The sequence below is a fragment of the Xyrauchen texanus genome, chromosome 42, assembly GCF_025860055.1.
Source record: "Xyrauchen texanus isolate HMW12.3.18 chromosome 42, RBS_HiC_50CHRs, whole genome shotgun sequence".
NCBI classification, from domain to species: domain Eukaryota; kingdom Metazoa; phylum Chordata; class Actinopteri; order Cypriniformes; family Catostomidae; genus Xyrauchen; species Xyrauchen texanus.
In genome coordinates this window covers 15331659-15620016 of record NC_068317.1, presented here as the reverse complement: position 1 = coordinate 15620016, position 288358 = coordinate 15331659, and the positions used below count along the sequence as shown (strand labels likewise).

General features: G+C 40.0%; 6 protein-coding genes across 6 annotated transcripts; 2 read left to right on the top strand and 4 right to left on the bottom strand.

The window, feature by feature from the left end:
* Nucleotides 1-41350: 41350 nt before the first annotated feature.
* On the bottom strand, nt 41351-43556 carry LOC127635339 (musculin). The gene is made up of 2 exons (XM_052115294.1): nt 42880-43556; nt 41351-42258 (listed from the first exon to the last, which is right to left on the bottom strand). Exons 1-2 carry the CDS (start codon nt 43288-43290, stop codon nt 42175-42177), a joined length of 495 nt encoding a protein of 164 aa, XP_051971254.1. The 5' UTR covers nt 43291-43556; the 3' UTR covers nt 41351-42174.
* Nucleotides 43557-71634: 28078 nt separating this feature from the next.
* trpa1b (transient receptor potential cation channel, subfamily A, member 1b) lies at nt 71635-109456 on the bottom strand. Its single transcript, XM_052114895.1, has 28 exons — nt 109338-109456; nt 108683-108801; nt 108246-108408; nt 104393-104568; nt 100392-100499; nt 100167-100275; nt 95861-96006; nt 93607-93743; nt 93045-93093; nt 92754-92853; nt 92491-92591; nt 92150-92319; nt 90916-91080; nt 90080-90194; nt 89337-89503; nt 88295-88385; nt 87848-87907; nt 87632-87730; nt 87063-87133; nt 81639-81792; nt 80126-80215; nt 79630-79799; nt 77531-77660; nt 77243-77425; nt 77085-77153; nt 76532-76627; nt 76269-76387; nt 71635-74738 (listed from the first exon to the last, which is right to left on the bottom strand). Exons 2-28 carry the CDS (start codon nt 108776-108778, stop codon nt 74546-74548), a joined length of 3327 nt encoding a protein of 1108 aa, XP_051970855.1. The 5' UTR covers nt 108779-108801; nt 109338-109456; the 3' UTR covers nt 71635-74545.
* Nucleotides 109457-142381: 32925 nt separating this feature from the next.
* Nucleotides 142382-249892, top strand: kcnb2b (potassium voltage-gated channel subfamily B member 2b). The gene is made up of 3 exons (XM_052115118.1): nt 142382-142513; nt 143945-144646; nt 247961-249892. The coding sequence occupies exons 2-3, from the start codon at nt 144065-144067 to the stop codon at nt 249890-249892; spliced, it is 2514 nt and encodes an 837-aa protein (XP_051971078.1). The 5' UTR covers nt 142382-142513; nt 143945-144064.
* A 3263-nt stretch (nt 249893-253155) lies between these two features.
* On the top strand, nt 253156-264518 carry terf1 (telomeric repeat binding factor (NIMA-interacting) 1). Its single transcript, XM_052114498.1, has 11 exons — nt 253156-253210; nt 254737-254961; nt 255078-255182; nt 258382-258509; nt 258619-258705; nt 261185-261334; nt 262874-262983; nt 263446-263484; nt 263979-264076; nt 264192-264262; nt 264360-264518. The coding sequence occupies exons 1-11, from the start codon at nt 253156-253158 to the stop codon at nt 264516-264518; spliced, it is 1227 nt and encodes a 408-aa protein (XP_051970458.1).
* A 625-nt stretch (nt 264519-265143) lies between these two features.
* Nucleotides 265144-270068, bottom strand: LOC127635131 (somatomedin-B and thrombospondin type-1 domain-containing protein-like). The gene is made up of 6 exons (XM_052114929.1): nt 269999-270068; nt 269419-269882; nt 268361-268555; nt 267938-268013; nt 267434-267610; nt 265144-265292 (listed from the first exon to the last, which is right to left on the bottom strand). The coding sequence occupies exons 2-6, from the start codon at nt 269642-269644 to the stop codon at nt 265175-265177; spliced, it is 792 nt and encodes a 263-aa protein (XP_051970889.1). The 5' UTR covers nt 269645-269882; nt 269999-270068; the 3' UTR covers nt 265144-265174.
* Nucleotides 270069-281798: 11730 nt separating this feature from the next.
* Nucleotides 281799-285668, bottom strand: si:ch211-171b20.3 (uncharacterized). The gene is made up of 5 exons (XM_052114455.1): nt 285583-285668; nt 284977-285112; nt 284799-284894; nt 284657-284691; nt 281799-282001 (listed from the first exon to the last, which is right to left on the bottom strand). Exons 1-5 carry the CDS (start codon nt 285605-285607, stop codon nt 281862-281864), a joined length of 432 nt encoding a protein of 143 aa, XP_051970415.1. The 5' UTR covers nt 285608-285668; the 3' UTR covers nt 281799-281861.
* Nucleotides 285669-288358: the final 2690 nt, after the last annotated feature.

The following is a 288358-nucleotide window of genomic DNA, read 5'->3' as shown; positions in this document are numbered from 1 at the left end:
TGAAATTTTTTCAGAGGCGTGAGGCTGTTCATCTGAAAGGATGTGGCTAGTCGCTGAACATGGCGCGCGTGCTGTGTAGATAAGCGAGCCGTCATAGCCACGGAGTCTAGTTCTATTCCAAGGAAGGAAATTGCCTGACTGGGCTGTAGTGAGCTCTTGGTCCAATTGACTGCAAGACCCAAACTGTTCAGATGGCTGAGGAGTACTGTTCTGTGAGACAGAAGCTCCGTATGTGACTGTGCCATAATCAGCCAGTCGTCCAAATAGATCAGAATTCGCAAGCCCTGACTCCGCAGGGGTGCGAGCGCCGCATCCATGCACTTCGTGAAAGTACGGGGTGCTAAAGACAGGCCGAACGGAAGGACGGTGTATTGATAAACCTGGCCGTCGAAGGCGAATCTCAAGAATGGCCTGTGACGGGGATTTATCTGAATCTGAAAGTAGGCATCTTTCAGATCGAGAGAGATAAACCAGTCCCCCTGGCGCGTATGCGCGTGGAGTTTCCTGATTGTAAGCATTTTGAATGGTCTTTTTGCAAGCACCTTGTTCAAACCCCTGAGATCTAATATTGGTCTGAGGCCGCCGTCTTTCTTGGGAACAAGAAAATAATGGCTGTAAAACCCTGACTCGCTCAGCGAAGGCGGCACTTTCTCTATGGCCCTTTTGCACAGAAGGTTTGCTATTTCTGAACGAAGCATGCAGGCTGCTTCCGTGTTCACAATAGTTTCGAGCCGCGCTCTGAAGTGGGGAGGGCGGCGATCGAACTGTAGCAAATAGCCCTGTTTTATTGTGCTTAACACCTATTTGGATATCCCTGGGATAGCTTCCCACGCTTTGAAGCGTAACGCTAGAGGGTGAATGGCCAAATCGCCCTGATTGCCGCACACAGCGCGCTGAACAGAATGTGTGAGCGCGCTTACTGTGCTTATGCATGACTGCTCGCAGACAGCAGGGACAGGCTGTTCTGTGAGTGACTTCCCGATTGAGGTGAATGGGGAAAGAGTCACATCTGTTAAGTGATGCGCGAGCATAGTCACGGGCACGGGACTTACATACAGAGAAGTGTTTGCTGGCCGTGTGACAGAGCGGGCAGAGAATGGGCACGCGCACGTATTCGTGAGCGCGTTTATTGACTCTAACACTCGAGCGGTTTGTGTCCGCTTTATGTGAGTGGGCTCTGATCGGGACACGGGAAGTGTAATGCTTGTGTGTAGAGGTGAACACTGGATTGTGGGAACATTTTCTACACATAAGGCTGGTCGTGTGACAGAGCGGCCAGAGAAGGGGCGCGCGCACAGATTCGTGGGTGCGTTTATTGACTCTAACACTCGAGCGGGCTGCGCTTTATGTGAGTGGGCTCTGATAGGAACACGGGAAGTGTAATGCTTGTGTGTAGGGGTGAACACTGGATAGTGTTCACCCCTACAGATACAGATACACATAAGGCATGTTTGCTCTTTACAAGATTTCTTTGGGTCGCCGTGAGAATGGCGTTTGAGTGCAGGCAAGCGGGCAGTATCACTGGCTTGTTGGCTGCTGAATCCACCACTGTAGTAGCCTGAGAGAGGGGGACTGACAGGGGGCGAAGCTTTGACGGTGGTCCGGCCGTGGCGGGACTGAGCCGTCGTTTTTTTCAACAAGGCTAGGAGGACTTCGGTTGCTCAGGTTTCAGCGCAACCTTAGACCGAGGCCCGCGGGGGGGCGGCGGTCTGCGGCGGCTGTCTGAGCACGATCGAGGGCGGCTGCCCTGTCGATGCTGAGAAGTCTGACTTTGTTGAGCTGGGCGCTGTGAAGAGGCTTGTGCAGGAGGCTGGTCACGTGGGCGGCCTGCAGAGGAGCTAGCGCGACGCGGCAGGAAGAGGTTCATGGCTTGGGTGGCTTTCTGGACTTCTGAAAAGCTGTCAACAATGCCACTCACTGCGGAGCCGAAGAGACCGGTCGGAGAGAGCGGTGCGTTGAGGAACGTGGAGCGCTCTGCTTCTCCCATGTCGGCTAGCATTAGCCACAGGTGTCTCTCGGTCACAGTCAGCGAGGCCATGCACTTCCCTAGAGCTTGGGTTGCAGCTTTGGTGGCGCGAAGGGCGAGGTCCGTCGCGCTTCTTAGATCCTGGCCGAGAAAGGCGCTTTCCATGACTTTGCAAGCTCAGTGTGGAGTTCCGGCAGGAAGGGAGCCGCGGGTGTTGCGCGGCGACGGCTCTGAAGAAAGCAGCCGTCGAGTCTGTTGGGAGCCTGCTCAGGGGGCGGTGACCACTCGAGCCCGAGGCGGTTGACGGCCTGTGTGAGGAGGCGTGTTAGTTCCCCTTCGATTCCGGCGCGGGTCCTGCTGGATTCCTGGGCCGAGGAGGAGGCGTGGGAGCCTGACCACTCCTCGCTGTCCGAAGCCATGATGGAACAGCCCTTATCCTCCGCCTCGTCCTCCGAGATGGCAGCAGTGCGGCCGCTGGGCGGCAACTGCGCGTCCCGGGGGGGCGGGGAGGGTGAGAGCGATGCTCGAGGGAGAGGCTCCGGCGAGGCAGTCGCTTCTATCACCGGTTCTGCATCCTTTGGGAGCGGCACTTTTTCCTGCGCGGCTGAATGGAAGGCGGCGCGGCGGCTTCAGTTCTGAGCGCTTCGAGTCGAGCCTGCAGGGTCGACATCGGAAGCTCCTCGCAGAGGTCGCATCCGCCTTCAGCGAGGGTGAGCTCTGCATGCCCCAGTCCCAGGCAGAGAGCGCAGATGATGTGGCGGTCTCCGGCGCTGAGAGGGGCGCGGCATGAAGCGCAAGTGGTGCGAGGCATCTTAAAAAAGACGCTCGTTACTCTTTTGTGAAGTTCGTTAAGAACTAGCTTGCTCTAAAAAAGGATACGTCGCCGGATGGCGTAGCTCGCAGGATGGCTGAAGGTGGCGGAGACGGCCGGCTTCTTCGAGCGCTGTCCAAGCTTGCTAGATGCCCCTCGAACGGCGACGTGGCTTCCAGTTCAGAGATGCGAAGAGCTTCGCTGAAGAGATGAAAATCAGGGTTCCAACCTACGAACTACGCTTATATGCATTCTAGCCATGCCCATTTTGGCGGCCTTTGATGCAGTAAGCGCGCAGACGCCTCTCATTGGACGCGAGTTCGCCCAAGTTCGTCTATAGGCTGCAGCAGTTGACGCAGAGCAAGCAATGAGCTCGCTAGCTAGCCCGCTCAAGGTCTGCAGTTGCTGCACTGCGTTGACAAATGATACAAAATTAAGGATAATTTTTTTGGCTTCAATATCTCAGAAAAGATTAATCTTTCCCGTAGCGTAAGCTAGCTTACGCAATACGAGAGAACCTCTCGTAAGAGAACTCTTTTCTTGCCACTAAAAACAAACATTTTGGAGGGAGAAGTGGAATCAGTACATAAAATGCTTTATATCAAAGATGAATGAGAAACAAGGTGTGCTGTTTGCCATAGCGGCTGTTTATCTGTGGCGAAAATGCAAATGCCGGTCTGTCTGGGTCCATAAAATCCCTGCGATCTCAGATACACATTTGCACGCAGTATTTTTCTTAAAAATGTCCTTGTACGTGGGAAGAGACATATCATGGAGCACTGGAAAATTTCTAACAGCAAGAATTAGCCTTTCATCCATCTTTCCGTTACTGCAGGAGCTGAGAGAGAGAGAGAGAGAGAGAAGGATCACGTGAGCTCTCCAGTCTTCTCTCCTATTGGCTGTCGCTTCCGTTAGTCTCACTTCATTTGAATAAAGTTGAACTTGTCTCAACTTTGTCGCGTCGCTGGACACGCCCACATCTAGTCGCCAACGGTAGCGACAGCTCGTGTCGCCGGAAGTCGCTGTGCTCTCATTGAAAATGAATGGTATGGAGACGCTGTCGCGCGCAATGTCGCTGGCAGTGTGTATGCACCTTTATGCATATGAATAGCGACTTTCGGGAGCAACAGCCAATACGAGAGAAGATGGTAGAGCTCACGCGATCCTAATATTTTAATAATAATATTAATTGTAAAAAAAAACGGTGCTGTTTAGACTCTCCATACACACCATTGGCGACCTGACCGCCTGCCACTGGCGACATGCAGCAACAAAGTAGCTGGCAGTTTGAATGCAGCTTTAGTGTGCTGCCACATTGTCTCCTGACTACAAGGCGGCTGCCTTCTATGGCAGCATTCTTATTGAATTAATGTCTCAAAAGAGAGCGATTTGGAATGCTCTACAGCTGCAAATCCTTGCATTATTAAAATAATCTACTCGAATGGGGAAAGACTCCAAAATGGTTGGTCAAAATTACGATCAAAGAATATTTCAAATCTATAATTTGACAACACTGTGAATTGTGCTTCTTTTCTTCAGATTACACTAAAAAACAAAAGTTTCCAGGCTTGTCTAGCTAATGAGCATGCGTGTTCTCAAGTTGATTGACAGGCAATGTCTGTATCTAAAAGGTGATTTGCTCTTTTCCTGTAATGCGAGACCTTTCTATATCAGTTGACCGCTGGGCATTCCAATTTCTCCCATTCATTGGCTGTTTTTCGGTGTCCGTTCTTGTTGCGTTCTTACATTCATTTGGACTTGTTTGATGTCATCACCCACCTCCAAAAAAAGAAAATAGTTATGTGGCTGTTGAAAGCACATTTTGCAGCAGTCTCAAAACTCGCAAAGATGCGTTTCAAGTCCTCATGTCTTCTGAGTTCGCTCTTTCTCATGATAGTAAGGCAAGACTGATTTTCAAAAGAACCAGAACATGTTCTTAGCATTGAAAACACCTATTTAAATTATAGTGCGGCATGTCCCGTCTCTGCTAAATAGTCTCTGTTTCAATAAAGATGACATGAGAGGAAATACACAATACTTAAATAAGCCTAAAGATGCATAGCACACACACATTTTTGGTAAAATATTCAGATTTCTGTGATATTAAACTATTTTAATACTTTTCAGTATTGAATGGATTAAATGTGTAGTTATAATAAAAATGTCTCTTGCATCTTGGACATACGTTTCTGTTGAGCTCTTCACATGCATTCTTGGATTGCTTACCCGGGGAAGGAAACATGCAATGCTACCTTAGAATTTGGCCAAAACAAGATATCTTAAAAGGCAACATAATTAAGATACCTACCTTTTAAACAGGCTTCGCATCGGGAGTGCACCTATCTTAAATTACTACCTCTGAAGAGAGCTCACTAGAATTAGGAACAGACCAATAAAAAAACCATTCTGAGGGCACCTTTAAAATAAGCCATACAATGACACATTATCCATATTAATGACCAACATTATTGTTGATTATTTTCCTTTTTCCACATTATGTAAAAAAAAATGTGTTTATTTATTTATGTATTTATTATTTTAATAAAGGTCATTTTTACACTACTGAAGGTATGTCATTCTATGAAAAAAGGAGGGTCACAAAACAAAAAGTTAATATGAATATAGCCTATTAGATAACAAAATCATACAAACTGAATCTTAGAAGTGTGGTCAAAAATGTCCAGGGGCAGGTTTATGATTTCTGTGGCCCCAAGCAACCAACCAGTATATATTGATATTATAGTTTTTCATTATAATATGATACATTATTATTATTATTATTTTGAGGATTTGTTGTATACAATAGTAATATAGTTCTGTCTTATTAACTTTCACCTGGTTCTTATATTCTAATGCTGCAGTGTATTGTTCAGTGGCAGACTGGCCATTGGGAGAACTGGGACTTTTCGTATTTGCGTGTGTACCCAGAACAACAGGTCACCCCCTCAAGCAGTTTTTGCAGCGCTTTCCTACTCGGGCCACATAATTGCGTGGTTTGCATGGTGGTTAAAACCGCTACTGAAAATGTCTCCAACCTACACCTGTTTTTCTTCATTGTGTTTACCTGTTACTTTACTCCATTATCACTCTATTTTTTTAGGGCAGAAGCTACATTGCCCTGAGCAACCCACAAGAACATCTCATCAACACTGTGAGTCCTTTCATGTTCATACCTTCAACTCCTAAGATGGCAGTGGTTAGGAGTGGCTCATCAGTGCAGTGTGTGAGTGATTACTCTCTCAAGGGCCAAGACAATAGTCTTGATCAGGTTACACTCTTGGACACCTCCCCAGCACACACACTTACACTTGCATTTGTCTGTATGTGTATGAGGAGTCACGCACATATGCATTCTGACACATGCCTCTAGGACATCATTTATAACAGTGCCACAGATTACACCTGCTCACTTTCAGCATTCACGTTTACTTTAATCATTTTAGACAAAATGTTCTAAAATTAGGTTAGAAAGTGTTGGCTGGGATTTTGTTAGGAGCCCAAAACAGTAAAAGTGGGAGAAAACAATCTGGGGATAAAATATATCTGGTCCTCAAAAACATCAGACTTTAATAAATTTTATTTTTAGAATAATCCCCCTCAGTTTTTGTTTTTTGATGAAAATGCCTTTTAAATGTCATATTCATTTATATTAATTTTACTCTGAATGATTTTAGTTGATGAAAATTATATTTTAGCTGACAATGACATTGTTCAAATTGACAAAACATGTCAAACCGTAACAGACCAAGTATTATATTTTTTAATTAACTTATACATGCATCAATCATATAAAAGATGTATCAACATAAACAAAATAAATGCAAAAACTGTCTTTCTTGTGAACCTGAGTTCTTAAAATAATAGCTATAATGAGTATAAAGTATTAGCTACTTTTTAGAAGTAGCTGGGTTATTCATTTTCCGTCATCATTGCAAGAGACTAGGGTATTGCATTGTGTGGGACGTAATGTCTGGTTGGGTGTTGTTGCATTGTGAATACACCATAAATGTAATTTACACATTCTGACTAGCATTTAACAAGTTCACTAGTGTATTCGCTGCATTTTTTGGTAAATTGTAATATTACGTTAATGTTGTGGATATATCTGCATTTGATTGAACTAACTATGCTGCTAATTAATTAGTTTTATTTTTTTATCTCTTAATGTTTTCGGCAACAGTTTGTTTAATTTGAGATAATTTTATTATCACTGTAATCGTTTGGTTACGTATGTAACCTCCGTTCCCCGAGGGAGGGAACGACACGTTGTGTCGGAGAAGCGACACTAGGGGTCTCTCTTGAGTGCCGATATTTACCTCTGACCTATTGAAAAGGGCCAATGAGAGTTGGCAGTCAGTATTTGCATACCCCACCCCCGCATACGGGTATTTAAGTGGGGCAAATACGGAAGTTTAGTCAGGATTTTTCTGAGGAGCCAGAAATGGTCCGGCCACAACAGTGGCTCGGTTCAGCAACATGGCGGAAGAAAGACACAACGTGTCGTGCCTTCCCTCGGGGAACGGAGGTTACATACGTAACCAAACGTTCCCCTTCTGTCGCTCTCTCCACGTTGTGTCGGAGAAGCGACACTAGGGGACCCATTCCAATCTTGCCATGTGCTGAACCGTGTATGTGAACCGCCGATACAGAGGCGGGCAGGGATTCAATCCAGTGCCAGGCATCGTCTGTACCTGGCTGCACGTACCCTTCCCCAATGCCCCATACGAACATCGGGATCCTTCTAGTTACCCTGAGAGGGAACAAGGCGATGTTTGCCAACATGGGAACGGGCCAGCCTGGCTGGGCCTCTTTTCTCTCTATGTTTCTCGCATAGAGCAATTACGGCCGGGGCCCTTACACGCATATAGGGAAGGGGGTCTTACCCAGACCCTGCGGAGACCACACCTGCCCTTTTTCTTGGGGAGGAAAAGTGGTAGACACGTCACACAGCTGTCTTAGGGCTCGTGTGGAAAGTATGGTGCGGTGGTAGATCCAGCCTTGAAAGGGGGGAGTTGCTACAGCACGGCGACCGAGGCAGCTGTAACTGCCTAAGGGAGACACGGGGGTCCGCTCGTAAGGGGACAGAACCGTGGAAATACACACAGGGGGAGTCCGAGCAGGAGGCCTTACCTGCAGAGCACCTATACCAGTACAGGGTAGCCATCAGGGTACCCGCAGTGGCTTGGGTCGGCGAGTTCCTCCGCTGAACCGCGGACCCGGAGGGCTGGGGAGGAATCGACCAGGGTCCCGACTCGGAGTGGGGTGCCCTGGGAAAAAAGTCGCACTACTTAACCTTGACGTCAGGAAAAGGGCGCTGGGCACAAGCGATCCTCCCGGCCGGTCGGTCTACGTGTTACCGAGTTCTACGGGCTCGGACCTGACAAAACACGAGACGCAACCGACTCAACGCGGAGGTTGTAAAACCTCACGAAGGTGTTGGGTGTTGCCCAACCCGCGGCTCTACAGATGTCTGCTAGGGAGGTGCCCTTGGCTAGTGCCCACGAGGACGCAACACCCCTTGTTGAGTGAGATCAGACCCGCAAGGTTAGGGGCACGGCCTGGGTGTGATAAGCCAGTGTGATGGTGTCGACAACCCAGTGGGCGAGCCTCTGTTTGGAGACGGCATTCCCAAAGCAGACAAAGAGCTGCTCAGAGCGTCTGGTGCTCTGTGTGCAGTCCAGGTAAATGTGCAGGGCACGCACTGGACATAGCAACGAAAGGGCTGGGTCTGCCTCCTCCCGGGGCAGCGCTTGCAGGTTCACTACCTGATCTCGGAATGGTGTGGTAGGAACCTTGGGCACATAGCCCAGTCGCGGTCTTAGGATCACAGACGTATCTGCCGGACCGAACTCCAGGCAAGCGTCGCTGACAGAGAACGCTTGCAGGTCCCCGACCCTCTTGATAGAGGCGAGCGCGATCAGATGTGTCCAACTGATTCAAGCGGCTCAAAGTGTGATCGCGGCCCAAACACACGAGACAGCGCCTGTGGCCGTCTGAAGCGGAGAGGCTTCTACCGCATCCAGGAACGACACAGGGGCGGAAAGGCATCTTGAAAAAGACGCGTCCTTAAAAGGACGTTCAACGCCGCTGTGTTTGCTCTTTTAGAGAAATTTGCTCTTTTACAGGAAATTACTCTTTTAATACACAGTGTTTGTGTGTGTGTGTCTGCGCTGTCGAAGCGCTCAGGGGCAACAATGCACGCCGTGCAAAGTATAGAGAAAGCCGCTGTTGTGCGCCGTCAGATCCAACAGCAAGCAGATCGTCAGAGATACAGGAATGTTCAGGGTGTGTATTCTCGCAGCAGACTGCAAACAGACCATCGGCTCCGAAGAAATTTTCTGACTAAACTTCCGTATTTGCCCCGCTTAAATACCCGTATGCGGGGGCGGGGTATGCAAATACTGACTGCCAACTCTCATTGGCCCTTTTCAATAGGTCAGAGGTGAATATCGGCACTCAAGAGAGACCCCTAGTGTCGCTTCTCCGACACAACGTGGAGAGAGCGACAGAAGGGGAACTATCATTTAGCCTCGTCTTCATTCAAATTATTGTTATTTTTTTTCAACTGCATGTCTGAATTTATATAATTTGATTATGATCATAATGTCTTTTTAGCCTTGTCTTCATTATCTTTGACAAAAATAAGCTTTTTGTCAACCACAATTTTCGTTGGTAATTTTGTTGCAAGATTAACACTGGGTATTCTGTAACCAATGGTAGCCGCTAGCCACATATTTATTGGAGAGATCTCAACATAAGTTGAACAACTGAGCCATCAACCGCTTATTCAAGGGCTCACACACAAAAGATTAAAGAGCAAATAAGTGGTTTTGATGAGGACTGTGGGGGGTGTAGACATGGCAATGTCAAGGTTATAACACTGACTCCCAGTGGGGGGCAGGACAGAGGAGTCTAATGTCCATCATTAGAACTACACTGGATTGTACACACTCTGGCAACCTAACAAAGTCTTCCGAAGACAGATGACAAGCACACAAAGAAAACACATGTGGCTATAGACCACCTGGACATGAAGAGAGAGAGCAATAGCTAGCTCCCCTTTGAACTTTCGGCTAAGAGGGTATACCCCCAGCCCCCCAGGTCTTCTGATCAGAATCCTTTGTTCGAGCTGTGTAGTCGCATTGGGACACACCCTGAGTGTCACCTGGTCTGAAGCCCTTATACAATCATGCCGATTTATTGGGTGATGGCACTTAAGCGAGGCTCCTAGGGAGCTACGTCACAGGCTCCAGATTTTCTGTTCTTCATTGCACAATCTCGTTTGGCCCATGTTGTTCCAATGACTCGCGTTGAAACAAGGATCATTATTATTCTCCCTTTTGAGTGGTAACACAGGATGGAATTTAGTAAGTGCTTACCTCCGTGCATGCGGATCATCGTTGGTTAAGGTTCACACACCGTGTATTGCCTGTTTGGGTTTTCACCACACAGAGTTCTGTTGGAGAGTTCGGATTGCCCACAGTGTGATTTAATGAATGTCAGGATGCTTCGTCAGAGGCTCGCCTCCTTTGGAAATTCTGTTAAGCTGCTTGACGGTGCAGAACATGTATCTGCCAGCGCCACACAGCCGTTTGACTCGTGGGAGGCCTGCGCAGACACAGAGGAGGTGGGAGTTGAGCAGCAGGTTGACCTACAGTTCTCTCTATCACTCTCCCGGGATTCGGCTAGACATCCTCCTGGGGAGTTTACAGTTGAGCATTTGCATCCTAGACCTGAGGCCTGCACTGTGGTTTCCTTCAGTTCTGAGGATGAGGACACCATTTCTATGGCAGCATCGGATTCCGATGATCGTGCCAGTGGCTAGGCTGAAGCCTAGCCTCCTAGCGGTTGAATTTCCAGACTTTTGGCATCTTATGTGGAATTGCTGGAAGTTATTACACGTGCAGTGGAAAATTTGCACCTGGACTGACCGGATAAAGCACAGTTGGAGGATTGTAAATTGATCTTAGACGACTGTTTTTAGCTGGCCAGCATGCAGTTATGGCCATTGTGGCGAATCAGTTTTCCCAAATAAACATTTCCCCCAATGTTTGAAAATGTTTCCCCATACAAGATACCAGGGAAAAGGTTTATTCTGTCAGCGTCCCTGCTGAAAAGTCATCTTATCTTTTATGCTTTAGTACAATAAAGGCAAAAACATTATCAAATTCCCTTCAATCAGCCTCAGTAGTAGAGGAGCAAAGACTTCCCTCCGCTGTGCTACTGGATTGGGGGCAGTTGCCAAAAGTAAGCCATGCATGCCATTTAGTGGTTATAGGTCGCGCTTCAGTCAAAAGCCATGCATCAATCCCTCTGTCTGTCCGTCTGTCAGCTTGGCTGACAGCTGAAGGGAATTTCAAACTGGATACTTCGAACGATAAAGCATAGTTATGTAATTCAATTCAGGCAACTCCTCCGGAGTCATTCCAACAGAGGTTTCTGTTTGAGAAGCACTGTTTTTGATTTGGGAATTTCATACTCTCTTAGAAAAAGAGGCAATAGAGGAGATTCCCCCTTCTCAGAGATAGTGTGGTTTTTACAGCTGTTATTTTCTGGTCTCGAAAAAAGATGGTGGCTTGCGTCCCATTCTGGATTTGAGATGTTTGAATTCCAAACTATTGAAATGTCAATTCAGAATGCAGACGCAGAAGCAAATAATGCCACAATTGCAGCCAGACTTGTTTGTGACAGATTTGAAGGATGCTTATTTCAATATTCAGATTGCACTGAAGCACAGGTGCTTTCTCAGATTCGCTTTCGTAGGCAAAGCGTATCAATTTTGCATCCTTCCACTCAGTCTTCCACTGGCACCATGCACTTTCACAAAATGTATGGATGCGGCTTTGATGCTCTTGATGCTTCAGGGCATCCGCGTTTTGAATTATCTTGACAATGGTTGGTGCCATCCCACTCGGAGACTTGGGCTGCCCATCATCAAGATGTCATTCTCAGCAATCTGAGCAATTTATGGCTGTGTTTAAACCTAGACAAGAGTGTCCTGTTACTAAGGCAACAGACTCTGTTTCTAGGGGCGGAGCTAGATTTGCGGGCGGTGCAGGCGCGTCTGTCTCCAGCTTGTGTTGACATTCTGCCGGTTTCAAGTGATGTTTGTGGGGCGTTCTCCCTGAAAGAAGATTTCACAGGCTTTTGGGGCTCATGATCACAGATTCCGCTCTCATTACCCTCGGCATGTTGCATGCAAGACCTTTTCAGTGCTGGATGAACTCCACAAAGGGACTTCAACCACTGATGCAGTCTCTTCAAAGTGATGAGTGGGTGCTACCAAACTCTGTTACCATGGAAACAGACCCGCCTTCTGTTGTCAGGTTTTCCATTGGGATAGGAGTGTCACCGCTAAGTTATAATGAGAGATGCCTCCTCCATGTGTTGAGGTGCTGTATACGAGGGTCATCCAGCCTATGGGGTCTGGACAGGCCAGTGGCAATATTGGCATATAAACTGTCTGGAGATGTTCACGGTGCTGTTTGTGTTAAGATTTTTCCTCCTTATCCGGTCGGACAAATAGGACAGTGGTGTCCTTTATCAATCGCCAGGGAGGAGTGCATTCTCATGCCATGCTGAGGCTAGCATGGTGCATTTTTTAGTGGGCATGGGACAATGTGCAGTCTATACAAGCCATGCATGTTCCAGGTTGGTTGAATTTGGGGGCGGATATCCTGTCCAGACAGGGCTTGTTGCCTTGTTGGCATTACATCCTCAGACTATGGAACAAACCTGGAGAAGATTCGGCAGAACGGAAATGGAGAATCACACTGTCCCCTTTGGTTTTCTGCTGGGCATAGATGCGTTGGCACATCAGTGGCCAACAATGCATCTTTACACATTTCCACCAATCAGTCTGCTGCATGCAGTTCTGCAGAGTTCGGGAGGATTGGGTTTGGCTTCTGTTAGTGGTGCCGTTTTGTCCACCTCAAGTATAGTTTTCGACTCTGGTCTCTCTTCTGGAAAAAGTGCCTTGGGAGATTCCAGTCAGAACAGACGTGTTGTCTCAGGCTTGGGGCAACATTTGGCACCCCTGGCCAGACTTGTGGAATTTATGGGTATGGCCCTTCAACGGGGTGCTCTTTTAAATGATGGTTTATCCCCCACTGTGGTTGATACCATTCTGAATGCTAGAGCTCTATCAAATAGGAAGCTTTATACGTTCAAGTGGCATATTTTTCTTCTTGGTGTACAGCTCGAGGTGAAGATCCAGTTCACTGCCCTGTCGGTACGTTGCTGGATTTTTTTGCAAGAGAGTTTTGGGACCAGGGTTGCCCTGGCAACACTTAAAGTCTATGTTGCCGCTATAGCAGATGAGCATGCGCTTATCAATGTAGTCTCTGTTGGTAGACATTCTCTTGTCTCTCATTTTATGCACAGGGTATGCAGGTTTAGACCTTTTCATCCCATCCACGTTCCTTTATGGTATTTATCTGTTGTTTTGGAGGCCCTCTCAGGTACTCCATTTGAGTCCTTGGCAACAGTCGCTGATCAGTTTCTGACTCTTATAATGGCCCTGCTGGTGGCATTTGAGAAGTTTAAAGGGGTTAATGATTTCCATGCCCTGTCGGTTTATCCCTTATGTATGGATTTTGCACTAGGTTGTTCAAGGGTGGGGTTAAGACCTCATTTGGGCAATTTTCCCAAGGTTATTTCTACATAATTTTGCAAACTATTCTATTTTAGGCTTTCTATCCTCCCCTGTTTGAGTCAGAGGAGCACGAAAGATTGCATATGCTTTGCCCAGTTCAGGCGCTGTAAGTTTATGTTGATCATACTAGCCAGTGGGGAAGTCAGAGCAGTCTCATTGGCTAGTTGTTGCAATTTGAAGAACTTACGAAGCGCACGGTTTAGCTTCGCCATGGCATCCTCATGGGCTTTGGCTAGAGGTGCATCCTTGTAGGACATTTGTATGGCGGCACGATGGTCCTCCACATACATTTGCTACATTTTATAATCTGGGTGAGGGTTTGTCTCCTGCTTCCCAGTCTCTCTCTGTTGGAACAGGAATATACTCATATTACCCTCTGTTTTATTCAGATGCTTTACCTCGCTTGTGCACCGGAATATGCTTGCCACACTGGCGTAGACAGTTGTCAGCTACTGTTCACATGGTGTAAATTTATATAGTTTCCAATGCGAATACGCAGCTCGAGTTCCTACAAAAGGGAACATCTCGGTTAAATGAAGCCTAACCCTGGTTCCCTGAGTGGGAACGAGAAGCTGCATAAACTGGTCATACTCTCTAGCAGCTGCATAGGCTCGTGCCTTCATGCAGAAAATTAGAGAAGTCTCCATGGCACAAAGCGAGCGCCTTTATGGAGCCCTTGATGTAGCTCCCTAGGGTGTTGCTTAAGCACCATCAGCCAATAAATTGTCATGATTCAGACCATGTGACACTCAGGGTGTGTCCCAATGCGACTAGTCAAAGAGAAGTAAAGTAAGCTAGATGTTTGTTACAAAGTCTTTTATTTTAACTTGCCCAACTTGTCGATTGCCTAAAGGTTTTGCAATTACAGGTTATATTTCATAATAATGTTTCACTGTTGACCCCTTCTTCACCATTCCTATTGATCAATACTGTTTGATAGTTATGGAGTTGTTACACTCACTAATCCAATTACATGCTTTGCTCTCTGAAAGGTTTCAGTCTGATCAAGATTAATTTCTAAGGGCTACTTCTCTATCTACCTTTGAACTTTGAGTGATATATTAATTCAATGACCTCCAACAATTTCACTCAGAAATTCCGCTTAACCCATTGTGACAACAGTGATGATTGGGTATTTTTGAGGCAATAGATCTTTTAAGAAGGAAAAGCAATGAAAAGGGAAACTACTCTGCCTTATGAGCCTTCAAAATTATGAGCTGAACTTAACCCATCCTGCATAGTCTTTAAGACCCTTGGAGCAGATTAGTCACTCTAATTGTTGTAACAGGCCTAGCAGTTTCCTACAGTAAGGCTTAACTGCAACTTCTTAATTTATTTTTGTGTTGTCTGCATTAGTCTATTGTCTGAGTTTGAGCTGTCTACAACTGCTTTTTTTGGAGTCTGTGCTCAGATCATTCAAATTGTCATTACAACAGAATTGAAACAGCTGAAAATCATGTTGGGATTGTGCTCAATTAAGGACCTGAAGGTGTCCAAGATCTGCATGGGTCAGTTATTTTGTTTCAACTGTACAATAACTGTGAAGTTTATCAAAGTGAGGGAACTCTGGAAATAATATCCACTCTTCAACTATTCAATATCCAGTCTGAAATAAGACTGGATTAACATTGTGACATTACTGGCAAAAATTAGGGGTGCACCGATCTATCAACCTCCGATCTAAATTGGCCGATTTTCGTCTTAAATCCACGATTGGCTGATCATGCCTAGATTTAAGGCCAATCTTTTTTGCAGCATGCAGGAAATCACACATACATGGGTACTCTATTGAATGAGCGCTTGCTCAGCCCCTGAAGCATACCCTCCAGAGAACAAACTGCAAGTTGGTGGCATTTCTAAGCATTCACGAATTTATACTTTCAGACATGCTGTAATTAGGTGAATATGCCAGTTTGTTTTAAAACGTGTAAGAATAGCATGTTTATGAATACTAAGCTGCCCATTTTCTAGAGTCATTACGGTAGTTATTCTGTCTCCCTGCACAGTGAGCACAGAGAGAATAAAGAGACTGCAAACAGACATAAAAATGAATTAAACAACAAATAAACATGTGATTACAAATCTGAGTATGTGTGACTTATCTGAGTTATTACAATCAGAGGGTGTGTGGAGTGATAGAGCCTGTTTGAGTGATCATGAGCGCTGTTAGCTTCTCCCCCTTCAACATGACCATTCACTGTGTCAATCAAACAAGCTCGCTCTCCAGGTGCAAACGGATGCTCCATTTGAGCCCTTGGCAACAGTCGCTGATAAGTTTCTGACTCTTAAAACAGCCCTGCTGGTTGCATTGCCCTCGTATAAAAGGATTAGTGATTTCTATGCCCTGTCAGTTAATCACTTATGTATGGATTTTGGATCAGGGTGTTCAAGGGTTGTGTTAAGAAGTAGTTTTGGCTATTTGCCCAAGGTGATTTCTACATCATTTCGCTCGCAGATTATAAATGTTTCAGCTTTTTTCCTCCCACATTTGAGTCGGAGGAGCATGAAAGATTGCATATGCTTTGCCCTGTTCAGGCACTGTGATTTTATGTTGAACATACTAGCCAGTAGCATAAGTCAGAGCAGTTATTTGTGTTCTTTGGTGGCCGCAACAGGGGTGTTTCAGTGTCCAAGCATAGACTGTCTCATTGGCTAGTTGATGCAATTTCAAGTACTTAAGAAGCACTCAGTTTACCTTCGCCTTAGGGTATTCAAGCTCATTCTACAAGGAGCATGGCATCCTCATGGGCTTTGGCTAGAGGTGCATCTTTGGAGGACATTTGTATGGTGGCAGGATTGTCCTCTCCACATAAAATTGTTAGATTTTATAATATTGGGAAGGTTTTGACTCCTGCTTCCCAGGTTCTCTCTGTTGGAACAGGAATAACGAATAATTCCCTCTGTTTTATTCAGATGCTTTAGCTTGCTTATGCGCTCCTATATGCTAGCCACATGGGCATAGACAGTTGGCAGCTACTGTTCGTATGGGGTGAATGTATATCGCTCCCAATGCAACTACGCAGCTCGAGTTCCTACAAAAGGGAACGTCTCGGTTATGTGAAACGTAACCCTGGTTCCCTGAGTGGGAACGAGACACTGCATTAACTGTCCATACTCTCTCTCAGCTGCATAGGCTCATGCCTTCATGTAAGTGAGCGCCTTTATGGAGCGCGTGATGTAGCTCCCTAAGGACGTCAATTAAGCGCCATCAGCCAATACATTGGCATGATTGTATAAGGACTTCAGACTATGTGACACTCAGGGTGTGTCCCAATGTGACTACGCAGCATCTCGTTCCCACTCAGGGAACCAGGGTTATGCTTCATGTAACCGAGAAATTTGTGCTTTTTTTTTTTTTTTTTAAGAAAAGGAATGACGAGTCGAAATAATTTTTTGTGTGTATCAGCATTATGCTACAAAAAAAATGCTTTATGATCAAATGTCAAAGAGAAGTAAAGTAAGCGGGATGTTTGTTACAAAGTGTTTTATTTTAACTTGCCCAACTTGTCGATTGCCTACAGGTTTTGCAATTACAGGTTATATTTCATAATAATGTTTCACTGTTGACCCCTTCTTCACCATTCCTTTGATCAATACTGTTCAATAGTTAATGGAGTTGTTACACTCACTAATCCAATTGCATGCTTTGCTCTCAGAAAGGTCTCGGTCTGATCAAGATTAATTTCTAAAGGCTAATTCTTTATCTACTTTGAACTTAGAGTGATATATTAATTCAATGACCTCCAACGATTTCACTCAGAAATTCCGCTTAACCTGTTGTGACAACAGTAATGATCAGGTATTTTTGAGCCAATAGATCTTTTAAGAAGGAAAAGCAATGAAAAGGGAAACTGATCTGCCTTTAGAGTCTTCCAATATATGAGCTGAACTTAACCCATCCTGCATAGTCTTTAAGACCCTTGCAGCAGATTAGTCACTCTAATTGTTGTAACAGGCCTAGCAGTTTCCTACAGTAAGGCTTAACTGCACCTACTTCATTTTTTTTGTATTGTCTGCATTAGTCTATTGTCTGAGTTTGAGCTGTCTACAACTGCATTTCTTGGAGACTGTGCTCAGATCATTCAAATTGTCAATACAACAGAATTGAAACAGCTGAAAATCATGTTGGGATTGTGCTCAGTTAAGGACCTGAAGGTGTCCAAGATCTGCATGGGTCAATTCTTTTGTTTCAACTCTACAATAACTGGGAAGTTTATCAAAGTGAGAGAACTCTGGAAATACTCTCCACTCTTCAAGAGACTGCAAACAGACATAAAATGAATTAAACTACAAATAAACATGCAATTACAAATCTGAGTATACGTGATGTAATGGGAGTCATTACATTCAGAAGGTGTATGAAGCGATAGAGACCATTTGAGTGATCATGAGCGCTATTCGCTTCTCCCCTTCAACTCTGTGTCAATCAAACAAGCTCGCTGTCCAGGAGCTCTCAATAGTTCATCAGTCACTCATATCAGCGCTATTCCCAATTTTATTGAGGATCCCAATTTAAAACAGACTGATGTTGGTCGCAGTATCACTAATAACAGATATAATTGTTAAACCTTAAATAACGCATTTGCTTAATAATTAGTGATTTGTATTGCAACAAAATGCCAAAGGCAGTAAACAAATCATAAATACTCATTATTCCTCACAGGAACATTTTTGGAGCTTGTAATAGACAGCTGTAATGGTTTCCCCAAAGGATGACACGTGGAACAGCTTCTTGCTACAAGGTAAGACTCTTTTTAATAAACACACTTTCTAATACACAATTGTACAGCACACTTTCTTATTAGTAGCTGGTCTGGGTGTAGGCACTCTCTCTCTCGAGGCTCTGTGGCTGCTGCTTTTTATGCCGCTCTCCCCATGCTTACTGCAATTAGACACAGGTGTTAAAAATAATTTAGCTCAGGTGTAAGCGCCCTTACCGCTTTTCTCTCCCGGACGGGTGCTTGACCACGCCCCCGCTGCCACATACCCCCACCGCCCGACTCAGGCCGGGGCGTCATCCGGCCTGCCTACCACTCCCCCATTTGGAGGAGAGGAAGTCAGCGGCAGCCATCTGCACCCCCAGTCTGTGGACCACCTTGAACTTAAAAGGCTGGAGGGCCAGATACCAACGGGTGATCCGGGCGTTAGGATCCTTCATGCGGTGAAGCCACTGGAGTGGGGCGGGATCCGAGCAGAGGGTGAAGGCCCGCCTCAGCAGGTGGTATCGGAGTGTGAGGACCACCCACTTGATGGCCAGACACTCCTTCTCTACGGTGCTCTACCGAGCGCTCCTCCCCCTCCACCACCTATGAGAGTACGGCCCCCAGCCCTCTATCTGAAGCATCCGTCTGCAATACAAAAGGGAGAGAGAAGTCAGGTGCATGCAGAAGCAGCCCCCCACAAAGTGCAGCTTTAATCTGTATAAACGCCTGTTGGCACTGCTCCGACCATTGGACCGGATCTGGAGCCCCCTTTTTAGTGAGGTCAGTCAGTGGGCTGGTGACATCCGAATAATTAGGCACAAACCTTCTATAATAGCCAGCCAGCCCCAGGAATTGCCTCACCCCCTTTTTGGTCTTGGGTCTAGGGCAAGTCGCAATCGCCGCGGTCTTATCAATTTGGGGACGCACCTGGCCATGACCCAAGTGGAACCCCAGATACTGTACCTCCACACGCCCAATCGCACACTTCTTAGGGTTTGCCGTGAGCCCCGCCCGCCGCAGCGATCTCAGGACGGCCCTCAGATGTTGCATGTGCCGCTGCCAATCATTGCTATAAATGATGATATCGTCTAGATAGGCAGCGGCGTAAGCGGAGTGTGGTCTGAGGATCCTATCCATGAGGCGTTGAAACATGGCTGGTGCCCCAAACAAACCGAAAGGATGCGTCACAAATTGGTGTAATCCAAATGGCGTGGTGAAGGCCGTTTTCTCACGGGATATTGGTGTCAAGGGGATCTGCCAATAACCCTACGTTAGATCCAAGGTCGAATAAAACCGAGCAGTACCTAACCGATTGAGCAGTTCATCAACACGGGGCATTGGGTACACGTCAAATTTAGACACCGCGTTGACTTTTCTATAATTCACACAGAATCGCACAGACCCGTCGCTCTTGGGAACAAGAACGACCGTGCTGGACCAATCGCTGTGGGATTCTTTTATTACTCCCATCTCAAGCATCGCATCCAATTCTTCCCGAACTATTTTCTTTTTATGTTCGGGCAAGCGATGGGGTGGCAACGTACCACCACTCCCGGCTCGGCCTCGAAGTGGTGTTGTATGATGTTCGTATGGCCCGGTAGAGGAGGAATCTGCAAATTCCTTTTGTAATTCGGAAACCTCTGCGAGTTGGCGCGGTGAGAGGTGGTCTCCACAAGTAACCGGGGTGTTATGATTGCGGGATTTGTTTACCTCCAGTCCGAGCTCCGCCCTCTCCGGAACTACCGTGGCCAATGTTACAGAGGCCGCCTCTTCCCTCCACAATTTCAGGAGGTTGAGGTGATATATTTGACGTGCGCCCCCTCTATCGGTACGTTTAACCTCATAATCGAGATCCCCTACTCGTCGTGTGACCTCAAAGGTTCCTTGCCACTTGGCGAGCAATTTAGAGCTCGATGTTGGGAGTAATACAAGCACCTTATCTCCCGGTGCAAATTCCCGTAGCTGAGCACCCCTGTCATACAGCCGGCGTTGGCGTTCTTGAGCCTTGAGCAAATTCTCCTGTGTTAATTGCCCCAGTGTGTGGAGTTTTGCTCGAAGATCAAGAACGTACTGAATTTCGTTTTTGCTATTCGAAGGTCCCTCCTCCCAAGCTTCACGGATGACGTCAAGCGTGGGCGTCGCCCATACAGCAGCTCAAACGGGGAGAACCCTGTGGAGGCTTGCGGAACCTCTCGTACTGCAAACAACAGGGGGTTCAACCACTTATCCCAATTCCTAGCGTCTTCGTGCACGAATTTGCAAATCATATTTTTGAGTGTTTTATTAAATCGTTCCACTAGTCCATCTGTCTGTGGATGGTACACGCTGGTGCGAATCGACTTAATGCCCAACAGTTCGTAAAGTTCGCGAAGTGTTCGTGACATAAAAGTCGTGCCTTGGTCGGTGAGGATTTCTTTCGGAATCCCCACCCGGGAGATTATCTTGAAGAGTGCCCCTGCAACACTACGTGCGGAAATGTTGCTCAGAGGCACTGCTTCCGGATATCGCGTTGCGTAATCCACCAGGACTAACACAAAGCCATGTCCGCGTGCTGTCCGTTCTAATGGCCTGACGAGGTCCATCCCAATTCTCTCGAAGGGGACCTCGATCAATGGAAGGGGGCTCAATGGCGCTTTTGGGGTGGCCGGTGGGTTTACGAGCTGACATTCGCGGCACGCCGCTCACCACCTGCTGACGTTGCCTCCAATGCCCGGCCAATAGAAACGGGCTATTAGACAGAGAAGTGTCTTCCTTTCCCCTAGGTGACTGGCCATAGGATTATAGTTAGCCGCTTGAAAAATCATTTCCCGGCGGTTCCGTGGAATCAACAATTGTGTCACCTCCTCCTTTGTTTGAGCATCCTGCGTCACTCTATATAACCGATCTTTGATAACCGCAAAATATGGGTATGTAATGGCGATGCCCGGCCGGAGTTGTTGACCATCGATTACTCTCACTTGGTCAAAAGCATGCTTAAGGGTTTCATCCTGCGACTGCTCCAAGGGGAAGTCCCCCTCCGGGAATGTTTTCGCCCCCGGAATTTTATTGCCAAAGTCACCATGGGATACCTGTGAACATCCCCGTGCACACACCTCACCCTCACCAATTTAGCTGAACCCAAAGCCCCGGGTTGAACCAAGCGTTGGTGGATGGTGTTCTGATTACAGCCCGTATCCAACAAAGCTTGGTAAGTACCCCCCTTGATCCTTATCGGAATCCGGTATGCTCCAGCCCGATCAGGGGCAGCCTGCGGAGCATCGGGGACCCGCATCACCGCCCCCACCTCCATCAGCGGACACTGATCCCGGAAGTGGTCCGGGTCCCCGCACCTCCAACAGGCCGGCCCAGGCATCACACCCGTACCCGTGTTGGCGGGCACCCCCGCCTGAGGGGGAGAGCGACTGAAGGAAGGGGTAGGTGAGTTCTCCCATGGCCGGGAAGCTGGTCTCTGAGGTACTCCTCGCCTGCGCGGGGCAGGAACAGGCCCTGGGGAGAGAACAGAGCAAGAGTGCATGGGGAGGGGGAGGGAACAGGGGAAAACACAAGGGGAGAGAGAGAGAGAGAGAGGGAGGGCTCATCCATCCTCGGTATTGCCGCCATGTGGTCCTCCGCAAGTTGGACAGCTGCCTCCAGCGATGCCGGGCGGTGGCACTGGACCCACTCCGCCGTTCTCCTGGGTAAGCGTTGAACAAACTGCTCCAGTACCACCTGGTCGACAAGTCCCTCGACGTCGCGGTCCCCCACAAGCAGCCACCTCCGACAGGCGTCCTGGAGCCGGTGGGCAAACGCGAACGGGCGGTCAGACTTTTCCAGTTTCATACCCCGGAAGAGCTGGCGATTTTCTTCCGGGCTCCGACCAACCCATTGCAAGATGGCTTTCCTCAAGTCTGTATAGGCCAGGAGGTTTGTTGCCGACAGTTGTTGAGCACGCGAGTTGAGCTTCCCCGGACAAGAGAGGGACTAGGCGGGCTGCCCACTGGTCATGCGGCCAACCCCAAATTTCCGCTGTGCGCTCAGAAATATCGAGGAATGCCTCTGGATCGTTGGCCGGTCCCATCTTTTGTAACGCGGGCGGGGGCAGTGTGGTGCGAGTGTCCGGGGTCGCGGCTGCGGCTGAAGCGGCTCCTGGCTGAGGAGGCTCCAGATGGGGTGCCGGTCCTCTGCTTGAGCCCGCATGATCTCGAAGAATTGATGATCCTGGTCCTGCCGGAGCTCAAGCAGGGATTGTTGGTGGCTCTGATGTAGTGTAGCGAGGGACTGGAGGACTTCGCCAGCTGGGAGGACTCTACGGGCGACCCTTCTCCATACTTGGATGAATTCTCCAATTTTTTCCCTTTTTTTTACCAGTGTAACGGTTTCCCCAATGGATGACACGTGGAACAGCTTCTTGCTTCAAGGTAAGACTCTTTTTAATAAACACACTTTCTAATACACAATTGTACAGCACACTTTCTTATTAGTAGCTGGTCTGGGTGTAGGCACTCTCTCTCTCTCGAGGCTCTGTGGCTGCTGATTTTTATGCCACTCTCCCCATGCTTACTGCAATTAGACACATGTGTTAGACATAATTTATCTCAGGTGTAAGCGCCCTTACCGCTTTTCTCTCCCGGACGGGTGCTTGACCACGCCCCCGCTGCCACAACAGCGTTCTTACTTTTTTTTATATATCTCTGCTGTTTTTGATGCCCTCACGGTTTTTACTAGTTGCCAGTTTGTCACAATGACCTTTAGTATTGACAACAGAATTATTCATAACTTTTTTCAGTACAAATAATTGTTAGCAATTCACCATGAATTTTTACTGTATTGGGCATAAACATAACTGCAGAATATAACTTGCAAAAGTGTGGCTAAGAGCACTTTAAAAAAATATATAAAATTGGTATTGGCATCGGCTAATCTTAGTGTTAAAAAATCGGTGATTGGTATCTGCCTTAAATTTCCTGATCTGTGTACCACTAGCATAAATCCTTACATCCAGTGATGGTTGTCTGCGAGTGACTACTGTGGCCATCATTAAGTGAAACAGACAGTCTTAATTACTCTTCCAGACTCAAGGAAACGGGACTTAAATATTTGCATAATTTCATGGAAGGCAAAGGAAATTGCTAAAACATGTGAGCCAGAGTCTATGTGCAACCCAATACCTGTTCTGCCTGGCTCATGGGTGCCACCCAGTGTTGGATGTGCCAAGAAGAAGGCGTGTGTGTGTCCAATCAGAGGGAAAGGTCATGGGGCGCTCTTATCTCACCTCTCTCTCACAATCTTGAGCGAGACAGCCTGTCAATGCTCTGCACCAAAGTCAGCATATTAAATGCTCAAAGGGTGTTGTATTTCATAATTTATTACTTTTTGTTGGTTAGCCCCTACATAACAGACATATTGGTGTGATTGTTTTAGGTTTCACTCCTCACTGGTTAAAGGAATAGTTCACCCAAAAGTAAAAAATTATTTCAGTCCAAAACCATCTGGCTTTCTTCTTCTTCAGAAAAAAATAATACATTTTAAAGCATGTTGCAAATGCTGATTATGTTTATAAGCAGTGTTTCGTGGCTTACTTTAGAGCTTAAATTATATTCCAAGACTTCTGAAGGCATACAATCATTTTGTACAATGAACAAACCGAAATGTGAGTCATTATTCACTCTCAAATCAAATCAACTCATTGATCAGTGTATACAGGGCCCAAATATGGCGATGTGTCAATAACATCAAACCTCATTGGTTGATGGGTCATGATGTCATGACATTTGGTGATGAGACCAATGAGGTTTAGTGTTTGTCTCATTACATAATTTTCATAGTTTTTTGGACAAGAAGCATGCAGTATGTCTCCAACTTATAAGTACTCAAGCTACGTTTTTTGTAGTGCACAAGACAAATAGCACTCGCTTAATAACAACGTGGGTGAAACGGAGCAACAAGACTAAGATTTGCAATCAATCATATTAATTTCATAAGCAGTGATTACACATCATACCATAGTGAAACGGAGAGAGTTATGCCATGGCTGTGAGCCCACAAGGTTTTCGGCGCAGCCCGTGAACAGTCTTTCTTTTCCCACACAGTCACAGATGCAGACAGCCGTGGGCGTAAGGCACAGCTGAGTGGAGTAATTAAGCCCACATCGACATGTGGAAAAGGTATAGAGACTGTAGAGTCCATGGAGGTGAGCATCTGAACACTTCATATCTATCTCAGAACTCAGATGTTGGTAAGGGTTTGTCACCTTGTAAAGGCAAGTCATGATGAATCATTGGGGATGTCTTTTTTTTTGCCATCAGATGAATAAAAGTCATTGATGGAGCAGTAATCTCGAAAGCAGTGTGCTGATATTTGGCTCTGGGAATCTGATGAATTGTAAGGTATGGTTAACAGTAGGTTAAGTTTAAAAGGGTTGATTTGTTTTTAAGCCCCCCTATTGCAAACAAAAATGTTTAGTTTAAAAAAAAAAAAGTTTGGGATAGGGTTTGTGGTATTCTATGTTCATCTGAATAATTTTTTTTTTCTCTCTATCTATCTCTATCTCTCTCTATATATATATATGAGATTAGAATAGATATAATAGGAATAGATACTTAATGGATAGGAAGACATCCATTTACCTAAAATGTTCATTATGGTATATCACAGTGTTTCTGTTATGTTCAGTCGACAGTGAGCGTGTTACATGCATGTTCTTACACAATGATTATGCTTAATCCGACAACACGTGTGGTCGTGTGAATGCATTAAACGGCTTTTTTTAACAGTGTAAGTTTATAAATGGCGTAAGAATATACAGTTTTACACAGAAAGACTTTGGGCAATTACCCCAATTTCACGTGGCCTGTAAACACCTTGACCGCCATTCTTACCGGCTTATCCAATTAAACACTGGCTGAGACTCGGGAACGACCTCTGTGGTCGTAAACACTGGCTAAGATGTGGAGACGACCTCTGTGGTCGTGAGTATGGGCAGAGACTCGGGAACGACCTCTGTGGTCGTTAGCATATGCTGAGACTCGGAGACGACCTCTCTTCTCGTGAGCATGGGCAGAGACTCGGGAACGACCTCTGTGGTCGTGAGCATGGCCAGAGCCTCGGAAACGACCTCTGTGGTCTTGAACGCCGGCAGAGACTCGGGAACAACCTCTGTGGTTGTGAACATGGGCAGAGACTTGGAAACATTACAGTGGTCGTGCACACGGAAAGTGACTTGGGAACAACCTCCTTGGTCGTGAAAATGGGCAGAGACTTGGAAACAACCTTTTGTGGTCGTGTAAAACGGCTGAGACTCCGAGATGAGCTCTGTGGTCATGAGCATGGGCAGAGACTCGTGAACAGCCTCTGTGGTTGTGAACATGGGCAGAGACTTGGAAACATTACAGTGGTCGTGCACACGGAAAGTGACTTGAGAACAACCTCCTTGGTCGTGAAAATGGGCAGAGACTTGGAAACAACCTTTTGTGGTCGTGTAAATTGGCTGAGACTCCGAGATGAGCTCTGTGGTCATGAGCATGGGCAGAGACTCGTGAACAGCCTCCATGGTCGTAAACATGGGCAGAGACTTGGAAATGTTACAGTGGTCGTGTACACGGAAAGAGACTTGGGAACATCCTCCGTGGTCGTGAACATGGGCAGAGACTTGGAAACGACCTCCATGACAATGTACACAGGAAGAGACTTGGGAACAGAAGCCTTTCTTCTCCTCCTCCATCTCCTCCTCCTCCTCTGGAAGGCCGAAGTTGGCAACGCTGGCTCTGGGACAGACGAGGCTGGAAACGCAGGCTCTGGGAAGGACGAGGCTGGCAACGCAGGTTCTGGGACTGATGAGGCTTTCAGCTTGTTTGCCGTGGTAGGCGTGGGTGTTGGCTCATTGGCCGTTGCAGGAGTGGGCACTGGCTCATTGGCCGTGGCAGGCGTGGTCACTGACAATTTGTGAGGTAGGGTCTTCATGGCCCTAAAAACTGACATCAATGTCAGATCATTCAACTTGGAGACAGGGGACACAGGAGGCTTGGAGCTAGAAGTAGCGGAAGGCTTGGTGAGTTGTTCTGTAACATATGAAGGAGGTCATGAGAGCAGGATCTAGGTGCAGCTTAATTTGACAGACAGACAGACAGACAGACAGACAGACAGACAGACAGACAGACAGACAGACAGACAGACAGACAGACAGACAGACAGACAGACAGACAGACAGACAGACAGACAGGAGCAAAACACAACAACTCACAAAGACTGGATAGAAATTAGGGCATTATATACACAGGGGTAAATGAGGAAATGAAACACAGGTGAGAACAATAGGAACAGCTGGCAGTGATGAGGGCAGGGGATTATGGGAAGTGTAGTCCAGGGAAAATAGATGACAGGCAAAACACAAGGCAAAACAACAGTGAATCATGACACCTTCAGCCTCAGAAGGACTGGTCTAGAAAGGAGAGCCTAACTAGATTGAGAAGCACTAGTTACATAAAGGAAAAAAGAAGGGAAAGACACACTAGCATGTGATCTAATGATTTAATTCAAGAACTTACAATATGATCTGACAAAAATGCGTATTTGCACACATTGTTTCCGACAAACAAATTGTGACTAGACTTTTAAAATTTGCAACCGTTTTAGTTGCAGTCTGGAGCCCTGCATTTCTATTCTGAAATAAAAAGAAATCAAATTTGAATCATTATTTTGTATTTGTTTCACTTGTATTGTATTGTTAATTTATCAGTTTTATTCACTCAAAATAAATGGTATAACTACAAGCCTATGAGAGCCTATGATGTGCCTAAAAGAGTGGTGTGCTGTCTATCTACTGTATTCTACCTGATGTTTTTTGACCTGGACAGAACATTTTCTCTTAAAACCTGAATATTTATATTAGTTTGTGGGTGGGGATTTCCTTAAATGGTCAAAGCTTCCCGACCAAAGAAAAGCTAAAGGATCCCTTGTTAATATGATACACAAAAGCAAGCCTTCCACGTGGTCACAAAAATCCATCAATGAAGGAGCTGTTGAAGAAAAATGTGTTCTTGTGGTCAAAAACAATCCCTCTCTCTCTGTCATGCATGGCCTTGCTATACTTCTCTGGATTAGCTGTCTGTTGGCGTATGTTCTGAGGTAGCCTTGGACCTTGTAGTTTGTCTCTTTCTGCACCAGTTGCTGGGCAAACAGTCAGCCCTCATCTCTGCTCACTCACCCCCATGCTTAGCTTTGATCTCATGGCCTCTGAGCACCCCTTGGGACCCTGAGGTCTCAAGCCATGGAGGGGATCAGGGGCCTCTCTCCATCCTGCCCTTGCCACAGCATTTACACTCATTACATAATGCAAACAACACCACAGCTACTGTTAAAACACATATTCGGCATCACCTAGAAACAAACTTATACATCATTTGAACGCACATTGATGAAAACGCACATATGCACACCTTCAGTCTTACAGACCAGATGTGCATGTAATTGATTTGTCCTAGCCAGGTGCCTTCATGATGAAGATGGATGACTTGGGTTGACTCACAGATGCTGACAAATATCTCGGGTGATCGCTTCTCACAGGTCCATAGTGAGTAACAGCTCAATGTAATATACATATGACAATATATTTGAGTGGCCCTCTGTCTTAGGTAGAGATATGATATAGCCCTGTAGGGAGAATTTAATGTTGTGGTTAGGTGTTGTCTGCAAATTCCTTTGGTCAGGTTACTACCCTTACCACAAAGACAATAGAAAAGAAAAGAATAAATTCCTTCCTTTAGGATTATTACAGACTAATCAGGCTAATTCAATTGTGTGCCAGTAGGGGGTACCTAAAATTGTTCCAAACCCTTATGAATTTCTTCCATGGAATGCAAAAGGGGATGTTAGTCAGAATGTTAGCCTCAACCATTAGTGTCAGACTTAAGTGTAGATTTAGGTAGGGATGGTAAGGACATGTCCCCATCATCTTTCAAAAAATTTGAAATGTCCCAACCAACATTTGGGCAATTTTACTGCTTAGAAAATACATTAACTTTACCTTTTATATGTTTTATTTTCATTTGAATGACTATTAAAAATTCTTAATAACATTATTTATTGTCAGACATCATGTGAAGCTGCACTCAGATGACATGCAATATCTCCCTACCAACTTTAAAACCAAACTTATGCCCTTGGTGTCAGTAATGAATTTTTCCATTATGGGCCAATATTTTTCACCTGAAATTGTTTTTTGGGGGAATTTTGGGGGCCTTGTCAACGTTGTGCATCTCCACCATGTTCAGCCAGAGGTGGCATTCCTGGACCACAAGGGTGGCCATCTGAGTGCCCGTGCTTTGACCTTCGTGGCTTTGAGAGTGAGGTTGGTGGCAGAGCGCAGTTCCTGCAGAACATCGGGGTCGGGACTGCCCAGGTGCAGTTCTTTAAGTGTCTTGGCTTGGTTGACCTGCAGGAGAACCATGGCATGCTAGGCAGAGGCGGCCTGTCCGGTGGCGCTGTAGGCTTCTGAGGTCAGCGACGACATAATTTTACAGGCCTTGGAGGGGATTATCGTGCGATCCCGCCAGGTGGCATCGTTCTCGGGGCACAGGTGGATCGCAACCGCTCTGTCCACCTGGGGGACCACCGTGTACCTGTGTGCTGCCCCACCGTCAAGGGTAGTGTGAGCGGATGAGTGAGGAGGCCGGTTCCAGGCAGTAAAAGGTGCCCTCCACGAACTCGTCATGCTCCTCCGGGTAGAAAGGTACCGTGGGGATTTACCTGGCAAAACCGAGCCCGCTGCCATCCCCAAATCGCCTCCATCGCTAGCCGGGTCATCCTCAATCCTGTGGGAAGAAGGAGCGGGAGGCGGCTGAAGTGGCATTCACTTTGAATAATGAAAGCCGCGACCGCTTTTCTGAACTTTTCTCAAGTTCAGAGGTACGCGAGGCTCTCAAGATAGACCCCTTGTGTCACTACATTCGACACAACGTTGAGTGAGTGACAGAAGGGGAAATCTCATTTCTGATATAACCAGAAAGAATGTGATAAAAACAAAATACAAATTTAAAATCTAGCGGCACTTGGTTATGTTCGACCTCCAGCGCGAAGGTTACTTTTGTTTCTGTGTTCATGCTCCCGATTATTTCGTTAATCTTGTTGTAAATCTTGAGTTAACTACATGCTTGTGTCTTTATTTCTACATCAACTTGTGTATATTGGAAATTAATAATGGTACAGCGAAAAAGAACATGAGTGGGGAGGTGATTGCCACGATCAAATGTTTGATCATCAGTGGTGAAATTCTAAAAGACGTGTCAAAACACGATGATAATCCATTCACATGTGGAGAGAAAAAGGTCTAAAGGTCAGAAATATATATCCCCTATTAAATATTTTGAATAATCATATCATCATTCTAATTTTGTGCATTGCAATCTTAAACTGTAGGATATTATGTCCCACACTAAATTGAATTAAAATGTTAATGACCTACACCAACTGAACTAATCAGTATGTTAATATTGCATAGTTTGACTTCAATTCCATCTAAAATTATTTTAGTGCCATAGGCTAATTTATGCGTTATTCATTTGCAGATGAAGAAGCTCAGCAAACGTGAACAGAGAGAAATACGTTTAAAATCTTATACAATTTATAAAAGTGAACTCTGCATTAGACATATAGTTTTGATAGTCTTAAATGTAGAACATTCTAAGAATGTAATTTTGTCATTCACAGAATATATAGGGCAATGTTAATTAAAAGAAGTGCAATAATATAAAATAATAGGCAATAATTAGGCAATAGGACATAGGCCATTTTTTTTGGGGTGGGGGGGGGGGGGGTAATTTATATTTTTAATAAAAAAAAATCCTCTAGTAATTAATTTAACTGATCAAACCCAGAGAATGCTGCCGATATCTTTAAAAAAATAAGCTATCAAAATAATTTCATTTAGTCTTGGACTAATGATAATTTTCAAATGATGCACATTGTAGCTTTTCTTTTAGTAATGTGTATTTATTTTTCATTTAATACATCTACTTCATGGAAGGTTGTGATATTTAAATGCATACTGAAATATCTTTACAGTGGAGAGGAAGTTAGGTGCTAATTTTGTTAGGGAGTGAACACAGAGTGGAGTTTCTGTAATCCAGGTGCGAGCGGGAAATAGATAATCCAGAGTGGAGCTGGAGCATAGTGATTAGAGAATGCTTTGAGCATGGAGGGGATATTGTTGCCGCTTCACTCCATTCTAGCTAGGAAAAAAGTTACTTTTTACTTTTTTAATACTCACTGTAAGCACAATTTAATGTGAATACTTTTTACTTTCACTCAAGTAAGTTTTTGGCATGATACTTGAACTTTTAATTGAATAAAAGTTTTAGTCAGTATCCATACTTTCACTCAAGTATAAATTCTGAGTACACCTGACTCCAACTGTGACCCTTTGATGCCCCATATACACTCTACAATATCAGGAAGATAAGACCTGCTCCAGCATACCTAAAAACATTTATGCAGAGCTACGTTCTCACCAGAAGCCTGCGGTCGGCTAAGGAACGTCGCCTTGTCATACCAAAACAAAGAGGCACCAAAACACTTTCCCGGACTTTCAGTTTCATAATACCACGGTGGTGGAATGACCTTCCCAACTCAATCCGTGAAGCTAACTCACTCTCTATATTAAAAAAACGGCTAAAAACACTTAACCGGTCACAAATTTAAAAAAAAAAAAAAATCTGTTTTGCACTTAAATCTGTTTTGTATACTATTCTGATGATAGTGAAACTTTGTAGTATGGAACCTTTCGTACCACTGTCTCCTTAAGATGATTCGCTTATGTTTTCCTCTTTTGTAAGTCCCTTTGGATAAAAGCATCTGCCAAATTAATTATTGTAAATGCATATACCTCCAGCAGCACACGAGGTCGCACCACCACCCCTTGACCCTCCACATATACACACACACCCAGACATGCAATGTATTGCATGCAATTAACAAGGTACAGTATATAGACTGTGTAGCCTGTGATAAGTTATTCATGGATGTGTGTGAATAAAATATGATGGCCTGCAAACTGGTGCATGTCACACAAATGTTAATGAGCTGAAGTAAGGGAGACATAGTCGATAACTCATTATGCATAATGTAGGACAATGACCGTCTACGTCAGTTGTTGCTATGAGTTTCTAAATGAAGAGTCTAAATTTTGGGATTTTTGTGTTGTCTCTTTTACTTACTTTTAACAAGTTTTAATGATGTTTAAAAAATGGTTAGAATCTAAGAATACACCATAATATTGTCTTTCTTCTGTCAAAATTTGGGCCTTAAACTATGCCATTTGTTTGAACATTCAAAGAAATTCAACAATGATAATACATTTGTCAAACTCAATTTCTGTGGATTACAATACTTGATATCCATGAAATTTCTCTGATGGAGAAATGGTGGTGTCACTGAAAGTTCACCATGAAGAGCGTCGAATTAGCGATGTAGTTGTTTAGACATCTCCGTCAAATTGTATGACAGAGTCTTTTTTCTTTTGAAGTCATAGCTCATTACTCACTTGTCAAAATAAGACTAATGATCAGGAGAAAATTACTGAGAAATTTGTTTTTGTTCAGTGAATAAGTTGGCTGGAATTTTCTGTAAGGGCATTTTTTATTTAATTAGCCACAGAAGTGGTCAGTGCCATTAAATAAAACCTTATTCTTGTGCTATGTGACCCATATTTAACCTGAAAACTAATCATTTAGGAGCCATCCTGAATGTTTTATTTTAATTTATGTGTAAAATAATGGCAAATATATTAAGCCATTGCAGGTCAGACCACCTTAAAATTAGGATATTTCTTTAGGACAGAAATACATGATTATAATATTATCCATGAAATTATAATATTCATAATTAGAACATCAATCAATCAAGATAATGTTGCTATAATATAATATTTATGTACGCTAGGTTCCAAAAAAACGGGACTTGGTGAAGTGGACTCAAGTTGACCCAAAACTTAAAGAGTTTAAACATTTGTAATTCGTTTAAAATAACTATAACATTGTGAATACTCCTGTGCAATATTTGTTTACAAAGCCTCAAAGAAGTAGTTCATTTTATTGTAGAATTGCAAGTTCTGTGTGAATAAATGACTTGATGTGTATTAATCTTAAATTGTAAGTGACATGAACAAAACAATAATAATAATAATTGAATCATTAATCACAGGTAAATGTTAGCCAAAATTTAATTTTTGTAACAGCCCTAGGTAGAATGTATAAAAGGTAAAGGATGTTTTTATGTGAAAGTAATATCAAATTAATTTCCTACTAAAAACCAATGACTACCAAGGTGCCGGGAAACTTATTTGTTTGATGTGAACACAGCCAAGGGCTATGGCTAAAAGCGAGGAAGTTTATTCCACATTCACAGGTGGGTCACACCTTTGTTACCATCTCTGAAGTTCACAACAGACTTTGAGACCAAGGCCAGAGTTCCATTTGCCCATTGCAGCCTGGAGAACAATACAGTGACTATGACTTACTAATCCATGTGGACTGCTGACAGCTCAAGCCTAAAGCCACACTAGGCTTCATCTTTGCTCTGATTAGTGTCTGTGAACCAAAGCAATGGGAACAGGGAGTATTTATAGTAGCCAGATTCTAGTTAAAAGGGGTGAACTAAAAGCCATTGTGAGAGAAAAAAAAATTATACCCATTGTCAACCATTGACCACCATTGTAGCATCACTTGATGGATGAGAAAGTATGTGTCTGGAGGGGAAATGGCTCGCTGACTGCATGAAAGCTTTTCAGGCAGCCTATAGATATTTGTAATGAAACTGTCCCATAAAGAATGGGAAGAAAAAGAGAAAGAAGGAAAGATGTTCCATTGCAGTTCCTCTTTCAGAAGGCAGGTGTCTGTCTAAGTTGAATACCTTATCTATCTGGACAGAACTGCACCTTATAAAAGTCTAAACAACATTTCAGTCCATTTTGTGACTGTAAAAATAAAAAGATTTTTACAAAGAAAAGAAAGACACCATTTGATGTTCCTCAGATTGCCAAACTGGAGGAACCCTCAAGAGAATTTGCTGGTGTGCTGGTGTTCCAACAAGGCTTTTTGACTAGCCAAAACAGCTAGACTTCCTTGGCTTAGCAGAATTACCAAAAAAAGAATATTGGTCGACCAGCTGCACCAGTTACGTTTTGCTGGTAAACAACGTGGCCGTGCAGGTCCAGCAGCTAGACCAGCACTAACCAGTTTTGACTAGCATGGGAATTACATATTGGTTAAGATTGTCTTTTCTGAAGGGTGAAGGAAAGAATGACAGTCTTTAGAGTTTAAAGGAACTTTTGATTTCCATTTTGTAAGCTCGTCTAGACTGATCTCACTGTGTATTCTGCAACAGTCGGTCAAAAGTTCCTTAGCTCAAATCATTCTGTGATTACTGAAATTGAAATCACTGCCCCTCCAGTGGCCAAAGCTAGAAGTGTTGTTCAGTTTCCGGGTGAAATGACCACAGATTGGCATCAAAAGGAAGTTTTATTTTTGGAAAGTCTAAATTATGTAATACAGTGAACAGGTTGCAAATTTTCTTAACTCCACCCCCTAAACATTAACTTAAACCTGACCATCAGTGGAGTAGAAATGTAATTTTGGAGAAAAAATGCCACCTCTATATTACACTCACCTTTGTTTATTTGTTTGTATTTTTTATGTTCCCATTGGACCAGAATTTGGAGTTTGCTTTTGCAACATCAGTAGCACAAGAAGGAAATATACTCAAAACTGGTGCGAAAATGCTTGATTGGCGATGGTGCTTCTTAGATATTAGACTGAATGGGGCTATTTGAGGGTACATGAACTTTCCGAAACAACATGTTGATTTCCAGTATGATCGTGTTGGCTCCTCTGTGAACTGCCCACTTCCAAAGGGTTTCACCAGTGTGGCAATCTGAGGAACCTCAAATGGTGCATCTTATTTTTTTTATTTTTTTTATTTTTTCTCACTTTTACAGTGGGTACTTTTTGTACAGAGCACTGGTGATTATATTCTGTACCATATCCTTGTTGTGAAAGCTGACACCTGGAACATTTTCACAGGTGACATTATTCTTAAACACACCTTAGCCTTGGAGACCAACAAAATGTGCACCGTTGTGAACAACAATGCCATTCAGGATCTTACCTAAACCCTTTTGTTTGGTCCACAAAGGTTGAGATTCCCTCCCTTTTCTTGTAACCAGTGAGGAGAGAAGGGTGCATACCTCGCAAGAAAATATCAGTGCCCTGAATCGCATTTCTAATCAGGACATTGGTCCTGATTAAACGTGTGACACTGAAAGTTTTTGCCAACGCCACTCTTTAGACTTACAAAATAATCAAAAGGAAAAAATGAAATAGAGGAAAAATAATCAATAGGAAGAGAGGGAACTGGTGAAATGTATTCTTGTCAGTGCTCAAGCTCATCACCACCCCTCCTCCTCTCCTCCCTTCCCTGGTTTGACCTTCCTCTGTGAGCACATCCAGCCACAAAGAGGCTCCATTCACTCGGGAGATAGAGCGCCTTGCTCTTGTGCGGAAACTCTATCACCTGCCTAAAAGAAAACTGTGTCATCTCCCCCAACCGTCCCAGCAGGAAGTCTCCAGCCAAGCAGATCACACACCCTGTAATATTCACAGTGACCTTCAGAGCACCACCAAACTTTCTCACAGTCTCTCATGCTCTGTACCACTAATACTGACTACATTGAATCGCGTCGTGGATTACACTGAACACAAGGCAGTGACTTGGCACTATGAAACGAAAGCCATCTCCAAAGGAAGTGGACGGATAAAGAGTGTAGCAAGGTTCTTGCAATTCCAGTGTAAACATAAAACATTTTCATATCCACTTGTAGTAAATGTGAGAGTTTAGAAGGCCTATTTTGATCCAGCTATCGTTGTTAAATTTGTTGGTATTTATTTTATAAACTAGGCTGTTTTATTTAAGTTTTTTTTTATTGTACCTAGATAAAGCTAACAAGATATGAGATTACAATAAATGACCTACTTGTTTTGAATTAAACCAAAACAAAACAGATGTTAAACTGATAATCAAAGTAATCTCGTTTTTAAAATGTCTTCCTCTTTTCTGTTGAGTGAATGGATATTAGATAACAAATAAGCTCAGAATGTTCTCCGAATCTTGGCCCACCGTGGGTATGCAGTTAGTGCTTTTGGTTAAACTACAAAGAAACCCTCCGTGAAGTGCTGTTGGCTTTGGACCTACAGTTCCTTCCTGTTCATGGAAATTTTTGTCTCTGAAATGTATTTTGGTCCACAAGAATTTGGACTTCCTTATGGGTTAATGCCCTAAAACACAGCTCCTTATTAATGAAAATGTGTTCCATCTGAATAAAGGATGGTTAAACACAGAGTATTTCAAAACTTTACTTAAGTCTTTTGGATGTTTTTTGCTCAACGCAAGCACACAGAGAGAAAACGGCAGATTGCTCAGTTAAGTATTTACTAAAATAACTTCTTATTATTCAGCTTAAATAAAAAATAAAAAGCTTTACTGAATGTGAGGGTCAAAATGAAATTGCTGCTTTGTTGATTCAGAAATGAGGGCCTGTATAATGGACTTTGCATTGTGTTGTATTATGGACCAATACTGATCTCTGTTGGCCATTTACAGAATTTTAAAAATGTTGGAATTACATTTCACTAAAATGATTGTTTGAATTATTCCAGGTATAGAACTAAAAAAAGTTAGTAATTTTTCTCCATATGTGTAGTATTTTTTTTCTTCTTTTTTTTATTTTGAGTGCTATATCCACCTGTATAATTCATAATATCAAATGGGAAATATAATACCATATTTCACCTTTTCCATTCAAAATGTGAAGGAATGTTGAACTTGGCTGTGTCTCTATCTGCAGATTTGATTAGTTTGGCCAATCAAACAAATTGCAGGCCTGTTATGCATTATACTGTATACACGCTGTATTATATCCATTTGGTTAGAACAAGCAGCCCATCACCACTAGATGGAACTATTTAGGTTTTTATGTTATGACTAAGTCATGACGTGAATCTTATACTTAAAACAATACATTTATTCAATGTATACATTTTACATCTTATGATGCATGAAATGTACAGTATATTGTTCGTACCCTTCTATAATGTATGCAATGAATAATCCACTATGCTCTATTTATTTGTTCTCATAGATTGCAGTGGCATTCTGAAATAATGGTATATAACTGTACTAGGTAAAAGAGGATGATAAATCACAGTAGTTTATGAAGTCATGAATTCTAGCAGTGAGATAATGCTTTCCTCATTGTAAGCTCAGTGAACCCCAGAGCGCTCATCCTTGCAGTGGTCGAGAATGTGAGAGCCATTTCTTAGCTGTCCTTGCCTGACAAAGTGCTTCATCTCCTGCGAGAGGATCTCAAGGGACCAGTTCAATGTTCTGGGAAACTAACTGCTCGACAGCTGCAATCCTCCACAAACGTGATGAAAAGTCGTCTTCCTCTTCAAACTGCACAACATTTTAATTAACACTGTGCACATGGTCTCTTCCAACTTGGGCACAAGCTCACAGAGTCTTTACAATCCAACCATTTTTGTAGCTCTGAAAGAATTCAGCAGGTTTCCACTGTCATTAAAATCTTGGAAAGTTCAGGGAATTTTAAAATCATAATTTCCATTTCTGGAAAAGTCGTGGAAATGAACAAATTCTTAAAAGTTTTGAAAAAGTAATGGAAATGGTGACTATACAGTTTTCTGCTTGTAAATTTTTTAGCTGTCCTTAGCTTTTCTTGCCTGACAGATTGCTTCATCTTCTGCGAGTGGATCTCAAGGGACCAGTTCGATGTTCAATTTCATATAATAATAATAATAAAAAAAAAAGGCATCACTCATTTGCACCATCTCTTTGAAAATAACACATATCTCAGCTTCCCAGATCTCTGCTAAAAGTTTGATATAGGAAAATAGCACTATTTTCAATACATAAGAGTTAAAAAGTGCAATAAAAGCAAAAAATCAAGATAACACATAATCCTCTCCACTCCACTTTTAGAAACTTTAAACAAGTTTACAAATGCACACAAACTCTTTTCAAAATTATATAAAACTGTGACATCTCATGATTCATCATTATTTATCACTCCCCATTGATAAATGGGAAAAAGATCTTAGTATCACAACTAATCCACAGTCTTGGTCTAAAATGTGCAATTCCATCTTCGAAATCACTAAAATTACAAATTTACAATTAATTAAATACAAGATTATTCACAGAGTACATATAACAGAACACAAATTGCACACAATGGGATTTAACACATCAGACAAATGTACACAGTGCTCACTCCAGGTAATAGATACTTACATCTATATACATTGTGGTTCTGTCCCCCAATATATCTCATTTGGAAACAACCATCACAAAAATGTCACATATATTTAAAATTAATATACCACTATGCCCAAGTATTTGTATCTTCAGTGATCTTTCCAAGCTAAAATTACCAGCTGAATCTACCACTGCTTTACTGATAGATTTGGACATCGCAAAAAAACTATTGTGGAGCAGAGGGGGGCGGGGCCGGGTCAGAATATTGCGCGCCCGGTCCCCAATCGGCCTGATGAGGCGCGCGAGGGATAAAGGCGGCCGGTGACGATTGTTCGAGAGAGAGAGAATTACGGGCATGTCCGCATGTGTGTTTGTTTATGTTGTGTTTTAAGTTTCTTAATAAATTATTATTTATGTTGACAAGCCGGTTCTCGCCTCCTCCTTGCCCATCCTTTAACTGTTTTACATTGGTGCCGAAAGCCGGGAGGGAGGAGGGATGCCCGTCGCAGAGTCCTCGACACTGCCATCCACCCTGGGGAGCGCCGCTGCCATCTGCCGGGTGACGGAGTAGCGCGACCGCCCGGATGCGGGGAACGGCCGTCGTCCGCGGGGCAAGTGGGGACGGGATACCCCGACTGCCTGGAGCGAGGGAGCCGCTGCTGGGGGCGGAGGAGTGCCCTGCCGTCCCCAGAGACGCGGAGGGGTCGAGGGAGACCACCATCCGCGAGGGGAGGAGGGAAGAAACTCTCCGACCGCCCGGAGCGTTAGGCCCGCTGCCAGGGGCGGAGGAGTGTCCCCATTTGCTGCCAGGAAAGCGGAGGCGCGTTCTGCCCGCTGGGGGTCGAAGGTTTCACTCCGGTTCGCCCGGGGTTGGAGCGGCTGTCGTCCGCCTGAGTGTGGAGGAGTGTTCGAGGACCACGCGACGGTACATCAGAGAACCGGTGAGTGAGCTTTTTCTCTCTCTCTCCTCTCTCCCTTTCGCACAGTGTTGGCCTTTTCCCTCGCCTATTTTGTTGTTGTTTGTCCCCTTCTGTCTCCTCCCAGGGCGAGGAAGGCGGGGATGACCACGCGAGATACACCCCGCCCCAGGGATGGGGGGGTGTAAGTCATGCCGGTGGCACCCCGGCCTGAGATAACGCCGGGAGGTATGTGGAGCGGAGGGGGTTGGGGCCGGAATAGGGGATAAAGGCGGCCGGTGACGATTGTTCGAGAGAGAGAGAATTACAGGCATGTCCGCATGTGTGTTTGTTTATGTTGTGTTTTAAGTTTCTTATTAAATTATTATTTATGTTGACAAGCCGGTTCTCGCCTCCTCCTTGCCCATCCTTTAACTGTTTTACACATATGTTATATTACATGAACACTTACGACATAATATACACAATATACAACATAATACTTACACCATACCACATAATACTTATACTACAGATAGGCTCCAACTTATAGACACTATGAAACTTACAATTCACCATTACATTTAACCTCCAAGAATTATAGCTGAATTATCAGTGACCCACATATATACTGTATATACTGTATATATAGACATTTCAAGTTCACTTCTACCCCTTGACCCACCCAATTATAACCTCACAATTACTGGGCGGTATTTTTTATTCTTTATTCTTTATTGATGACCTCAGACTGCTGTGTGAGTTGTTGGAATGGGTCAGGTTTATTCCGGCTGTGGTCGCATGAGCGGTGGGCAATGGCCTGTCTCTAGTTGGGATGTTGGGCCTCTGTGGGTGAATTACTCCCAAGCGGTTGTGGTGGTGGAACCCTGCTTTAAATCTCTCTTCCATTTTCAATGAATGGCCTAAATCTGCCAGAAGTAAATGGCCTCCACACTGATATATATATATATATCAATTTTTTTATCGAATTAATTACATGGTGTCCCGATTAATTAATTGCGATTAATCGCATATACACTATTTGCTGAGAAAGCCCCTCATATAACAATAATGCAATACATAATGATGAAATAATTATACATAGTTATCTTTAAATATATATATATATATATATATATATATATATATATATATATATATATATATATATATATATATATATATATATAAATATATATATATATTTAAAAATAAAAATTATTCAGATAATTAAAATGCATTACATTCTTGTAGCAGAGAGTTAATCATTGATATACTACTTCAGTAGTATTTTGGAGAATTTTGTCTGATCTGGCTGCTTCGAGTTGGGCCTTCTCATTCATTATGACTTTAGAACTGGCAGGTGTAGGTGTTCACTTTCACCAGGAGTTCACTTTTGATGAGGTCCGCAGATGCTCATTTCCTTGCCTCTGTCATCGTCCTTTAATTTTGTAATTAAAGGACGATGAAATAAAATTATGCCGAAATAATAATAAAGATAAAAAATTATACATACAAAATTGAAATGCGGGACACTGCTTATGACTTGCGGGACTCGGGGCAAAGCTTCCAATTTCAGGACTGTCCCGTAAAATCCAGTACAGGTGTTCACCCTACAATACGACCTGCGTCAGACATGCTTGTGTCGAGTCTCGGGTGTGTTGAGTCATAAAAATAAAATGTTTAGGTCACTGTGTCAAGTTAAATATAGTTTAATACTCAATCTTTAAACACATATTTAGATCCCTTAGTTCGCATTTGAACCCTTAGTAACGCATATCTGTGTTGTTTTCTTCACTGTGTAAACTGTGTTGCTCACACAGCTGAAATTTCACTTACTGCCCTCTGGAGTGTACAGGTGGTACTACAAGCATGTGATTAAATGCGTTATTTTTTGTATAATTAATCGCGTGTTATTAACACGTTAACTCGACAGCCCTAATATATATATATATTATAGAACAGTGGACGTGCCCTATTATGTTCCCATCCTGTGAACACAAGCCTTGCAACACCTGAGCTGTATAAATGGAACTCTCCATCAAGTTGTGATGGTGTTGACCACACTGGTTGCAGTGACCCTAGAAATAAGTTGTGCTCTCAGAGTACATTTCGCCCAGGTAGCACTGGTGATGACCACTCCATCCAAAGGGACCTGAGAGGCAGAGCTTATTCCTGCAAGGCAGGACTTATGGCCTTTGATCTGGGAGTGGGTTGCTGCGGGGACACAGGGTGTGGAGTGGAGGGTCCTGGTTTTGTAGCTGGGGAGAGGTTTGTGGACCCTTGCTTGGATGGCTGCAGCAGGGGGAGCTTGTGATCTGGATCGCCACCACGCATGGTAGCCTGGAACTAATAGTAAATACAGAATTGTCCAAAATTTCCATCATATTCCACATCACATAATTATACATACCCCTTGTCTACTGCAAAGCCAATATATACATATTTTTTTCTTTTTTCCCCTTGTTATTACATCTCTACACATATTAATTTCAGTAGACATATATCAAAATACATATACAAAAGTTAATTTGCTAAAGTTTTAACATATATCTACCTTTTATTTGTTCAAGAGGTTTCTTAAAGAAATATATACATCTATATATTGATCTTTATTCACTGTTACTCTCTTACTGAACCTATATCTATTTATTTGCTGCACATATACTGCTGTTCTTTATTTGTACTTATAATTTTGTATTTTCAATCTCTTGTGTTTACCTCTCTTTTTGTTCTCTGTTATTTACTTATTTGTGTATTCTCTTTTTTCCCCTCAATACATTTGTAATTTTCTCCACTGTAATATATTTCTTGTTTGTCTCTCTGTATGTATAAATGCAATAATAAATAATATAATATAAAAATACAGTTTTATTAATTACATTTTGTTAACAATTATATGACGCAATTTGATGAAAATTTGTTAAGAAATTGAAAAGCATACATTTAAAAAATATTTTTTTGAGTGTATCCTTATTTCCGAAATCCCGAATGACTGGGAAATATAATGAAAAAATCATGCAAATTTATTGGACAAAATTTGCGATGTCGCTGCCTGTAGGTTGCAAAGTCATAAGAAAGTAAAGAAATTGTATAAAAAAATATCTGAACATTTCAATAGATTCTCTGATTGGAAAACATGCTGTTAAACTCATAAAAATATTTTTGAAGCAGATTTTGAGTGCATTTAAGACATTGACCTTTGACAGTATGTTTGAAATTGCACCACATTTTTTATGAAGTACACGTTATATCACAGATTCAGTGCTAAATGTGAAGTACTTGATCATGATATAATCACACATGATGTGTATTCTCTGCTATAAATGAATTACAGACATAATGACAGGGTGATCTTATAGGAAAACATCTTATCAAAAATATGATTTTCATATGTCTGGCAGGTGGTTAGAAATTTTACAATTGCCTTTAAACAATAACTTTTGATTTTATGTATTTCCATGGTGATCCAATCCATTCTTGATAATAATACAGACAGCATTTGGCATCCATCAAACATATACTGTGTAGTAATATGTGCATTTGTTTGCTAGGAAAAAATATCATCGCTTTATTAGCAAAACAATCAAACATAAGTGAAACTCCTTTTTACTTTCTAGTAATAGAATGCCTTTAAAGAAACATCTTTGACTTAATTTGAAAATCAAATGCAGGTGATAAAGATTATAAAGGCAGATGATTCCCTTGTTGATTGCTTGTATGTGGCAAACGCAGTCTTCACAGTGTTATGGCCCTTGATGTAAGTTCAAAGGAAGTGCATGAATACAGACAGTAAAGAGAGCAAGAGCGTGGGATAAAAGAGAGAAAGACAGAGAGGTGCCAGATGTTTATGCTGTAGCTCCACATAGTCTGACCGCTGCTGAAATATCTTTGGTGTCCTCTGATCGTGCTGAGACCACAAAAGGCCAGGTCTGTTAAGAAAGAATACATTTTTTTTTTCCACATATTGCAGGTCAAATGGCATGAAATGCATTGCAACCTGTTCAGTGTAGTATACAGAGATATACATGTACAATGCAGAATAATAATATATAGTGGGTTATTCATATGTATGTAGCATATATGTAGACTGATAAAATTGACTTGAATGTGTTCTTTGTAAGTGCAGACTCAGAGATAAGATTCATACAGAAATCTGATATATAAACATATATACATTTATAGCTCATATACAGTATTTGATCATACCTATATGTACATATTTAAATTCAAATATTATTTAGGAAAATACATGTTACTTATTTTTTCATATACACAGTACATGTACAGTACATGTACAAATTTGTCCGTAACTTTTTTTACCATCAAAAACCATTTATGAACAAACATGTGTGTTGTAGCTACATATCTGGCCAGTTATCAAACTTTAAAAAGTGGTAACCTGCAACCTGGTACAACCTCAGTACAGATGTCTGTATGGATGTTATACTGAACAATAAAAACACCAAAAAATTATAATAATAAATTATTGACTAGATGTGGATGAGTATAAAATCCTGTGATGTAGTCGGACAACACTCACTCACTCATACCAAGTTTACAGGATGCACAAAGCTGTTCTCGTATCTGTCATCTTCTAAGAGTTGTCTGAGGTGAGATATATAGCTGGATGCCAGACGCAGCGTGTCCAGCTTTGACAGTTTGGTGTCTGCTGGGACCCACGGCAGGCTAGTCTTCAGCCGTGAGAAAGCTTTACTCAGGACTCTCATCCGTGACCTCTCTCTGGCATTAGCTGCATTTCTCTGAGACTGTCGGCCATCTTTTGCCATTTTTTTTCGCTGCTTGTTGTTGTTATTGGCACCAACTCGAGGTCGTTTTGTCTTTCCTTTCAAACTGTCATCGACATCAAATTCGTTGTCTGAGTTTTCTAGAGAATGAGCATCCATGCCAGTGATCAACAGCTCCTGGATGTCTTCAGGATCACTTACCGAACCGGTGGACATTATGACTGCACCTGCTCATCAGAGTAAAAACTTGCTTTTGAACAAATTTATGTCCTGTTTTGTAGAGGTATAAGATATTCAACGTCCTTGCTGAAGGCTCAATGCAACAGGTGCAGCCTTAATTAAAAATTTCAAAGAAGCCCAGACAGGACATCAATATGAGGCCATTATTGAAGTACCCAGAGCACAAGTACATTCAGCATCTCCTGAATGTAAAATGCTGTTAAAGATGTCCGACTTTATCTTGCACCCCTCCTCACTGAGCATGTTAGAGCTTGCCCTGTGGCGTATCAAGCACCAAGCATTTAAGTTTTGAGGCTTGGCAGGGTCACTCTGGATAAGGGATTTCTCCTCCCCTTTTCCCCATCAAACTTTTCCCAAAGTGATCTCAGCACCACTGATAAAACATATACAGTGTGGACGTGTAATCTGCCATGAACTTGGACCGTGAGTTGTTTAACATAAAATGTATTCACTTTAATAATAGGTTTATAATAGACTAGCCTAAATAGATTATTTTCAAGTACATCATTTTTGTGTGAACTAGTGAACTGACCCCCCACCACATAAAGTTGCTCAAATTATCCACATAAATAAATAATTTTGAAAATCTGTAATCCAGTGTTACCACCATTAAACAACCTAGGTAAATAGATAAATTACAAAATAAATAAAAAAATGTATATGGTGAAAAATCTTAGTTATTTTGTTCTTAGTTCAGTGCAAAGAGTTTCCTCAATGTGCAGTGAAGCAAATAGAAATCTGTGAAAGGCTTATCAAAAGTTCTTAATCCACTGGCTATTTCACAGAGATATTGGGTTTCCACTCAGTTAGAATGCTCTCACACACGGCCGGTGTACATTGGCCACAGCTGTCAGCACTTTACATTACATCTGCAGGATTGGCAGAATGGGGGGCAATGACTGAGACCCTATGGGTGAAGGGAAATTCACATGTTGACATTCTTAACATGACCACATTGTGATCTCATTTATCTCCTTTACTGTATACAAACTTATAAGGATGTAAGATGTGTGGCAGAGGATGGAAATGTGCACGCCTGGCAAATTAAAATGATTTAGCATTCAATTATTTTAGGCAGATGTCAGTTTAGCTGTGTTATGGGAAACGTTGTACGACTGCCTTTGCTAGTGTAACTGTTCTGAAGGGTCCATTGATACTTAGAATGGGGCATTAAATGCTTCAACCAAGAAGTCAATAGTTATTTTGTAATATGGCCATTAGGTTGTTCCCCAAATTTTCATCATTGTATATGTACATATACAGTATTTATACACCAATCAGCCACAACATTAAAATCACCTGTCTAATAATGTGTAGGTCCCCCTCGGTCTACTAAAACAGCGCCAGCCTGCATCTCAGAATAGCATTCTGAGATGCTATACTTCTTACCACAAATGAACAGAGCGGTTATCTGAGTTACCATAGTCTTTGTCAGTTTGAACCAATCTGGCCATTCTCTGTTGACCTCTCTCATCAACAAAGCATTTCCATCTGCAGAACTGCAACTCACTGGATGTTTTGGGGTTTTGGCAATACTAGAGACTGTTGTGTGTGAAAATCCCAGGAGATCAGCAGTTACAGAAATACCCAAACCAGCCCTTCTGGCACCAACAACCATCCATACAATTATCTAATCAGCCAATCGTGTGGCAGCAGTGCAGTTCATAAAATCATGCAGCTATGGGTCAGGAGCTTCAGTTAATGTTCACATCAATCATCAGAATGAGGAAAAATGTGATCTCAGTGATTTGTATCATGGCATGATTGTTGGTGCCAGATTGGCTGGTTTGAGTATTTCTGTAACTGCTGATCTCCTTGGATTTTCACACACAACAGTCTCTTAAATTTACTCAGAATGGGGCCCAAAACCAAAAACATTTGAGAGGGAGGAGTCAACATAGGACAGCACTGGGGGAAGCATAGTCAAAGCACAGGCCCCGCCACTAGCAGGACAGTATGGTACGTAACTGTTACATAACCCAATGCTGGCTAATGCATTGAGACACACAAGGGTGATGGAGGGTGTAGACAAGGAGCAAGGTCCCCAGATAATCCCCACTTTTCAGTCAAAAATGGCCTAGTCTATTGGGTAAACAAAATGGAGGAAGACACCATGAACAGCTGTTAGTGCCACAGCCCTATAGCTCAACAGTGTTGCATCTAGCTCATAGTCACCCACTCGCAGCCCATTTAGGTGTAGACAATACTTAAGAAAGAATCTTACAGCAATTTTTTTGGCCAAGCCTTCATAAAGAGGTTATTATTGAAAATTATTGCCACATATGTCTGGAATGCCAGCTGGTGGCACAAAAGCCCACATTGTGGAACCCCCTTATTCCCCTGCCAATTATTGAGACCCTGTTCTAAAGAGTTGGAATGGATATTGTGGGGCCCCTTCTCAAGATTGCTTGGGGACACAATACATTTTAGTTATGCTGGACAATGCTATGCGCTACCAAGAGGCAGGTTCCCTTTGAACAGCCACATCCAAACAGGTGGCCAAAGAGTTCTTCCTCCTCAATCGTGGGGTAGGGATACCAGAAGAGATCCTTACAGATCATGGGTCCCTATTCATGTCAAGAGTTGTCAGGTAGCTGAGTATCCTCTTGAAAATCAAACAGTTAAGAACCTCAGTCTACCATCCTCAAACAGATGGACTTGTGGAGTGCTTTAACAAAACCCATAAACACATGCTTCACAAGGACATAGAAAAGGATAGACAGAACTGGAACCAGCTCCTGCCCTACCTACTGTTCTCAGTGAGAGAGGTACCCCAGGCCTCTACTGGGTTTTCCCCTTTTGAATTACTGTTCCCACACAAGCTAAGAGGTAGACATTGCCAGTATAAATGTAGACAGGATCAGTTAAAGTGCCCGCATTCTCACACTAATATACAGTATGTAAGGAAACTGTTATGCTTGAGTAACGAGGCAGACGAGGAGATGCGGATCCAAACGCAGTTTGAACTTTATTTCGTGAACCAAACAGGAAAACACAAAGGAACAACCCACGATGGGGAAATGAAACATAAAATAGCGAATTAAACACGAGGTAAGCAACAGGGGACTCGAGGAGGAAACACACACCAGGTAGACATCAAACGACGATCGACGGAGACTGAACAAAGACACAGGGTATAAATACATAAACAAGGGGGAAAGGGGCCAATGAACGAACAGAACTCAAACAAGATAATAAGGTGATTAACAGAAGCAAACGGCAAACTAATGAGGGCAGGTGCAAACAATGACAGGGAACACGAACGCTAACAGAGGACTATGGAGTTACATAAGGGACTAAAGTGAAAACTAAGAAGTGCAAAAGTGACAAGATGGAAAACAAGAGGGCAACAGTGAAACAAGACAGGGTAACCATTACATAGCCCCCCCTCAAGGATCGGATACCAGACGATCCTTGACAACAAACAACAAAAGACAAAAATCCACAAGGACAACATGAGGGCACCAGGGGCAAACAGACAGTACAAGTGGAGTACTGTCCCGGGGGCGGGGCTGCAGGAGGCTCGAGAGGCGGAGCTGCAGGAGGCTTGAGAGGCTCTGGGGCAGAGCCGTCGAAGGCTTGAGTGGATCGGGAGGCGGAGCCGTAGGAGGCTCTGGGGGCGGAGCCGTAGGAGACTCAAGAGGCTCTGGGGACGGAGCCCTGGAAGGCTCGAGAGGCGGAGCCCTGGGTGGCTCGAGAGGCCTGGAAGGCGGAGCCCTGGAAGGCTCGAGAGGTTCGAGAGGCGGAGCCCTGGGAGGCTCGAGAGGTTCGAGAGGCGGAGCCCTGGGAGGCTCGAGAGGCTTGAGAGACGGAGCCCTGGAAGACTCGAGAGACTTGAGAGGCGGAGCCCTGGGAGGCTCGAGAGGCTTGAGGGGCGGAGCCCTGGCAGGATCGAGAGGCGGAGCCCTGGCAGGCTCGAGAGGCTTGAGAGGCGGAGCTCTGGGAAGCTCAGAGGGCGGAGCTCTGGAAAGCTTGGGAGGCTTGAGAGACGGAGCCCTGGAAGACTCGAGAGACTTGAGAGGCGGAGCCCTGGAAGGCTCGAGGGGCTTGAGGGGCGGAGCCCTGGTAAGATCGGAGGGCGGAGCTCTGGAAAGCTTGGGAGGCTTGAGAGGCGGAGCCCTGGAAGACTCGAGAGACTTGAGAGGCGGAGCCCTGGAAGGCTCGAGGGGCTTGAGGGGCGGAGCCCTGGTAGGCTCAAGAGGCTTGGGAGGCGGAGCCCTAGAAGGCTCGAGAGGCTTGAGAGGTGGAGCTCTGGAAAGCTCGGGAAATTCAGACGGCGGAGCTCTGGAAGGCTCGGGGAACTCGGATGGCGGAGCTCTGGAAAGCTCGGGAAACTCGGAAGGCGGAGCTCTGGAAAGCTCGGGAAACTCGGATGGCGGAGCTCTGGAAAGCTCGGGAAACTCGGATGGCGGAGCTCTGGAAAGCTCGGGAAACTCGGATGGCGGAGCTCTGGAAAGCTTGGGAAACTGGGATGGCGGAGCTCTGGAAAGCTCGGGAAACTCGGATGGCGGAGCTCTGGAAAGCTCGGGAAACTCGGATGGCGGAGCTCTGGAAAGCTCGGGAGGAGGAGCCCTGGAAGACTCGAGAGACTTGAGAGACTTGGGAGGCGGAGCCCTGGTAGGCTCGAGAGGAGGAGCCCTGGAAGGCTCGGGAGGTGCTGGCTCTAGGATGGGCACGACCACTGGCGCTGGCTCTTGGACGGTCACGGTTACTGGCACTGGCTCTTTGACGGTCATGGCTACTGGCACTGGCTCTTGGACGGTCATGGCTTCAGGCTCTGGCTCTTGGACGATCGAGGCTTCTGGTACTGGCTCTTGGACGGTCACAGCTACTGGCACTGGCTCTTGGACGGTCATGGCTTTAGGCACTGGCTCTTGGACGGTCGAGGCCGCAGGCGCTGGCTCAGGGACGGTCGAGGCTACAGGCGCTGGCTCAGGGACGGTCGAGGCTACAGGCGCTGGCTCAGGGACGGTCGAGGCTACAGGCACTGGCTCAGGGACGGTCGAGGCTACAGGCGCTGGCTCAGGGACGGTCGAGGATACAGGCACTGGCTCATTGACGTTTGAGGCTAACGGCACTGGCTCACTGACGTCTGAGGCTACAGGCTCTGGCTGGGTTACCGTGGTATGTGCCGGCTTAGGTTCGCCGGGCGCTGAGGGCAGATCAAGGGGGGTTTAGGGCATGGGGCTGCGGCAGGCGGAGGCTGGAGCACAGAGACCACTCCCTTTCTCCTCTTCCTCCGGGCTGATGCGACTGGCGAGGCTGGGATGCTGTTCCTGGTCAGCGTGGGTTCAGGCTCGCTGGCCGTGATTGACGATGACTCAGGCTTGCTGATGGTAGAGGCCGTAGGCGCTGGTTCGCTCACTGTGACATACGTGGCTGCTGCTCGCTCACTGTGACATACGTGGCCGCTGGCTCGCTCACTGTGACATGCGTGGCTGCTGGCTCGCTCACTGTGACATGCGTGGCTTCTGGCTCGCTCACTGTGACATGCGTGGCCGCTGGCTCGCTCACTGTGGCAGGCGTGGGCCCTGGCTTGCAGACCGGGGCAGGCGTGGGTTCTGGCTCGCAGACCGGGGCAGGCATGGGCTCTGGCTTGCAGACCGGGGTAGGTGTGACAGGGGGGGCCCCGGACAGCTGAAGGGTCTCCACAGTGGGTGGAGGGGTAGGGTCCTCCTCCACGACGCCCACGGTGAGCTGTGAGCCGCAAACTAGTAGGGTCGCCTCCAGGAAGTCGCAGAGCCTCCAGCCGTGCATTGCCTGTGGCAACCGCTCCCTCAGCGCCGCGTTCAGATTGCCCCTAAAGAAGGCCACCAAGGCTGAGTCCGGGAAGTCTGAGACACTCGCCAGGTTCAGGAAATCGTGGATGTGGTCTTCAATGGGGCGGTCCTCTTGCTTTAAGCAGAGCAGATGATAGTTCGCACGTTGGACTGCTGGATCCATGGCTGGGTCGATCGTTCTGTTATGCTTGAGTAACGAGGCAGACGAGGAGATGCGGATCCAAACGCAGTTTGAACTTTATTTCGTGAACCAAACAGGAAAACACAAAGGAACAACCCACGATGGGGAAATGAAACATAAAATAGCGAATTAAACATGAGGTAAGCAACAGGGGACTCGAGGAGGAAACACACACCAGGTAGACATCAAACGACGATCGACGGAGACTGAACAAAGACACAGGGTATAAATACATAAACAAGGGGGAAAGGGGCCAATGAACGAACAGAACTCAAACAAGATAATAAGGTGATTAACAGAAGCAAACGGCAAACTAATGAGGGCAGGTGCAAACAATGACAGGGAACACGAACGCTAACAGAGGACTATGGAGTTACATAAGGGACTAAAGTGAAAACTAAGAAGTGCAAAAGTGACAAGATGGAAAACAAGAGGGCAACAGTGAAACAAGACAGGGTAACCGTTACAGAAACAGTATGTGTGAGCTAGGAACTAAATTAAACTATCCTTATTCTACATTATTATGTAAGGAAATTTATAATGGAATTCGTCTCGTTCGACAACAATTATTAGTTAAATAAATGACAAATAACTAGATTATTTGTCTGAATAAAATTCTCCACCATTAAAATCGTAATCGGCTATAATCATTAATTTGTCAGTTATAAAAGTTACCACAGTTCAAGGCAATTATCAGAATTATCTAGCAAGGCTATGTATTGTGTAAATTGTGGGTTTAAATGCATTCTAGAATTCCAGGGAGGGAGTTTTCTGTCTTTTATGGCCTGTAACCTCTGCACTTAGAACTTCTCTGCACAGAGGCCCTCGGTTTTATACTAAGCATGCCTGGGAGAGTGATCTACTTCAGCGATTCAAGTGCCATGCATTCATTTAATGACACTGAGGAATGCTGTGTTTGTTCATTGGATGGCTTCGTTCGTGGATAATCCTACAACCCCCCCCCCCCAAGTTTGAAGTGGAAGCAAACATTTGCAATTGCTGAAAAAAAAAGCTGAAGAAGACAAACACAAACAACAACAAGACAACATCTCCATCAAAGCTAAAGCTAAAGCACAGGTTCAGAATAATTACTTATTCAGTAAGGGTTCTAGCATTGAGGATTCTTGGAATGTTTTGGTTCTATTGGACTCTTCTACGTTTGTTTGTGTTTTAGAGTCATCCCTACCAATCTTTACTGGTTCAGAAACCTGTAAAGGGTCATTTGGTTTTGATTGGGGTGAATTGTTGTAAATACGAATGATCATTTTTTAAATTGAACAGATTAGAGTCAGTTCCATTAGGTGAATTCGTCCTGCGATTCAGTACCCATTTAAAACCAGAAGGATTGATTTTTGTTTGACACTCTTCGCTCGGGAATTGCCAAAGGCTAAGTCATAAACATGAAGGATTGCAGTCTTTTGGAAATTGATCCGCATGGTTCAATTGTGTTCAATTTAGTTGGGACGGTTTCTATGTCCACAATATCATGGCATATCGCGGATAAATGTCTTATTCGCACAAGGCTTTCTGAAAGCTCTATGAATTCTTGGTGGCTCATGAACGAAAAGCATAAGGATTCAATCCTGATATAAAGCCCTTGAATTTCTTGCTAGCTAATTGGAGTAGCTTCAGCATTTTGCCTATTGAGTGTTTCTTATCATAATGTGTGGGTAAGTAACATAACCAGTGTTGAGTGTTTAGTGTGACCTTGTATGGACTTAGCGTAGGGTAGCTATTGTTTGAGTACCTTAAAGTACTGTTGGGTGCTTTATCTATGAGGAAAAAAGTTTGATATTTCCCTATAGTGTTTGGGTGCGTTAAAGGTGTTGTAAGAACAGTTCTAACTGTGTTGGACAGTTTTAGCTCTATGTGAGACTGTTGTAACTGTGTCAGACTGTTCCAACCTGTGTCAGACTGTTTCAAGCTCCCCCCTTTTCTGTTCTTTGACCTCTTTTCTGTCGACTTGGTTTCAGTGGACCCATTTGAAGATTGCTGCTTTGTGTCTTGGCAAATCTGGGTCCTCTAGGTGACTGTTGGTGCTGATGAAGCCACAGTTCATAGAAGTCTTTCACACAGTTCTTGATGTCTGTATATAACTTGTCATGAGCTGCTGTATAACTGAGTTTCTGTCATGTTTAATTAGAATGTGGTTGTGGCTAATGGGAGTTTTGGTTCATAAGCCGGTGCCGTGTCAGTCACTGCTGTGCCTGGCACCTGTATTCCTGTCATTGGTTGTGACAGGAGTATGAAATGTCTTTATGTTTGGCCTTGGATGGATTTTGCTTGAAGTATGCTGTGAGTAGCTTCAGCAGTTCTGGTGAATTTTTTGCTGGTGGCTCATCTGGTTCATGAGCAGGCTTAGTTCTTGAACAGCATGTAATTTACTTCGCTCTATGCTGAAGAACCTGGCTTTGCTGCAAAGTCACATATCTTCTGATGCCAGCCCTTGGTTTTGAGAGGTACAGCTTGAGACTGATGATGCCTTGTGGGCCTTTCTTGAGGCCATTCTTTGTTTAACATAAACATTGTGTGCCAAGTCACACAGTAAATGAGTTGTCATAGTGCGAGGACAAGCTTTGACTCTTAGATGATATTCTCACCATGGTATGTAGGTTTCGGAGGAAGATGGTTTTTAAGTCGAGTTCTTCTTTCATCTCAGGTTCGTTCTGAGACTGGAAGTAATCTTGCCATAGTCTACAGTAGTAGGCTTGAATTATTTCTTTCCATCCCTGTTTGGTGTTCAGGGCGGTAAACAGTTCTTGCTCAGACTCTGGCTCTGAAAATTCTTCAATCAGGGCCTTTCTCAGACGTTGGTAGTCAGACTTTGTGTGGTTTGACTGTCTGTCAAGAAAACTTTGTATCTCATTTCTGGATGTTATCCATAGTAGGTATAAATTGTCTCTGTTAGTCATTTGAGGCTTCATATTCAGGTGGAAGTCTATGTCACACATGTAAGCATGAATCTTGTAACCCTCAGCAGGATTTGGTGTGAACTTGTCATTGTTCCTTACCAGCTTGTTGAGGTCTTTAAAATCCAATCCACATGCTTCTTAAGGATTTGTTGGGATGTTTACCCTTTCATTGCTGTTGTAGAGGGGATTTTGAAAGAGGGCCACTGAGGTTTTGTGCTATGGGCCCTCGTGTCTCTCATCTTGTGGAAGCTTTTCATTGTAGGATGCTGCTTTATTTACCAGGGGTGTTGCTGTGGGGTGCCTGTCCATCTTAAACTGTCGCCTTAACTAGTAAGAGTGTTTCAGTTCATCTCTGACCATGTCAAGCTCATCTTTGGTGAGGTCAAGTTGCTGGGTCAGGGTTTCAATTTCAGTTTTGGACCTTTCCAGATGGCCTTGCAAGGCCTTGTTTCGAGAGGTCATCTTTTTCAAATCAAACATGGCCTTTCCCAGTTGCGCTTTGTTGTGCTGAGTTTCTGTTCCAGGACCTCTTGGGCGGTTTGTAGTGCGCACTGATGCATCAGAGGTGGGTCTTGGGGCAGTAATGTCCGACACTTAAGAAGGTGAGGAACACCTAGTTCTCTAAATAAGCAGAATGTTAGCAAAGCTTAAGAATAATTACTCCACACTGGTAAAGGAATGCCTGGGAGTCAAATGGGCTTTGGAGGCACTTCGTCATTACCTCCTAGGGTGGAAATTTGGCTGGTGATGGACCATGCCCCTTTGCAGTGGATGGCCAAAAATAAAGAGACCAAGGGGAGGGTAACTCACTGGTTCTTAAGCCTCCAAGCATTTAACTTTTCTGTCATTCACAGGCCTACCCCTTGTCATGGCAATGCAGACGCACACTTACGAAGAGATGCCCTCTACACATTCACCCTGCAAACACGGGACTTGGAGCAGAGAAGGGGCTGTGTGGCAGCATGGGGACTACAAACCAAGATGGCAGACCTTACCAGGGTCCCTCACAATGTAGCACAGCTGTTTCCACTGAAGGAAGTGTCCATATTTAACAGCCAAGCTCTCTGAGGGATAGGAGTCGGCCATTTTGAACAAATTCTGATTTGACTGTTTTGTGTTGAAGCTTGAGTTAAGCATTCAGGCAAACCCAGTTTGTTTGAATCCGCCTGGACCTGCTTTTTGTTGAGAAACTCACATGTTTGTTGATGCCCGGCCTCTCTTAATGCCACAATGCCACAAAATCTATTTTCTTTTCTCTCTACGTCATTATAACTCTTCTAAAGTCAAGTCAAGTCATTTTTATTTGTATAGTGCCTTTCACAACACACATAGTTTCAAAGCAGCTTTACAGAAAATCGGGAATTAACAAAATATAAAACTGTAATGTCTATAATGTCTATGAGTCATCATTGTGTAGTTTGATAAAATACGATTGTGAATTGTGTTTAAAAATAAGTAATTAAATAGTAATTGTATTTATAACCCCAGTGAGCATGCCGAAGGCGACTGTGGCAAGGAACACAAAACTCCATAAGATGTTGGTTAATGGGAGAAAAATAACCTTGGGAGAAACCAGACTCATTGTGGGGACCAGTTCCCCTCTGGCTAACATCATGAATATAATACCAATATTCCTTATGTCTTATAGTACTTATGCAAGTCATGGTTTAAAATGATTAAACTAAGCAAGTGTTAAGGGACAGTGTTTAAACAAAGATTTTGTATGATCTATAAGATTAATTCCATCCTGTATTAACTGCAGTAGTTCACATAGATGCAATTGTCCTTGTTAATTGGCTGATGAAGGCTTTTGTTGGCAATTGATATTCTATGTATTCCATTTCAAGAGTGGAGTCCATCAATAGACCGAGGCGATGCAGGCATCGCAGTTCAACCTGGCCAGTAATTTCTGTGAGGTTCGGTGGGGTCCATCCTAAGTCCAAGGTTCAGAAAATGGCATATGAAATATCCCATGTCTTATAGTTGAAATTGGCATCATTTCATCCTCTGAAATCCATCGTAATAGACTGATGTTATGTTTGGTTGGCACGGCTGCATTTAGTCATCATCACACAGTGACACTTAGCAGTGGAGTCCAACACGAAGCAGGAATGGAACTGGATCAAGACGGTTCTGGTGACCTCAGGATAGGAGCCCCGAGGTTGATACAGGGAAACAATTCAAATAATATTAGCATAGATGCCATTCAATTTATTCGAGTTATAGATCTTGATCAATGTTTCTGGTTTCTGGTTCTGGCAGAACTAACTAAAGCAGCCTAATTGTGGGTTGAAGGATAAATTAAACAGGTAGCCAATGTAACAATGATAAAATGGGACTAATATGATCATATTTCTTGTTTCTCGTTAGCACTCTGGTTGCTGTATTTTGAACCAATTGAAGTTTATTTATTGATATTGCTGGACATCCTCCCAGTTATGCATTACATTTATCTAGTCTTGAGGTCATGAACGCATGAATTCGTTTTTCGGCATCAGCAACAGAGAGCATGTGCTGAAATTTAGCAATATTTCTTAGGTGGGAGTGTAGCGAATCAGCTCTATGAAATAATAATAAACAATCATAACTTGTTATAATCAATCATGAATATTTGGATCAGTTAATCGGGTTAACTTGATGTAGCTACATTAACATTACAACCAAATGCTCGGTTCATCCCGTGAACACTCAATATTGGTTATTAATTAATTAATTAATTAATAGAAAGGTACATTTCCGGGGCATGGGAAATGTCTTTCTTACTACGTATTAAGAGAAAGTAGTCAAAATCTATGATTAGTGACTTTAGATATGAGCTTGAGACACAGACAACTTTACATGTGACATGAACAAGACTTTATTAACTAGACTAAACATTTAAACTACTCTAACATACATATACATACATGCATACAGTTTACCAAGGGAAAGAGGGTTGAAGCAGAATACAGGAAGGCAAGAAGTTATAGCATTGTTTGAAATTCAGCAGATCAACAGCCTGAGCAAACCATCATATTAGTTCTGACATGCCCTTTTTAGAAAGGGGTGAGGATACTTAATGTATCAAATAATAAGACTAATTTTGATACTTGCATGTCCCATTTCAATTAAACTGTCCTGATGCAATTGTTGAGGCTCCAGCTGATCTTTGATGATGTTGTCTTGATGAGAGAGAGAACCAGTAGGGGTCAGCTTGATCTTTGGTGAATGGAAAGACAAGGCCGTAGCCTGGCGCATGCTTGGGAGTCCTTGGGGCCTTCTAGTTCAGCATCATTCAGCAAGAGAGTGAGATAGCACAAGGTTCAGAGGGCAAGAGAGGCAGGAAGCAAGAGGAGCATAAGAGAGCGAAGAGACGAGAGGACTAAGAGAGGGCTAAGAGAGGCAGGAAGCAAGAGGAGCATAAGAGAGCGAAGAGACGTAAGCTAAGAGCATTTATAACCTTAGAAAACATGTCCCACCTCTCATTGGCTCGACCAATGAGAAGGGTTTGGGTTCCAGGCAGGAATTTGGTTTATTGCTCTTTGTTCTCACATTTCTCATTGCATGAGCAAGAAAGAAACTAGGAAATATACTTGTAATACTAATATGTTGTTGTTATCGACATATCATGTACACAGTCATTTCGATCTTCAAAATACCAAGTTATAGAGACCAAATATGCCACACATATGATTTCGGTTAACCATAGTATGCAAAGTCTGAAACATTAACCCATTAGAGTTTGAAAGAAAACACAGATCAAACAACATTTAGGAAAATTATGAGATGGAACATTAGATACATGTCAATGAATTTATCACATGGATATATAGACTATATATATAGGATTAACAGGGTTCATTTCTCTTTCTCAGTAAGAGAATGAAGTGAGGGTCAGCACTTCTCTGAACATTCCTTTGGAGGTCGTAAAAGTCTGCCTTACTCTGGGCATGAGAGAGTTCCTTTGTCAAGGCTCATTTGCATGTTTATGACAGTAAGAGATTTTGGGCTGAATGACTCAAAAGATAGTAAAACATCACGTAATGTCATTCTACAGAGATCTTATATTCGAATTCAGCTCGGACAAATCGTAAGGTTTAATTTGATACCAAGAAACGTGTGTTTAGTACACTTAAAAAGGGAATATACACTCTGAGGCTATTAAATATGAGGCCTCAGAGTTTAAAACACACAACGAAACAGTTCTAACGAGTTTGATATACCTCAGAAATACACAACATACAGGGATTACACGTATTTCATTAGCAATATGCAGTTCTGTGTTTAACTGAAAAACACACACACACACATTGTTATGTTCAAAGTTTCCCCCTTCCTGTCCACACGATAAGCACGTGGTGAGCATGCGGATGTCACATGCGGTTCTCTGTCAATAGTTCATTGTCTCTTTGTCAATACATTTATTGTGCTTGTGGAGACTGGTTGGCGCTATTTCAGTAATTAGGGGAGTTTTTAACAGTAAGTTCTTGTTTGTTCGTGAATCCGTTAAAGCCAGTGATCCTCCGCCATACCTTACAGGAGAATGCTGTTTTACATTGGTAATTTGATTTTCAAAGGACAGATTGGTATAAAATATAACACCTAAGTTCTTCACTGTTGAATTCTTCACTGGCTTATTTTTAGAGGTTTTTGGTCCAATAATTAGTACCTCTGTTTTTTTTGGAATTGAGTAGAAGGAAATTTCTGACCATCCAATCTTTTATTTACATCCAATTTATTGATACACTTTGGTAATTTGGAGAATTGTGAAATCTCATCAGGTTTTGAAGAAATATAAAGTTGGGTATCATCGGCATAACAGTGGAAACATTTTTCAAGATTCCTGATAATATCTCCTAGGGGACGCATACACAAGGAGAACAGGAGAGGCCCTAAAACTGATCCCTGTGGCTCTCCATACTTTACTTTTGTTTGGTTTGACATTTCCTCATTTACATAGACAATGTGGTAGCAGCCTACTAAATAGGACCTAAACCATGCTAATGCATGTCCAGAAATTCCAACATAATTCTCTAGCCTAAGAGATTGTTGTGATCTATCATGTTGAATGCAGCACTAAGGTCTAAAAGCACTAGAAGTAAAATGCAGCCGTGATCAGGTGATAAGAGCAAGTAATTTGTAACTCTGATTGTATAAATTGTTCATATATACAATTTCTCTCTAGAAATGAAAATATTTGGGAGGATACTACCTTTTCTAGTATTTTCGACTTGAAATGGTCTATAATTAGCCAGTTCTCCAGAATTAAGTTGTGGCTTCTTAAAAAGCAGTTTGATAACTGCCATTTTAATGTTTCTTGGGACATGTCCTAAGGATAACGAGAAGTTAATAATATTAAGTAGAGGTTCTTAAATTACAGGAAATACCTCTTTTAAGAGCTTAGTTGGTAGTGGATCTAACAAACATGTTGTGGCTTTTGATGTTTCGATAAGTTTTGTTAGCTCTTCATGACCTATGACAGTGAAGGATTGAAGTTGCACATGAGGAAAATTATGAGACACTGTTTGCTGAGGTGCTATGACAGATTATTGCATAATTCCAATATTATTTCAGATTATTTCGATTTTATGAGTAAATTTTTTTTATTAGTCATTACTCTTGTGCTGTGATGTAATATCTGGTTCTGATGAGGCTTTTTTCCTAACCAATTTAGCCACAGTACTGAATAAAAACCTAGCATTGCTGTGGTTATTTTCTATGAGTTTTCAAAAATATGCTGACCTGGCAGATTTTAGTGCCTGTCTGTAGCTACAGACACTATCCTTCCATGCACCGCAAAATAATTCAAATTTTTTATTCTTGCACATGTGCTCCATTTTCCGAGCTGTTCTCTTGAGAGTATGAGTTTGATCATTGTACCATGGTGCAGGGCTTATTTCTTTAATTTTCTTTAATCGAAGGGGGGGGGGGGGTGACACTATCAAGAGTGTTTGAGATGACTATGTATATTTATTGTTATTTCATCAAGTTCTTCAGGGTTTTGGGGTTTACTGAGTGTATGAGATAGATCTGGAAGTTTATTAGTGAAGCTATCTTTAGTGGTCAAAAGAATAGTTCTACTTGAACGATAACGTGGTGTAGATTGATTAACATTAGCGGATTGCAGCATACACGAGACGAGGTAACGATCCAAGATGTCATCACACTGCTGCAGAATTTCTATATTATCAACATCAACTCGATATGACAGAATTATATCTGGATGATTATGGCGATGAGTTGGTCCTGTTACATTTTGTCTGACTCCAAGAGAGTTGAGAATATCGCTAAATGCTAATCCTAATGTGTCATTTTCAATATCTATGTGAATGTTGAAGTCACCAACAATTAAAGCTCTATCTACAGTAACTACAAGATCTGATAAAAAATGTGCAAATTCACCAAGAAAATCAGAATAAGGCCCAGGTGATCTATAAACTGTAGCAAGAGTAAAAGACGACATCGTTTTTTTTCTTTTTACCTGACGGTGTCACATTAAGCATTATTAGTTCAAAAGACTAAAATGTATATCCTGGCCTCTGAGTAACACCAACAACTTCACTGTAAATTGTAGCAACACCTCGACTCTTCACACGAGGCTCATGTTTATAACAATAACCTGGGGGAGTAGATTTCTAAAGTTTCTAAAGGAGAGAGCGTAATGCTCAACTAGCATGTTATGAGAGTATGTCACCATTTGCGGATACCATACGTATGAATAAATTGGGAGAGCCATAAACTGACACCTACCTGTCTCAAAATTGCCAGTGTCTTCTCTTATAAAACAGTAATTTTATTGTAATAAACTCCACACATTGTCCATTCCAAAAGTATTGTTTAGTGTTCAATATGTTGAAGATTAGCATACAGGCGGTCAAATCATTAAGTGATTAGCTGTTTCCTCACAAAAGCAGTTTATTCAACACTTCTCCTCAATAGATATCCATTCAAAAAGAACAGCCTCTTGTGTTCTTGCCAGTGTACCGCCCATAGAATGTCTGTGGGACCGCCGCATTATGCCATTTTATGCTAGCTTGTAGGCTCCCTGTACTAGAAGGGTGCTTGTGTTATGTGCTGTCATAGCAACATGGAACATTCTGCTTCTGTTTGTCCTATGAAGTCTATCATGTTTAAACTAAGCAAAAAGCCATTATATGCCAAAATCAAAGGACCATGCATCTACGTGTATTTCCTCAGTTAATTCGGGATGACATTAAGAAGTTTAACACTAAAACTTACAGTTCATACAAAATAATTTAGTTTAACCACTGACCCACAACACTTACTTAGTTTAAAAATTTTAACCACTATTAGTTCTATACATAAATATCTAATATTGGCATTATATGTATTTATTTTCCGAAGTAGCATAACTTCATGTACAGCTGCTTTGTAACAACATCTGTTGTGAAAAGCGCTATACAAATAAATTTGACTTGACTTGACAAATTGGAATTTGAGGATGCTTGGTATACTACTGCATACAAAGGATGCATCCTGCCTTGCCACAGCCCTCGAAATGAGACACAGCTTCAGTCATGAAACTCTACATGGCGCAAGCTGACAGGGCCTGTAGGTTTACGGTGTCATTGGCAGCTAAGGCCTATGGCACTGCCTGACGTGCCGCCTCTGCCCTGCATGCCATGGCACTCCTGCAGGTGCACTAAGCCAAGGCACTTAAAGAACTGCACGAAGGTAGTCCTGACCCGGGACTAATGCAGGAGCTGCGCTCGGCAACCAATCTCATCCTCCGGGCCACGAAGGTCGCGGTGCAGTCTCTCTCCACATTGGTGGTCCAGGAACACTACCTTTGGCTCAACCTGGTTGAGTCGAGAGAGGCCAGCAAGGTTGGTTGCTTGACGGCCCCATCTCCCAGGTTTGCCTGTTCAGTGACACCGTCAAAGACTTCGCCCTGCAGTTTTAGATGGTGAGGAAGCAGACTGAGGCTATTCAACACATCCTGCCCCGGCGTGGCTCAAGATCCCGCACCCCGTCTGGTCGTCGCCAAGGGCATCCCCCTGCATAAGTAATACCGGCTCTGCCACAGCCTGCCCCAGTGGAAGCAGACGCCTCCCGTTTCACGGACAGCCGCCAAGAACCCGAGGAAGGCTTTGAAATGCCCCTGAGACAGGCTGCCCATGAAGTCCGAAATCTGCACTTCGGGAGCTGGTAAGAAGACCACTCCTTCCCCTGGTGGAGAGCTGGGCGGAGAATCCTTATTTCCCTTTTCTTTTGATTTCGCCACATGCCCAATGGGCTGCGGTACCCGGTACACGAAGACAAAATTCTTACTCTTCCATCCCAGGCTGTTCCGGGAGCATTCCCAAGGAGCCAGGGACAAGGTCCTCCCCTTTTGTTTTCCCTGTCACCTTGCACCTTCACGAAGGTCACAAAGGTAGAACTTGCCCCATTAAGGAAAGTGGCAATTCACAATTGGCTGATTCTAGCCCACTCACGGGACCTGTTGTGTGCCCACAGGGACCTGGTGCACACGCACCTCAGCCATTTGGGTCTTTGGGTCAACATGGAAAAGAGCAAGCTCCCTCCAGTTCAGAACATCTCTTTTCTCTGTATAGAGTTGGTCTCGGTCTCAATGGAGGTGTGCCTCACGAACAAGCGCCCACAGTCAGTGCTGAACTGTCTGCGTACATTCAGGCAGAACACATAGGTCCCACTGAAATCTTTCCAGAGGCTCCTGGGGCATATGGCATCTTCAGCGGCTGTCAAGCCGCTCGGGTTGATGCATATGAGACCGTTTCAGCACTGGCTTCAGACCCGAGTCACAAAATGGGCATGGCGCCACGGCACACACCGCGTGCACGTCACGCAGGTCTGCTACCATCTGTTCAGCCCTTGGTCTGACCTAGCGTTCTAGGCCCTATGGGCAGGAGTTCCCCTAGGCCAGGTCTCCAGGCATGTTGTGGTTACAATGGACGCCTCCAAGCGTGGCTGTGGCGCTGTATGCAACGGGCACGCAGCCGCAGGTCTTTGGACTGGCCCATGACTGCATTGGCACATCAACTGCCATGAGTTGCTGGCGGTATTGCTTGCCCTGTGGAAGCTATTGCTGTTGATACGGTGCAAGCATGTTTTGGTCCGGACAGACAACACAGCGACAATTGCGTACATCAACTGCCAAGGCGGCCTATGCTGTCATCGAATGACTCACCCGCTGTCTCCTCCTCTAGAGTCAGCAGCGACTGAAGTCTTTGCAAGCCACTCATATCCCGGACTCCTTCTCTGGAGTCAACAGCGACTCAAGCCGTTGCAAGCCGCTCATATCCCGGGAAACCTCAACAGCACAGCGGACACGCTATTGCAGCAGGTTACGCTCAGGGGAGAGTGGAGACTCCACCCTCAGGTGGTACATCTGATTTGGAGTCGATTTGGTCAAGTGCAGGTAGACCTGTTTGCTTCCTGGAAATCCTCCTGCTGCCTGATTTGGTATTCTCTTACCGAGGCTCCCCTCGGCACAGATGCACTGGCACCCAGCTGGCCCCTGGGGATGCGCAAATACGCGTTTCCCCCAGTGAGCCTATTTGTACAGAGTTTGTGCAAGGTAAGGGAGGATGAAGAGCAGGTCATCCTAGTGGTTCCTTATTGGCCCCAGGAAGAGGCAGACCCAGCCTTGGCATTGCTGTGTCCGGTACATGCTTTGCGCATCTACTTGGATTGCACACAGAGCTTTAGAAGCTCCAAACAGCTCTTTGTCTGCTTTGGTGGGCAGCGGAAAGGAAGCGCTGTCTCCAAACAGAGGATCAACTACTGATCAGCCATCACTATGGCATACCATGTCCATTCAACCAGGGGTGTAGCGGCCTCCCGGACTCTGACCACTTGTGCCTCTTTAGCAGACATCTGCAGAGCAGCGGGCTGGGCAACATCTAATACCTTTGCGAGGTTCTACATCCTCCTGGTTGAGCCGGTTTCATTCAGTGTATTGTCAGGTTCAAACAGGTAAGTCTCGGGACAGCTGGCTGGGTGTACCGCTTGCAAATACAGGTGAAACTCGAAAAATTAGAATATCGTGCAAAAGTTCATTAATTTCAGTAATTCAACTTAAAAGGTGAAACTAATATATTATATAGACTCATTACAAGCAAAGTAAGATATTTCAAGCCTTTATTTGATATAAATTTTATGATTATGGCTTACAGCTTATGAAAACCCCAAATTCAAAATCTCAGAAAATTTGAATATTACATGAAATCAATAAAGAAAAAGGATTTTAAATACAGAAATGTCGGCCCTCTGAAAAGTGTAATCATGAATATGTACTCAGTACTTGGTTTGGGCCCCTTTTGCATTAATTACTGCCTCAATGCGGCGTGGCATGGATGCTATCAGCCTGTGGTACTGCTGAGGTGTTATGGAAGACCAAGATGCTTCAATAGCGGCCTTCAGCTCTTCTGCATTGTTTGGTCTCATGTCTCTCATCTTTCTCTTGGCAATGCCCCATAGATTCTCTATGGGGTTCAGGTCAGGTGAGTTTGCTGGCCAATCAAGCACAGTAATACCATGGTCATTGAACCAGGTTTTGGTACTTTTGGAAGTGTGGGCAGGTGCCAAGTCCTGCTGGAAAATGAAGTCAGCATCTCCATAAAGCTTGTCTGCTGAAGGAAGCATGAAGTGCTCTAAAATGTCCCGGTAGACGGCTGCGTTGACTCTGGACTTAATAAAGCACAGTGGACCAACACCAGCCGATGACATGGCTCCCCAAACCAACACAGACTGTGGAAACTTCACACTGGACTTCAAGCATCTTGGATTGTGTGCCTCTCCATTCTTCCTCCAGACTCTGGGACCTTGGTTTCCAAATGAGATGCAAAATTTGCTCTCATCAGAAAAGAGGACTTTGGACCACTGAGCAACAGACCAGTTCTTTTTTTCTTTATCCCAGGTAAGACGTTTGACATTTGAAGCCCATTTCCAGGACCCGTCTGTGTGTGGTGGCTCTTGATGCAGTAACTCCAGCCTCAGTCCACTCCTTGTGAAGCTCCCCCACACACGGTGAATGGCCTTTTCCTGACAATCCTCTCCAGGCTACGGTCATCCCTGCTGCTTGTGCACCTTTTTCTTCCACACTTTTCCCTTCCACTTAACTTTCTATTAATGTGCTTTGATACAGCACTTTGAGAACATCCAACTTCTTTTGCAATTACCTTTTGAGGCTTTCCCTCCTTGTGGAGGGTGTCAATGATGGTTTTCTGCACAACTGTCAGGTCAGCAGTCTTCCCCATGATTGTGAATTCAACTGAACCAGACTGAGAGACCATTTAAAGGCTCAGGAACCCTTTGCAGGTGTTTTGGATTAATTAGCTGATTAGAGTGTGACACTTTGAGCCTACAATACTGAACCTTTTCACAATATTCTAATTTTCTGAGATTCTGAATTTGGGGTTTTCATAAGCTGTAAGCCATAATCATAAAAATTATATCAAATAAAGGCTTGAAATATCTTACTTTGCTTGTAATGAGTCTATATAATATATTAGTTTCACCTTTTAAGTTGAATTACTGAAATTAATGAACTTTTGCACGATATTCTAATTTTTCGAGTTTCACCTGTAGTGCCTTCCCCCTCCCTTGAGGTTAAGACGTGTGCTCCTTCTCCCAGTCGTGTTCACATAAGTGTGGACCCTGGATATCCTACCTCCTTAGCCCTGTGGCTGGTGGGTTTTCGGAGAAACTTGTGGCCGGCCCAGTACGTGTGTCAATTAGGCCCTGTACTGGGGTAGGTGCAACACATGCGCTGGTTATCCCGTTGATAACCCATGTGATGTATTTTCCGCAAAAGTGTTTCCCCATTGGTAAACCGCATCTTCCTTGGGCAGAGGCCTCTCTGTCCCTGGTCACCGTGTTTGTAGTAACTCCTCCCCCTTTGGGTAGGATCTAACACGGGACACATCCACATGATGTGCTTCCGACCGGACTAGGTAAAACCATGTGATGAATTCCCACTGTAAACCCCCGGACGTGGACCTTATATGGCCCCCAGCTGACCGATTTCATTCCTTTTGGGGAGAAAAAAGAGAAGAGGCCACAGCTGGGTCAGCAAATCCTTATTTTTTGAGCAGTCGACTTGTCCCTGAGGTGCAGGGGTCTGTTTTACACCTAAGAGTGCCTTGGGGGTAGTTACTTGACGGCCTGGTACGCTGGCTACGAGTCACACAGAGCTCTGCCCGTCTCGCACCTCCAGTCCACGTAACACAGTCAGCAGTTGTGGCGTTTTCCATAGGGACCCATAGTGACCCTAAATCAACACAACGTCGAGTGAGTGACAGAAGGGGAATGTCATGGTTATTAATGTAACCTTCATTCCCTGATGGAGGGAATGACACATTGTTTCCCTCCTGCCACAACCCTGAACTACCCGCTGAAATGCCGGGACCTTGTCTCGGCTCCTCAGTGCAAAACCCGAGTGAGTGTTTGCATTCCAGCTCCTTATATACCCGTATGTCCGGGGGAGTGACATGCTTTTCTCAATGATCAGAGATGTCTGGGGCTCCCAGGAGCGACCCCTAGTGTCACTACACTGAAACAATGTCTTGTTCCCTCCATCAGGGAACAGAAGTTATGTTAGTAACCATGACGTTTTGCCTTGACTAAGTTTACATTTTATGTTACACAAATGCATAACACTAAGCTGAACTTTACATACTGTATTTTTGTTTATCTCTACATAAGATGTGTGTACTACACAGGCATCTATTGTGTTACCATACTGTACATTATGAATGCTAAAGCCAGATTTACCACATTTGAAATTTTCTCACAGCGTCTCACATTATACTCAATAAACTTGATATCTATGAGTTTTCATTCCCACTTAATGAGTGTGAAATTAAGATTTGATATTACAATGGTAACCCTCAGCCAACAATTATCCAAAAGCACAGCTGACTTGCATGGTCCATTTTTGCAGAAGTTATCAGCCAAATGTAGACAGTTATGGACTAGACTACATTAAAGGGGTCATATAATGGTACATGCACTTTTTTAAGTTGATTGTACTGAAATGTGTGTTGGCTGTGCCTGTACACAACCATCCTATTATGATAAAAATCCATCCAGTGTTTTTGTTTTAATCTCCTTATATATTTTCCCCTGCCTCAAATCGAGCCGTTCGACCATGTGACGTCACACGGTCGGACGCCCCTTCCAGGATTGTTGATTGACAGCAGTGTTTCAACACAGACCCGCCCTCGCTCGTGAGCGAGCTGTCAATCATAGTCCGTCATCATTGTTGATACACTGGAGCAGAATGGCGCCTAAGCGATTGTGATTTTCTGTTCTTCGGTGTAATAACGAACACAGCAGTCATTTTGATGTTCCTAAATCTGAACCGCTGAAGACGCAGTGGCTGAGTTTTGTTTACGATGGGAATATTCCCCACGAGCAACGTCAATGCGTTCATGTTTGCGCAAATCATTTTTCACCAGACTGCTTTATAAACGAAGGTCAGTATAAAGCTGGTTTTGCTAAGAAGCTGCTGCTGAAAAAAGATTCGGTACCAATTATTTATATTCCCTCTGCACCTCCAGAAGAAGTAAGTGTAACGTTTTATTAACCTTTATATTAATCTTTGCAAATCGCTAACCCTAACGGAGGGGCGGGGTGACCAAAGCTCATTATCATTTAAAGTCATATGCACTGAAACAGCATGCTGAAAACAGAGCTGTTTCTGAGCAGGTAAAATTAGTGTTTTCTTAAAATACTAATGAGAATTTTTAATAAAAGTATATTACAAAGTTTTCGTTTAGACCCTAAAGATTCATATTAACTTGTACAAAAATGGCATTATATGACCCCTTTAAACAGTTTATGCTCCTTGTTCTGTAGAGATTCAAACAATAATTCTTAGAGTAAGGTAATTTTTATTCAGTTCATGGAATATTATGAAACATTAATATGATTTGTAAAATATGTAATGATTACACTAAACCATAAATATATAGCTAGGATATTAACAATGTATTTGTAAAGGAAACAAACCAAAGAAAATATTGTAAAATAAAAAAAGTCTGCAATATCGGTGTCATATATAAAGAACAACATGACTGGCTGCCTTTGTGGCACATCTCTCTGTGAATTCGGTGACAGCAGGTCAGAATTTCTTCAGCTGAAATCGGCTGCCTTTGTGACACACCTCTCTGTGAATTCGGTGAAAGCAGGTACAAATTTCTTCAGCTGAAATCGGTCTGTGCTCACCAAAATGCAAAATACTACTAAAGCAGGAAGTGTTGTTAAATGTATAGATGTGTGAGCTCCAGTTTCTGGGTGAACTATCCACAGAGTTGCGCCAAAAGCGAGTTGATTTTAGATGTATCTGATATTGTCATGTATTACCCTGTCGTGTTTCACCTTGCTCCTTAGTTTTCACTTTTGTCCTTTATTTAACTCCATAGTCTCCTTGTTAGCGTTCGTGTTCACTGTCATTGTTCTCACCTGTGTCTTGTTGGTAATCATCCTGCCTTGTGTGTATTTAACCCTGCCCGTTCCTCCATTACCTTGTCGTTTGTTAAATGTTGATGTTCGCTTCCATGCCCGAGTTCCTAGTTCCAGTGTTCCAGCGTTTTTGTGTTTTGCTTTAATTTTTTACCCATCGTGGTTGTTCTGTTCAATAAACTCGCATTTGGATCCTCAACCTTTGTCTGCCTCTGTCCGCATTCGTAACAGAACAAACCAAACATGGATCCAGCGGTTCTAAAAGCGAACTGTCAGCTGCTTAGCCTAATGCAGGGAAACCGTCCGGTGGAAGACCACATCCGCGATTTTCTCGTGATTGCGGGTGCCACCGACTTCCCTGATTCCTCCCTGGTCGTATTCTTCCAGGCTAACCTGAACAGTGCGCTCAAGGAGCGGTTTCCACCGGCAACGCGCGGCTGGACGCTCCGCGCGTTCGTGGAGGAGACCCTACTGGCCTGCGGTTCCTCTTTCACCGTGGACATCGACGAGGAGAACCCCGTAGCTCCTCCCATAGTGGTAACCCTCCATTCGCCCATGGTTCATCCCTTCGCATCTGCCAGCGAGCCAACCTTCGTGCCTGCCATGATCAAAGAGCCAATGCTGCCAGCTTCGTCCGCCCGGAGGAGGAGAAGAAAGGCTTCCGCTCCCCAGTTCACGCCTTCTACGGTCTGCGAGCCAGAGCCCACGCATGTCACTATGAGCGAGCCAGAGCCCACACATGCCAAGGTGAGCGAGCCTGAGCCCTCGACCGTCCCCGAGCCAGCGCCTGTAGCCTCCGATGTCAGTGAGTCAGCGCCAGTAGCCTCCGATGTCAGTGAGCCAGCGCCTGTAGCCTCCGATGTCAGTGAGCCAGCGCCTGTAGCCTCCGATGTCAGTGAGCCAGCGCCTGTAGCCTCCGATGTCAGTGAGCCAGCGCCTGTAGCCTCCGATGTCAGTGAGCCAGCGCCTGTAGCCTCCGATGTCAGTGAGCCAGCGCCTGTAGCCTCCGATGTCAGTGAGCCAGCGCCTGTAGCCTCCGATGTCAGTGAACCTACGCCTGTAGCCTCGACCATCCCTGAGCCAGCGTCAGCAGCCATGACCATCCAAGAGCCAACGCCTCCCGAGCTTCCCAAGCTTTCCAGAGCTCCGCCTCCCGAGCTTTCTACGGCTCCTCTCCCAGAGACTCCTGAGCCTCCTGCGGCTCCACCCCCAGAGCCTCCTGCAGCCACGCCCCCTGAGCCTCCTGCGGCCACGCACCCTGAGCCTCCTACGGCTCCGTCTCCTGAGCCTCCCTTGGCTCCGCCTCTTGAGCCTCCCAGGGCTCCGCCTCTCAAGCCTCTCGAGCCTCCCAGGGCTCCGCCTCTCAAGCCTCTCGAAGCCTTCCAGAGCTTCGCTTCTGGAGCATCCTACGGCGCCACCTCCCTCGGCTCCACCTCCAGAACCTTCCAGACCTCCGCCTCTAGAGCCTTCTACGGCGCCACCTCCATCGGCTCCGCCTCTAGAGGCTCCTACGCCGCCACCTCCCTCGGCTCAGCCGCCAGAGCCTCCTACGGCTCCGCCTCCCATGGCTCCGCCTCCCAAGCCTTCCAGGTCTCCGCCTCTAGAGCCTCCTATGGCGCAACCTCCATCGGCTCCGCCTCCCGAGCCTTCAAGGTCTCTGCCTCCAGAGCCTCCCAGGCCTCCTGAACCTGTCCCTGTCCTTTGGCCGCCTCCCAGACCCCCTGAACCTGTCCCTGTCCTGTGGCCAGCTCCCAGGCCACCTGACCCAGTCCCCGTCTTGTACTCCCCTTGGACTGTCTGTCTGCCCCTTGTGCCCCCGTGGACTGCTCGCCTGCCCTCTGTGCCCCCTTGGACTGTCTGTCTGCCCCTTGTGCCCCCGTGGACTGCTCGCCTGCCCTCTGTGCCCCCTTGGACTGTCTGTCTGCCCGTTGTGCCCCCTTGGACTGCCTGTCTGCCCTCTGTGCCCCCCTTGGTCTACCTATCTGCCCCTTGTCCCCCCCTGGATTGTCTGGTGTCCCCTTGTGCTCTCCGTGGTCTGCCAGTCCCCCCCTCATTCCTTGGACGATTGTTCTGTTCAATAAACTCGCATTTGGATCCTCAACCTTTGTCTGCCTCCGTCCGCATTCGTAACAGATATAATACAGTAAACAGTGATGCATATTTTATTAACCATATGCCCAAGCCAAACAATTGGAGGGTAATTATTGAGAAACAATTGTCTCGAATTGTACTGTACATTGATTATGCGAACACAATTACTTCCTGGTTTCCATTAGACCAGAATCTATGTACAGTATCTGAGGCTGCTTGTTCAACATGCTATAAGTAGTGCAACAGGAAAAGATGAGCACATTTAAAATCATGCGAAATTGTCTGATGGGAGAGTCTTCAGGGTACCAGAATCTTCTGTAAAAATATGTTGATTGTTATGTTTCTGTGCATGGCCAAACACACTCTTTAAAACTGATTACATAAAATTCTTATAGAGCAATCTTTAAACTTGATGAAATATTTGTGTATGAACTGTGTGCAGTTGTTTTGCTGAACTGAATTTACCTTAGTATAAAATGATTTCTTACATTTCTTTTTCAAGGACAGGAATGCTTCTGAATCCAAGAACACATTCGCATGCTTTCATAATCTATCAGCCAATCATAAGTTCTAAATTGTTGCACATGAAAACATCAATTCATTTTCAAACATGTCACTTTGAGCCTGCATGGATTTTATACATGTGTATATATATAATATATAAAATGGTATCTGTTTACCACCTCTTTGAGGGAAACTCTTGAGGATGCCTCAAGCTCCATAGCTAGTCTTTATAATCTTAAAAAAATAATAATAAAATATTGGTATATGAAGCAGCTACAGAGACACCTCATGACATTTTTAACTCTAATCTCTATTATAAACTACAGTATATACAGTATTTAATTCCCAAGTTCTACATAAGGACAAATTGCATGGGAACAATGGTGTCACTAAACGTACCCTACATTGTTTTAGGGCAGAGTTAACTTGAGAAATGTGCAGTTGGGGTCGTAGTGTGGGCAGTGCTTCTATTCTTTTTTCTCACATTCTGTTTTGTGTGAATGAGTAAGGGAGACAGGTGCAGGGCCATGACATCAGTGTGCTCTCCTCCTGCCTTCGTTCCCATGGTCACCGCAATCTCACAGCTGCAGTGTAAAACAAATGCTGTGTAACAGCATCAAAACGGCCATTAGGAAAATCAGTACGTCCCATTTTAGCAAAGCATTCCCTGCCTTAAACCAAGCACATTTAATTGAATGGTATGAGTGGCTGAAGAGTGAACTATTTATTTTCCAGTCCCTGACTTTGACAACAGTGATGGGGTAAATCTCACCAAGAACATGTTCAAAAACATATTTTTTGTTCCGTGAACATTTCCTGCTTGTCAAAATAGAGACCATTTAACAGAGATGGGCCACTTCTATAAAAATTAATGGAAGACACGCCCAATGGTAGCCAATTTTCAACGTAAAAAATACATTCTCATTACCGCTGACTTTAAACACTGAGCGCGTCTCTCCTCGGGAGACCAGTCTCTACCTGCTGGTGTCTTCACAGGTCCAGGAACTGAGCGGTGAGGGTCCGGCACATGTTTGATGCAGCGCTGGACCCATGCCGGCATGAGTAAGATGCAACGCCGGGGATGGAGCATGCGTCGCAGCCAGGACGCTTGAGTGCAGCCCACCTGCCTCTGACCAATATAATTTTAATGCTTATTTGAAATATGTTCTTATATCATAATTTTGACCAACCGATTTGGAGATTTTGGTCTATCCCCATTCAAGTAGATAGGAGCTGCACTATCATGTCGCTTGTTTAAATAGAAAAATGAGTGCCCAAACAGCCCAAGAGCGTCCCAAAAATGGCCGCCATGTGGACTGACTTACCTTGAAAAAGAGACTTTGTTGATAGTACACGGAAATCCATTTGGACCATTCTAAATGTTTTTGTTTACACTCTTGAAAGGGTCTATAGCAAAGTCTTTGTAGCAAGTCGGTCCACTGTCAGCCATCTTTGGAATGCTCTCAGGAGGCAGAGAATCCAAAGAAAGACCAAAATCTCAAAAATTGTTGGCCAAGATGCTGATAAAATAACATTTCAAATCAGCAATAAAATACAACAATACTGGTATCACAAATTGTGATTCTTTGCCTCATATTACACACAAAAATGAAATTTGTCCTGCTTGTATAGCTAATACGTGTTCTAGAATTGAATCATTGGTGATGTCTGTATCTAAAAGTTGATTGGCTCTTTTAACTGTAAGGCGGGACTTTTCTACATCTGTTGAACGTTGGGTGCTCGGTCCTTGGTTGAGCTTTCCAATTTCCCATTCATTTAAATAGAGGTGGCCTATCTCTGCTGAATAATCTCTGTCTAACATTGCATAAACATTATACCTTATATCAAGTTATAACAAGATTTTAGAGGAATAAAATCAGGAATTAACCATAATTTACACAGATAGGGGAGACCGGGGATGGTTGTAACAATTTTGACCTTTCTGTCTATATCTTGTAGTACTTTGAAGTCAGTGTGTTCAAAATGTGATCCAAACTAGTTACAAGTGTCTGCTATTAAATGACATAGCTATTATCTTTGCAACACAAACAGAAAATGCATGGTTTAGTTTCAAGCACGAGGAGTGAAATGTTACAATTCACCCCATAGTCTGGGTTAGTTGTAACATACCCTGGGGTGAGATGTAACATTATGATATCCACCGGGGTGATATGTAACATAATGAAATAAGGATTTTGACAAAAAAATTATTTTGAAAGGTTTTTATTCAACACATTGTGTGTGTGTGTGTGTGTGTGTGTGTGTGTGTGTGTGGTTATTCTGCCATAGTACTTTGTAATAAATTGAACTTAAACACTTGAACATTCTATTTGTGTAAGCACGTACTGTCAGTCTATAGTATTGGCCATAATAACATTAAAATTAAGTGTGAGTGTGTGTGTGTGTGTGGGGGGGGTCCATCCTGATTTATTTCCACTTCCAATACTTCCTATTGGCCCATCTCGTACAAAGTGGTCTGCATAACGAAGGCGTGGGAACACAAACATTGGAGGAATTGGCAAATGCCATACAACTTTGCCACAGATCTTATAGACTTTCCCTTTGCCTCATCTGATAATCTCCTCAAAATTGTGAGAGACACCCCTCTGTCTGTCTTTCTCTTCCAAGACCTAGGCATACTGACATTAAAATAAAACATATATAAATTGAACAAATTTTTCTTGGGGTAGGTTGTAACGTTTCATTGTTGTTACAACTAACCCAGAGTCTTGTTGTTACAACTAACCCAGAGTCATGTAGCCATGAACTAGCTCACCTTACAGCTAACAGGCAAAACATTAGCACTAACAACTTGCATGGAAAATATGTACACAGACACACAATAAACATAATACAAGTTTGATGAGTTTAACTACAAAGCAGAAATTCCCATAACAAAAACAAAAAAAGTAAAAAAAGTAACTTTCTTACCTCAAAATTGTTTTTTCCACTCTAACTTGTGCTGTGTCTGCCAGAGGGCTCTACTTTATCACATGTGGAATAAGAACTAAACTGAGCATGTGCGAAGTGAATCAGGTTATTTGTAACTAGTTCCTGATTGGACAGATTGGAATTGTTACAACTGACCCGTGTTACAACCATCCCCGGTCTCCCCTAAGTTTAGTAAGTGATTTTATAAATCATGTTGTGTATAATGCTGATGTCTTGTGGCTATACTTTTGAAACATATACAATTGAGCATATTTTTTAAATTTATGGATTGGCTCCATGCTTCTTTTTAAATAAGCAAAGGACGAGCTGACATTCTTTTTTGTGTAATCAATGTTAAGCCACAAATGCTGTCGAATGAGCTTGGCAACAACTATATTCATGTCAGTTAAGCACAGTGACATAATGAAAAAAAAGGTCTAATTCTCGTGAATAAAATATGAAAAAAAAATTAAATAAATATTAATAATACATTGTTGAATTGAGAAGTGTTATACATCCTGGTGGTAGAGTAGTACTGTCTTTCATTTATTCTGATTTAAATCAAACAAATCATTGTATTATATTCATTTGTACCATAAAACATTCAAATAAACTAATGTGTTACAGTAACGGAAATCATGAATTACTGGAATTCCAAAAATCTCAAAGGTTCATGGCACATTACTGTAATGAAAATTTGAGAGGGAAATGTGCCTAAATTAAAATAATGTCACTGCACTACAAATCTTAATGGTTTTAAAATTAGGGACAAATGCTTCAGAAGTGCAAATTGTCATGATGTTCTTGCACTTTTACTGAGAGAAACTGAGAGATCAAATGAGGTAATTATTTCCTCACACTACAGACCCTTCAGAGATCAACAAATCTGTTTATCAGATCTGTGATATCGAAGATGTGAACACTTTGTGACTGAGATCTTTTTATATCAAGTTGAGAGCTGGCTGGAGTGTGTGAAAAATCTTGTGCTGCTTACCCTTGGGAGGAGGAAGTGATGTATTTGAGGTCTATAAACTCATAATGCTGTGAAGCATTGACCAGATGATAGATGAGAATTGTTGTTCTTGTTCTCTCTTAATCATAATGGTAACTGATTTTGAGAGCAGCTTATAAGGCTTTAATGACAGAGTATATTTTGGCTCCATGCTCAGCATGCATTTCCATGCAGGACCAGGCTGGTTTATGATGGTTAGTGCTCGTTTGATGTCTGTGTGCTGTCTGTCTATCTCTATTTACTGTATCAATCAGTCATTTGAGTAAGCATTTGCATGACTGTTTTTGTTTTTTATTATTTTACTGACAGCATGTGTCAAGCAATTGTACTGTAGATTTTAGTACTGTATGCCTAAAACATTAACCTGTATTGCACATGAGCGACCAAATCAAAAGCAAATCCATTCCATCTGGACATTTTGATCCTTGTCATCAGATTTATTACATCTCATGACGTGCATGCAAAATCACCAAGTTAATTTTATAGTGTTTTGGCTGTGCAGGTCTTAATATATGGCCGATATGAGTGACTTTTGCTTAATTCTGTGAAATCACCATTGACAATCTGATCAACATGATGGTTTTATGTAATGCTGCTCTTTTGGCAATTTCATCAGGATGTTGGTGGAGATATTAAAAAGTAAGTTGAAACAGATCCAAAAAATGAGGGTTACACAGATGTTCTACCCTTGGCAGAACCACATTCAATTTAGGATTTGGTATGACAAAGCGTCTCAGGGTTACTATATCCAGCCAGATGAAATTTGCATGCTAATTCTCCTACATGTGGAGCACAGCTGTGGACAGATCAGGGTGACAAATCTGGATATGTGGTGCTTCACAGGTTGATAGTAGTCTTTGCATTAAGGGGCTTGAAGTGCACTATACTGTAGAAATCATATCCACCTTGTCCAATGTGTTTCTCAAACCACATCTTATTTAGAAGAGCTGTTACAGGGTCCTGCATATTAGATCATTGCATTGGATCATGTGAATGGTTAACACTTGAGTGACTTTCTAAACATCCCTGTAACTCAGAAATCATTCCAACAATTCTATTTCTCTGTTCAGTACAAATCTTTAAATAGATTGGCTCACAATATATCAGTATAGGGTAGCTCACTTTCTAAATACATGGCAAAAGGTCAGTTAGAATCAAATAAGTGTACACAGTGTTACATAACAAATACACCACATTTTGACCCACACAAGATCATCTTGTACTTAACCACACAGTTAACCACCGGATATGCTTGCTTTAAGAAAAAAGCTCTCACTAAACACTAGTGCTCTAAACCACAACATAAATGTCCCTCAAAAAAGTAAAATCAGAAGTCATAACTGCAGATAACTTTGGGTTCATCCATTACAACATGGTGTCATTGCTTGTTATGTTATTTCCTTGATGTAAGAGCTTGCATGAGGGGGACCCACTTTGACTTTTGGCCTGAGGAGGGAATATGTCTTAGGGCTCTAGGATTCTGTGGGCCATCACATTCATCAGCCTCAGACGTGATTTCCATCTTCTGGATGATCAACTTCAGCAAGTTATGTTGCTTATCAATCACACTGGACATTTCTTTCAACCTACAGAGACGAACAGATTAAACATAGTTCATACCATCTCAATAAGTCTATGAAACATATTGAAGCACATTCAATATAAGAAATACTAAAGGCAACACTTAATTTTTTTTAAATTATTAAAAGAGACATTTAAAGAGGATGTAGTAAACATAGGGGAGGGGATTACAGATGTCACTAGCTGGATTAAAACTTGGGTCACCCTTAAACACTAATATACATGTTCTACCGTGCAGGTCTCTTCTCTGACATGCCCGCATAATTAAAGGGATAATTCACCTAAAATAAACAGTCTCTCATCATCTGAAAGTCACTTGTGGTGCCTGTTTAGTTTCACTTTTTCATCTGAAAGTTAAAGATAAAGTGGAGATTTAAAGTAAAAAAGGACATACGTTTTGATCTGTTTCTCATCCACACCTATTATATCACTTCTGAAGATATGGATTTAAACATTGGAGTCTTATGGATTACTTTTATGTTTCCTTTATGTGATTTTTGGAGCTACAAAAGTCTGATCACCATTCACTTGCATTGTATGGACCTACAGAGCTGAGATATTTTTCTAAAAATCTTGATTTGTGTTCTGCTGATGAAAGAAAGACATACACATCTGGGATGGCATGAGGGTGAGTAAATAATGAGAGAATTTTCAGTTTTTGAAATGCTCGATCCCTTCAAAACCACCACTATATCTTCAAAATTGTATTTGAAAGTTTTGTTTGTTGTTATACAAACAAAAGCAGAACAAAGTTAAAGTATTACTTTGAAAATTAAATAAAATCAAATGTCTGAAATAAGGGAGTGTAGACAAGGTGTGTGGATATCTAGAATATATTATGTTGTATTATAGCTAATGCACACTAGAGGCTGCTCTCCCACAAGTCTGCATATTGCAAATCATCTTTAATTCTCATTCATCTGCATCCACCAGATCCACCATTAGATAAAACATAGAGTCCTTTATTGTAGTACACCACTTAAAATGTTCTGGCTTTTTCAAAGAACATGCATGCAATATTGTGTTCAGTTTGAAATCATCCTTAAATGTGCTGGGTACATAGTTTCACAGGCAGCTTAACACATGTTTGGGCTGGTAAACCTCCCCTTTTTTAATTGTGATGTGATGTGGAGAATGAAAATAAAGTCACGAGAGGCCGTCCATTACAGGGATTTTTATAACAGCAGCAACTATGGATGTTCAATAAAGAGTTACATTTATTATTAATAAACAAACAATTCAAAACAAAAGTTTTAACAATTCTTCGTCAAAGTATAGTTTATTATACTGTAAGCTATTTGCAGTTACCAATGAAAGTAAAAAATGTTGTGTGTGCAATCATAGGTGTGTGTTTTTAGTAATTTTACAATGACTTTTGGCGTGTCGCTCATCCTATCAGAATTTACAGTTGGGATGCTTTTTATAAATATATTTTGACAAAACTCTAAATTTTAGTTCACATGGTTTTGACCATGCTCACTTTTGAAATCAGACATATAATTTAAATAGTGGTGTGGGTATTTTTGAAGGATCACCTGTTTTTCTGTTTGTGCAGTTCCTTCTCCAGAGGTCCACCCTGACTTGAGCAGTGGTTCAAACGGGTGCGAACTGTGTTTTGGATCTCACAATCAATAAAGACCTGCATCAGTGCCTTCTGTATAACAAATCCTTGTCATCATTTAAAAAGAATACTTTTCATTTAAATTTTTCCTGTATTAAGAAGCATAATTTAAATAACAGTTCATGTGCAACAAGATTATTTGTGGGAATAACACTTTTTTTTTTTATTCAGACAAACCTTGCATTTATTGGGATAGACCGTGATAGTTGGTTTGTCCACTCGTTTTAGGAACCAGTATGGCATCTTTTCCTCAAGGGTAGTGTGAAGATCTATCTGTATTGAAGAGCTTTTCTATTAATGTGCTGTCCTATGCAGAATCAAACACTTCCTTTTTAAGGTCAGTAGTTCTAATTGTATAAGTTATACTTATTATAAATTACCTGTATTTTCACATGATCTTTTAAAGACCCCATGAAATGCCTTGAAGAGCACTGTTTGTCCCCCCAACCCCATGTTTGGGATGGGTAAATTCAAGGGGCTCCATTATTTTATATACAACTTTATTTTTCATGAATTTTCCCTGAAGGGAAGGAATGTACATTTAAAATGTGTATACTGTAAAAGTTCCTTTTTAATCTCACAATACAGCATACAGGTGTCCTCTAAGCTAAAAGCCACAAAACGTTCATTTCGATTTCATGGGGTCTTTAAATCTTAAAGACATGATTTAGTAATGTTTTGCATGAAATATATGTCAATTAGAGGTATGTAGTTAAAGCAACTGGCTCACCTGCATGGCTATCCTCTTCATCTCAGCATTCTTCTGTACCTCTGCAATGTCTCCTACCGCTAAACCAATCTGCAATGTGATTGAGACAAATAAGCTTAATACTTCCTATCAAATGGCATCTATCATTAACAATAATAGCTGGTTTCCAATGTGCTTACCATTAGGTTCATTAGAAGAATGGGCATGAGGAGAACAAAAAGCACAAACACAAAATAGGTGATCCCAGGAAATGCCATCTGGCCATTCTCATAAGCATCCAGAAATGTGCTCTGGTAGTTCAGCTCTCCCACTGTCATCACAAAAGTCTGGGCCAGGGAAAGACTGATTGAGCTGAACTCACTCTGTTGATAGGAAACAACCGGTAAACATCATCACATCACAGATATTTGCCAAGACTTGACATGTCTGTCATGCTGAGTTGATATGATCTCTCTTTTTTGACGTACTCGGTGAAGCATCAAAGCATAGAAGGACAAGCCGAATGCCAGCAAGAGGAAGACAAAGAGAACCATGGTGCACACCAGGGTCCTAATGATTCCGCCAAACATTACCACGTAAATTCCAATTCGCTCAAACCTGGAATGTAAAGAGGGCATATAAAATATGTTTAAAATGTTGATAGAATTGTAATTATTATATTGATGTTTTCTTCATTGTGAAAGAATGAAGAACCTGTTACCATAGTAGCTAGTACCAAATCCACATGATAGAATTGAATTAAGGCAATTCATAAATAGATATTTGACACAACATGACCATGAAACTTTTTAATTAATGTCAAAATTTTAAGTTAAAATATATATGAATGTATAAGGGATGGTCACACTGAATTCAGTGACATAAGGTCAAAAGTTTGCCTACTGAAATTGGTCTGTGCTAACTGAAATTTGAACCACTGCCCCAGTGGCTTAAACTGGAAGTGTTGTTAACCAGTTTTCAAATAAAAAATGCCCACAGGGGGGTGCCAAAAGCGAGATGTATTTTTAGTTGTAAAAAATGTTTTGCAATAAACAGGATTGTATATTCTATTAACTCTATCCCCTAACCCAAATACCAGTGGCGATTTCTCAGGGCCAGCAAAGACTTCTCTGCTGGCCTAACATGCCAAATAAATACATATTTTTCATCCTTTCATTCTCAATCACCTTTTTGCCTATATATTTTTAATCGCTTGCCTATATATTTTTAATCACTTTCCACTCTTAATTAATCTACAAACAAACAGAGAAAAACAAAAAGTTTATCCAGTCAGAATTTATTCTTTGATGCTTTCAAGCAAAGTGTGACAACTGTTTCACGAATCACATGCCCATAGCAGCGCGAGTCTGAGCTCCACCCCCTCAGGTCTTCAGAATTTCTTCAGAATCCCTCAACAGTGCAAATGAATGAGCAACTAAAGTCAGATTGTCAGATTCATCAGCCAAACAGATGGATTTATTTGTTCTTGGCGGGTGTGATCTTTAGGATATGTCCCGGTTGAGGCCTTCTAGCTGTCCTTGAGTGACGCAATCATGCTTTAAGTGATGTCATTTGAAAGTATAACCATGTACCCTGACGAAATGTAATTTATTGCACGCAACATTTAGATCACAAATATTATTAGATAGATTCTTCCAGGTATTATAGACCTCCTTGGTCGATTCACATGAAAAGTTATGATTTTGAATGGCATTCATTTCACAAAACAGTCATGCTGCAGTTAAAATTAGGCTTTCTTGAGCATTAAGTGTTGTTAAAAGTTCTGGCTTTCGTTCATGGACATGTTTTTAAAATGTCAGTTGGTATTATTAGTTAGCTGCAAAATAATGTATAATGCCCAAAGGCATATAGTGTCTTATTCATTGTGAAACTGTGTTTTCTTAATGGCATGAATCACACTGAAGGCCTAGACTTTTAATGCATGGCCCGCCACTGCCAAACGGCAACCCTATACCTAATAGTGTAGTAAAAATTTTATTTAACAGCAAAAATGCAACCTTCGAATAGTGCTCACCTTTGTTTATGTGAATGCAATTACTTCCTGATTTCCATAGGACCAGAACCGTGTCTCGGAGGTTGCTCATGCAACACGCTATAAATAGCACCATAGGGAAAGGTTAACACAATTGGCTTGGTGTAAAAATGTCTGATGGCGATACCACTTGTCAGTAATTCAGCAGAATATTGTCAATTTCAGGGTATATGAACATTCAGGAGCAGAATGTCGATTCCCATTGATCATGTTGCAATATATGCAGTGACTGGACATTATTCTTTTGAGTTTATTTAATTAAATTTTTTTATTAGTTTTTGTAACTGCATGCATAATATACATATTTAGCAAAATGTTGTTTAAATTAGTTTTAGTTTAGCATGACATACTGCAGGACATGTCAACGTTCCAAAGGTATTTCATGTTGACCTCCCAAATACATTTTTGTCCTCTGGTCAGGAGAGACATAAATTAGTATTTGGTAAATGAGACATACATTTGTGATGGAATTCATTTGGGTTACATTAAAGTGGGTTTAACATAATTTTGATCCATAAAGGCTGATAAATATACCTCTGGAAGTAAAGCAGGAAGCTGATCCATGATGTCAGAATGGCCACAGCTCCAGCCTCCCACTGCCATGTATTGTCTACACTGAAGCACATGGGCATTACAAAGACCAAAGCGCAAATGGCTGAAGTCCAGTCAGCAGGGTTAGAGTAGTCAGTGAAGTATATTATTCGCTTTGATGTAAAAGACAAAAGGAATTAAATAAAGTCACCTTAAGGTTGCTAACATAGTGCTATCTGAATACTCTACCAAGCGGCAAAGACCATGGAGCAAAGCATGTAAATAAGTGGTGCTTTGATAGGTAATTTACTTGCCTAGGAGCACTGCATATTAATCATCAGTCAATAATAAGGGAATCCCCAAGGCTCAATTCAGTACATCTCTAATCAACTGCATGTATATTAAATGTACATTATGACATTTATGATTTGTAATTGCTGTACATGTAATGGTATGTAGTGGAAGTATCTTCCATGGGGATGACGTGCATGACCATTACCTGCTGAGCAAACTGTACCAGCTCTTTGCAAATGGCATACACATTCATGACAAGCACCATGATTATACAGACTGAGATTAAGTATTTTTGCTGGAGGTTGGGAAAGAGAGAGAAAGAGAGAGAGTTATTATGATATTATCAACAAATTAATCACAGACAGCAGTAATCTAGTAAGTGTATCACTTTGCATACATAAGCCAATTAGTATAATATCCCAAATTTAAAATGGTTTGCTATGATCTGCATGTTTCTCATTATTCAGATTTTTACAATATAAATGTCAACACCAGCATAGCACAAAGATCATTTTCTTAATCAGAATTTTTGAAAAAATATTTAAACATTTAATACGAGATACATTTACTTGAGAAGCAAAATGTCATACAATAAGAGTTTTTGTTGTCTTAATCCATTATAAAAAAATTAAATAAAAATGTGTGTATATATATATATATATATATATATATATATATATATATATAATATATATATATCCATATATAGATATACTATATATAATATATGCTCACTTATATATATATATAAGTGAGCATAATTTTGTGAGATTTATATTTATATTTAAAATAATGGGGCAAGAAAAAATATATATGTTTGTGTGTGTGTGTGTGTGTGTGTGTGTGTGTGTGTGTGTGTGTGTGTGTGTGTGTGTGTGTGTTTTGCTTTATGTACATGTTTATTCATGTAAACAAGACAGAAATGCTGATTAAGGAAATTATTTGTTGCAGCGAGTATTGCATGCAATTGCTCTAAAGATATATAGTAATATGCATACATGATTAGTCATACTTAAGTTTATGGACATAATATCCTTGAAGTTGATGAATAACAAGAAAGCTAATGAATGCCATTCAGTTAAAATGACACATACTAAATTAAGTAATATGACACGTACAAGATTATAACCAAGATAATGCAAATGTAAGAGTGATTATAAATGTGATTGTGAATGATAGCACAAATAATTAGATAGTCAATGTATAATAGATAATGTCAACATGTAAACAAGGACCATGGGTTATTCTGACCCACCACATAGTGACAAATAAGACCTGAGATGGATAATGGCAAAGACATGATATCATCTGTGTGCTTCAGGTTACACCAATTCGTCCCATGTGTTTGACACAGTTAAAGTGTAGTACCACATTTAGAAGCCAGCTGTTGATTAAACTGTCAGATATGCATACCAAGACAAAGTATTTCGTGTTAAAAAGGGTCATGCATTTTCATTTTTCCTTTCCTTTTAGCATTTATGACACGGTGTGACACGGAAATTAATTAAGATTAGTCTGATTGCCATTTAAATTCAACTACACTATTGTCTTTCTCCATTTCCTACTCTACTTGCCACTGATAAGCATCTCCAGCTGTCATTTGTTCCACAAAACACAGGAATCAGTCCCTACATTGTGTTCACTGAAAGTCTTTAGCGCTCTTTCAACACATCTCTTCCCTACAAGACTCCAGAGAGTTTTGAATAGAGACTGTCTACCTCTCTGAAAGATACAGGCACCATGATGACAGATGTGCCATTGGTGGAAATGTCCTGGCTCGGTCTCAGGTTGAGGATGAGGTACGTGAGGGGCAGCAAGCCAAGCAGGTAGACAGCCAGGTTGAGCAAATGAACCTTGCTTCCATACGCCTTCCTGTCAGAGTAAAATGGAACAGAATCAGGGTATTCAGTGGTGTGTTTTCAGGTGTTTCTTCATTATGGGCTCTTTTGGCCCAGTGGAGTGTAAGAAAATAAACTTTATTACCAACCCACTTTGCACACTCATACTAATATATTTTATTTGTTGGCTAACAATGTCTAACAATTTTGTGATGATGCCACAACTGAAGGAGAGTCATAATTTGTGGTCAGAAATCATTTTTATACAATAAATATTGGTAACACTTTACAATAGACAATGACGTTTTGCGTCCATATTTAGCAGCGTAAATCTAGCAAAAATTATATAAATTTTTTTAATATTGAGTTTAAATTTATAACATTATGATTTGTGTTATATTACCCTGGAATTAGTTTTAAAAAACGAATAACTACAGCTGTGAGGAAGTTTCGATTACAGCTGCCGAGAGAGTGACAGTAAATTTGACAACTCCGATCTGACTGTCTGAATTTAGCTCTCTCTATTTTTTCCATCTGGAAAATCATTAAAACGTAAGAGTGGATTTTTTTTCTTTGGCCTCTGGAGCAAATGGGTAAGTGAAAATAATATTTACTGTTGTCTCCCATTCACCGCTGTAGAAGTTTACCCTGCAAATGTTTACTTCCAAAACCAGGAGTGTGAAAAAGCTCTATAAGGTTCTCTTCGTCAACAGTAGTTAATGCAACAGGTATGAACACACGTTGGAATTTTTAAATTTTTTTTCAGCATTGTAATCTTGGGTAATGTACAAAATGTTCATTCATAATTACTTATGTTAAACTTTTTATGTTAAAAATGTGTAATATTAAAATGTTCTCATTATTTACTCATGTATGACTTTCTTTCTACTGCAGAACACAAACAAATATATTTAGTAGAGTATCTTAGCTACTGGGCCATAAAATGCAAGTGAAAGGTGTCCAAAACTCTGAAGCGCCAAACACCACATAAAGGCAGTATAAAATTAATCCATACAACTCCAGTGGATTAATCCATATCTTCTGAAATTATATGATAAGTGTGGGTGAGACACAGCTCATTATTTAAGTATTTTTCTAGTTGATTTCTTTTACTATCAACCTCCACTTTCACATTCGGCTTCTTGTTTTTGGCGATTTGCAATCTTCATGCATATTGCTATTGCTAAGGGCAGGGAGGAGAAATTATATTAAAAAAGAACTATTGATCTGTTTCTCACCCACACCTGTCATATCCCTTCAGAACACATGGATTTAACCACTGGAGTCATATAGATTACTTTTATGCTGTATTAATTAGCTTTTTGGAGCTTCAAAATTTTAACCACCATTCACTTGCATTATCAGGACCTACAGAGCTGAACATTTTTAAATATGAATTTGTGTTGAACAGAAGAAAGTCATACACATCGGGATGGAGAGAATTTTTAATTTTGGGAAAACTATCTTAAGTAATCTTCATTGTTAAACTATTGTTAAAATTAGTTTATGTTAACTATTGTGTTAACTAAGGTTAATGTGGCAGGGTGGAGGGAGGGGCCGGGTCGTGATTTTACTCACCCAGCCCCTTATCAGGCTAATCAAGCCTCCGAGAGGGATAAAGGCTGACTGCGGACGGTGGTGCAACATAGAGAGAGCATTTACGGGCAGCTGTCCGTCCTATGTGTGTTTGTGTCTTTTAGCTTATTTCTACATTAAACTATTATTTATATTGTCAAGATGGTTCTCACCTCCTCCTTTCCACTGAACTGCTTTACAGTTAACAAATATAACTTAATTTTAAACTGGTGAAATGGTTTGATTATTTCAGTATTTGTTTAGATTAGAACTAATGAAACAGTTTAACTTTTTCTTCTTTACAAAGGGTGGCATTCCTGCCATTACATTATTGAGTTTAATTTTAGTTCATGTGTAATTTATTGAGAGATTATTAAATGGGACTTTTACGAGAGCAGAAGTTCACACAACTGTGCACTATCACAGACTGGCACTCAAGTCATCAATGCTGCAGCATCAAGTTCTTCAAAGTGAAACACTTTCTTCAGCTCAACACAGTGAAAAAAGTATAGCTTCATCATGCAATGCCATCATTTAACACCAAGACAAGCTGATATTTCAAGATTAAAATCGCAGCTTGGGTGCTTAAGGCAGCATGCTGAAGTAAGTTTTGGCTCTAATGTAACATGGGCTTTTCTGTGTAATGTGATTTAACTGGGCTCTTATGACATCAGTTTTTAAGTGTACTTCTCTGCAGCAATATATCAGTGTGCTTTGTTCCGCATGTCATGAGCAGTATTTACGCATTTACCACGTGCCCTCGCGGGGGTACTGGAAACTAACACAGTTACTTTGGGTGGATTAACTGTATAAATCCATGTAAACATTCAAGTTAAGTGTAAATGCCTTTTCCTCTGCCATTCGTGTGATTGACAACTGGAGTGTGATCAGACAGCATTTCTGCGTTTGCACAGCAAGGGGCACGAGGCACCTGGGTGAGAGATGTGCGGACGTGAGGCGATAGTATGCTGAAGAGAGTGGCTGTGTCTGAAATCGTTCACTCATTCACTAATTCCTATATCGTGAATGGCAGTGAGTGCATTATATCTCAGCAGTGATTGAATGAAATGAGTGAGTGAATTCGGATGCTGACATATACACCAAGTGTCAGAGGCTCGGAGCTCTGGGGCTGTCACAGAAACAACATCACATATGAACTTTTAAAAATACTTGGGCCTTACTTGTTATTCTTATTAAATAATAAATAAATACAATAAATCTTCACTCTGTTTGTAATTATTAATATATACTGTGTGTTAATATAAAGATTAAACACATTTTATCAAATAAAGAGTACGTTTTAAAATGTATCTGTATGTTTTGCCTCTATGCCTCTATTAGTTTTATTAAGTTATTTTAATCAAGAAATTATTTGTCAAAATTAATTTAATACTGTCACGAATGGGCAGCGAAGGCAGACGAGGAGATGCGGATCCAAGTGCAGTTCAACTTTATTGAGGAACAAACAGGGCAGGTACACGGAAAACACGGGTACAAAGGAAAAACCCTCGATGGGGAAATAAACACAAGGCAGAGGAAAACGGGCAGGGAACACACACCGGGCTAACAACATTCAACGATAGACAGTGACTAACCAAACAGACAGGGTATAAATACGTGGACATGGGAAGACAGGAACCAATGAACAAACAGAACTCAAACAAGATAACTAGGTGATAAACTAAAACAAAAGACAACTAACGAGGGCAGGTGAAAACAATGAACAACGAACACGAACGCTAACAGGGAGACTGTGGAGCTAAACAAAGGATAAAAGTGAAAACTACGGAAAACAAAAGGGACAAAAATGGAAAACAAAGGGACAACGGTAAAACAAGACAAGGTAACCCTAACAAATACAATAAGCATGAAATAAAACATTGCAGGAGTGAAGGAAGCAGTAAACTTCCAGCTCGTACATCTTCCCCATGGTGGATTGTGGGCAATTAACCGTTGTTGAGTGTACATCAAATGTACACTCAAAATGAGAGTGCATTGTGGGTAAGAATGAGTGAACAAAAGTAGGGAACAAACTCAGAATTCAGACACTCCTACAAAATGGCGAACACTTGAAATAGTGCATTATATAGTGGATAAGGGCGTTTTCAGACACAGTGAGTGTTCTGTGACCGGGGTTGGTGCCCTACACAGGCTGCATACTCTGCATTTAGAGAGCGGCGGTACTGCTGTACAGAACTAATTATCTAAATTCTTTCGACACTGAAAACTGTAACTACACTGAAATAAGAATCCACGCAGGACATTAAATGCTAAGGTATGCATTAATAAACCATGATCTTGCTTTGGTTTATATTTCAGCATTATTTATATATATATATATATATATATATATATATATATAATGTCCTTGTGGGACATTTTCACGTTTTCACCGTAATAATTACTAGAGGTGTTTCCAAACCTCTCTTATTGACAAATTCTTCAGGATCTGACAAGAGCCCTTAAAGGGATATGTATATTCTCATTATTTACTCACCCTCATGCCACCCCAGATGTGTATGACTTTCTTTCATCTACTGAACTCAAATTAAGATTTTTAGAAGAATTTCTCAGCTGTCTTAGTCCATACAATCCAAGTGAATGGGTGGCAACATTTTAAAGATAAACAAAATCACATAAATCAGCATAAAAGTAACTTATAAGACTCCAGTGGTTAAATCAGTATCTTCAGAAGCAATGTGAACAGTGTGGATGAAAAACCGAGAACAGATCACCTTCACATTCTTCTTCTTGTGTTTTTGGTGATTCACATTCTTTTCTGAATATCGCCCCCTGCTGGGCAGGGAGAAGAATGTCTAGCATTCTTGGATTATTCTAGTCTATGGATTATTTTTATAGAGCTAAAATATTCTTCTAAAAATCTTAATTTGTGTTCTGCAGAAGAAAGGAAGTCATACATATCTGGGATAGCATGAGGGTGAGTAATTGATGAGAGAATTTTCATTTTTGGGTGAACTATCCTTTTAAAGTGATAGCTCAGCTAACATTTATATTGAGAGATAAGAAATATTCACTGAAAGTAAATAGTTTTACGCAGGCAAACATTCTGTCTAATATCTCCTTATTGTGCATGGAAGAGAGAAAGTCATATGGGTTTGGAACAACATGATGGTGAATGATGACAGAATTTCCATTAATAATAATAATAATAATTCTGTAATACATGTTAAATGTGTATTATATCATGGAATATAGGGGAGTTAATGTACATTATGTCATTTGTGAAAATTAACGTGTTACTCACTAATTGAGTACTCTTTTAACTGGATACTTTCTTACTCAAGTAATTATTTATGTTAAATCTTTTACTTCTACTGAGTAATAATTTTTTTTTAAGCAATTTTACTTGACTAAAATTTGTGGCTACTCTACACACTTCTGTTAGCACGCCTCATTTAAAGTTTTCTATAACATAGTTAATTATTTAATTATGACTAGGACTGTAGTGAAAGTAGGCTCTATATAAAAGAGTTCAGTTCAGGAGTGGTGGTGGTGTAGTGGTCTAAACACATAACTGGTAATTTGGTAATCAGATGGACGCTGGTTCAAGCCCCACAGTCACCACCATTGTGTCCTTGAGTAAGGCACTTAACTCCAGGTTGCTCTGGGGGGATTGTCCTTGTAATAAGTGCACTGTAAGTCGCTTTGGATAAAAGCGTCTGCCAAATGCATAAATGTAAATGTAAATGTAGTGCCTCATTATCATACCACTTCATCTCCAGGTATTTTTGGCTCACAGGGTGAGTGAGAAGATCTAGTCGGTTGTAATGCACCATGCCCTAGTGAGACACAAAGATCATGATGATTCAGTCAAACAACATTTTAGGAAGTAAAATGTATCAGATCTTTGTAGAAGTCTTTACAAATATATATATAAAAAAAATACAATATATCTGCAGTTTATTTTACAAAATGTTACATATTTGTAAAATAAGCAGCTGCTAATATACAGTGTACTGCAAGTAAATATGAGCTACATGGATTTTTGTAGGTATAACTTATTTTCTGCAGTTCTTGGGAAAATTTTCAAATTCCACACACACACGCGCGCGCACACGCACACACATACAAAAAACTTCCAGACTATGTTCTGAAATTTTTAAACTATGACTTAAGTGTCTCCCCCACTATTTGCTCATAAAAAATAATATCTCTTTTGTATTATTTATTAAAACATTGTTTTTCATGTAAGTCTACATTCGCACCAGCCTCAGTGGTTTCAGAAAATGTAGATACCTTACAGGATCATATACTAGTATCATTTAAAAGAAACTTACATTCAAAGCTGCCAGTGGTTGGAAGTTCATGTTTTTGTCTGTTTTAGCATACTTCTTCAACTGTATGGGAGCCTGAAGCCACCGGAAATCATACTTGATCTGCCAAAACCATTGAAATGTACCTTTAGTTGAGAGTACATTCAATGAACTTCATCAGCTTATGCAACTTTTTTGAATGTCCTCAGGTCATTATTAAAGCATTTGTGCATAGCTTACATGGTACTCTGGACTGTTGGCATCAAGGTCTGACTCTTGTATACACTGGTCCAGAAGATGCTGTTCAGAAGTGAGTGAGGTTTAAAGGATTAGTTTACCCAAAATGAGAATTCTGTCTTATTTACTAACCCTCATGTGTTCCAAACCCATATGACTTTCTTTCTTCTGTAGAGCACTAAAGGAGACGTTAGGCCAAATGTTAACCTCTTATGTCCATACAAAGAAAGTGAATGGTGACTGACGCTACCTTTCTGCCTAACATCTTCTTTTGTGTTCAAGTAAGAAAGTCATATGGGTTTGGAAAATCATGAGGGTGAGAATTTTTAACAGATAGCAGAATTTAAGAAATAACAGAATTTTTATTTTTGGGTGAACTATCACTTTTTTACAGACTCTTATCAATAGTGACTGTTATATTTTCACAAGGAAGGAAGTTAATAGATAGACCTTGAAAGACTCCGGGAGGAACTCTATGATGTCCATCACAACACAGCGGGAAGTTGAACTAGCTTTAAATGAACTCATTGCCTCAGCACACCTGCAGTGAATTATTAGTTTTGTCAACCACAGGAAAACTCAGAGGAGAGAAACAATATGGGTTTTCAAAAAAAGGTAGGCCTTTAAAGGGATACTTTACCTAAAATTGAAAATTCTTTCATCATTTACTCGCCCTCATAATGTTCCAAAGCCATATGACTATCTTTCTTCTGTGACACTCAAACAGAGATGTTAGGCAGAATGACCGCCTCAGTCACCATTCACTTTCATTGCACTTGTTTTCCCAATACAATAAACGTGAATAGTGACTGAGGCTGTCATTCTGCAAAACATCCCCTTTGTGTTCCAAGAAACTCATATGGGTTTGGAACTACATGAGGGTGAGAAAATGATTACAGACTTTTATTTTTTGGGTTGAACTATTCCTTCAACTGTGTCTTGAAACAGAACACCAGTGACACTAAACAGAAATAACTGTTTTCAAACAGAATTTCCCCAACACACAAAGTTAATAATTTGCCCATTACACTGTAATATGCAGAGTCAACAATAAGCAAGTCATTTGTAGGCTGCTGTACTCATTTTCCCTAAAAGTAAACACTGTGGCCCTGTGGCACGTATAGCGCCCTGTTTGTTTGAGCATCACGGGTCATGACCAGTCAGGACTTTTGGTTTGTCGACCAATGGAAGATGTGGGGATTGTTCTGGAAATCTGTTTGAAAAAAATATTTTGTGGCGCTAGAGGTATTCTGATTTTTATTTCCAAGCACTGGAATTAAAAAAATCTAAATTATTTTAATATGTTCTTTAATTAGTTCTTTAAAAAATTACTGATAAAAAATATTCTCTGGTATTTAATGGCTACATTTATATTTTTTGTTGTGCCCCCCTTTCCGGCAAGAGTTTGGGGTAAGCGTATACCAGCAATTCAAGACACTGTAAGCTATGTAAACACAAAAGGTAGTTATCTTGAATTTAGATGCCTCCTTACCTCTCGCTTTCGATGGTGGCATTCACTACATCTTTTTTCTCATTGTGCACAGCTTCATGAAGGAAAGAGTTGTCAGCGTTGTTAAGAGTTATATCAGCTCCTCTTTCAAATAACAGGAGAACAGCACTTACATGGCCCACCTTTGCAGCTATGTGAAGAGCTGTGTTCTGTTAAAGCATACGTTAAGTGAAAGTTAAATGGCAGCTCAGTTCAAATTAATAAAAAATTGCATCCATCATCTTTTTTCACTTGCCTCCATGTTTGAATTACACTAAAGTTTCAAAACAATGTGAGATTTTATTCTTTAGGTGTATAGACAATCAGCTTTATAACATTTTACTCATTAAAGGTGGTGTGATATTTTTTTCCAATGTTAAAATACTATAATTAAGCCATTTTTTGATTGATTTCCCAAAACCCTGTAAACACCATGGCTCTATTAACATTGGCTCAACAAATGGTGTGAGTTTGGGGCAGCACTATCCATTTTCTGAACAATGGCAGATGGCCATTATTTTTATGGAGTTATTATTTTTACAATTTCATTTGGTGACGTTAATGGCACAGAAATTACACACTTCACCTTTAACATACCTTTAGTTATTAACAATTGTGAAACTGAAGTTTTGTATGGTCTTTTGGATATTATTTTAGTTTTTTTTTTATCATGGATAACTGATTATATTCCCTATAGTTGTCGTGTTCCTTTGTCTATTGTGGTTTAGTATTTTGACACTGTTTACCCCATCCTCATTTGTTCCATCCAGCAGTTTAACATTTGCTGCCAGCAGGATTTTCATCGTCTGTGTGTATCCCTCAGCTGCAGCGTGATGTAAACAGGACCAGCCTTTGTAATCACTAGAGATTAAAACAGACCTCATGATGAAATGTCCAGCTGAACTCACAGAGGCAATATCATCCTGAATGTTTTTTTTTTTTTTGCAACATTCATCAATGAAGTACTTTTAGTAGCTTTTTTTTTTACTACTTTTTACAAGTAGATTGTAGTGTACCTAGTTAGACTGATCTCACTGTGAATTCAGCAGCACTTGGTCGAAAGTTCTTTAGCTGAAATCGGTCTGTGCTTACTGAAATTTGAACCAGTGCCCCCAGTGGCCAAAGCTGGAAGTGTTGTTAAACAATTCAGCACATGTGAGCTCCAGTTTTTAGGTGAAATGTCACAGAGTGGCGCCAAAAGTGAGTGGTAAAGCAAGTTGTATTTTTAGTTTTGAAAATACACATTTCATTAACTCTACACCCTAACCCAAAACCTAAACCTAACCATCAGTGGAGTCAAAATTCAATCTTAGAGGGAAAATGCAGCCTCCGAATCACTCTCATCATTATGTGAATGTGATTACTGAACGCTTAGGCTGCTAGCTCAACACACTATCAGTAGCGCCATAAGTAAAGGTAAAAAATTGAAGCCAAAGGATCTACTGGGAGATAGTGCTTGTCTGTAGGGTGGGTGAATGGGGTGATTTCAGGGTACCAGAACATTCACATGTTGAACTAACTTCTTTTCCAAAAGGGTAACTTGTAAATGCAGTTTGCTGTTTTGCTCTAACAGATGTCGGACCTTTGAAAGAGGGCTCCCCTCCTGAGCAGCAGATCCACAACTTGAGTGTGTCCTCCTCTTGATGCAAGATGGAGGGGCGTCAGACCTTTTTCATCCCCCTCGTTCAACATCTTGGAGTCTGTTAGTGTGTCCAGCAGCCTATGGCACGTGTTTATACGCCCATATCTGACAGATACATTGGGAAAAACACCCTTTAATAATGACTGGTTCAGTAGAAACTGAGTTTAAAGAGTTAGATGAGGCCAGTGGTTCTCAACTTGTTGGTTTTGCTTCAGAGATTAGGTTTAATTGAAAGAAAACTGGCGACCCAATAAAGTACAAAAATTATTATCATACAAAAGTAAACAAAATGTCCTTAAAATCAAAAACTGACATTTATATTGCATATTAATATTTCCATGAACTGCACAGGCACAACAATAGGCCTATGCAAAATTGTTAACATAACATAGGCTGAATAGGAAAATAAAGTATGGTTTACATATTTAGCACACAGACCGAACACTGGGCCAAATATTGTATTAGGCTGCTAAATATAAGGAATGTGCAACCAATAAATTTATATAAACATATCAATATTTGATTTCAGTGCAACTAAAAATTAATAATTCACAGCACAATCACACTGTGGCTTGCACAATTCATCATTGCACTGGTTGCAAGTGAACCTGTATTTAATGAGTTTTAATTTTATTTACTTTGCATAGTTTTGTTCATTGTTTTCGAGGATGAAGGCATGTCGCGTAACCTGTCCATGTTGGCCTCTGACGAATTTGGGAAGCTTAAACCAAGTGGCAACATGACTTGTGTGAAAATACAGTAGAGATTGATTTTATGCACAGCGTAAATAAATAAAAACATTTCTCTGAGCATTCAAAAGCTGTTAATCCTTTTTCTACCCTAACTATGCACAGTTATATGGTTAGTTGTATTGTATTATTTGTATTTAATATTGCTTTTTATCTGCTGTCCATGACCCAGTCAGAACAGACCAACAACCAATTTCTGGGTCGCAACCCACCAGTTGAGAACCACTGGGTTAGGGAATGTGTATTCTATATTCATTTTTTTAAGCGCCTGCAAAACTTTCATAAATGATCATAAGTTTTGATGTGCTATTGTAGGTCAAAATTATTACTCACATAATGAGTCATACTGTATAAGAAAATAAGCACACAGGCTGTTAAAAGATGTCATGTTGATATATCTCTGACTAAGAAGCAAAAACTCTCACTCTGCAGCAAAGTGAAGGGCTGATTTCTTCTCTCTCGACTTCTGACCCAAACAGATATTGAGACCCAGCATGTTTTTGACCGAGTCATGGATGCCAAGTTTGCAGGCATAGTGCAGAGGAGTGCAGCCCTCTACATCCTCATCAGACAACATCTGCTTCACGGCAGTACTCTGGAGGAGGCAATGGGCTCTTATAACTAATACATACTAGTACATACACATACATTCAAACTGTTATATTATATTAGGGTCACTTGCACAGTACTGGCATCTAATTGCTTAGACCTGTTGTTGTGCTCTGAATCCAACAAACTGCATTTGACGTTTTGACATATTTCACACCTGAAAGATTGTGTCAGGCAGATTTTTCAGCCCTTTTGTTTGGAGAGTCGCAAAGTGGAGGAAGTTGCGCCCCGCTTTGTCTTTGATTTTGAAATCGGCACCTTTTTCAATGCAAAAAATTGGTAAATAAACATAATTAATGTGCATGAAAATGATATTGAAGCAGAAATGTCAAACAGAATTGCAAAAGCGCTGAAGACAATGCCGAATATAAGCACTGGAGTACAATTAGACTCTCTAGCAGAGATATTATCTTAGCATACCTTTTGACAGTAAAAATGCCACTGTTCTCCATGAACCGCAGCTTGAGCCTAGCAGCAGGGGGGACAGTCCCTTACAGTCAATGCAGTCAACTTCTGCTCCCTTTGCCAAGAAAAAATTAAACCAAATGACAGTGAATTAGTGGCTGTATTAATATACATGTAATAACAGGATGAGATATTGGGCTGTATAATCAAGCATTTAATTAACTGGCTGATTCTATTGGTGGATATACAGTATCGTTTATATATTTCAGCTATTCACAAAAGACAAACCTATTGAAACATATTTACCTTTGAAACAAGATATTCAGCCAGCTTGACATGATCAAACAATGTGGCCCTATTAAAAGAGAAAGTAAAGCAAAAGCCATTTTTAGTTATTGACACATAGAAATCAATAAAATATTGGTAAAATAGGCTCATATTGCAAATTCAGGTTGAACGCTCTCCAAATCGAAAAAGCAAATCGCTTTATAAATATTTCGCCATATACCGCAGTGCTTTCTTGCACCCTAAATAAGTTATGAATGAGAGCTGCATGATGTTAGAATTTGTATTTTTGGGAGAACTAACAATTTAAGCAAAGGTGTTTTAAAAGCATTATTTAACATTTGGTTATTACATTGCAGAAATGCATGCTCTTGATGTACAATTGAATGTTGAATATCAGTAACACCCCAAATACTGTATGAGTTATGGGGTATAAAATGCCTTTCTCTGCATCTACGTTCCATGTTTGCTACGTAAAAAAAAAAGAAAATCTATTTTTTTAATTAGTTCTGAGATTAATCAGAAAGCTAGGTCATGTCAGAATGTCTGCTGGTCAGCAATATGACATCACACTTTCACTGACCTATGTAAGGGGGTCTGATAGGCTCCATCCCTAATGTTGATGATGTCCTCAACACTGTTATAAGAGGAAAGCATGATTTTGACAGCCTCAATGGCACCCTGAGCGCAGGCAAAGTGGAGGGCTGTGGATTTGTCACACTGCAGAACAATAAGGCCACACAGAGAGAGAGAGAAAGAGAGAGAGAGAGAGAGAGAGAGAGAGAGAGAGAGAGAGAGAGAGAGAGAGAGAGAGACACTGAGATGGAAGTCAGCTATTAGCCTGACATAAATAGGAGAGGCAGGGTCAGGTAATTTAAGAGAGGGACAATCTCTCGGCAGCTTTGTACCAGTAACACGACCCATTAATAAGAGAGCACCCTGAATTACTGTGGCAATGGACGGAACAGCCAAGCTCAGTTATAGATGCAAGCGACTGCAATTTCTATCAATTTAACTATCTAAAGCTATTACTGAATGCATCAACCCTGCTGCTGTGGACTGATGAGGACAATTGGAGGAGTGCAAGTGTGTTTGTATCTGTAAGGGGGAAGAGTTACAATGGGATCGAGAGTCAGGAAATCAAACTGTCTGTTTTATTCTCTGCAAGCCATGTTTTCCTACGGCTGTATTTCATGAAAGATTATTAGTTATTAGTTATGAGGCAAAGGGAATGTTTTAGGCAAGGCTCAGCCATATGATATATACTGTATGCACTGTATGCAATTTGTGCCATCTCCTTCAGTGTGACATGCTGCACTAAGACATTGTTTCTTATTTATTACTGATGTAATTATTATGCATTCAGGGACATTTTTGTTTTTTGTTGTTTTTTTACCTCATATTAATTCAAAGATTACATGGAAAAAAAAATTAAAAGTTTATTTATCACTGCTAAAATGGTGACCAATTACAGCACCTAAAATATACACTTTCCCTATTGGTTTAATTTGACTTGTAACATTGATGTTGGGAAAAAAAGTTCATGGACATGTTATTTGTCAACTACCAAAGTAACAAATCATTCTGCATTTCCTAGTTACGCATACTGTATATTCCCTTGATATTGTTGTCTTAATTTTCTCTTTTATTAAATCTATTTATGAGAATAGTAGAATTTGTGACTTGTGTTGTTGGTTCAAATGCTGGATAACATTTATGGTTTAGCCCAAAAGTAGACTAGTCTAGACTAGTTAAGACTAGTCAAGAAGACTAGACTAGAGATTAATGTCACACCTGGGTTGTAACAAACTTTGGGTCATGAAGTCAAGTTGATGGTCAATCTTTTTCATTATAACCACTTTTTAATACTTACATCAAAAATATGATGCATAATTATTATTTGTTTTTAAAGTTTTATAGTGGTGGCAATATTAATTAATATCAGAGTGTCGAGCCTTTTGAATCCGCTTCCCAAAAATATTTGTTCCCACACCACAGCTTACATTTTTGAGCCAGTAGTTGCTGACAACTGAGCATCTTATATGTGTTATGGGAATGATTGAATTGTTGATTCATTTGATTCGTTAAAATCACTGAAAAGAGTAAGAATGATTTGTTCATTTAAAGAATCATTTAAAAGCACAGATTCATTCACAGATGGGGAAAAATAGTATGAAGAACAGTGTAAAATACAGATTCACGTACATGTTGCATTCCAGTCAAAGTTGGAGGTGGGAAAGGCAGAGATTAAATTTCTCACTCACATGTATTATGTCAAATATAATGGCTTCCAGATGCTAGCTACCATGCTATGTTGTAAAATTAAAATTAAATAGCTGAAAAAGGAGTTCCAACTTCGAGAAGTGTTCCAGCCATTATTTGTTTTTAAGCAGGAGGTGGGAAAAGTCAGAGTTATTGTCTTGAAAGCACCAATAGATCATGCTAAATAACATACCACATCCACAGTATGTTGTATGTTCCAAGGTGTTTGCAAATGACAGTAAAAAAAACTGTAAAACGTATAAGACAAGTATTGTACAAGCAAACAAGAAGACAATAAGCAAGTATTGCTCGTGTTTTTTCACAGTAGAGGATGATTTACAACTAGCTGCATTGGTATTGAACCACTGATTTCCATGATGTGCTCAAAGAAACAGGCTCAATCATCACACTGAATACAGTAAACTTATGCCTATATATTTTATGAATCGTATGCGTACAGTGTGCATAACTGCACGTCATGAAGGTTGAAAACCCCTATTATAAATCACATGTTGTTATTTAGTAATTCATAATATTAATCCCTTATTATTTATAGCTCTTGAAACAGCAGTTACCTGTTGCTGATCCACTTTTGCTCCTTTAATGATGCAAAGTTTGATCACCTCTGTATTCCCCCCACGTACAGCCAGATGGAGGGGACTGCTTCTGGTCTTATCCAAATAATTAATTTGCATTACGGAGGAAATACCCATCTTCTCTCCTTTATGGTGATGAGAAAGAGAAAGAGAAAGCAAAAGAGTGAGACAAATAGTTCAGCTTCTGTCCCTCTTTCTTAAATAGTTTATAAAGATGAATAGAGGAGAAGTCATGACCAAATACTGTAATTCCTTCACATCAATCTCTTCAGTTACATTGTAAGACTGACTGGTTTGTTTGGGTACCATGCCACACACTTGCAAATAAATCCCATAATGGTAGATGTTGTCAGTCATGTGCAACATGTTTATCCATCTGTCTGATTTGACTATTTGACTCATTTGCATTTAAAGGTAAATCCACTAAAGCATCTGTAAATGTAGGACTGTAATATGCATAACAATTGTGGCGTTTATCTATTAGCCAAAAAGAGCAGTTTGAACAATCCACACATATTTAAGTCTGTAACACATAATTCTAGAAGAGAGACCACCCATGCATCTTTAGAGACTTCCTAAACAGCATTGTGAATGAGTAGAGAGGACTCGTCATAGTGAATAGGTGAAATATAAGGCCATCGTCAAGATAAAACCTTGTGTAAAACACACAAAGTTTTATTAAAATTAAAAAAATTATTTGTAATAATCATTTTATTAAAGCATGAATAAGAAATTGTTCAATTATATTTGCCATATTGTAGCCTTGTAGCAAATGTTTTCCATCAGAAATGTTTTCGTAAAAATATTGTCATGAAGTTACATTATAGCTGTATCATATCCAGTTCCCCTTCTGTCACTCACTTGACAATTTGCAATAATCATGTCTAATAATACCTGATGGAGGGAATGAGACATTGTGTCGAATGAAGGGACACAAGGGGTCTTCCTTGGGAGCCTCGCGTACCTCTGAACTTCAGAAAAGGCCAATGTGAAATTGGCAGACAGAATTTTCATGTCCTGCCCCCAGACATACGGGTATAAAAGGAGGTGGGCGTGCTTTTCAGGACGTGTCTTTTTAAAGATGTCTTTCTGTCTCTGTGTAGTTCCTGGATGCGGTCGATTTCTCTCCACTTCTGACGGTCATAAAAGCTGCCTCACGTGCCTGGGCTGCGATCGCACACAGGCAGTGTTTTATGAATGGTTCATGTTCTCAGTGCAAGAACATAGCCATGGCAATGTTGCGGTCGCGGCTTTCTTTCCTCATGAGAGAAAGCCACTTCAGCCACCCCCTGCATCATGCCTTCTTCCCACAGGATTGAGGACGACTCGGCTGGCTAAGAAGGCAATTTGGGGATGACGATGGGCTCGGTTTCGCCGGGTAAATCCCCACGATCCACCCGCCCCCTGGTACGGTCGCTTTCTTCTGTCTGAGCTTGGGATGCGTGCAGCTCGCCTCGCGGCCAGCCGGCATTCTCCCTTGAGCCCCCGGAATTGGATGACGCTATCGGCGCTGCATCAGAGAACATCACAGCGGCGTCTGATGCTGATGACTTGTCTCCTCCGGTGGAGGGCTGGGAGGAGAATACTTGTTTAATTTGCCGCATCGCCTTTGGGCTGCGGTACCCACATTCTCAATAAAAGAGTGATTTCCTCACTCACTGGGTACGTCAAAAGTGATCGTCCCGTTAGTGCCCCTCACGTGGAGTTGGGACGCGTGGCTTTCGCTACCCAAACCGTCACTCTGGCTGGCCAGGACCATCCGACTTGACTACGCGATTAATTTCACCCGGCTCCCGCCTCATTTCGGCGGTATTTGCATCCGCCTCTGTATGTGAGAAAAAAGCCAGCGTTTAAGGACAGAGATCACGACTCTGCTTCTCAAGGACGCGAAAGAGCCTGTCCCTCCTTCCGAGATGAAGAAGGGTTTCTACAGCCCTTACTTCATCGTACCCAAAAAAGGTTGCGACCAATCTTGGACCTGCGAGTTCTCAACAGGGCCTTGCACGGTCCGGCACATACTCACGTTATCCTGAGGCCGCGACCGGGCTATGTGCCCAAGGTTCCTACGACCCCCTTCAGGGATCAGGTCATGAACCTGCAAGCAAACTGCCCTGTGAGGAGGCAGACCCACCTTTGTCTGCTTCGGCGGATGGCAGAAAGGGAACAGCATCTTGCAAACTGAGGCTGTCCGATGGGTCGTCGATGGCATTTCCTTGGCCTTCCAGACTCAGACCGTGCCCGCCCCTTTCTTGTCACTTGACAAGAAGTGTGGCATCCTCGTGGGCAGTGGCCAACGGCACCTCCCTAGCAGACATCAGTCACGTGCTTGTAGAGCTCCCCCCTCATTAGGCAGGACCTACTACTGCGCCGCTCCCACGTATGACTTCACAACCCTTGTGGTGTATTTGCCACATGTTACCTCCCCCTAGCCTGGGCAGGATGTGGCCTCCGCAGGGTCTTTTCCCCCTGAAAGAATAGGACCAGGAAAGACCACCTTCCCCCGATGCATTTCATAGCACTAAGCCCCAGCCACTTCACACCCTATGCAAGAGACCTAGAGAGAGAAAAGGCTGTGGCTGCCGGGCTTGCTCCCATGCTAGTCATGTAGCACCTGTTCCCCCCTCAGGGGTGCTGGGAACCTAAGGCCTGTATATGACATTTCTTTTGGGGGTGTTGGGGAGGGTTACGTGCAGCCGATAAAGTTGCCTCTAGCACGCAGCAGCCTGCTTGCACCTGTCTCAGCAGTTCACGTAACATGGACTAGTGCGTGACGTTTTTGAATGGGACCTCTTGTGTCACTTCATTCAACACAACGTTGAGTGAGTTACAGAAGGGGAACATCATGGTTACTATCGTAACCTTCGTTCCCTGAGGGAGGGAATGAGACATTATGTCCCTCCTGCCACAGCACTAGACCTACCACTGTAAACGGCCATGCCTTATTCTTGGCTCATCAGTGCAAAAACCTGACTGACAGATGCACGCCTGCCTCCCTTTATACCCGTATGTCCGGGGGCGGGACATGCAAATTCTGTCTGCCAATTTCACATTGACCTTTTCTTTAGTTCAGAGGTAAGCGAGGCTCCCAAGGAAGACCCCTTGTGTCACTTCATTCGACACAACGTCTCGTTCCATCGCTCAGGGAATGGAGGTTATGACAGTAACCATGACGTTATTATTGCAAATTTAATGTCATCATGTAGCAAGAATCTTTATTTTTACTGCAGTTTTATGTAGAGAAAACATTGAATGAAAAATCTACAATGAAAACAAAAAGAAGTGATTTGTAAATTCTATTCATCCATGCTATATTAAAAGCACTACAACAACACATTATTTGATGTTTGACCTTTAAGTTTTTTTTATTTTTATTTTATTTTAATATTTACTCATTTCCAATCAGACTGGGACAGTCAAGTGTTTACCACAGTGTAATATCAAAATTTATTCTAATAACACTTATTAAGCATTTGGGCACTGAAGACACAAGACTGTTAAGTTTAGCCAGCTGAATTTTCCCCCATTCCTCCAATACACAGGTCCTCAGCTGCGAAATTGTACAGGGCCTTCGTTAAATTTGAGACAGGTTAGGACAGCAGGCAGGCCATTCTAGCACCCATACTCTCTATTTATGCAGCCATACACTTTTACCACATTCTGCCTGGATTACAAGTGCATGGCTGCATAAGCAGAGAGTGCAGGTGCTTGATTGATCTGTCCTGACCTGTCTCCAGTTAAGAATGTGTGGCCCATTATGAAGTGCAATATACAGCAACTTAAGCCCCCTATAATTGCACAGATGAGGACCTGCATAATGGATGAATGGGGAAAATTCTGCTTGCTAAACTTAACAAACTAATATATTTAGTTCTCAAATACTTAATGAGTGTTATTAGAAGCATCTTTGATGTTACACAGTGGTACACACTAGACTGTCCCAACTTTTTTGGAATTGGGGTTGTGTTATTTGATATATATATATATATATATATATATATATATATATATATATATATATATATATATATATATATATATATATATATATATATCAACATTCAGATCAGACAATTACCCTATATTATGATCAAAGTCTGGTTTTCCTGTGCACTTATCTCCTAAAGATGATCATCATGAATGCAGCACAAGACCTGAACTAGCTGTGTCAGATAGGGGAGATTATCTAAAATGTTCAATCATTGAGCATGGTGAAAAGGGAGTCCACCCATAAAACTTTTGTCCCTGGGCCCAGTACATTTTGAACATAAATATTAAACTTGATTACCAATTTTCAAAACCAGCTCCATAGACTCCTTGGCACCTGCAAAAGCAACCGTATGGATAGCGTAGTGGCCAAGTTTGTTCTGACGACACATTTCAGCACCGTGTTTGAACTGTAAGGAAAGGAAAGAGCCACGTTGATTCCACAATATGGGAGAATGAGAATTCTGTTTTTCACTTTGCATGCCGACACTTGATTGGTATTGACATGTAACTACTCTGTACTCACAAGAACATGGAGAGCTTGGCAGTTATTGTTGGTGCAGGCCAGCATTGCGGGAGTGTTTCCCAGATCCCCCTCCAGATTGGCATCTGTCTTGCCACAAGACAGAAGGAGCTGTGCCAGAAACAAACAAATGGCCATCAATTTCTTTTCAGGATGAGGTCAGTGTCCGCAAGGCTTTGTAATCAATTTAATTTCTCCAGTATTCTTCCCTAACAAGGAGCAGATTCTAGATAGAGAACCTCTTACAGTTCAAGCAGAGCTGTATATACTGTATGCTATTATAAAGGCCTATTTGATACAGGCATGCTGTAATTAAGTGAAGTAGTAGGACATTTTGCAGGATCAATATCCTTTGTGCATCCTGAAACAGTTTTATTGTCAAACAATAATAGGTATGCATTTAAAAAAACAAAAAAACACTGTATCCTTAAAGGAATATTCCGGGTTCAATACAAGTTAAGAGCAAATGACAGCATTTGTGGCATAATATTTATTTCCAAAAAATGTATTTCAACTCATCCCTACTTTTCGATCAAAAAATCTGGGCTACAGTGAGGCACTTTCACTGGAAGTGATGGGAGACAATTTTTGACTGTTCACTTTTTCAAAAATATCCACAATATTCTCAACAAGTCCACTGTATTTCGCAAGGTGGGCAGAATTTCCTCTTGGCTAGTGGAAGTGCAATTGGTTGGCGGTCAATGCTTGCCTTTGTGTCATGCAGTTAGATTCTTGCTTTTTAAATGTTGTAAAATTACCTGGACAATGTGTGCAGTTAATGGTTATCCTAATAATCAAGCAAAACTAAAGTTTTGTCTAAAACAGCGATGTTATGATCAGAAACCACTTGCAAAGCAAAGTGCTCCAGTCTCAGATGCTGCTTCCATTGGTTGCCTACAGAAGGACGGACTATTTATTTGTTTGTGTGCTCTTATCACTTTACTGGCAAGAAGTCAACATCAGTGATAACTTATATTTTCCACCATTATGGTCCGATAGATGCCCAGAAACAGAGCACAGTGAATTACATATAAATGATGTGTGTGTACATGTGCTGAAAGTTCATTAGACATTTTGAGAGTTTGTTAATTTCTATTTAGCAACCTTTTTTGTGAATGCTTTTAAATGGCAGTATTACTGATTATAAAAAGGAACAGTGTTTACATGAACTGTCTGTGAGTAGAGACGATCAAGGATGTAACCACATATTCAGGATTGGGAGGGACCAAATGCAATTATTTAATAATTAACCATGGATAACCTAATATCAGTAGACCACTATTATGAATATTGGGAGGGACATGTCCCTCTCAGTGTTTAATGAGATAATGTGTTTCAACTGTTTTCATGCTGTGATGCTAAATGGATAAATTCTACAGTGGAAGATCATAATTATTAGTTGAGACATGTACATTAGTGATGTTTTATGACATTTGAAATTAACTGTATTCTGATTTTCCTTTTTCCTGCATTTTTCCTGTCTGCAATTAATTTTTTTTTAGTGTCTTTGCAGAATGTGCTTGTCTTCCCTTAAGGGGAAAAGGTGATTTGGAAAACAGTGTGGACATTAATTTAGTAACAATTAAATGTATTTGTACAGCAAGTGCTTTTAATAATATTGGTAATATTGCCTTGCTATAATTCTGTGATCATTTATTCTCAAGTTTCCATCATTTTTAATGCTGCGTAAGTACATTACATAACAACTGTTTACGCTTTATCGGAAGTTCTGCCCACATCACCCACAAAGCCTCATGGGACACAGGAATATTGTGCATAGCAACAAGACATAAACAATAAGCATGTAAACATGATTTTAGTGTGATAAAATCACTTACAAACCTTTTCTGTGTAAAGTTATAGGCAATTTTACAACTTCGTTGCCATGACCATGTAATATCAACAATAGGGCTGCACGATTTGGACAAAAAGTCATATTGCGATTATTTTGAAAAATATTGCGATTGCGATTTGAACTGTGATTATGATGGTGATTTTTTCCACATGTTCAACTGCAAAAAGGCTACTGGGGTTTTCACACTTGAACCCTCTTAAAAATAACTAAACTGAGACCTTTTTTCAGTTCAGCCACAAACAAATAAATATATAAACAGTGAAACAAAGTCTTCTTCATATTCAAATGTTACCGTCCACCATGTACCTGTTTTTGTCCATTTTGTGATAGGGTCTCAGCCCACTAATCATCATCATTAGTTTTTGAAACACAGTCAACTTGAATATTAGGGATGCTCCAATCAGGATTTTAACATCTGATACCGATCTCCAATTTTCTTTTCATCTCATCAATCGATGCTGATCATTGGACTTTTATCAGCAGCTCTGTCAAAACTGGTTATATGTAAGCTTTCTGCTCAATGTCACTGTTAACTACATTTCCCTGTTGGTAAAACCATTGTTGTTGCCTAGTTTTTCTGTCAAAAATAATGTTGGTTGATTGAATAATGCAATAAACACAAAATATAATTTATATATATAAATGTTACTCTTTATTCTAGGCATTAAAAACTAGTTGGCTTATACAAAGTATTCTTTACTGTATATAAGATAGTCCTAAAGAATGAGGCTTAATGATGTTGAACTGAAGTTGAAATGATGACCCATTGGTGTAATTACATTTAAAGTGAAAATTTTGGTTAGTTTGTCACCATTTAATTTAATTATTTTTATTCATTATTTTATTATATTTAATTTAGTAATGCATTATAGTATAGTAACTAAATATTTAATATAGATTTATTATATGTAAGCTCCTTCATTTTTTTATTTTGTTGGATGCTGGTAATATTAGTTACGCTTTCACTTGTTTCCGCGGGGAGTGTAATAAGTCCAACATGCTCTCTCGTGAAGTAAACAAATGACAGGAGACTGAAGGAAGAGAAGTTTCTGGACTCTGCAGGTGTTCCTGTTAATACTGTTTGCTCAGCAAGCATTTAATAAAGATCTTGTATTCCGCATTATTATTATGATACCTGTGCCTTGCGGAGATTGAGATGCTGCTACTGCAGATAATGATAAAAAAACGCTTCATGCAGGATGCTCCAGTTTAGTGTAAATAAAGCGTTTAGAGCACATAAGCAAACAGAACCGAACTCAGGGCACTTCTGTTACTCTAAGCATGAGCGGGACTTGTGGAGTGCAGAACCGCTCTGAAAACACCAACAATGCTCTAACTTAATATAAACTGCTTTGCAAATAAACTTTGAAGAGAGCAGAATATTTATTTCTTTAATTAAATCGCAGCACTTCCAGTTTAATAATCACACAAGGTCATATCGCGGTTTCGATTTTATTTCGATTAATTGTGCAGCCCTAATCAACAAATCCTAAAATGACTGTTAAAATTGCGATTTAAACAACTTTACAGCTTAAATAATACATGAGTTTTAAAAGGAGAATAAAGGAGTGCTTTTATAAAATTATAAGCTTCACATTTATGTCTTTAAACCCTCCAAAAAGTGGCTCCATTCACTTCCTTTGTAAGTGCCTCACTGTAACCTCGATTTTTGCTTCTTTCTTTTTTTTAAAGAAAAGGAATGAAGACTCTAAATAATTTTTTTAGGTGATCAACATTACATTCCTCAAATGCTGTTGAAAGAACTTAACTTGTAGTGAATCAGGAAAATTGTTTTAACCTAACCATAAACTAATTTAACTTAATTTTGTCCATGGACTTTATTCAAAACATCTCAATTTGTGTTTTGAAAAGTTTGGAATGACATGAGGATGCGTGAAAGATGAACATTTTTATTTATGTGTGAACTATTAAATTAAGCTTTGATACATTGAATACACTGCAATGTTGTATTTGCCAAATAAGAATGGCCATGTAAATGAAAAATAATTTTACTTACACACTAGTCATGTTATGAATCTTAGAAGAGACTGCAAATAGTTCATTGCTTCAACATTACACTCTATTATAGCTTGTTGAAAGTGAGCAAAGCTTTGTATGCATGCCATGACTGTAACTGTAGTGGACTGACCTCTACTAAATGGTTGTGTCCTTTTGTAATAGCCAGGTGCAAAGGGGCCATCAGGGCGCTGTTGAGGATGTTGGGGTTAGCACCCAGCTCCAGCAGTAATGCACAGCTCTGGCCTTGATTCTGCTCCACGGCCCAGTGTAGAGCAGTTCTGCCCTGCTCATCCTGTACATTCAGCTCTACAAAACAAGTGTTTATATGTGTCCTGGTGAGTAAAATTCTTTCTGATGTTACTGGCTGGAAATGTAAACAAACATATCTTGTTTTTATGAAATTACCACTTATTTGTGTTACAATTGTGTGACAATTACTTTATTGATCTTACAACACTATTGGACGAATCATACTCTGAACAATTATGTGAACACAAGCGCTTCGAGCTATGCAAGCTCAATTTTGTGCATTGTGCATTCCAAAATGTGTCAAACTGTATATACTATACCGCAACCCAAGCACGTGTTGCAGCTTTAACATTGCTGCAAGGGGCGCTATAGCATACATTAATTTGAACTGTCACGTCTACAGTGCGGTTGTTTTTTCAAGCCAACAACTGTCATGGCAGAGCGAGTAAAGTAAATATATTTATAGCAACTAGTGCGCGACTTATTTATCGGTCAGCCAATATTATCGGCTGATATTAGCCTTTCACAGATATATTGAATTGCCGTTTATTTTTCTGATATGCGCAGATATTAAAACTTTTTCAGAACATATAATGCTTGGGGTGATTTAGAATTGGTGTCATAACGTAGTTTGTCTAGCAGAGTGCTCTCCGACTCCATTGTTTACAGAGCTGTGCTGACGTGGTTCTGCTGACTGTGTGGAATTAAGCGGTGCAGAGTTAAGTGGTGTCTTTACGGTAAATTATAACTAGTGTTTGAATACATACTGGAAAGATAATAAACAATGACCCCATCATTTTACCTTTTCAATATAACTAATATAACATTAACCCTGTCCCTGACACCCATGTCACTCATGTTTATCACATCTTTTTGCTGTTAGCCAGCTATAGTTTGTCAGTGCAGTCAGTAAACTAGCAGATTGAAAGGTAAACATCAGAGCATCTTTTTGCAGCTCAGCAGACAACGCTTTAGTGGTAGATTGGGTCTGTTGAGTGTTGATTTCATGCTACGTTGTTACCTAGTTGGTGAGATGCAATGCTGGAAAGTAAATAAACAATGACCATCTTTTACTCTCTGTGACAACAAGCTTATAGCTTTCATACTTTCATACTTGGTCAGCTGAGTGGAAGCTAACATGTAAACATGTATTCACCAAACTGTTTTGTTCAGGATTCGCAGTTTGGTACCCCTTCAACCAAACAATTTTAGTCATTGCATTTACAAAATGTAATATTTAAATATCTGTTTTTCCACCATTGAAAGTTTCCCCTGAACTTGTATATCAGAATATGGTGTAACACCGCTTCTGCTGTTTATCTCTTGACTCAGCAGGTGTAAATGCTTCTTGTTTTACAACCTGCCATTTATTGACTGGAAGTATTAAAATAGTCAGCATTTGACTGATACTAAACAGTACTACTGATGTTTATTTAGCTAGTAATTTATTTTATTTTTATTTATTCTTGATCTAAATGGTCAGCCATTGACTGATACAGAACATACAGTACTGATGGTTATTTAGCTATTTGTAGTATTTTTATTTATTCTTTATTTTCTCAGTGTTCATTTCTAGAATTTGTTGACAATGTATAATAATAATGTAAAATATTCTTTGATAAAAATATTTAAGAAATCAGCCTTCTGAGTACCTTTGCATAGTGATATCCACATAGAAACGGTCTGTGTAACAAGGTTCAATGGAAAGGAGGAGGAGGGAACCGGACAAAGCTTCAAAGTTATGTTTTTAATAAACTTAAACACAAAGACACACAAAGATAAACTCATATAGGGCAGCTGCCTGTAGCTCTCTCTCTTCAGAACTGCCACATCTCGTTGCACCTATCCTTCTCCTCGGCTGATTAGCCCAATTGGGGGCCGGGCGTGTGTAGTCTCCCTGTCCATTTCAGCTCAAAATTTCACTATATCGGCCACTATATCGGTAATTGGGGAATTTCCCCCCTCTAAAATTATATATCGGTCGGGCTCTGATAGCAACTTACCTGAATAACACATCCAGTTTAATGGCATAGACGTTTGAAGGTAACTCTATCGCCCCCTTGAGTATTGAAGTTTGTTACCACCACAAGAATACATGTTAAGCATATTCAACCAAGCACGCTTATTTATGTAAAGTATGTTTCTGAATTATTTCAGTGCATCTTTTGTCTGCTTAAAGTGGATTGCGGGCTCTTTGTAAATAAAGACCCAAGGATACTTCGTTTTTCCTCATACGGTTTTGTCTCATGAATGGTCAAGTGCTCAGCCTTTCAAAGTATACTCTTTTGACTGCACGCCCATAAGGACACATTTTACATGCCTAGAAAAACTAAACTGTAAGAAATTGCTGTAAATTTATGATAAATGTTCAGAGCAAAAGTACTGTAATTAAAGGTGCACTGTAGTTAAAAATGTTTAACTATTAAAGACATTAATTTTTATTTTGCAATATATGTTGGAAATCATGATCACTCATATTAAAATGAAGACTCCAGTCATATCAGTAACCTTATAAAAGCTGTTTGATTCTACATAGAGAGGGTCTACACATGGGGGCTGCCATGTTAGAATCACATGACCAGCTACTCTAATACTACTCGCTTAACCTCGGTAACCGGCCTGTTTTTGACACTTTCACTCATTGATTAAAGTGAATTTATTATAATTATGATCTCATTGACTGTGAATGGTACATTTCTACAATGGCATATGATACTGAAAACTATTGATTTTAAATGATGCTGCATCCACACCACTAGGTGTCAGTGTAAGTCCAAGATGACACAAAGACAAAAGTTACTGAGTTTTACAGTATTAAGCAATGCATTGTGGGACATTTGACTTAAACACTTACTGTACCACTCAAAGTAAACCTTTAGTAAATTTTAAGAATGAAAAATTCAATGTTTCTCTTCTTTTTATTTTTATTTTCTTTTCTTGTTGTTGTGATTAAACCAATGTCTGTGTTTTGTCAATGATTTATTGGAGGACTGTGTACACAATAAGCCATCTTTTGACGTAAGTATGTGATGCCCTAGGAGATTATGTGATTGTTTTATGATCATTAGAACATAATAAGACATTGGCCTGATTTGATCTGAATAGCAAATGGGGTGAGGTGAAGAAACATTCTAAGGACAAGATCTCCACAACAGATCTCATAGGTTTGCAATGAAACTTTATAAAAGCTAGAGCTGGAGACTAGAGCTGGATTGCAACCCTTGATTCATAGACTAATATTTCCTTAGACTTCTTATTATGACCATTCACAAACTGTTAGTTTTCATTTTGTGGTGTCAGATTGATTAAAATCTCACAGACTTAGTGTGCATGATGGTGCTATTCATCTTTATTTTAAAGGTAAAGAGTGTCATTTATTCAGATCTTAAAATACTTTATCCTATCCCAGCTTAATTCGCAGAAACATCTATAAATAAACAATTTTCCAGTTAGTTATCATGAAAAATGTAAACACTGTTGTTCTGTCGCTATCAAAATATTGCTCTGTTTGTTTGAGTATCCCGATCAGACTGATGAACAGCAGCAACATTGATTCAACTAATGCGTGAGTTTGAGGTGGGACTATGTATTTGTCTGACCAATTGGAGATGGAGTGGAATGTTTGGGAAGCCCATTTGAAAACAATAATTGTTTTACTAATAGCATTTGGGGATGCTGGTGGCACAGACATTAAACACTTCATCTTTAAAATTGTTTTAAAGAGTGAGGCTTACCCTCAGGGCCTATAATAGACACAATGAGTCGAATTGTGTCCAGGTTTCCACCGGCTGAAGCATAATGCAAAGGGCTTGCTCCATTCTCATCCCTGGAGCTTAGGTCTTCTGGACTTTTTCTGTTTATAAGGTCGATGGCTGAAGCATTCCCTTTGAAAGCCAACTGGCAGAGGAACAGATTATGAAATCATGATGCCAAGGAAAGTAAGAAAAGTACAGTGTAATACAATTCAGACTAAATGAAGCCTGGTATTTTCTCTGGCCCTTGGCAAAAGCTATTATAGAGAGGAACACGCATACGCACACACTGATGGCACCATATTCTGTAAATGTTTGTGCTTCCTTAACCTCACCCCTCCTCTTCTAGCTCTCCCCACATCCTCTAAAACACAAACATGTGACACAACGGAGAATAAATTAAACAAAACTACACGCACCTCAAACACATCTGCAGAATCCAGACCTGACTCTTCCTCATTTAGCACACATTTGTAGAGGCTGCTTTGCCTTACAAACTCTTTTCCAAACTGCATTTGGTGAGCTTGGTGAGGATATACTGTAGAGACATATAAAGGAAATGTTCACCCATTTGACTTTCCTTCTTCTGTGGAACACAATAGGTGAATTTTTGAAGAATACCTTGACACTCTTTTCCATATAAAATCTTTTCAGTAGTTAACATATGACTTCAGAAGGCTTGCAATACAACACACTGTACGCACAATATGGACCACTTTTATGATAATTGCAATCTAATCTCATAGAATGAACGTTAATATAACAAAATAGTTGGAAACTTTTACTTTTACATGGCATGTTCTATGTTCTGTCGCAGTTTCCTGGTGAAATTAACACTAGAGGCGCAACAACAAGTGTGCATTTTATTTACTGTCACACAATTCTAACTACAATGGCTGATTATGACTTTATAAACCATACTTCTCACTCTACTACTCACACACTACTGTTATGATATCAAAACACTTTTACTATAATGCATCATTTGAAAAATATACATTTTAATGCTTGGTATACAGACTCACCTACATTTACACACTTATTCCATTGTGATTATCTTCCGCGGTAGCTCACCTCTTAAAGTGGACGACTATGGATTCCATAGACATCCACAGACCATGTTTCAAGCCCAGTCATGCTCGCAAGCTGAGATGTGAGATGAAAGTGTCACAGAAGTGACTCAAAATGGCATGGTTGCTTCAGAAAATGTGCTTTTCATGTAGCATTTGCTTTAAAAAAAAATGATTGGTTAGGTTTAGGTTAAAGTTTTAGGTTAGGGAGGTACGTTCAATTTACTCATTAAAACTTCTATTCACCTCGTCTGAAACCTTATCTGATTACAACACCATTTCACTCGCTTTTGGCACCCCCCACTGGACATTTTACTGTGAAACTGATTTTATGTGATTTTATGGTATTTTTTGTTTATGGTGTTATTATGCTGTAGGAGCTTGACAGCCTAGGTCCACATTCACTTTCATTATATGGGAAACAGTGCATAGGATATTCTTCAAAAAGTTACCCTTTTGTGTTCAAAAGTAGAAACATTTTATAAGGGTTTGAACGAGATGATGGTGAATTAATGTAAACAGAGTTATTCTCTGATATATGATATATGCTTGGTCATGTTCATTGTGTTTTCCTTTGACGGCTGTTTTGTGTGGTGTGGCTCAAGGTTGAACTACAGTAAGAGCAGGCAACTGCACAATAACCTCATCATGAGGTGACGAAAATAGGGATAGTTTGCAATGTGAGTTCTCAGAGTATGACATGAGTAAAACATTGCAACCATAAATTAATTATGACAGATGTTTAAATTTTGACATTTGCTGTGATAAAGTTAAATTGTACCATTCAGCTGACTCTTAAGCACTGATTGTATGATGCTTTAAACGAGTCTCTCACAGATATCTCACATAAAAAATAGGAATCTATACAAAATGTAACCCAGAGGTACATTGCCTGAGGTGTTCAGGCCATTTGGCACACATAATATGTGTTAAACTCAGAAATGAAGCCTAAACTTCAGTAAATCTGTCTATTTCCAATGACAACTGACTTCTTTAATGACGGCTGAATCACTTTTTAAAAATGTGAGCCGATATTTATAATGACTCCGCACACAGATTACGCACACATAACTGAGGTTGAATATCCACATTGTCCAGCTTTATACTCGTATGAATAGTTTCAATTAATTGTTCAGATATATATATACTGCAGGTGAGAACTGGGAATAATTAATATACACAAAAGATGTTGTTAATCACAATTCACTTGCAAAATAAGTTTGTTCAAATAAGTTGTTTAAAATTCACCTCATTTAATCACAATGCTGAGTCAATACAGTATGGGGCTTATAGATATAGAAACAGGAACCATATACAAATATTCAAATACATCAAACAATACCCTGTCTATCTGAACTATCAGTGAAAGCTTTATTCCAATTAAAGAGCTAGATCGCTCAAAAATGTAAATCCGTATACTCACCCTCAAGTTGTTCCAAACCAATTTGAATTTCTTCCATGTAACACAAAATTAGATGTTGGCAGAAAAAAAGCTTCAGTAACCATTCACTTTTATTCTATGGAGAATGGAGAAACAATGCAATGACAGTGAATGATGAGTGACTAACACACTGCCTAACATCTTTGTGTGTGTGTGTGTGTGTGTGTGTGTGTGTGTGTGTGTGTGTGTGCGTGCGTGCGTGCGTGCGTGTGTGTGTTCAATGGATGAAAGAAATTCATATAGGTTTGGAACAATATGAGGGTTAATAAGTGATGGCACAGTTTCCATTTTTGGGTGAACTATCCCTTTAATCTTTAAATACTCTAGATATGTTCGCACATATATTCTAACAGATTGAGATATTAACTTTGAACAACACTTGACTCAACTCAAATGCCCATGTGCTAAAGAGCTCTTAAATTTAGACCAAGGCAGTGCAGTGAGCATCTTTTAAATAAGACTATTTCTGGAAAAAATATTTTTTGAGATTTGCTTTGCTTTTAATGGGGGAAAAAATAATCTCATTGGAAAATGCATTGTATCAGATAAGTGCTGCTAATTGATGGATTTCTGTCTGTGTGATTTGCTGCAGACACAGAGAACACAGGAAGTCTTTTTTATTTTTAAGACGAAGCGCTAACACTGGTTGCCAAGTAGCGAGCAAATAGTGCTAATAGAGATACACACAGACTGCTGTAAACGCAGCTGTCAGCTCTTGGATTACGGCCCACAGCACAGGTGTTCAGGGATGCAAATTTTTTCTATTGTTGTGTTTGTCATCCTCAAATAATTTTTTAGTCCTCTAACGATTTGGAACATAGAGTAGAGCAGAAAATACACATTGTAATTCTGCCGAATTTACCCACTGATGTGATCTTTAATTAGTCTATAATCAGTCTTTGATAAGATTTCATCAAGCATGCAAGCCATGTCATTCTACTAACACTGTCTCACAAGTCACCTTAGCAATCGATTAACTATCATAAACGTAATAGTGAAACTAAAACTGAATACAAAATTTCAATAGTGACATTGTGCTTATAAAAATGATTGTTTAACTAAAATCATATCACTTGAGAAATATATTTAGCAAAAGATCCATACTAAATCATCAATTGGTACAGTACTTAATTTTTAAGAATAATTCATAATTTTAAGAGAAAGCTTGTTAATCATAAACACAAGTCAGTCATAAAGACAGTCATGCCTTTTACAATGATCTTAAACTATTGCTTACAATGTTGGTGTGTATTTAATGTCATAAAGAGAAGGAACCATTTCTTACCTAGCTGATGTGTCTGCACTGCATTTGTGCGTTGTGGTCTCTCTCTCTCTCTCTCTCTCTCTCTCTCCCTCTCTCTCTCTCTCTCTCTCTCTCTCTCTCTCTCTCTCTCTACATGAAGCGAGTTATATACTGTGTTGGTTGAAGGGGATCCAGTTACAGTGACTCTAACTCAGAGGTAATTTCCTCTGATGCAGTCATTAAAAGCCATGCTAATTTGAGTCTTTAGTACTTGAAATGCTTATGGCTAAAGTTAATGCAAGTATTTTTTCTGGACAATGGACAGTGGTTTCAAATGTTATATTACTTCCCAGAAATGGGGTGGGGGGTCCATGATCTTGGTATTTGAAAGCCTGAAAGGATTTGACACAGAACATAGTTAAAAAAAAGGGTGATTAACTGCAAGAAGTACAGTAAATAAATGTATTTCCTTTGTTATATTGCTCTTAATTTTTACATACAGTAAATGCGATACAAATATATCACAAACCCTTCACTTTTTTTTATTATATAGTTAAAAAAAAAAGAATAAACCTTTGACACTATCAGATGCTTCCTAAAATAATTTTGTCATTGTCAAATTCACTTAAAAAGAGCTATCATCAATATTAATCATAAGTCTTCAAACTGTCCACTGTTTGTCCCTAGCAACATCAGTTAAGGATGATCTGATAAAGCTCACACTCAAATCAGTTGTCAAGGTAAATCCCCTTGATATTTTAGCACAAATCTGTGCTTTACTACAAGATCAAATCAAGCTAGACTTTGCTTGACTCCCCAGGCAGTTGATCATGTAGATTATGCAATATTCATTTGGGAAAGGGAATGCTGGAATTAAAAGTAGGCATACTGTTTATTAAGAAGGATTATTTGATAAAATACATCATTAACTAGGGATTATGTTGTTTCATTGGAGATATAAAGAACCACTCTACTCTCAATGAAGATGTAACATACTTGTTTACTTGATTTGATATCAACAATTAAATTACATATATTTCAAAAATCATGAATGCTTTGCTTAATACACCAAAAAAAAACAATGATTGTCAACACTGTCCTGAGAAAAAATGTATTGCTCAGAGGTTTTTTATTTCCTTTATAGGCCAGGATACTCCTCGTATTTAAATTTCATTTAAGTATCAGCTTTGTCTCTAACAAAAATATATGCAAATTCATATTAATTGAATAAATCTGTATTAAAATTGAATCTAATTGAGAGCTTACGAATCTGAATGAAATCAAATTGTTGACATCCATCCATCCATCCATCCATCTTCAACCGCTTATCCGAAGTCGGGTCGCGGGGGCAGCTGCTCCAGCAGGGGGCCCCAAACTTCCCTATCCCGAGCCACATTAACCAGCTCTGACTGGGCGACCCCGAGGCGTTCCCAGGCCAGTGTGGAGATGTAATCTCTCTACCTAGTCCTGGGTCTTCCCCGAGGCCTCCTCCCAGCTGGACGTGCCTGAAACACCTCCCTAGGGAGGCGGCCAGGGGGCATCCTTACCAGATGCCCAAACCACCTCAACTGACTCCTTTCAATGCAAAGGAGCAGCGGCTCTACTCCGAGCTCCTCACGGATGACTGAGCTCCTCACACTATCTCTAAGGGAGAAGCCCGCCACCCGGGCTGTATGCACAGACAACAGTCAGAGTTTTCCCCCCCACAACCCGTAGGCGTAGGGAGGCGACCCTCTCGTCCACCGGGGTAAACTCCAACGTAGTGGCGCTCAGCCAGGGACTCGTGAGTATCCCCACACCCGCCCGTCGCCTCACAAGAAACTCCAGAGAAGAATAGAGTCCATCCCCTATCCAGGAGTACGGATCCAGAGCCAAAACTGTGCGTTGACGTAAGCCCCACCAGATCCAACTGGTAACGCTCCACCTCCCTCACTAGTTCCGGCTCCTTCCCCCCCAGTGAGGTGACATTCCACGTCCCCAGAGCAAGCCTTTGCTGCCCGGGTCTGGTCCGTCGAGGCCCACGGCCTTCACTGCCGCCCATATGGCAGCGCACCCGACTCCTGCGGTTCCTCCAATGGGTGGTGGGCCCAAGGGATGTAGAGGGGGGTTCCACGTTGCTTCTTCGGGCTGTGCCCGGCCGGGCTCCGTGACAAGCCCGGCCACCAGGCGCTCGCCGACGAGCCCTCCATCTGGGCCTGGCTCCAGACAGGGGCCCCGGGCTTCCTCCGGGCAGGGTAACTCCTCCTCTTGCCGTTTTATCCATGAGTCATTCTGAACCATTCTTAGTCTGGCCCCTCACCTGAGACCACTTTGCCTTGGGAGACCCTACCAGGAGCACATGGCTCCAGACAACACAACCCTCAGGATCATAAGGGCACACAAACCTCTCCACCACGATAAGGTGCTGGTTCCCGGAGAGGCAAATTGTTGACATATAGTATGTAAATTAATACAAATTAAAGGTGCACTCAGTCATTTTTTCCTTATAAATAAGTTTTACTCCTAAAGAACTGCACAATAATATTGTGGTGTACAGTATGTATAAAATCATGAGCACTCACGTGAGATGAATATTCCAGTCATATCTGTAACTTTATAAAAGCTGTTTTTTCTAGAGGGTCCCTCAATGAGGCTGCAATATTAGGATCACATGACCAGCCGAATACTACCGTTCATTCTTTATCTCAGTAACCCCTTGGTATTGGACACATTAACTCATGGATTAACTTATTCATTGCTGACTGTGAATAGTGAATTTCTACAATATCAATAACTGAAAAATATTGCATTTGAATGATGCTGCATCCACACCACTAGATGTCAGTTTAAGCCTATGACAACATGCATAAAAAATTACTGAGTGCACCATTAATGCAAATAGCATAGTATATATAATTTAGTCTTGCAAGAGTTTAATAAGAAATGTGCAACATGATCACATGGTAGGTCGGCATGTTGTTTCCGATACTTTTGGTACCCTAGGATCAGCCTCATTATGCCAACTCACTGACTAGCGTCGTCTCCTATCAGAAATGTTTGTATCGGCTTCAGCATGTTTATTTTCCCTTGTGGTTTGACCAGAAGCATGTTGAATCAGCAGAGTAGGAGATCCAGGTTCAGATACCAGGTTGAAACCAGGCAGAAATCATGTTCGCATAATCAGTGATGAGCATGATTCGGAGGTTGCATTTTTCCTTCTAACATTACATTTTTACTCCACTGATGGTTAGGTTTGGGTTTGGGTTGGGGGTACATCCAGTATAGGGGAAAACAACTCGCTTTTTGCACCCCTTCAGTGGACATTTCACACGGAAAATGGAGCTCATACGTGCCTATACACCCAACAACACTTACTGCTTTGGACACTGGGGCTGTGTTTTGAATTTCGGTAAGAACAGACCAATTTAACTAAAGAAAAGTTGCTGTTACTGATTTCACTTTGAGATCAGTCTGTAATGTTAGAGTTAATATCGAAATCTCTGGCTTTTGATTGCAGATGATGGTATCTTGTTCAATCTAAACACAGTTTAAAATACTGTTGAGATCTCTTGGGAAACTCCAGAGGAGCCACATGTGAGATTTCGGGAGTCTTTTTCTTAAGAGAAACATCTGAAAATAACAAGACTCAAGCAAAGGTCTCCATTTGATTTTTATTTAACCTCATTGCTGTCTAGGAGAAACAACTGAGATATGAAAGAGATCTCATTAGGGATTTTTTTCAATGTGTGAGCTGGTAACTAAATAAATAACACAATATATCTTGCTCCCAGCAGTTTGCAAAATGTATCTAAAACTTTTATTACATCGATAGTCCATTAAATACGATCAAGCAGAGAGAAATATTTATGAGGTTTGGGCAATTGCGTTTTAGGCAGCTGTTTCTACTTTATGATTATATAAAAATACAAAAGAGGAATCTAAACAAAAAAGTATACCCATTGTGCTTGTGTTTTTTTCCATATCAGATAATGGCAAACAGATTGTGCCATATCCATCCATTCCACTTTATATCCATTAAAATGTTTGTTCCTCCTATATAATTTCAAATGAGCTATGTTGATAGTTATAATAAACAGCAAATAATAGAGTTAAGACACAACCATTGAGATATGTTAAGGTGTAGAAACTTCGATATTTCAGAGGCTGTAACCTTAGTTGATGTGTATTCATTATCTGTTTTTCAGTTTTGTGGAAACACCTGTCCTAGCATGTGCAAAATCATCAATGACTGTTTGCTTCGGTTATATTTCAATAATTTCCTCAGACAATTTAATTACTCTATACTAGTATTCTAACCATGTGACATCACAAAGTAAACAAAATTATAATGGACACTATAAAAAGGTGTGATTTTCCTTTCATAAAGCTCCAAATAACATGTACTATTCAGTAGTCTGGCCTAGATTCTAATCGTCTTTAACATACAAAAGTTAACAACACGGCCCAACAATATTTAAAATTATTGAAATGAAATAGGCTGAATATGAAAATTGCACTACTGAATTTTGATGTTTCATGATCTCGGCATCCATAACTCACTGCACAAAACAAATTGTGGTTGGCACAACATAATCTCAATTAATCCCGGATTTAATGTAGTCTACAGGTTTATTGTACTACCCTGTGTAGTTTTGTTAATGGTTTTCATGGATGAGGGAATGCAATGTAACCTGTCAATGTTGGCATCTGGCTAATTTGGCTAGCTCAAACCAAGTGAAGTGACAGATGCATTTATAAGAAAATATTGTTTGATTTGATGTGTTGAGTTCATTTAACTCTCAACCCTATATTTGGTTTGTGGCATTTTATATTTGCATTTAACATTGCTTTTTTCCATGCTGCCTGTGACTTTATCAAAACAGAAACGATAATTCTTGCAACCATCTCAGAATTGGTTTTAATTTTTCCAAAGCTCCAAGACATGTTCCCAATTATCTATGCTAAATAAAGTTTTGTTAAGTGCTTCTATATTGTAATGGACCAAGAAGACAGCATCTAATGTAGCCTTCTTTCCAAATGACTAGGAAACATGATCTTTCCCCTTATGCAGAGATTGTCGTGGACAAACTCCCTTACATGCCCAGAACCTCTTAGCAACTTCTGTTTAAATGGCTCAGCATCTGAGCATTACCAGCTTTATTGTGAAACTCAAGAGAGCAGGGAGTACTCTATGGAAAGCTTTATGCTAGTGCCTTGGTCTCAACATGACACAGAGGCCCAAAATATCTAAAGAGAGGCTGGATGATTTTGTTATTAATATCGTCTAGGTTACGTATGTAACCTCCGTTCCCTGATGGAGGGAACGAGACGTTGTGTCAGAGAAGCGACACTAGGGGTCTCTCTTGAGCGCCGATATTCACCTCTGGACTATGAAAAAAGGCCAATGAGAGTTGGCAACCAGTATTTGCATGTCCCGCCCCCGGACATACGGGTATTTAAGCGGCGCAAATACGGGAGTTCATTCAGGATTTTTCTGAGGAGCCAGAAATGGTGGCTCGGCTCAGCGACGTGGCAGGGGAGACACAACGTCTCGTTCCCTCCATCAGGGAACGGAGGTTACATACGTAACCTAGACGTTCCCCTTCTGTCGCTCTCTCCACGTTGTGTCAGAGAAGCGACACTAGGGGTCCACTTATAAAAGTGCCATGCGCTGAGCCGTGTACGTGAACTGCTGATACAGGAGCGAGCAGGTATTCTTATGTGCAGGACGACCAACTGTATCAGGCTGCACGTACCCTTCCCCAATGCCCCATTTAAGCCATCAGGATTCCTTATCGTTACCCTGGAGGGGAACAAAGTGCTGGCCGCCAACCTGGGAACGGGCCAAGCCTGGCCGGGCCTCTTTTCTCTCTATGTTTCTCGCATAGAGCAACTAAGGCCGGGGCCCTTACACGCATTGAGGGAAGGGGGTCTTAGCCCTTATTCAGGGCGGAGAAGACCCTGCGGAGGCCATGCCTACCTGAGAGGGGAGGCAAGTTTAAGTGGCAAAACCATCAGAGGCCTGCTTAGGGCCTATGTGGAAAAGTCGGTGCGGTGGTGGATCCAGCCTCATAGAGGGGGGAACATACAGCACGGCAGCCGAGGCAGCCATGACTGCCTAAGGGAAACACGGGAGTCAGCTCGCCAGAGGGGACAGAACCATGGTGTTACACACAGGGGGAGTCCGAAGGAGGCCTTACCTGTGGAGCACCTATACCAGTACAGGGTAGCTTGCGGTACCCGCAGTGGCTTGGGTCAGCGAGTTCCTCCGCTGAACTGCGACCCACGAGGGCTAGGGAGGAATCGACCAGTGTCCCAAACCTGAGATCTCCTGGGAATGAAGGCGCACTGTTTCCCCTGGTTAGGGGGATGGGCGCTAGGTGCAAGCGATTCACCCGGTCAGATCGTGGGCGTGCCACCGAGTTCTACGGGCTCAGTACCTGAGAAAACACAGGACGATACTGACTCAACTCAGAGATTGTAGAATCTCGCAAAAGTGTTAGGTGTTGCCCAGCCCGCTGCTCTACAAATGTCTGCTAGGGCAGTGCCCCTAGCCAGTGCCCATGAGGACGCAACACTCCTGGTGGAGTGAGCTCGGACCCGCAAGGGGGGGCACAGCCTGGGTGTGATAAGCCAGGGAAATGGCGTCGACAACCCAGTGGGCGAGTCTCTGCTTGGAGACAGCTTTCCCTTTCTGCTGTCCCCCAAAGCAGACGAAGAACTGCTCAGAGCGTCTGGTGCTCTGTGTGCGGTCCAGATAAATACGTAAAGCACGTACTGGACACAGCAGTGAAAGGGCTGGGTCTGCCTCCTCCCGGGGCAGCGCTTGCAGGTTCACCACCTGATCCCTGAAGGGCGTGGTAGGAACCTTGGGCACATAGCCCGGTCGCGGTCTTAGGATCACAAAAGTATCTGCTGGACCGAACTCCAGGCAAGCGTCGCTAACAGAGAACGCATGCAGGTCCCCGACCCACTTGATGGAAGCGAGCGCGATCAGCAGGGCAGTCTTGAGAGAGAGGGCCCTGAGTCCAGCTGAGTCAAGCAGCTCGAAGGGGGGTCTCTGGAGTCCCGTAAGGACGACCGAGAGATCCCAGGAGGGGAACAGGTTAGGCCGGGAGGGAGTTATCCTCCGGCACCTTTTAGGAACCTGACGATTAAGTCGTGCTTACCAAGAGACTTGCCGTCTACCGTGTCGTGGTGGGCCGCGATAGCGGCGACATACACCTTGAGGGTGGAGGGGGACAGCCTCCTCTCCAGCCTCTCCTGAAGAAACACGAGCACTGACCTAACTGCGCACTTCTGCGGGTCTTCGGCTCGGGAAGAACACCAGTCCGCGAACAGACGCCACTTTAGAGCGTAGAGATGCCTGGTAGAGGGGGCTCTGGCTTGATTGTATCTATGACGGTCGGTGGTAGGCCGGCTAGATCTTCCGCATCCCGTCCAAGGGCCAGACGTGGAGGTTCCAGAGGTCTGGGTGCGGGTGCCAGAGCGTGCCCCGTCCCTGAGAAAGAAGGTCCTTCCTTAGGGGAATTCGCCAGGGAGGGGCTGTCGTGAGGAGCGTGAGATCCGAAAACCAAGTCCGGGTAGGCCAGTAAGGGGCTACCAGAATGACTTGCTCCTCGTCCTCCCTGACCTTGCATAGCACCTGTGCAAGAAGGCTCACTGGGTGGAATGCGTACTTGCGCAGCCCCGCAGGCCAGCTGTGTGCCAACGTGTCTGCCCCGAGGGGAGCCTCTGTCCGGGCATACCAGAGCGGGCAGTGGGAGGTTTCTTGAGAGGCAAACAGGTCTACCTGAGCCTTGCCGAACCGGTCCCAAATCAGCTGGACCGACTGGGGGTGGAGCCTCCACTCTCCGCCAGGCAAGCTTCGTCTTGACAGCACGTCCGCCATCACATTGAGGTTGCCGGGGATGTGAGTGGCGCGCAGTGACTTGAGTCGCTGCTGACTCCAAAGGAGAAGACGACGGGCGAGCTGTGACATGTGGAGGGAGCGTACTCCGCCTTGGCGGTTTATGTAGGCTACGACCGTGGTGCTGTCTGTCCTGACTAGGACGTGTTTGTTCCGAATTAACGAGAGAAACTTCTGCAGGGCCAGAAAAACAGCCAGCAGCTCTAGGCAGTTGATGTGCCAGCGCAGCGGGCCTCGGTTCCACCGGCCTGCGGCTGCGCGCCCGTTGCATACGGCGCCCCAACCCAATTTGGAGGCGTCGGTTGTGACCAGAACGCGTCGGGACACCTGCTGCAAGGGTACTCCTGCCCTTAGGAAGCAGAGGTCTGTCCAGGGTTTGAAGGTTTGAAGGCAGGCAGAGGTAACTTTTATGTTGCGCGTGCCGCGGCGCCATGCTCGTCTCGGGACTCGAGTCCAGAGCCAGTGCTGAAGTGGTCTCATATGCATCAACCCCAGTGGCACGGCCGCCGCGGAGGATGCCATATGCCCCAGGAGCTGTTGGAAACGTTTTAGCGGGACCATGGCGCCTGGCTTGAAGGAAGCGAGGCATTTCAGCACTGACTGAGCACGCTCGTTGGAGAGATGTGCTGTCATTGGGACTGAGTCTAACTCCAGACTGAGAAAAGAGATGCTCTGGACCGGGGAGAGCTTGCTCTTTTCCCAGTTGACCTGAAACCCCAAACGGCTGAGGTGGCTGAGCACCTGGTCTCTGTGTGCGCATAGTAACTCTCGGGAGTGGGCCAGTATGAGCCAGTCGTCGAGGTAATTGAGTATGCGTATGCCGGCTTCTCGGAGCGGGGAAAGAGCTGCCTCTGCGACTTTCGTGAAGACGCGAGGGGACAGAGACAGGCCGAAGGGGAGGACTTTGTACTGATACGCCTGGCCGTCGAACGCGAACCTTAGGAAGGGGCGGTGTCGAGGGCGAATTGAGACGTGGAAGTACGCGTCCTTCAGGTCTACCGCTGCGAACCAATCTAGATGCCGGACACCAGATAGAATTTGTTTCTGGGTGAGCATTTTGAACGGGAGTTTGGACAAGGTCCGATTGTAAACTTGCAGGTCCAAGATCGGTCGTAAGCCGCCACCTTTCTTGGGTACAACGAAGTAAGGGCTGTAGAAACCCTTCGTTTCGGTTGGAGGGATAGGCTATATCGCGTCCTTGATTAGAAGGGAGGCGATTTCTTCGCGCAGGGAGAGGGCATGTTGGCCGTGTACTGCGGAAAAATGTACGCCCACGAAGGGGGGCGGAGACCTGGCAAACTGAATTGCGTAACCGAGTCCAATGGTCCGGTGCAGCCAGCGTGACGGGTTGGGCAGTGAAAGCCACGCCTCTAAACTCCGTGCTAGGGGCACCAAGGGGACGGGTTTTTTGGACGTACCCGGCGGGGCTTCGCAGCGGTGCGGAACAGGTAACGCGGCGTCGGGAGGCAACGTGGCATCCTGAGGCTCTGGTGCTGAGAATAAAATCAAAGCACTTACCTTGCTCCGCGCACCCGGCTGGGGGCGGGTTCGTGACTGAGGAGGAGGTCTGATGTTGGCGTCCTCTGGACTCGTCTGAACCGGCCGGCCGGGGAACAGTCGTGGTGCTGAAGGCGGGGACACCGCGTCCATGGAGCCGGAACTGTTGAGGCCTGAAAGCAGAGTGCCGTGAGAACGGCATTTGCGGGCCATGTGCCCCAGAGACAAAGGAAATAGCTGTTTTATTGAGAATTTGGGTACCGCAGCCCGTGTTAGGGGGTGCGGCAAATGAAAAAACAAAGGATTCTCCTCCCGGCCATCCACCGGGGGACGGAGCGGTCTTACCACCTCCGGAGCTAACGTCTTGGGCTCTGGGTGCGTTGTCTCAGGAGCGCCTGGGAGCCTTCCGGGTCCTCGAGGGGGTCCATGAGACAGGGGGCGTGCGCTTCCCGCGGTTTGCTCAACGCTGGGGCTGAGAGCTGGGCCCGGGTTGAGGCGGAGCAGGGGCTTGCCTTCTGACCGTGGGAGGACGCCCTCGGCGAGCAGACGGGGCATGGGCCGTGGCGGCAGGCTTGCGGCGAGGCATGATGTGAGAGATGGCCTCCGTCTGCTTCTTCACCATGGAGAACTGCTGGGCAAAGTCCTCGATGGTGTCGCCGAAGAGGCCGAACTGGGAGACAGGGGCGTTGAGGAAGCAAGTCTTGTCGGCTTCACGCATCTCGACCATGTTCAGCCACAGTTGACGTTCCTGGACCACTAGCGTGGCCATCGCCTGCCCGAGCGCTTGCGCAGTGACCTTCATTGCTCTCAGGGCGAGGTCGGTCGCTGAGCGCAGTTCCTGCAGCGTGTCGGGATCAGGGCCACCCCCGTGCATGTCGCGTAGTGCCTTGGCTTGGTGGACCTGCAGGAGAGCCATGGCATGCAGGGCATGAGCGGCGCCCAGACCCCAGGAACCAGTCGTCCAGCCGTGATGGTTGTGGGGAGAATGGAGAGTTCCAATCCAAGCCCACGCTGTCGGCTGCCCGGGAAAGCATGTCAGTCATCTGTGCGTCAGCCTCAGCCTGGGTGTGCAGGCCCAAAAGCGGCAGCCCAGGGGAGTCCTCAGCATCAGATAACCCACCCTCCGATGCCGCGGCGAGCTCATCTGCTTCCATCGCAAGAGGGTCGGAGTCACCACTGCCTCGAGCACGGACGGGAATCAACGAGCATGTCGGGGTGCGGGTGGTCCAAGGGGGCGTACCCGGCGGAGCTGCACCCGCTGCCATCCCCAAATCACCTCCATCGCCAGCCGCATCGTCCTCAATCCCGTGGGAAGAAGGAGCGACACGGGGGGCGGCTGGAGTGGCTTGCCCATGGTTGTAAGCAAGCCGCGACCGCAACATTGTCATGGTCATGTTCTCGCAGTGAGAACATGAACCATCCACAAACGCAGCCTCGGTGTGATCGCTACCCAGACACACGAGACAGCGCCTGTGGCCGTCGTAAGCGGAGAGCACTCTACCGCATCCAGAAACAACACAGGGGCGGAAGGGCGTCTTTATAAAGACGCGTCCTTAAAAGGATGTTCAACGCCGCTGTGTTTTGCTCTTTTAGAGGAAATTACTCTTTAAATAAAATCACTTTTTTAGGGAAAAAACTTGTGAGAGTTTTTAAATCTGCACTGTCGGTGCGCCCAGGGGCAGGAATGCACAGCCGTGCAAACATGAGAAAGCCGCTGTTGTGCGCCGTAGAATCCAACAGCATGCAGCAGAGGGATAACAGGAACTCGGTGTGTACACGCAGCAGTTGCAGACACGACCATCGGCTCCGAAGAAATTTTCTAAATGAACTCCCGTATTTGCGCCGCTTAAATACCCGTATGTCCAGGGGCGGGACATGGAAATACTGGTTGCCAACTCTCATTGGCCTTTTTTCATAGTCCAGAGGTGAATATCGGCGCTCAAGAGAGACCCCTAGTGTCGCTTCTCTGACACAACGTGGAGAGAGCGACAGAAGGGGAACTGCCTGACATATTTAGGCTTTTTTCAGGGAATGTATTTTTACAGTGAAGTGTTTTTCTTACTTATTTACATGTTTTTTATATTCAAAAGAAGTGAAAAAATGTTCCAGTGCAGAAGAAGTCAAGTCAAGTCAAGTGTTTTTTATTGTCGTTCAACCATATACAGTTAGTACAGTACATAGCAAAACGAGACAACGTTTCTCCAGGACCATGGTGCTACATAAAAAATATAGGACAAACACAGAACCACATGAGACTACACAGACTAAATAACATTCCTACATAAAGTGCACATGCAACGTGTGCAAAAAGTATGGGACAATACAATAATTACTAAAAGGAACAGGACAATTGGCACATTGAGTCATATTTGTAATCGAGTAGTGCAAAAAGATGACACTTTCTAAAAATGCCAAATGTAAACATAAAATACTATGAAATAGTGACATAGCATTTATTGAGTTAGCAGCCAGTTAAGTGACAATTAATTAAGTCCTGTAATTGGTGATGGCCTGGATGCCCTGCCACATGCGCCACGTGTCGCCACTGGCCTGGAAGTGACTGTGGATTTTCTGGGCGTGTGCGAGCTTTGCCTCTCTGATGGCCCGGGACAGTTTGGCCCTCGCTGTTCTTAGGACCGCCTTGTTGCCTGCTCTGAATGCAGAGTCTCGGGTCCTCAGCAGCGCACGCACCTCCGCAGTCATTCATGGCTTCTGTTGGAGTGTGTGGTGATGATGGAGAAAGTGACATCATCAATGCACTTGCTGATGTAGCCGAGTCTCCATATGTTGCAGCCTCCCTGAACATGTGCCAGTCAGTATACTTAAAACAGTCCTGAAGTGCCGAGATGGCTCCTGCTGGCCAAGTTTTCACCTACTTCTGAAGCGGTTTTGTGCACCTGACGAGCGGTCTATATGCTCGGATTAACATAACAGACATGTGGTCTGAGTAGCTGAGGTGGGGGCGGGCTCTGACCAGTACGCGCCTGAGATGTTTGTGTAAACAAGATCTAGCACATTCGCCCCTCTCTTTCCAGCCCAACGACACATCAGTGACTGCTCGTATCACTGCCTGTCTGGCAAACATCTTGGCCTGGATGAAGGAACACCACCTGCAACTCAACCCAGCCAAGACTGAACTCCTTGTCTTTCCAGCCAACCCTGCTGTTGAACACAACATCACCATGCAGCTGGCTACAACTACAGTATCACCTTCCAAAATGGTCAGAAATCTAGGGGTAACCATCGATAATAAGCTAAATTTCACAGACCACATCTCAAAGACTGCAAAATCAATACTACAATATCAGGAAGATAAGACCCTTCCTCTCTGAACATGCCACACAACTGTTTGTTCAGTCACTTGTCATATCTACATTGGACTACTGTAACTCTCTCATTGCAGGCCTCCCTGCATGTGCGAGCACGTCTGGTCTTTAATGAACCAAAGAGAGCACATGTTACACCACTCATAGTCTCTCTCCACTGGCTGCCGGTTGATGCACGTATTAAATTCAAGGCTCTGATGCTGGAATACAAAACAGTCACTGGGTCTGCTCCAGCATACCTAAAATCATTTCGGCAGAACTACACGCCCACCAGAAGCCTGTGGTCGGCTAAGGAACATCGCCTTGTTATACCACCACAAAGAGGCACCAAAACACTTTCCCGACTTTAAGTTTCATCATACCACATTGGTGGAATGACCTTCCCAACTGTTTTGAATACTCTTCTGATGCTAGTGGAACTTTGTAGCATGGCACTTTTCGTACCACTGTCTCCTTAAGATGCTTTGCTTGTGTTTTTGGATAAAAGTTCTGCCAAATGAAAAAATTTCGATGTAAGTAGCTGCAAAGCTTTGTATATGTTTTCCTGAATCAGTTGAATCCAATCAAGCAGAATCAATTTGCGCCTTTGTTGATAGTATTTGTTCATTTGCTGTGAACGAGGCAGGTATATCTCCAAAGATTCTGTAAAACCACCTCCCTCCACCCTCTGGCTGTTGAATCTTATTTTCAACATGGCACCATCTGTGGTATGGTTTGGTAGCATCTCCATTTTTCCATCCCAGGCCACTTACTGAGACAAACAGAAACAAAGAGTGACTGGTAGTACTGTTAGTGGCTATATAACCTCTGCACATGTGATGCTTGGCCTTATTTGTCAGGAAAGGTAAGAATGCATCAGTCTGAGATGCCTTGATGTGAAGTGTGTCAGATAATGAAAGGTATCTTTGGAGCATACTGATCCACTCATGAAGATCAACAAGTGCACTCAAGCAGACGATTCCCCTCAAGCTTCATAATGAACAGTTTTATGATTTGAATGGCAACATGATAGAAAAATACCCCAACTTTCTAAACACTGCACTGATTAAAAGCTATTTTTCTACCTCAATTGCATTATGAAAAGTATCAGAGAGTTTTATTAGTCAAAAATATAGAAAATAGAAAATAAATTAATAAAATAACATTTGTACTGTACAGAGAGACAAAGACACAAGATAACATAGGCCTACAGTATGTAGCTACAGAAGAGTTGCAATGTAGACAAATGTTCAAAGGGGAATGGGTATGTACAGAGTGTTTATACATACATATTACTAACAATATTGCATAAAGTATTACATATTTTGTACATAAAAGTTATGTTTTTTAAATGTTTTGCCAGTGTGCTGAGGAGGACATTTGATTAAAAGGTCACATTTTATTAACCTTTTTAAACTAAAGTCATTGAATGGTTTTAAGCTTTGAAATGGCTAATGCCCAGCTAATAGCTAATGAACACATCTCCACCTTGTGGACATTGGACAGATTTTGACAGAAGAACATAATAAGAGAACAGGAGAGTATAACAGTTTATAGTTATGAGAATAATTTAGAAATGTAGAATAACTTGCATTACATAAGTACACATTGGATATATATATTAAAGCATTTATTAATCTTGTTAATGTTAGTTACTAAAAATATAATGATTCATTGTTAGTTCATGTTAGTTCATAGTGCATTAACTAATGTTAACAAGTACAACTTTTGATTTGAAAAATGTGTACGTATATGTTGAAATTAACATTAAATAAGATTAATAAATTCAGTAAAAGTATTGTTCATTATTAGTTCATGTTAACTTATAATTATTTCCTTTCTTGCACAGAAGCTCACAAGATGCTCCTCAACCCATGTTTGTTTTTGCACAAACCTGTTATGAGAATAACTGTATTGAATTAGAAACTTGAAAAATAATAAAATAGTAAAAGAACACCACTGTAGGTTTTTTAATATTTGAGCCAGTGGTCCTATGGAGGTTTTCTGTGCATACATTTTTTTTTTCTATCTGCAAATCAGATATTCCCTACATTAAAAGTAACTTTATTTCCTGAGTGCTGACTCAATGTATGGACACTCTGTTTGTTCAATCTGTGCACTCTTTGAAATTGCTGTTTAAAGGGTTTATATGCACAAACGCATAAAAACACTGCTGGCTCCTTAACATCAGCATCAAAGACGACACATGACAAACAATGTTTACAACTGACAAATCTCTCATGAAAAAATCCTGACAATCTGACACATTTCAGTACAAAACATACCAAAATAAATTATGGAAATGTTCGAAGGTAATTGGCTCTAAATACCGAAAAAAAAAAAAAGGAAAAGACTGAGACAACACAAAAATATGATCATTGAATTTTAAAAGTTCTGAAACAAGATGCTGAAATGCACATATAAATAATTCCCTAAGCATGCCTACTTACAATATTGTAAATAATGAACATGTTTAGGGATATTTATGGTCTCATACATTAATTACCCAGTCCAGCAAAGGGGGGCATAGTTTTATCATCAAATAATCACAAACATTAAATCAGCAAATTTGACAGGAGATTAGATTGGTTGGACAGTACTTGCAGAAAGTGTTGCTACGGAATTCAGCATGAAATGCACTAGGGCCACTTAATTTTAGTGATTCGTTAAAGAATGGTACTCATCTCGATACCGCAAGCAGCTTCACACATGTCAAGACCAGGCAAAGGTTAAGCAAAGCTTCCTAGTGTTGCATAGTTAACCAACCCTGTACTATAAAGCCTCATAAAATCAAAAGTTTAAGAAGAGGCAGTTTTGTATGTGTGTGCGCAAAATGTTTGACCTTTGTGTGTATATGTTCTTCCTTGTGTGGGATGTAGTACCATGGGAGAAGACACACCACCCAGCTGACCTTGCAGTAAAACATGCTTTAATTTATTCATTGCTTATCATATTGGTTTTGTACTTGCTGATGCAATTGAAATGTGCTTTTCCTCACTACTTTCTGCTCTGTTTTAATGGGTTCTCTTTTAATTGTTCTTTGATCTGTTGTGAGACCTATTGATCTGTCCATCCCCATATCTTTGGTTAAGAACACCCAGCAGATAGTAATCTTAATTTGCAACCTAATCTATTTGTTTTCAGTGACTTTTCCTCCATTTGAGATTAAGTGAAAACTGTCTTTCCCCTTTAGCATGCTCGCATGCTCACCCCATTGTAAAATCAGAAGTCACCTTTCGATCCAATTATTACTGCTGTGCATCCCTGAGCCATTAAATTGCCCTTTATCTGAGAGTGTCCAGCTGGCAAAATCAGATAAATGGCATGCTGTGAATCTTCAGAAACTTTCTTCACAATTTCAATCAAATGAGTTCTCAACTATAGCGTGGTTAAACAGAGCATAGCAAACATACACTTTTACTTAAAAATGTAAGTGTTATGATATGGTCACGTGATGCCATGCGAGAATCGGTCGTGTGAACGGCGAGCTCTGCGCACTTTGCTAGTTTTAATACCTTTTATGACATAAACCGGTAAGATTCGATACACTCGAATTCCATAACTGTTGTAGGAGAACAATATGTCAAAAAATTCCAAATCCTTGGGCTCTGGAGACATTAAAAGACACTTACATGCTCAAGCTGATAACCCTGAGCAGGCGTTGGGCCAGGGAGTTGATTTGGTTGGAGAGGTACGGGAAATGCAGCGAGAGATTCTGAACATGTCGGCAATGCTGACGAAGGTCGTTGCTGACTTGGAGGAACTTGCTGTGATATGTTGATCGATCACTGCCATGGAGGCGAAGTTTACTGATGTGGTCACAAGAGTGGGGGGGATGTCGAGATATGGATCGATTTTCCGGAGAGGAAAATATCTGCTTATCCGCTAGTGACCAATTTGGATTTGAAGCGTGTCTGAGAGAAGTTGGAGGACATGGAAAACTGAAGCTGGTGGAATAATGTCAGAATCGTGGGTGTCCCGGAGGGAGTGTCCCGGAGGCCATAAGCTGGAAATCAAGCGAGCTCACAGGGTTCCGACTCAGCGATCTGTGTTATGCAAGGCAAGGAGTAAAGGAAGGCTTTCTTGGAAAAAACAAATAATTTTTTTCCCCAGACTTTGCGAACTCGATAAGAGAGAAACCTGATCGATTCAAGGAATACAAGAAACATTTACATCAACAGAAGTTCGCATTTGCACTGATATTCCCAACCAAATTGAGAAGCGATGCTAAGGATGGCTGTAAAAATTCACATGCCCACAGCAAGCGACGTCCTTCATAAAGTCAATCAAGTGAGTCAGTTACCTTTTGGGACTTACAGCTGAGTGGACCAGCTCACTGAACATTTGCTTCACTGTTTGAAGATTATGCATGCTCTTTTTGTGCTGGTTCCACCTAGCGGCGGGAGTTTATTTTGTAGAGCAACACACCTTCGGGACGGTTTTGTGGATGAATCTACATGCTCTTTGTGCTTATTCCGCCTATCGGCTGGAGTTTATTTTGTGGAGTATTTCTGGCAAAGTCATTGGAGTGAGTAAGTAATATGCTTGCACTCATGTTGCAGCCAAGTGGACTGGCTCACTGAACATCCATTTGACAGTTTGAGGAACTTGCAAGTTTTTTTGTGCTGGTGCCGCCTATCAGCTGGAGTTTTTTTGTGGCGTATTTCTTGCAAAGTCATTGGAGTGAGTAAGTCATTTGCTGGCACTTATGTTGCAGCCGAGTGGACCGGCTCACTGAACATTTATTTGACCGGCTCATTGTTTGAAGAATCTGTGCATTCTCTTTGTGCTGGTTCCGGGACAGTTTTATGGATGAAGCTACACGCTCTTTGTGTTTATTCTGCCTATTGGTTGGAGTTTGTTTTATAGATTATCTTTTGTTGTGTACTTCTGTCCACTAAATGTGTATAGAAACACCAGACTTGAGCAATCCTATGGCAAAGTTTTCACGGGGCCTCTCGTAGGCGTGCATGGACTGTTTGAGTTTGGAGCGATGATCGACAGTTGGAGCTTTTGTGTGGACAATTTATTTTCTGTTTTTTTTTCTAAGGGATGTTCAGGGTTTGATTGTTGCACTAATGCTGGAATTTGGTCTTAATTATCTTGTCTTTGACACACAATCAATTTTTTTTTTACATGTCAAAATGTAAAATGTTAATATGAGTGGATTGTCTCTCTCCGTGTGGAATGTGAATGGGTTGGGGCATTTCTCTTCTTAAGCATAAAAAATATGATATAGTGTTTCTTCAAGAAACGCTCTTTTCTCTGCAGGAAGCTGAAAATTTTGGAAAGACATGGGGTGGGAATTGTTTTTATAGTGCTGGCTCAAGTAAGAGCAGGGGAGTCATTACACTGATTAGTAAACCTCTACAATTCAAATGTCTCAAACAGGGTAAAGATAAATTAGGAAGAGTCATTATAGTTTTAGCTGAAATTCAGGCACAAAATATTATTTGTCTAGTATATTATACACCTCAGTCTGGGTATTGGAGGACAAGTCTCAGTTGCCTCCTCTTCTGAGACCATCAATCTGCAAATCTTATCACATGACTTGCTGTGCATGACACCGCGGAGACTCCGCATGTGGAGGCTCATGCTACTCTCCACAATCCACACACAACTTACAACTTACCACCCACCCCACTGAGAGTGAGAACCACTAATCGCGACCACAAGGAGGTTACCCCATGTAACTCTACCCTCCCTAGTAACCAGGCTAATTTGATTGCTTAGGAGACCTGGCTGGAGTTTCTCAGCACACCTTGGTTTCAAACTCATGTCTCCAGGGGTGGTAGATAGCGTCAATTTTTGCTGAGCTCCGCAGGCCCCCCTATTTACTTTCTTAATTTCACATTTCTGGTCTTATTGTTTACAATTCCTTGATGCACTTTTTTTTTCTTTAAAGTTTGTCTTGGTAATCTTTTATCAAAATACAATAAAATGACCCTGTCTGAAACAAAATTCTAAAACAACTTCCCTTATCTGCTGACATCACCAATGCCTCTTAATTTTTTAACCCTTCCCTGCCAATTACCTGTCATACAGTACACTAGCATTCATATCTGGCTCAATTCTGATATGGAACACCCACATGTCACAATCCAATACATTTTTGATGGATTATTTAAAAAAAGTCCCACCCTTAATTTTTTTTTCTCCCATCTTGTTTTACCTTGAACTGTGCCACTAGCAAATGCCATTTCATGTTTGCCTTTCACATTTAATTTTTGCTTGTATGTTGTTAATGGCCAGCTAAAATTTATTTCACCATCAAAATTGTAAAAATACACTTGTTCTTGAATTAATGACTGTTTCCATGACTTGAAAATGTAATGATACCAGTCTATTGCACGCAAAATTGAACACCAAAATAAACATTTGATTAAACATTCAGGGACATGCACTCTGTGTAATTAAACTGTATTAGGTTAATTACCTCTCCCTCTACAGCCTAATTAAGTAGACAGAGCTTGACGTCCCTTCAGGTATGGGTTACACAAATAGGTGTACTTTTACAATTATGCCAAAGAGTGCAGAGAGAGACTTGCAAAGACTACAATCCCCTGAAACTGACCTTGAAATAAAATTTTCCAGAAGCTATACCTCCACTCAGAGAATGTCATCAAAGGTCACTGCAGGCAGTTTCAAAGTTCGCTGTCCTTTCAACAGAGTTAGTTATCATATGATTGCCCCTATATGAAGGTTAATTCACATTGACCACTGAACTAATGGTCTGTAAATGTCTCTCTGCATCACTTTTTTCAGTGAAGACCTCTCACTTTCCAGTGTTCAAATTTGTCTTTGTTCATTGCTGATCTCATCTTGTGAGATATTGATTGGAGGGAAGAATTAGGGCACAAGGAGCAAGTTGGCGTCATGCCTATTCAAACTGGCATGTACCCCCTCAGATTTTTGCAACTTTCAAAGACGGATGGATGGACGGACAGACAGACGGATGGACAGACAGACAGACAGACAGACATACAGACAGACAGACAATCAGTCAGTACTGATGATTTGGAGTACATTATCAGAGCTTCTCTGTGTAGGAAGTGTAAAGAATTAGATACAGGACATGAACGTACCTGACTATCAGGTCTCCAGTTGCAACTAGAGGCTCAGCAACAAAGAGCCAGCAAACAAGTATGGTTACAGGTGTTGTCAAGGCCATTGATACTGTATCTGTAAGCATGAGCGTCCTGCTTACCCATAGACACGTAATCAATGTTAATGAGGTAAGCATTCTGCTGATTCATTTTATATGTATTAAAGTGATAAGTATTCTGCTGATTTATTTCAAATTGCTTTACTCATTCTTGCAATTAGAATGGTTCATCAAAGTTTAATGATGCTTGTTGCAAACAAAGTTTGTTGAAAGTTAGATTTGATTGTTAAAAGTGAAGTGTGTAATTTTTTTCAATGTTAAAATACTCTTTCCTCTCCCTGTTAAATGTGCAGGGACAACTATAAGTTAGCCAATAAGGGGTCGACTTAAATTGTGGCTCTGTGGCGCTTTCAAAACATTGATGGCTTAATATGCCAATTTCTTGCTCATCCAATAGTGTGAGTTTGAGACAGGACAACGTGTTGTACAAACAATGGAATGTGGGGGCCAGGTTGGTAGACGAGTCTGAAAAAGCTGTTAAAAAAGAATCATTAGTGGTGCATTAGTAATAACAAGGCACCACTATTACTATTGCTCTATAAGGATTTTCCAAAATCCTGAACTCTTTATAAATAGTGTTGCCACACATCCTGTAAAATATGGGATCATCACGTATTTAAAGATTAAATGATATGTTCCTTATCAAATCAATAAGGAACATGATTTGTCCTGTATTTTTAAGCCCCAGTTCAGATGGTGAAAATGCTCAGGGGGGGCAAAAAAAAATCCAATATACTTAAAAGTTAACAGAGTGATCATACTGTATTAAGAATCAGAATGTCATAGAGATTTGGGGTGGGCTCAATTGATTAGTTCAATTGGATTGGCAGTGTACTGAGGCCCTTGGGAAGCCCTGTGTGGCCCTTGAGATTGCCTATAGCCCCCAGCGATATCTCTGCACCAGAAAAATGTATAGACTTATGGGCTCTTTTGACTTGGGGAAGTGTACTGAGGCCTTTGGTGGGTCATAGTGACAGCATGTTTTGCCATGGCAAGCACCACTCACATTTTCTTCAGAAAATGTACCTATCTAGTTATTTTTACAATTCCGAAAAGTATGCATTCAATAGCATATTCATTTGCTTTTGCAAATATAAGTAGTGATTTTAGGCCTTTAGATACTATTGTGAGTCTTTACCAGTTACCAATTTTGGGACCCGAACTGACTGTACTATTGCCATAATGTATTGCCCATAACCCAGATGAACTGTCTGAGATTGAAATACACAAGCCATTTTCACCCTAATCCCTGGATTCAGACATGATTTTGAAAATAAGCAATTATATCAAACTTGAGGACTTTACTTAACTAAAATGGGTAAAACTGAGACGTGACAGAGATGACTGTCTGTGGCATAAAAAGCATTTGTCACCCACAATTATGGCACAAATAAGTCTCTCGCTGACTGTTTCCCATATAACATGGGGCACAGAATTGGGTGTCTTACAAACCAAGAGTGCCAGCGAAAGAGCACAGAGGGATGGCAGACTGTCAGGGAAAAAGTTTAGCATTGTGATATGACACCGATCTGCTGGCAAACCGTAAATATTGAGCTCTCCTTCCTCAGAAACCAGATCACCCTTGTTTTGTTGCTGACCCAGCCAAGACTGACCTAAGTAAGTTTCAAAGAGTGAAACTGGACCCTGTTGGTTTGTGTTTACAGTCAAGTGGAAGTTAAAGTTCCCCGTCTGTAGCTCACTTCGACGTTGTGTCGAAGAAGCGACACTAGGTGTCTCTCTTGAGCACCGAATATACCTCTGATCTATGAAAAAATGCCAATGAGAAGTTGGCAGACATAATTTGCATGTCCCGCCCCCGGACATACAGGTATAAAGGCAAGAAAATACGTCAGTTTCATTCAGAAATTTTCTTCAGAGCCGATGGTTGTGTATGCAGCGAGCTGCAAGTCACATACCTGTTCCTATTACCTCTGAGTGATCTGCTGTTGGATCTACAGCACACTTCAGTGGCTTTCTCCTTCTCTGCACGGCAGTGCAGTTTGCCCCTGGGCGCTTGCCCCAGCAGCGTTGAACGTCCTTTTCAGGACACTTCTTTATAAAGATGCCTTTCCGCCCCTGTGTAGTTCCTGGATGTGGTAGAGTGCTCTCCGCTTCAGACGGCCACAGGCGCTGTCTCGTGTCTGGGCTGCGATCACAACGACGCAGCGTTTGTGGATGGTTCATGTTCTCACAGAGGTATATTCAGCGCTCAAGAGAGACCCTTAGTGTCGCTTCTTCGACACAACGTCTCGTTCCCTCCATCAGGGAATGGAGGTTACATCCGTAACCTAGATGTTTTATGGTCTGGTTTTGATGAGTGAGGTGAAATTTCATGAATACTGTTCTTAAATAAAATTATATCCACCCAAGCATACATACAAGTGCAAAATGAATAGGACAATAATTTACTGTAGCATCTGATCAGATCAGAGAGGACCCCAGGGAAAAAGTTAATGTTGGGCCAGTGACTGTGCTTTTTAGAGTAGCATATGGTCATAATCTGGAAGTATTTGCACAAAGAACAATCAGCAAACTGATTAACATTTGTATATTTCTCTATAAAGCCTGGTTTATACTTACAAAGAAGCCAAACTTTTTTCTCTTGGGTGAAGAAACGTACCCTCGGCAAATGAAGTTGGCATTTTATATTTAAGAACGGTGTTGTTTTAAAATTAGTTAGCGTAGGGTGATGTCACAGTGTTTAATGTACTGTACAAGCCACAAATAAAGCCAATAATGCAAGATTTCTCTCTTGCTTTCTCTCTCATTATTTTCAACCCATTGAATGGAGACTTGAGAGGCTGTACTTAAAATGCTATATTCTGCATGGAATACATTTATAGAAAACATGCTCTTTTATTCCATCATTATTTCTCACTAGTTCTTGCATCTTACAGTAAGATAAAAAAAAATGTTCATTGGTATAACTCATTATCTAGGTAATTATCTATGGACTTGCTCAAGCAGCTGTACATTTAAGAACAAAACTAATTGATTTGCTTTATTATCTCTTGCCAAATAGCCAAGCAACACTTTGCCCCATCAGCAGTGACAGTAATTTTGCTAGATTATTTGATTTGTCTTCACCAATATCGATAAGAGTGTGTTTTCTTCAAGAAAGGCTCGGAAAAACCTGCATCCGTTAAGAAGGTATTTCTATTTGACATGACCCTTACAATATCTTTTTCTGGGGTAGCAAAATGTAGTTGATTCAGTCATATTAAATTGTATGTAATACTCACATAAACGTAAATAAAAGATTTTAAAAGTGCATGGTTCTCTCCTGTTTGGTGTTCTGCAAAGTTTTAACTCTAACTTTAATAATAGCTTTGACCTCTACAAAGCTAGACTTATTCAGATGTCCAGATGCTGAATCTATCATTTAAAATTCATATTTGGGTAGGAGTGATTATCTGTCCTCTTTTATATTTAGTCTTCAGCTCTTTTCATGTACAGTACAGTTTTAGAAATAATCTTTCTGCATTTTTTCAGATACATCTTAACGCAACCACAAAATAATTTATTTATAATTTCAATAGAAATGCTGATTTATGTTAAATAAATACAATCTAAAATCAACTTTGGTTTTATGTATTTATGCAGCTGAGTTTAGGATAACAATCCAACTGAGAGATAACATACATCTTGGAGGATAAAAATGTAATAGATTATTATTTCAGGAATGTTGTTAGTATTCACAAGTTTGTGTGGGCGTGCCCATGTGAGAGCCTTTCTGTGAGTGGGCCTCACTGTGCCTGTGTGTATATGCACACATGTGTTAGTACGGGTGTGTGTATGACTGTTGAGAATTAGAGACTGTTCAGTTTGGTGCTGTTACAACAAAAGTAAAACTTGTTGAAAATGCTGGTTGGGCGCACCTGTCTGGTCCAACCTTAGACTCCAAAATATTCAGTATTCTTCAAGAATGAGACAATCGTGAAGTATGAATCTAGTGAGAAATATATAAAAATTAAAATTGGAATTGCATTGTAACATGAGCATGTTATGATACAGTTTGTTAAAATATGCTTGCATCTGTCTTCTTGAATATAAAGTGAATATATAGACTGTAATTTTCAATCCAACAAATAGTAATGTGATACAATGCAGATTTCTGAGTATTTCAATGCCATAAACTTTACACTTGTCCACTGTTAACCCTTTGATGAGCAATCATTAAAAATCATTCAGTATCACCTGCATGACTCATAAGTTCTGTAACGGGAGCCCTATAGTGGTTAATTTTCTGTGTTTGAAACTAAATTAAATTCTTGTTGTTAAAAAAGATAGATACATGATGAATTCACTCTCTTCCAAACATGGGGGGAACCCATCCCTCTGTCCCCCTCCTATCCATGCCTACACACATGAATGTCTAAGGCACATGCCCAGAATCCTGTTAACGTGTTTAAAGTTCTGGTATTCAGAGCTAAGGATTTCTTACCAGGATAATTTCTTCCACTCTGGTGGCTTTTAAGATTGAGTGTTGCTTCAGAGTCTATAAATATACTAGAAAACAAATGGATGGGTCCCCTTGCATTTTTCCTATTGACATTAACCATCTATTTCCCCCTCCTCCTTGCCAGACCACAATTTCTAGTCCAATGCCTGCCTCATTGATGTGTTCCCTTGCCTTATGTTTTAAAAATCCATTAATCATTGAATTGAAAAGTACATCACTCCAGGTCTCCCTCATAATTTATAATTATGGCTGATAGAAGGCTGTTCTGTTGACTCCAAAAAGCTGTGGAGGTATTTTCTGGTACCTAAGCACTGTTGAGACGTCCACTTAGGCTACCAATATAAGTCACACAATTCTATTTAAAAAAATGATAGTTAACTTGCAACTCTGAATTGGCATTAGTTTGACACTATTGGTAAGGTTTAGGGTTGGGTTTTGTTGATTTAAATATCAAGAACATGAACCTATTCAACTTGGTTTTAGTGACTTATTGAGCATTTCAACTTAAAACTGCTCAGATAAATGTAAGGAATCTTGTCATATTATTTAGCAAATATTTTGCCACAAGTACGCAATTTTCATGGCATTTTATGATTCATATTATTATTATTTGTATTAATGTAATCTATTTATTAAGCATTGCTGTTTTTGTAAAATTTCTGTTTATAAACACAATATGCCACTCTAGGTTGTGCGTTAGAGTGATTTTTCCATGGTTAAGGGGGCTTTACCCCCTTAGGGGCTGTTCACACAGGGCATGTTATGTGCAAAAACAGCTAGATGCAGAGCAACAGAATGAACCGAACACTGGTTTCACAATATGTGTTTTTAAACTTTAAGCTTTGCACTGCTTCTTAAAGAACACTGAAAAAACAGTGACTTTCAAATATGTCCTCCTAGCGCATGGTTAAACTTGGACACAAGAACACGTCTTGTTTTTGTGTTGGGGGGGGGTCATTCCTTTACAAAACACAGTTTAGAACATCATTCACACATGTGTGATGTCACTAAGAATAAAAAAAGAGTGCTGTGATTTTGACAGGTTCCATCATGTGTTTGACCCATATTAGCCCTCCTCTTTTATGGACATCAATCCAACCCAGAGCTGCTTTTATTTTTAGCAAGGGATCCTGCATCGATTGGGAGTTTATTATTATAATTTAACTGAGCGGCTCCTCCTGCCTCTCCTTCCTGCAGACGTTCACTTAAATTATAGCCATTCGCCTCCCCCCTTGGCACGGTCGGAGGGATGGCTCAGCGGGCCAACGTTATAACAAATGGGAAACTAAAGGACCTGCTGGGGAGAGTAACAACTGGGTACCAGGGTAGACAACTATCTGTTCCAGGGTTATGCTGCAACTATTTTCTTACATTCCACCATTAACACTCCTGCTATAAACACCCACCAACAAACACAAAGGCATGCACATACCAACACTGGCATGTGTGAACACATTGCCCGTGCATGGAATATGGATTGCATATGCTTGCATAATTTGTTTAAGCACATATTTGGACATACACTTCAATACATACATTTATAGGTCCTATTGTGCTTTTTCTTTTACTTTTTTGTACAAAATCAATCAGATATATTGATAGCATCATGCAATTCTAGCTTTGAGGCATAACCCTTTTGCTGTGCCAAAATGTTGCTTGTGCATGATGCTAGGATTGGTGTTTCTATGGCAACTGCCTACACACACATGCCCACATGATACTGAGTATTAAACATGCATTACATTCCCAAAATGTTTTGTAGTCTTGGTAACACAAAGTGCTTTGACACAATGTTGGCATAAAGTTTATGATTAAAGATGCAGAAGCTCAGTATCTGTTAATCATCGCCCAGAGTCTTATTTATACAATAAGATGGGTATCAACACAGGCCACTAAGAACACAGTGAGCTATATGAATTTTTTTTTTTATTATCTCCCTAATTTTTGTAATATTCACAATGGTGCATATTCAATATTCTAATGAAGTGGGAGTTCAAGTCTAATTCAATACTGCAGCCAAAAGAAAAATAACATGTTACAATAAGGTTGTATACATTAACATTACACAATACTTACAATGACAGCATAAATTTGATTAATGTTCATTTCTACATATACAAACACATTTTGAACTTTAACTGTGGCATATGTTAACATCAGTTAATTATGAACTATCATTTACTATATTTTTTGTAGTTATAATTAACATTATTGTGTATATGTATATCTTTTTTATTTTTTTTATTTTAATAAATGGTATATATCTATTCAGATAATGTTCACATCACGCATCAGAATGGGTAAAGATGTGATCTCATGATCTCAGTTATTTCAATCGTGGCATGATGTGTTATTTTGAGTATTTCTGTAACTGCTGATCTCCAGCTTGTCTGCCACCATAAATCATGCCACAGTCGAAATCACTGAGATCAGATTTGTACCCATTCTGATGGTTGATGTGAACATTAACTGAAGTTCCTGATCCATATCTGTTTGATTTTATGCATTGCACTGCTGCCACTGGCTGATTAGATAATCACATGTATAAGTAGGTGTACAGGTGAGCCTAATAAAGTGGTCACTGAGTGTATATAATCTTTTTTGTTTTTCTCTTGTTATGTTACCATAAGTACACATTCTGATTGTTTAGAATTTATGGAAATCAGGTACTACATATGTACATTTATTTTGTGGTTAAGATCCACATAAGAAAGAGAAAGATACAGAAAAGGATCTTTACTAGTTAGGGTGCGCTGGTCTAAGCGGCTGACCAGCCACAAGCATATTTCTATTGAACTGAAGTGACAGTAGATTAAGACTCATTTTTAAAATGTGTTGATGCCTATCACAATTTTATCTATTTTTTTCACCTTGTCCTTCAACCTCCCATTATGGCTTATAGCGGACAGTGCACAAGAGTCACAAAAATCAATGCAGATTGATCTATAGCCCATCATTTAAGGCAAGACCATCAGTCACATACAAACACATACTGTAATGAACTGTCACAAAAATGTCATGGTTACAGCAACGTTTCAAGCAACATAAAATGCTTTATCTATCTATTGTATCATTCTCGTGCAGCCACATACATTATAATGATGGGAAATGTAGTTTTGTTGCACAAGCCAGTCGCTTCATAGACTAGCTAAATGAGTCTTATTTTCTGGCAAGTTTTATCGTTGTAAAAATAAAAAAAATATTTACAAAAAAATGCATACAAACTAACTGCACAGCCAAAATCCACAAGTAAATCTTAATTATTACCAATGATCTTTCAATTCCGCCATGATTCTTCAATCGACACACCCCGATTGAAGAATTATGAGTTTCCCACTCATAATTACCAATTTGTGGTGCTGTTCGAGTGTGATCAACTCATAAAAATATGATCATTCCAACATGATTTAAACGTACCACAAGTTCCCTAAAACAATGCCTAAATACAGTCACTTTTTGGCTTTTGGTTAACATTATCCAATAGCCATTATGACGTATATGGCGTTATACAATTTTGCTAGTATGTTTTTACATTTTGATTAAAGATTAGAAAAGTCAAACATCAAAAACATAAAATGATATGGAATAACATGCATAGAGGAATCATTCACAATGCATTAAAAAACAAGACAAGACAAGAAAGTCAATCATGTTGACTTTAAATGTAATGACACCCATTGTTTCCTTTAAAGTATTATTCAGAGACGTATGCTAATAATCTTCAGCATCATGTCATATTGAAATCAAGTTACAGCCCCTTTGATATGCAAAGAATACATTTATAGCATGCATCATTTGTTCCTCAAAAATTGTCTCACCTATAATCCTGATAACTCATGCGTATGGATGGATGCTCTCCATATTGCCTCATTTCATCTTTTTCACTTGGCACTGTTTAAATGACAAAGCAAATGCATTTTTAGAGGCTTAATTACAATTATGGAGGGAACTTTAATAGCATAGACCCAGGTTATTCCACATAGACTGAAACTCAATACATCTGCTTCATATCTAATAATTGCTGTGACTACACGTTCTCACGTAGTGTCATACAAATTAAATCACGGTTCATACTGTACACATAGTTCCCCAAGGCAAACGTAATAAAAATGGACCCACTGTGTACATTGTATGGCAAAGTGCTAGGGGATTACTGGGCATGTGTGTCTTACCCTGTAAAATATTTGCTCGCAATGCACTGCATAATTGGCGTAGAGCCAAGTCATGTATACCATACTGACTGCTGTTGGTCATAAAAAGCAAATAAATATAATGGATCTTACTGAGTCTGGCTGGAGTGCAGCTGACATTGTTGGTCAAAATGCATTGCAAAGTATTCACTGTAGACTTCTTTATGGCATTGAGTTTGCAAGTCACTAATTTTACAGGTTGTAATCAAGTTAGATGTATTCTTTATTTGCTGTCTTGTATAGACTGATAAATGTATATACCATAAACTTGAAACTACACTGAATACAAATTATGTGTTGGATTAACTTCAAATATTATGTAGCATTTTGCAATACCTTTTTTAAGTAAGTTCAATTTATGTTCATTTTATGTTAGCACAACTACGAAACCTTTGTTAGATAAACACAAATGTAAAGAAAAAAATGACTTTCTTATCCAAATTATACAAGGCCATGTTGCAAAAATGTGTACACCCTCCTGAAACTTACAATATAAAACTTATGGTTCTGTTTGAAGGACATTGATCAACAGATTATTCTTTTGAACCATCACACTCAAATAGACGTAATTGGTTAAAGTGTAAAAGTGTTACATAACACATTGAATCACTCTCAGACTCAATGCTGACAACAAATGCACCACAATTGTCAAGTAAATGACGGAAGAAAATTATTTTATTGCACAAAGGGGACAATGGAACAAGAGTATTAGCAAGTCACAGTTACTGTGTCAAAACACAGTGGTAAAAGCGATACAGAAATTAAAAAAGGATGGACTTTGGGAAAGCTGTCGCTGTAAGCTTTCACCTCATGATGAGCGATTTTTGCTAAGAATCACCAAGCACGTTCCTCAGAGCTGGCAAAAGCTGTAGGAAGCCAAACTGGACTGACTGTTTCATCTCACACAGTGAGACACACTCTGTAAAGAAGTGAAATGCATGGTGTCATCCATGCAGGAAGGCGCTGTTGAAGCCAGAGAATAAAAAAAGCTTGTTTAGCCATTGCCAAGGCCTATACTGTTAAAGGTGCAGACCTCTGAGAATATATAAGCTGGTCTCATTAGCCAAAGCCTTTTTTTTTTTTTTTTTCAGTGTTTGTACTGTGCTTACTTTCTAAAATTGTTTGCTGGTTTTAGAGGGGCTGGAAAACCAGCAGCCCGACCAACCAGCTAGCTACATACTAGTTTGACCAGGCTGCCAGACCAGCTAGATGAGCTTAAACCGGCTAAAACCAGCAAACCAGCTTAAGATGGTTTAAGATGTTAATACCTAGTTTCAGCAGGATTGCTAGAATTGTATAGGTGATTATGAAAATTTACATATTCAATCTTTTTTCCCCTTATAGACTCACTAATATATGGAACAAACTTTGATCTACAATTGCGGAATATCACAGGTGCATTTAAGCCTAAATTTAGCATGATAGTGCAGTACTGATTTCTCACCCTTGTAGGCTTGTGGTGCTTCACTGAACTCTTAAGAGAGACAGAAAGAGAGACACAGATAGTTCTTCCTGAAGTTGATCTGCTGCTGCCCTTGCTGATGTACAGACCAATCCAATTAGGTTTCACCTCTAGGCTGTGATGCAGCTCGTGCCTCAGACGATCCACTCTATCCACACACATTTGCACACAGGCGCGCTCAGTGTCACTCTGCAGTCCGATCCACACACAGCGCGCGCTCGCTCTGAATTTACGCGTCCGACATCTGCAGACATCCCGCGTCTCACCGGATCAAGCCATCGATGGAGGCAGCGCTCTCAACGAGACCCGCAGAGCTCTTTTAGTTGCAGATATTTCCTGGTCCGCTGTGAGATCTCCTCACATTTGTTCATATATATCAAAATGTGGAACACATGTCCAGTTCTAACTGAAGCTTCCGTAGAGAGCTGGGAATCTTAAACACCGGGCGAAGGGAAACCCGCATCTGTCTTTTCCCCGTTTTCGCACAGAGCGGTTTGTATATGCAAAAGGTGGTTTACTTCAGGAAGGTAAGAAATATAGCTTGTTGCATTTTGGGGTACTAAAAACATGTGTTAAACATTGTTATGACAAGTCGTGATGGACGTCACTTGTTTGAGTGGAAGAGCTGAAATGAAGTGAAGCTTAGTTTTGGTTTTTAACATTCATCTTTTTTACTCTAATGCAATTCCCGAATTTTTATATTTCCCTTTAGTTTGTCCACTTCCAACAGACCATCGCTCATTACTCAGTGTTGGGGCCCCCCATACACCTGTCAGACCAGATTTGCAAACCTATATTTTATGTGTGTGCGTGTGTTTGTGCATGATTATGAAGTATGCTACTTTGTATAGCTTACATATATATTATATTATATTATATTATATTATATTATATTATATTATATTATATTATATATTCATTCTTTTTTGGCTAACGTGTGCTAAGAACAGAACAGTTTTAAAACAGACAGCGATGGTGCATTTGACAGTTCTTCATTATCAGTAGCCAATGCAGTGATAGAGACGCATTGGACACGAGAACGAGAGATGTAAACGTATATAATATGAGGGAATCGATATCAGTCTACTTGATGGCTTTTTTACATCAACTTCAAACAGGAATATGATAATAGAATTATATAGCAAAACTGTGTGAGAGACAAATACTGTTGTTCGGTTGTGTGACTGAACTGTTGCATCTTTGCAATTCAGTTTAGTGTCGTCTGTTCAAGCTTGTAGTGGTACATCAGTAGGCCTACACATAATTGTGTGTGAATGCAGTTAATATAAAATACATTTATGTAATTTAAACAGATAAATAGGTGTAAGGATCTTGGTGCAAATGAGAACTTCTGAATATTATTGGAGAGTTTGGAATAAAATAATTGTTGCTGTTATTCTTTTTGTTCTTCTTTTAAAAGAAAAAGTAAAAAGAAAGATAACTATGTGTTCTGTAGATTGACATCCTTTATATCCACTCACATATCGGCTTACATTAGACTCCTGAACATAACCTTGAAAAGATACAGTAGAAGGCAAATTATGAATATTGAATGTGGCAAAAAGAGAATTCTTGTGCTATTTAATAATTATCTCTTGTATAAACAGGATGTGCCATCATTCCCAAAGTTTATAATATGAAGTATACAGAAACCTGAGTTTGTTCTTAATTTGGTTGGTCAGTATGTAGAGGACATGGTAGGTTGGTGTCATGTAAATCAGATTTAATGGTGGCATTTAATTGTGCTAAGAATGGTCTATGAAAAATCTTCCAAATTGACATACAGGGATCCTAAATTACTGTCAGAAGAGGGAAATAAAGTTATGGTTTTACAACAGGTGTCTATGGTATTTACAATGATATTAATTCTTAAAGTATGCTATCAAATGCATTTGATTGAACATTCTCACCCCCCATATATTCCAGTGCCCTCTCTCTTTTGTCTTTTTTTTTTACAGTCATGGAGGGACTCAACTAAGGAGGACCCAACATAAACATCCTTTTTCCAACTACACTCTGGTCTGGTTAATTTATTTTTTACCTCTTCCTGGCAAGTCTTGCCTATTTCCCTGCGCACAATGGCAGAGAAAGCCGGTCTGGGGGTTCCAAAACCAGGAGGCAGATCCACTGCTTCGCTTCCACCTGAGCCTATTGAGATCATCCGGAACAAGGCCCGTTACCGGAGGGTACGCATCAACGTTGGAGGCCTCAACCACGAGGTCCTATGGCGGACCTTGGACCGGCTACCCCGAACCAGATTAGGCAAACTCAGAGACTGTAACACCCATGAGTCTCTAATGGAGGTTTGTGATGACTACTGCTTAAACGAGAATGAATACTTCTTTGATCGACACCCGGGAGCGTTCACGTCCATCTTGAATTTTTATAGAACTGGAAAACTGCATATGATGGAGGAAATGTGCGCTCTGTCCTTTGGGCAAGAGCTTGATTACTGGGGCATTGATGAGATCTACTTGGAGTCGTGCTGCCAGGCACGCTACCACCAGAAGAAAGAGCAGATGAACGAGGAGTTGAGGAGAGAGGCAGAGACTCTGCGAGAGAGGGAGGGCGAGGGGGAATTTGATAACACCTGCTGCTCAGACAAGAGGAAGAAACTTTGGGACCTCTTGGAGAAACCAGGTTCTTCGGTTGCTGCTAAGGTAATGTGTTGTGGTAAACAATTTGACAGTCTGTGCATCCAGGGGTATTTGACAGCTCTCCAAAAATCATTTCAACCAGGGATCCATGGGCCTGTTCCTGCAAGTGGCCTTTTGACAGTTTTACTTTAAAAAATAAAGATATTCTATAAATATATGTATATATATATATTAAATGTAATAATCTATTCAGCATTAAAGAAGGTAGTAATGTTTAAGTTATTAATAAAAGTTAGGTTTCCAAGAAATCTAGCATTTAAACATTAGGGCCCAAAAATTGGCTTAGAGTCTGGATGTGGGGTCCATGGGTATGTAGAGGTTGAAATCACAGGATCTAAATGATATAGTAGATTTAAAGCTCAAGACAGATCACCCACTGAAGCTAAGCAGGATTGAGCCTGGTCAGTACTTGGATGGGAGACCTCATTGGGAAAACTAAGTTTGCTGCTGTAAAAGTTATTAGGGAGGCAAGCTTGGGGTGCTCAACATGTGGTCTCTGTGGGTCACAATGCCCCAGCATAGTGATGGGGACACTATACTGTAAAAAAGGCACCAGCCTTTGGATTAGATGTTAAACTGAGGTCCTGACTCTCTATGGTCATTAAGAATCCCAGAACAATTCTTGAAAATAGTAGGGGTGTAACTCTGGTGTCCTGGCCAAATTTCCCCCATTGGCCCTTATCAGTCATGGCCTCCTAATAATTCTCAAACATGAATTGGCTCTATAACACCACTCTCTCCTCTCCTCTCCACCAATAGCTGGTATGTGGTGAGGGTACTGGCATGCTATGGCTGCTGTTGCATCATCAAGGTGGATGCTGCACACTGGTGGTGGTTGAGGAGAGTACCCTGTTCACTGTGGAAAGTGCTATAAGTGTAGTGTCAGAAAAGGGCTATAACTGTAAATGTAACGTTCATTCAAAGTGTGTTACCTTTCCCTCTCTTAGTACACTGTATTATCTCAGTTTTTGTCTGGAGATTATATTACTCCACTGCAAGTGTGAAGGGAAAAAGTGGTGACTCAATTGAATATATTTATGCCTATAGGAAATATGATGTACAAAATTGTTTGTTGTTTGGCAAATCGAGTGTGACATTCATTTTTATAAAAGGGAAAAAGATTGAGGACAGTACGATCAGTGTTGATGTAAAAATGTAATGGAGCTTTTGAAAATAATAAATAGTTGTGATCCTGTGTACAGGATTAGCTGGAGAGGTTTTAGGCAGTGTTCGAAGGCCTTGTTTGGCCGTTATGGATCACAGACAGTTGGCACTATTTGGAAGTAGATGTTGTACACAATGTGCAAGAGCAGCATTGCTCTTTGAGTCAGAGGTATTGTGTATACCATGTAAAATCTTGAATACACTGTATCTAAACATCACAGCCTGGTCTCATGAACAAAACATGGCATTTGCAACATTTTTGGAAAACAAAATGACATGCCTTATTACATGTTTGGCTTCAATTTCTCTGTGAGGGGTGCCAACAGCGAGTAAAATTATGTCGTAATTAGCCAAGCTGAATATTAGACTGAAGTTTTAATGAGTGAAGCGTACCTCCCTAACCTAAAACTTTAAACTAAACCTAACCAATAGTGTTCTTAAAGCAAATGAGAGGAAAACAAAACAGACATCCTTACCCTAAACTATCACCTAAACCTAACTGATAGTGTTCAAAAACAAAATGGGAAATGAAAAGCACATTTTCTGAAGCAACCACATCATCTCATGTTGCTTCTTTGATGCTTTTGTCTCACGTGTCAGCGTGCGTGTTTAGCTGGGCTTGTACCGTGGACTTCAGAGTTCAAAGTCCAGTACACTTATGAAGTGAGCTACCGAGGAAGATAATCACATTGGAATAAGTGTGTAAATGTAGGTGAGTCTGTAATGCAAGCATTATTGTTTTTCAACTAATGCTTTATATTAAAAATGTTTGATGTCATAAAATAGCAGTGTGTTAGTATTAGTGTGAAAAATATGTGTTTATATAGTCATAATCAGCTGTTATTCTCATGATTTGTGTGAAAGTGTATAAAATACAATAGTTGTTTTAGCACCTCTAGTGTTAATTTCACCAGAAAACTGCAATGAAATAGAAATCTGCATTTAAAAGTCAGTTTGCAAAAATGTAAAGTAACGTTTGGTTACGTATGTTACCTCCGTTCCCTGAGGGAGGGAACGACACGTTGTGTCGGAGAAGCGACACTAGGGGTCTCTCTTGAGCGCCGATATTCACCTCTGATCTTATTGAAAAGGGCCAATGGGAGTTGGCAGTCAGTATTTGCATACCCCGCCCCCGGACATACGGGTATTTAAGCGGGGCAAATACGGGAGTTCATTCAGGATTTTTCTGAGGAGCCGGAAATGGTCCGGCCACAACAGTGGCTCGGTTCAGCAACATGGCGGAGGAAAGACACAACGTGTCGTTCCCTCCCTCGGGGAATGGAGGTTACATACATAACCAAACGTTCCCCTTCTGTCGCTCTCTCCACGTTGTGTTGGAGAAGCGACACTAGGGGACCCATTCTAATCTTGCCATGCGCTGAACCTTGTACGTGGACCGCCGATACAGAGGCGGGCAGGGATTTCATCCAGTGCCACGCATCGTCTGTACCTGGCTGCACGTACCCTTCCCCAATGCCCCATAAGAACATCGGAGTCCTTCTAGTTACCCTGGGAGGGGAACAAGGCGATGTTTGCCAACATGGGAACGGGCCAGCCTGGCTGGGCCTCTTTTCTCTCTATGTTTCTCGCATAGAGCAATCACGGCCGGGGCCCTTACACGCATATAGGGAAGGGGGTCTTACCCAGACCCTGCGGAGACCACACCTGCCCTTTTTCTTGGGGAGGAAAAGTGGTAGACACATCACACGGCCGTCTTAGGGCTCGTGTGGAAAGTATGGTGCGGTGGTAGATCCAGCCTCGAAAGGGGGGAGTTGCTACGGCACGGCGACCGAGGCAGCTGTAACTGCCTAAGGGAGACACGGGGGTCCGCTCGTAAGGGGACAGAACCGTGGAATTACACACAGGGGGAGTCCGAACAGGAGGCCTTCTTATTTTACCTGTGGAGCCCCTATACCAGTACGGGGTGGCCATCAGGGTACCCGCAGTGGCTTGGGTCGGCGAGTTCCTCCGCTGAACCGCGGACCCAGAGGGCTGGGGAGGAATCGACCAGGGGCCCGACTCGGAGTGGGGCGCCCTGGGAAGAAGGCGCACTACTTTACCTTGACGTCAGGAAAAGGGCGCTGGGCGCAAGCGATCTACCCGGCCGGTCTTTCTACGTGTTACCGAGTTCTACGGGCTCGGACCTGAGAAAACACGAGACGCAACCGACTCAACGTGGAGGTTGTAAAACCTCGCGAAGGTGTTGGGTGTTGCCCAACCCGCGGCTCTACAGATGTCTGCTAGGGAGGTGCCCTTGGCCAGTGCCCACGAGGACGCAACACCCCTTGTTGAGCGAGCTCGGACCCGTAAGGGTAGGGGCACGGCCTGGGTGTGATAAGCCAGTGTGATGGCATCGACAACCCAGTGGGTGAGCCTCTGTTTGGGGACGGCATTCCCTTTCTGCCGTCCCCCAAAGCAGACAAAGAGCTGTTCAGAGCGTCTGGTGCTCTGTGTGCGGTCCAGGTAAATGCACAGGGCACGCACTGGACACAGCAATGAAAGGGCTGGGTCTGCCTCCTCCCAGGGCAGCGCTTGCAGGTTCACTACCTGATCTCGGAATGGTGTGGTAGGAACCTTGGGCACATAGCCCGGTCGCGGTCTTAGGATCACACACGTATCTGCCAGACCGAACTCCAGGCAAGTGTCGCTGACAGAGAGCGCTTGCAGGTCCCCGACCCTCTTAATGGAGGCGAGCGCGATCAGCAGGGCCGTCTTAAGAGAGAGGGCCCTGAGTCCAACTGATTCGAGCGGCTCGAAGGGAGGTCTCTGGAGTCCTGCCAAGACTACCGAGAGATCCCAGGAGGGAACTAGGCCTGGCTGGGAGGGATTCAACCTCCGGGTGCCTCTCAGGAACCTGAGGATCATGTCGTGCTTACCCAAAGACTTGCCGTCTACAGGATCGTGGTGGGCGGCGATAGCGGCAACATACACCTTGAGGGTGGACGGGGACAGTCTCCTGTCCAGCCTCTCCTGTAGGAACATAAGCACTGACCTAATCGCGCATCTCTGCGGGTCTTCGGCTCGGGAAGAACACCAATCTGCGAACAAGCGCCACTTTAGGACGTAAAGGTGCCTGGTAGAGGGAGCTCTGGCTTGGTTGATGGTATTCACAACGGTCGCCGGTAAGCTGGCTAGCTCTTCCGCGTCCCGTCCAGGGACCAGACTGAGCACGCTCGCTCGTGAGACGTGCTGTCATTGAGACTGAGTCTAACTCCAACCCGAGAAAAGAGATGCTCTGAACCGGAGTGAGCTTGCTCTTTTCCCAGTTGACCTGAAGCCCCAAGCGGCTGAGGTGCCGGAGCACCTGGTCTCTGTGTGTGCATAGTAACTCTCGAGAGTGTGCTAGGATGAGCCAGTTGTCGAGGTAGTTGAGAATGCGAATGTGACTTTCGTGAAGACGCGAGGGGACAGAGACAGGCCGAAGGGGAGGACTTTGTACTGAAATGCCTGGCCGTCGAACGCGAACCGTAGGAAGGGTCGATGTCGTGGCAGAATTGAGACGTGGAAGTACGCGTCTTTCAGGTCCACCGCTGCGAACCAATCTAGATGCTGAACGCCAGCCGGAATATTTCTCTGTGTAAGCATTTTGAACTGGAGTTTTAACAAGGCCCGATTGAAAACTCGCAAGTCCAGGATTGGTCGTAAGCCGCCGCCTTTCTTGGGTACAATGAAGTAAGGGCTGTAGAAATTTTGGTTGGAGGGACGGGCTCTACCGCGCCCTTGGCTAAGAGGGTCGCGATTTCCATGCACAGGGAACTGGCGTGCTCGCCGTGTACTGCGGAAAAGCGAACGCCCCTGAAGGGGGGCGGGAGCCGGGCAAACTGAATTGCGTAACCGAGTCGAATGGTCCGGTGCAGCCAGCGTGATGCATTGGGAAACGAAAGCCAAGCTTCCCAGCTCTGCGCTAGGGGCACTAAAGGGACGAGTATTTTGGACGTACCCGGCGGGGCCTCGCAGCGGGGCGGAACAGGTAATGCAGCGTCGGGCGGCTTCGTTGCGGCCTGTGGCTGAGGTGCTGAGAATAGACCCAAAGCACTTACCTTGCTCCGCGCGCCCGGCAGGGGGCAGGTTCTTGACTGAGGAGGAGGTCTGATGTTGGCGTCCTCTGGACTCGTCTGAACCGGACGGCCGGGGGACAGTCGTGGGCAGGCGGAAGGTGGGATCGCCACGTCCGGTGTACCGGGACTGTTGTGATCTGAAAACACATTGCTGTGAAAACGGCATTTGCGGGCCAGGTGACCCAGAGGCAAAGGAAATAGCTCTTTTATTGAGAATGTGGGTACCACAGCCCCCGTCAGGGGGTGTGGCAAATGAAAAAACAAAGGATTCTCCTCCCGGCCCTCCACCGGGGGACGGAGCGGTCTTACCACCTCCGGAGCTAACGTCTTCGGCTCTGGATCGGCTGTCTCAGGAACACTTGGGAGCCTTCCGTGTCCTGGAGGGGATTCGTGAGACAGGGGGCGTGCACCGCCTGCGGAGTGCTCGACGCTGGGGCTGAGAGCTGGGCCCGGGTTGAGGCGGAGTAGGAGCTGGTTTCCTCGCAGGGGGACGCCCTCGGCGGGCAGACGGGGCAGGGCCCGTAGCGGCAGGTCTGTGGCGGGGCATGATGTGCGAAATGGCCTCCGTCTGCTTCTTCACCGCGGAGAACTGTTGGGCGAAGTCCTCGAAGATTTCACCGAAAAGGCCAATCTGGGAGACAGGTGCGTCCAGGAAGCGGTTTTTGTCAGCCTCACGCATCTTGACCAGGTTGAGCCAAAGATGGCGTTCCTGGACCACTAGGGTGGCCATCGTCTGTCCGAGTGCCTGCGCTGTGGCCTTCGTCGCTCTCAGGGCGAGGTCGGTCGCTGAGCGCAGTTCCTGCAGCACATCAGGATCAGGTCCACCCCCGGGCATGTTTCTGAGAGCTTTGGCCTGGTGGACTTGCAGGAGGGCCATCACATGCAGGGCGGAGGCAGCGCGTCCAGCCGTAGTGTAGGCCTTCGCGTTAAGTGAGGATGTTGTCCTACAGGGCTTGGATGGGAGGACGGGGCGACCCCGCCAGGAGGTAGGGCTACCGGGGCATAGATGGTGCGCAACTGCCCTATCGACCTGGGGAATCGCGTCGTACCCGTGGCGCTCTCCGCCGTCGAGGGTGGAGAGAGTGGAGCGGGTGGCACCTAGACGAGCGGAGAGCGGGGCTCTCCACGTAGACGTCAGCTCATCATGCACCTCCGGGAAGAAAGGGACCAGGGGGATGCGGGGCCGCGAACGGCGCGCTGCCCCCAGGAACCAATCATCCAACCGAGAAGGCTGTGGGGAGGATGGAGGGTTCCAGTCCAACCCCACGCTCAAGGCGGCCCGGGCAAGCATGTCGGACATCTGAGCGTCGGCCTCAGCCTGGGCCTGCTGGCCCGAAGGCGGCAGTCCAGGGGAGTCCTCGGCATCAGACACCGCACTCTCCGACGCAGCGGCGAGCTCATCTGCTTCGGACTCAGGAGGATAGACAGCCGGGCCGTGAGGCGAGCCGCTATCGCCGCGATCGTGGACGGAGACCAGCGAGCGTGTCGGGGAGCGGGAGGTTCGCGGGGGGCTACCCGGCGAAACTGCACCCACTGCTGTCCCCAAATCGCCCCCAGCGCCAACCGTACCGTCCTTAATCCCGTGGGAAGAAGGAGCAATGCGGGGTGCAGCTGGGGTTTCTTGCTTTCTGTTGAAAGCAAGCCGCGACCGCAACGTGGTCATGGTCATGTTCTCGCAGTGAGAACATGAACCATCCACAAACGCCGCCTCGGTGTGATCACGGCCCAAACACACGAGACAGCGCCTGTGGCCGTCTGAAGCAGAGAGCACTCTACCGCATCCAGGAACGACACAGGGGCGGAAAGGCATCTTGAAAAAGACGCGTCCTTAAAAGGACGTTCAACGCCACTGTGTTTGCTCTTTTAGAGAAAATTACTCTTTTAGTAAAAACTCTTTTAATACACAGTGTGTGTGTGTACGTGTCTGCGCTGTCGAAGTGCTCAGGGGCAACAATGCACGCCGTGCACTGAGAAGGAGAAATGCGCCGTCAAGATCCAACAGCATGCAGATCGTCAGAGGAAAACAGGAACGTTTAAGTGGCGTGTAACTCGCAGCAAACTGCAGACAGACCATCGGCTCCGAAGAAAGTTTCTGAATGAACTCCCGTATTTGCCCCGCTTAAATACCCGTATGTCCGGGGGCGGGGTATGCAAATACTGACTGCCAACTCCCATTGGCCCTTTTCAATAAGATCAGAGGTGAATATCGGCGCTCAAGAGAGACCCCTAGTGTCGCTTCTCCGACACAACGTGGAGAGAGCGACAGAAGGGAACATTAATTCTATGAGACTAGGTTGAAATATCATGTGTATGTTTTCCATGGTTACTTTCCAAAGGTGACAGATATTCATTGCTTGCTAAATTTTCACTTTTTCCTTTATGTGTGTCATGTTTTTATTATCGTGTATATCTCATAAAGGTCACTTTCTTTTGAAATGGTTAATCTCAATTCTACGTCTATCCTATTATATTCACTGGACCATTCATTGCATTTGCGCACGATGCATGGAGAACCACTGGTTTTTAATGCCCCGTGTAGCTTCAATTGTGCCTGTATTTAAGGGTTTACAGTGCGCTCTAAGTCATCCATTGGCTGGAGGGAACGCTGATGAAATTCAGTCAAGAGCTCAGTGCACAAAAGGATTATATTTCATGTCTGAGATAGTGTATCATAAAAACATCCTCTCAAAGTATGACAAAGGCACAAGGCCACGTGAAACGTAAGGCAAAAATACAGATGCTAGCGTAAATATGTCAGACATCCTGCAGTAGATGTTATGTATATGTAGTGAATCATAAAAACTTCCTCTTAATGGAAGAGTTCACCAAAAATGAAAGTTCTGTCATCATTAAATATTCTTCATGTTGTTCCAAAAGTGTATCACTAACTTTATTCCGTGGAACATAATAGGCGATGTTAGGCAGAATGACATTCTCAATCACCATTTACTTTCATTCTTTGGAATAAGATCCAATAAAAGTGAAAATGAGGGTGAATAAATAATGGTAGAATTATAATTTCTAGATGGACTATTCCTTTAAAGTATGACAAAAGTAAAAGGCCATGTGAAACAAAAGGAAAAATATGGTTAGACATCCTGCAGTGTATATTAGAGTCATAGCCTATGTGTTGGACCGCAAATGCAGTGTCATCTGTTTTGTCGGACATTTTCTCTCCTATATGGGAATAATGGGCAATTCAATTTCAGCTTGCTTCCACCCTCTTAATTTATGATATTGACTTGTGATGGAAAGGGCAGGAAGATTGTGGTAGTACAGTAAGCATTGCTTGTTTCTTGCAGTGGGTGTGAATAATAAGAACCAAGCCACTCAATGTAGTCTGCAAATGCTGTGGTAATGCCTTGATTTACCTTAAAAGCAAGTGAGTGGAGAGTCATTTATTATTGTCAGTCTTCTGTTAAAGCTTTGTAAACAGCATATAAAGGCACAAAAAGAAGCAATAACATTCTGAAATTGTATTGTTTGTATGTGTGTACAAATGTACGAGTGACTGCTTCTGGAAAGATTTTAATCTGCATTGTGTTTTAGTGTTTCATGCAGTTGAATAAGGAAAAGCCTATTTAAATTCAAAGGAAACCCCTCTCACATGCGCTATGTGAAAGGAATTTACAAAAATTATGATATTTTCCAAATAGGTTTCCCTGAACACTTCCCCCTTCTTCGATTGGTTGAAAAAACAGAATGCCTCGCCCCCAAAGTCATGCCATTGGTTGAGCCAATGATGCTGTGTCAGGCTGATTGCTGCTCAAACAAGCATAGCAATGTGTTGATATCACCACAGAGCGAAAGCAGTTAATCTTTTCATGTAAATCAGTCTACAAATGGCTTATTTATAGTTGTTTCTGCATATTAACGTGTTTAGTCACAAAGATGGCAGAAGGCTCCGAATTTTTGTAAGTTATTTTTCGTCCATCTTTATGTTTCGTGAATCTTTCTCTCTGTCTCCTTCTCGCTTGCACAAAAGCCAGATTTGTGTGAGCTGTATGTAGAGAGAGATCAACAGAGTGCTTTGCCACTTTCAGCGAGAAAAATCAATGACGTAAAAATGTAAGAACACTTTTAAAAGTAACTTCCCGACTCAAATTATTAAAAAGAATAGCATGTGCACATCAGACTTGCACATGCTACATATTGCGAGTTTTAATAACTTAATATATTGACCATATTGGCCATAGGGAGAACGGAGCGTGCTGCTGGGTCGGCCGCAAAAAGTGATGAATGGTCTGCGATAATCTAAAATAAGCCGCTGCTGCGCTATGCAGAATGGACCACAAAGCGGCGCCACGATATCCAGATTGTATTGTTTAACTGTATTGTATTGTTTCCTTTTATTCTTATATTATATATATTTTTATTAAATGTATTAAAGTTACTACTCCAACCACCCCCCCCCCCCCACACACACACACACACACACACACATACACACACACCGCTCCTAAGTGTCTTCTTTCTGGAGATCTACAATATGGTCACCCTAATTTATAATTGTAATAACGTGGTACATACTCATTCAGTTGTATAAACTCTGGTATATACGTCATGACAAGGCTTCAGTAAACAACATCCATTAGAAAATTTAGTCTTTATTAGGAAATCATCCAGCCTTTTCCTGGCCAGTAAAGGGCCATTACATGCTCAAATCACTCTCCCACCACTGCGACAGTGTTCCCAGCACACATGCAGAGATCTCATTACATCTACTCTGAGGAATCTCCACTAATGTGTCCAAACATTACAACATCGAGCACACATTCACGATACTTCCATTGCAGGGAACACAAGTTAAAAATGGAAAGGGGATTACTTGATTGACACATTGTTTTGGGGTTCCAATAAAGTTATTACGTGTACACTACAGCATGTATTTTAAGAAAGTGATGGACTGTGAAGAGGAAGAGAGACAGAGAGATAGAGAACAGTGGTAATCTAAGTGATGTCCCAGAATGCATCACTTATCTAACATTCATCATGAATAATAAATGTAATGGTTAGTTCACACACAGGAACAGATTCACATCCAAACAAACAGGTTGGTTTTACTGCATTCAACTTGAACTCACGGTCAAGTTAGTTAAAAAAAACTATTCAACCAAAAAACAATCCTCATGTGAAATACCAACAAGTGGCACCATGTAAATTGGTCATGCTGTGCCTTCAACATCACATCTTCATTAGATACTACACTTGCAAAGAAGTAGGTGAAAGAACACCTCAGTAGGTTAGGGTTAAGTTTAGGGTTGGGGATAGGAGTATATATGAATGTTATTACTACTCATATATGTATGTTTCATTTGTTTGTACATGTCTTGTGCAGAACATTGAGCAATGGTTTGCATGCGTTCAACTGTAGTAGAGATTATGCACGTTAACAATAAACATGTAATTAGTAATATAATATATAATATTATAAACATGCAATAATATAATATAGATAATGAAGTAAAGTAGGAAGTTAGAAGGTCCCCTGTTTACTGTAATTAACAGCATTAGCTGAGAGAGAATTTATTTTATGTGTATTTAAGCAAAATGGGCAAAATAACTGAAATATACCCAAATGAACTGGAATAGAATCGCATTTGGATGAAATCGAGTGGTGGTGGCGTAGTGGACTAAAGCACATAACTGGTAATCAGACCCATCTGATGGTCGCTGGTTCGAACCCCACCGCCACCACCATTGTGTCCTTGAGCAAGACACTTAATCCGGGTTGCTCCGGGGGGATTGTCCCTGTAATAAGTGCACTGTAAGTCGCTTTGGATAAAAGCGTCTGTCTGCCGAATGCATAAATGTAAATGTGCCCAGCCCTAGATATTAGCGAGGAGATATCATAGATGCAAACAAAATACATAAAGACATAAACCTAATCCTCACACAAACATTTTACTGGCAGTAGATTTAAATCAGAACATTTCAAATAGTGAGGACCACTGAAAATAATGTCCTCACAAGTTGGTTTTCGACCTGTTAGTAAGAACATTTTGAAAAATTGGCCCCGCACAAGTATTGTCAAACCTGTCCACACACATCTGGATATTGTGTTGTGTTACTGGCTTACAGAGGTAAAAGTCACAAAGGAAAGAGACTCATTTGGAATAGTTGCACCTTGGCTCTATACACCTATAAATAGGCAGCCTGCTTAGGTGAGGGTACAACCCCTTCACTCGCCAAGGGGATAGTACTAAAGGACGAAAGCTAAAGGAAGTCCTTCACTGGACAAACTGAGAAGGACTGGCACATACAAAAGATGCATTAATCCAAATGAAATCAATTAATCTTTGTAATGACTCTCTCATTTGTAGATTAAATATAATAGAACAGAATTAAGATAATGCAAAGCCACATCAATAAATCAAGGTTTAGATAACTGAAACATCGGCAAGTGGCTGCACTTGTAGTCGATAGCTTCCATGGAGTTGCATGAGGTCATGCATGAGCATGTTAAACCATGTGCTTGTGCTGAACTTTTCCTCCAGGAACAAATGCACATGGATTGACATTAGGTAGTGGTGGCGTAGTGGGCAAAAGCACAGGGGCTTTTTTTAAGGCATTCTCTTCCCAGTCATATTTTCAAATGCACCAAACTGTATTTAAAAACCCCATGAAATCATAATTGTAGTTTTGTGGTCTGTTTGTCAGTGTGTTTACATCCAGTTATAATCGCACTACAACAGATTTTTAGATAGCCAAGCTACAGTCATAATTTGTTTGTCTAAGCCTTATGGCTAAGGATAAGGATACATTATGCTAAGGATACAATGCGTAATTTAATATTTGAAGAATCAACTGAGGAAGTGTTAAACACATGTCGCATATAACCTGTATCTTTCCAATTATGCGCACAATGCAGATCCCATTTGTGGTATGATAAACATGTATACATGCTGGATGAAGCCGAGCAACAATCACATTATCTAGCTCTGTTAGTCTGACTTACATGTACACGTACTGTTAACATCTGTTAGCTTTGAGGTTAGCTTATGCTAGCATACATAGGAGTGGTGGTGGCGTAGTGGCTAAAGCACAGGGCTGTTAATCAGAAGGTCATAGGTTCTAACCCCATGGCCACCACCATTGTGTCCTTGAGCAAGACACTTAACTCCAGGTTGTTCCAGGGGGATTGTCCCTGTAATAATTGCACTGTAAGTCGCTTTGGATAAAAAGCGTCTGCCAAATGCATAAATGTAAATGTAATGCATATGCTAAACTTTATCAGAACAAACTTTGCACATGTAAAATTAGCAGTATTTCATTTCTGGGGAAATTATCTGTTCAAAATTGGACAAAATAAAAAAAAATTGTGTTCTAGAAAGAGCATGTGCCCCAATGTACACTCACGCAGACTAGCAATAGCAAGCAGCAAATTATTTAATTTTTTCTGTGCATTCTGACATAAACAAAAGAAACTTAAAGACAAAAAGAACAAAATTGCATTTGTCAAACCATTTCATTAAGTTTTTAAATAAATAGAAATACAAACTGAGGTCCTGAATGAAGCTTTGTGGTTGGTTCATAATGCTTGATTTATTTGACATTTCAGCAGTTGTCTCACACTGCGAATAGTGTCTTTTTTATTGCAGAGAAACAACTGTGCCCTGTAGATTTAATTGACTGCCAAAGGATTGTAGCGCTCACTCAAACTTAAGGCTATCACCTTATTGAGTATTCTTGCTGGAAGTGTCATTTTTACATGTTCGACTAATGCACCTCTCCTATTGTATTTATGTCTGCATTTCAAACAGAATTATGGGGCTAAAATAAGCCACAAATCTCCCAGCACACTGGAGCTTACACTCACAGGCTGATTTAGTGGGGTTTTAAATGAACTGGTCTGATTTAAAAGAGGAGTCCAGGCCCAGTTAATGTCAGGTCTTCGAAGCAACAGTATATTTGCGACTGCCCCAAATGTAGGAATGTAGGATTTAGATCAGGTGATCAATGAAAACAGTTGTGGTTGTTTTTTTGTGTGTGAACTAGAGGCACTAGTTGTAACTTGTAACACTGTAAAATTAGGATGAGAAAGGGAGGGCCGAGAAATAAGTTGAAAAACGGAGTGGAGCCACAAGGAGCTGAGTGATGTCAGAGGCAGAGAGGAGTTAAGGCACACGATAACAAATTAGCAATGCTAACAGTTGCAGCCATGGCAATGAACAAGCAATCGTTTTTATAGTTCAAAAGGGCAAACAGTCTAAGTTATCTTATGCGAGATACAAAAAAACTGCGAAGCTGATTCTAAACAAGTTGCGTTTGTCATCCGTCACCGTGACAGCAAGTAGACTTTTGAAGCTGAAATAATAAGTGATTAGCTATGCTGTTTCAATAAGCAAGAGAGGAATCACAGAAAACCTGGATGTATTTTACCAACTTTCTTGGCAAGGAGGATGGATTATATGCATCACGGCCAGGCACAGAGATAAGGCTACTAATGTGACATTAGGTAAGACACAAAGTTTTTTTTTTCACAAATTATAAATGAAATTGTTATTAGCAATCAGCTGTGAAATCGGTGTCGATTGTGTCTGTCTCTCCTGGTCATGTCTGGGTCCCAGATTTCAAATAATAGATGGTCCGGTTCGGATCATGGTAGTACATTTCTGTGTCTCTTTGGGTTCGGGCACAAATTTTTGGACCTGTGAAGACCTCTGGTGTGAACAAGTTACTCAAGAGAGCTTCATTCAGAAGTTGACATTATTCTTCAGTATTGTCACTGGTGAAAACAAACCGCTGGTGGATATAGGGTTTTATACTCACCTTTCATTTCTAAAAATGCCAAACTTCTTCAGGATCTTTTCTACCAATTTTTCCCACTGTTGTAGAAGCTTTGATTTTTAAAGTTTGCTTGTAGTTATTGTGTTTTGTCAATGTGATTACTTTTACAGCATGTTAAATTAGTGTCCAACTTAAGGCTTGGCGATATGTCTTCAAAAATGATATCTTGATATTTTTCAGCCTATTGACGATATTCTATAGATATCTCAATAATTATGTATTTGCTCTAAAATGGCTCAAAGTTTGTTGTTGTTTTTTTCATACAAACAACCATTGTAGCCAAGTAGATTCAATATTTTAAAGACATTAATAAAAATATATTTTAAAATAATTCATTTTCATTAAATAAACACCATGGAGAATGAAATTCAAATATTTTCATTGATATGCACTTTATATTTATATTTCATTTAAAATGATACATAGTGAAAAAGCATTATTTAAAATATGAATTATTTAAAATATCCTTAAAATGTTTTACTAATACATTTTTGTGAATGAACAAGGAGTGCAAAGCTACTTCACTGACTTATTTTTGAAACCCCAGTTGAGCATTGCAGAATACTTGTTTATTACTATGGGACACAGCAGGTTTTATTATTATAATACAATGCTTATATTATGCTAATAATTATCATTATAATTCTGATTATTTGATTTGCTTTATGCAAAAGTAATGTTTGTCCTGTTTACTTCACCTCCACTTGGGACTTTTATTTTGTATTCACTTCAACTTCACAAGGAGCTTTTATTGTGACACAGAAAAGGCAATGTTTATTTGACAGTTTACAATGTTCCGATTTTCCTGAAACACTGCAATCATCTCCTTTTCTGTTATTCTGTGCCGTATTTGTAGAATTGTGTAATTACTTGTAGCGGTTACTAATGTTTGAAATTGCGCGAATGCTTGAACCTGCATTATGCCATCCTTAAATATAGTGCCCCCCTCGGGTCCAACTTTCATTTGCAGAGCAAAGGTACCCTCTTCTAAACTACAGTATTCTAGTTGCATAATTCTTTCTTCAGAGACCTAATCAGCATAGGCTAACAATTTAGGTGTCACATCCTAAATCGTCTTTACCCCACCTTCATAACCAGAATGGATCTCTTTGTATTATGTGTAACATTGGTTCATCTGGTTTTGAGTTGTTTGCTGAGTATCTCGAATGAAGGGGGATGTTCCAGGGCACTTTGACCTTTGTTTGATAAGTAATCAAAAAAGCTTCGATTTCACAATGCTCTTTGTAATGCTTTTGAATTGTTTGGATAAATGCATTTAGAAATATTTAACATAAATGATGGATATGCATTAATCTTGTAATCCAATGAATGTACCGCTCACATATCCATTTGATTTGATTATAGTCATAAAACCTTTGGCTCTGATGAATACATTAAATATTGAAGCAAAATGTCAAACTCATACATCTTTTAAGGGAATAGCTCACCCATAAATTTCAAAATTCTGTCATTGTACATACCCTCATGTCCTTCCAAACCTGTATACTGTTATTTTTCAGCATAGCACAAAAGTAGAAATTTTTTAAGTATTGTTACAGATCTTGGCATACAAGTTGAGTACATAGTGACCAAAATTCAAAAGAAACAAACAGTCACATTGATGTCATTGACATCAAAACAACATTGTTTTTTGAATGCATACCTAACATGATAAGCCATTTTATTAATTTTGGACATGAATGCAAATTTGTGCTTCGGGGAAGGGTTTATTAAGATTATCAGTGAAAAATAAATGTAGTAAATTTATTGTAAATGTAGTAATTTTGTAGACAAACCACTTGCATCCAAAAAAAAAAGTAATGGCGAAGAAAATGTATTGCCATGCAACCATTTTCATTTTGGGAAATAAATCAATGGGTTGTAGAACAAGTGCTAGAAATGAGAGAGTATTTATAAAATGGTTCTTGGATAATGTCAACCACAACAGAGAGCAAAAACATATAAATCACTGTAGATGACTTGGGGATATGATTCATGAGGCTTAGATTATCTCAGGAACTTAAGGCATCTGAAGTGATCCAATTTGGCCCATACAGGACAGGTGTTTAAGTTCACCGAATGGTGAATGTTAAATCTGATGTGTGTCATTTTTTTTATGTTAAAATACTTTCTTGTATCACAGCATACTATTCAGAGACAATAATAAAGAAGCCATTTTAAGGTAAATGTTCCAGAAAAGTGCTCTGTGGTGCTATCCAAGTATTTAAGTTTTATTTCAGCATCCCGACCAGCCCGAGACAGCAACATTGGCTCAGCCAATGGCATGAGTTTTGGGTGGGATTATATGTTTGTCTGACCGGTGGAAAATGGGGAAGTGTTCAGAAAACCTGTTTGAAACAATCATTATTTTTGCAGTTCTGTACTAGAACTTGCACTTCAGCTTTAATAAGGAGCAGGAATGTATTTTATCTATATATAAGTAGAGAAAGAGTGGAAATACCACTTGGTAAGAAAAGTGAGGAAGTGCTTCTTCCTATTGACTTCACTCATTGATTTGCACCAATGAAATACATGGCATATCTGATTTGCAGTTTTAATAATTTCACACATAACCCAGAAATCAATGGCCCCGGTAATTACAAAAGCATGGCAGTGGAAAAAAAAAAGAGACATTTCACCCCAAGCTCAACAAATATGCTTCATGCTTAGTGCTTTGTTTTAATGGTCTGAATTCTCTAGGAGATCTTGCAGTCGAGAGACATCGGAATCGCTAGTTGAGGGTCATAACATCTCCATGAGAAGCCGTGGCATTGCACAGTACAGCTTGGTGTGTTTATGTACTGCTGTGACTGAAGACGGCACAAAGATGAGCCGACAGTGAGAAAGCACTTGAACTGTGTCTAATGTTGATGAAAGATTACTGGTAATTTGATGGTTTGTCAGAGATGTATTAATCTGCCAAAAATAACTGTGAATCAACCCTTGGTTGATTAGAATAGATTTTAAATGAAAATAACAAATACTATAATATTGATAATAATGTCAATAATTTATAATAAGTTAAGTTTTTAGAGGTATTGACATTGTAGAAGAGTAAAAAGTGTTCTTCTGAAAGTAGATTATAAAATAAAACTAAAAGGAACCCTTCTCTTGCTGTTTTAAATGCCATACTTGAATGAATGATGAATGACAGGGGACCGGTCATTAAATGGAAAGGACCTTGTGATAGGGACAAAGGCAGTCACAAGAAGAATCTCACAAGAGAGATGGAATGGTGTTCCAAAAAGATGTTTAATCCAGGTGCAAAATGTGCAAATAAACAAGTGTTTAAAAGCAAACATAAAAATTAAAAAAGCTCTTATTGGTACTAAGAGCAGTACCTGCTCACCTTTTTCAGTTTTGTTGTACTCAAGCAGTGCTAGCAACCTTGTCCCATGTGCTCCAAACACATGTCATCCATCTTGTCTGTCCCTAAAGTGGCAGCTGGCTTAAATACAACATTTTCCCACCATTTCCAACTGGAACATTCCATTATTTCAAAATGAACCCTCAACTCCCCATTCTTAAATTCATGAAAAGAGTTAAAACAATAGATACAATAAATACGACAGATATAAACATAATTTTCACATAATAACAGATTTTTGAAATAACTAAAATTAACAAAACCCCAATAAATATGGTAAAATATGGTAAATTAATGAGTAAAACAAGAAAAAAAGTCCTTTAAACACTTTAAAATCCCATGATGGAGACCGATTCACAGGCTCTCTATCACAGACCTGCATAATGATTCTTCTGGAAAAGATACAGCTTATGGGGTTAAAACAACGTGAGGGTGAGAAAATTACAGAATTGCCATTTCTTTGGTGAACAATTCCTAAAACATTCTGACAGCATGTGACAGCCTCAGCGAGATTCATGGTTGGCGTAGCTGATTATTTTGACCTGATGTACTCTACTGCCCTCAACATCTTAACCCACAAGAGACACAAAATTTGCTCTGGAGAATAAGACAGTCAGAGCAATGCAGACTTTTGCATCACAACCAAATGTCAGTCTGCAACTTCCCCCTGAGCTGCATTTGTCTTGAGGTATGGGGAGATATGAAATCTTGCACGCCCAGTTATCTCTCTGGCAAGAGAGTGGTATATTGTGGTACACACTGTGGTATATTGACACCTGATGCAGCACTTCTATATTTGGCCGGTAGTCAATCTTGTTTGTGATTCAGACTGATGCGGTGTTCCTCCCAGGTGTCTCTGCTGTGATTGGACACCTGCTGTTGGTTATTGTCAGGGGGCAGAAGGTGTGTTGTGGACTCATTCCTCACGAACACTCGCAGTGGGAGTGGTGGAGTTGATTGATGAGTTAATTGACTGGGGAAAAGATTGTGTTAGATGTCAACAACAGCCCCTCTGGTTGTTTCTGTCCTTACTGGCAAAATAAAATAGAGGAAACAGCTGAGAAGGAAGTGAGAGGGTAAGAAAAGAAGAAATAATAATTGACTAGATTTTTCATCCCTGTCTGAAGAAAGCCCAGTGTTTGCAGTGTTGCCTTGGAGACCGGGAATGGTTTGGAGCAGGGTTGTGAGTTGTAATGCTATCTTAAACTAATGACTGGGCATGATTCAGCTTACAAACTTAGAATAAAAAGATCATTTACACCAATAAATGTTTGCTTTTTATCCTCCTTTTATACCATATTTAATGTTTTTCAAAAAGAAACAGCCCGCTTCTGTTGCAAAAGGGCTTGTGTACTGTATTTAAGCAATAGTTCAATAAACAAGTAAATTATATTAAATAAGTTACGTTTCAGAGGAAAATTTCATTTCTTCCCCTCCAGCGAAAATAGCTCCAAAATAAGCAAAAGCATAAAGCACAACTCCAGTTTCTGCACTGCACTCTCTGGCTTTAAAATAGTGGTGTTTCGTTAATTTAAAAAATATTTTTTTGAATGATTCCCTCTCGTTCACTTGTGTTTTTAATGAATCAGTTCAGTCAATGACTGAATTAATCACTCATAACATAAAAGACACTCATTTGTCGCACCTACCATAAATATGCAATCTCCAGAAATGGTCACTCAAAGGGAAAGATATACATTTTAGGATTTTAGAAAGCTTAGGGGCTCGATTTTATTCGACATTGGTTTTGAAAAAGGCTTATTGGCAGATCCTCTTGACACCAATTTCCCATGAAAAAACAGGCTTCTCCACACCGTTTGGATTACACCAATTTGTGATGCTTCCGTTCGGTTTGTTTAGGGCCCCGGCTATGTTTCAGCATCTCATGGACCGAATCCTCTGACTGCATTCGACTTACGCCGCTGCCTATATAGATGACGTCATCATTTACAGCAATGATTTGTAGCGGTACATGCAGAATCTGAGTGTGCTTCTAAGGTCGCTGCCATTGGCGGGAATCACTGCAAACCCCAACAAGTGCATGATTGGACAGGTGGAGATCCTGGGGCTGGCTATTATAGGAGGTTTGTGCCTAATTATTCGGCCGTCACAGCCCGCTGACTGATCTCAATAAAAAGGGAACTCCAGACCCGGTCCAGTGGACGGAGCAGTGTCAACAGGCATTTACGCAAGTTAAAGCCGCACTTTGTGGGGGGCCGCTTTTACATTCACTTGATTTCTCTCTCCCTTTTGTCTTACAGATGGACGCTGCAGACAGAGGGTTGGGGGCCATGCTCTCGCAGGTGGTGGAGGGGGAGGAGCACCCGGTGCTGCACATTAGTCGCAAGCTCTCACTGAGGGAGACTGTGTAAAGCACCTTTGAAAAGGAGTGTCTTGCCATCAAATGGGCAGTTGTAACTCTCTGGTACTACCTGCTTGGGCAGGCCTTCACTCTCTGTTCAGACCATGCCCCACTGGTATCTGGCTCTTCAGCAGTTTAAGTTCAAGGTGGTCCACAGACCGGGAGCACAGATGGCTGTCACCGACTTCCTTTCCATAAATAGGCAAGGGGGAGTGGTAGACAGACTGGATGTCTCCCTGGCCTGAGGCAGGGGCGTGGTCAAGCGTCCACCCAGAGAGAGAGACAGTGGTTAGGGTGCAAACACCTGAGCCAGATTATGATTAACACCTGTTTCTAATTGCAGTGAGCTTGGGGAGAGTGGGATATAAGAGACCATGCCACCGACAGAGAGTCAGAGAGAGTCTGGGTCCAGATAATGTGGAACTAAAGTGACATCTGTGAAGCTGACAGATTTCTAGTTTATTGTGAAGCTGAAAAGCTATTGATTAATGTGAAGCTGTAAGCGCTGGTGTGCTCTAAAGTAAAAGTCCTACCTTTGAGTTCAAGTTCCAAGTTTCCTGTGTCCTCCTTCCCTCCCATTGATGCATTGTCCTTTGTTAGTTGGCTGATGAAGGCTTTTATTGGCAATTAATTGATACTATATGAATTCCAATTTAAGAGTGAAGTCCATCAGTAGACCAAGGTTAATCAGGCAGAGATCAGTGAGGTGCATCACAATTCAACCAGTAGGTCATTTCGGTGAGGTTCCGTGGGGTCCATCCTAAGACAAATTTTCAGGCAGTGGCATAGGAAGTATCCAATGTCTTACAGTTGGATGTGGCATCAGTTCATCCTCTAAAGTCCATCATAAAAGACCAAAGTGATGTCTGGCTGGCATTGGCTATAGTTTGTCATCATCACTCAGATACACGTAGCAGTGGATTATGACACCAAGCAGGAATGGAGCTGGATCTGGACTGATCTGGTAACCTTGGGATATGAATCCCAGGGTTGAGACAGGGAAACAAATAGAATAATAATAGTGTAGATGCCATTCAGTTTATTGCAGAATTACAGATTAGGAGAAATGTTTCTGTTTCCGGCAGACCTAACTAAAGCAGCCTAATTGTGAGTTGATGGATAAATTAGGTGTATGCCTGACTAAATAGACAAGTCTTTAGTCTAGACTTAAATGAGTTCAGAAAGTAGTAGAATTGTTTTGTAATCACTACTTATAATCATCTGCTTGAGAGTCTGAACGGCTGTGAGAAAGTGAACATCTGATGAAACCCAGCAGCCCCCTCAGACATACTTATTGTACATGTGATTGTTCTGCATTCCTGGCACCTACACTGCCCCATCCACTCTATAACCACAGTCTCCATCTGCCAGGCAGAAATGGGGGTTGAGGCCAATCATTGCAGTGATTAAAGGGGGCTGGTTCCTGTTCTGTATAAGGAGTAAAAACAGGATTTTGAAGAGTGAAAGACAAAATTAATTATCAGGTAGAGTAAAAAGCCTGCATGGGAAATTCAGTAGTGAGTAAAGGTGAAATTGTGCCAATAGATGGACAAGGTGTGATTGTAGGGTGATGTGAGAGGGTGGGAGAGATAAAGCAGGAGAAGTTGCAAGAAATATTCTGGGTAAAATACAATACCAAAAACAAAGTCGATTAAAACTAAATAATTTAGACTCCTCTTCCTTCAGTTTTTATTTATTTATTTTTATAAAAATTAATTGGGGCTATAGTAAGGCATTTACAATGGAAGTAAACGTTGCAATAAACATTAAATTCTCAAAAGTATAACCACATAAGACATAACTTAAACATACATTTCAACATGAATTAAGTGTGATATAATTGCATACCAACTTTGTTAGTAAAGTTATGTCCAATGTTTTGAACTCCTGTAATAAATATGTAAAGACCATAAACACTGAAGCTTTCTAATGATATGCACAAGAATTCAAGAGAATGTTTTACATCCACAAAGCAGAAGTGGTTTGTGTTCCTTGGTGTAACACACTAAAAGGTTGATAATAGTTTGAGAGAAGTCTCTAATCGCACATCTCTTCATCTTTCATTGATTAAACATATTCCAGGTTCTATTCAAGTTGAGCTCTATAAAGAGCATAAGTGGCATCATGTCGATTGCCATAGAAAATGATTCATCCCTGTTTTTTTTTGTTTTGTTTTTTTAATAATTGTGCATACTGTAAGACACAATTGAAGCAAACAGGGTCAAGAATGTTGAATGATCAAAAGTAGCCATGAATTCTTTTTTTCTTTCTTTCTTTTTTAAAGTGCATTATTTGAGCTGTGCATAAGTTACACATTTTGTAGACTACTGAACTTCTAGTTATTCATCACTAATGTAAAGTGTGAGCCTATGGCAATAACTGTACAGTATATATCCTCACAGTTTCTTTATTGTGAGCCTGTAGACAGCACTGTTACTCTCCTGGGCCTTGCTCTCATGCTGTGCTCTAACGGACCTATGCCCTGATCCAGTTCATGAGGCGTATGGCCCTTAATGAGCTTAAAATCCAAGGTGCAGCTGAAAGCAAGACATGGACCTGATGGAGGCAGAGAGAGACGTCCTCATTGCCTCCTTATGGTCAGAACATCATAACCCCAGTTTAACCGACCATATAATGCATTTTCTTCACCGGAGGGTCACTGCAAATGTTAAGTGGACACAATGTTTATGTGATGTGAAGGGAACGTTTGATGAACAAAGGTAAATGTTTGCCATCAGAATCTATGACTGTTCTTTCTCTGTCCTGGTTGTCTTTGTATGTCCCCTTGGAGCAGTAGGTGCTATTTTTCCACACAAGATCTGGTGCTGCAGTGGGCTGTTCATCTAAATTCAGTGGCCTCTAAAAAATTTCCTGCATAATTGACAGTGACAAAGGTTTAGTCTTTATCATTATGTCAAACCTATAAGGAAGGCAATGCCCAGGTGTGGTGGCATTGGCGATTCAGTTTACCCATAGCAATAACATCACAAGCTGACACTCATATTCACTGTTTATTTTTTCAGATTTCCAGTGAATTCCATACTCCGTGTCACTGCTATTGCTTTAAAAGGCATTATTGTCATATAGATAATGAACCCCTCAAAAGTTTATCATATGATTCTTTGTGCAATGAGTTTGTGCAACAACTGGTAAATATGAGCATTTCATGCAATTTCCCATTTTGATTCATGTATTTGTATTTTTTTCAGAAGTAGTATTAAAATAGATAAAAATGTTAATGGATTTTCCAAGAACAACAGAGCAAATCTTTACCAGAGATTAAATCAGAGTTTTGATTCACACATACATGTATATAGTCAATGTACTTTAGGATGTTGTGGATTATAGCTGGCTTTTAAGTCCAGAAAGCATGTCTTATATTCTTTCACTGTGATTATTTAAAAATATATATTGATTCACATGTACATGAGTCACTTTTGTATGTCATTTTATATCAGTCTGGGCTGCAGACCAGCCCGAACAGTTATTTTGAACAGGCATGTTCTGAAAATGACCTTGATACGGATTCTCCTTGTCACTCAAACAGCCGACAAACTCAGACTGAAGTAGATAGTCATCTTTAAGATGCACTAATATGTTGTTTAAAAGAAGAAAGGTCCTTTTTTTCTCCATAAAAGGACTTGGTGATGATTTATAAATTATTTTTATTCTTTTCAAAATATTTTAAATAATCTAAATATTAGTGTTAAAAAAAATAATAATGAAAAACATACAGTAACCTAAAAACTAAAAAATATTTATATGATTTCCAACCTAAGAAAAATACAATTAAAATGACCACAAATTAATTGTAGGTTTAGTATTTGATACTCGTTATATTATAAACTTTAAAACAATTTCAACTCAAAACATTATATTCAAAATTCAAAACAATAATAACCCTGCTGTAAATGCAGGATTTCAATCCTATATCGCATTTTAATGACTAGAGTTATGGGAGTCGAAATTGGATTGGGGTCCCAGCTGGTTGCATGGGTGGAGACCCCCGACCACCCACTAATCCTCTATTGCAGTATTACAGATTCTTGTACTACAACTAATTCTGTTGCCCTTTCAGGTCAATGTCTCACATTGTTTTGGCTGGTCTGCTCAATCCTACAGTCTGCCATAGAGGTCATGAGTTGATGGCATAAAATCAATTCCTGGGTTTCATGCACTGGAGCTACTGTAGCCTATAATATCTACTGTATCTGATTACATGCCTTTGCTTTTCCATGTCCCAAACAAAGCTTTAAGCGTGCTAATGAGGCTGAATTACTCTGACTGCAGATTGCCTGAGTTGGCCCTTTATTGGCTGCGGGTTGCCTGAGTTGGCCCTTTATTGGCTGCGGGTTGCCTGAGTTGGCCCTTTATTCCACCTCATGTTCTTTATAAGGATAAGCTGCAGAGGGAACACAGAGGCTTTAGCACAGCTAGGTTAAAATAGTAGATACAGGCTGTGCCACAAACCATTGAGAGCTGCCTACCTGGATAGCATGTTTAAGCATAATTGAAGCACTCACATCAGTCTAAAATTGCAGGCAGCAGTTTATTCTTCCTACATCATTTCAGCCAACATTTGAAGCCACATCAGTCAATACCACACTGCACGCTGATGAGCTTTAACGGTATTTTCGAAATCGAGTCAAGGGATAAATTTTTACTTAATATATTATCATGTATTAATTTGTGTTATGGCAAAGTCCCTTTGAGGCAAGTCGGTTCACTCAGTGGCCATTTTTTTAATGTAGGCAATCGGTATACAAGTACAGAACAAAATCAACAAAATCGCTTGTCAAGATTACGTTCATAAAATGAATGAAAAAGCAATACAATCTGACAACATTGATATAATGTTGTTTCTTTAGCTCAAAATCATGCTAAAAAGATGTATTTTTCAGGCTGGTCTAATTAATGCCTGTACCAAAGAGGCAATTGGCTCTTTTTTAACTGAAAGGAAGGACTTGCTTTGATTTTGCTCATAATTTTTTTTTATAAATGGTCCATCTCCTAATTATACCATCTCTGGTTATATTCATGTACTTATTAGAGTCTTGACTTTTTAGCTTTGCTAGCTACATGCTAATGTTAGAATTATCTGTGTACATTTTCTCTTTATCTCTTCTATTATCTGCGAGTTCTGAGGATGTTATTTGCATGAATGGCTGTTTGCAAAGTTCCTGGCATAGAGGAGTGTTTCAGATCAGCTGCTAATATGGTTCAATTTTAGTTAGGTTGCTGTATATGTAGATGGCTACCAATATAGAAAGTAGACACCAAGTAATCTTACAGAGCTGTAAGACATAGTAACTGTAATTCTTAATGGTGAATGGTTTGTTTTAATGAAAGCATATTCAGTAAGTCTCCATTAGAGTGCAAGAAAAAGTTAATTCAACCTTTGATCAAAATGTTGTAACTTACTCTTCATCTGTGACTACATTCCTTTTAAGCTGATGTCACCTAGCCACCAATTTTGGCATGGTTGTGGAAAATGCAGACTTTTCTCAATCTAATTAACTCAAGATGGATTAAATCATGTATTTTCTTTTTTTCTCATTGAATACACTGATTCACTCAGAAATACGTTACATTGCAGATGTAAACGTCTTGGTTATTCTCATAACCTCCATTCCCTGATGGAGGGAATGAGATGTTGTGACGATGTAGTGATACTAGGGGCCACCCTTGGGAGCCCCAAACACCTAAAATCTTTGAGAAAAGGCCAATGAGAATTGGCAAGTGGAATTTGCATGCCACTCCCCCCCAAACATACGGGTAAAAAAGGAGCTGGAATGCATGCACTCATTCAGGTTTTGTGCTGAGGAGCCGAGACAAGACAAGGTCCCGGTCATTTCAGCGGGTAGTATTGTGGCACAACGTCTGGTTCCCTCCATCAGGGAACAGAGGTTACGACAGTAACCGAGACGTTCCCCTTCTGTCACTCACTCTACGTTGTGTCGATGAAGTGATACTAGGGGTCCCTATAGAAAAACGCCACAACAGCTGAAACGTGTTAAGTGAACTGCCGATGCAGGTGTAAGCAAGCTGCTGTGTGCGTAACAGCAGGTTCATCAGTCTGCACGTAACCTCCCCCAACGCTCCACAAGATGTCACGTAGTCCCCCACACCCCTGAAGGGGGGGAAGCGACGTAACTAGCATGGGAGCAGGCCTTTTCTTTAGATGTTTTCTCTCCACAGAGTATTAGATTCAGCTGGGGCCATCTAACGCTATTATACGCATCGGGGAAGGTGTTCTTTTCCTTTCCTATTCTTTCAGGGGGAAAAGACCCAATTGAGGCCATATCCTGCCTGAAGGGGAGGTAACATGTTGCAGTATGGCACGTGGGCTCGCCAACCGCACATGGAAGAGGCGCAGTGGTAGGTCCTGCCTCAGAGGGGAGGATTTCTACAAACACAGTGACAGGGTCAGAGAGAACTCTGCCCAAGGGAGATGCGGGTCTATAGATTGCGTGGATGTACAGTATTGTCAGATAACATGTGTTTTTTTATGCCAGTGTCAAAGATGAATATCTGTCCAGGAAATCTGAACAGACAATAATGTCAACAAATAGATGTAAAATGGGTTACGAACAGGGATTCACATTGACTTTAAACCAGTAGGTCAAAAAAACAGTGATCGAAATGTTTTAAAGCTTTTGTTTTTCAAAGGAATCATAATTTGTTTAGTCCAGCAAAGCCTTCAGTGTGTGAGTCTGCCACCATTGATATGATCCAAAGAAAGCATCTAAGCACTTTAAACTGAAATATTGATGGGAAGGATATTTACTACATAGCAACGAAACCCTGAAACATAATTTAAAGTTTATGAACAAACATGGAAAAAATAGAATATGAAACTGCAAATGCATCGAACACAAGTAGGCCTATGTTTGAGAAATCTTCAGAGAAATGACAGTGATTGGTTGCGAATGACTTCAGTGGTCAATCTGTTGAGTTGCTTTCAGGACATGTTTAATCCCTGTAAGCCCATGTTTAACCTGTGAGGGATTCCTGTAATAAGGTAATTGGTGGCCATAGACAGTAGATCACTATCAGCTCTATAAATACAAAAACTCTGCCCTCTATACTGGGATAGAAAAATTATTGGTCAGTGTTATATAGATGTGATCCAAGATTTGTCAGAGGTTTATCCTGTCTATAGTCAATGGTGATGTATTATTGGAAGTTAAAAGCCTCCTAGACCGTGTTGGGTAAGTTTAAGCACTTTCGGATTTGAAGGTCATGTTTTGATCCCTGGGCTTGATTGACTCAGGACAGACTTAAGCCTGTCATGCCACGAAGACCAGAAACCTCATCTGCTGACTAAGCAAAAAGCATGTTTAAGCAGTTCTCTTTCTTACAGAATCCTGTAAAGATAAGTTTAAAACAGTTGTTTTATACAGGTTTGTATTTAAATTAAAGGAGCATGACCAGTGTTGCCAGATCTTGAAAGAAGATTATGCAACCTGTTCTTACAAAAAAAGCAAAAAATACACAACTTGCTTTGTTAAAATAAGTGTAAATAAGGTATTGCATTTTCCTCCCTTTTTTTAAGAAAGGAAATGTCAGTGAAAAAAACTATTACTCACATACAAATTAATAATATATGTGAATAACCTGTAATATTCTTCCCTCGTCTCATTCCATACCCTAATGTTTTCTTTCTTCTGTAGTACACAAATTTATTTTCCATAAAATATAATTGTTAGGTTAAGATTTGTGTAAGGGTCTACGACCCCTGGAGTCATGAGTTAGAATCCAGGCAGTGCTGAGTGACTCCAGTCAGGTCTCCTAAGCAAACAAATTGGCCCGGTTGCTAGGGAGGGTAGAGTCACATGGGGTAACCTCCTCATGGTCGCTATAATGTAGTTCGCTCTTCGTGGGGCATGTGGTGAGTTGTGCGTGGATGCCGCGGGTAATAGCGTGAAGCCTCCACACGCGCTATGTCTCCACAGTAACGCACTCAACAAGCCACATGATAAGATGCGCGGATTGACAGTCTCAGGCGTGGAGGCAACTAAGATTCGTCCTCTACCACTCGGATTGAGGCAAGTCACTAAGCCAGCATGAGGACATTGGGAATTTCGCATTCCAAACTGGGGAGAAAAAAAAAGATTTGGGTAAGGGTTACACTCTATGGTTAGGTTTAGGTTTGCGTTTGGGGTTAAAAAAATTAAAGAGTAAAATTCACCTTCTTATACTATTAATACGACTTCTCATGAGATCGGTTTGAAACAGAATCAGTCTTTTTGGAAGTGTAGCTGCTTTATTCCCTTGTATTATAATTTTAAATATTGATGTATATTATATGAAATAATATTAAATTGTTTCAGGTTTGGGAAATTCTGGCACATTTGCCTGTTATTCGTTGCTTTTCTATGTCTAAATTTGCATGCGTGCTCATTCCTGCCAAGCGTCACTCCCTCATTTCTCGTATCTGTCCTCTCTCCACTCACACACCATCTCCCACTTTCCACAAAGCACTGCTGCTCTGCCCTCTGAAGTAATGTGGCGACAAGCCCAAGACTCACCAAGAAGCACTGACACATTGCTGAATATTGTGCAATGTCACATTATCAAGCACTCACAAAGAAATATGAGAAATCAAAGTAGGTGATGTCTTTAGACTGTAGGTGATGTCTTTATGCTGTGCTGGCTGTTTTAGTAAGTCTGCTGCCTGCTTCTCAATAACAAAGAGTACAGAAACAATCCATACATTTGTGTTTTGTGAAAACATAATGTATTTGAAGAGCATTTTGTCCAATAATCTCCTTTTTGAGTTGTTTGGTCTACCTTAAATATCTCTGTTCACCTCACTGAACTCTGAATGACAGACTCTAGTCACGAGTGCAAGTCACTCAACTCCTTCTGACGCCACTGTTTAAGATGTCTTAGGGAAATGAGGGAAAGTGTGGTGTGCTTGCTGTAATCCATCTATTTTAAGTTCACTTTCCATTGCTATAGCTCTGAATCAGAAGGCTGTATGCATAAAAATATACAACATATACAAGAGGCTGCACAATATTGTGAATATAGTTATGGCTAAAGAGCATCGTTGGCATGACACACAGCGGAAACTAAGCTTCTTTAGTTTATAAACTCCTTTAATCACCATTATATTCACAGCATAGCCTTGAGTGCCTATATACAGGTAATCTGCGACTAATAATGTCCCTTCAAAGAGATGTATCAGAGAAACAGGCTCATTATTCCAAGATTGGTGAGCATGAAATGCCCATAATGGACACTCGGCTTCCCAAAACCTCTGTGGGAAATCTGTAAAGATGTCACAACTATGAGCCATGATACAAATCCTCTCTTAGCCTCCACACATTTTATAAGACTCATATATTGCTGCATCTCATATCCCATAAAGCTCCGTTCTCAGTGGAAATGAACACCAGGCAGTTACAGCACTGCTTCCCAACTAAGTTTCACTCCACTAGCCAGAACAGACTATGTCTAATGTGTTCTTCATGGTGTAGCGTCATGCGTAAAGTGTCCATTACCAGGGCATTGCTCCGGAATGTCCTTGCTATGTCATCTCGAGAGGAGGGGGCAGAAAGTTTCAAACACAAATCAATTTGGGAGCCATTATCCATTATCCCTGTGCCAGTCTTTTGGGGAAAACTGCTTAAACCAGCCAAAGCTGGATCACTGGTCTTAGCTGAATTAGGACGTTCTCCCAGCCTAACAAGCAAAAAAGTGTTTAAAACCCCAAGTAAACCAGCCAACTGACCAGCTTGACCAGTCAATGAGACCAGCTAACCAGCTTAGGCTGTTCTTTAGCTTTTTATTTTTTCAGCAGGGAGGGAGTGAGGATCATAAGGTAAATTATCTCAATGGCATTAACCTACACAAATGGTTGGTGCCAAATAGAGTCACACTAATATCAGTTGCCTTTTCAAGCTTATCCATGGCTAGCCATTCTGAATAGAGCTGATCTGAGATCAGTATGTAAAGCTGAGCCATGCTAGGCATCCTGATGCGTATGCGTCAGCTGAATCATCACCTGCTGCTGCTATTTGCAGAAGGCTTAGAAGCAGAAAATAGCAGACAGGTCATCAGACAGGAAGGATTTCAACAATGATGTGATGCTTTATCAGATGTGATCAGCTCACCCCTGTCATTAGTGGTGATTGTTGCACTCTATAATAGTCAAAGTGAGGTTGTTGCAGGACAACAATTATATTTAATATTGTACAAAACAAACTGGACCAATTCACAGAAAGAAGATAGCTCTGTTTCAAAGCTTGCTGTCTTGCTGCCCAGCTGTCTTCTAAGGTGTGGTCACATCAAACATGTTTTTGCATCTACTTGTGCTGCTAAAAAATCTACGTAAACATGCGCTAGTCAGACATCTTTGAACATTGTGCTGCTTCTTGCTGTTTTTTCAGCTTCTTGTGCTGGATTGCCAAATTTTTTAAAACCTGTGTAAAGTTAAAATAACTTTTTATAACACATTTTGAGACAACTCCATTCTGTGCCATTTATTGCACATCGTTAAGCTTTTTTTTTAAACTTAAGAATGTCACGCAATCTTATAAGTGACTGATTTGGAGCACATAGGCAGCAACTCCACGCAAATAGTACTCTGCATAGGAAATTCGACTTGCCATTGATATCAATAAGAATTTGATGATGGCATGTTAAACTGTAAAATTCTGTAATTGGCATGCATATAAATAGTTTCCTCAAATATTCTGTAAAATTATAAATTTTTGGTGACACTACTAACTAGAGGAGAACCGATATATCGGTTTTACCGATTAATCGGTGCCGATAGTCACTGTTTTATTTTTTTATTCCTCATGTTTTATTCCTCATCAATAAACCTCATCTGGTGAAATATATACAGTATATAAAAACTACATATACAAAACTATATATATATACTAAACCTATACAAAATTCTTCATCTGGTGAATATAAAGACTTCTTACATATACTGTAGAGCATTGTAATGGAGCCAAGTCTCTTTAATTTCAAAATAAGTGTCATCAGGTGTATTTCGGGCTTGTTTATAGTTTTACTTGTTTTTAAAGTTTTGCATTATGCACCAAATTTTTTCTGGTTATTATTGGGATTCTAGTTGTAGAATAAACTGTCTGTGCCCTTCATTGTTCAGAGAGACAAAGGCATTTTTTATAATTATATAGGCTAAATCTAATAAAAGAAAATAAAACTATCGGCCGTTTTACCCACCTTAGTTATCGGTATCAGCAAAATCCAGTATCGGTTGACCTCTACTAACTATTTTTATCAATGTTTTTATCTTGAGTGAAAAAATCTTTGCAAAGGATACTGTACATTCTGCTTTAGAATTTGGTCAAAATGAGGTATCTTAGGAGGCAGTGTTATTCACTGGTTAAGATGCCTACCTTGTGGAACTGCATTCATGTTGGAAGCATGTCTATGATGCTTTACAATTCTGCCTCCATAGACAGCTTGCTAGGATTTGGAACAGAATAAATACAGTATGTTCTTTAATAAGCTTCACAAATGACCCCCAGTCTTCTATCGAATTAATGGAGAAAACTTTGACGTAACAACATATTTATGTACAGCCTGTTTACAATACCTAGCTTGTGTTTAAATAGCATTGCTGATCTCTTTTTACTCAGTCCTGGGGGCTTCAAAAAAGACTACTTTCTAGCATGTGGACATCAATTCATTTCTACCTACAGTAAATGGGAATTTCCCTTTCCATCCAACTGGAAATTCTTGCTGTAATCTATGAATTATCAAGGGTGTATATAAGGATTTAAAAAAAAAAATATTGCCTGTGATGCAATGATTTACTTATTTTGTGGAGCATGGTAAGGGCGTACTTCTTGTCGAGAGCTGGACATTATTTTTAGACATTCAAGGAAGGCGAAAAAAGATGTAACCAAGACAACTGTGAATTCCGACTACATGCAGTAGTAGGCAGTTGGCAATGTGATCACCTTCAAATCATACAATACTTGTCATATCTCAATAATTCCATCATATGTTACACATGAATGCAAAACAAAATGTATCTTTGGTTGTCACTTCGACAACTGACTTTGTGAAAAGCAATTACATTTATTAGGAATCCTGTGATGAACATGTGTTGCCCTATCTCTCAAGTAATATTTGACTAAATGAGCCGGAACTGCCCCCTATTTGCATCATGTTTGGATTTTAAGCATGTGATTGGATGAAATACTGGGTGGGACAAACTTGTTTGACTCTTGACTGTGCATGGGAAATGAAGTAGATGTATGGCTAATGGACAATGAAAAAGGGTAGAAAAATATGATTCGGGCCATTGGGCCACTGATTAGAAGACTGTTAGAAAAAGAGTGATTATGCTCTCAGAGTACACAGTTAATTAAAACCAAACTTGGCAGATCGGCTGTGACATTGAGAGAATGGGGATGTGGACTTCTGAAAGCGTAAAGGCAGAGCGGCTGTACTGGACTGCAGCCCTGCTGAGGTTTATGCCCCTGGCCTTTCATAGAGCTTCCTGATCAATGCCAATCCCCTTATGATGGGCTCCTGGCATGTCTTAACATAATTGATTTCACCTGTTGTTATTGCATTTCAAAGTGAATTCAACAACCTATGAGCCAAATATTTACTGGATGATGCTCATGCATCGAGTTGGGTTTATGTGTGTCTTTCTAATGGGTATCTAACGTTCCATGGAAAAGTCATATTGGTCATTCATATCTGACATTAGAAAGTTGTGAAAGTTCAGAACAAATCATTTTTTCAGCTAAGTTTAAGTAAATGTTTTTTGGGGGTTTTCATAAACTGGGGAGCAAGTTTCATGTTCTGAAAGTTACAGTATTTTTTCATAGTGCAATGAGCTCCTTTATCGCAACATTTTTACCAAAATGTACTTTCTCGTGATTTCACCCATTTAAAATCAATTCAACTTTTCTGTTGGGGTTGACTTCATCTCATCCCCCAACTTATTCATTTTAATCACAAGTTGTCCTGCATAGGTCTATTGTACCTTACAGCAAGGTAGCTTTTTTTGTTTAAAATTTCACTTCACAAGCATGGCATTGTACTTTTCATATGAGACACATTCAAGGGCAGCCCTTTCGGGCCCTTGGGAACAAACCACACCATACCCTTTTTCAAAAACCAAAAACCCCTTAATTCTACATCCCATTTTTCTTTTAATAACAAGCTCTATGTACACAAATTACATTCCATCACTGCAACAGCAACATCACTTTCAGGGAAAGAAGGTTTCTGAGGAGGTAAATTGAAATACTTTTTTCGTTAAAACAGGCTGCTGTGGCGAGGATTCAGCTGCCCTTGCATTTAAACTAATTTGCATTTCCCTTATTTTACAAAGTCTTACGAAGGAAATTTTAGGTTTGCAGTTTTTGTCAGCATCCTTGGCCCATCACAGACTGAGTGGTGCAGATAGTGCAGCCAACAATCACCGTTGATTCCTTATCAAAGACTTTAGCTGCCATTGGCGTATCACAGTGAGTTTAGTCGTCTGTCTATCCTGACAGTTTATTTAAATAAGAAGATTTTCAAAGTTAAGCAGAAGAGTGCCTTTACATCTCTTTGATGGCTCTCTACCTCAGCACACTTTCCGCTGACTAAATCTGTCCAATACGTTGGTGACTAAATATGCTTGAACAACCTTGCTTAGTAAAATAATTGTTTTTCATAGGGTTATTTTATGCTTGACCTGTTCATTAGTCTGTGGAGGCAATGTGTTTGTGTTGTCAAGTAATGCGACTGCATTAGTGCTGTTAAAATGTAGGCAATGTTTTTGCCATAAGAAAGGCAATTTCCTTTATTATTTACTGGAACGTTAATGCATATATTTTAAAAAGAGTAAGACGTTTAATTCCTGCTGCTTTAATCTGGACTTTTCTGGCCTATAATGTTTGTTTTGATTTATTTATACATATCAAGTAGAGTACTCTCTGTACAGCAGTTACTGTAGAACATTAATGGATTCATATTTGCTTCAGTATGAGAATGAAATTACTGCATTACCTAATAGTTAGTTTCAAGTGGAAATGTGTAATTTCTGAGCTACAATTGTCACCAATATTGTAAAAATAATTAAATTAATGACAAACCAACATTCTTGTCCCAAAGTCATGCCATTAGTTGAGCCAGTTTTGCTTTTTCGGCTGTACAGGATGCTCAGTCAAACCGAGTAATGCTTTGATAGTGCCATAGAGCCACAGTATTTACACTTTTCATGAAAATCAACGTACAAATGGTATACTTACAGTTGTCTTCGTATGTTCTGTCAGAATAGGAGACAGTATTTAAACAACGAAAAAATGTCATTACAATTACTGGCCCTCGTTATTTGTGTATAATTGCCACATGGAGTTTTAGGACCATCATTTTACATATTTACTGCTTATGTATTTTTCTAGGGCCCATCAAATATCTCACAAATATTCCAGATATTTCCATCTGTCCCATGGAGACTTCCCTGTGGGTGTTCTGGAACTGTTTTTATGCTGTTTGTCATCTTTAGCGTGCTGTGTTTTGGAGATTTGAGGAGACGGTGTGAAACTCCAAACACCCTGTCTAATATCACTCACTCTATATTCTCTCTTTTCCTCACCATTTTATAATCTTATTCCTTATATCTGTCTCCCTTGCCTTCTCCTCTCTCACTATATTACTGTGACCTAACCTTGACTCACCCCTCCTTGGCCACATCCTATTGTACTTTTATCATTTTAAGGAATGCGGAACTTCCCCATACTCTGGCATTTCCTCCAAAGTCTCTGAATTGCAGTTGGCCTGAGCTGGGTGTCAATGTAATATTCTTCCCCTGGTGAATACAGCGGGACATAGTCTACCCACATTGTGATTTCATTCACTGCAGCTCACTTTCCGCTGCTCCATTTCCCTGACTCACAGGCTATGTGCAAGCTTTAATGTAAGGTGTTGCATTAAAGGCTGTCTTCTTGGCTACGTCCATGCTCAAAGGATAAAACACATCTCATTGTGCAATTAACCAGTAGGGCTGGGCAATATATGCAATATTTACAAAACTTTTGTGATGATTTTTCTGCCAATATAAAATGAAGCAATGTTGAGAATTTTGCAATGATTTTAAATAGATAGTTCACCCAAAAAATGAAAATTCTCTCATGATTTACACCCCCTCCCGGAATCCCTCATGTGTATGACTTCCTTTCTTCTGAAGAATAGAAATTATGATTTTTAGAAGAATATTTCTGCTCTGTAGGTCCATATAATGCAAGTGAATGGGTGCCAAGTTTTTGAAGCTCCAAAATCCACACAAAGGAAGCATAAATGTAATCCATTTAACTCTAGTAATTAAATCTGTGTGTTTAGACATAATATGATATATGTGGGTGAGAAACAGATCAATATTTAAGCCAATTGTTATCATAAATTCTCCTCCCTGCCCAGTAGGGGGCGATATGCATGAAGATTGTTAATCACCAACAGTGATAGTGAAGGAAAAAAGACTTAAATACTGATCTGTTTCTCACCCACACCTATCACATCACTTCTGACAAAATGGATTTAACAACCAGAGTCGTCTGGAAAAATGTGATGTTGCCCTTATGTAGATTATGGAACTTCATAATGTTGGCACCTATTCACTTGCATTTTATGGACCTACACAGCTGAAATACTCTTTAAAAACATCTTCATTTGTGTTCAGCAGATGAAAGAAAGTCATATACATCTTGGATGGCATGAGGGTGAGTAAATCATGAGAGAATTGAACTAACCCTTTAATGCTTATTATTTCTTTTTGAAAGTTGAAGAGTGTCATTAGACTAGTTTCACGATCAATACTTGAATTGTTTTGTTAAGAGATGTTTAAATAGTATCTCTCATTTAAACTACACTTGTAAAAGCATCATTATAGTTGTCATTTGGGTAAATCATTTACATTTTACATTTGGCAGACGCTTTGGTTGAAAGCGACTTACAGAGCCCTTATTACAGGGACAATCCCCCCGGAGCAACCTGGAGTTAAGTGCCTTGCTCAAGGACACAATGGTGGTGACTGTGGGGATCGAACCAGCATCCTTCTGATTACCAGTTATGTGCTTAGACCACTACGCCACCACCACTCCATTTAAGTGAATCAGTTCAAACTGTCCATTTCAATTAATCAATTCATAACTATCATTCAAGTATTTATTTGCATCATCACTCAAAAATGTTCACGGAAGTCTCCACATGGCATTTTTCTTAGATAAAAATATTTTAGTTAAATATATAAAAGACGTATATATAGTCATATTGGTGCATATTAATGTAAATGATTAAATATTCTTTCTTGTGTTCATTTTGTGAAAAAGATTGCCCTGTGGATGTACATTGAAGGATGATTTAGTGCAGGTCTGGTTATTGTGAACAGGGTCATAAAGGGCAATTGTCTGTGATGGCGCTGTGACACCCCAAATAAAACCACCCGCGGATATGACTTTACACCTTTTTCCTCGTCAAATGCCACTATTCTTTATAAAGCACTAAATGCTGGCAGGAGGTATCTGCTATAGATTACATGGTCTTTAATGAAATGAGATCAATGGTTTTACGGTAATTGTTTTACACTGCACTGGAAAGGTGTGTGTGTGTGTGTGTGTGTGTGTGTGTGTGTGTGTGTGTGTGTGTGTGTGTGTGTGTGTGTGTGTGTGTGTGTGTGTGTGTGTGTGTGTGTGGGTATTTATCACTTTGTGGGGACCAAATGTCCCCATAAGGATAGTAAAACCCAAAATTTTTGACCTTGTGGGGACATTTTGTCGGTCCCCATGAGGAAAACAGCTTATAAATCATACTAAATTATGTTTTTTGAAAATGTAAAAATGCAGAATGTTTTCTGTGAGGGTTAGGTTTAGGGGTAGGGTTAGGTTTAGGGGATAGAATATAAAGTTTGTACAGTATAAAAACCATTATGTCTATGGAAAGTCCCCATAAAACATGGAAACACAACATGTGTGTGTGTGTGTGTGTGTGTGTGTGTGTGTGTGTGTGTGTGTGTGAAGGGGTGTGTCTGGTGCAATACGTCTCAATCAATAAACTGAGCCTTTTGGATTTTCTTGGAAGAAAATCAGTAATACTTTACAATAAGGTTGTCTTTATTAACAGTACTTAACTACATTAGTTAACATGAACTAACAATGATCAATAATTAATAATAATTTAATAATCTTAATGTTAATTTCAACATACTGTATATTAATAAATATTCAAAATTAAAAGTTGTAAATGTTAAAATTAGCCAATGCACTGTGAAATAACATTGCACAGAATAACAACTAAGTTGTAGTTTGATTCATTATAGTGCATCAGTTCAAATGGTCTATTTGAGTGAATCAAGTCAAAACTCTGATTCTATGATTCATTTGCATCATGACTCAAACAAATGACAAAAAAATGTTTGAGGAAATTTCCAGATGATTTTTATTTGTAATTTTTTTTTTTTACTTATTAGTAAACTTATATGAAGGCAAACATTGCTTTGTATCACAAAGTATTTTGTATACAAAATTATGTTGGAAAATTATTATTCTTTCTTGTATTTAGTAGTGAAATTCTGTGTGGGAAAACGTGCCATGATTATATGTACTGTATTTAACTTCTAGCATTTCTCTGATAAAAAATAAACACAATTTTAAACCATTTAAGTGCCAATATACAGTATGTCGAGATATATATTGAATATTTCAAAAGGCTATCTATCTATCTATCTATCTATCTATCTATCTATCTATCTATCTATCTATCTATCTATCTATCTATCTATTGTACTCGAGGAAGGATGTGTGTGTCCGTGTATGTAAGTTGAGTGAGGTGTCTCTTGTCCGCTGTGACCTCTCAATAAATAATAAGAGGCAATTGGGCTTCCTGGAGTAAAATCAATGTGGTATGAATTGTAGGAAGGGTGTGCCAATGGACGTCCGTCACTTAAGAAACATGCATGCTGTTAAAATATGTAATCCATTAAGAATAGCCGAGATAATGAGCTAAAAAGGAGATTAAAAGTTCAGGTCCTCTTTTCTCATGCCTAATATTAATTTGACATCATAGTCACGGGGTGGGAGAGTAACTCACGCTAACGTGTCTTCTTTTTTCAGTAACCATCATTTTCCCATTTCATTTGTCAAGTGAGGTACAGAGGGCAGCTTGTGATTAATGGACATTTTATATGAGCGAACACGTGTTTGGTTCCTTTTCCCTTTATCTCCCCCCCCACCCCCCCAGTCCCTCTCTCACTCCTCCCGCTGGCATTTGACACCTGTGTCCTCTGTGAGTTATGTATTTTTACCTCTTCCCAATGACACATAATACTCAGGGCTTCTCATGATTTATGCCGTTGATTGTGAGCATGAGTGAGCTTCTGTCGCATTGGCAGACAGATGCTTATATTCTGACTGAGGGATTACAGGACTTGATGTGCTTGTGATACAGTGCTAATTGATTTTCCTCTGAAAAAAAGGAGATAAAAAGGAAAAGCTTGGCTTCTGATGAGATGAGTTACCACATGCTTCATATCCTTTTTTCCAAAACACGAGAGGAGTGGCCGCAAGCTGCCCAGGAGAGCGTGTTTCTCGGCTGCATACTGTAGCTTATGTTTGTGCTCTCAAGCTTTTAAACGCTTGGTTGCCACACCCTTTGACATGTGTGGTCTTACCGCAGAAGACATTATGGCAGCAATTATGAGAAACAGCGGGAAGGGAGGGCAATTTGTAACCCATATTATTTATATGCAGTTCTGTGATGCTTTTATAAACATGACAGGGTTCAAAACCCAGCAGATAAAACCTGGTTATATAGATAAGATAGCTGGTTACCAATATATTTCAATGTAACGTCATGGTTACTGTTGTAACCTCCGTTCCCCGAGGGAAAGAACGAGAAGTTTTGTTGAATGAAGTGACATAATAGGTCTTCCTGGGATGCCAACCATACCTCTGAACCTGAGAAAAGGCCAATGTCAAGTTGGCCGACAGAATTTGCATGCCCTGCCCCGGACATATTGGTATAAAGGGAACGGGGCAGCTAGTGCCAGTCAGGATTTTGCATTGAGAAGCTGAAAATAAGGTACGGCCGTTTACAGTGGTAGGTCTAGTGCTGTGGCAGGAGGTACACAACGTCTCGTTCCTTCCCTCGGTGAACGGAGGTTACAACAGTAACCATGACGTTCCCCTTCTGTCACTCACTCGACTGCACTGACCGTGTTACGTGAACTGTTGAGACAGTTGCAAGCAGGCTACTGCGTGCTAGAGGCACCTGTGTCGGCTGCACGTAGCCCTCCCCAACACCCCCAAAGAGATGTCACATACAGACCTTAGGTTCTCCACACCCCTGAGGGTGGGAACTGGTGCTACATGACTAGCATGGGAGCAATCCCAGCAGCCACAGCCTTCTCTCTCACTATGTCTCTCACATAGGACGTGAAGCGGCTGGGGCTATCTTAAGGCTATGAAATGCTACGAGGAAGGTGGTCTTTCCTATTCTTTCAGGGGGAAAAGACCCTGCGGAGGCCACATCCTGCCCAGTCTAGGGAGAGGTAATATGTGGCAAATACACCACAAGGGTATGAGCGGCACCCGGAGCCGAGGCCGGAAGTGGCAGCCAAGTCGAGTCTTCCACGTGAGACGCCTGGATGCTGTCCGATGCAGCGGCGGTGTCATCATCCAAGTTCTGGGGCTCAAAGGGAGATTGCCGGCTGGCTGTGAGGTGATCCGCAATCATCCCGAGCTCGGACGGAAGCGAGCGTGTCGGGGGGCCGGGTGGTTCGTGGGGATTTATCCGGTGAAACCGAACCCATCATCATCATCCCCATATCGCCTTCATCGCCAGCTGGGTCGTCCTCAATCCCATGGGAAGAAGGAGCGAAGCGTGGGGTTGCTGACGTGGCATTCACCTTAAGGAAGGAGAGCCGCGACCGCAACGCTGCTATGGTCATGTTCTCGCAATGAGTACATGAGCCATCCACGAACGCTGCCTCAGTGTGATCGCTTCCCAGACACACGATGCAGCGTCTTTGGCTGTCGGTCTTGGAGAGAAATTGACCGCATCCAGGAGCAACACAGGGGCGGAAAGGCATCTTGAAAAAGACACGTCCTGAAAAGGACGTTCAACTCCGCTGTGTATTGCTCTTTTGTAAGTGGAAAACTCTTTTAGGAGGAGAACACTCTTTTAACAGTGAAAAGAGCTGTCGAAGCACCCAGGGGCATAGACTGCACAGCTTGCAGAGAGAGAACGCCAGCTGGAAACGCGCCGTAGATCCAACAGCAATGCTTCTCGCTGACAGAGGTGAGTGAAACAGTAGTGAAGCTTCAGCTTGCTTATTGCACAACCGTTCAGCTCCGAAGAACAATTCTGACTGGCACTTGCTGCCCCGCTTCCCTTTATACCCGTTTGTTCGGGGCGGGGCATGCAATTTCTGCCAACTTGACATTGGCCTTTTCTCAGGTTCAGAGGTACGTTTGGCATCCCAGGAAAACCCCTTGTGTCACTTCATAGAAGGGGAACCCCAAACCCCTACCCTAAACCTAACTATCAGTAAAGAAAAAATGGAACTTGAGAGTGAAATCCAACCTCAAAATCGCACGCTCCATTATTGAAATAAGTATGATTTCTTAATGGTTCCTATGGGACCAGAACACATGCCTCAATAGCGCTGGAGAGAAATGTGTTTTTGCTCGAATTTATACAAAAAAATCTACTGTAATGGGAGATGGCCCTTGTCATGAATTTGTCTGAATAGGGTTGATATCAGGGTACATGAACTTTCGAAAGAAACATTTCAAGTTCCTGTGTGATCATGTTGGACACCATTTGCTGGTTCAACAGTGAGATCATCACCAAACCAGCATTAACCAACATAAACCAGTCTGGAAATGTATTGTGGGATTTTTTAGTAGGAAAACCACACAAATGTAGGTTACATCACAGCCACAATTTAATCAGCCACAATCTTTATAGCACGCTTCAGGGTCCTGGAGGCATACAGGTCCTGGAGCGGCAGCAGATTGCAGCCAATCACCTTCTCTGCAGACCGGATGACACGCTGCAGTCTGTTCTTGGCAGTTGTAGCAGCATACCAGATAGTGATGGAGGATGTGAGGATGGACTCGAGGATGGCTGTGTAGAAGTGCACCATCATTGTCTTTGGCAGGTTAAATTTCTTCAGCTGCCGCAGGAAGTACATTCTCTATTGTGCTTTCTTGATGAGGTCCTGGGAGATGATAGTTCCCAGGAAGCGGAAAGACTCCACAGTGTCAATTGTGGAGTCACAGAGGGTGATGGGGGCAGGTGCAGGTGAGGCCGAGTTCTTCCTGAAGTCCACAACCATCTCCACTGTCTTTAGAGCATTGAGCTCAAGGTTGTTTTGATTGCACCAGGTCATCAGGTGGTCAACCACCCACCTGTATGTGGACTCGTCACCATCAGAGATGAGTCCGATGAGGGAGGTGTCGTCTGCAAACTTCAGAAGCTTGACGGACTGGTGACTGGAGGTGCAGCTGTTAGTGTACAGGGAGAAGAGCAGACGTGTTTCCCCAGCTTCACATGCTGCTTCCTGTCTGACAGGAAGTCAGTGATCCACCTGCAGGTGCAGTCAGGCACACTTAGCTGGGAGAGCTTCTCCTGGAGCAGAGCCGGGATGATGGTGTTAAAGGCAGAGCTGAAATCCACAAACAGGATCCTGGCGTAGGTTCCTGCGGAGTCCAGGTGCTGGAGGATGTAGTGGAGGGCCAAGTTGACTGCATCATCTACAGACCTGTTGGCTCTGTATGCAAACTGCAGGGGGTCCAGAATGGGGTCGGTGATGTATTTGAGGTGTGAAAGCACAAGGCGCTCAAAGAATTTCATAACCACAGAGGTCAGGGCGACGGGTCTGAAGTCGTTAAGTCCTGTGGTCCTTGACTTCCTGGAAACAGGGATGATAGTTGAGGACTGGAAGCAGGCTGGCACGTGACATGTCTCCAGTGAGGTGTTGAAAATGTCTGTGAACACTGGAGACAGCTGATCAGCGCAGTGCTTCAAGCTGGATGGGGAGACAGCATCTGGTCCAGTAGCTTTCCAGGGGTTCTGGTGGTTTGCTGGTCTCAACTGGTTTTAGTAGGTCTATCTGGTCTCCAGATAGACCAGATAGTTTAATAAGTTTAAACCATGATTGCACTATACATAATAATATTGGCATTATATTCATGCTGTTTAGCCAGAGGGGAACTGTGAGTCTGGTTTCTCCCAAGGTTATTTTTCTCCATTAACCAATTTCTTATGGAGTTTTGTGTTCCTTGCCACAGTCACTGGGGTTATAAATACAATTATTATTTAATTACTTATTTTTAAACTCAATTCACAATCGTATTTTATCAAACTGCACAACGATGACTCTAAAGCATGATATATATTACAGTTGTATCTTCTGTTAATGCCTGATCTTCTGTAAAGCTGCTTTGAAAAGATGTGTGTTGTAGTTATTAAAGTTCAAATAGTATGTTACAAACTCTAAAACTGCCATTTCTCTGTATGGTCAGTGCCTCTTCTATGAGTTGCGAAATTGTCCCGATCTAAGGAGGAGAGATTGAAACTGATGCACACTCTGTCAGGGGACACTCGTCCCTCGAGCGTGCACACGTAATGCAGCTTGATTATAACGTGATGGCTCACAACTTATTTAATCATAATATATGTGTCACTGTGTATTTCTTATTGTGAAGAAATTTTATATACACAGCTTTATTAATAAGAGAGAGTTTTTTTTTTTTGACAGTTAAAGATGGATTGATGCGAACAGAAAGGTGAGAGAGGTAGACTTCACCTCATTATACACTGCAACTAAATACGTTTATGATTTTGTTTTTGTTTTGTTATGTTTTGGCTTGTATTCCAATAAACTGTAAAACAACATACATTATTTTAGCAACTATACTGCAGAAGAAAAACATTTTATCTGAGAATGTTTAATATAATATAAAAAATATTTTAAAATATAAAAAAATCCTTTAAAAACTATGCATTCACCTGAGAAGCAGCATATAAGATATTTAGACTTGCTTTTAGAGATTACATCTTGAATATACATATATTTTGTCTTTCCTGCATTCGCAGAAGTATAACCAAGTAAAAAAATACACTTATATACAAATTACACTTATATTTATGATATATTATCTAAATATCTAAGCAATTCTAAATATCGTATATGTTACTTCTCAATTAAATTGATATTGTTTTAAGGATTTTTAGACTATTTTAAATGGAAAACAAGACAAATCCACTTTATTACAAAAGGATTTTTGCAGTGAATTTCTTTACTGAATTCAACTAAATAATAAGTATTTTTTATTTAGTTGGGGCACAAGCTGAATAATGGGTTAAGAGCTAATGATTGCAATAATCGCAGAATAGTCAAATAGTCATTCTAATAATCGTTAGATTAATCGATCATCAAAATAATCGTTAGTTTGCAGCCCTACTGTACTGCAATCATAACACAGTGTAATAAATAATTTACACCACTGGCCTCATCTTATGCACTAATGGAGGAAGACAGGGGCTGCCCAGCAGAGCTGTTTGCTGAAAAGCAAAACTGATGTATTTGCAGCTGAAACCGGCTGCAAAGTGTGAGCTGCATGCAGGAGTGAGTGGGTGACAGCAGCAAAGTGCTCTGTTATGTGCTGTTCCTTAGTGTTGCCATGTCTGCATATTATAAGCGACTTAGGGCTTGTTTTTCCTTTAAGTCTTTTATAAATGTGGGAAGCCGTTGTTCTTTTTTCAGAATAAAGTTACGTATTTGTGATTGTTAATGCCTACACTAACGGACATAAATGCATGTTTTTTCCATTCCCCAGAGGTGTGTGTGTGTGTGTGTGTGTGTGTGTGTGTGTGTGTGTGTGTGTGTGTGTGTGTGTGTGTGTGTGTGTGTGTGTGTGTGAAAGAGAGAGATTTATTCAATGGTTCGTATCTTAATAATTTGTTTTTTCAAGGCAAGTCTTTTGGGTTTATATTGTCAGACCAGGTACTTTTTTCCTGGAAAGATCTGGCAACACTGTTGTTCCTCTTCAGACCAATTATGCCTTGTGTTTCATGTGAACAAAAGCAGAACTGGGATTTATACATGTATAACCAGCATGACTCTATGACGAGACATTTACTACATGGCTTCCACTGAGCGTAGATGAGTCATAGCTTTCATTCACCATCTTTATACCGTGCACGAGCCTGCCTCTCTCCTGAGAATCCATGTTTTTGGCTATAAATCACTTCCTCAAAGACATGCTCACTTTTAATTCAGTTAAATGTCTGCAGTAGGTCTATTTATTAGTCAACTATGCATAGCTGGAATTTTCTAATGCTCGAGCACTTGAAACTGCTTGGTATTAAAAGGTTGAAGTTATGTGTGATATTATGCAACATTAGCATCATAGCTCATGGATGAATAATTCATTTATTACGTATAGAAAGAACTTCTGCAGTTCTTATTTTAAAAAAATCTGTGTGATCAGCTTAATCAGGAACCCACTGCATATGATACATCTCTAAACAATGTCTTCATAGTATCCGTATTGGGGAAACTACTTTGAAACTGTAGCTAAATATGCTATAAGCCACTCATACAGTCTCTTTAAACAAAGTCAAGTACTGGCAATAGCTAGTTGAAGCCATTGAAGCTATTAAAGGGGATCATATATATTTAGAATATACAGTTTAACTATCAGAGTCTTTGCATCTTTGCAAAGTCTTAGGGCTCTTTTTACATGACCACACTAGGCGCATCAGTATACGCAGCGACTGTGCGCTTAGTCTTATCCAATTTTCGTGCCAGTGCAAAGTGCAAGTGGATGTGGGTGGGAGTGTTTGTGCTATCTATGGGAATACACAGGCAAACTGTGGGTGTATGTTGTATGTTAATGAAGTGGCGCATAGCGTAATTTCTTAATTTCTTGAGAAATAGGTCATTGCAATATGATGTCTATGAAGCATGTCTAGTCTCGGTGCAAATTCTAAACTTAATTTGCAGTTTGGGGATTCCACAGCAGATGATCTTAAAGAGCTATTGAATACTTTTAATACTAGCCATAATTTATGTGTCAGTAGATCAATATGATTAATAATAATAATAATAATAATAATAAGCTTATTTTGTATAGTGCCTTTCCAAAGCTCAAGGACATTTCTGTACAGAGAAACACATAACAAATATACATTACAAAACAATGAACAGGAGAGAAGCAAAGCATATTTCAAGCAGGGGAGACACGGGCAAGCAGGATGAGAGCCAACAGACCCAGAGAGGCAGATTGAGAATATACAACACATAAATCGCGGTCTGGAACAGCGCAAGCAACAATACAGTCACAGAGCAGGGGATGCATTGGATACAGCCTATTTAAACTACCAAATTCTTGTGAATAGGCTGTCTTCATTTATATTAACATTGCTTGAAAGAGAATGGAATATATATAATATGACGCAGATGGTGCAATAACCGGAGAAAACCCTCACAATTAAATTGCACTTGACCCTGCCCATTAGTGCTTTGCGCACACAACTTCACCAACCCACTTGCACGTAGACTTGTTTCCAGGAAAATATCAAAACTTCATACCATACCCACTGACTTTGAGTACATGACGCATAGCATAGCACTGTGCTTAAGGCATAGCGCTCTTAAAATAGGGCCCACAATCAGAGCTGTATTGCTCTGGCTCCAAAACAGTACAGGTTTTTAAATGAATTAATGAATCTTTATTAGGTTGACAGTTTAACTTGAATTGATATTTTTATACTAAATAAAACAACAGCAAAAAAGGAGAATATACTGTTTGCAGTTAATCATCACTTCTTTTAGTTAGTTACTTTATATATCACTGCACAGTATGAATCTATGTCTCAGAGACACCATTAGCAAAATTGTGACTAGTGGAGCTGTTTCAAGTGGACGTTAGTGAACACAGACTGTGGAAAGGGATGACGTCAACTATTAGAGATTGTTTGTACCTCATTGAATTATGCTAAAAGCCACAAGTGGAGTTTACAATGTCTTCCTGCCATTAGTCACGACCTAACAGTTTTGTTTTTCAGAATATATACTGAATGTTGAGTCTGCTTTTCAGACAGAACTCTTTGTACTTTGGTCCATTGTTTTATTGTAGCACATGACAGTAATGGTGTGAGGTAAGCCACTTCTAGGTTCATCATAGCCTTTTACGCAAGCTGACAGAGATGTCTTCATAGAAAACATAACATTGACACTAATTAAGAAACTGTCTGCTGGCACCAAGCCCTTTCTTCAATTTGGGAAGTATACAACTGAAAGAACTGGAGTTGCTTTTGGATTCTAATTTGCTGGACAGGCTTCTTAACTAGCTTAACCAGCCTGCATCCCATGGTCAACCAGCTTTATTAGAAAGACTATGCTAATTGACCAGCATTTTTTTTTCACCAGCATCAAACCAGCACTAATCAGCTTGGAATTTCATGCTGGAGAAAAGACCAGAAAGGGAAAACTGATATTAACTAGTTGCAGTTTCTGTATTACACACCCCTACTGCACCTACACATGATCTCCTCCCCTGCTGTGGGTTATACATAATTCATGTGGTCATTACACAAACTGTACAGTGTCCTTCTCTCTTGATGCACTGATTAGGCCCAGTGTCAATCCGTGTCCCTGAGTTAGCCGCAGCACTTGCACCTGTGTACAGCCCAGTCAATGCTGCAGAGGCAGTGCTGGAGAATCTAGATTATGCTGCTGGAAGAGTGATGAAATATGAATGAACCTTTTATTTATCTGGCTGAGATTCCTGTGCTTTAGGCTGGAGTTTGATTGTTGTTTCTTAAAAATGAGAAAAAAATTATAAATCAGCGATTTGGATAAAGTGATCATTTAGCCTTTATTGTCAATTCCAAAATCTAGCAACATCCTTGTTGATGATAATGCATATTGTTAGTGAATTTTGAGTAAATGTCATGCAAAATAAGTGTTAAATAAAATTCAGCAACCTTTTATACATCTTATTTGGAATAAAATGTACAACCAGGGTACACACGGTCATGGAAAACCTGGAAATATCGGGGGTTTTCCAGGTTTTCCAGACCTGGAAAAGTTTTGGAAGTTTATATAGTGATAAATACATTATCTGCATATGCTCTGCTGTAAAATATTTCATTTCATAAATATTGCTCCTGTGCATAATAATACTTCCTCACAAGCCATAGTGATTTTCAATAAATCGATCAAACAAATCTGAAAGATTCATTAAACGTGTCTAAAATTTAATGAGTGAAAAAAGTATGTGCTAATTATAAAAAATAAAAAAGCTATTTTTTTTTTTACAATTTAAGACGTCAAGTTAAAAACAGTTGTTTGAGTTGTTTCGAGACCCTTGACTTCTGCTCCAATATTAGTTCTCTATCTAGTTGTTTTTGTATGCCTGTGCAGAGCGGACAGTGTTAATGCCTCTTGCAGGCAGTTTGTGCATGTGTGTGTGTTTGTCGTCAGTCCTTAATGAGGATTAACACTGAAAATAGGCATGGAGAAATGCTTTTCATCTCTTCTTTCAAGAGGATCCAGCTTCTCTGTGTCTGGGCTTGGCTTTCTTTAAGAGCTATAATCTTGTGTTCCGTATGGGATTATTGAAAACATTTATGAATGTTTACCCTCCAACATGTCCAATAATGACACTGCGTGTGCTGAGCTGGGTCGTACATTAATCTGACATTTTGTTTTTGGTGTTAAAATGGCATCTATTTTATCCAAAGCTATCAAATATCCAGAATATGATTGCAGCTATCTCTTTTTATGACAAAAAGGCTTCAAGGTTTATAACCCCTCCCTAAATAAACAAATTGAACATGTTCAGTTTTATGTAACCCGCTTTAGTTGAGACGTAAATAAAATGTAAAGTATGTTATAGAATACTGGCAAACATGTGTCAATCAATATAATAATTGACTTTTCTATTTGGACTCTCCCATTGTTCATTTACACTGTTTTTTTTTTTTTTTTGTCATTTCTATTAAAATGTCATCAATATTTTGTCATGTCATATTTATTAATTTATTCCATTTTAATCTAGATTGGCATAAAAAATACAAATAATCAATAAATAAAAAGAATATATATATTTGGCAAAAATAACATTTTAATTGATGATAATGTGCAAAATGTATGTCCATTGTGTATTCCAATCTTTAACAATATATACATTTAAATGTGTATCAAGATCAAGATATAAAAGATTTTGGGAAATAATAGCATATAATGAGTATATGGAATTATTAGCTACTTTTTTAAGTTACTTGTTGTGTATCCTTTTTAATATTTATTTTCCATGTTTTACACTAATTAGGGCATTGAATTATGTTCTTTCAGCTCAAGGAAGGTAATTCCCACCATTTTACAAATGAATTGTATAAATAACCATGTTCTTACTAGAGTTTTATAATTTTGCAATATTATTTGTTTCTCACCATATTTTTGCCAACCATATGATTTCATTTAAATTGTGTAATTATTGCCATGATGCATATTTTTCATCTTGTCTTTGTTGTCATTGCCAAAATCACAAAACAGCACATTTACATCATTTGATTGTCAAGAGAACCAAAAACCTGTTAAGTAATGCAAGTCACATATCAGCCTCTCTTTCTGATCATTCAGGTAATGGGCAATCTCAGTCAGAGCTGCTGATCAGCACAAGTGCCTGTGAGAGACAGAAAGCTCGGGTCTCACTTCATTAAGTACTAGAGATTTCCTTGCAATTTAGTCAAATCAATTGTATCTGGTCTGGCACGCTTTGCATTAGTAGTGTGATGAGATAATATTCCAATCGTTAATCTTAAAACAGGTCAAGTCAGATTGAAGAAGCAAGTTTAAGTGACAGAATCTGGGATAGGCAAACAAAGATGCCAATGTGTCAGGTTACCATGGCGATCCATGCCATAGACAAATCACTATGCCTCTGTGGTAGAAATGAAAATACAGGTGCACCCACAGGGTACATATCTCAGACCTCAACTGCAATGCATTGTGGTAAAATGTGAAATTACTCCATGCTTTTTGAGTGCTGGTTATTCTTGTCCCTTACATGTCTTGTCAGAATTTCTGACCATAGTCACTGAAGTGATTTGCTTATTAATTCCTGCTTGCTGCTGACCTTTAAATTTAAGCGTCAACGCTGGAAAGAGAACATCAAGTACATAGTTTGAGCATTTGGCAGCTGGAGGCTTGAACTGCCTTTTACTTTGGTGGTTATGGAGGTATATTTTCATTGTTTTTTTTATTTAGTTTCGTTGTCTTGCTGAAACAGCACGACTATGGTTACATATCCTGGGGTTTTACAGAATGAATATTTAATTTGTTGCTCTGTGATGGCATTCACATATGTTAAGAGAGCATGCAAATGAAGAGGAGAAAGTAGGCGTGGGTCAGCATACAGTTCCACTGCCAAGTCCCTTCTCTGCTCCCTTTCAATGCAAAACAACGCTCTGCTGGACCTCAATCACTAATACAGTACATTGATGAAAATTAATATATTTGCTGTGTGCTTACTTGTCTTTCTAACCATTTTTGACACTTTCTCAGGGGGGAATTTACTAACAATGAAATGTGCCCACTGAGAGCATTGCTTAATTGCACACATTGTCTGCGTATTTTAGCATGCGATTCGCTTGAGGAATTATGCAAATCACGTAACAGCGCAAACACGCCCAACAAATATGTACTAAACACAACTTGCATGGTGCAGTTCCCCAGCTTGCAGGCCTGTTCTGAACACTAGGTTGTAGGGTAAGCAGCAGACTGCCACAATCTGGCATACTTTGCTGGAAAAGCACAGCATTTCTTCACCACTGCGAACCAAGCAACTGTAAAATGTACAAAGCTCGGCAACACCACATGGTGATCATTAGAAAATCTCTTTAAGGAGTGTTCATGCTACACTTTAAGCTCCATTCTCTTCTATTTAAACACATCCAAAACGCAAGCTCATTCGAAGAAATTCCGCCTTCCACTGCATACAGAAGTTCAAGATTAGTGAACTCTGACCTGCAAATTTGTATGATGAGAAGTTGTGGAAGGTGTGACCCAGGGTTCATAAAAAAATAATTTTGTGTGCCCGCTAGTGTAGAAACACAAAAATCATTGTGCCATAAAAGTCAGCTAAATATTCAGTGTAATAATCTTTTGTGGTTAAAAAAAATGACTCACATGTCGTGCGTCACACAAGTATCTTTTTTCACCAGCCCAGCACACTGCTAAGTGTCCTCGCTTAATGATAGCAAGTAAAATAAATACTTCACTGTTTTACCAGTCTCACACATGTCAGTCATCCACGATTTTAGTTTGTTTGATTGTTTGTTTTTCACAGTTTAAAACGTAATTTGTTAGATGCATAGGGAGTTTTGTTTCTGATGGTATAAGTTCATATGCTTTGATGACAGGTTTAAGTCATCTGGTTTGGCCAAATAATTTTCTACATTCACACGCAGGTAATTTTCACTCACAGTTGCTCGCACACTAGAGACCTGTTTTTACATTGCAGAAAGCAGCTTTCTGAGTACCTTTGCATAGTCATATCGGTGCAAAATCGGTGCACAATTCACATAGAAAAGGTATATCGACCACCATATCGGTAATCAGTTCATTTTCCCCCTCTAAATTCGGTATTGTATCAGTCTCAAAAATTCCATATCGGTCAGGCTCAGTATGTAAGCCAAATATTTCGTTTTATTACAGTAGATGTTTTACCTGTCTCAGTTTTTCTATTTTTTCATTTGTGGATGGGGGTCTCTTATAAGCATGAAATGGACTAATATATATTTCCCTGTCTGATGGCTCTGGTATCACAACTCAGGATAGTCGCAAGCTAAGCAACTGCCTTTGAGATGTATGGGAATGCTAACTAGTCACTTTCTCCAGGTGTTATAGACTTCCTTTACTGATGGCAGAGGGAAGTAGTGGAGGGGATTGCAGTAAAGATGGGTGAACAGGAAGTGGTGTTATTAAAGGTTTCAGATAGGTGTTTCTCCTCTCAGTTTTGTTATTTCATTGAGGAAAATACAGCTCTACCTTTAATTATCTATTCATAGGCTTTCCGGCTCTACCCTATTTTTGAAAAGTGAGACAGCAAAGCCCATTGAGCTCAAAATTAACCAATTTTGCCCCAAATAAAACAGCTTAGTCAATACGTTTTCACTCAGGATCACTCAAGGTTCTCCCCCGAGCTGAGTATTTATTTTATTTATTTATTTATTTTGCTTCTATATATGTATATAGTCGGCATTCAACTGACTTATGGTCTATGATAGTTTAAATGGTCTAGGCTTGTAACTGAACCTTCTGTTGATGCCTATAAAGTCACAGAACACTGAAGTTCAAAACAGTCTTTAAAGCAAATTTTTCTTCTTTTCGGAAATATATTTATAGTCTGATAAAGACCCACACAAAAATAAATAAATTAAATTATGACTATAAAAAACAATGACTCTGCCAGAAACACAACTCGCACCTGGAGCGGCATTATAATATTGTTTCAAGGTCCAACATAGTGGAAAGACAACTTTTTGATGTGTATTTGGGAAGGGTGCCCCATTTACTATTTGTGTACAAGCTGCATACTTGTGTGCACCGAAAAGGTTTTCAGACAAAATTTCCACTTATCCATTTGTTCTTACCTTGCCTTAACACATTACATTTTTCTACGAGCAAACTTCTTGATGAATCATGATTTCTGTGTTAAAAGTTTTCACACAAGTTTTATGCACATTTAGTGAATAATACATGTATTTAGCACTGATTATGAATTAGAGGTGTGAATGAAACTTATCTGGCTGCCTTTCACTGCAACAACGGTGGAAGGGTCATCTTTCTGAACATTTTCACCTTCAATTGATGCTCCCAGGTTAGTGTGTTCTGCAGCAAAGACACAAAACTATTGCTAGCACAGGTGCCCTGTGTCATCCCTCTCGGACAGACCAGCTGTGTGAAATATGAGGCAGTTAAAGTAGAAGGGGGTTCCAAAGGCATTACTGCACTGTGGTCCCAAAATGCCCAAAGAGGACGAGGGCTTTGCTGAACATTAGACCCTCAGCCACAAAATGTCACAGAAAAGTTGAGTGGATAGGACAAGATCTTACAGAGATGAGTATATTAAACCTTAAATTTAAAGGTAAAATTTACTTTGATAGTTATGCCAAGCACAACACAGTAGAATGTTTCTTGGGACTCTCCAATGAATAGACTACTGAGACTCATATTACCGATTGATATATCTTCTTACGGTATGAGAGATGGTGGTTTTTGATGTTGTGGATTCACAATATACAGTTAGGGCTGGGCGATATGGCAAAAAAAAAAAAAAATCTCGATTTTTATCAAACTTATAAACTAATTCACGATATGATTATTTATTTTATTTATTTTATTTTTTTAAACTTTTAAATGTACTCCAACTTGATTCAAATTGTATGTTCTTTATTAGAATGCAAGGCAACCTGGTTAGATGAATCCAAGTCCTTTTCATTGTAGGAAACAAACGTGTTTTGAGAAAAATTTACAAATGCACCAAATGCACTACAGGGGTAAGTTGTCAACAGAGAGTAAATATGAAATAAATTAAAATCTAATGAACCCAGATGTTCAGAAATAATAGAATACGAAAACTGCTAAATAATTCTTAGCCAGTGTAGTTATTCATTTTATCTAAACCAAGTCTATCTAGAAAGCTATATCTATAGAGTTTATCTAGAAAGTACTCATTGTATATAAAAACAATTTGTGTGTATATTCATAAATCCCTGCAGATAGAGATGTACCCTCTAGTGGTTCACGCTGAGCAGCGCAGAAATATTAAATAATTTATCATTACAATTCAATCAGCAAAGTTTGTCAATATGATTGCTTGCCAGATGTTGGCTATAGATGCAGTGCACTTGAAACCATCACAGAACAAAGCAATATTAGCAATCTTCTGAATCATCATGGCAAAAGGAGCAGTAGATGTTTGATTCTCCAATATATAGCCTCTCCATGATTTGAAATAAAGCGGCCATAACTGAAAGATAAAAGATAGGAGACCGTTCATCAACATGTGCATGTAAAGGCCAGTTATGATATTAAGCCGATGTATACCTGCATGATGGACAAAGCTGAGCTACAATCACTCTGTGTACAATCGTACTTGGAATAATACCGCTGTCTTTTATATTAGTCTCCGTGTTGTTAACCTGTCACGTTCATTTGCAGCTGCTAAGATCAGGAGCGGAATTGAGACAAGCGTGGTTCTTTTTCTCTTCCTTATTCAGCCTTTGGTGGATTTACAACGTGTCGCACTATACCGTTTGCAATGTTTTTGCTAAATCTCGATTAAAAAATAAATTCGAATTAAGCAGAAAAAACGTAAAAAACTCCCAGCCCTATATCCAGTAGGTGTCTAGTGTTTTATTAATTATATTTCTTTGAACAATACGGCAGTTTATTTGTCAAATTACAATGCATCTTCAAGGGTTAGCCAATTCTTGTGATGGATTTTACCGTTAATTTAGTGAGACCAGATGTTTATTGTCATTAAGGCTGAAGTTGTGAAAGTAAGGGTGATGGCAAGGAGTATGCAACAGGCTTACTAGAAGAAAAATTAAAGGACATTTTGAGAGTCTTGAATTCCCTATGAAATCACGTAATGAGTGCAGATTTCTTGATGCATTTCCTATTGAAACCAAAGGCTTGGGTTTGGGTAGAACATGTCCAAGGGCTTATATTTGTTTTTTAACCTTGAACCTTCTTGCTAGTCAGTTGCAGGTGGTATTAGGGGGAGGGACATTCTTATTTAGTAGTGAGCATTTGATTGGATAAAACTCTATGTAGTTCAAGATGAGTCTATTGGTCTGTTTCTCTAGAAGAGAAAAAATGCTATTTTTAAATGTGCATTTGTTAAATGTTAATTTTGTAAATGCTCATGAGTACTATAGCTAGCATATAGATTGTTTCAAAGCCAACAGACATGGACTGAAAGCCACAAATCATACATTTCATGGGGTCTATAAAGCAGGGAAATGGAAGACAGGCATAAAACAAGAGTAACACTGCTCAGTTAAATTTGGTCTCTTGCTAAATGCTTCATCCTATAGCAGGAATACTCTCTTTAATCTTACTTCCGTTTTAATTACATGTTATAATTCAAATAATTAAGCATTTTAATTAAGCATTACCTAATTTTAGTTGTAATGTGACATGAGTAGTGGTTTATTCATCCTACTTCTTTATTAATAGCTCATAAAATTATCATTATGTAAATTGAGAGGATTTCATTTAATTTTATATAATCCCTTTCTGAAGAAAGTCATCAACCAAGCTGCAATGGTTATTGTGAATGATTTTCTTTGGCCCTTGCACAAAACTGAAGTTATTCTTAGCACTTGTAGCTCCAGGCAACTGTTTCCATGCATACATGTCCATAGACATGCTCACTAAACACAGTATTGTTGCTTCAGAAATGTTAAATTTAGCTTTAACGGAATGGGATTTTTTTTTCCCCAGTTTAAATAAATAAGCAATTGATTTAACAAAATTAAACTTCCAAAAATTAGTTCTCACAAGCCAAATCTTTGTTAAATGTTAGATTCAACATTCTTCAGACATCTTTTTTGCAAAAACCCTTAACAATATCAATGGATATCTTGTCTCCTTGACGTGTATGTATGTGAGGGGTGGGGTGTGTGTGGGGTGCTTCATGCAACCAACATTGCACCAGATGTTCAGGAAAGATTTTCTGGATAAGATATTTAAAGTACGCATCTAAACAACACTTTAAGCTTCTTAAAGGCCTGGTCATATAGTCTACACAAGATTGTATCCCTGCTTCTAAGAAGCCGAAATGAAAAAATATAAACAAATAAAAAAATACAAATCCAAAGTTGTTCTTCTTGCAAATCAAATTAAATTATACTGTGTATAAAGTATTCTGGCTTTAACTGAAATGGTTTAATCACAGACCACAGATCTGTTCTGTAACAGAAAACCTTTATAAGATCGTCTTAGCCACAAGAAACCAAACAGTAACATAACCTGAATTTGAACTTTGGTTGATCCTACCTGGATATATGGTTTCAGAGCACTAGTTCTCTTTTTGCTATAACTAAGTAAAACTGATGCTTTAAATGGTTAAATGAAGACATTGAGAGTGTTTGTTGAATGTGTAATTTGATGTCCCAATTACTGCTGTAGTTCCCAGAGCAGTTTCCGGCAGCGCACTTGCAAATGCATATTGATTTGCCTTTGTTGGCCCCTGACAACGTGAGGCATCCTTAACCACATTATTTCCAACAACCTACTGTAAACTGTATTTGAACTCTGTGACTAGGTTCAAACTGTCAGTTTTCAGGACTGCCAACCATATTTACTACCTTGAATTGTCCTGTTCATACAACAGCTTACAGAGTGGCTTGAATACTGTCTGTATGAATAATTAACCAAAGTCAAGCCCCTTTTCTATTCTCGTAACAGTATGAATAATGACTATTACCATAGTGCAGTGGTTCTCAAATTGTGGGGTGCGCCCCGTAGGGGGGGCGCGGAAGACTGACCCATTCTTAAATCACTTTCACACATTCAGCAAAAATAGTGACAATACACGTAAGAACCAATGTGCACAATAGGGCTGTCAAAATTGCTCAAAAATGACATTCGAATATTCCCTCTAAAAAAAACACATATATTCGAACTATTCGAATATCTGGTTGCGCATTTGGTCAATGACGCGCATTACGTCAATAACAGGACAAATTAATACAAAGAGACATAACTATTTGTATAGGTAGTTTATTTAAGTTTAAACATATTTGACAACGTATTACCTACACAAAAACAAGTAAATCAACTAATGGCCAAGACCTCACTCTCGCTCGCACGCGCAGGCACTCTTTCTCTCTCTCTCGCCCTCACGCTCTCTGCGATAACGGTTTAAAAGAACAACAACAATAAACAAATGTTGAGTGCTGATCAAGAGTTTTGTGCAAGCAATATAAGGTCGCGACTCTTGTCCCAAATATAGCAGGCTTCATTCAGTGATTAAAACAAATTATTAACATTAATTGAAGTTTTACAGTATATAGAACCGACATTGAACGCTCCGAGCGAGCTGTGCTGTGGTAAACATGGAACTTTTCCTTGACATGAAACGGTAAATAATCAAACCAGTGGAAGCCTGCAGTGCATGAAACTGCTGTATCTAACCTACCTTATTCATGCAACATCTATTCAGTCAGTACAGTAGCCTTACATTTTAGTCATGTTTCTGTTTAACGTTAAATAAAATGAGGCACACAATTCCGAGAAATGTGACAACAAAGACCCCTCAGGCAGCACGCCCACTCGCAAAGCAGACAGCCGCACATCTGCTACCGCGGGCGCTGTTTTTTCCACATTCGAATATTAATTTTCACCTTCGAATTTCTGTTTTTTAAAACTATTCGAATATATATTCGAATTTAGAATATTCGTTGACAGCCCTAGTGCACAATTTCTCCACCTGCTTTTTCTCTTGCTTTGGTTCAACTTTTGGCAAGCACCGCAGCGCGAACTGCACAAAGTATGTAATGGTGTCAGGTGCGCTTATGTAAACAAAGGTGTCTCACGCACAAGTTTCAAAAGGGGGAAATTATGAATTAACACTGATATTTCGGTCGGTCCCTCACACAACACTATCAAATGGTTTCTAAGAAGTATTGATATATAAGGCACAAGAGTTAAGGATGACTTGTATGGTGCTTTTGGAACTTGGACAGCCTATCACCATCCTGTCATCCCTCAGTCTTGTCGATTACATGTAGTACATGCTATTTAAATGCAGATGAATGAAGGATTCGGTTTGCAATGTATACATGAAATAACAGAACAATGTTGGCATTGTGACAAATGTTCATACAGAATCTTTTTCAGTCAAGTGTAACTTTACTTTTCATTCAGTTTTCATAGTATTTTTAAAGAAAACTTTTTTACGTGATATGAAAACGAAAGAATTTCAAAATTTGGTTGTGAGTCATTTAGGTTATAGAATAAAGAAAGTGTTGTTACTCTCATTTTATAACCTAACTGAGTTTAAATGCAACCATATTTAACAATGTAAAACAGTACTGACAACCATATTCTGCTGCTGTGTAAATGTAGCATGTAAAGACTGATTAGGAAGCTTCCTGCCTTTTGATGTGACAGCCAGACATGGTGAGACATATAAGGGTCAAGCACTTATGCTGAATAGAGTGGTATTGGTGTAGCAAATGTTACACTGTAGATCTCTCTCTCTCTCTCTCTCTCTCTCTCTCTCTCTCTCTCTCTCTCTCTCTTTTACAGTCAAATCCTGTTCTCTCCACTGCCTTGCATTCTGCTCTCACTTCAAATTTCTGGCCCATGTTTCCTACAGCTTCAGTGTCAAGTCACAGGAACAAAGTCTGATGGAAACAGTGTGGCCAGCAAGGGCTGGGGAAACTTATACTGTCAGCCAAGTTTCTAATTCAACTGCCCATCGATCGGCCTTCGCCGATTTCATTATTTATTTTCATGTCACTAAAGGAGGCTGGCCATCTCCTGAACATCTCACTGACACCCATAAAAAAAGGAAAAACAACAACAAACAGCATCTATCTCGTTTTCATTTTTTACAATTCCAGTTGTGTTTTCACTCCAAGAGGAAAGAAATGAAGAGGTTGTATCTGTAGGGTGCAGATAAAATAAGCCATTAAGCCACCAGAGTCTGTACGTTACAGTGATTTTACCCCAATTAAGGGGAGTTGAACATGAAGCAGAATATAGCATAGGTTGACGTAACAAGAGCAACAAGACTTTTATTTCCTTTTACATAAATCACCAGTAAAATTACAGTTGATCAGTTCATAAACACATAATTTTCACCTGGTTCTGCATAAAAAGCTATCTTATGACATCTAAACAATTTTACTATAGGGCATGACTTGTAAGGCGATACATTTTAACGTTTGGATTACATAACCAACTACAATTACAAGCTTGTTTGAATGCCAATAAATTGCACAGACAGCTCAAAACTGATAGAGCATTGCCTTTGTGATGCAAAGTATCAAGGTACGAGTCCCACGGATGCATGTCGACAGGTGAACTGACAGTGTCATAGATGCACTTGAAATGATGAATCAATGGTTACTTCAATTGCCTTTTTCATTTCATATTTTCTTTAATGTCACTTTCGGTTAGGTTTATGTTTTAAGGTGTATTTAGTAACTTTTTGTTTGTGTCATTTTGGATTTACAGTGACACTTATTGGTGTGGGTGCTGCATCATTCAAAATCAATAGTTTTCAGTTACAGATGCCATTATAGAAATTCACTATTCATAATCAGCCATGATTAATTTAATCCAAGAGTGAAAGTGTCCAATAACAAGACAGTTACTGAGATTAACCCAGCAGTATTTAGCTGGTCATGTGACTTTAAAATGGCAGCCCCCATTTTCCCTGCCCCATGTAGAATAAAACAGCTTTTATAAGGTTACTGATATGAAAAGTGTCCTCATCTCATGTGAGTGCTCATGATTTTAAACATGTTTCAAAATCAAAATTAATTTCTTTAGGAGCGAAACTTTTTTAATTAGGAAAAAATTACTGAGTGCACCTTTAAGGTTTAGGGTAGGAAGGAAGGTTTTGTTGATTTAAAACTCAATAGAGCATTAATCTTAAAAATATGATCTGTTTGGGAGAGAATTGATCTCGCTTTCAGCGCCACACAGTGGACATGTCACCTTGAAACTGCTGTGATATGTGTAATGAACCACTTATTGTCATTTTACAAAAATCTGGCCATAGTCACATAGGGCTGGGCGATATGGCCAAAATTGTTATCACGATAATCCTTTTCATATTGTTCGATATCGATATTTATCACGATATACTTTTACACATTGCACTTTTTTTTTTTTATTTCAAAGTTGACGGAAGAAAAGAAGAAAAAAATTATTCTAAACAGTCAAAATAGTCCCTACAAAACTGCACAGGGGTCCAGATACGGCCAAAGCAATTGGGTCTGCGGGATCTTTTACCAAAATATTTTATAGTTTATCAATTGAAAATGAATGTTAAAAGATCATCTGTGTGTTCTGAAACATAGTGACAGCAGTCAATTGCAAGAGTCCCACATGGGAACCAGTCCGCAACAGTCCCAAAGCCTGAGGACTCCTCAAAAAACCCTGCTCTGCTCTGAAGCTTACCTCTTTTGTTATCATAAAGGCTTAATTTAGTTATATAAAGCTGTAATCCGGCCATTTATTCACATAGACACTTTTTTGACCATTGGGAAACTTTAAACCGGTTTCCCCAAACACTCACCTGTCTTACATTAGTGCAAAAACAGAGAGTCCTACGAGTTTTACGAGGACAAGACAGGGAGGTTATTCACAGATTTCTGCTCTCTCACTGTGTCTCTATTTCTCTCCTTCGCCATCTGCTCTATCTCTTTTTCTCACTTTTTTCTCACTGGCAGTGGATGTGCAGCCAGCACTTATTAACATGATTGCCCTCTCCCCCATAGAGAGACCAGGGTTACAGTCTGCAGAAAAATGCACTCATTACAACCACCAGTCTTCAACTGTCACATCTACAACAAAGTATGTCAGAATAAGGCAACCCAGGACTTTACAATACTGTTTTTTTATATATTTATTTTGATATTTGAAGTCAAACACCTACTTTTTACTCCGCTTTCACGGTTACAGTTGATGGTTGAACATCTGTGTTGTGATATAGCGCTGTCTAGTTTAAATCGCCTGTTCGCAGAAGATGTCCGACAGTGTGACAGCAAAGAGAGTGTCACAAATGTCACCGTGTCATCTATTTTGCACAAAGGTGCGCTAAGATTTCAAGGCTGTGTTATACAAATCTGTGTGTATCAATTCACAAACATTTGTTCCAAGAGGAAGATTTTCTTGGAGCACCATGCTACAGGAATAGTTCACCCAATAATGGAAATTTGGTAACACTTTCTGTGAAGAATGTATAATTCGTTAATAATACCCTTATAATGCATTATAAATAGAGGCTTCATAATGTATCTTAATCTTGAAAGTTATATCCACAAATGGGTACGTATTATAATGTATTAAAACTATTGTTACAAGTATTTATGAGACCATACAACATATTATAAGGTTTATTATAAGGCATTATGCATACATTATAATGCGTTAAGGACAGCCTTATAATGCATTATAAATACAGGCTTCATAGAAAGTGCTACAGAAAATTATGTCATTATTTACTCACCCTCGTGTCTTACCAAAGCCGGATGACTTTCTGTCTTCTGTGGAACACAACAGGAAATATTTTAAAGAATGTTGCGACACTCGCGATTACTGATTTCCATGCAATAGCAGCTTAAAAAAATATCCCAAAAGTGTCATAAAATTTGTCAATGTGATCCTTTCTTCATCTTCCAAGTATTCTGAAGGTATATAATCACTTTATTGATAATTCAATTCAATTTTAAAAATATATTATTTCTAAATATAAATATTTTTTTTAATTATAGCTTTAGATGTTCTGAGCAGCACTTTGTCTGCTTCGGCGGATGGCGGAAAGGGAACGCTGTCTCCAAACAGAGGTTGGGTCGTTGATGCTATTTCTTTAGCTTATCACACCCAGGCCATGCCCACCCCCTTGTGGGTTCGAGCACACTCTACGAGAAGTGTGGCATCCTCGTGGGCACTGGCCCATGGCACCTCCTTAGCAGACATCTGCAGAGCAGCGGGCTGGGCAACACCCAATACCTTTGCCAGATTTTACAATCTCAGAGTTGATTCGGTCTCCTCCCGTGGTTTGTCAGGTCCGAGCTGGTAGAACTCGGTAACGCGGCACAACCTACCGGGTGTTCCATTTGCACACAGCGCCCTTCACCAAGTTGGTCCAGTGCGCCTTCTATCCTAGGTTAGCCACTAAGCGTCGTTCTCCTCGTCGTTCTGCCTATTTGTTCTCCTCCCTAGCCTTCTGGCCTGCGAATTCAGCAGAGCAATTCGCGTCCAGACCCTCTACGAGTCACAGGTGCTCTCTACTGGGGTCGGGCTAACTCCCTGTGATGTATTTCCTGCGGTATGGTCCCCCTGTCGGCGGACCCTCGTTTCCCTTGGGCAGCCCCGCTGCCCCGTTCGCCATGCTTGTAGAGTCTCCCCTCATTAGGCTGGACCTACCACCGTGCCATTTCCCACATACAGCTTCACAACCCTCGTGATGTATTTACCACATGTAACCTTCCCCTAGACTGGGCAGGATGTGGCCTCCGCAGGGATTTTTCCCCCTGAAAGAAAAGGACCGGGAAAGACCGCCTTCCCCGACGCATTTCATAGCATTAAGATAGGCTGCCGGGCTTGCTCCCATGCTAGTCATGTAGCTCCTGCACACACCCCCTCAGGGGTGCGGGGAACCTAAGGTTTGTATGTGACATCTCTTTGGGGGCGTTGGAGAGGGCTACGTGCAGCCGACACAGTTACCTCTAGCACACAGTAGCCTGCTTGCACCTGTCTCGACAGTTCATGTAACAAGGTCAGTGTGTGGCGTTTTTATATGGGACCCCTTGTGTCACTTCATTCGACACAACGTCAAGTGAGTGACAGAAGGGGAACGTCATGGTTAATGTTTTAACCTCCATTCCCCGAGGGAAGGCACCAGACCCACCATTGTAAATGGCCGTACCTTATTTTCGGCTCCTCAGTGCAAAATCCTGACTGTAGGTCCACTCGCTGCCCAGCTTCCCTTTATACCCGTATGTCTGGGGCGGGGCATGCAAATTCTGTCTGCCAACTTGACATTGGCCCTTTCTCAGGTTCAGAGGTACGTTCGGGGAACGGAGGTTACAACAGTGTTCTCTCTCTCTCTCTCTCTCTCTCTCTCTCTCTCTCTATGTATGTGTGATATATATATATATATATACACTCACCTAAAGGATTATTAGGAACACCTGTTCAATTTCTCATTAATGCAATTATCTAATCAACCAATCACATGGCAGTTGCTTCAATGCATTTAGGGGTGTGGTCCTGGTCAAGACAATCTCCTGAACTCCAAACTGAATGTCAGAATGGGAAAGAAAGGTGATTTAAGCAATTTTGAGCGTGGCATGGTTGTTGGTGCCAGACGGGCTGGTCTGAGTATTTCACAATCTGCTCAGTTACTGGGATTTTCACGCACAACCATTTCTAGGGTTTACAAAGAATGGTGTGAAAAGGAAAAACATCCAGTATGCGGCAGTCCTGTGGGCTGAAAATGCCTTGTTGATGCTAGAGGTCAGAGGAGAATGGGTCGACTGATTCAAGCTGATAGAAGAGCAACTTTGCCTGAAATAACCACTCGTTACAACCGAGGTATGCAGCAAAGCATTTGTGAAGCCACAACACGCACAACCTTGAGGCGGATGGGCTACAACAGCGGAAGACCCCACCGGGTACCACTCATCTCCACTACAAATAGGAAAAAGAGGCTACAATTTGCAAGACCTCACCAAAATTGGACAGTTGAAGACTGGAAAAATGTTGCCTGGTCTGATGAGTCTCGATTTCTGTTGAGACATTCAGATGGTAGAGTCAGAATTTGGCGTAAACAGAATGAGAACATTGATCCATCATGCCTTGTTACCACTGTGCAGGCTGGTGGTGGTGGTGTAATGGTGTGGGGGATGTTTTCTTGGCACACTTTAGGCCCCTTAGTGCCAATTGGGCATCGTTTAAATGCCACGGCCTACCTGAGCATTGTTTCTGACCATGTCCATCCCTTTATGGCCACCATGTACCCATCCTCTGATGGCTACTTCCAGCAGGATAATGCACCATGTCACAAAGCTCGAATCATTTCAAATTGGTTTCTTGAACATGACAATGAGTTCACTGTACTAAAATGGCCCCCACAGTCACCAGATCTCAACCCAATAGAGCATCTCCACAAATCTCCATCAACTGCAAGATGCTATCCTATCAATATGGGCCAACATTTCTAAAGAATGCTTTCAGCACCTTGTTGAATCAATGCCACGTAGAATTAAGGCAATTCTGAAGGCGAAAGGGGGTCAAACACAGTATTAGTATGGTGTTCCTAATAATCCTTTAGGTGAGTGTGTGTATATATATATATATATAGAGAGAGAGAGAGAGAGAGAGAGAGAGAGAGTCATATTCTATACTATAAACATATACACACAAAGATACAATTTCAGGATGTTCTTTTCAAATGGGTTCAGCAGTTGACACGTTTGCAGGGTTAATTCATACACGGTTCCCACGTGGAGTCCTCAAAGAGTAAATGTTCACCATATGGGGCCCCTTTCACAAAATTAAAAAAAAAAAACTATTCTGCACAGATTGCCAGAGGTTCAAATTACCTTAAACTGGGGCTTTCTGAGATATGGGCAAACTATGACACCTGAGATCAGGGTTGTAACTTAGTGCATCAACCATTACTAGCATTTCCATCTTTTTCATACACTTATCATTGCCTGACTTTAGAAGCGCCAGCTTCTTAGTCACATCCAATTGAACTTTTCTACAGTAGTTACACATTTACTCTCGGATGATGTTTCCTTACTGATTAAATCATCCCCTTTATATGTCAGTGTCCTTAAAATGTGGAAGTATTGATCAAGGCATTTCTCTTTTGTGTATGAATTTCTTCTAGTGCCAGCTGTCCCAAAGTGAATTGGCCATTGTTTCCTCATAGCAAGTTTTTAATTTTAAACTCAGCCCTAGCCATGCTGGGGACTCTGTTTTCGGGTGTAATTGGCTGTCATCTTATTTACCTAGCAGTAAATAATGCTGAACAGATGGAACCAGGTAATCTTAGGTCACCTGAAAGGGTAGTTCCGCTTCACAGGATCACCTATTGTGAACAGAACACAGTACAGGAAACACTTTGTACACTTCTGGCATTCTGCAGTCTCAGTGACAGCAACACACAGTGAACACAGACACGCAGAGCTCCTATGTTATGAAACAGACTAGTATATTTGATCTTCCAGGAGAATATTCAAATAGACATCCCATACTCATTAGTATTAAAGTGACTAGATTATGTGAAAATAGGCTTTACAAAGTGATTATTTAATATATAAAATATTTTGGGGTTGAATTTCCAGCTAAATGAACTATACTGAGACATATGGAAACAATGGAAAAAATTCAAGAGCTTTTGCAGCTGTTCATTGTTTTTATAATTAATAATTTTTTTATAGTTTGGCTGCCTCTGTTTTTTCTTTACAGCAAGTCATAATAACGAATGCCTGACTCTGACGTAGGAGCTTCCCAAGGCAGCAGTAGACCAGCATAGAAAAATAGAAAGAACTTTCTATTGAGCATAGACTTGTGATTTTCTGTAATTCTCTTCAGCCAAATGTTGTAAGTACAGATTACGTCACACATGTAACTGAGAAAATTAAACATAATACACAGTTCTGCTAGTGAAGGTGGTTAACTTGCCTCAAAAAAGTATATCGAAGATTTGACTAACCTCGTATATCAAAGACCATTACCCTTGTAAACATTTTCTCTTTCTCAAAAATGCTCATTGTAACAGCCTGCTACCTTGTAACCACAACTTTGTTTCCTGGCACACTGGTAAAAACCTGTGCGTTCTGGCTCCCCGATGTTGCGTAAAGCCATATTAGCCATGAAGTCATTCTAGAGCTTGACAGATTATGATGTGCTTGTAATTTGCCATTTGGTACTTGCTTGTGTGCAAGATGCTTAGTCTAAAACTACTGGTGGCCCTCTGCTCTTTTGTAGATATTACATTTATTTTGTGTATTCAGGTGGTATTCCTGTACATTACTATGTATCCATTTAAGTTGTGAATTTAATTTATGTGAAAAACCATATTATTGCAAAAACAATGTGCAAATAAAGCTGCATTTCCATCCAAGGGTGTTCAAAAGTATTAAATCATCACTTCTGGAGAAATCGGAGCCACTTTGAGTGTTTTAATAATACAATTCTGGTGGTTTAGAGCACACAGACAAAACACTGTAAAGAACTTGCCTCATGTTTGGGAGCAACAGCACATCACACAATTATGGGAGCACTATACAGTATGTGCATTTATCCATCCTTATGACTGTGTGGCTATACACTAAAAAAATATCTTTAACAAAATGAAATGTACAAATCTTACAAAATGCAAGTTTTATTAATTACATTTTCTTCAAGACTATTCAATTCAATTCAATGGAAATGTGTTATTCAATTGAAATGGATACATCTTAAAAATAGGCTAAAATATTTTTTTGAGTGAATATATCTATAAGATATTTTGTGTAAATGTAATTAAAGTGTAAATAAACCTTCTCTTCTGCACAGTTCAAGTTTGTTTTTGACTTGTGTGCTCTGCAAACTCTTTGTAGGCTTTGGATTTTCTAGACACTGTTATTTCAGGATTACCAGAGCAACATTTTAGATGCAATGATTGGCCCGCTGGTTAGTCCAGTTATGAACGAGTTATTCAGTCAAATTACCTTTTTGATCCGCATCTTATAAATTCAATAGGAGTTCATTCGGTAAATGTGTTTCCATCATAGTTTATGCAAATTTCTTCTTACCAAATCAAGTTTTTTTTAAAAACCTCAAGCGAGCATATACATTTTTTATGCACATTTTGGAGATTTTATTCGCATCTTGGTGTTTCTATCCAGCTGTTTTATTCAATATCCCAAAATGCACATTAAAAGGGGTTGATGGAAACATAGCTATTGTGGATGATCTCTGATAAAAGTGACAAACACCATAAAGCCAGATAGAATTTTGGTGCTGTAAAGTTTATTTCGCATTGGTAGCGAAGTATATACAACTATACCTATATACATTCAACCTTCCCTAGTTATATCTGGTGGTGTGAACTAGGAATTTAGACAGCTGTTGACCAGTGCATGTGTGATTGTAAACAGTGCGTTGGTTGAACATGTTTTTTCCAGCTCTGGGCAGTTAATCATGGTTGTGTGCTCTAGGCTGGTAGCCTTCATCTCTCTCTAGCAATCCAGCTAATTGTAGCTGACCCAGAGTGAAATGTTGTAAATCCAAGGTAAACTTTGAGTCCTATGAACCTGATCAGCAATAATGTTTTTTAATGTGATTTCTAAGCTCTCCATAGAGCTTAAAGCAGCTTACTTGTAACAGAGATTATTTAGCAGAGATGGGCCACTTCTATTAAAATGAATGGGAGAATCTGGAATGCTCAACCACGGAGCTCTGAACGCCCAAAAGACAATGGATGTAGAACAGTTAAATAGCCAATCACCTTTTAGATACAGACATCACTTGTCAATCAACTCTATAGTGCGCATGCACATTAGCCATAAAAGTCGGGAAAATTTATGATGCCAGTATTGTTCTATTTTATTGCTGATTTGAAGTATGTTCTTTGATCGTAATCTTGACCAACCGATTTTAAGATTTTGGTCTTTATCCGTTCAGGTAGATAGAAGCTACATTGGCATGACTTGAAATAGCCTCCAGAGAGCATTCCATAGATGGCCGACAGTGGACTGACTTGCTCGAAAGACTTTGCTTTAATCAATACAATTGATTAGAAAGTCCTATTATGTCACTGTGTGTCTGTTTGTTTAACAGAATGGCATATGCGGTTTTACTTTATTGTGCCTTGTAAACATGCTATATATGTGACACCAAGGTTCTATGCTGATTCAACATTTTGAAGGTGCACTGTCATTTCTCATTGATCTATGTGCACTTCAAGTGACTCAGTTTTGTACATTGATTGAAGCAAATCCAGTTTGAAGCTCACTTTAATGTGATTGTTTAAGGGCTTTGTGTACTCAAGGCGCTTTCTGAAAAAGAAAGCAAAAGACATCTATGGCCACCTTGAAAGCTCACCTTCATAGCCGATTTCTCAGCATCATCTTTTCTTATTATTGAGGCGTGGGTTCCCCTCAGGTATTTCCCCACTTTCCCTGTGCCTGACAGTTAGAAAACACTACTCTATCTCCACCAAACAGAAAGCAATTTTTCACAGACCATGGATGAATATCAATTAACTTGAAGTTAAATTCTCAAAAAACTAAAATAAAAACCCTATATCAACCCTAAAGGAGATTACAAAGACACACTGTCTTTGTGACATAGAGGTTGTTGGCTGAGGGACATAGCAACCCTTTTGTGTTGCAGTCATTAAGTTTAAAGAGACATCATGCTTAGCTAGTGTTCGTTCTATTCATGATCTTTCTAGAACATAATTTGTGTGGTCCATGGCTTTGTTTGGTTTATTCAGTGTTCAGTCTTTCCAATGGTTGGTTTTCAATAAGCGCGAGAGGGTAAATCTTTGCTCAAAGTATGAACAGTAGCTCTTGTGTGAAATGCAACTTTGTGAGGATGTTTCTTATAATGCATATTAACTCAATGCATTTATTGCTAAAGCTGTGGAGGATGTGGTTAGGGGCTGCGATACCTCCCCCCCCCCCCCTTAAGTGTCCCTTATTTTAAAAGTGGCAACCCTACGTGCAACCGTGCCAGCTGGTCCTAGACTAAATGAGCGAAAACAAATCTTTCGATTAATCCGCTTGCTTCTCCTGCAGCCAGATGCATCAAGATGGTGGCACGGGTCACAGACGGCTTCAGCTGTCAGTCGCCTTCCCATGCACTGTTGATCACTCTCTTTCTCTGTCTGTCTTTCTTACTCTCTCACTAAACAATGACCAGCTGGCAATGGCGTGACTGACAACCTTTGAAGATTTTGAAATGAAGTATAGATTTTAGTGTGCAATATAAAACGCATTCTTGTTGAAGTGAATGAACCCATTATATTCTGCTGCCGCTTTTGCAGCAAATACAAACATTGTACATTTGCTGCAATGGTTCATTATTCTAGGGCAACACTACAAAGAATAATTTAAGTACTGTATTTTTGTTTTTCTTTCCAGTAAAAATATCTGAACTTCAGAACAAGAATAACAAGAATAAGATAAATTTACTTCCGAATTACAATTGCGTAAGTTTTTAATTATTATTAAAAAAAAATTTTTGCTTATAACTTCATTCAAGATATATTCTCTGTAAACAACATTTACTATCTTTCACAATTGTATTTCTGAAGCAAATGTAACTTGTTTTAAGTAGATGTTTTATATATATATATATATATACAGGATATGAAGTAAATAAAAATCATATTCCAATGAGTGCTTTGTCAATCAATCAATGTTACAGTGCATCATAAAATGCTTGATGTCATTCTTGTGGTGTTCTCTTTCATAAGCCATCCATACTTTTGGGAAAGACTTGTGCGTATGAGAGAGATCATCTGGTTTTATTGTAATCCACCATCAGCATTCTGTTACCCAAGAATAGAGATTGCTCTGTTGTATTAATCTGAGATGACGTATAATACAATCTGATGAATTGCTTTTGAGTTTTATTTCAGGTGAACAGTGATGACATGGTCTTTGCCGTTGCCGATAAAATCACCCCATAAAACAAATTTTTGACCTTTGGCAAATAATCTTTTGCTTCTGATCTTGTTGTCAGTGATGCATAAATTATTCTCCGCTTTTGTTATATGTTTATCTTCTCTCCAGATCTGTATTTACTGTGGAAAGAGAGTTTATTTGATGCACATCATAAGAAGCATTGTACTGTATACTGAGTACATTACATTTATGCATTTGGCAGACAATGCCAAATCTAAGGGCATTAATCTAGTTTTATCCAAAGCGACTTACAGAGCCCTTATTACAGGGACAATCCCCCTGGAGCAACCTGGAGTTAAGTGCCTTGCTCAAGGACACAATGGTGGTGGCTGTGGGGCTTGAACCAGCGACATTCTGATTACCAGATTACCAGTTATGTGCTTAGACCACTACACCACCACCACTCCAGTACATACTCAAGACCTTTGTTGATGACTTTCTCTGAATACATTTTAAAAGAAGCTATGGGTTCTTTTCTTCCATAAAATAACTTAATGTGACTTTGAATTCTCCTGACTGCTACTCATTCAGATAGCCTATGGCTAAAACTTTCTGAGCAGCCAATGGCACAGTAACCCCTTACCACAATTCAGTTGTTAAATGTCCACTCTGTTGCCAAAAAGGAATGTCTTACAGAAGACAAAAAGAAGACTGCCTTAAAAAAGGGCATTAATCTAGTTTTATTTTCTTTGAGGCTCTGGAAATTAGGTTTAAGCAAACAGAGAATGAGTGTGCAAGCTATGGGTAATTAAATACATTTATCCAGCTGAAGGATTCGATATGCCTCTTATACAGGCTGTGCATGCTTTGTGCCAGAAATAAAAATGGCTATTACCTTACACTTCGTATACACGCAAATTGAACTTTTTAAGACCCCATAAACTTTGGAAATAATGTGCAGTGAAGTGTGTTTCATTCTGTTTTAGTGTTAGTTGTTGACCCATTAGTTGGAAATGTTTTATCACTGATCTAAGTGAAATCAGAAACAAAAGGTTGATTTTTTTTCTTTTTTAGATACAATTGGTCTGTGCTTACTGAAACACTGACCCTAGTGGCCAAAGCAGTAAATATTGTTGAGCTATATTTTCCTGGGTGTAATGTGCACGGAGGGGCGCCAACAGCGAGTTGTTTTCAGATGTACAGGATGTAATACAGTGAAGAGGAAACCCCAAACCTAATCCTAACTATAACTGAAGTATGCAATTTCTGCACCATTAGTGCCACCAAATGGAATGCCAAAAATAAACTTTTTTAATACTCCCCCCGCTTGCCTTGTTGTCAAACTGAAATAGTGCCGACCCCAATTCATGCCATTGGTTGTGTAACATTTTCGGGGTGGGTCTAAGCCGGTAGCTCATAACAAACAGAGCAATTTTTGAAGGGACACAAAGACACAGTGCTTACAGTTAACTCATGAATGGCAGCCTCCAAATCCAATTACTTTAAATGCAGGATACAAACCCAGGATGCTGACACAACGTGCTTTCGGTCATGCCACAATTGAAGTTAAACACACTAGAGCCTGTACAATAATGTCTGAAGGGAAATGATGCTTATCAGTGAGTCTGCATAATTTGACCTATCCTAGGTACTGGAACTCTCAGAAACAACATGCCGACTTTGTTTGATCATGTTGAATTATTTATTTGACAAGGTGTCCATGACAAAGACAAGAGTTATGTTTCAAGTAGCATACTACCATACTATAATTTTTTTGTACAGTCTATATTATGTTAACAGTACACAGAATGATAATTTTCTGTATGCTCAGAACAACTAGATGACAACTACGTTCAATCAAATGTGTAGTATAACAGAGCACAGTATGCTCTGAACTATATTCCACAATACAATGATTCCAGCGTAACAATTAGGATTAACATTTTTCTGTGAGTCATTATGGCAGCCACGGATGAGGATCCAGGTAAGGGTCCCTGCTGGACAGGGGTCTGACTGGACATGTAATGCTGCTGAGCAGAGGTCAGACTGGACTAGGGCAGCTGCTTGTCAACAGCCTCCATGGTTGGAAGCACTGGTAGAGACTGGGGAACACCCTCCATTGAAGTGAGTACTGGCAAAGGGTCTTGAGGCCATGGTGTTGAAGGTTCAGGGGGCAGAGCCACAGGAGGCGAAACCAGAAGCGGCCCAAGAGATGGAGCGTCAAGAATCTCAGGGAGTGGAGTCGCAGTGGGCGGAGCTGGAAGCTAAGGGAATTGTGTCTCAGGAGGCAGAGCAGCAGGGGGTGGAGCAGTATGCGGCTCAGGAGACAAATCCATGTGAGTCAAAGGAGATGAAGCCATGGAAGACTCGGGGAGGGCCGAGCTAGGAGAAGAGGGGCCTTCACCGAGAGGGTCTCTGGACCACCAGAGCAAGGAGCATAGAAGCCTATAGGACCACCGGAGCTAGAAGCAGAGGGGACTCTATCGAGGGGGTCTCCGGGACCACCGGAGCTAGGAGCAAAAGTTTAGCTCTTATGATTTCAGAGATAAAATCTTGAAGAGACAGACGATCACAATCCAAAAGGACAAGCTTCCTCACGTGGCCATTGAGACCAAACTAAAACATAGCCCAGAGTGATCTCTCATTCCAGTTCAATTGGACGGCCAGAGTCCAAAATTGTAAGCAGTACTCCACCGCAGGAGTGAACCCTTGGGAAAGTCTCACAATTATTTCTGCTGAATCCATTTTGTGTTGTCGGTTCTTCTGTCAGGGTTTGTTTAGGGATGAGGCCAGAGAGAGGAGCCAAATTCAGCTCTTTTAATGATCAACAAACAGAAGGAGATAACTCAACTCAGAAGGCAAACATAAACTCAACAGCACTATACATACAAACAAGAACCGACATGGAGCGAAGAACAAGAGGGTATACATACACATGGGATAATAAGGAGTTAAGGAACACCTGGGATACAATTAGGGCAAATAACAGGAAGACAGACATAAGAAGACGATACAAAACTTCAAACTAAGTGTCTTCTCAAAATAATAGTCCTTGGGGAAACATAAGAATGACGTGACATTACAGTTATGATCAGACTAGTTAAATCAAAAGTTAAAAAATGTGTACACACAAAATTGGATAGAAAATACTTTTTATTTCCAAGATATTGTCAAGACAATAGCTGTGAAGTCATGTGACAACAATGTAGAATACTACTGTTGGACAACCTTGTTTCATAAAGCATTCTGTTTTATTATTTTAAATAGTCTGCAGTATAAAGCAGTTTGAGAAACTTTCATCATTTAGCCAATATCTGCCCCCTGGAACAGATTTTCAGACAAACATATTTATATTTGTGGTTGAGATTAACAATTAACTCCATTATTCAGGTGTAATTTTGTTATAATGATGTGGCGCTCATTTTGTTTGTCCAGATATTTTACATTTTTCAAAAATAAAAATAACATTTGGTGCTTAAAGTAAAACATTGCTTGTGGTGTAACCATCCAGACACAGTAAAAAGTCAGTCTAATTAAAATCTAATAATCTTGAAAAAGAAATGTTGGCATGAGTTGTACTGAATAATCTTTTATTATTATTATTATTATTATTATATAAAAATTCAGTGAAACAAATTGTTTTAAAATTTGTTTAATATTTTAAAAAACACTTTTGACCACCAAATCAAAGTAACGTGGTTTAACCAACATGTAGTTGTAGCCATTTTTGTTTATGTTAATCCATAAAACAGAGGAGACTTAGGAGACCTTTAGACTATCAAGACTGAGTGTGAAGTTATGAAAAAAATATCTGATATTTTGACATTTTTATGAATAGGTAAATTTTTTCAGGTCATGTGGTGTAAACCTGTTAAAACTTCTTAATATTCTTTACTTAAAAATTCATTCCTTTGTTATTATACATTTTAATTATTTTGTATTCATTATAGTAAAGTATTTTTATTATTTTATGTATTTCATTTAAATTTAGTTCTGATATTTTTTCTGGAACATGCATTTGTAAACCCCTTTATTAAAGGAATTGTGGAATTAAGTTTTTAGGGGCATTTAAACTTTAAGAGGGCATAATTGTACCATTTTTATGTAAAATGTTTTAATTTAATCTATTAATTAAAATAAATTCTCAATTAGGCTGTTACCTACAGCATTTAGTTAAATTAGCATTAACTCATATTTTCAGAGATAAAATGTATAAAATATTAGAACATAAGAAATATATGGAAAACAGATATTACAAATAAAAACAGAGGAATTGGTTTCAGGGACATTTTTGTCACTTTCTGTTGCATTTTTGCCCCGAGCCTCCCTTCATTTCTGGCACTGGTGCACAGTATACATAATATGCAAAATGCAGTAAGCAGTACTGTAAGCTAGTACACTAATAAATACACTGCAGTGTGTTTATTTTCAGGTTCATTCTGTTTTAGTGTAAGTCAAAAACTCTCAGTAGAAAAGTATTAAATTTATTGTGGCTGATTCATCCCTGTATTAGAGATAGTTTACACTGGTGTCTGAACCACTGTTCTCTTTGTGGTGGCGATAAAGACTTTTCTAAGCTCTCTGACTGATTTATTGTGAATGAAAAGTTGCCTTCCCCTCATCAAAGAGGCTGTAAGAGGGCCGGTGACGGCTGGAGAATAGATGAGTGTGTCTCTGCTATGCAAACCATTTTACAAGGGGGCAACTTTCTTTTTGTTTCCCTTACCTCATGCTGCCGCTTCAGCCTGTAGGCTCATTAACAACAACCAATTTGTTGTTGACACTAATTACTGCTTCCCAGGAAACTGTGAAGGAAAGCGAATGAAAGGCGGCAATCTACCCATCATTGACGCATTACATAATGTAAGTCGGGCAAAGGAACACAATGCCAGTTGGGTTTTTGTGTGCCTAAAGGTGGCTTGTCAAAAAGATGGGGGTCAGCTTGCATTGAATTTGTCTTTTGTCTTTATTGATGTGAAAATTAAGGGATCTCCGGAGGTACAAGCCCCACTGAAGCCATGCAATCAGTCCTTATCTGTGCACTCTTGTGTGCAGGGCTGCTCTTTTCTCAATACAATCTAATTTACATAAGCTTTTTATAGCACTTTGGCCACCCTAAGGTATTTGCCATTTATGCATTGTGTGCGGTTTGACATTGCACACCAATCGGCATGTACAAATTTGTTTAGTGAAGTGCAGGCAATCTGCCACATGCCACCGAGCAGGCCATGGGGCCGAACATGTGACGGCAGAGGAGGATGTTATAACGGATTTGCTTACAGGCTGGAGGAAAAGTTGCAGATGAAGGAAGAGAGAGTGGGTGGACGGGCAATACTCCTCCCTCTGCACCAGATGTCAAGTGTTAGTGTATTATCAAAGCACAACAGCGCAGCCGTTTTTCCCTTCAGGCAAATGCAAGAGTTAGTAGCACTTGTTCAGTAACATTACCTAGTGTGGTGTTTGTTTTTCAACAAGCTGGCCTCAGTGAACATTTCAGGGAGTTTCCAGTCTAGACATGTCAGAAAAAAACTTAATGGAGTCAAAATGTCTGCTGAAATAAGTAATGAACTAAATGCTGACAATAATGCAACTCATTTTGCTGAAAGGCTGATGTCTGGGTGGAAAATTTGATTTGAACTTTGAAAAAATTACACCACAGTATGACTTACTATCTTGTACCGTGAAGAAAATTAAATTCAAAGCTTTATTTATTAGCCTTATTGGAAAAATGAATTTATATTTAATATGATTAAGATTGAGATTGGCAATAAACTCCAATATTTTATGAAGTGTGAATAGAAATAATGAACATGAGTTTTGGTGTGATTTTGTTATTCATAACATATTTATTTATTCATTCCTTTATTTTTCTTTTATTTTCTTTTTTTCTTTTTTTAAGTCATGGACAACTGTTATTAGTTTCATTTTAAAATGTATTGATTTAATTTTTTATTAATATTTGTATTAATTAATATTTATTCATCTATTTATTTATTCCAAGTCTTTTTTTCTGGACTATCTAAATTTATTAGCCCATTTGTTGAAGATGTTTTGGCTCTGTTTTGTGCTTTTGATTATTTATTTGACCAGATGTGTGTGATTGCCTTAAAGCCAATGGCTATGTTCAGAAAAACCATTACTCTTACTTTTTGCATACATAATATGAATGCTGTATACAGTATAATAATTTTCTGTATGCACAGAATAGCCAGATTAACCACAATTGTTTGAAGTGTTTATCTTTGCGTAATGCATTCTGTTTCTGTTTAAAATAAAAAAAGAATGCCAGGCAGTATACAGTATAGTCTTTGCAATATGGTGTAAGCAAGTATTCCATTCCATTCCAAACCTAGCCAGCCACTCTGTTTGTTCATAATGTTGTCTGTTTGTTTTTTGTTGGATTCCTGTTCTATTCTAGTTTCACAGGTTCCAGATCAGTGTCTTGAAAAGGGCTGTGAAAGTCCGTCTGCAAGAAAACTCCCTCATGTAACTGCATTTGTAGAGATCAGAAGATAAGGACAGTAACTCAATCTCTAAATGTATTTGTGCTGCTTTTTCCTTTCTCAGTCTAAATGGATGGGCTTCACATTTGCCAGGAAACAGCTGGATGGGCAAAACATTGACATTTCACCCTTTCAGAGTAGCTAACTAAAAGCCTTAGCAAGACATTGGTTGCTGTGGAAGAGGACACCTAAGAGTGTTCATTATATATAGATGAAGCAGTGGGAAATGTTTGTGATTGAAAAAAGGCCTTCTATGTCTTTCTGAGTGAGACAGAATTCTAAGTAAGCACACAGCTCTCCTTTAAGAACTAAGTGTGAAGCTAACGGTGATGCTAACAGAAGAATAAGTAAGTGGATTTTTGCATTTTCTGAAGAAAATGTGAGAGAGCTTGCCTGGGCAAAACTCACCGCCACAATGCAAGGGTGTTTCAGGTGGTTGTCAGAGTGTTACAATTTGGGTTTTTCAAGTTGTTGTGGGTGGTTGCTAGTGGGATATACTTACTGGCCAAAAGTCAAAAGAGCCCACTCCCATGTTTCTATGATATTCTGGTCCCTATAGATATGGCTTGGGTATCTATAGGGTATCCTCCTTCACTGTAAGTCTAACTGATTTATTTATTGCTCGATTTATCATCCCCCAGGTGAAAATCACAAGTCAATTTGCTTAGATAAGTAATAGCACACCTTGTTTCAACACTGCTCAACTTGAGGCGTAAAGTTTATGTCCATTGCACAAACAGTGCAGGATGAGTTACGTGCCAAAGTTTAATACTTAGATTTTGGGGTTTGTTCAGTGAGCAATAGTGATAGTACCACAGCAAGTGCCACTTAAACAAACAAAAAAAATAGATAAATAAATACAATGAAACTCAAGCATTTCAAACTACATTTGCTTAGTATGGCATGAGACCGATATATATCAAAACACACACACACACACACACACACACACACACACACACATTGTCCCCTGTGTGAATATAAATGTGGAAATCAAACTTCCCCATGGGAGTGCAAGGAATATCCTGCAGGTGAGCTGGGATAGACCTGATATTCCCACTGTCAGAATCACAGACTGATAGAGGAGGTTGGAGAGAGAACAATGAAAATTACTTCACTTGTTAGTGCAGACTGCAAACAAGAGCACAGACTTTCTACCTTATGTTTGGGTTTGGCATGTGTTGGTATACTGTTAAAGAGCAGTCCTCTGTCTTGGCTTGGTATAATGCCTTTGCTCGTCAGACTTCTTAAACTTTGTGCTTCAGGAAATCTGCCAATGTGTTATAGTAGACAGAGACCATATCAGTAGGAGACAGAGCACTCGTAGAGAAATTAATGGGAGAAATCGCAGCGCTCATGCTGCCTTTAAATCCTCCTGGGAAGTTCCTACTTATGAGTTCGGAAGTCATTATTATAGTGTGATGTGTGCTACAGTGATTTAAGTTGGAAAAATATGGACATGTTGGGCAATTAGATTTTTTTCTATCTTTTTCACTTACTAACAAAGACGGAGAGCTTTTTTATCCCTAATTCAACAAAATAAAGTGCAGAGGATGTGTATTAGATGTGCAAAATGTGTAAAGTGTAAGAATGGAAATGTACTTGCACAATAGCCTATTTTCTGTTAACCTTTACCTCTACTTTTTATCAACACCTCACAAATATGAGAACATTACTCTTAGGGTTTAAGGTCTGAGCATAGCAAGCTATCATCATGCAAAAACACACATTAAGAAGTTGCATCTCTCAATTAATTTGAGATGTGTTTCCCATTAAAACCACCACCATAAAAATATTAATGTTAGTGGTCGAACCCATTTCAGTTGTTGGACGACTGGTCGATTAGTTGCTTACAAAATGCTTACAAATGATACTTCATGGAGATTTAATATACCCTCAACCCTTTCATTTGGAAAGTTGTGGCTCAGTTATTCTGGTAATTTTGACAGGTGAACATGTTAGAACTGGGGTCAATTTTAGGGTGCATGAACATTTGGAAGCAGCATTTAAATTTTCAGTGCGATCATGTTGAACAATTTTGAAGATATTTTGGTCACTTGCATGATTACTTGAAAATAACTTTGAAGTAGATTAAAATTGAGTTAAAAATGAAGATTCAACCATTAAGTCAGTAAAACAAAATATGTACTGTTCTGTGTAGCATTGTTAAAAGTTTAATGTAAGTGTTGGATAATGCTGAATAGTGTAAATGTATTGACTCACTGGGGAGAGGAAGTAGCAACCAACCTGAAACAAAAACCAAGAGATTTATCATTGTTTGGACAGACACAATCCCTAATCTTGGACATAATTGGCTACTTCCTCTGTAATCACTGTAATAATTTAAGAGGGTACAAGGTTACAGAAGTGTTGTTTTGGAGCTTAAAGATCGAATTAGAAATGCTTAATATTCGGTATATAATTGCTTTATAGTATGTTTACACTGTTGGCCCTGCAAGGACAAGCCAGTTTGTATTTGTGTATGCATGTGTGTATGTGTGAGAAGGTTGCCCTGCTGTGAACAGAGCGATCCAAATATGGCCGTTCTCTAGCTCGCTCCATTTAACCAAACTAGGCTGTCACATTGTCATATAAACATGTGAAAAGCATATCTTTTATCTAGCTCAAATGGAGCCACATGCTCCAGTGCTGTAAGCCACACACATGGTTTCTGTGGTGAGCATCATCTGTCTTCGCTGTGCCTATTTGCAAGCCTGTCTGTTGCGTGTTATAGCCCACTGCATGTTTGAAGAAAGCCTCTGTTTTCCTACTGAGTGAGGGAGTTGTGGAATGACTTCTAGTACGTCGCCAAGGTTAAGCTGCTACAGTGACAACTGTTTTTGGACCTCTGGTGTCAACATACTTTCCTCGACCATTGGGGATCCCTGAAGCAGTGGCGGAACTTTATTTTTATATTTGGGGAGGCCACTGCTACTTTCGGGGGTCCACACACACACACACACACACACTATGTTGGTTTTCCATATTTTATGGGGAATTTCCAGAATTATTTTTATACTGTACAAACTGTATTTTCTATCCCCTAAACCTATCCATCACCTAAATATTTAAATGTAAAAAAAATGTGGTATGTATGATTTATAAGCTGCTCTGGCTCACAGTCTTTCTCAGAACAAGAGGTCTCTGTGTCATCCCTTGATACATCTATTTATAACACAAGAACCATTTGTGTATAATCACAGTATAAATGCCACAGTCATCAACAACAAGAACACACATGAACCAACATTTTAAACGTCCAAACCTGTATGACTGACTTTCTTCTGCTGAACACAAAATATAATATTTTGAAGCATGTTGGTAACCAAACAGTTTTGGTTCCCATCAACTTCCATAGTATAGAAAAAAAATACAATGGAAGTCGACGGCAACCCAAAACTATTTGTTACCAACATGCTTCAAAATATCTTCTTTTGTGTTCTGCAGAAGAAGGTCATACAGGTTTCGAATGGCATGAGGGTGAGTAAATGATGACTGAAATATAATTTTTGGATGAACTATCCTTTTAATCTGACAAAATCATTTCAACGTAAATTCCTGGACTTGGCATGTGACTGACTGCCTGTAACTGGTAGATGCTCTGACCTGCTGGTGGTCCTAAAGTCTGACCACTGATCCCGACTAGCCTCAGCTAGGGAGCTGCTCTGGGGTCCAGTGGTGATGCAAGGGCTGGGGTCTGTTTGTACCTGATCTGACTGTTTGTGCTTCTTTAAAAAGAACTCTCCATTTAAAAGATAACTCTCCCTTTCTTTTCATGTTTAATTGATCCTGTGCAAAAATATGACAGCCTATGGTTACATCTAATCATCCAATTACCAACATTTTATCTTAGTTACAAATCCTAATTTTCATAATTGTACATTAAAATCAACTACCAGTCTAAGTTAGCAGTTTGATCATTGCTACCCTCCTCTGAACTGAAGTAACTGAACTAGCTAATTGATTTCAAACTGATAATGTTTACTCGCTGAAGCTGTATCCTACTTCCCACATAAGCTAAACATTTGTATACTGTAACTTACATACTGCGCGATATATGCATGTATTACTAGTGCAGATGTAAGGATTGTTATGCTAAATTTGAAACGAGCTCTCTAATCTGATTAACCTGTAGCCTATTGGAGCCTTATTAACTCACACAGTGTCTCATAAAATGTATTCAGCAAACAAACATGATGCTAAAGCTTAATTTACTTCAAATATGACGTTTTCTTATTCTTCTGTATCTTGCAACTATATTCTCTCGTCCTCGCCTCGTCGTCCGTTTGAAAACTGTGCGTGCTGCCATCGAACGTAAAAAAAAAAGGTGACAAGAGTTTAAATGAGATGTCAATCAGCATCAGCAACTGCCAGTAGCGAATAAAAAGTTGTGGTGGCACCTTGGGTGGCCAATCAGATGTCAGGGGTGCCACCCTGGACACTGCCTCTGCTCTGCCTCTGCCCTGAAGGTCTGGCTTTGCTGCAACCAGGGCTGGTGGTATGACCACATAATGATGCGGGACAAAGGGGCTAGTTGTCACAAGGGCAATATCTGAATAACTAAGAAGATATCAGTTTTATGTCCAATAACAAAAATTTGTATTTTTTCTAGCAGTGGATTTGTAGGTTTAAAACACCAATTTCAAAACTCTCTTGAATAAGATCATTTTCATAAATTCCATTCTCAAAACTAAAATTCCAATATCATTATATGTTTGTTATAGATTTTGGATAAACAAGTGAACACAAAAAACACACACTGGCATATGTTAAGGCAAGAGTCAACTATATTATGAAGGTTTTAATTGAAAGTTTAAACAGTAGTTGTCACATTTGTATTAGTTTTAAATAATAAATAAATGTGTTTAAATAATATACATTTAGACAGTATAATAACAACAAAATGTGTTGACCGACACAATCACTTAATATTTTTTATTTTACATTTTGTATTTAATAATTTTGTTGTTTCATGAATTGTTTTGCATATCGAAATTGTTTGACTGTTTACACTTTTCTGAAACGCATATGATAGGTAAACTAAAGTAAAAAGTGTGACAACTAGAGATTTTACTCGACTGTATATTCAACATTGTATACTGTATATATTTACAAACTGCATTATTTATGTGAGCGGGATGTGTACAAAATAAGTCAAGATGAGAAAGAACTCAAAAAGAGGTGGTGTGAAACTCCCATATGCATTGGGTCTAGTCTTGTTGTGGTTGCCTAGCAACATCACATTTGTCCCATTAATATAGAATTCAAATGATGTGCGATCACAGGTGTTTGTATATTGCTATTTTACAAAAGCTCTGAATGTCATCCAGTCAGAATTTAGTCAACAATCCATCTTATAAAAATTAGTTTTCCTGTTTTGAGTCTTTGTGCTACATAAAGCTGATGGATTGATGGCAGACATTAATTTATTTTGAACAATTATCTTTTGGTTTGTGTCCATCAAGTTCCAAATTAAAAGAGGAAATAATGAATGAATTGAAGTTCTTGTGATTTATAATCCAATTAATTCACTTGAATACAGGATTATTTAATATTTAAACAAAAATTGTGTTAATTTTCCATGAAATACAAATATAGTGTGATATAGCGCTAGGCCAAGATTTGGACAACTACAACCCAATGTGTAGGAACAAATCTTCTTGATGCAAGAAATTCAATTTTCATGGAATCCTGGGCTTCCCCAGATTGCTGCAGTCTGCTCCCAGCATGCAAAACCCTGTATATTTATGTGTTTGCATGCATAGAGGGCATCGGATGGGGATCGCCCAACCACAGCTCCAATTCCTGCATACCTCGAACAATGCCCATTGCATGCGGTAATGATAGCAGTGCTATTTGTGTTTCAATGGTATCATCTTATCATTACTGGGAACAAGGAAGGGGGGAATAGTACAGAGAGGGGTGTCATCATGATTTGTGGGGGCTGCCTTTGCACAGAATCCCCACCATGCTGTAAAATACTTATTCCCTAAAACCATAATCTAGAATTTTCCATTAGGTATAATTCATCATTCTAAAGGTGTTCAACAAATGAATATTTGTTTACAGCATGAACATTTGTATCATACAAAGTAAAATAAAATAAAATAAATTTTTAAAGGCTCCAATCTATTTAATGTTAATTTAAATTACAATTGATGAATTATACACGAATGTTGAGAAGGCCAATTCTGAAGTGCAAGCTCACTAATGTTGTTCATCAGATACACCGCCTAATGTGTCTGATTTAAAAGCCCTGAGATTTTTATTGAATCAGCCTCTGTCAATCACAGCTCTCATTTGTCATATTTTGTCATTTATTTCCTACACTTAATCAACCATCGCCCTTCCTGCATCTCAGAATGAAGTAATGAGAAGCAATGTTACACATTACACAATGTTAAGGAATAATGCTTTTTCAAAATGCTATACTTTTTCCTTTACTTATAATGTCAATATAGTAATCTGAAGCATTTAGAATAATTTGTAAAATACAGTATGAATTTCTGTTTTACTCACTGCCAACTCAATATATGTAGCTCTGGAATTAAATATGGTAGCCCCAAAAAGTATTTTGGCAATGAACCTTAAAATGTATGAATTGCATTGCATTACAAAACAAAATGTCAAACCAAGAGACATCTGCATACAAATAATATTAGACACCTTTTTCTGACCTAACTTTACATTTCTGCCCATTTTCACAATTTTAATAAACTGGTGATTTTTAGATGTATTAATAGTGATCAAAGGTGTGGTTCAACACATTAACAATGGACATGTTCCACAAGTTGGACAAATAAAAACTGTCCAAATACCCTTTGTCTTAATTTTAACAGTATATATTTTGTTTTGTAATTCAAAACCTATCAAGCTTACTTTTGTTTAATGTTTTGCTTGAAATGTGTGCTTTTGCTCTCTATTTTAAATAAATGCTACCATAGTTTGATACTTTGTTATCTATGCAATGACATTCATACACTTTAAGTGTCCAAATACTTTTTTGGCCACTGTAAGCCATATTGAAAGATATTATGCTAGCACAGAACACTGGGACGCAGAGCTCTATGGCTCCTGTGGCCTGTCTGGAATTTGTGTCAGCAGCCCTCGAGATCCTTATAAACATTGTCAAAGCACAAATGGTGTCTAAAATCTTGATTGACTGCTTTCTGGAAATGCTATCTTTCCCATAGAGTATTTAGTAATGGTAGTCATAATAGACTAATATATATAATAGAGTATTATAGTAATTGGTCTTGGATTTGATTGGATACAATATTTATTCATATGTGTTTATTTCAGTTATACAATCCCTTTTGATTACATATAAAATAATTTTTCTCCCAGCTAATGCTGTTAATTATACAGGGGATAACTTAAACTAGGTTTATTAGGAAAATATTAATGTTACTAATTATATTTTATTACATTTTCATAATTCTGGTCACATTTTGGCTTTTTAAAAATGAACAAATAAATGTTTTCAATCAATACTGTAAATAAGATATATTTCATATATTATTTTTGTTAAATTGCTATTGTTAAATTACATCATTTGTACTATTTACAAGTATACATACTGATACATACTATTGATTTGTTGAACATGTGATAAACTGGTACTGTCTCTTTAAGAAAGAATGACATTTCTGTAAACGGTATCTTTAAATGAGCGCATGTTAACTAGAGAGGACTCAAATGGCTTTAACTCATTTGTGCAATGCGTGAATAGAATTCAATGGCAGTTGTATTTTCACTTTAGTTGCATTGTGCAAAATTTGGTTACAAATTCGAGTGATTTCCTCTCATTGTAGTTAAGAATTTTTTCTGCAGTGAGACGTGCCAAATGTCTGCTCTGACATCTCTGACTAGAACAAACACAGAGTGATGTTTCTGTGGATATTCAGTGAGGATTGACTCGATTCTCCAAGATAGAGATCAAAAAAGGCTTTTTTCTTTTCTATAACCTTCACAAGACTGCATATGGACTGCATATGTATGCTATTGCAGGAGCAGTGTTACGACTCCTGGATATAAATCTGCATGATGTTGCTTAGCATTTGATGGGTCCTATTTACATTTTGCATACTAGACAAATTATTAAAATATTACTCTGGAAATGTTTTAAAAAGTCATGTAGTTAGAATTAATTTTAAGGGGAACTGCCATAAAGAGGTGACAGTATAGGTACTAAAATGCATCATGAAGCAAACATTAACTTTTCTTATTGTTATATGATTGGGTTTTTTTTTTTTGTTTTTTTTTTTTTTTAAAACACTGACCTGTGGCATTGACTAAATCCCTGTGTAGCAACACTATCTCAAACATATACTTTTCTCATTGCCAGAATGGAGGGAATGAGACATTTTCACTTGATAATTGTATCCTCCACCTCTAAAGGAATTTTCTTTTGAGCATGAATTTGTACATTTGTTAATCATTGAATATTATTAAATGCTGGATTTGTGAACTGACAGATTGTTAAACAGTCTAATGAGCATTTTAAACTATATTGCTAAAATAAAAAATAAAAAATTATGAGATGCTTTACAATATTGTGAATATAATTACAACTAAAGTTCGTTGTTAGCCATGAAGTTGTTCTACGCCAAAAAGCTTATTAAAAAATGAAGAAATGTTTTTTTGGAAGATAACACTATTTACACCTTGAGTGCTCAAGCTTGCCAGTTTGCAGAATTCAGTGGAATGTGTGCTGATGTCAATGTAAAGAATGATAAACTATTTCTCTACAACTCTAACAAGTTTACACAGTAAAGTCTTTAGCATTGTGAAGTACACTGATAAATGATCTAACTGCAACTCGCTGCTTTCAGTGGTAGATAATTTAGCCCCAAACACTGCTTAGATGTCCAGATCTGTCTCAGCAGTGAGGTGGTGCTGCTGCTAAGTGCTGGCAGACAGGTCTATTGGGCACTAGCTTCTCTAATGATGCCCAACATAACAGTTCTTGTTGACGGCCAAAATCTTTCAGATGACCAAAAGCAAAACAGTGGCCAGCGTTGATGAGTACCTAACCAAAAGTAGCACTGCCATTCACTTTCACTAACTACATTTACAAGTAGTGTGACAGTAGCTGTCTTCAAATGAGCTTTTCCACTAATGAGCTAGTTTTTATAATGAGTAACGATAAAAAATGACAATAGAGCGTAACAGTCTGGTTCTGGAATTAGACAATGGTATAAGCCTCCCAGAAGCAATAATACTTATTTCATATTATAATATTTATCGCAACCATTTAACAAAAACAAAAATATTTTGTCAAATACTGTTGTTCATAACCATATTTTAGACTTGATTTTATAAGTTCTGATGGTTTCACTCTAATTACATTTATGCATTTGGCAGACGCTTTTATCCAAAGCGACTTACAGTGTAATTATTACAGGGACAATCCCCCCGGAGCAACCTGGAGTTAAGGGCCTTGCTCAAGGGCCCAACAGTGGCATCTTGGAGGTGCTGGGGCTTGAACCCCCGACCTTCTGGTCAGTAACCCTGAGCCTCAACCACTGAGCCACCACTGCCTAACTGTTGATGTTCCTCATTGTTTTTGTGCCAGATAAATACTGTATTCCTCTGATAATTTGTGATAAATATTTAAATAGGTTTAAAATGCAGTACCTAACTATTCCATAAAACTGCTTTTTCAACAGTAGCATGTTTGAAGTTTAACTACTTGGGTAGCTTGTAGCTTGACAAGCAACAGTTTCACAGTATCTTCCTCAACATTGACAATGTGACATGGTTAAGTAATTGTTTGACTTATGTAATTTGTGAATGACTGTGTTGGTGAGTAAACGGGGAGAGAGAGAGAGAGAGAGAGAGAGAGAGAGAGATAAAGAAATAGTGACAGTTGCCGTCGTGACAAAGGCAGAGAGCCGGAAGAGCATTCATATACTCTATTAGTTCTGTCAGGATGCTTCAGGATAATTGTAATAGGATTTCCACTCTATCTTTAGTAAGGATATAAAGGGTTATAACAGGTTACTCATTCTACAGGAGGAGCTGATACTTCTTCACCCAGTAGTTAACACTATGGAACTTTTGAGTTTGCCTTTGATACAGCGCTGATGTCACTTCCTCTTTCTCCCTCAGAACTGAAGTCAAGCACTAGTTCAAAATAACTCAACATGGGTTTTTTAATGCAGGAGGTTGTTGGTAGAAATCTTGACAGTGCTCCATTATAAAGAACTCTCTCCCAAATATCCAACATCTTCTGTGTGCTTATGCTCATTTGAATTAAAGTAAAGTCTCCCTCAAGGGCAGCCCTCCCATCAGTACCTCATAAAGCCACAGCATCCGTCAAATCTCTTAATTCTGCAAATTTTACTAATTGTAATTAAATATTTTCTACAATTGTCTTTTGAAAACAAATGAATCTTTGTTTTCAAAAGACCAGTTTATGGCTAACAACAATCTACTGTAGTATTACCATAAAAATATACCATGGTAATGCAATAATATTCTCTAAAGTGCCTTTGGGACCGCTCACACCAACCACTACATGCACTAGATGGGCGTATTTGACCATGGTGCCATGTCTCGCTGTTTGTTTTTTCCTGCAGGAGCACCACGTTTTTTTGACGGCTTGTCAGATGACAAGTATTGAGATGCGTTTTGTTATATTTGTTGGGCTGTGTCTAGCTTTTTTAGTGCAAGAATATATTCAGTCTAAATGGCCCCTTACAAAACCATTTAAATACCATGGTATATGAACATGGTAATTAAACAGTACCATATAAATCAAAGTGGTATACCATCTGATACTATGTCTGAATTATGGTACTGCCATAGTAGTTTTTTTAATGGGATATACCACAATATTGATGATTTGCTTTTTATTTTGAATTATTCATATTTACAGTACATGAAATGTATATTTATGTTTTAAAAGTAAACCAAACTGTTAAAGGAACATTTACCAAATAATAATAATAATACTAATTTATTCTAAGGGTAAGATTACCAGTGAAAATTTCAATCTTTTTTCTCACAGTAAGCAATCGTATGGCTTTTAAGGACTTAATATAATATAGCACATTAGTCATATGGACTGATTTAATGGGGTTTTTGTCCTTGTTGGAGCTTGACAGCCATGTTGTGAACTATTGTTGTATGAGGAAAAAGGAGTGTACACATCCTTTTATGTTGCACAGAAAGAATAACTGCATGTAAGTTTTGAATGCCATTATAGAGTGAGTAAATTATGACAGAATTTTCCTACTTGGATGAACTACCCCTTTATGCAATAGCAGCTGCAGTCATTTCACATTCACTTTACTGCAGGTTTACTGCAGAAGAACCCCCCCTAAGAACAGGCTGTAGATCTCTCTTACAGAAATGTGCAGTTTTTCTATGCAGATTGGTGTGCTTAATTCTGTCTGTTTCCCTCACAACACCATCCATGAATGGGAGAGCCATTTGTCCGTTGTTATAGCAATAGCATCACAGCATCATCATCACAATGCTTGGCCGCCATTGTCCAAAGAATTAATGTTCTTTTTTGACTGTGGGGTTAATGCAAACCAAGAGCTTTTAATTATACACACTCTTCCACAAGTGCTGTTTAAAACTCCTTTCAAGTGAAAATGATGCTGCCCCTGGATGTCCTCTCCCAGGAACTCATAGAGTCGACGATTCTACCTCTGTAAGCATCATTTAAATCTGTTACAGTTAACTAAGGCACAGCCACAATGAGGGTGTGAATTTTACTTCCAGATATGAATCAGCTTGTTTTTCTGCGTATGTTAATTAATTTGGGACTGACTGCTGAGTTCACAGCTTAATAAATGTATTCATAAGAACATCATTTAAAGATCCCATTTGAAGCTGATTAAAAGTGGCTATAGAACTGCTCTTTTCTAGGCCCACTGGACATACAATATTCACCGGTTCAGTAAAAAAATGGTTGTGATGTGCCATTCAATGAAACTCATTTCAAAGATAAGAGAAAGTGGAATGGAGCAAAGGCTTTGCCCTTATTGTAGCAGCATGTTTCAGTTGCAGTGGTTTGCACTGCATATGGATGCGCATAATGACAGTCTGTGAGAACTGAAACATTCAACTCAATTACTGGTGTTAACAGCTCCCCCTAGAGACAGGAAAAAAAAAAATCAGGTTTGTTTCCCATCAAAACCTACAGTATGACTTTGGAAGACATGGAATATGATGCACGACTCACATGGACCACTTTTATGATTTAGATTATTCGTTTTAATAGCTTTTTCAAGCTTTAAAGTGAGGAATTATCAACTGCTGTTGGCCTGTTTTGTTTTTAAATGTACATTACTTTTTTAGGCAGTTTCTTAAACTGTGGCTACCCTATGAACTGAACTAGTAAGTATTCCCAAAACTATTCATGTCTGACAACTCACTTTGAGAGATTACAACAGAGTCATCCTCACATCTGACAGCTGTGCCGTGAATATGTGCATCCCTCAATTTGATACTGTCTGAAATGCTCAGAGTCTAAATAAACATATGAAGTTATGATATTAATGATGTCAACTGCCTGACATTCAATGATTCCTCTGAACAAGATTCTTGTGAATAGAGATACTAGTGTGCCTAAAAGAACTTTAATAGAAAAGATAAGTCATTCTCCCATGCAATGTATCCTCAAAGGGCAAACAGTCTTCTGCATGCATAATTCAGCTTGAAGGACAGCTACTCAGAGGGCTGCATGTTGAGAAAGCAGAACGTCAAAGCAGGTATTCAACATTTTATCTGAGGGTGCTTTTATTAAACTATCTATTGAGTGGGAGAGTGCCCGCATTTTACACACCGTCAGCAGGAGCTGCAAGTAAAAGGGTATGAGAATTCACACTAAGTGAGGGACTGGCTCATTGTGGGTAACATTATCAAGCAACTCAGGGAGGGGAGGAGAGTTCAGCTTTTGTTTTTTTGTTCAGATCTTTTGTTGTCCTCTTGGTTGAAGTTGATACAAGTCTGCCCCACTGAAAAAACTAAAACACACACTTTTTTTTGAGCACTTGTCAGCTGATCAAGTTGGGACACCAGTTGGTTGACCTGCAAAACCAGCAATACACCATCTTAGCCAAGCTAGACTAGCTAAACCATCTTAAACTACCGAAGACCAGCAAACCATCTTAGGTTGGATTGTTCTCATTTTTCAGCAGGTTGTTGGGACTATTTAGTTATCATAGAATGAACATGTCAATATACATGTCAATATAAGTTAAGCTCAGTCAACAGCATTTGTGGCACAATGTTGATTTCCACATAAATACATTTCAATCCATCCCTCCTTTTCTTTAAAAAAAGCAAAAATGGAGGCACTCACAATTGAAGTGAATGGGTGACAATGGAAGTGAATGTGGCCCATGTTTGGAGGGTTTAAAAACAGAAATGTAAAGATTATAATTTTTTTAAGCTCTTGCATTCATTCTTCTGTTAAAACTTGTGGATTATTTGAGCTGTAAAGTTTAAATCATCATATTAACAGTCGTTTTAGGGTTTGTTGTTATTCAGTGATGGGCACAAATACATGAAAATGTATTTTAAAACTAAAATAAGAAATAACTCACTTTTAATGTATCAAAAATATATTTATCTTAAAAGTAAGAAATGTAAAGAAATAAAATAAAATCAATTCAAACACCTATTTTATTATTTTTCCATCACCACCATTACTTCTCACTGAGTAACAATTACTCAATAACAGAAAATCGATAATTTTGCTAGTTGCTAACACAAACAACGATTAGCTAGCAAGACTGACTAGCTAGCACTAATGTACAGTGCTAGCGCTGGTGTTAACGCTTTTTTATCCCTTGCCAGTGCTCTTTTATTCCATCATCATGTTAACTGAAGGCATATCTGAATGATGTTCCATTTTAGCTTGCAAGCTAGAAATCTGGCTAGTGAACTTGCTAACAATAGTTAGACTAGCTTGCTAGCCGGCTTCTGACTAGAGGGGCTTTGCTATCCGCAGGGTCCCTACACAGTGTTCACTGCTCCCTACTCACTGAACACGGGATATAAGTCCACTTCACTTGACAAAATTTGCTAATTTGGAATACCCTGCAATGATATCAAGCACAGATGACGCTTGAGTCGTGCTGATCACAGGGTTCAAGTAAGATGACACAAAATGTACAAAAACTATAAATGTACAATAAATAACCTTAAATTCAAATTAATATAATATATACACATGTATACTAATTTAAAAATATATAGCTATATATTTAAATTAATATATTTCTCCAGACTTGTAACCTGTATGTTTAAGTTAAATGACTGTTGTTGTTAAATATAACAAAATAACCACACAACCTCATAGAAAGCACACCTGAAGTAAATTCATCTTTATTAAAACGTCAGTGTCTCAAACCCCTATTGTTTATTTTATTTTAGCATTTATTTTAGCCACACTACATCAGTACTCTGCTCGTTTACAATGACTGGTGTGTAAAAATCCTTCTCCAATTCCTGTGAAGTGATGTAAAGATGTACACTTATTCCCTGTGTCGTATGAAGTGCCCTTCCAACTGAACATAAAGGCTTCCTTCGGATTGGAATTTCACTTAAGATGGTGGAATACTGTGTGAAGTCCACTTCCCTAGTTTTCGATTGGAAATGCACCTTACAGTAGTTTTGATTTCCTCACTGTTGACATGCATTGCATTGGCTGGTAAGAAGTATCATAGCTACTTTAATATTTTAATGGAAATTAAATAACTGCTGCCAGCAATTATTGTTTTTTGCAACAAGTAGAATCGACCATCACATTCTAACCTTAACGTACTCCATATTTCCTTGCAGGAACGAAGAAAATTAGCTCAAACAATGCTAGATTGAGCAATTCGGAGGGACAGAGTTTAATCGATGTACATATTAAAACCTGCAAGCTCCACATTCTCTGCTACATCTGTCAGAAATGTCATGAGGACATTCAGTGACAATGATTGCATTGAAGATGATGAGGTACAATGATACGGAGCAGCAGAACTGAGACACATATATTAGAGAGGAAATAAACAGAGCCGGATTCCATTATGGATATTCATGTCATTTCAAGAACTGTCCACACATTAATCGCACATCTCAGGAAAGGAATGTGTGATTCGCTCTACATTACTTTTTGTTCCTCCTCAGCTCACAGACAGGTTCAGATCTGCTGTCGAAATAACCTCTCAATCTTTCAACATGGTGCTTAGTGTCATTGAATCTTTATCGACAATAATAGTTATTGACATTTACCCGCATGTTTGAATACTGATGTCTTTTGGAGTTAAAATCTATTCTAACTTAGTTTTGTTGTTTTTCTTGCTTTTGTTGTGCTGCTATAATAGATGTAGAATATGGCTCCTGGGACTGAAGATAAATTACAGTATATTACACAGAAATAAGGTTTCTAATGGGCTCTCCTTAAAAATAATTACACTTTATATGAAAAGGAACCAAAATAATTTCCAAGGTCAATTACATATTACAAGCTTAAAAGAACTGTGAATAATAAATTGTTACAGAGATAAAAAAATATATATATATTATTATATTTTTTATTGAATGAAAAAGCATATATTTGATTCATAATCAGTCCTGAATTAATTTAGTATTAACTCTGTATTTTTTTTCTAAAGTTAAATACTAGTGACTAATAATATAATGTAATAACATAACAATAATATCATGTAATAATAATAATACTACCATACTATTACTTTTTATTTTATTGCATTGTCTTCTTATTAGTTCTTAATATCCCATTTAGTAAATTGTATCTCCCTGTTTAGCTTTCTAATATAATTAATATAATATAATTTATTAAATGTATCTGCAGATATAGTAGGATATGCCTCTTTGTTCTAGTTGACATGCTGCTCGCAATCATAAATCCTTCCTCCATGCTTTCTGTTCCATCTCATTGTGAAGGAATTGGATAAAATATCACATATTCTGAATTCACAAAGGCACCATCAAGTCAGAAACGGACCTTGAATAAGCTCTGAGAACAGATGGCAGAATGCAAGAAATGTTATTTAAGAGTCTATCATTACTTGGAAAACCACCAGAGAAGAGCGTGTTTAATGTGAGAGGGGAAAATCTCAAGTCATCCATCTCTGAGAATGCTTCGCAGAGAACAGAAACACCAATTAGTTAAAGTTACACTGGCATCCCATTCCACAATGCAACAGCTCGCAGAGTTGGCTGCAGAACTCTGTGTTTCTGAAATGCTGGTACTGTAGTTAATAGCCTTCAAAATATTCCAGTGGTAAAGAGAAACACCCAAAAACATTTTTAGAAGAATATCACATCTCTGTAGGTAAGTGAATGTGTGACATTTTAAAGCTCCAAAATCCACATAGGGGCAACATATAAGTACTCCATACGACTCTGGTGGGATTAAATCCATATCTTCTGAAGTGATATGATAGGTGTGAGTAAGAAACCAATCATATCAAGTCCTTTTTCCTTCACGTTCATTTTTTCCTTCTTCTGATTTTGGTGATTTACATTCTTCGTGCATATCGATTATGATAAAAAAAATGACTTAAACATTGATCGGTTTCTCACCCACACCTATAATTTCATGTCAGAACACACCGATTTAACCACTGGAATCATTTGGATTATTTTTATGATGCCTTTATGTGGTTTTTGAGAAATTCAAAATGTTGGCACCCATTCACTTGCATTGTATGGACCTACAGAGCTGAGATATTCTTCTAACAATCTTCATTTGTGTTCTGCTGAAGAAAGTCATACACATCTGGGATGCCAGAAGGGTGAGTAAATCATGAGAGAATGTTCATTTTTGAGTGAACTATCCCTTTAAGTTTATTTTCTTACCCCATTGGGTTAAAATTTATGCTTAAAACAAGAAAAAACAACTTGACAATGGGGTAAGAAAAACAAGCTTAAAATTACAATGTAATGTACAAGTAGGTCTGTCAAAAGCGCTGATACTTTGGTACCACGTTGATAATAAAACACAAAAGATAGCAGTCTTTCAATAGTCAACATGATCCGGTAGTACTGACTCAGTTCATTACCCGCATTGCGTGCTGTCTGACTGAGAGATGGCTACTTTCAAATACGTAAACATTATATGTGTCAGTATGATTTTAGTGTGAATAAATCACTTACTTTCCTAATCTGTGTGAAGTTGTATCTGCTATTACAACTTTTTTTGTCATGATGACGTGACACCAGTATAACCTTTTAATCTGGTAAATGGCATAGTTCTGGTAAATCTCTGATTTTATTACACTACAATCATGTTTACATGTACAATGTTTATGTCTTGTGGATATATTTTAAAACCATTTGTTTTTTAACATTTCTAGCCTGGCCCATTCACTTCCATTGTAAATGTACTGTAACAGTGATGTACGCTCACTGAGCACTTTATTAGGTACACCTGTACTGCTACTTATTCATGCTATTATCTGATCAGCCAATCATGTGGCAGCAGTGCTGTGCATAAAATCTCACAGATATGGGTCAGGGGCTTCAGTTAATGTTCACATCAACCATCAGAATGGGGACAAAATGCAATCTCAGTGATTTTGACCATGGCATGATTGTTGGGACCAGACAGGCTGGTTTGAGTAGTTCTGTAACTGCTGATTTCCTGGGATTTTCACACAAAACAGTCCCTAGAGTGTCAAGAGAATGGTGCCAAAAACAAAACACAACCAATGATCGGCAGTTCTGTGGATGAAAATGCCTTGTTGATGAGAGAGGTCAACGGAGAATGGTCAGACAGGTTTGAGCTGACAGAAAGGCTATGGTAACTCAGATAACCACTCTGCACAATTTCTGAGAGCAGAATAGCATCTCAGAAAGCGCAACATGTTGAACCTTGAGGCGGATAGGCTACAACAGCAGAAGACCACGTCAGGCACTTTATTGGGACCATAGTGTTCCTAATACATGTAAAGTGATCAGTGAGTGTAATTATTAAATAAAAGATGGACGAGTCAAATTTGTGTGTGTGTGTGTGTGTGTGTGTGTGTGTGTGTGTGTGTGTGTGTGTGTGTGTGTGTGTGTGTGTGTGTGTGTGTGTTATGCCACAAATGCTGTCCATTGAGCTTAATTTGTATTGAACCTGGAACATTCCTTTTCTATCTTGTGAAATTTAGCTTACAAAGCAAGACAAATATCTGGTTTTAAGGATGATTAGATATTTTAAGGATGTTTAGATATTTTAACTGTAAAACAAGACAAAAACTGAGATAAAGAAAATATTTTTTCCAGCAAGAAACTTTCCAGAAAGAAAGAAAGAAGATGACCCGTGAGTGGGAGTGAATCTGTTATTCATTAAGGTTCCTTTCATGTCCTATCAGCCCACACAGCTGGTGAAACTGATCATGAACTGGGCTTCACATCAAGGTATAGATTGATTGAACCCTGAGAGTGCCGTTGCATAGTTACAAGAATAAAAACTGTAAAGTGCAGAGTGCCCTCCTTTGAATATAACTTTTGGCTGTGCTTAAATTATTTTAAGTAATAATGATAGCACACTGTGTGTGTGTGTGTGTGTGTGTGTGTGTGTGTGTGTGTGTGTGTGTGTGTGTGTGTGTGTGTGTGTGTGTGTGTGTGTGTGTGTGTGTGTGTGTGTGTGTGTGTGTGAGCATGTATTTATCACTTTGTGGGGACCAAATGTCCCCATAAGGATAGTAAAACCCGAAATTTTTGACCTTGTGGGGACATTTTGTCGGTCCCCATGAGGAAAACAGCTTATATATCATACTAAATTATGTTTTTTGAAAATGTAAAAATGCAGAAAGTTTTCTGTGAGGGTTAGGTTTAGGGGATAGAATATAAAGTTTGTACAGTATAAAAACCATTATGTCTATGGAAAGTCCCCATAAAACATGGAAACACAACGTGTGTGTGTGTGTGTGTGTGTGTGTGTGCGTGTGTGTGTGTGTGTGTGTGTGTGTGTTTGCATTGTGTTGAAAGAGGTGGTGTTTCTGGGCATACTGTATGAAGACATGGGCAGGTCATTCCCATACTCTTACCTGCATCATGTGCGTAGTGATTTGCCTTAGGGTCTCTTGAAGGCACCATAAATACAAATATACTCAACACATTGGTGACAACAATGCAAAAACAGCCTGTATAAGGCTGTATTGTACATTTGCATTTCTCTCGGAATTCAAGATTTGCAGAACGACACCACTCTACACAATGCTGAAAGTATAGATTGGCAAGTGCATTGTGAATCACTCTAGCTCTTTTCTTTTTTTTTTTCTTTTTTTTTTTCAAATAGATGGGTGGGATTACTCCAAGCTTGGCTTGTCTTTCAACATGTGACACATAGGATTTACTCTTCCACTCCCCCACACCAATCAATCCATCACAGATTCCACAACCTATAACTTTTACAGGGGCATTCACTGGTGCATTTGAAGAGTTACATTGCATTGTGAAGTTTAAGGCTAGACCATTCTCTCTGAGCAACTGGCGAAAAGTTTATGAGAAACAATATCAATAATATTGGAATCTGTCAAAGAGAGAAGGACAGACATTTTAGTGAAGATGGAGTGTATTGTCAAAATGGAAGTTTAGCCACAAAAGAATCAAGGTTTTGAAAGAAATATGTGTGTTGCAGGAGAAAGAGACAATGCAACTGGTAGTGTGAGGTCCTAGGCAAGTCCATGAGAGCTATTAGCTTGCACTTTCAGTCTGATTAGATTTACCCACTGCAAAGTAATTAGACTAGAAACCGTGGCTCCAGGGTTTCCCCGCAACCTTTTACAAGAGTGCATCAATTATGCATGTTAGTCAATTGTCAAATTGATTTAAAAAATGGGATGTTTTGTTTGCACTCTTTTCTTTTTCATGTGCCATGAAAGTGATAAGTAATGTCTGTATTAGTGAATTTGAGATTTAGGGCCTAAATTAGAGGAACATTCTGAGTGATTAAATGTTTACTAAAGCACGTCCTAAGTAATTATTGACCATATTAGAAAAAATTAAAAGGCCAAAGGTTCTTTTCATAAGCAATCCTTAATTGAATTCAGCTAAATCGGTGCATGGCACACAAAGAGCTGAATTTAATCAAGTTTAGCGCATCAGGCACAGCGAGGATTACATTTAGGGAATCCACAGCAGGATTGTCTGGACTTTGAGGAAGTAGTCTAATTTTTTAAGCCAAGCATTTATTGAAGAGGATCTCAGACATCCTAGAGTTTAATGGAACTCTTAAAAAATTATCTGTGGGCCCAACTTTATTTTTCTGTTTTTCCTCTGCTTAACTGATCAGTGATAATTTCTCTTGAAGCCAAAAATGAATGGGATTGACTTGATTTCCAAGGTCCTTAAAAACATTTGATGTTGTACACCCAAAATTTTCATTGCCCAGTCAATAAAGTCTCATCAATGGTCATCAATGTTGTGGAGATGAGCCCAGGTCCGACAAGGGGCTCTTTCTGTGGTCCTTCATGTTTGCCATGGCAGTCATACACGTACTGACCTGATGTAATTTAGCAACATTAAAGCATTAATTTAGGTTTTAGAGAGCCAAGATTCTTCAGGATAAATCAATACTTAGAAACTGCTAACTTTAGATGTGGAGGTCATATTTTAAATGAGAATATTCACGCCTCTTGATAGTCGTATACCTTCTTGAAAGGCTTTGAGCTGTTATGCCATGAATAGTGTTAATTATGGAATAAACAGAATAAAAAGATAATGTTGGAAAGAAAAAGACAAAGCATTCCCCATTGCTTGAGCATTTAGAACATTTCCTGCAAAATAATGTGACAGTTTTGTACATTCATTTTTAAATGGAGGAGACTTCATTGGTTTAGTGGAAATATGGGGGGTGTGGATGTACTTTTGTCTCAAATGCTAATGTTTCTTACACTAGATACAGTGGCATTTACAATCCATATTCAGGCCAGCAAATGCTCAACTTCAAGTTAAAGGGATAGTTTAGCCAAATTGGAAATTCTGGCATTATTTACTCGCCTCATGTTATTTCAGACCCGCATGACTTTCTTTCTTCCGTCACACACAAAATTAGATGTTGGCAGAATGACAGCCTTAGTCATCATTCACTTTCATTGTATGAAAAAATACTCCCTAATATGTCCTTTTATGTTTCATGAAAGAAAGTCATAAGGGTTTGGAACAACATGAGGGTGAGTAAATGTTGACATAAATTTTACTTTGGGGTATAAACTATCCCTTTTATTCTTATCGCTGATCTTGGATTATCAAAGCTAATGTTGCTTTGACATATTTACGCTTCCAGGACAAACTTTATCAGTACCATTTAATTTTCACTAATGACAGTAGTTTATATTTCGAAACATTTCAGACTGGCATTCTGCCAGAATATATATCACTTTGTGTAAATCTATTGGCTCTATAAGGTAGAAATAAGTTTATTTAAAAAGTCACTGTCTACAATAACACTCTTTTCAATGCTCCTTTCACCTCCCCTCCTGTTAGTTTGCCCGAATCTCAAGCACCATGTGCCAAAATATTCCTAATGTTCATCTGACCCAGTTAAAAACAGAATTATAGTATCATATTGACTGATCAATCAGCATTTTATCCCATTTTATCCCAAGAAATATCCCAATCTGAGCTGCGCGTATTGATGACGTTAGACAGCAAACTGTCCCACTTCAAAGTGCATGAGACCCGATAATGTACAAAGTGGTGATCAATATGGCTCAGCAGTGCTTGCTCTTTGCAGTGTCCATAATGTGATATATATACAATCAATAACCTCCCTTGCTTGACATACAGGGTGGTGTGACCCAGGACATTTTTCTTGCATGCAGTGGAAGTGAGTATTGGTATGAAAAAGGAAATTGCATTGCCTTCCCTGGTGACAGGTGACTATTAGGAAGTTAGAGTGCCAGTGGAAGAAAATATATATTGGGTTGGATGGAAGAGGTGACAGGTGACTAAAACCTAGGGATCGTAAAGCTAACTGATGTTACCTGCTTGAATGGTTTAGGTTGTTTCAGAGTTTCAAAGACTCATCCATGCTGAAAAGACCAGTTGCATTCATTTCCATGCTTGTCCAAGCTGGTTTGGTGCTGGTCTCCCTGGTGGACAAGTATAGCCATGTTGTTCACAACAACAAATGCTGGTCAATTAGCGTGGGCTTTCTGATGAAGGTGGTTGACCATAGAATTATTGCTGGTTAAGCTAGTTAAGAAGCCAGTATACCAGCATCCCATGCTAGGGACAGTGACTGTGATTTTGCCAAGTAGCATATGTTCTTGAATCAACATGCTTGTTGGTGCTAGAACAACATTTGTATCAAACAATCAGATTGTAGGGTTAGGATTCATATTACAGTTTATCTTAGGGCTTGTACACCATTTTTATCAATTTATAATTTTCCTCTAATTTTAGGGGTAGATTATGTCTACTCAGTGTTGGGTGTAATGCGATTACAAAGTAATTTGTGTAATCTGATAACTTTTTAGTCAAATATAATGTAATATACTGCATTTCACTTTCTTGTAATTAGATTACAGTTATTGATTTACAGGCACATAACTTGGATTACACATATTACAAAAATATATTTTTTTAATATTTATGTGCAATATGAAAGCGTTCTAGAGACACCACAAAAAATACAACAAAATGTAGGTGTCTCGAGGTGCATTTTAAAAGTTGAAGTTGGTTCTAAAGAAACAGCAAGAAGCGGCACAGAGGTCGAAGACATCTGTCTAGCATTCTAACTTAGAAATACAATTGAAAAAATTGCAAACAGGATAACGTGTTCGGTGTGAACAGACCCTAATTCAGTCTATTAGAATTGTTTATGTGTGCGCACTACTTCAGCTTTTATTATGGTGAGCTTCATGTGACGAGGAATTAGGATTGTATGTCACTTATTTTCCATTTTTAATTGGGCAGTGTGTCAGACCTCCAACAGAAGAAGGCAAGATGTCAGCAAAAATAGTCAATAGGTGTGACATCCCTGACTAAATTGTAGTAGTTTCGAGTCAGCTAGTGCCTTTATCTCCTTAACAACTCCCACTTCACGTAAGTTAATACAAGACACCTCTGTAGGGTTTTTGGGAATAAGGTCAAACCCTTTGATTGGTGTTCATTTGACACCACTAATGTTGGGTTGCCTGTGGGTGAGTAATTTCCAGTGTAGCCCAAGCTATTTGCTTGGATGCAAGGGTGTTACAGATTGATAGAAAGAGTTGGGGCAGGAGGTTTAAATAAACGTTATGACTTCTGTAGATAAATTAATTCCACAACATATACGCTGTTGTATCAGCAAGGCAGCTCACTTATAGGACAGACCTATTGTGTACAGACAAGTACATGCAGTACAGCTAAAGGACACATTGTCAAAGGTGTAATCCGGTACAGGATTTACTTGCTCGGGAGGGCAGAGGAGACCACTCTGTGTCTTCAAAACACCGTGGCTTCACACTTCCTCCGAAAATCCATGCTTGACTGATGGAAAATGCTGCTAATAGGTTTTTACCAAGTAGTGCTCATTATAATACATACTGAACCACACACACTCTTGCTTTACAAAATGTAGAACAGCCAGAGTTCTGTGGACTGAGATGAAATGCATTAGCTCATTGCATGGCCGATTCTTTGGTCTTGAGCATGCCATATATTGTGATTTAACCATGTGTGTGGTCTGCTTGTAATTGTGGACGGATTCAGTGGTTTAAATGAGTGGCCACTTATGCCTCTCCCTTAATGACATTATATCACTTTATTCTCCACTGCAGTGATACAATAGAATTTGCTTAATTTAATTATAGTGCTTAAGACAGGTGACACACATGGCATTTAAATAATTTTTATGAAAATGTATGAAATAATTCATAAATAAAACAGTATTACTTGGGACCTGGGTAGCTCAGCAAGTAAAGACGCTGACTACCACCCATGTCGTTGCGAGTTCGGATTCAGTCAGTGCTGAGTGACTCCAGCCAGGTCTCCTAAGCAACCAAATTGGCCCGGTTGCTAGGGAGGGTAGAGTCACATGTGGTAACCTCCTCTTGGTTGCTATAATGTAGTTTACTCTCAGTGGGGTGCGTGGTGAGTTGTGCGTGGATGCCGTGGAGAATAGCGTGAAGCCTCCACATGTGCTATGTCTCCGTGGTAATGCGCTCTACAAGCCACTTGATAAGATGCGCGGGTTGACAGATTCGTGAGATTCGTCCTCCGCCACCCTGATTGAGGTGAGTCACTACACCACAATGAGGACTTAGAGCACATTGGGAATTGGGCATTACAAATTGGGGAGAAAAGGGGGAAATAATCGGAAGAAAACAAAAACAAGAAAAACATACTGCATTACTGAATCAATCAATCTGACAGAGTGATGGCATCCTAATACACTTTTTATGATCTAGTAAATTCCCAATGGATAAAATCATGTCCCATCTCATCATTTGTTTCTCTTTGATTATGCTGTGGCACTTTGAAATATGTGCTGCAGCACATAGAAAAAAAAAACAGTAACACATAAAAGAAAAATGGATTGTCAAGGCTGTTCCATGTTGACTTAATAAAGATAAAACTCTTAAATGAGCATTTGCTGTTGATTGCATTAGTGACATAAAGTGCATAACTTCAGTCTAATCTCAGTGGTATTCAACAAAGGGAAGGTGAGTGGATGCTCACTTGTCTTTGACATGCCAAGGTCAGAGCAAGACTTGCTCCCTTCAGAATCACCTGCACTGCACAAAAAATGATTGAGATCACTCTCTCCTAATAAACATAAATCCAGCTCTCATTAATAAAGACATTAGGCCTGCCATGGAAGATTTGATTAATTAGCTTTAATATTCCTGGAGACCTTTTCTCAACTACAATCAGAATAAAAATCACCTTTCATCTGCAGCTATTTTAACCCTTCTAGATTAATGACACATCTTTAAACTGTCATTTTAGTTTAAAAGAAAATAGCATCTAAAGCAAGCTTTTTCTTTGTTATAGTAAATAATGATAGGTGCAATATAAAATTACTATTTTAAATGTATATACACCTTATGAGTGTTTGCAGAATGAAGATTTATATTTAAATAGGCTTGCCTTTATAAATTCCTTTATTCAGGAGAATCAGTACACAAGTGTTTGTGTTGTAGGGGATATGAATGCAGACCTTACAGACAGCCAGTCCTTGTTTGCAAGACATTTAGTACAGTTTTGTGAGGATAACAACCTCATATTGTCTAGCCAACTGCTTCTTCCTGCTGATAGCTATTCTTATATAAGTGAAGCCTGGCACACAACATCATGGCTTGACCACTGTATTACTACTGCTGATGCCCATGCAATCTTGCAATCTATATAAATTCTATATGGGACATCTATGTCAGATCATGTGCCGCTTGCTATGAAGCTTGATGTGGAAAGTCTGCCTGAGTTGATCCAGGGGGTGAATGATAGTTGCAAGGTTAAATTGGATTGGGCCAGATTAACAAATGAAGATCTCGTGACATACTGTATGAAAACTGAGGTCCTTCTCAGTAATATTTGTTTACCTAAAAAGGCTATTATGTGCTCGGATGTGAATTGTATTGATATCTCCCATCATGAAACCCTTCGTTGCTATGTATGACAGTGTTGTGGGTGCAATGTATGAGGCTAGTAGACCATACCTTATACTACCTGTTAAAACTACCAACATAAAGCCAGGCTGGAACAGGCATGTCGAGGCTCATCATGCAGAAGCTAGGGTAGCATTTAAGACTTGGGTGCAGACAGGCAGACCTAGAAATGGTCCGATCCTTGAGTATAAAAAGCTTACCAGCGCTAAACTAAAATATGCCATCTGTTACATTGGTAAACATGAACAAACTATGAGAGCAAATTCAATGGCTGAGAAATTAAGGGTTAAGGATGTCAATGGCTTTTGGAAGGAGGTGAAAGCCCTGAACAGGGCCAATACATTGCTTCCATGTGTCATGGAGGGAGAGTCTGGGGTTGATAATATTGCTGAGATGTGGAGGCAACACTACTCTGCCTTTTTTAACTGTGTTAAAAGTGACCCCTACAGAGTGATAAATATTGCTAACAGTAGTCCAGAGATAATCACTTGCAGTGAAGTTTGCCAGGCTGTAGCACATCTATCTGACAAGAAAGCGTGTGGGTTAGACCACATTACTGCAGAACACCTTAAGTTTGCTAGTCCTAAGGTGGCAGTACTGCTTGCCATTTGTTTTTCTGGATTCATGACCCATGGTCTACTACCTGAATCTATGCTGTCTGTTACTCTTGTGCCTGTCGTCAAGGACAAGGCTGGCAAGTTTGGGAGCTTAAATAATTATAGGCCAATAGCCCTAGCCAGTGTGATATCTAAAGTACTGGAGAGGATTTTACTTGATCGTCTAGGTCCATTTATTGGTACCACTGATAATCAATTTGGCTTTAAAGCTAAATTTGGTACTGATTTGTGTATCTATGCTTTGAAGGAGGCAACACAGGGGTACATAAGGCAGAACTCTTCCATGATTATTGGGTTTATTGATGCTTCTAAAGCCTTTGACAGAGTCAATCATTATAAGCTATTTGAAAAAATGAGCCAAAGGGGTGCTCCTGACAGCATTATAAGAATCCTGGCTTACTGGTATGCCAACCAGAGTATGCAGGTTAAATGGGGTAACACAGTATCTGCCTCATTTGGGGTGAGTAATGGGGTACGTCAGGGGGCTACTTTCACCAGCTCTCTTCAACCTTTACATGGATGAGTTATCCAACCAATTATCAAGATGCAAAACGGGTTGTATAATTGGTAACACCTTGGTTAATCATTTTATGTATGCTAATGATTTGGCCATTTTCTCTCCTAGCAGTGCTGGTTTTCAGAAGCTACTGAATATCTGCTCTGAGTATGGGGTGAAATTTGATGTGCTGTATAATGCCAAAAAGAGTGCTGTGATAATATGTAGGACAAAAGTGGATAAAGATCTTTGTTTTCCAGACTTTTATCTGTCAGGACAAGTGATGACTGTTTGTAATAAAATTAAATACCTGGGTCATTATATTACAGATCAGTTATCTGATGATTAGGATATATACAGGCAGCGTCGCATATTATATGCTCAAGCTAACATGCTGGTAAGAAAATTCCACAGGTACAAAATTGACGTCAGAATTGGCCTGTTCAAAGCATATTGCACTCCTTTGTATACTGCTCCTTTGTGGTCTAAGTTTAAAAAGGCTAGTATGCAGAAGCTTAAGGTTGCTTATAATGACTGTATGAGGACACTGCTCAACAAACCCAGGTGCTCTAGTGCAAGTGACCTGTTCTGTAATGCAGGGGTCTGCACTTTTCAGGCATTACTGAGGAGACTTACCTACAAATTCATTTGTCGCCTGAATGACTCCCAGAACAGCATTGTGATGTTGCTAGTAAATGCTAGGTTTAGTGCCATACGATGATTATACCAATCATCACTATGGAAAGGCTGGTATAAGTGTCTTTATAGAAATGCCGTAGTTTAGCTTCTTTTTTTTTTATTTTCTTCTCTTTTTATCTTTGTATCTTCTTATCTTTTTTATATATATGTTTTGATTTATGTATTGTTGCATGTTATGTCTGTGCTTTCTGAATGGACTAAGAGTCTGTAAATAAAGGTTGATGATGATGATAAAATGTTTATTAATTTAGATATTTAAATAGTTTTAATATTATTTAAATACTATTTAATTTCTGGTCTCTTTAATAAATATGAAGTCAGATAGAGATGGTTTTCCAAATATTTGCTCTGTGTAGTGCAGAGGATTTGGGTAAAGCAAGTCGTTGTTGATAAAACTGAATTCTGAAGCTTCACAGCTGTACTCTGCACTGGCTTATGTAATCAAATCATGGTACACCACAGGAAATTGTGAAGCTATGCAAACAAAATGAACTCATAGAGCTGGGCTACAGAACAAGCGGCACATTTAAATTATGTCATAAAAGATTAAACATCTGTGAGGATTTCAGGATCCCTTTGCATAATTAAAAATTGTAAGTCAGATTTTTAAGTGTATGATCTAACAATTGTGTCTTTCTTCACAAATACTTGGAAGCGTATTTGGCCTAGCATTAGCAAGTAGTCTAACATAGGCCAAGAATCAATATTTGCGAAGAAGACAAAATAGATATATCATACACTCAAGAATCTGATTTATAATTTTGAATTATCCAAATGTAGACTGAAATCCTCACAGATGTTTAATCTTTTATGACACACTGATTGATCTCTGTTCTCAGATCCATCAGTAAAAAGAATAACTGATCCTAGATCAGAACCAGTTTTTACCTTTTACCAGTAGAATTAAATAAATCATGTAAAGTCTAAAATCAAGACAAAAACATTTAAGACCATTTTGGACTTAAACGATTCTTGGTTCCAACAATATTTAAACAAAAGGCAAATGGATCCTTAAATTATAAACAAATAAATGTTTTGTGGAAATTAAATAAAAAGATAAACAACTATGCTTTTATGCCTTGGTTGCTTAAGAGAATAGACCTTTTAACTTATATTTAGGTAAATATATTTGCATTTTTTGGGGGGAGCATAATTTTGTCTTCATCAACTTTCCACCAAAGTTTTTAACTTTGAACTAGAATATTTTTTTTCAAAAGATTTCTTTGCACATCTTGATCCATGTATGTTAAGCAAATTGGAAAAAAGAATAAGACACAAAGAATTAAGTTTATCTTTCTTTCTATTGCAGATACTGGCTATCTTATCCATCCTGTTCATCGTACTTTCAACAGTTGCACTGTCCCTGAACACCTTACCTGAACTCCAAGTAATAGACGAATTTGACCAAGCCAATGACAATCCTCAGCTTGCTCATGTTGAAGCTGTGTGTATCGCATGGTTTACAATGGAGTATCTCTTGCGCTTCCTGTCATCACCAAACAAATGGAAATTCTTCAAAGGGCCACTAAATGTCATTGACTTGTTAGCTATATTACCCTACTACGTCACTATATTTCTGACCGAATCCGACAAAAGTGTGATGCAGTTCCAAAATGTGAGGAGGGTGGTGCAGATATTCCGCATCATGAGAATATTGAGGATTCTGAAATTAGCGAGACATTCAACTGGACTGCAGTCCCTTGGATTCACACTCAGGCGCAGTTACAATGAGCTTGGCTTACTCATATTGTTCTTAGCCATGGGAATTATGATATTCTCAAGTCTGGTATTCTTTGCAGAGAAGGATGAGGATGCAACAAAATTTACCAGCATCCCAGCTTCATTTTGGTGGGCTACAATCACAATGACTACAGTAGGCTATGGAGATATTTACCCACAGACTTTGCTTGGCAAAATAGTTGGTGGACTTTGCTGCATTGCTGGAGTGCTGGTCATTGCCTTACCCATCCCTATTATTGTGAACAACTTCTCAGAGTTCTACAAGGAGCAGAAACGTCAGGAGAAAGCCATCAAGAGAAGAGAGGCTTTAGAACGAGCAAAGAGAAATGGCAGTATCGTGTCTATGAATCTAAAAGATGCCTTTGCACGAAGTATGGAGCTCATGGATGTCGTTGTAGACAAAAGTGATGATAAGCAGCCAATGGATAACCACCTATCTCCGAGCCGGTGGGGTATTTCGAAGCGCACATCTTCAGATACCAGCCTAAGATCCTTTGACAAAAAGTTTCCTAACAGCAGTCCGCACGGATCACTAGAATATGTTAGAACACCTAGTCCGCAACGCCTGAACGCTCAGAAACTGGAAGAAACATATAACCAGATGACAAAGTCCCAGTCCTTCTCTGATCTCAGTGCAACCGCTGCCTCAGCTGTGTCAAAACATGAGGTAGAGTTTGAGATGAAGGAAGACCCACCTGCCACAGAACGACAACCCTGGGAAAGAACCGTCACTGATGTGAAAAGCATATCAAGTGTTGACAGCTTTGCAAGCTGCACTGCTGAATTTGGACAGGGTGAGAAGGCATCCACCCCTTCTTATACAGCAGAGCAGGTTCAGCAAAGGCAACCTAAATCACCACCGAACCTTCATCTTGGCCAGCTGACACCTTCGGACTTGAGTCCAGAGGAGAACACAGAAGGGACTGGCCCATTTAAGTGTGGCCCTGTCAATCCAGATGGAGAGAATTTTAACGAGGTTTTGGAGAACATCAGAAGCTCCATTCGTGGCACAAATTCAGTCAAGACAATAGGCCTCAAAGTCAACTTTATAGAAACACCTGAAGATGCTCCTCCGACGCCACCCAACACCTCTTCCCCACAGGATATATACAACAGTCTTCTGGAAGACGAATCCCCAGAGGTAGAGTGCTCTCCTCTCTGTTCAGATTCAGAGCCACTGGCTAGTATCCCAAAGAAAGGCTTAGTCCTTTCTCCAAAGATACTTGCCAGTGAATACCTTCCTGGGGAGACGGCATTGCTTCTGGGGGTGCTGGAGGAACAGGAATATCATGAGGAAAGTAATCTGAAGGAAGTGGATTCTGCAGCCATCTCCTCACCCAAACTATCAGCACATAACTGCACTCAGGGTGTAGTTGCTGATAATGGGGAGGAGAAGCCAGACACTAGCCAAAGTGAACACAAGGTAGAGAACCACATGTTTACACCAGAGATCCATCTGATGCCAGGGGATGGTAATCTTTCCCCATCCTGTAGTATGTGACTGTGGGCTGACATTCTGACTGAAGCTATAAGCACACTGGAGAAAAAAAAGGGCACACAGATGTGAGCTGAGAGATGTATCTGCATGGCATGAAAAGTCCCTTGTAATTGTGTCATTGTCAAAAACAATTTTGAATGAGACTGCACTTTTTGCAGACAAGACCTGGATGATGCGGAAGGAAACAAAAGGCTTGTTTAGAATGTACAGTATCTATCCAACGGTGAGGACATTGTTGACCTAACTGTACATTGTACCTTTTCACTCATTATATTTTACAGACAGTCAGAAACATAGGATCTTCAAAAGCATGCATATTAACAACGCTGTTTTACGGTGCTTAGTTTGCTGAGAGCACTCCATGGTAAATACAGAGACTACTGCAATGACCATGCACATAGCCACAGAGGGCAAAGTGGATGTCAAAAGGTTTTTTGTTTTGTTTTAGTTTTTATTTTATTTTTATTTTTTATTTATTTATTTTTCATTTATCTATTTATTTATTTATTTTCATTTTAAAGCGGGATTTATCATCAAAGACTGTGAAAAGTGAGCTGCAAAGTAGCGAGGTATTGAAACATATCATGACTTTCTGTAGAAATGCAATGTGTACCTAATGCAGATTTGTTTTTTGTTAAGATATAGGAATAGCTTATAATGTCACCAAAATATATTTTAAGATTTCTTGGGAGGGTCGGTACCCCCAATTAAAACCATTAATTGAAAACTTAGATTTAATCACCATGCTTTAAGATTTTTATTAATGGATTTATTTATTTAATTCTTGAAATACAATGTTGCATATTCACATCTAGTTGCTAAATAGATAACGGATGAGAATAGATCCTACACAAGAAATCAGCAATCAGATTCTATACTGTAGCTGTAAAATGTAAATTATATATTGCAAAACTATTATGATAAAGTTAGATTTGAATCTTCAAAATTACATTTATATGGCCTGTGTTTACTGTTATATCATACAAAAAGATGGGTACATCATGTATGTATGTCTTATCTTTACATAAACAATGGCACAATAAACTGTAAATTCGGGTCATTAAGACTTAAATATGATGTTCACATACGGTATTTTCTTTTTAAAACTCAAAACAGCCAATCATCTTAGTAATATGTTACTTGTCAAAAGGACCAAAACACATGCTGTTTTCTTTTACACATACATTAAATGTTTTTTTCACAGTTTTTTCACACTTTTTTTTTTTTTTTCATTTTGGGAGAGTACAGTAGTGTAAATGCCACTGCAGTTTTAATTTTTCACATGAGTTGTTTCATTATTATCCATGTTTAACCAAATCTGTATCATTCATATGCTTGACCTTTTATTCATTTCTTATCACAAACTCAATATTGTCCAATTCTACTGAGTATTTAATATTTATTTTATTTTCAGACTGAATTTTGTATTATCATCAGGACTAAAGCCTGATAAGTTTTGTTTTCCTGTCACTACAGAGAATATCCGTTTTATGTTGCCATTATTCCAAGATTGCTGGAAATATCATGTATATTACTTGCTTTGTTCTGGCAGTTGGCTGATTGTTCAAAATGTACATTGTGACAATTGATCACACAATCTGAATGCGCTGAATGAGGACTGTAAAAGACAAAGAGGAAGAACTCATAATTCAACTGGCTCACATGGTTACACTATGAAGGGAAGTGCAATACAGCATACTGCAATCTATGCAGGCCAATATTTGTGGCACTTTATTTACAGTCTAATGGATTTGTAAGTGTACAGGCAGAGCTACAATTGTATTTTTCAGATGATATATCTTTAATATTTGAAATATCAGTGTTACCACTCAAAAAGGATAATTTCGCATTTTACAAAAATACCATGTGACTCCAGTCACTCCAGTTATACGTCAGTACTCTTCAAATAAAGATTTTTTGACAATTTGGAGCATGAGGGCCTTTTATAAATGTCTGCAAAAAGATTTGTTGTCAATTTGAAAAACTAAATTATTTAATGGGCTCATTTAAAATATTTTATGTTTTATAAATTGATGCTGACAGTTTTTTCTACACCAAAATTCTGCACAACCACAATTTCCTGCCATATGGTGGTTGAAATAATGTGTGCCTCTTCATACACACTTATTTATGAGAAGGCTGCAAATCATTTGGCTTGTTCATATAACACTGTACAGAACAATTCTACTTTTTATATGGGGGGGGGGTCAGGTCTTTAAGTAATTGATATGCGTAATATTAAGTTCTCAGGTTTTCTATGACACAAATTTTCTGATATGGTGAATGTCTATATTTTCTTCATTTAAAGAAAGAATCATCTTTTTTCTTTTGTTTTAATGTGTCATCACATGCTTGTTTTGGGAAACGATGGCCCATCTCACGCATTCCCATGAGACAGTCAGCTTCCCTTTTGTGCTTTATATCGAGTGCAGTCATCAATGGAAGGATTAATTCAACCAATTGTGTGCCTGGCCATCACTGCCTATAGGCACTTTTGAAACAGTAAATAGATGGGCTTTGTTTTCAGCCTAAGAGCAAGAGTGGTTTTTTTAAGCATTTTAAATCAGTTACACATTTCTTTTGTTCCTCGGTACCACATACACATCAACAACTCTCTAAAGGCGTCATATCATGAGGAATACATTTTTCCTTTTAGATAATTTTTCTTTTTAGATAATTTCAACTGTACAATGAATATATACTGTAACTTTTAAAACTCACAATTTCCTAAAGCTTTTAAAAACTCAAAAATATTTACTGACCACCCACATTGTCATGAAAAATTGACATGTTTCCATTCATCATGGTATAAATATTGGGGGGTTTGTACTTGCTTGTTTTGACAACTGTGGGTTACCTCCCACCCCATCCCCCCTGGAATCTCTGCCCCTGAGTGGACCTCAGGGAGAAAATTAAGAAAAAGTATGATATGACCTCTTTAAGGACATCAGATGCCCTAAGCACAATCAAGTTGAAATGCTTTCTATACATCATATCATGCTAGCTCATATATACATTTTGAGCCCTCATCATATAAACTGTTCACAAGAAGTTATTTATGATTTTATTTAACTTATTTGTTGTTTGCTGGTACTCCCGTTGAATAAAGGTACTGTTAAACTCTTGCATTAATCTTATCACCAGGCAATCAATTGCATTTTCATTTGTTGCATGTCATCATTTGACTACAAAAGCATCTCCCATTGCCTTTTATGGGAGAAGTAGATGCAAGGGGATTTGGGTCTGTGTGACTTTGTTCATTCGGGATGGTGTTTGCAAATGCTAAATTAAACTCTGTGAGCGAACAGCTGATGGACGAATGTGAACAAGCATGTTTCTCATCACATGATCTTTTGTGATGCATGTTCATAGCAAGTGTGTGGTTTTATTTTATTGTTTGAAAGCGAGGTTATTATTTAACTGTTAATGTGTCATCCATGTGGCATAGCCTGTTCTCCCATGCATAATTGTGACATTGTATTTTCTCCTCTCATGTCTTCTGCCTCATTTATTGTTTTTGTTCGTTTAAACAATGTTATCTTGCACCTCAATGTCCGTGTACACATTTAAGCTGCAGACTGTTTCTGCACATATCAGCATCTTTGAATGCATGTAGTAGCCTGTACAATTATGTGATCACAGAACACTGTCATTATACATGTATGTCAAAATTTCTGTAAAATAAACCACATTGTCTATGTTAAGTCTACTAGCATATGCAGGATAACAAATAAATGTGTAAATAACTCACATGTGTTCTGCACCTGCCATTGTCGTCTTCATGATTGATGTACAGAAACAACGGCTAGGAGTAAGCAAATAGTAGTGACATTGCAAAAATTACTTTTGGGGTTTGAGGAAAAGTGTTAATATAATGATGTTTTTATAAAAGTGGTAGCTTAGATGAAGAATTTCCTTGGCATGCTAGGACATGTTGCCCTTTCTAATCCCTTTTGGGTATCTTTTGGAAATAAATGCAGAGAATAAATGAGTGACATAGCTTTTGGAGTTTCCATGGTTTTCTTGTTCAATTACTTTATAAATCCAAATGTGCACTCATAGAAAATGTATGGTAGTATACTTGACAAACACCTTATTTGGTATATCAGGACCCCTCAAACGGGCCCTGTCTGTGCCAATTCTTGCTCAAAGGGGTATTTTCAGTTGGAAGGGAGGAAACAAACAGCCCCAAGTAGGCTATAGCATTCACTGACAATATATCTTTCGAATTGAAGCCAAAATCAAGAACGGGTTTCTTCCTTAATTACGATCAATACACTGTTTTTCACTCTTTGTTGTAAAAGTAATTGGTCTGAAAGTATAATAAGAAATTTTTATCAAGATCTAACAACATTTGGCATGAATATGGAAGGTTTGGTTGTCATTGTCATTCTTATCCAAGAAGAGAATGGCACAAGCCAACCAACACTCAAGACATTTTTATCACTAGGCCTATCATGAGGTAAACTAGTGCGCCGCATGGTGGTGAACTATTTTCTGCACTGTTTGTCTTTAACCATCATTCGATATGAATAGTAAGAGAAATCAGAAAGTACTTTTTCTTGCCGAAAATGTGTTGCTAGATTACATTTATGTGACGGTGGATGTTTTAGTCCGACAGCTAGCGCTTTCAAAGTAAGAAACCCTTTTAAATTTTAATTCAAGGATTTTTAGAATCAATGAACCATTTATATACTGCTTTTATTTAGTTTATAGGTTTTAAAAATAAAGTGTGTAAATAATGGACTGTTTATATACACTCTAAAATACGATATTTGCGTAGGAAGCAAAGTTTATTTCGAAAAGTTAATTACTCCACGCCTGCAGGTGGCGACGCGGTCACTAAGACCTTCTCATCAACTCACAGTTGGCGGGAACTTTTGTTGTCAAATCAAACATGAACATGGAGAGCGCGTTACATGAAATGATCGCGAGCACAACTGTTAAGACAGATTTCGTCGAGGTGGAGGGTGTCGTTAAATCATGGATGATTGATTTTTACTTCGCGTCGTTATGTCGCCTCTTCCAAGACAGATCTGCCAACTTCCACAGTACTCTGAAAATATTTGAAGGTAAAGTATTCAGCAATATATTAGAAACTAATCTGTATTAGTTTCCTTATATAATGATGTAATATTGTATAGTTTTCATTTGTTTGTTTTCTAATGTCGCGTTGTTTTGTGCACAGCGATAGTGGATGAGCAGCATCAGTCATGTTCATACAGATGGGATGATCCCTCTCAGAGAACCATCTGCTGTTTCCTCGCCAGAGTGTTAGATGGGGAAAACCTGGGTAATATCACAATATTGCTCTTTTGCTGTATTTTAATGTGAATTGCTGCCAACAAAACAATTAAAACTCTCAACCCACACTTGAAATAGTTAATATTAAATTAGGATTACACATTTTCTAAGTAAAAGTGTCACAAAAGACTGTTGTTAGGTTTACTAAATACATTTTTTTTTTTCAAAGTTGTATTGCTCAGGAGGTATTTAGGCTAAGTTTAAGACAAATATTAGCATATTTAAGTGCAAATGCTGCTTGGTTGCATGTGTGTATAGCAGTGTTGTGTAAGTTACTCTTAAAGTAATTAATTACTAATTAAGTCTTCTACAGTGTAATTAGATTACTGTACTAATTACTCTGTCTGAAAAGTAATTGCATTACTTATTACTCATTACTTTCTAAAAACCCATATCGACCTCAACCAGATGAAAAATGCAAGGATAGATATGAAATTGTTCTTTTAATTCTTTCAAATAAATAATATAAAATCAAACTAATTATTCATGAACTGGCCAAATAATTTAAGGGACTGCATTAAATTAGAAAACATAAATTTTGGCTTTTAGATGTTCGATTTTAAATTCACTATTGTTTTATATAGAATTGTTCTAGAGTCTATACAGTATATAACACAATTACATCAGAAGTAACTGAGTGTTTTTCTCTTTTTCTGTTATGTGTAGGCATGTAATCGAAAGGGATGTGGTTAATTATATAATAGCCTATTGCAACAGGATGAATAATTTTTATTTGTTAAACCCTGCTGTACACAGAGCGCACGCACAATAGGGTTGCTCGATTATGGCAAAAATCATAATCATGATTATTTTGGTCAATATTGAGATCACAATTATTTAACACGATTACTCAATGACTTTGGAAACATGCATTTATTGAACTTTTTGGTTATTTCTAGCATAACCAAAAGTGGATTTCCTTGAACTTGAAATGTAAACTGCACTGGGTAGGGGAGGAGGCTATTGTCATATGATCATTATTTTATGTCATGTATGGTAGTAAAGTAAAAGACAAGCCTTCATCACCAACATCTACAGCAGTGATGCTCACACGTCTATGGAATGAGATCTACTTCTCCATCATGTTATTGCAGCAAGATCAACCGTGTACAATAAAGGCTATACATTATCACAATACAAAAATTCAGTAGTCTGTAGTGACATTTGACGATTCTCAATACCAGTTTCAAAACCACAACAAATAATAACACTAATTAATATGTTAATTATGGAAGAATGGTTTCAAGTTCTGAATTATTCAAGACGAGTAAACAAACAATATAACAAAATAACAATAAAAAAAACCGCATTCAATAGAAATAGATTACAAATAATAGAACAAAAAACACAAATGAAGAAAATTCTGTGCTTTTTTTAACAGCTTTAAAAGTTTGTAACCGCAGTAGACTATCAAGTATTCAAGTAAACATTCAGAATGAAATGAAACATAACATTTCTACTGATCTTCACTGTATGATTATAATACATTAATACTTTTTAAAGCTACTAAAGTTACGCAGTCAAGAGCAGTGAGTGTTTTCTTGTTTTGGCTGTTTGATTATTATAATGACACACTATACTTATCCCAGACAAGCGTTAATGTCGAGCCCTGTTTAAATATTGTATTTCACATTCTCTAATAAAAAATTGTTTTCTGCAGTATAGCTCCTAAAGTAAATGTATGTTGTTTTAAAGGAGTTTTAGAGATTATTTTGGAAAACAAGCCAAAAAAGATGAATCAAACTTATTTTGTTCCAGTGTATAATGGGCTAAGACTACACACTCTCACCTTTATGTTCACTTCAATCCATCTTTAACTCGAACGCTCGAGCTGTGTATTGTTGTTTTTCTTCATAAGATACACACAGTGAATGTGACAAATATTATGATTCACTACGTCGTGATCCATCACAGTATAATCTAACTGCAGCAAATGCATGCGAGTGACAAGCATCACCGCGCCAGAGTGTGCATCAGCCGAGAGAAGATTCAAGCTCTTCGTCGGTCACTTCATGCTACTTCTAGATGCTGCGCTGACCGCGCAGAGAAATGCCAGAGTTTATTTTCATATCCCGCTTCCTTATTAATTTAACTTTAAAGGTGTTATATGTAATATTTGTATTGTACTAAATCATAAAATGACCATAAAATGTCATTAGAGAATTAGGAAACGTGCTAAGTTGAAATACTGGCTTTTCCGATAAAAGATGCTACAGCCAGTATATTCTACTTTGACGTTTCCATCCTGGGCCGGAATTCCTGTATGTTTTGGCTGTGTGATCCCACTCACCAGTAGGGCTGCAACTAACAATTATTTTGATAATCGATTAATCGAGCGATTATTCGACTATTTGCCGATTATTGCAAAGATTAATCTTTCGCTCTTAACCGATTATTCAGCTTGTGGTGCGACATAAAATGTTGGATTAAACGTGCTTGCTAACAATAGAAGAAAAATATCTCTAAATGACATTTACTGAATTAACAGGGAAAAAAATACTTTTTATTAAGAAATTCACTGCAAAAAATCCTATTGTGTTTTTACTCTTGTTTTCCATTTAAAATTGTAAAAAGAAATAAAATACATTTACTTGAGAAGCAGCGTATAAGATATTTAGACTTGCTTTAAGAGAATGTATCTTAAATAAACAGTAAGTGTATTTTATTATGTGTGTATTTTTTCACTTGGTTATTATTCTGTGAGTGCATAAAGACAAAAAATACTTTTATTCAAGATGTATTATCTAAAAACAAATTAAATATCTTATATGCTGCATCTCAGGTGAATGCATCTTTTTTTTTTTTTTAAATAATTTTTAGATACAGAGTTGTGTTCACAAGATGCAAACCAATTCAATAGCAGAATAAATAGTGTTACAGAAAACGGGGGTATTTAAAAGTTTTTTTTGATAATAATGTTTAACTTTTCTATAGTATTAACCTTGTCATATGTCAGTCATGGAAAGCCTAGAAATTTCAGGGAGTTATTGAAATTGTGGTTTCCAGGCCTGGAAAAGTCCTGGAAGTGTTTTTTTATTTTTTATTTTTTATTTTTTTTTATGAATTGCGTGTGTGTGTGTGCCCCATAAAATTATTTTCGAAGCTTATTTGTGGTAATCATAAACGACAGGAAGCATCATTTAAATTAATTGGTTAGAAACCATTGAATCCCGTGTTTTGTTTCTCAGATGTCCATTATGATCAAAACGCTAAAATCACCCCAATGATGTCAGCACTGCCGGTTTGGGAGTCATTGGAGGATCTCGTGTCAGATGCTTCTTTACATGCTAAGATCAGGACTCTATTGATTGTTCAGGTTGAGTATGATTGCAAATGAAAGTTGTTTTGCCATGTAGAGTTTGCATAAGTTGAAGTCATGACAGTGCAACCTGGTGTTTTGTTATTCATGGTGTTTTGTGCCCCAGTGTGTCGCCGTGTGTTTGAGGAATGGGAATTCACAGATGGCAAAGGATACCCTGCAATGGCTGGAGACGGAGACTCGGTTACCAGAGGTGCATATTCATGATCCAGAGTAATAGTTCACCCAAAAATGTGTTCTATCATTTCCTCACCCTCATGTTCAAAACTGGCGTAGCTTTATTATTGCAGTGGAATACAATATCAAATATTTTGTAGAATATCCAAGCTGATTTTTTCCCTAAAATTAAAGTTGATAGTTAACGCAGCTGTCAAGCTCCACAAAGAACATAAAATGCACTGTGAAAGGAACTGATACGACTTATGCACTGTAGGGTTGGGCGATGTCCCCTAAATTGGCAGTTGACGATGTTGACAGTAAAACATTGCGATGGACGATGATATCGTCGGTGGGGTGGGGCGGGGGGGATTATATAATTTCATATAATTTTCAAAAATTATATGAAAAATTATAATTTCGTTATTTTACTAACCCAACTAATGACTCATCGGCGTTATCAGTAGGTTGCACGACACGTGAAGCATTTTTTTTTTTTTAGCTTTCACTTAAGAAGAGTTGTGCACTTTTTATTTTAATATATCTCTTTACATAAATACTATTTTCCACTTAAAAACTATAATTTCGTTATTTTACTCACTGATGAGCAAAAGGTCGAGGCAGAAATGACCATGTACCTGCAGGAAATGGCCATTGATGGGGAACAGGACCCGCTGACTTCGTGGAAAACGAACGACAAAAGGTTTCCGTTCGTGGCAAGATTAGCACGGAAATATCTGTGCATGTGTGCTACCAGTACTCCATCAGAGCGGGTCTTCAGCACAGCGGGTAGTGTAGTTACTCCAATCCGCAGCTTATTAAAACCAGATAAAGTGAATATGTTGGTATTTCTGGCCAGAAACATCGAAATTTAAACATGGTCTATGGTCATATTAGACTTCTTTACGCATTTTCGCCATCCGTTGCGGAGCTATTCAATTTTGCATATTATTTTTTTAAACGTTCATTTGTGTAGTTCATATGACCACTTTACAATATTTCAATAACATAATTTATTTTGTAGCCTGTGCTGAAGTTAATTGTGCTGCTAATTATAAGTGAAATGTTAATGCCGAGTTTCGGTCTGAGTGTTGTTCCCGTTTTCTTGTTCTTTATTTGTTGTTCTTCTATGTTTTAATAAATGTGTGTTATTCATATTCACCTTGTTTCTTTCATTTGATTTGACATTATGGACTTATGGCCAATGAAATTTTTCTTTAAAAGTATTAACCAGACAAAAGTTATTTGACGTTCAGCTGGTCTGGGTTTATCTTAAACTGCCAATTCAGTGTATACAAGAGCTATGTGACAATGAGCAAGATTTTCTGAGACACTACAACTACTAATAATTCATTAATAAAGGCTATTTTCTTGTAGCCTACAACATAAAATATTTTAATCTAAATGTACAGTGTAAGACATGTAAAAAAAAAGACAAGAAGCTAACAATGTCAAGATCAATATTTGTGTAGCCTGCCTGACACGGTATTTTCACAGACTAACACGTCACGTCTCTGGCATATACTACAGTATTTAAAATAGCATATATGCATTAGTTATATTCTCAATTTAATTTACAGAGCAATCCCTGCAAAGTTTTTAGGTTAACTATAGACGCAACCCGTTCTCACTTACCTGTTTGAAGGTGTAACGTACGCGCATCAGGTGAACTGGGCGAACTGAGCCTCACTTGTGACGTCATTGCCGTTAAAGGTATTTCGACGCATCTGCTCTCCACTGAAGTTAATGGGAAGGATTGGCGTATCATATGCACGCAAAATTGGACTTTGGCCTATGCATTACACGCAATTTGGAAGTATAAAGTCGTGTTATTTATACGCAGATTGATGAGAACGTGTTGATAGAAGAGACTAGGATTAGTGAGTCACACTAGCAAGACACGCAAAAGGGGGCGTGGCATCACGATGGTGGCTCTACATCGTGATGTTGGTCAGCCATCACACAACCCTAATGCACTGTATTCTAAAGTCTTCTTAAAGGGTAAGTTCACCCAAAAATTCTATAAATATTGATCTTTTTCGCTCCTAAAGTGATGGTATAGCTTTAGAAGACATTTATTTAACCATTGGAGGCATTTGGATGATGTTTATGCTCATTGTATGTGACTTTTGCAGCTTCAACAGTGATCACCATCCACTTGTATTTTTAAGGACCTACTGAGCAAAGATATTTTTCTTCAAATGTGTTCTACTGAAGAAAAAAATGTCATACTCTCCTGGGTTATCATGGGGGTGAACTATCTCTTTAAGCTTTGTGTGAGTAACAGGCAAAAATGTAAGTGGTAATTAAATGAAAATGTTTTTAAATCTCATTCCCCCTTGTGCATATTCAAACCTTGTACAGGTTTCATAAACAGAAAATCATATGGGTTTGGAATGACTTGAGGGTTAGTAATGGATGGCAGAATGGTCATTTTTGGGTGAACCTTTTAATACATTTTGAACTTTGAAATATGTTGCTGAAATGAACTGAAATTTCCTTGTCTCTCTTAACAGAAGCTACAAGGAAAGTTAACCACCATTGTGAAAAGGAAGGATGCTTATGACCAACTCCTGATGAAATTTACCTACAGTCAGCTATTGGAAAGCATTGACATATTCCTTAACACCTTTCTCCAGGACCGTTCTTCTGATTTCTTACTGGAAGTATGGGGCCTTTTTTTTACTGCAGTGCATACCAGAATTCTGCTCCTCCTTACAATGCAATCTATTTCTGATTTATTTACTACATCCTGTGGGAGTGAGGCTCCAAGTACTAATGGGCTTTATTGTCAGTGGTTTAAAATGTGGTTTCCATACATATTGGGAATTTGCCTAATTATCTCTTAGAATTCTAGTGTTTTCCTGGGGGTATGGAGATGTAGCAATTAGTTCCACTCTATACTTGACCACCAAATAAAGATAGAGAAAGCTGTTGAGTTCGTAAGAGCAGTTGATAGGGCTTTTGCTGTCAAAGAAATTTATTATTTGTTACTTACACAATGAATATGCTAATACATTGTTGACTGTCACTATGATAGATGCCTTCTGCATCTCAAAGGGTTCATGACATGAGGAAACTAAATGTAATTGATCTTTTGACATATACAAGTTCATTGTTCTATCAAAAACATACTGTAAGTTTCAGAACTTCCTCACTACAGAAAGAGAATTTGTTAAAATCAAGCTGCCAAAACGACTCGATCTCTACTTCTTTGATGTCACAGATATGTTTGTATCTGACTACCTTCACAACAACGCATCAATGCCTATTTTACCTTCAATCAAGAGCCAATCATAACCGTGGGTGTGTACTGTCAAGTATTTATGGGGAAGCAGCACGAAAAACAAGTGGATTTGGATGGAAAATTATGTTTTACAAATATATAATTACGTTTTTTTTTTTGTGCAAAAAACATTACTAATATTATAAGTGAACCTTAAGGAACATATTAAAATAAAAAAAGACATGTCATGACCCCTTTAAAGGAATATTGCACCAAAAAATGAAAATTGTTAATTTTCTCACCCTCATGCTATCCCACATGTGTTGGACTTTTCTTTGTTCTGCTGAACACAACGTTTTTAAAATAACATTTCAGCTCTGTATGGCCACATAATTCAATTGAATAGTGACCAAATCTTTGACGCTCCAAACATCACAAAGGCACCATCAAAATAAACCAGTAAGTCTTTGGTGGATTAATCCATGTCTTCTGAAGCAATCCAATAAGTTTTGGGTGAGAACAGACCATAATATAACCCTCTTTTTTCACTGTACATCTTGACATCAGCAGACTCCTTTGCAATTCTTATTTCAAGCTCGATTACACTTTCTCGCACCATCTAGCACTCTGCGTATGCGTCAAGCACAAGAAAGTGTAATGGAGCTTGAAATTATGATCTGGTCCAGAGGCTGCAATAGTATAAATTTACAGTGAAAAGGGAGTTACATTTTGGTAATTTCTCAGCCAAAACAATTTGATCGCTGGAGTCTCCATTCAATTGCATTATATGGACTAACATAGCTGAGATATTCTTCTAAAAGTGTGTGTGTGTGTGTGTTCTGCACAAGAAAAAGTCAAACACATCTGGGATGACATGAGGGTGAATAAATGATGAGAGAATTTAAAAATTTTGCTGAACTGTTCCATTAATGCCTGAAATGTATCGCATGATTTTTAGGAATTTATTTTTGGTTTTTAGGCAGCTTCAAAAGTGGTCCAAGCACGTCATGAGAAATCTGAGAAAACCTCCTCTGAACAGGACAGTGATGTGAGGGTGTCATCCACCCCAGAGTCTAACAACCCAAAAGAGTAAAATCATCTTTCACTTACAATGTTCTAAACCACTGTTGCCTGTAATTTAGTTTTTCCAAAAAAAGAATTATGACTGAATCTTGAGTGATGAAATCGTACGTGTTTGTTCAAACAGTGTCGTCAATGTCCAGTATATTTACAATAGCCCCGTTCACAAGTAAATTACAGGAAAATCATTGGGTTGCCATTATTGTTAAATGTACCACATGTGCTGTGTTCACATGTGGTACATTAAATTTATAGGCAAAATGTAGAATTATTTTCAAAAAGGTTGTGTTCACACATGATTCTTACCTTAACAAAATGCAGTAAATTGTCTGGAAAAGGCTGTGTGTGAAAGGGGCTATTGTCACCATGATAATGCATTAAGCATTAATTCCAGATTGGGCAGAAAATGTTCATGTGTTTGGTCTTAGTTGATTTTTTTATTTTTTTTGGCATGGTGGTGATTCCATACAGGAATAAGGAACAGGTGGATCCACTTGTACCAAATATCAGGTGAGGGTTTTTTAGGTTATTTCAACACACAGGATTTCAGAGATGATTGAGCACCTTAGTCCATATTCACCATAATGACCCAAACATTATCATCAATAAGATAATTCTGAAATGTAAATAATTTTATTTTCATATTGTTTTGACATGGTTGCTTTTTATACTGAAAGCAATGTTTTTGGTTCAGTACAAATTGAGCTCGGTCTACAACATTTGTGGCATGATGGTGATTATTACCACAAAAAATGATTTTGCTTCTGTTAAAACAAGTGCATTGTAAGTGCCTTCAGTAGGGTTCTTACAATGAAAGACAGAGCAAGGCAATACACATTAAAAACTGCAAAAGTATGACCAGTTAGCAAGAGACTAATGTGTTTTCCGTGGTAATCAACATCCACGCCTACTGCTGATAGAGCTCAACATGTATTGAACCCAGAACATTTCTCAATGGGGATGAAAAAAAAACTAAATTGAAGATACTGTCTACTGTTTCACAGACCCAAAAAGACACTTTTCTCAAAACAAAGTCATGAGCCTTGGAAACCAGAAACAATTAAGAAAAGGCAAACCAAGCTCAGGAGAACCTCCATTTGTAGTAAGTTCTCATATGGGTGGTATTAAGTATGTTAACAACTCTATGAATGCCTACAGTTTCTTATTCCAATTATGAGTCTAGAAACATTTATTGTTTTTTTTTTTATGCAACAAAGAGGTTTCCAGGAGGAGTAATGCCCCTTCAGTGTTAAAAAGCGATAACATTGCAACAACGCGAACCAAGAGGGTGAGTTACTCTGAAGCCAGACGTCACAAATCCAGCTCATAATGGGTTGTGTAATCATTTGAACTTATATACAGCATCCATAATTTTCCCCTCTCAGATGTGGACTTACAAAGAAGATTTGGGGCTTAAAGCAGGTGTGAGGAAGCATGGGGAGGGGAAGTGGGCCATGATCCTCAATGAGTTTGAGTTTGAGAACCGGACCAGTGTCATGCTAAAAGACAGGTGGAGAACCCTGAAGAAACTAGAAAAGGTCTGAGGTGCTGTTGGCTACAGTTTTAATACTTCAGGAACTGTAGAATGAATTGTTTTGAAGTTGTCATTATCTGCCAGGTGTTAATACTTGTACAGTAGTTGGAATGGAAGATTGTATATTCCTCATTCTGAGGGCAGTTGTTTTATGTACAGTGACAGAATTTATTTACTTTTGTGATTTAATATTTCACACATAGACACTTCATATGGCCAAAGCTCTTTACTAAGGGCTTTTATAGATTTCCTAGCAGTTTCTCTTCATATAAGTGACATTTCATTCTGAGACTAATTGTAAAATAATTTGTGTCTATTGAATGATGTGAAAATGTTTGGGGAAAATATTTTGTCAAAATTGGGCAAAAGTATTGTACATGTATGCAGCTTGATTTTACATTTAAGCTTTGTTACACATTTGTCCAGTAGAGGGTGAAAATGAGCGTATGTTTGCTTTTAATTCAGCTCATGGAGATCCCTCTGAATTTTTTATTTTATCTTTATTTTTGAAGAAGCGACTTAAAAAGGGTATTGTTTTTTTTTTAATAAATGTATGTAAAAAATATGCAAAAGTGTGATGTAGTTTTTTTCACGTGTAATAGGGCATGTTGTTCTTTTGTGGACTACTGAAGTGGGGTTCAGTACTAAAAGTCACCTTAGGTGTGATTAAATGAAAATGAAGCTGTGCACTTGTGGGCAGGAGCAGTGCTCCAGTCTTTGTACTTTCCTCCATGTTCCTCTGCAGTGAGGACTTCCCACCGCCTGCCAGTGTAGAAGTTCATCCCTGCCGAGACAAGAAGAGTCTCTACAGCATTAGTTGACAACTACAAAACGTTTTACATATGGAGAGAATGGGGTAAGCTGTGAACAATTTATGAGATAATAATAGATATAGGTAAAATCAAATGAAATTAGAAACATCAGAAACGTATAGGTATAGTTCACACAAAAATTATACGTTTCTCATTTAGTAACCCTTGTGTACTCTAATCTCAAACTCATGACTTTCTGTCAATGGTGACCCACATTTTAAAGTGCTAAAATGGACAAAGGCAGCATAAAAGTAATCCATAAAACTCCTGTTGTTTAATCCATGTCTTCTGAAGTGAAACGATTAAAATGACTAATATATAACTCCTTTTGGTTGTTCATCTTGACATCAGCAGTCTCCTTGGTGATTATGATTTCAAGCTAAATTACACTTCCTAGCACCATCTGGTGCTCTACACATGTCATGTAATCTAGAGGTCTACGCCTAACTGTTTTTTTCCATCCCGCTCCTGCAAGTTATATCCGGCACCTGAACACTCCTGCTGAATTTTACTCCATGTTAACCCACTCTCTGCCCTGTTCCTGCAACCTCGCGTTTGTTTTCAATATAGCGCAAAAGCCATACCTGCATACAGACAAGTGTATACAAAACACATTTTATTTTTTCTGTTATTGCTATTATTAGAAAATTTGTGAAATGATGCCCATATGACTTACCTGAGGTTGGTTTCTTAACACTTACTTGACCATTTTCAAGTCCAAGTTTCAGATCTTCCAAAGCCCCATTGCATACCTGCATTGCCTGCTTTAAATATTGGATCATTTGATGAATGTGTTATATGCAAATTTTTGTGTCTCATTTTCTGTTTATTGTTATCAAAAATAAGTGTTGTAAAATAAAGCAATTATTGTTTTGTTTTTTGCATTAGTTAATTAAAACTATAACCTCCCCAAAAAAAGATATCCACATCCGATTTTTCAGGCTATTCTCTAACTGCCCACTCCCATCCACATCTCAAGGAAGTACCATCCGCTCCCGCTTTTAACTCGGAAATGTAATCCTGCAGGAGTTCCGTGGGACAACAGACCTCTATTGTATTCATGCTAAAAATCATAATCGAAATGGAGACCGCAATGTCAAGATATACAGTGAAAAAGGAGTAACATTTTGGCCTGTTCTCACCCAAAATCTCATATCGCTTCAGGAGACATGGATTAAACCACTGCAGTTTTATGGATTACCTTTATATCCTTTTTGGAGCTTGAAAATTTGCTCTCCATTAACTTGCATAGTATTGATAAAAAGACATCATACCTCCCATTAAAATATCTCCTTTTGTGTTTCACAGAAGAAAATCTGTTTAAGATGACTTAAGTGTGAGTAAATGAGAGAATTATCATTTTGACAATCATTAAATTCCTTTAAATTTATAGAAATATGAAGTATGGAAGACAAACAGAGGTGGGCCAGTACCTTAGGGGTAAGTTGGATCAAGAATGTATAAACTATCAAAATGTTTATGAAATCTTTTTTCATAAACTATAAATATATATTTCATAAAAATATCAAGTAAAAGGTGTATTGCGAAAATATGAATCCAGTGAAACAATTTGTCAACGTTTTATAATCATATTTCATATATTTGGATGCTCTGCTCACTATCACTGTTAATTGAGCCACTGGCACAGTTTACCCCACAGATTATTTTTCGGAAGATTATTGCCTTCTATAGTTCATCCCTAGACTCTAGTCTAGACAAATAACATTGTTTTAAACAATGTCAATTCACCAGTTTTAGCATTACTTATCTTATGTTCAGCTCTCATCTCCTCTTTCAAATATATAAAACAATTATGCACAGTTTGATTAGAGTGATTAAAGTACATTAAATTGGAGACACACCCCATTCTCCCCTATACCTAAACTAGTACACTGTTAAGACCTAAAGCACTTACAGAAAGCCTTAAGGTCAAAGGTAATTGAAATATGAATATACACTATGGTGCAGAATCTACAGAGCTTTTTTTGCATGGCCTAATTGTTTCATGATTGTGTCGGCATGAAGACAAACCTTGACCTCAGCACAATGTGCTTTTTTTGCTACATCAGAAAGAAGTCCTAATAACGACACTGTGGCCCAATGGGTACACTACCTCTCAGCTAGGTTACCGTCTCCTTGGCAACTCCGGCTGTGATTACTCATGGCAGGAGATTGACAGGCCACGCAGACTGTATAGCCTTCCCGCAAGTACTGCATCCAGCGAGTATAGGGCCGATTCTCCACCATGCACTGTGGTGTCAGAGACTCCATCTTGAACTCCATACAGAATCTGTGGTGAAGGAAATATGGATTGAACTGGTTTGTTTTCCTAATCAGTAGTTTCTAATAAATTTAATAGCTGCTTTTATGTTTGTAGAAAATTTTTGTGCATGCCATTATCATGCATAAAGTGTTGTTTCGCAAGAATGTCAAAATTACACTTTTGGCTAGAATTAGAAACATTATCTGTGATTAAAATGGCTTAGGATATTGTCAGAGACGGTTTTTGATGCTTCAAGAGAAGAACTATTTGTTGAATTGAATAAACAGGCTTCTCATCACAAATTATCATCATGGACAGTGTCTTTGTGTTTGTTTAATCTACAGTGAGACATACCCAGCATCCAGCAGGGCCCCATACAAATCATGTACTCTGCCTTTGCTGTACTCCATTGTGGTTATAAATGCTGCTCCTGGAAGTAATCCAACACAGTCCCTATTTAGTATCCGCCTGTAAACAGCTAAATAGTCAACTTGAAGTTGAACAGTCAATGGATTTCTGATTGAAATACTTGAATCTTCAACCAGGAATGTTACAAAGCACTGCCAAATGTGTACAAGTCGCCAGGAAATTTTAAAAGAAATGCTGGCACCTTCCAAGTACTTTACGAGCTTGTAGAAAAAGCATGTGAAAATATTTTAAGGGTTATTTCATTTTATTAAAAATGTATTATTTAAAGTAACTAAAACCCATTTCTGTGTAGACCCACAAACAAGAGACCAAGACCATGTGGAGATTAAATTTGTATTGCATGCATACCTTGTGTCTGAGCACAAAACTGCCTGTGGTGGTTCTGATACTCCATGCAGCCTGCCTGTTCCTCCAGCCTCGGACAGACCTGAATGCTGTTTCTGGGGCCTCTCTCAATGCTCCGTCTCCGGACGCGGAATGAAGGCTGGCAGAGCTGGGCACACCCACTCCAGTGACTCCACTCGCTCACTACACATGGCTGGGCTAAAAACACACCCCATGTGTAAGACCAGGGACCAAGATAACATGACATTTATTTTAAAGTAATATACCACAAGTGTTTAACAAAAATAATTTGTTAGGTTTCACATGATAAAAACAATAGATACGTTATATTTTAAATAGAACAATTAAAGGTAATTGTGATAAATGGCTGGAAGAAAGTTTCTTCTTTTTATATTACTACTTTGAATCTAATGTGATGACATTTAGACACATTCAGTAGTGTGTTAATTGTCCAAAGTTGTTACTCTATCCTAAAATATGAATCACTCAACATGCCCTGGAAAATGTTATGTAGTTACACTTAACCACATGCATGTTATTCACTTTTTGTGTGATTCAACTATAAATACATGCAAATATAGGCCTACATATGAAACTTCATGTTTCACATTTAAAATGCTAGACGTTACTATATATACTTAGATTGTATACCATATTTTTGTACTCTATAGCAATAAATGATTGTCATGGCAAAAAAGTTTAAATCCTCCTCTTCTGTAGTATCTTGTTTTTTATTTAAAAAAAATCCTAATAAAATATCTAATATTTTTTACGTTTATTTTTGTAACTTTTACAACATTTTCAAGAACATATACACAATAAATAACTAAACAATCACCTTAAATAGTAACTTATTCATCACATACTGTACATTTTTTAAGGTTTGAACATATCTTAACAAAATTTCCATAAAATACTTTTTCCGAGAATGCATCTTAAAAATATAAGTACATTTTGTTTAAATCTCACTAAATGTATTCTTATTTATAACAGCCAGTTTTTGCATTGTGCTGTGACAGTTCTCTCACTTCAGCAATGATGTTGCAAATATTACTTCTTACCTGGGCACTCTATTGGGTAGTCAAAGCAACAGTCTTTAGTCTTTACACACATCTCATCACAATAACACATCCCATAGACATGGTCCATCCTCCAGTCTGTGGTAAAACAAGTGAGATCTGTCCCATGGCAGCACCTTCCTGAACATCCCCCTTCAGTATAGCGATATTTCGCAAACAGAATGGTGACAAACAACAAGACATTCTGCTCCACTGACAACAACCCCATGATGCCCCAAAAATCAGCAGTGTAGAAGCAGTGACCTCAGACTGTGTTCTCCACTAATCTTCTGAAAAATGAAAAAGACAATGTACTCTTTGCAGTGTTTGGTTCCTCTTACAACCAGTGCCACATAGGAAATGAAGGAATCTAGGAGTCACAGGTAGTTCACAGGTAGTTCACAGGGGAGATGATCCCTGCTGGTGGAATCCTTGTGACCTGGAATTCCTGCGGCCACACACAGCCTCTGTTTGCACAGAGAAACAGGTTTACCGGGTGCTCTGGCTGAAAAAAAAGAGTTATTCTGTGGCAATCACAGCAGAGGAATTGAATGTCCTGCCCAGATCTGTTTCTAAAACTCACCTAGAGTTTCGTCCAGTCCACAAGGCACAACGTGAGCAAAGGAGACAGAAAGAGAGGTGGGGAATGCTGCTTGAGTGAGGGCATGTGAGAGCTATCTCTCTCTTTTCCTTTCTCTCTCTCTATTGCTCTTTTGGCCAATCTGCCCTGGCATATCACATCAAACTGATCTCAGATCAGTGCCCAGACTGTTACCACTGGACAGCAGAAGCTTGTGCAGCAGGGAAACAGTGGGAGGAATGTGAACATTTGGCCTTGCTCCAGTTTAAAGTGCCTGGGGCCGTGCACTGTCTTGTTAGCTTTAATATTACCATGCTACTTACCGAGCCTACAATCAGAGAGTACATGAGCACATCCATGCTCTTAATGCATTGCTTAATCAAAGATAACTTGTAAGAATGCATTTGTTGTTGCAGATGTGTGCAGTTCAGTTTGTTTGTTAAATGTGGTGTGGTATGTCTGCAACGTTTCCTCTTCAGAGTGTTGTCAATTTGATTAGGAGATAGAATTAAGTCAAGGCGTCCTTACAATGGGAATAGGTCGCATCAGCTGTTTTGACCTTTTCTATTTTTTCCTCTAAGAATTAAAATTCACTTAGCGGGGACCAAGATGTATTCGTGCCAGGGAAGGTGGATCTTTTCCCCCATGGAGATCGGCCACCACGGAGACCACATCAGCCCGAAAGGAGGTTAACATGTGGAGGGACAGGCTCTATCGTGTCTTTCTCTAGAGGGACTGTGATTTCCGAGTGCAGAACAATGGCATTCTTGCCTGCTACTGAGGTAAAACGGATGCCATTGAACCTGGTTGGGTGCCTGGCAAACTGAATCGCACAGCCGAGTCAGATCTTCCCGATGATGAGCCAGCATACCATGCCTCCAGACTCTGTGCAAGGGGCACCACGGGCACAATCACCTTTGGCATACCTATGGATGGCGGCCTGTTTAGCAGCACTGTAAGCCTTGGCCGTCAAGGACGACATGAACTTACAGGCCCTGGACAGGAGCCTAGGACGATTACGCTAGGTGGCAGCATTTTGCGTGCACAGGTGCATCGCCTGCTCCACCCGAGGAACTTCCGTGTACCCCTGGCCACCCCGCCATTGAGGGTAGTGAGAGCGGAAGAACTCATGAAACGGGACCGGGTAGTAAAAGGTGCCCCCCACGAATTCATGAGCACCTCATGCACCTCCGGTAAGAAAGGAACTGGGGCAGAGCGTGGCTGTGTGCAGTGCTCTGAGCCCAGGAACCAATCGTCCAGCCGTGGGCAGGGTGGAGGGTTCCACTCCAGCCCGACGCTCGCGGCAGCCCGGGCAAGCATGGCCGTCAGCTCCGCGTCAGCCTCTGACTGGGCAACCAATGGTGGGAGCCCAGTCGAGTCCTCAGCATCAGACTGCAAAAGCCCCCTCTCCGATGCTGTGATCAATACCTCATCCTCATCTCGAGCCCCGAATGAGGCATTAAGCCACCCTGGGGCAGACCGCCTGACTCTTCCATGAACTCGACTGGTGGAAACGAGCATGCTGGGGAATGGGAGGTCCGTGGGGATTCGCCCAGCGGAAATTCTCCCATTGAAGCTCCCAAATCGCTCCCAGTGCTAGCCGCCGCGGCCTTGTGCATGCAAGCAGAAGGACCAGGACAGGGAGCACCTGGAGTGGCTTTCCCTCTATGAAAGAAAGAAAGCTGCGATCGCAATGTTGCTCATGTTCTTGCAGTGAGAACATGAGTCATCCACGAACTATGAGACAGCTATTGTGGCCGTCAGAGGAAGAGAGATATTGACCGCAACCAGGAACTGCACATAGATGGAAAGGCTTCATTAAAAGACACTTTCCATTAGTGTTTCAATCTTTTAGAGAAAATTACTCTTAATGTGGCTGCTGAAGTGCCCAGGGGCGTTCTCTGCACTCATCTGTGCGAGGAGAGAGGACCCGCTGTAAATGCGCTGTATATCCAATAGCTTACACACTCTTTGAGGTGAATGGAACGCAAGTGGAAGCTCTACAATGATCGCATCAGAAGAACAAATCTGAATGAGTGGAAGCAACCCATATCCTTTTATATCTGTATGTCCTGGGGAGTGGCATGCAAATTCCACTTACAAATTCTCATTGGCCTTTTCTCTGGGGCTCCCAAGTTCGACCACTAGTGTCACTAAATTGACACAAATGCTATGTCATGGTAACCTAAAAATGTGCTTCATGTGGCAACATCTAAGGCCTCATCCATTCAGTTTCCTAACATCATCGCTTTCCAAAGTATGCTGTAATGGAGAACATTTTCAAAAGTCACCATTTTTGCCATTACGTGTGTAAACGTAGCAAAATCAATGTGCTTTCATATTGAAAAATGTGTTTCCACCCCCCATTACATTTTTAACAACTATACCAATTATTATGTAACATAGTCTTTCTATTTCTTGCTTTAGTCAAATAGTCCGGGAGTACCTCAGAGATCAAGCCCAGCCCTGTGCTCAAAACCCTCCATTATGGACAGCACGCCAAATCCTTATACAGGACTTCTTATACAAACCAGTGAACTTGTGAAATCCTTATTAATGTGGACGTGGCCTAAAAAAACTGGTTTTATTCCAGTAATTCCAGTCAAAAATATTGTTTAATATGACTGAAACAATATGATTTCCCACCAACAAAAGTAATTTTTAAGGGTAAATGAAGTAATCTAATTTATGATATGATGTAATCTATGCACTGGCATCCAACATGTTAAGAAAAGGGCTGAAATTAGTTTTTGGTTTGTTTTTTTTTGGGGGGGGGGGGTTACACTTGGCTGAAGCTGTTGTGCCCTCCACGGGGAACTCAGACTAATCATGGGGGGAATAAGGGTCTGCTCATGCACAGGGAGCAAGATCAAGGGAATAATGGGATATTAGTGAGAATTAATCTTTAGGAGATCTGTTTTGACTGTCTGACATTTCGGCTCCTTTGATTTTTCACTGTAACAAGGAAGTCAAGCCAAGCAAGAGAAACAGCCTTTAACATCAGCATCAATGTCACCATCAAACCACAGGAAATTACCTCACCAATCAGTAAGCTGAATGGAGTTTAGATTAAAATTGCATTTAGATGTAAGAATCATGTGAAACAATTATTTTTGAAAAATAGCAATTTTTTGTCAAGCACGGGCTATAGCATCTGACATACTTAAGATTTAATGCACACACACACAGTGGGCCCAAAAGGTATCCAGAGACTTAGACCAGACTTAAAGGGATAGTTCACCCAAATATTTTAATTGTCATAATTTACTTACCCGTATGTCATTACAAACCTAAATTTCTTTCTTCTAAATAATGCAAAATGTTGATGGTGTATTATGTGTAATTCAGATGTTTAATTGTCAATACTACTATGTTGCTTGGAACTGCACCCTATACTTTCACCCACTGTTGCAATTGTGTATATGGTTGAGTGACAATAAAGGGATTTGATTTGATTTGATTTAGTGACTCTATGTAGTAGTCGATGCAGCTTGTGTGTCATATTCTGACCTCTGAAGGCATACAATAGGTTTTGATAAAAATCCACATTCATGAGTACATGAGAGAAGACACATGCAATCTAATACACAGCCATGATAAAGTTGTTGTCATTGTCGTTTTTAATATTCCAAACTATATATATATATATATATATATATATTTTTTTTTTATCAAGCTCATTTTAATTGAGAGATGCCCTTTGTGTGCGTGCAAGAGAGAGGGAGAGAGAGAGAGAGAGAGAGAGAGAGAGAGAGAGAGATGTGTGTGTGTGTGTGTGTGTGTGTGTGTGTGTGTGTGTGTGTGTGTGTGTGTGTGTGTGTGTGTGTGTGTGTGTGTGAGTGGTTACTGTTTATTGTGAATAACTGAAAGAGAGTCATGTGTGGTTCATATCAATGTTATGCACGCAGCCCCCTGAGAAGACTATCCTGAATACAGACTGGCAATGTGGTTACCACCATTGCAAATAAACACTAAATCAAACTGTTCCTATTACAATGGTCTTCCTCTTTAAACAGGAAGGCAACGTTGCTACAGAGTTTAACAGGCATGGTGTGGGAAGCAGATAGGATGTGATATCTGTTACAAGAATGCAAAACAGAAGAACATTATTATCATATTTATTATATTCCAATATAAAAGGAGAACAGATTAATACCAACAATCTGGCCTTCGAACAAGAGATATATTTATAATTGCAATAGCTCAGCCATGTTGATTAAACTTGTCACTTGGCTGAGCCATATAAAAACACCAATAGACCATATCAAGGATGTAAATAACAAAGGAATAAGAACGCTACTGTGCATGTCCTGCCCTGAAGCATTTCTGGTAGAACATTTTTATAACCCAGAACTGTCAAAGTAAAATGACTGCCGTGGACTTTTTGAGTCTAGCTAAAACAGAACAAACAAGATATGTGCAAATACTGAAAATAAACAATGAGGTGTCATTACGGATCCTTCAAATAACACATTTTCCCGAAGAACATCAAACTTTTACCTGAAGTGTATCATATCGCAGTGTATCACAGATTAGATGCTCACAATGATTTCCTCAGTGGAAAGGTCGGGAACATTGGACCGCTCCTATTGTAATCAATGAAGCTGTTAATGCTGCAAGTGCATGAATTGCAGTCAAGGTACGTTTTGTTTTTAATTATGAAAATAAATTACTTAAGGGTCTCTTTCTTCTGCTGTAGCTACTATACAACTCCGGCTACTCTGGGAACTTGGCAGTGTAATAATGCAGATATTGTTGACTTTTGTGTGACAAATGGCTTATGTTTCCCCTAAATGTGTCTGCTAACTAAATGTAAATTACTTAATTATAATGGGAGCGATCTATAGTCACTTTTAAAGAGAGAGTAAAGACATAATATGACTTAATTAGCCAGCGAAATTCTAACTATCAAACACAAATTTTGTACACCTACCAGAAATAAGATGTGTGCTACAGTTGTTAGTACTGCACATATCCAGCTGTCTCGCTTCATTACAGTGATTCATGCGTCCATTTGTGGTTGCTTTTTCTGAGATCTAAATACTTTTACTATACTTTACTATACTATACTTCCGTTAGTTACAGGCATCAAGGGAGCATCCAGCCACAAAACAACATTCTGTTACAGTCGTGTTTACATTAGTAACATTAATTGTGTTAAAGTCACTATCAATGAAGTGTGCCTCCCGCTGTTGTTTGAATGAGTTTGACAACTAGCTGGAAATGTTTAAGGGACAAAGATATCACTTCATTAAATGGATGAAAAGTCCTTCAAATGTTCAATAGCTGTCTCTCGTTTCGAAGGCTGCGTCCTATTGAGGTCACATTTGTCGGCCACATACGTCATCGAGGCTGTCTTGTTTCAGAAAAGTGAGTAGGACACTCCAAATGCAGGCTTCGAATGCAACCTCCTTTCACAGGAATTTATAATTAAAATAATGTATTATAAACTAAAGGTATACCTGTAAAATCTATTTTCTTTTCTCTCTACATCATTATAACTCTCCAAACATTTACCTCATACATCCACTACCAAAGGGATTTTGTTCCCTTCTCACTCAAAGCGCTCACACTTGTTATAGAATGGCGTGCTGTCATAGCAACAATGAAAAGTTTATGATAAGTTTCTGATGATTCTAATTGCCTGTTTTGTATTTCTAGTCTCGAGACACCAAGTAAATTCTGCCAAAACGAGCGATCCAGAGAAGAACAACAACCATTTAAGTGTTGCTTAATGTAAAAATGCATTTCAGGCTCAACTTGTGCAAAAGTTGTTGGCTGTCATAATTCAGAATAATTAATGAGATCAACATAATTAACCTTGGACCATCTCTTCATGTCATCTACACACTCAGGTCAGGCACGGTCTATAAAAAGAATGGTCATCCTGACTCTGTGAATTATCGCCATGTTTTTTGGTAACAGTCAAATCGTGGAACACTTCTGCGTTAAGGAAAAAGGTAGATATTAAAGGTGCTGTAAGCGATTTTAGAGTTCTGAAACTTTCACGTGACTGAGCCATTGAATTAGCCACGCCCCCTCATTCCAAAACTCCACCCTCCAAAGATAATTTTGGAACCAAACTTAGCAAAAGAGCAGTATTGTTTGTTCATGTGGCTGTCAAATCCAACAGTGGCACAATAGCACCCTCAACTTAAAACATTATGAATCATCCTCAATGATCCGCTCCAAATGAGAACAAGTAAAATGATTGACAGGTGAATTTTTGTTTACTGTTTTGTTTACAAAGTCTACAGCTGTCACAGAGACAGGTGAGATATCTCAGGACAATTATTTAATTAATATCTTTAAGGGAGATGGAAAACATTTTGCATACTTATCCATGAAAAGAATCACTAACAGCACCTTGAAGCTATCAGTAATGTTTTCTTTTTTTATCATAAATTATATGACTTCGACTGGCTGCCTGGTTCATTTTTCAGACTGTGTATCGGCAACAGTTTATCACTGTTAGTGTGACGTCAGTGAATGAGACTTTCAGCACTGTATTCCCTCATTACTCAGTTTAGTCTCTGTTATTGAGAGATTTCTAAAGCCTTGTTGGTTGAGTGACTCATCTCTTGGTTAGGCTACTTTGAGAATATCCACACAGACAAATTTCCGTTTATCCAAGGTGCAGGTGTGCTTTCATTGTATGCTCTGTTAATAATGGAGAGATCAAAGAGTCAGAGTCTGCATGCTGTTTGTCTTGGACATCTGGACCAAAATGTGTGTATAGAGCATCAGTAAAAAAAAGCAAGACGTAATCTGTTCTCTTTTGACAGAATGGTGTTTTCCAATGAGTTGTCGGAGCGATATTTGTTAAGCCTTTTGAAACAAAGTTATGCCATCTTTGTGCGGCTGGAGAACATGAAGATTCTATGGGATTTAGAGATCTTTCCACAAACATAATCTCTATTCTCTTGCTTTGTTTATAAATTCTATCTATTAACATGATGTATTGAGGGGAATTTAAAGACACTGGATCAGTGACCCATTGTTTCTTGCATCAGTTTGCAGTGAAAACATGATTGATTCCTTAAACATGTCATCACGGTGGTGTGTTTCCTGACAATTTCAGTTACAACAAGGTGTCATTATCAAAAAAGTGAAGGTTGTAAAGCTGTACAGGATGTTCTTTGACCCTAACCGAAAGATATATACTGTAAATACCATCCTTCAAAGTTCAATTCTCCAGGTCAAGGTTAATACTGTATGTCCAAGCTGCAACTGTCATTTTAACATGATCTTGTGGGAATTTGAGGGTCGGTTCAAAATAATTTTACACCCAAATTTGGACCCAAAATGTCAAATTCCGAACAAGTGTCACAACACGCAAATGTTTAATCTCTGGAAATCACCAGCGCCATGCCTGTATTACTACTCAAATATTTCAGAAACTTGGATGCACTGTGCCGTTGATGTCACATACCTTCAAAGAAGGAATTGAAGGAAGGTATTGTGCTTGCATCGTGCTTGTGCTTGAGGTATACGAGATGTCCGTGCGTAAAAATGTAGTTCTAGATTTCACCACTGGGGGCAGTTTAGAAAATCGAAAAGCATAGACTGATTTTAGCAGACAAAGAAAATCTACATCCTGACTGTGATTTCCTGTATTAGTGAATAAAAATATTGACTTTTACAAAGTTTGTCTGCTAAGGTTTCAGGAGGATCTATAAATGTCTGATTAGTCAAGCGGGTATCTTTGATCAAGAACCAATACAATTTTATGATACTCATTTTCAGGCTTTTAATGGCCTTGTAACTTTGTTTATTTGCTTTTAAGAAGAGTCACAGACACCTGTGCATACAAAGTTATGGCCTTGGTTTACAGCAGTGATGAAATCAATAAAGGTATGAACTCTTGTTGGTTGTAACACCCATAGCACCAAAAACAAGTATAACAGAGCAGTGTTACCCATACATTTTATTTCTTACCAAACTACCAAAGAAACAGATACATAAAAACAACTCTAAAAGGTTTCTTGTGTTTTGTACTGGATTTATTGATGTCACCTGATATCAAAGTCATTCTTTGAACTGGACCTCTGTTTTTCGGCCTAACTGTTCTATTGAGCTAACTCTCAAAACTCCTGCCAAAATCTGGGCCTTTTGATTTGTAGATTTGGCTGTGTTTAGGTTTGGCTTGGGTACAGTCTCCATTCTCAGATTCAGGAAGATAGAGGAGCACACTGTCTTCTCTCTGAGAGAGCCTACTGAAGTATAACATTACCATTTACTTTTTTAGGGTTGCATTCCTTTTCAGTGCATATTAAGCTTATGCTACTTGTGTTTATGGTCATCTTTATTAAAACATTTAAATAAACCAAATATCTTTAATGATACACTATAGGTGCACATAAACACTTATCATCATGTTTTACAATGGTGTCCATTCTAAGTTCCTCTCAGTTCACATTTTATATGAAAGGTTATGCCTATTTTTACCATAGGCAATAATCTATACTGACTACAGAAGTAATTGTCTAAGACGACAGACTCTTTAAGAGCTATGTCAGAGTCAGAATGGTTTGGGGTAAATTGAAATGAACTGGCCTGAGATGATAAACCTCTTAAGGGCAGGTCTATGGCAGCCTGCTATTAAAGGACTCTTTGTTTACTGTTTGTTCCAGGCCATTTTAATTGACTAAAGTTGAAAGCCAGAGGACTAGCAGAAAAAAAAACAATCCACCAGGAAAGCTTGAGCAGCTTGCTCACTTTGAGCACGGAGACCCACGTTTTGGTCACAGTAAACCTCTGAAATATGCTTTTTAACACGAACCTCTTCAGACAGTGAACTAAAACCTCTAGATACCATTACAGTCTGTTAAATACTGCTTTGCTGATGAGGAAAAACATGCATTTAAAAGATGCCAATCTTTACTCAAGTGAAGTTTTTTTATTATTATTATTACCATGTGAACCAAGATGAGTGGCTTCTAAAATTATTATATTATTATATAATTACATTTAAAAGGCTGGAATGTCTTTGGATTTTCTAACAAAATATCAAACCAAGTAGCAGTCTTCAAAGAAAGATTATAAGCACACTTTTCAATCAAACGTTTCACAAAAATATGTTTGTCAAGTTTAAAAAAATAAGACACTTTCCAGTTTAATGAACAAGTCTATTGTGAACATTATGAACTCCACTTTTGGTTACTCTGCTAGGACACCTCTGTAAACTTGAGGGGAACTGGCTTCATACATACATTACAAATTGTTTTGAGATCAGTTGATAAAAAGTAATTCAAAAATGGCTAAGAAAGGTGGCATTAGTTCTGTAAAACATTCTAGCACCAGTTGTTTGCAGATGCCACTTGACGAGGTATTTTGTATCTAATGCAATGACATTCAGACATTTTTAAGTGTGACTGGAGTGTCAAAACACTTTTTGGGGCCACTGTAGGTGGGGTTGCTGTAAAAATATTTAAATATAAAAACAGCATAATTTTAATTTAGAAATTAAATAAAAAAAAAACACTATTCACAAGACTGATAAGAATGCTTAGTTAGAATGCTAAGTGTGCTTCAATAATATGTTACATGTTATTTGATGTGTTTCTCAGTGCAGGTGGTTTCTGTAATGAAGTCTTGAGTCATCATCTCTTTGCTCTCTGCCCAGAATGTGCCAACCTAATATTGAACTGAATCAACCTGGCCCTATTCCTTTTGACAAAAGATATCTGGGTTTAGAAGGGCACTATCCCATGCTCTATAATGCAACCTGCACAATAATACTGCCTACAATCTGCATCATACTACAGCTACTGTAGTGAACTATATGTTATCAGCCAAATGCTATAGCAGCCAGTTGTGCTATTGAAAGGCATATACTGTAATCACTTCTTAATTATGAGACTATCACATTATGAAAATACAGTATTTCTGCTTTTAGGATCAACTTCTGTACATTATTTCAAGTTTAGAATTGTAGTTCTAATTTGTAGAGACATACTGTATATTTGTTGGATACATAACTTTAGTACTTCCTTAAAAGGTTCAAGAGAGGACTCTCTTCAGGCAGGAAACAAAGCATTAATAAGTATTTAGCCCTTTTCCATATGTTCCCCATTTCACTTATTTTCCATATCTTGGTATATGACATAACTAAACAAAGACACCCTACAGTTTGCACTATAATTTCATTATCACTGTAATTTAATGCTAGATCAAGGCAGTTATTCTTGGCAAATATACAACCCCAATTACAAAACATTTGGGACAGTATGAAAATTGCTAATTAAAACAAAAAGGAGTGCTTTGTAAATTATATTCACCCTTTGCTATATTCAAAGCACTACAGCTAAAAGTTATATGTACCTGTATACCTGTGAATTTCATTGTTGTTTTTTTTAATGTACAGTTATTTCAAATCAGATGATTGCAACATGCTCTAAAAAAAGTTGGGACAGTCGAGTGTTTACCACTGTCTCATCACCATTTCTTCTAATAGCACTTATTAAGCATTTGGGCACTTAAGACACAAGTTTAAGTTTAAAAAGTGAAATTTCCCCCCATTCATCCATTTTGCAGGTCTGCAGCTGCACAATTGTATGGGGTCATTGTTACTGTATTGTGCGGTTCATAATGCACCACACATTCTCCCTTTGTAGATGGTCAGGACTGCAGGCAGGCCAATCTAGCACCCACTCTCTGTTTATTCAGCCAGTATGTGGTTTGAAGTTGATCTTCCGGGATGTCCCTGGAAAAGAAGGTGCTGGATGGCAGTAAATGCTGCTCCAAAATTTTTACATATCTGTCTGTATTAATGGTGCCCTCACTGATGTGTGAGTTACCCATGCCATGGGCACTGGCACACCCCTGGCCCATACAGACACTGGCTTTTGGACCTGAAGCTGATAACATCTTTGATGGTCCTTTTCCTCTTTGGCCCGGATAACACGAAGGATCTGTTTTTCAAAATCTTTTTGAAATGTGGACTCTTCAAACCAAAAAACACAGTTCCACTGTTCTATTTTCCATCTAAGATGAGACAGAGCCCAGAGAAGTCGGCAGCGCTTCTGGACAGTGTTGATGTAGGGCTTCTGCTTTGCATAGTGAAGTCTTAACTTTCATCTGTGGATGCTGCGGTGAATGTTGTTGACCAACAATGGTTTACTAAAGTAATCCCAAGCCCATGTTCATGATATCCATTACAGAAGAATGATGATTTTAAGACAGTGATGGTTTTTGTCTTGCCCTTTAAGCACCGAAATTTGACCTGATTCCTTGAATCTTTTAACTATATTTTTCACTGCAGAGGGTGAAATGCCCAAAATCCTTCCAATTTGTCTTTGGGGAACATTGTTTTCAGTGATTGATTATTTGCTGAAGCATCTGTTGGCAAATTGACAAGTCTCAAATGACCCTTGCTCTTTAAGGACTAGGCTGTTTTTGGAGTATGCTTATACAGTATACAGTACTATGATACGATTGCCTCACCTGTTTAACATCTCCTGTTTCACAACACCTTGTTATTTCAACTTGTCAAATTGTCTTAAAATGCCAGTCTCATCTTTTTTGAAGCGTGTTGCAATCATCTTATTCATATAATGTTTAGCTGTAGTGCTTTCAATATAGAAAAGGGTGAATTTAATTTACAAATCATTTCTTTTTTTTTTATTAGCATTTTTCATACTGTCCCAACGTTTTGGGAATTGGGGTTGTACTTCAAATTTTAAGGTGAATTTGATTTTGACAGTCCTTGGAAGGTATACTCCAGAAATGTAATGGGTTGTACAGTAGCTACAGTCATTATGCTACAACACTTTGTACCTCTCAGGTTTTCTCTTTTATTTACACAGCCTTGGCACAGTTGTGAATTTAGGGGCAATGTGCTTCCTCTTTGGCTAATGAACTCCGATTAAGAGTCCAGCCTATTGATCTTTTTGAGTCTCTTAATTTTCTCCTGTCGGACCGTGTCCGCCTCCAGAGAAGAGATCTCCGTGAGCCTCTGAATGAAAGAGGCAGAGGCGCTCAGGAGTGGATCGGGGTAGGACTGAGCTGAAAAACAATAACCAGCCCACAGGTAATTAAGAGCACTGTTTGCTTATTCAGGTTTACAAAGGTAAAAGACAAAAGATTGGGGATTCTATATTCGTCAAAAGTCTGCTGTGAAGTACATGAGGTGTGTGCATGTTGGGAGTGTGGTTAGAAGGTGTTAAGTAATGTTTGTAACTCTACGTAAAAAACACATGTACATGTGAAATTTATCAATGCTTACATTCTTAATCTACAACAGCACTGAAGAGAGAGCTCTAACCTGTTGAACACCTTGAAGGGACACAAACTACACTATGTGCTGTTTTCTAAGCTAAGGAAATGATATAAATAAGCGTTTAACAATACGGTAACACTTTACAATAAGGTCCTATATGTTACCATTACTTAATGCATTAGGTATCATGGACTAACAATAAACAATTATCTTTACAGCATCAAATTAGTTCATAACACATTAAAAGAAGAAGCAAACAATTTAGGTTACAGTAAGGCACTTACAATGGAAGTGAATGGGGCCAATTTTTGGAGGGTTTAAAAGGCAGAAATGTGAAGTTTATAATTTTATAAAAGCACTTACATTAATTCTTCAGTGAAAACTTCAGTATTATTTGAACTGTAAAGTTGTTTGATTCGTAATTTTACTATCATCTTACAGTTTGCAGTGATACATTGTCATGGTAATGAAATTGGATATTAAGCAATTTTATCACACTAAAATCATGTTTACATGTATATTGTTTACGTCTTGTGCCTATACTTTTGAAACAGTGAGTATTTTTATGTTTACAGATTGGCCCCATTCACTTCCATTGTAAGTGCCTCACGGTAACCCAGAGTAATGTTTTTTCTCAACTTTTCTTTTTTAAAGAAAAGGAGGGACAAGTGCATGCCACAAATGCTGATTCTTGTGCTTAACTTGTTTTGAACCAGGAATATTCCTTTAACTACATGCATATGCAAACGTTTAGGCACCCCTGACAATTTCCATTATTTTCATTTATAAATTATTGGGTGTTTGGATCAGCAATTTAATTTTGATCTATCAAATAACTGAAGGACACGGTAATATTTCGGTAGTGAAATGAGGTTCATTGGATTAACAGAAAATGTGCAATATGCATCAAAACGAAATTAGACAGGTGCATAAATTTGGGCACCCTTGTCATTTTGTTGCTTTGAATACCTGTAACTACCTAGCACTGATTAATTGGAACACACACTTGTTTTGGTGAGCTCATTAAGCCTTGAATTTCTTAGACAGGTGCATCCAATCATGAGAAAAGGTATTTAAGGTGGCCAATTGCAAGTTGTTGTTCTATTTCACTCTCCTCTGAAGACTGGCAACACGGGGGCCTCAAAACAACTCTCAAATGACCTGAAAACAAAGATTGTTCAACATTATGGTTTAGGAGAAGGCTACAAAAAGCTATCGCAGAGATTTAAGCTGTCCGTGTCCGCTGTGAGGAACATAGTGAGGAAATGGAAGACATCATCTTGCTGCAGATTGTGTCACTGTGCATCATTCAACAATTCAGCGCACTTTGCACAAGAAGAAGCTGAACGGGAGAGTGATGCGGAAGAAGCCTTTTCTGCACACACGCCACAAACAGTCGCTTGAGGTATGCAAATGCACATTTGGACAAGCCAGCTTCATTTTGGAAGAAGGCGCTGTGGACTGATGAAACAAAGATGGAGTTATTTGGTCATAACAAGGGGCGTTATGCATGGCGGCAAAAGAACACAGCGTTCCAAGACAAACACTTGCTACCCACAGTCAAATTTGGTGGAGGTTCCATCCTGCTGTGTGGCCAGTGCCGGTACTGGGAATCTTGTTAAAGTTGAGGGTCGCATGGATTCCACTCAATATCAGCAGATACTTGAGAATAATGTATAGGAATGAGTCACAAAGTTGAAGTTATGCCGGGGCTCGATATTTCAAGACAACAACCCAAAACACCGCTCAAAATCTACTCTGGCGTTTATGCAGCGGTACAATGTTCTGGAATGGCCATCCCATTCCCCAGACCTGAATATCATTGAAAATCTGTGGGGTGATTTGAAGCGGGCTGTCCATGCTCTGCAACCATCAAACCTAACTGAACTGGAGATGTTTTGCAAGGAGGAATGGTCCAAAATACAATCATCCAGAATCCAGACACTCATTACAGGCTAAAGGAAGTGTCTAAAGGCCGTTATTTCTGTAAAGCAGGCTCAACTAAATATTGATGTGATATTTCTGTTTGGGTGCCCAAATTTATGCACCTGTCTAATTTCGTTTGATGCATATTGCACATTTTCTGTTCATCCAATAAACCTCATTTCACTACTGAAATATTACTGTCTCCTTCAGTTATTTGACAGATCAAAATTAAATTGCTGATCCAAACACCCAATTATTTATAAATGAAAATCATGGAAATTGTCAGGGGTGCCTAAACTTTTGCATACGCCTGTAGTTAAAGTGCTAGTTTTAATGTAAACAAATCTGTGGAAATGAACGCTTAAAACAATGTTCATTGGTAGTTTGTGCTAACTATTTTGTTAACTAATGTTATCGTAAACTACCATATTTTAAAGTGATGCCAACAATGCTTAAAAGGGTTAACACACACGTATTAGATGACAGTTAATCTTTAATAATGATAAGATGCTCACGTTTTTTGATAGCACCAACAGTGAAGAGACGAGCTCTGCTTTTAATCCATGATTTGAAAGAAAAGCGTGAGAGAGAATTATTATACAAAATACATGATCCATATACAGAATATACACACAAAAATAGTGTGGTTGTTGTTACCTGTTTTTATAGTTTAGAGATAAAAAGTGACTTTCATTGGCAGATGGAGTTGTGGATGGTAACAGAACTGATGGAAATGAGGTAAGATAGTCAGACCTGGAATTGGAGCAGAGAATATTAATCACTGGAATCAAAACATAATAGTATTGCAGTACTCAAATATTAATGATAAACCCACCCAAAAATAAGTGGCTTTGGGTTGCTCTGAGAAAATTCGTTGCGGTAGGCAAATCTAGTAAAATTGTGAGACCGATAAACATGAAACTCCTGAGAGGGTAGAGGTATTGTGGAGTTTTGTTTTATCAGAGCATTATCTGTTTGGAAAAATGAGAAACATTAATTGGAGTATCCAACAGAGCTGTTGTAACATTTGTTGATTCAGCAAGAGAGCAACAGCAACATAGTTCAAGAACAGGTCTACGTAGTACATAATCACTTTTATCTTAAATAAAAGCAATCTCTGCTCAAAAGGGTAGTTCCTTTAAATTTAATACTGGCAGATTACTGATTCAGACTATTAAATACTATTAAAATGTGTCCTCATCTCTTAATGTTCCTTATAACACTGAATTGTCAATATGCTGCAATAATCTTCATGAGAATGTTGTGAGCACCATCTACTGGTGACCCAACTGAAATGACCAAATTACACTTTTGTTCCATCTCATCAAATAATGATGTGAATGCTTCTTAATCTGAATGCATACCATTAAACAGCTTTCTTTAGTCTGATGTTTTTCCTAGGTGTATACTATTAATGATAGATTATACAAAATGTATAAACCTTCAATATCATTGGTGATGTACATTCCATTTCTCCACCTTCTATCAAATAATAAATGGCGACCAGAAATATCACTGTCAGAAAAATTGTTGACCGGGGAACATTTGGTCATTGCCGACTGGTCTTTGGCTAAAAGAGGAAGTAGAGTTCTGTGTAGTCAAAAAAATCAAAACATAAAAATACAACTGGTCATTTTCTGCAGCCCTTCATAAATTTAATCTAAACATGAACATTTAAAGGAACAGTTCACCCAAAAATGCTCTCATCGTTTACTCACCCTCATGCCACCCCAGATGTGTGACATTCTTTCTTCTACAGAACACAAATCAAGATTTTTAGTATAGTATCTCAGCTTTGTTAGTCCTCACAATGCAAGTGAATGGTGACCAGAATTTAGACGTTCCAAAAAGGACATTAAGGCAGCATAAGAGTAATCCATACAACCCCAGTTGTTAAATCAGTGTGTTCAGAAGCGATATGATAGGTGTGGTTGAGAAACAGATCAATATTTAAGTCCTTTTTTTAACTATAAATTCTCTTCCCTGCTCAGTAGGTGGTGATATGCACAAAGAATGTAAATCGGCAAAAACAAAAGAAGAACCTGGAAGTGAAATTGAAAGTGGAGGTTTATAGTAAAAAAAAAAGGACTTAAATATTCTGAAGATATGGATTAAACCACTGGAGTCATATGGATTACATTTATGCTGCATGTATTTCCTTTCTGAAGCTTCGAAGTTTTGGTCACCATTCACTTGCATTGTATAGACCTACATAGCCGAAATATTCTTCATTTGTGTTCTGCAGAAGAAAGAATCTCATACACATCTGGGATGGCATGAGGGTGAGTAAATGATGAGATAATTTGTATTTGTGGGTGAACAAACCCTTTAATGTAAAACTTTTAACAAAACAAATTTAGCTTTATTCATAATGCATTTATGTAAGTATGTCACTATTCATATATACAAAAGTTCTTCCACATATAAAATGGTACTAATATGGTACAACATGGTGCCATTTACAAAAAACATGGTACATTTTTGTACGTGTACTCACCCCTCAAAGTGTGGCTTTAAATCCCTGGAATCTAAATATCATAGTAGATCCTCATGTTAATAAAATTAGACAGTTATCATGTATAATGTGTTTGAGGCTCATTTAACATCTTTAATTAATATCCAAGGTCTCAGAAGAAAAGATGAAGAAGAGATACTGTAAAGTAAAATTTAGTGCCAACTCAACACAATCAACATAGATATCACTCACAGGTCAGGCTGCATGGGTATTTCTGTCTTGATGAGAATACTTTGAGCCTGGAATCACCAGCTCTGTTACTTCCAGACACTGGAAAACCTGGAATGTTGTTTGAAGGATAACTGGTTCGCTCGTCTTTAATGTCCTGGATGATCAAAGGAGCTTCAGCTGCTGGCTGTGACATCAGTTTAGCTTTAACGACGCTAGCGAAAGGCTTCATCTCAACTTTTAGACGTCAGCCAAAACTATATTCTAATATCCATTTAAAAGTGTTAACATTAGTAATTACATCCATCATGTCAATGTTAACGACCCGGTGAATGAAAGTGAATTAGACGGCAAAGGAACAAAACACAGAAGCTGCCAGTCCATTCCGTTACGGTTGCCGTAGTTACTGCTACCACGACCACGTGACACAGCAGTATAATTACCTAAATATGACTATTTGCAATTTGTTGGCCGCTATCAGATAACATTTTTATTATTTGCATGAAAAATTATTTTACATGTGGCAAAATAAATACCCTGGGTAAATTCAGGAATTTGAAAATGCCGAGACAGCTCACTCTCTTCTGTGCATGTACGCCACTGCTTACAACTAATGTTGCAGAATTACTAAAACTCATTTTAATGAGCACTTTCACAGACTATCGTCCAGTACAAAGATAGATGAACTAATGTAAACGCGAACTAAAATGAAGGTGCAATTACAATGCTTCGCCATTAGATGTCGACATTGAATTGCTATTTTAAAATATGGCACGACTCCAATTTTTTTCTACGCGCACAGATTTCACTCTAGGCTCATTCGTCATGAAGCGATAATATACATTGGGAAACCATTGAGGATAACTCTGTAACCCATTCATTTTGAAATTAAACAATTATGAGAGTGGCCTATCCTTATTTCTAAATGTGAGAAAATTGCTGCTTCCTGGGCTACTTTATTCTAGTTATCATTGAGCGAGTAGCAAAACTGTTTATAACTGAATCTGAAAATATAATAGAGAGGTGCGTACTGGATTACAGATAATAATATATCCATTCAGTGTCTTATCTTGGATTTTACACTCCCCAGTGCAAAGCACCTTTGCTTCCTTGGGGTTTTTCATCGCCCTCTGTCATTTTTATCATTCCTTTTTGGCCAGCCGTCGGGGACCCCTCTCACCCCGAGCCTTAGGGTGGTTGCCCACCCTGCCCTCCATGTACTTAAGCCACTGCATCCAATTATACCTGACAGGTACTGAGGCTATAACTCAGTTTCTTAAAAATTCTTAAAAATTAATCTCATTAAAACAAGACACTGAGACACAAATTCAAATACTTCACTCTTAGTTTTATCCAATGGTTTCTCTGCAATAATAGGTTCATGATGGAGCACATGGGTTAAATCCTGTCTATAGTGTATGTTGGTGGGCTGCAGGGTTAAAAATAAAGAGGGGCTCAGGGCAAAAATGCCATCAGAAATTACAAAAATGATCCCGGAATTGAAAATGTGGAGAGAAAAAGGCCCTCATTATAA

What these genes read in the sequence shown, in the direction of transcription:
- LOC127635339 (XM_052115294.1), bottom strand. Translation starts at nt 43,290, where the DNA reads ATGTCCACCGGTTCGGTAAGTGATCCTGAAGACATCCAGGAGCTGTTG. An exon ending in TTGTGCATCCTGTAAACTTG is followed by an intron (nt 42,259 to 42,879) that starts GTATGAGTGAGT and finishes CTTTCTTAACAG; the next exon opens with ACCTGGCCTTTTGTGGTCTC.
- trpa1b (XM_052114895.1), bottom strand. Translation starts at nt 108,778, where the DNA reads ATGCAGTTTGGAAAAGAGTTTGTAAGGCAAAGCAGCCTCTACAAATGT. An exon ending in ATGGAACAAATGAGGATGGG is followed by an intron (nt 89,504 to 90,079) that starts GTAAACAGTGTC and finishes ATGCTTTAACAG; the next exon opens with AACACAGCTCTTCACATAGC. An exon ending in TGCCTGTATCTTTCAGAGAG is followed by an intron (nt 80,216 to 81,638) that starts GTAGACAGTCTC and finishes CCCAACCTCCAG; the next exon opens with CAAAAATACTTAATCTCAGT.
- kcnb2b (XM_052115118.1), top strand. Translation starts at nt 144,065, where the DNA reads ATGGCAGAGAAAGCCGGTCTGGGGGTTCCAAAACCAGGAGGCAGATCC. An exon ending in GTTCTTCGGTTGCTGCTAAG is followed by an intron (nt 144,647 to 247,960) that starts GTAATGTGTTGT and finishes TTTCTATTGCAG; the next exon opens with ATACTGGCTATCTTATCCAT.
- terf1 (XM_052114498.1), top strand. Translation starts at nt 253,156, where the DNA reads ATGGTGTTTGCAAATGCTAAATTAAACTCTGTGAGCGAACAGCTGATG. An exon ending in GTTAGATGGGGAAAACCTGG is followed by an intron (nt 255,183 to 258,381) that starts GTAATATCACAA and finishes TTTGTTTCTCAG; the next exon opens with ATGTCCATTATGATCAAAAC. An exon ending in GGACTCTATTGATTGTTCAG is followed by an intron (nt 258,510 to 258,618) that starts GTTGAGTATGAT and finishes TTTGTGCCCCAG; the next exon opens with TGTGTCGCCGTGTGTTTGAG.
- LOC127635131 (XM_052114929.1), bottom strand. Translation starts at nt 269,644, where the DNA reads ATGGGGTTGTTGTCAGTGGAGCAGAATGTCTTGTTGTTTGTCACCATT. An exon ending in GTTTTGTGCTCAGACACAAG is followed by an intron (nt 268,014 to 268,360) that starts GTATGCATGCAA and finishes GATTACTTCCAG; the next exon opens with GAGCAGCATTTATAACCACA. An exon ending in GGGGCCCTGCTGGATGCTGG is followed by an intron (nt 267,611 to 267,937) that starts GTATGTCTCACT and finishes CCTTCACCACAG; the next exon opens with ATTCTGTATGGAGTTCAAGA.
- si:ch211-171b20.3 (XM_052114455.1), bottom strand. Translation starts at nt 285,607, where the DNA reads ATGTACATCACCAATGATATTGAAG. An exon ending in CATCACCAATGATATTGAAG is followed by an intron (nt 285,113 to 285,582) that starts GTTTATACATTT and finishes TTTTCCAAACAG; the next exon opens with ATAATGCTCTGATAAAACAA. An exon ending in TGTTGGTGCTATCAAAAAAC is followed by an intron (nt 282,002 to 284,656) that starts GTGAGCATCTTA and finishes ATTGTTTTTCAG; the next exon opens with CTCAGTCCTACCCCGATCCA.